A 288358-nucleotide genomic window follows, 5' to 3' on the forward strand; every position below is an offset into this window, starting at 1 on the left:
CTGAGTCTTTTAGACTGTTTAGTTCTTTGTGGTTAAAAAAAATGTGTGTCATGTTTACGCTTTGTCTTGAGCCATTTGTAACTGACCTGACTTGGTAGAAGAGAGATTGTGATTGGATATCTTTTTGCTTGCAACACTCATACAAAAGGCAAAGACAATAGAGAACAAAACAAACTGACATTGTTTGGCACAAATCGATTATCGACTTCACAATCGATTTTATACCTTTTTACCAACATACTTTTGTTCTTAACTGTACTTTTGAACCAATACTTGTCTTACTCCCAGTATTATTTCAATATGCATGGTATCCTTTATATCTCTATACAACATGTTTAGGTAAAAAAGTTATTTTTGTTGGACTCTTAAGTTGTGAATGTATCTACTGTTAGAATTATAGACTGAACATTTCATTTTAAGAGGGCAAACAAACCAATCAGAATGGATTTGAATATTCGTTTTCGTTTAAAGTAAAATATATTCCAGACCCTTTAAGTTTAAGTCTAAGCTTAATCACATGCGTCCTTCAGCTCCAAACCCAAAATTGCTTAAATTTACAGTTAATGACAACATTCTTTTCATGTATTTGATTTATTCTTAAAATATGTCATGATAAAAAAAAATGTATGTATATGATTTCTTCCACAGAGCTCCCTCTTCTTTCCTCTGGTGTCCTCTCTCCACACTTTGTCTCCATCGCCATCGACGATTTGTGCAAACGACTCACGAGCACAGAAAAAATAAATTAAGAGATCAAAACCCATAGAGAGGAAATGGTTCAGTATTCCACACCTTGTACAATACAATATCATAGCAAATTAGCAGATTTCAATGGCTTCCACTGACTACCATAGATTTACAATGATCTGCAGATCAGTCCTTGATAAAATTGTGTCACTTTCCCCCCCCCTTTTTTCTTTTTTTCCCCCATGAATGGTTTTGATCGAGTCGAAGATGACCATGAAAAGAAAGCAGCTACCGAGGTGTGAACAGAAAACCGGAGACTACGAGCCAGTAGTAATGAGGACGACAGCATTTGTTCACATCCTATTAAACTGCCATTGTGACCACATTATAAGTCCAGTAAGCTTCTCTACAAAGGTACAACATATAAAACTGTTAAATATATAACTTTTTAGGGCCTCTCAAAATACATTTACTGACATTTCTCTTTCCCATCCCCTTTTCCACCCATCTATACTCTCTATAGGTAACTTTCACGTCTGTGATGCAATTTCTTTCTTCTTTTGCGATCTACCTGACAGTTCCTCCAGCTAACTGTTCAGACCTACTTAAAAATGCAAATCAGATTTCTTTTTTCAATACACAGTAATATGTATGTTGTATGTATATTTCCAGTTCCAAAATACAGAGGTGGATTTAGTCTGAAAGGGAAAAAAAAAAAGATCCATAAAGTTTTGAAGGTACTCCAGTGTCTGTGTACACTTAGTCTGCCACGGGTTGGAAAAAGTTGAGTTTGCATCGGTCCACTTGTGCACCAAACGTCGGTGGGGAAAGTGGTTGGTTGGTGGCAACAAGTGAAGAGCATTTTCACCGGATGCGTCTCTCTCTGTCAGACTGAACTGTTTTGTTCTTTGGTCTATAAAAATATGGGGGGTTTACTCCAGCAGAAGGCCTATTCACAGCAGAGAGCACTCACTTCCTAATGGCCTTATCAGGTCCAAGAAGCGACAGAGATCCCATCGACGTTCCCCAACTCCTGCACCAAAGAGATGTAGGGACTTCTTTAGGTTTAATGTTGCTAGCAGCTCGCAGAACTGGGCTTTCAATGGCAAAAACCATTCAAAGGACTTAAGAAGTCCAACCCTCCGTGGCGTGAGCAGGTTGCTGCTAATTTCACAGAGCAGGCAAATGCAGTGGCGAGGAGGTGGATAGGTTGACCCAAGGACAGACAGCGGAGGGGGACAGGGAGGTCAGAAATGCGGACAGGCCGACCCCACGAGAGGAGAAGTGTTTCATTGCCAGTTTGTCAACAATCCATAGATGGGTTTGCAGCCATCACACAGTCAACTTCCCAGAGTTCCCATTTCTGACTGTTACGAAACCTGTAAAGGTACAAAAAGAAAAGGAAAGCATTAGGTAATGCATAGAGACAGACATTACTGATAAGTTACTTGTTCTTTCAATTATGACAAATAAATTATCACAATTTATTTTACAATTCTTCTTTATTAAGTATATTTAACTCTGTAAATATATTGTATATTTACATTTTATCTTTTGTTTACATGCATAAAAATATAATGTAAATATAAATTAAATAAAAAGTATGTTTATTAAACACAATAGTTATATAAAAAATTGTATTATATTTTAGTTTCTATTAGACTTAACGCCTCAAAGCCACTGGACAATAATTATTATTGTTATTTATTTTTCAAGTTTAGTTTTTATCCTTTTTCTATCTGCTGTTTTTAGTAAAGCTACAAGGTTATTTCCCCTTAGTGGGATCAATAAAGTTTTATTCAATTTTATTCTAGTCTCATTTACTTTTAAAACATGACCTTGCTACTGAGAATATTATCCAAGCAAAAGAAGGCTGTTAAGTAATTTTTGTTTATTTATAAATTACATTTTAACAAAAAAAATGAAAATGCAAAAATAATGAACCAAGCTAGTAATAATGCAGTTTATAGCATATCATCAAATTTTCCTTACTGTGTCGGGGACAAACAGATTGCATCACGAAATTTCGCGTGTAATCTTCTGCTTTAGGCACACATTTGTGTCCACTTAATTTGACACTTGTGGTCACAGAGAAAAACAACTAAAAGGTCTAAAAGATGAACATTTAAGCATGATATTTACATTTTTTATACACAGGTTAGGCAAAAAGAAGGGAAAAAAGTACTTTTACGACAATATCATATAATAAAACATGTAGACTAAATCTTTTTTTTATCTACACTTAGTGAAAGCAACTTAACTAATAATTGCAAAACCACTGCAACAGGTTCTGTCAATCCCTTTCTGTTAGCTAACTTTGTATGAAGGTACTAATGTGTCTAAATGGACGAGCTTGTGGATTTGATGTGAGAACTTGTAAAACAGAATGTGAAAACTTGTGCACCAAAAAGCTGCATCTGTGTGCAAAAATCTTCTGCTGTGAACCGACAAATTGCCATTTGCATGTGTTCATTTAAAGTTACAATGTCAAATCTGTGATCCAACTGCTCAAATGTGCTTCTGCGTGAAGCTGCTGGCGCATATCACAAGTGCGCTACAACTGCGCTCGGACTTCCGACGCAGTCCTTGTGAGAAACTTGTGTCAAAACTGATCTGTGTCCAATAATGGAACTAGGGGGAGGGTTAGAGGAGGAAGGAGTCAACCAATCAGAGTGCAGCACTCAGAGGACTCGGTAAAGTTAGAAAAGGCTTCACAGATTCTGACTTCCTGCTTCAATAACTCTTCTGATAAACGTTCAAATGTGACAAAAGTATCTCAATCCTTTTGTATTGACACAGAGAGTGAACTACAAATGCATTTCTTAAAAAAAAGGGCGTTTTTTCCTGCCTTTTAATGAGAAGTCGACCTGTACATGCAGACAGTGCAGCAGCGAGACGGCTACCAAGGGACCGTCAACAAAGTGCAACCTCCGTGAAAACATCATTCTGTAAAAATCAATCTCTCAAAAATGAATAAATGTCTACAGTTATATAAGCTAGTAATGAAGAATTGTCAGAATATTCATGCTACAATCAATATTTTGTGAGTAATTCCATCTTTAGTATATTTTATAGTAAAGTAAAGCTAGTTTTGCCAACTAAGCTAAATTTAGGCTAGTTTTAGTTGTGCTGATCGTGTGACAAAATGAAGTTAAAATTGTTCGGCTACCAAAGACAAAAAACAAAGGTATTAAGATAATATTTAACCCCATAAAACTGATGCCAAAATAACAAACAATTTTTGACCTTTCATAACTCTTAAACCATGAATGCAATCTATGATAATGACAAAAGCGTTGCTTATCAGCTTTGTGCCGATGTGCAACACCGTAAAGTTTTACATGACGGCGCAAAAGTTGCTTTTTTTCCCCCACTTCAAAATAAAGTTAAGTGCGTAAATGATTGAAGAGTTCTGGTTGTCGAAGGAACATCAACACTGGAGCTGGAGTTCCAACTTTCAGAGTGAATTTATTTGAAAACTTTTAATTCTCTTCCTCAAAAATGTTTAAGCAATGAACCAAATCCAGACTTTTGAAGAAGCAAATTTATTCCTCTTAGGAAGGAAAACACCTCTGTATTTCAGGTAGGGTGCATCTTTGTGTGTTGTGATTGCCTATTGCTTCATAACAAATGAGGATGTTAATTACGGCGCACTGATTGCATTGTCATTGTGTTTAGCAAGTCAAATGTTATCCAGTGAGTGTTACTTCATAAGAAAACAAGTCTTGTAGTGTATCCAAAAAAAAAAAGTATTTTTCATTTAAAACTTTTTTAGAAAGTCCTCTGATCATATTTGGTTGTGGAAGACTTCTTGAAATAGTTAGGGGTCCTTAACCAACAGAAGCTTAAATCTCATTCGTATGCACTGGTACAGGCGTTAACCCTCGCGGGTAGTGAAGGTTTTTGCGTTGTCTGGGCCTGTGGAGGCTGGTAGGGCTGCATCTTGAAGGGACCACTTGTGTTTCTTGCAGTTTCCTTAACCCTTGTGCTATCCAAGGCACTTTAACATTAGCCCTTGTGCTTTCTTGTGGGGTCCAGATGACCGCACTCCCAATGTTAACGTGTCTCTAAGGTTGGGAGTGGGGTCATCTGGACCCCACAAGATAGTCCACTGAACCTTTTTTGTTCAATGATTTGTGATCTTCACTGGTGTCCATGGATTACATGAAATCCTTTATCCACCTTTGTCATGGTAGGGATAACACGTCAATGTAAGGTTGGGGTCATCTGGACCCCATAAGATAGCACAAGGGTTAAGGCTCATACCACCACCTTTACGGACGTCATAAAAATGGTACGTATGATTGTCATGCATGTGGTAAATTATTTGTATGGCTAATGTAGGTTGCCCGCCACTTATAATGTATGGGTGGTGCTGTCATACATTAGACATTAGTAAGGTGCGGGTACTGGCTCATCACTGACTGTGAGCAAATGCTGCAACATGGGGTGTGCCCATTAGATCCTAAAACCGGACGACGTCGCTGCGTCTCAGCTACTTCCCCCTTACGTACCATTGCGTGTTGCCTGTTGCTCGCAGAATGCCTATGCAACAAAATATGCATGAACATTTTCACTCTATGGGTTCACCGAGCAGTCTACGACCCTGCTATTTCATGCGTACAGGCTTCCTCGTTCTTCACCTGCGGACAGCCCATATCCATCCACAAGGGCAGCTTTGACTAAAGGTTGATTTACACCGATTTGTCCGCGGTGCGTCTCCGTTGACACCCAAAAAGAAAAAAAAGGAATGTTCATCAATCAACGAGAATGTTTACATCCCTTCTGTAATGTCTGATGTCTGTCCCTCCACAAAGCAAGCTTTACACAGGAGTTCTATTTCCAGTCCGTTGATGTAAATTTTGTGGCAAAAAAACAGAGAAACTGTAAATAGCCCCTGTTCCAAAATAAAACTTTTGTTGTTCTTTCAAAAAAAAAATGTAAAAAAACGTTTATGTATTTAAGGTGACATAAACACCATGGATAACACCGTCATCCATTTTCATCGTCGACGACGAACGATGTATTTTGGGAGTACAAAAAAATGACGTCATTTATTACACAAACATGCATTTCTACAAGGACTCAGTGAAGGAGAGGGCAAGGGGGCCAGATGAACTACTCGACATGGTAGTGGCAAGACAAAACCGGTCCTCTAGAAGCCGTGGGGGAGAGGCGAAGGACTGGGGACGCAATGGGGACAATGTAAACTAACTGATGGTTGTGAGACCGACCAGTGGAAATCTACCATAAGCCCCTTAACTTACAATAATGTACTAATGAAAACAGGTAAAACAGCAGGTGACTTGACTAAAATAGCATGGATCATAGATGAAAAATTCTCAGAGAAGATTTGAACATCCTCAATGAGGCTTGGTTTAAATGGAGATAAAGATTTTGTTTCGCGTTAGAGGTTTATTAATTTTTAGCTGCTGCCTAAACTGGTGTCAGATTTCCATTTATCCCTTCTGCTATCATATGGGGTCCAGATGACCCTACAATTATGTGTTATCCCTACCAGGACAAAGGTGGATAAAGGTAAAGAGGATGTCATGCAATCCATGGACACCAGTGAAGATCACAAATCATTGAAGAAAAAAGGTTCAACTTGTGGGGTCCAGATGACCCCACTCCCAATGTTATAGTGCCTTGAATAGGACAAGGGTTAAATCCAGTTTTTGCCTGTCAGTGCCTCTTAGTGGAAAGGGAAGAAAACAGGAAGAAGCTGTAACATCCTGGAAAGTAATAGAGGAACTGCTTTGTGAATTCATTTAGGTAGGAGTGGGGCACAGGCACGGCATTGTTATCTGCGAGCTGCTGCTATGTCCACATCAGCCGAGGTGATTTTCTTGCAATGACTTCATATTCTGTTCCCACTCCTGCTCTGTGGCAAATGCCTCCCCATTAATCTCACAAGCAAATCTCATCTCAGTAAATCCAAGCCTTCCATTAAAAACAGGAAGGAATGTCAGATGAATATGAAATGAATTTGCCCTATGAATCAAGCTAAGCCTCAAGTGATTATTATCTGGGGTTTATGACAAAGTTACCTGACTTTTCCATTTAATAGCATATATAAGAGTATATTTTCCATTAACCAAGGTGCATGAAGGCTACTTTTGTTCAAACAGGGTTTTGTGAAGTGGGAGTGGTTTGTCGCTCATTCCAAGGCATAAGAAGAAGAAAATTTCAAATCTATAGGCATCCCTATTTCCCGGTTAGTGCACTATATAGGGCGTTGACCATTTTTCGGGGTGCTTGAATCTACAATTTCACAATCCAGTGCTCAGGAATTTTATAAAAGTCTGCAAAAAAACTAGCTCACTAAAATGGTGAATATAGACCACAATGCATTGCGTTTGAACAATTTGTCATTTAAAAAAAAATGTAAGTACATTTTTTTTATAACTCATCCAAGTTTTCAACATCATAACACGGTGGGTTTACAAATAATCTTTGTAAAATGTTCAATTTTTACTATGCTTTTACTTCAGTAAATGGTTGACATCATATCTGACATTGGATAGTCCTGCACTACAGTCTTCTAGGTATTAGGAAGTAGTGAGGAAATTCAGGTATACCCATGATGTTTGCCTGTGTGCTTACGGCCCAACATAATGGAGCTCTTAAAATGACAAAAACTTTAAGAAATGTATATAAATGAATACCTACCAAAATCGATACAGTAATAGAAATGAAAAACTCTTTTATATGCAAATTAAATAATTTTGGATATTCTTGAACTGTATCCAGTCAATATGAAATTCCTATAAATTCCTGCTACATATGTAATACTATATTTGTTTTAATAAATGTGCAACTTTTAGCTCTTCATACAATTTGGGATGCTGCTTAGAAAAATGGAAAAGCAGACTAAGCTGCAGCACAAGCTGCTTAGAAGCAAAAAAAATAAAGGTTAAGGAATTTTTTATTTTGAGATGAGAAAATCAAGTTTGTTTGCTGTATATCAAGCACACAGATCATCATAGACTGTAGCGAGGACTGTTCCATTAAAATGACTGTTAATGCAGGTAACATAGATGGCTTTATTTTCTGGTCCAGCAGTAACAGCCTGGAATCACTGCAGTGGAACACAAGAGAATGGAACGCATCGGGAAGTGGCTTCTCTGGATTCCTGGAAAACTTCTTTGATGGTTTTTACACAGGATGAAATATGGAAGTGTATCCTTTGAACTCTGTAACCCCAAGAACAAGCAAGCAGCCTTGATCTGATGAAATCCTCAGTTTTAAATGTGAAAACTCCAGTGTTTCATCTGCATAATAGCACTGTTTTTGGGGGGTTGGGTGGCCTCCCCCCCCCCACACACACACACACTTTTTGCCTCTTCTCATCAAACAATTCTGCGGTGCCCTTAGTAGCCTTTTTTCTTATCCCAATCCCCCCCAATTTTCCTTAGATCTTAACAAAAGCCTTGCTACAGTTGCTGTACCTTAGCCGAGTAACCTGCCGCATCTTTTGGATGAATGGTATTCGCCTGATCAATGGGACTTTTGTGAAGGAGTCCCAGCGCAACAAAAGGTCTTTCTCTCTCTCTCTCTCCCTTCCACACAGCGCCTTATCCAACACTTGACATTTCCTGGTGATCGGTTTTGATCTCTCAACTGGCTTGAAATGAAGTGGAAAAACACTTTCATCCGAGGTTGTTTTGGTTAAACGGCATGTAGAAAGATTTCTTGTCCAACGGGTTTCTTTGATGTCAATGGAAATGACATCGTCAATGGTCTAGGAAGTCGTACTATAACGTACTAGACAATGCTACGAAGACTGTGGACAAATCACTGTTTACCTTAAGATTTTTGCTTTTTCCATTCTAACCAGTATTAGAATGGAAAGTATTACTGCTGCTATAGGTACATTATATATATATTTTAAGGCTTGCTTGTGAATTCCCACCACATACAATACCAAAAATGGAATAAATTAACATATTTTTAGACTATACTTTCTAGTAACTGAAAATGAGGGAAAAAGAAAACAAATAAGGAAAGATGGAAAGAAGACAGTGGGGTAGTGGTTAGCACTCTTGCCTCACACAAGTTCAAATCCCAAGCAGGGACCTTTCTGTGTTGTTAAGTTTGCATGTTATCCTTGTGCATGCGGGAGGTAATGCATTTACCCAGGAGGTCCGGTTGTCTTCCCACAATTCAAAAAACATGTCCTACAGGTTAATTGACTATTCTAAATTGTCCCTTAGGTGTGAATGTGACTGTCTTTCTTTGTGCTTCTCAATGATGGACTGGCAAACTGTACTTGATGAACAATACATTCATGCTACAGTCGTTGGGATAGGCTCCAGCAACCCTGTGACCCATAAAGAGTTAAGCAGGTTTAAAAAAAAAAAACATTTATGCAGATAAAATCTCTTTGGATTAAAACGATCCACTGAGTTTGCTTATATTGAATGGCAAACGCCAACAAGTGACACCCCTCTCTGTTTGGTTTAGTCTGCTTTCCCAATGCATTTTGGGTGGTGGGCCAAAGTGGTTGTTTATTTTAAGACTGTATGGCCCAGGGAGGCAACAATTCTCGGTTCAAAACCGAATCATTTGTTAAATTATTGAAGAAAAAAAGGGAATCGTTGGATCTCTACTGCATACCACTAAGTTTAAATTGACACTGTCAAACGTGTTGTTGTAAATAAAGTTTTTTTTGTTAGGTACCAGGAGGGGCCAGGGCGGCCGATATTGTTTTTGATTCACTTCCTGTTTTAGTTTGACACCGTTTTGATTTTGTTGTTTCTTACCGTCCTGGCTCCAAGAATGTAAAACCTGACGCCCTCTCTTGGCAGCAGGAACTTATAGTGAAGGATCAACAACCAAGAACAGTCATACCGGCATCCTGCATTCTAGGTGCCCTCACTTGGCGGTTGGAGAGGGACATCAAGGCTGCTCAGGCGCAGGACCCAGACCCAGGTGAGGGGCCGCCTAATAGACTTTTTGTTCCCAGGACCTGTCGCAGCCAGGTTCTCCAGTGGGCTCATGCTACGCGCCTGACCTGCCACCCCGGCATCCGCAGGACCATCTCATTCCTACGCCGACGGTTCTGGTGGCCAGTCTAGCAAGGGACACCCGGGAGTTTGTTTCTGCCTGCACAGTCTGTGCCCAGAATAAGACCACCAACCAACCTCCTGCTGGGCTCCTACACCCTTTACCAGTCCCGAGCTGTCCTTGGTCCCACATTGCCCTGGACTTCGTCACCGGTCTGCCGTCCTCAGCTGGCAGGACGGTCATCATGACAGTGGTGGACCGGTTTTCGAAGGCAGCCCACTTTGTGGCCTTGCAGAAGCTGCCTTCGGCCGCGGAGACTGCCAAACTCATCACTGATCATGTTTTCCGGCTGCATGGTATTCCGGTGGACCTGGTCTCGGACCGGGGTCCACAGTTCATTTCCCAGGTGTGGAGCTCCTTCTGTGCAGCTTTCGGTGCCACTGCCAGTCTCTCCTCAGGGTTCCATCCTCAGTCTAACGGGCAGGCTGAGAGGACCAATCAGGACCTCGAGGCGGCCCTCCGATGCATCTGCTCTCGTCACCAGACCTCCTGGAGCTCCATGCTTCCCTGGGTGGAGTATGCCCACAACACCATGACCTCGTCTGCTACTGGTATGTCTCCTTTTGAGTGCTCCCTGGGTTATCAACCTCCTTTGTTCCCGGAGCAGGAGACAGAGGTGGCGGTGCCATCCATCCAACACCTTTACCGCCGCTGCAGACGAGTCTGGAGGGAGGCGCGTGCCGCACTGCTTCGCTCTTCCGCAACCAACAAGAGGCTGGCTGACCGGCCTACGGCCTACGCGCCAGGTCAGTCAGTCCTCCTCTCCACTGCTAATATCAAGTTGCGGACAGAGTCGAGGAAGCTCTCCCCCAGGTACATCGGACCTTTCCAGGTGGTGAGGGTGATTAACCCCGTGGCGGTCCAGTTACGCCTACCACAAACCATGCGGATCCATCCAGTTTTTCACGTGTCTCAGCTTAAGCCACACATCACGAGTCCCCTGCATCCGTCCCCCAAACCACCACCGGCGCCTCGCATCATCGATTGTCAGCCCGCATGGACCTTCCGGCGCATAATGGACGTCAGACGGAGAGGACGGGGCTTCCAATACTTGGTGGACTGGAAGGGGTGTGGGCCTGAAGAACGGTCCTGGGAACCGTCGTCCCGTATTCTGGACAAGGACATGCTCCGGGAGTTCCACCGGCGGCACCCTCACAAACCTGGTGGTGCGCCCAGGGGCGCCCCTTGAGGAGGAGGTACTGTTAGGTACCAGGAGGGGCCAGGGCGGCAGATATTGTTTTTGATTCACTTCCAGTTTTAGTTTGACACTTCTGGTTCTGGTCACTAGTTACACTCGTTGTCTTTACCTCATTGATTGTTTTCACCTGTTTCCACTTTAGTCACTGTATATATTCTTTGTCAACCCAGTCATGGTCACAGGATCGTTTCGTTTGTTTGTACTCTCAGAAGAATAGTCGATTAAATTCGAGTTATACGTATCCGCTGGCGTCCTGCGTTTGTGTCCACCACCCGACCCTGACATTTTTTTAATTAACTGTGTTTTTATATTACACCAGGCTTACTTTAAGCCAACTAAAAGGTTTTTCTTCGTTGTTACTTACTTAGTAGCAAATAAAAAACAACTTTACTGTTGTTGGTTTTTGTGTGTTTTACCAAAACTACACAAATCATATAACAAACCAAAACAAAACTGTAACTCAAAATCAAGGTTTGACCCAAATTGTGGGAAAAAGTGAATTGTTACATTCCTAGCTTGGCTAACATGTGTAGCTAGGAGACAAGAAACAAAAGCAGAACAAAATAAGAGAACGCAGATTGGACAGTGTGTGCAAACTAAAATAACTGCTATCCTACAATCTGCGTCCATATTTATGTCTCCAAGCATATGAAGCGTAGTTTGCAGCAACAGAGCTGGAGAGTACTTTGTTAATGTTTTCTCTGCCTGCTTAAACACATCTCCAACAGGAAAACGTAGAGATTGTTGAGTGAGACTTAGACTCTACCATTTGTGTCAAAAGAAGGGACAGATGTTGCGTCTTTTGAAGTGTTATGTTAGTGCACGCCTTTCCTTGTTAAGAAACCGGGCAATATATATATATATATATATATATATATATATTTTTTTTTAAATAGACATCAATGTATGCCCTGGAGTAGAGGGCTGCATTGGGATTGGGTCCCGCGGGACCCAACGCAAATCTCGCGGGATTGGGCGGTTTGAATTGTACTGCGGGCGGGAGCGGGCGGCAAAAAAAAACTCTGCGGGATCAGTTTTGCCATGAATATCTCATGAATATATAATAGTGGACTACGTTAGGCTGTGCGGCTGTTGGAGTCTTATGTACTGAAGCTCCGTGAAGGCACCAGGTAGAGACGCCCAATGGCCACTGTCATCTAACCTGTTGTTGGGGGTGTGCAGCGCCCCGCCCCGCCTCTTAGATATTGTGTTCTTTAAAGCCTGATACCGCGGTCGCGTATGGGCGGAGCTATCAGCTAAAGTTCTGGTCTGATCGCTGCATGGAGCGATGTGTGCATCAATGCATGGTAGACACGAAGAATGTGGAGAGATCAGGTTTATTATTTTAAAGAGATCTGCTTGATAATCATGTTTCCATGTTTGAGTTCATAGAATCATCCCAGAGAAAGTCTCTGCTTCAACTCCCGCAGTGAAAGCTGCGTCTCAATCTGACGCCGTGTTTCCATCTCTCTGACAGAGTTTGAAGCCAAAGCCCCTCCCCCGCCTCTTTACCTGCTTTTACTCTCTACCTGTTCACCTGTTCACATCCTCTGCAGCTTAGAGTTATTTTCCCCGCGCTCCCAGTGTGTTCTACACAGAGAGCGCAAAATACGGTCATAGCAGGTTAACACGTTAGTCGGAACGCTCTAGCGCAACAGAAGGATGAAAGAGCTGTCAATCTATCTGGCAACACTGCGCGGGATAAGGAAGAAGCAGAGGTTTCCTGAAAGGGACATGATGTCAGTTGATGAAGCAGAAAAGAACCTCAAACGAGGTTCATCGTGTTCAGATCTGCGTGCCAATGCCCCACTGAGGCGCAAAACAGCAAAAACGGGAAAAGGCTGAAGCTAAAAAAAGAAAAAAAGTATTTTTCCGTCAGGAAAAAATTAATTCATAGATTTTCAGCTCTGTTGAACCATTACAATGTTTTTCTTCCTGCAAATGACTTTGACCTGCATCTATCCCAGCTGGTTCATCGCGCTTCAGGCCGTCTGTCGTGGACAAACAATGTCGCGGACACACGCACACTTTTTTTACCGAACAGGATTTGTGAAAATATATTTAATGATTATGTTGCACATTACACAAAAGAGGAATGCATGAAAAGATGATACTGGAGGAGGGACATGAATCTCTTTAATAATATCAATAAAAATACGTGTTTTTTTCTGCGGGACGGGAGACGATACAAAATCAATGCATCTCTATTACTGTGCGGGACTAAATTCTATGAGTTTTGCGGGTGCGGGCGGGAGTGGACATACATATTGCGGGTGCGGGCGGGAGTGTAACGCATACGTTGCGGGAGCGGGCGGGATTGGTCAGAAATTTGGCGGGTGCGGGCGGGAGCGGGATGAAGAAAATAGTCCCGCGCAGGGCTCTACCCTGGAGCATTCGACAGCATTTGATTTCAGCTGTGGCTGTGTAGCACTTCCTGTCTCTAAGGTGTGAATGACGACGTGCTTGCTGTGGAGATGAGAGAAACTCCATTAATGTTGCACACTGAGCCTCTCTGCAGCTGACTGTATATGGAAGCAAATGCAGAACAACTTGAGGTTCCTTTATGACATTTTGAACAAGTCACTGTCATCTATGTGGTATTAAGCAGGCATGTAAAATATTGTCTTTTTGTCAGATATGTATCAACTGCAACTAACAACAGTTTTGGTAGTTGACTTATCTATCTCTGATAAATCAGGATAATCTTGGCAGCATCTACTGTATTTTAGCTTTGATTATTTTTGGAGCTAAACAAAAACCAACTAAACAGACAAAAATGGTTCTGAGTTTTTTCAAGCACCATCAGCTCCAAAACTGCAGCAGACAGGGTTGCTTCTCTAGTTTTTGGGATCTAAGACATTTTTTTTTTTTAAATCAACACGTACAACTCTGTGTATTCTGTCATGACATTTGCTTTAACATCAAAGAGGAAAAAACTTACCAAATATACAGTGGAGCTTGTTCTAAAGGTCTTCCAGCAACAACAACAATTTTATTTCTTTTAAACACTTCTTTTCATTTATTCATTTTTAAACCCGTTTTGTCCTTTTCGGGGTCACGTTTTGTATAGATATATATTTTTCATTGTTTTGTATTTTTTTCATGGGAGACATATTTCTTCATGGTACTCTGTATAATTAAGCTTGTCCACATCCTACTGAAACTATTTCTTTGATTTAGCAAAAAAAAAAAAAGGCAAAATATTCTTTGCAAATTTTTGCAGTTTTGTGTAGGTAAAACCTAAAATTATTACCTTTTTTCTCTTAAAAACTTCTACCTTAAATCAACCTGAATATATTTAGTAAAATACCTGTTCTAAATATTATTAAATGTGAGTAAATGACATTAAATAACACTTTTACTACCTTCTTAGAAGGCCCAAAGCACTTTTCACATTCAGCCACTGATCCCAGCTCCTCTGCTGAACACTGGCCCAACTTACAGTATAAACACCAGGAGCAATGTGGGCTTCAGTGTCTTGCCCAAGAACACTGCAACACTAGGCGAGAACCAAACCTGCAATCATCTGGTCAGAGGTCGACCACCCTGCCGCTGTACCTCTGCTCCATGACTGCCCAAGATTTAAGTCAGCAATCTTTGATGAAGGAATCCCATAGCCCTTTTTTATGGTTCTAATCCTTTTCCACACATATTATGTTTTCCTGTAGATGAGTTCTTAAATGACTGTACTTTGATGCCTAGTGTGACAAACCCTTGTAGCTGTAAATAATGTAACATCCCACTAGTATGCAGTTGATTAGCTAACACAAGATAAGATCCTTTTCCATATTTATGAGTCTTTTGCTCAGGAATATCATAGAAGTCTTGTGCACTCTTAGATCCCAGCCTTCGCAATAACATTCCAGATGAATATTCATGACTGAACTCGCAGGTTAAGAATGATACACAGGTTAATAAGCTACAGGAAATTGCTCATTATGTGCTGTGAAGTCAGATAATGCCTGAAGCAGATGCCGAGATCAAAATGCACGAGCGTGTAAGCGAGAGCCTCCAGACACCAGTCCCCATTCCACTTCACGGGAGGAAGTTCAAAGCTATCTATGGTATTATGTCATTATCAGCCCTTTTCTTTGCGCATGTCCTCAGAACATCAAAGTAAACACATTTCAGTCTCCATGTAGTACAACACAATAAGAGATTTATGCTCATAAAGGAGCGCTGGAACATATTTCCCCATGGCGGCACCAGGTCGTATCAGCAAGATGGTAATGTCTTGTTTTTGACGCGACCTCCCTCAAAGGTTCTACTGTGATGAATGGATTTGATCCTCTCAGCCATTACATACAATAACATACCTGCGTCTGATGTAAACCACTTTTATTTGATGTTTTATTCATAAAAGCCAAATCCGATGTTTTCTTGCTTTTATTTGTGGACAGATATAGTATTTCCCTGTGATTGACCACCCAACGTACCTTCAGAGGTGTATCTATGTATAGCGTTCGACCATATAAAGACATTGTCTGAACAGGTTTATTTTTTTCTCTAAAACAAGTATGCTGTGATCTGTGGGCCATAAATGTTGACAGTGTTTTCCAAAGCGGGCTCCGCTTTGGAAAACCTCTATATGATCATCTTTATGTCTTTTGGTCCGTTTTTATGGCAGTGTGCTTCAAATTTACCATGCGGGTACTCTATTTCCCGGTCACATGTATTTATATGGGAGTCTGCTGGGTGCCTTGTCTTCTTTGTGTGCTCAGACGCCATACGAGGCAGTCTTTTCAAAGACCCAATAAAAAGGTCTGCCAATAACAGAGCAAACAGAAAAAGAAATTGGATTTATTGGTTTAGATTAGAATTTTTTTATGTAGTAGTTATATAGTTATAATACACAGGAAGAGAATTTATGGGTAATTCAACTGGTGCAATGTTTGAGTTACCGTTTTATGGTACTGAAGCTGAAGCATAATGTCCTGCTGCTGTGTATTAAGAGAAAATTGTCTTTAGAGCTATGTACACATAGGGCCACGTGATGAAAAACACCCTAAATGGGAATTTTTTAACACGCTTTTAGCATATAGTTTTCAAACAGGTCTGTCGCTACCCGATACTAGTGCATACACTGTTGGAAGAGGCTAGGTGCGAAATTCAGAGCGGTGTCAATCTTGCTCAAGGTTTTTTCTTTCACAGCTCTTTTCCGATATATGAAAGACTTTGTGAACATAGCCTTAGGGATGGACTAATGGAATGTGTTTTTATTTTCAACCACTCTGTTGTTAGCATAGTATTATTGTGATATTGGAAATTTGCGACTTTGGTCCTGAGAGGACAAGGTACATGAAGCGTGGTAGAGAGGAGCAGCAGCATCTAAAATTTGTGTTCCGCAGTTCCTTTGAGGTTATACATCAATGGACATCATGGAATTGGAAACATCCGATGGTCACACGTGCGGTAAGTGTATCGCGAAGTATCTGTAAGTGCCCTTACGACTCACCCTAGTGGATAGTAATGACTGTGCCAATATCCCGTACACACACGGGGTGTGCAGATAATACACAAGTGCCTGTAGGACACCCACTCAGGAACTACACACGAACTACACTTTCCAATTTCTAACAGTCAGGCAGCACACAAGGAGCGGATACTTATCACATGACCAGCACTAACAGGCTCCTTCTGCAGGGTTTTCATGGGGGTTCAAACGAAAAATCAGTTTGAAAAACCTACACTTCACCAACTTTACTCTTACTCACCAGTGGTTGTGTAAGTGTTCCCTACGACCTGTTGCTCACAGCATGCCCGTAGGAAAAAAATGCGCATGAACACTTTCCCTCTACGGGCTCACCAATCGATTTACGGCGTTGCTATTTTGTGCGGGCCACCTATATGCCCTGTACAGGTTTATCCATTTATCACCTTCAGACCGCCCATATCCACCCGTGGAGGCAGTTGTCACTAAGACTAAAATACATTTAAAACCATTTGTTTGCAGTCATGTGCTGTCTGAGGACAATTGAGGGAAGTACAGGCTGTATTTTTTTGGTATAGTGTTAAAAAAAGATCAAAGTGGAAGTGCATGTGGGTTTACTTCCATGTCCTGACAAGATGCTTCAAAATGTATTACTTTCTTAATTAGATTTCTTGCAATCTAAAGGATATTCGAAATGAGCTATTTGGTAGCTTCAGGGTTTAGGAATCTGACAGTTTTTACACATGTATCTGCTCATATCTTGGTGTGGTATGGGTTAATAACCACTTTATGCCCATGTTGAAGGTTACATTTTATAATTAGGTGTCCCGACAATTACCAAATGAGGTTTTGTCCCAAAAAAAAAAGAAAAATCACAACTCAATTGAACTTTTGGTTTGGTCTTAGCATGAGGACTAAATATAGTTGAAAGTTGAAATGTTTTGGCAGAGAGGAAACAAAGAAGTCATATCAAAAATGTGACCGTTAGTTAAAATATGATTCAGCTTCTGAAATGAGCTGCAATGGATAAACAGACCAAAATGTTTCACTACACTTAAAAACAATTTTTTTCCCCTCTTTTGGTCCACAACAGTAGATCATTCTTTTTTTAATTTGTGCTACAGACTATCAACTATCAGTACTATCAATGCGTTGATAGTTGAGGACTATGAATGCATTGAGTTTGGTGTTGACAAGGTAATTGACTTCAAGCACATTGGGGTGAACGATCCTTTGAACAAGGTTTCGAGGACCCACACTTCATCCAGTGTGGGTCCTAGGGTAAGACCCTTCGTGCTACTGCCTAACTATGTAGCTACAAGGGGACCCAAGTCAGAGTGCCCCTGTGCCAGTCCCCAGTCCGGATAAAATACAGGGTTCTGTCAGGAAGGGCATAAGGCGTTAAAGTCTTTCCCAAACCACCTATGTCAGGGGTGTCAAACTCATTTTCACTAAGGTCCACATCAGCATAGGTGCTGTCCTCAAAGGGCCAGATATAACTTATACATGTAACTAAATGTAATGAAAAATAATTGTAACTACTCCTTAATGTTAAATAACTAATTATTTATCTATTATAACTTTTTAAAAGTGACAATTACAGTTGCATAGAAAACATATGTTTTCTTGTCACTCCAGCATAAATCCTTTTAAATTTGATTCTGTCAGGTTATGTTATATTTACTGTGTTTAAGTCCTAATGTATAGTTGCCCAATCCGATGTTTCAAGTCTGATTCCTCCAAGATATGAATAAATACACACCAATTTTTATTTTTCTTCTTCTAAGGAATTAAAAACTTTTATGCTCTCATACTCTCATGCCACATAAAATGACATGGCGGGCCACATTTGGCCCGTGGGCCTTGAGTTTGACACATGACCTATGTGAATCAGTGGAAACTTTGACTTTCACCTTGACTTTTCCCATGCCGAAAAGTGAACAACAACTACAAAGTACCGTAACTCTTTGAGCATTCACACAATTAACATAATTCCAACTGACACTTTACTGACATAACTTTACTAACTAACATGAAGTGTTGCACAATAAGGACACTTTTCTCCGAGTCGGAATCCACTGATTTACTACAAATCAGTTTGAGACATTCACATCGGCCTATCATAACAAATTTAGACTGTAATGCAACAGTGCAAAAGTTGCTTTTCTGAGCTCCAGAATCCGCTGTAACTACGTTAATTCCGTAAACGGTTAAAGTGTTATGGTAATTCAAAGAGCGCTAAAACTGGAGTTAAAGCTCTGATGTTAAATTCATATTTTTTCTGTATTTCACACCTTGTCAAACCGATCCAGCTATCCTATGACTATGACATATGACTATCCTAGCCATAAGAAGCACACTACACATTTCAGGGCCGTTGTCGATACCTTGTTGCTTTCATGAAGCTTTGGGTGTCGGTAAGCTGCTCGTGTTTCTTCGTGTCTTTGTGGCACCAAGGGGTGTTGATGGAGCTGCTGTGATGGTGGTGGTGTTGGTAGGTGGATTTTGGCTGTCTGTCAAGGGGTCATCAATTCTTTCCACAGTGCAAGAATGTTGAGGGGGACTCTTGTCGCGTCATAGAGCCTGAAGGGGGGAAAGAGGAAAAGCGGAAGGCGCTGTGGTTATCAAACCTTTGATTCTTATTTTGCTCGTCAGGTTTAGACACAGTCACATCCAACACCACCAGTATCACTTTTATGAGTGACTGTCTGAACTTGCTGGATTTAATGCAAAACGTATTTCATGTCAGTAAAATAATGTTGTTAAACAGAGCATATTTCCTTGTGGTTTCTTTCAGTTGCTAACAAGCCAAATTTATGTCACATATCACTTACAATTGTGCTAATAATGTAAAATCATAAAGAAGTAAGAAATCTGCAATCTTTATAAGAATTTTTAACTGTTATAAAGTATAACCGGGCTAAGTTTTAGTTTCATTTTTTTTTTCAAAAAATCATGAAAAATGAATTTACTCTAAACCTTGTATTTTGAAAGGATACTTTAAATTGTCATTTCCCGTTTCAATGGATTCCAATGTGGAGCATAACCTCTTCCTGCATAGAAGTGCAACATTACAGAGTGTTTATAAGTTTTGAGCTCAGGTTTAAACGTGGATCAAGCCGGGGCGCATTCGAGCCAATCAAAGCTGCTACCATCTGTGTGGAGCATAGCAGCTAAATGCAGCTTCACTTTGTTCAGTTCTGACCTGCGGGTCTACCATCTGACTGCTTCCCATCTCAAGTTCCTGCAGGGTTTGTACGAAGACATCAGACATGCGGTTGGACCCCACACAACAGTTAGCGGTTTTTCTTTTTTTTTTAAACATCAGTTTCACTGTGCAGCGATTTGCAAATTCATGTGATAAACCAATAAAGTATCTATTGGAAATGAAAGAAAAGTAGGTTTCACCATGTCCACGTTTCCAAAGGAAGAGTTTGTTTGATTTGCCTCCCAGCAGAAAGAAAGCTGATGGACACAGCTAACGGTGTCCTTTCAGCCAACAACTCTCCTTTATTGCTGGTTCTGGTTAGCCGCCGAATGTGTCTGACAGACCCAGAGGGATCAATTACAAAGGCTGGTACCGACCTATATCCACCGGGGTTAAGAAGTCGAGAGGCGGATCGAGAGTCTCCGCCAGGCCCAGCCTTCAACGGACCAATGCAGTTGAAATAAAAGAGGCAGGGAGCTGTGGAGGGGTGAGTGCATCGTGGGTAAGATGCTCAGCACTTGCTTAGCTTGTCATTAGAGGGCTTTTCAAGACAACTTTTACCAAAATGCAGAAAAACATGCTTATGCAAGAAGAAAAGGATCCTTCATCACCGAGCACATTATGCACACTAGAGTACCCTACTGATACCTACAGAGAGCATAAAATATGCATATTCATCCAGATGAGCTTGTGCATTATCAGATATTATAGTAGTCTCTGCTCGGCAGCAGCTCGGAGTGCAAAGTCTCTTCACTTCTCTATTTTCCACGGGAAAAAAAAACCTTGATTACAGTAATCACCTTCCTCCTCTCGGTAGGTGCCACTTTGGCTCTGGTTCACGTTCTTAACACGCCACTTAAGACGAACACAATAGAGCGAATCATTAGGAAGTGGTTTTTGGATTATCAGTCCTTCCACATGTTTGGTTCTTCCTGCAGAAATACTGTGATCCAGTAAATGTCCTCAAGGAATAAAAATGGGTGATTTGCAAAGAATAAAAAAAAAGTTACAATAGTTAGCACTGACTGTAAGGGCCATATTGTTTGTGCAATTTTTCTTTCTTAAATGCACACAGTACCGATGAATTTTGGGCTTAGTTAACAACCTTCTCCCAAGAAAATGATGACATCACAGAAGGAAAAATGTCCAAAAAATTAATAGGGCTAAAATCTCTTATGGGGCTCCAAAACATATGTCAAAATTCATAAACGAAACAAAGCACAAATGCCTGGGATATCTAAAAGAAGCTTAGAAATTAAGGGCTAGCCACAGGACCAACGGCTTGCCGGTCATTTTGTGTATATGGGAAAAGAACATTTTTGTCCGAGCGATTATTATACGAAAATTATACGAAATCTCACAGACATAGCACCAGCTTAAGATTACTACTACAACCGAAGTTTTGTCGGTCTTTGACCTCGGGGAGGTCGCTAAAAATCCCTTTAGGTACACCTACAAATTTAAAGTCCTCCTATTGCCTCAATTTATCACCTCCGAACTCCTTAAGCATCATTAGTAAGATTCATTCATTTTCTATTCCGTTTTGTCCCTTTCGGGGTTACGAGGATGCCGGAGCCTATCCCGGCCACTTGTGGGCGAAGGCAGGGGACACCCTGCACAGGTCGCCAGTCTGTCACAGGGTAGAATGTCCACAATCATACACCCAATCACTCTCACACTCACACCTATGGACAATTTAGAGTTGCCAATTAACCTATGAAGCATGTTTTTGGACGGTGGAAGGAAGCCGGAGATCCCGTGTGTATATATATATGTATATATATATATATATATATATATATATATATATATATATATATATATATATATATATATATATATAATACACACATTTGAAAATGTGTGTAAAAATGTGTACACAAATTAATGCACTAAACAATATGACATGCGTCATATAGATATCAGGAATGTGGACATGGTTAACAAAAAACTCTGTTGCCACGGAAATCCACAACTCTACTTTTGCCATTTCTTGTAAAAAGCACGTAGACCTGTTCGTCACCTTGGTGACCAAACCATGAAATGGTTGCCATGGAAATACAGCAAAATCAACAGAGAAGCTGCCATTAAAAATATATATATATATTTTTAATTTAAAAAAAATATATATATTTTTAATGAATTTGTGGTGTGCAGCTCTTTCATCTTGTTAAATTTGGTTTCCTTAGGAAACAAAGAATGAGATTGAATCTTTGTAGTTGCTACATCTCCTTTTGTCTTTCCCTCCATTGCCTTTCTTTTTTTCAGCTTTTTTCTTTTTCTTCGCGCTTTGTCTCATCCAGCAGTTATGAAAGCAACAAGATAGCTGGAGGTGATACCCCTATTCTTCCCTCTAACGGTGCACCCCATGTGCCTGTTTCTCACCTGGTTCTGCCCCCCACGTTGGCTCACACAGGGAGAGACTCCTGCCAGTCTAAAACAGTGGAGGCCACAAAACCGAACATCCTCCTCTGTGGGAAGGCAGCAATGAGCCTTTCACTCAGACTGGAAGGTAAATGTTTGAAAAAATGATTTTTCCTGGGGAAAGTCAAAGGTTTCAATTTTGCAACATGGGATAGAAAACTGGAATAACATATGTTTTGCATACTTTTTTCTTTACAGGAAAATATTTTTAAGTTTTCACTGAAAAATGTGACAGCAAATCTATATTTACAAAAAAAAAAAATATATATATATATATATACATGCATATATATACATGCATATATATATATATATATATATATATATATATATATATATATATATATATATATATATATATATATATATCAGGTTACATTTATAAGAGAAGATATGAAAAAAAATATATAATGAAGATGACGATTGAGAAACCTAATTAAATGTAAGAACCCAAAAAGACCGAGACAAATTTGTGTTTCAATAAATCCTCAAAACATTACTGACTCATTAGTTAATATAGTCTGCAATATTTTAAAAACCATCACTAGCGTGCATGTTTTGTCTCTAATCATGAGAAGCAGTGTGTTTTTCTTCAGGATATTTTTGTGGGACCCATTTGTCATGATCTTGAAGCTCATTATTTTGTTTTTATTTTATGATTTTAGTGGCTAATCCCTCAGTATTTGCTTTTTAAAGCATGACCATGAATTCAGAATGCAGTACTCCCACATTAAAATGGAATCAGAGTAGTAAAATGAGAACTAAAATATCTGATCTTGAGTAAATTCATTGTCTTTGTTGTAAAATGTTAAAAACTCAATGTGGAGGTGGATGGAACAATGCGCCATACATACTGGACACGAACCAGGTGAAGTGAATACGATTAGTCTTAGTCAGTGAAGGACCCATTGGGATTTAACCCTCGTGCTATCTAATGGGGTCTAGATGACCCCACCCTTACATTGACATGTTATCTCTACCATGACAAAGGTGGATAAAGGTGAAGAGGATTTCATGTAATCCATGGACACCAGTGAAGAAAAAGATACAGTGCTCTTGTGGGGTCTAGATGACCCCACTCCCAATGTTAAAGTGCCTTGGATAGCACAAGTGGTCCAGAGACTGCGCTGTGGCAATGTGGCAATATACACATACATACATACATATATAAATAATAATAATAATAAATATCTTTATGGACGGACACTTCTAGAGATACAAAACATTTTAACAAACACACAAATCTCTTTTTACAAGCGCAAACCTTTTTACGAACAGATAATACTTTTGCAAACAAAATCTAACTTTATACATCATCTTATTTTAAATATCTACATCTACAGATTCCATGTACAACCATTTTAATGTGGAAAATTGAATTTCAAGAAGAAGAAAAAAACAGTCACCATTTTCAGCCTCGTCCAGTTTGGTCCTTGATTTTCCGATATTAAACCGGTCCGTAGCCTAAAAGAGGTTATGGAGTACTTTGTAACTAGAATCAGATATAGACTGTCATTGGTGTCCACTGTTTGTTGCCTTTTAAGAACACTTTTTGTCACTTGTTTTTTTTGGTTTGGGGACCCCTATTCAGAGGAGAATCATGTCACCGTATAATAAATGATGTCTAGCTTCTACCTCTACTTGATAACTGTTCTCCTAAAAGTAAAACTCAATCAAAACGTCACTGTCAATCTGAGGCAATGTACATATCAATCTTTCCGCGTTTCTCCTGGGGCTGGCCTCGACTAAATCTATAGTGTGCTTTTCAGTGACAGGAATAACTGGGCACTCTTTAAAGCAGGGTCAGACTAAGATGAATGCATCCACCGGGCAGAAGGGAGGAGGAGAGACAACTGAGTGACACAGAAGTGGGGGGAAAGAGTCAAAGCATGGGAAAACACGTGTGTGAGGGAGTTATTTTTACAGATAACAGGATTGAACAGCGGCAGCTGAATGACATTCGGTAGGTTTGGGGAGAAAGTCGCTGCATAAATCCAACTTTTTCTGCAATCCAGCTCTTGGCTGATGTTTGCCAATGCTGCAAGTATCTACAACAGAGGTTGGTGGTTTTGTTTTAAAAGAGTCTACAACAACATGTCAATGGTTAAACATTGGTTTGGGAAGCCTCTTTAGGCTTTAGTCATATGAACCTGTATGCGAATTGACCCATCTGGGTGCTGTGGAGTTTTGGGTTGTCCAGGCCCGTAAAAGGTCAAAGACAGAAGGGGCTGCATCTTAAGATGAGCACAGCTGTGTCTTTCAGTCCTTTGAGCCTCATGCAGCCACCTTAAGGGACATCTTTACCGGTAAATGTATCGTGAAGTATTTACAGGGTAATGTAAGTGATGCACACTTGTAACGTACAGGGGATTCTGTCATATGGGCTCTTTACGCAACACTATTCCTGGGGTGTCCAATTCCAGGCCTCGAGGACCGGTGTCCTACATGTTTTGTAACCAACCTGCCATTGAAGCTCTTTATTGGCTAAATACTCCTGATCCAGGTAATCAACAGCAGATAAGGTAGGATTTCTAGAAAAGCAGCAGGAGCCCGGCCATCGAAGCCTGGATTTGGACACTCCATGCTCTAGTTGATAGTAAAAATGAGTGCATTGGGTCCTTACTGACCATGTGCTAATGTTTCACGCCTGGGGTGTGCAGGTGATATGTAAATGCCAAATTAGATCCACTTAGGATGCCCGCACAAACTAAACTCTGATAGAAAAAAGAAAAAATCTGTATGATGTGCCTGCATCTCACCTACCTTACCCTTACGTGTTGCGTAACCCTTGTGCTATCCTAGGCACTTTAACATTGGGTCATCTAGACCCCACAAGGTTCAGTGCGCTGAACCTTTTTTCTTCAATGATTTGTGATCTTCACTGGTGTCCATGGATCACATGAAATCCTCTCCACCTTTATCCACCTTTGTCATGGTAGGGATAACACGTCAATGTAAGGTTTGGGTCATAGGATAGCACAAGGGTTAGATGTTTACTATAACCTGACACACCTAAAAACAAATGTGCATGAACATTTTCTCTTCAGTGGTCAACGATCTTAAAATCTCCTGTTTTCCCCCTTACAGATTTGCCCAATTTTCATCCACAGATCCACATATCCGCCCGTAAGGCCAGTTGTGACTAAGGCATTATGGGGTCATGGGGCCAAATCAGATTGACCTAGTTTAGTAAAAAAAAAAAAAAAAAAAAAGCCCTGTGGGACGTGTCTCTTTGACAGCACCGATGTTTGGGCGAGAACGCCAGAGTTGGACAAGTTCACTTGACTGTGCAAGCTGGCAGTCATTCTGGAGCTACATCCAGGTAGCTGCAGATTGGGTTTCAGCTCGGAAAACCTCAGAGACGGAAATATTCTCACTTGACCAGAGGGGACTCTAAGATTTGGTTGGTTTGATGTTGTTAGTTGATTCTGTCTTGGGTGTACAGATAACAAGTAAAGAATAGGCCTTTGTTTGGTGGATCCAAGCAATTTGATGTCCTAAATCTTACAGAGTTAACCAAACTCCAAACTAAGATTGGATATATATTATACTGGGACAGTTTAAGCTGCTTAACGGACACATGTGCACTCATGCAGAACACTACAGATGAGTGGGTATGGGTGTCCAGCCGTTTGACTGGCTGTCACCAAGTTTAAAGTGGCCAAGGAGGCAAGCAAGAAATACCTGTCACACTCTGCATACTGTCAGCCGCTGAGTGCTGTGCTGACTGACACCCTGGGCGGGAAATGAAACGCACCACGGAGGCCAAAAGCCTACGAGGCCGCACTTTGTGGAAAAGCAGGGACACATGTTCGCAGTTCTGACACCCGTAAATAAGACAAAAAAAAAACTCCATAACCATCAGGTGCCAGTGACATGACCCACGTCAAAACACGCGCTTCCGACGACTCAGCGGACGCTACATTTGCATACTCAACAGCAGCCCACACATAAACTCTGGTGATTCACGTGCCGCTGGTCATAAATGGAACCAGTCTCTGCACGTGTTGGCTCTGAGGATGTGCTTGGGGGTATATCCCGCAATAACAAATTATGCTGAAGGTATCATGAAAGGCCTGTCACTATGTTTATGTGTATGCTGCAGCAAAATCTGCGTTCGTCCTACTGTAAATCACATCGGGTTCTGCAACGTCTGTTATTTTTTTTGTTTTTGTATTCCTCATTTTGCCCTTTAAGTATTCATGCCTATGTATGTATGTACGCATCTCTCAGCAAGTAAGACATAAACAAGTTTGTCAGCTGATGACTAAATCATGACAGATGCATTAATGATGCCCCACTGGTCCTCATTGACATTCACAGATAGGGCAGCAGCGTTGCGTCTGTGTTTGTTGCGCAACATCTTTCGTAACTGAAGACTCTTAAATTGATGCGTTACAGACAGGCGGAGAAGCGGCGGCGCTTTGTGCCTCCGGTATAGCGAGCGTGGGGGGTAAAAACAGGGAAAGGTGCATGATGGGTGCGAAAGAGAGGGGAAGAGTAGGGGGAGGGGGGCGCGAATGAATGGGCGACATCCCAACAAACGCAAGCTGCGGCTCCCCATCTGCTGCTATCATTAACATTAAGAGTCTCTAATTCAGGCTAATTGCTGCCAATGAGGAAGTAAACTAAGCACATACAGTTTGTGGAAATGAGTTGAAGATTAGGAGGGCATGGATACGTTATCTAAGGATCATAGAAGTGAATTTGTGTTGTTTATTTATTTTTTTTGTTACTTTTAACTATTGCTAATGTCCTTGTGGTGATGGAGGGGAAGCTAACCCAGAGTAAAAGACAGGAACAGTTGGAGAGGCTGCTTGAAAAAGTGTTTAAAGCTACGCAACACTGGACAACATTGTTCTTCCCCAACAGTGGCGATAATAGTATCATTTGTTTACATTTGCAGACAAACCACATTAGCATCTAGCTAACGAGCGCAGAAGACAACAGAAGGGGAGAGACAGAAGACGAGTAAGAACTGAAAATGAAAGGTTTTACTCGAGATTTCGTCATTATTTCGTAAAAAGAACTCGTTATTTTGTTCCCTTTTTTGCTGAAAAAGGTGTGGAGCTCACGAAAAAATCTGAACGAAAATAAATAGATTTAAATAGAATTTTATTTTATTGAGTTAAAATTCACAAGGTTTAAGACTATTCCATCACATAAACTCTCAGAAGCATGTTGCTGGAAGATATAAATAGGTTTTTCGCAAATGGTTTATGAAGAAAGGTTAGTAATTTGATATTTACCTTTATTATGCTACCATGGTAATAATAAGCAGCACAGACAGTTTTGACAGCAAATCCAATGTAAAACAAAGGTAAAAGTAAAATAAAATCACTACACTTATACAAGACATTCTGGAAAAAATATGCATTTGGGTTTAAACAAAAATATTTACGAATTTTGCTATTTCGTAGTCCTGGAGCCCCGATTAAACTTTTAGTTTTAGGGCGAAGTTGATTCTTTTAGATGAAAAAAACGTCAAATCTGTATGACAGTATTACTTTTTTTTAATGATACTTTATAGGGGGAAAAAAGAAGGTACATTAGATCTTTTTTTGATACTTTTCGTAAAAAAACAAAAAAAATGGAACCTAGCCAGGCAATAAAAGCAGCTAAAATGAGCGCCTAGAGATAATTACTGTCATCATTTGGTCGAACAAAGAAAGGAATAAAATCACAGCTTTTCTTTTGATAGTACTTTTTTTTGTTTTTTTTTTCCGTGTGTGTGTGTGTAAATGTCTGGTTGGGTGGACATTGCAATACTCGGAGCCAGAGGGGACCCTCAGACCTACCGTGGTGGTTTTGACTCGACCTCCGGGCTGTGTACAAGTCCATCCAGATTTATTGACTAACAGGTCACAGCCCTCGTCCTCCAAACACGGCACCATCTCACACCACTGCTTCTTCCGAACAATGCCAGCTGCAGAAAAAGAAAGACGAAAAAAAAATACAGAGGGGCCGTTAAGAGAGGCAAACGGGAACATCAAAGCAGAAGAGAAATGAAAGAAAAGATGGATCGATTGAGATAAAGTGAGCTGAGGAGGGACAAATGGAGCAAGACACATCTAACAAGACTGACAAATGACAGAAAAAGGAAAAAATATATGAGTGAAGCAAGAAAAAAAAAGGAAGATAAAGAATAGATTGGTGTGAGAGTTGAGAATGACAGTAGAAATGGATGAACTCTGTAAATGAAAACATTTAAAAAGCCGAGTTCAGTCAGGCAAATAAAATTAAAATGTCAATGATTCTTTTGGTGGTTTTACAACCTCCTTGCTGTCTGCAACATTTAAAACAAGATAAAATTTTCCGAAGACCGTGGAAAAAAAACATGTTTTTAAAAAAGTACACATCAGTCAAATGTTTCGAAGGATCTGACACGCTTAATGTCTTCTACCTATATTTCCACCATTTCTCACCACACTTCCTCTCAACCTTTTCTGCTTTTGCTCCATCTTTTGCTTCAGTGAGGTTTTACATTAACTTTAACAGCTGAGTCGTTCATAGCTGTGTCTGCTGCTGGCTTTCAAGCGTCCGTATATAGGCTTGCCAGATCATTTCCAGTAGACCTAAACTCTAAGAAATGTTTAAAATCAATCTATTTACCTTTATTGGAGTTCATAAAGGTTTTGGTACTATTGGATGATGGTTTGACCTTTGGTCTCTCAGCTAGACATTGGCAAAAAAATGCAGAATTGACATTTACTTAGTTAATTTGACTTGAATTACATTGTAAAATATTGGTTAAGTGAACAATAAAGGACTTTCGTCACGCCATATGCATTAAGATACAATAAGATGCAATATTTTCTGTTGAAAAAAAAAAGACATGAGTGGAGCAACTAGAAATTAGAAAATATGAATACGAAATATTGGGATGGTACTGGAACTAGACCATTTCATCAATGATTTTTTTTTCATGCATAGTGTTCTTATATTCTTCCAATTGGTTTATTACATGAGTTTGTGTACTTTAAAAAAAAAGGATTTGCCATGGTAACGCAAATATCACTGTGCGCTGTTTCCATACCGTAAGGAAAACGTTTTCTTGCAGTCGTGTCAAAGGTCATTGATAGGTTGAATATTTTTAATGTTATTGCTTTTAATTTTTTGAAGCCAACCTTTTTTATTTGAATTTTTTGTATTTTTCAAGCACCGTAGGACTTCTAAGACTACTGTGTGCATAAATATAACTGAGTTTATGTGAGGTCCAGAGTTTCCTGAAATCATCTTAAGGGTTTGGCAGGTGTGAAAGCCCTTCTAAAACTCTGTCCTGCTTGAAAACTAGATGTTTGATTTTACAAACAAGTAAAAGGAAAGGTTCCCCAATAAACAGAAAAGAAGTTACTTCACTAGAGAAAAATAAAAAGACATGAAGACATTAGAAGCCCACGGCCAATTTGAAGGTTAGGTTTATAAATATCTCACAGGTACTTGTGATTTAGTCAAGCAATAGATGCATTTACTGATCCATCTTAGTGATAGGAATACTTGGTTTTTCTAAATATTGTTTTCTTCCTGGAAATGCTTAGAAGATTTGCTTTTAGGCACCCAACAGTTTTACACCAGGCTTGACGAAATTGTTCCAAAGTGACACAAAGGATGAAGAATTCAACAGATTTGAAGTGATATAAAGAGTTTAGCTGACTTGTTAGCATCTTCTTTCTGCTATGGTTATCTAAATAATTGTTCATATGTTGCACTACTATACTAGATTCCTTCTATGCTTCAAAAACCTAAATAAGCATCAGTGTGTAACAGTGGTGAAGCGTGAATATATTCAGTCTAATATTGTTATTTATTCTGGTATGATTTGCCTTCAAGAGTCTGTTTTTGGGCCCATATTTTTGTTAATAAAGCTTCTCCCAAAAGTGCGACTTACTGTCTGAAAACAGAAGCTCTGTAATGATTTCTCATTTGAGGACCTCAGGAAAATGCAACTTGAAATGTTGTTGAGTCTAATGGCGGATGGGAGAAATGACCTGGCGTATCACTCCTTCCTGCGCTAAGGGTAGAGGTGTCTGTTGCTTAAGGAGTTTCGACAGGGTCCCCCGGGGGTGCGAGGTTTTATTCCCGATGAAGGTTAGCTTAGCAGTAAAACACGAGCAGGATACTCAACACACTAAAATGAACAAAACTCAGGAAGGTAGTTAGAGCAGAGAATTCAGCTCACTCTGCAGGTACCTGTGTTTATGAGAGGCAATGAGGCGGAAGTACCTCATCAATCTAAGATGTGGACTAAACTTGCTCTCTTAGATGTTTTTTTTGTTTTTTTTTTTTTTGCTTGGTCAACAATGTTGCTGAGGCTTGAAAGACGAATAAAAATCTCAAGCTTAGTGACAATCAAAGAGCCCTAAGGTCATGTATGGAAAGCAAATTCAGTCATTTTGTCACACAAAAGCTCAGCAGGGTTCATGAAAATTACACCTGCAGGCCAAAAAAGCAGTTAGATTAGGGAAAAAGGAATGCATGTGGGATAATGATGGAATTTTTTTGTATTATGTTAGAAGATGAGGTATTTGATCACTTTTACTAAAAACATAAACTACAAATAGACAACATAAACACACAAAAAAATCTTAAAAGACAATCTAGATATCAAATTTGGCAACTGTTGGAATGCAGAAAGATTTAAAAAAAAAATAATAATAAATTAACACTAACATGAAAATGCATTTATGGATGGCTAACACCATTCATCATTTTATAGGAGTGAAGCCTGAAGTGACTATCAGTGCCCGTGTGCCAAATTTGCACTAAGGGCACCCTCTATAAGCTGTCTCAGTCTCTGCCTGTAAATACTCAGCCGGCACTTGAGTTGATGCTAATGTCTGTCCACCATAAACACTATGTGTATTTTATGAAATGCATTTTCCATTCTTGAAAGGCTTGGCCACATAATGTAAGCAGCACGCGTACCGTGTTAGCGCAGCAAAGGGGAGAGCTTTGAATTTGACACCATTGTGAGGAATTATTATTGCTGAGTGCTTTTGCTGACGTGTCACATGCGGCTGAATTACTTGGCGCCAATGTTGTTTGCCTCAAGGCTAGCTGGACGCTATAAAACATAATCAACTTTAAAAAAAAAAAGAATGCACAGAAGTCAGCATGTAAGCTTGTCGTTTTATGGAAGGCGCGTTTCATAAATGATTGCTGCACTTGAGTCATTAAACGGCTTCAATCCAAATTTTGGCTCTTGTCATTTGGAAATTTAAACACCAATAGGACAGAAGCAAAGCCTGAGTCACAATTGCCCTTAAGGGGTGGATACGGGCTGGGTGATCAAACCTGTACTGGGCACACATGTGGCCTTCACAAAGTATCAAGGTCGTAGGTAGCTTAGTTAGACCGTAGAGCAAAAATGTATGTGCACATGTTGCTTACTGGCATGCTGCAAGTGACAGGTCACAGCCAACACAAGGGTGAAGTAGGTGAGACGCAGGCAGTGTATACAGACTACAGTTTTTGTAACTTCCCCAAAGCTCCTGGCACATCTGTTGTGAGCACCGGGATTACTGTTAGAAATGGGGACATAGGACAATCAGAATGTAATTAGCGTGGGCTAAAGGCACTTGCATGTCATCAACACACCCCGTGTTGCGGTCACTAGAGTCAGTGAGCACCTTACCAACAACTAGCATGTTGCATAAGGGCACCGTGTGACAGCACGACCAGTACATCATTAAGGGGGCTGCAGAGGTTTCAAGGGAACTGCAAGACACCCTTGAACTTCCTTTAAGATGTGGCCACTCCTCTCTAGGACCCTTGACTGGCCCAGACAACCCAAAAATCGACAGAACCTGTATGGGTCAACCCCAATACGGATAGATGTGACTAAGGCACAAGATCTTCTCCAAACCAAGAGTGGCAGAACATGTTGCTGTACTTAATAATCTAAAAAGAAGTGGTTAGTTGCTTGCAAATCCAAATTTAGGGTTTGCAAAACCATAGCAACAAGTTTAAAGTGGCATCATTTACGTAGACATCATAACACTGCCTTGAGAAATACCCAGCTTTAACATTTTCTCTAACTAGCTTTTTCCAACTGCTCCATGGGGATGCCTTTTATCTCCCCCACTGTTGCACATTAGCACAAATTGAATCCATTGTAACAGTGGTGATCACCCCACACTATGGATATTGGCAATAAAAATCCAGCAGCCAGCTGAGCGCAAACTCAGTAGAGACAGTTGCAACCTTGATATTTACATCTATGTCAAAAGTAAGCATGATTTATGTCATTTATTTAATTCCAAGTGGAATATTTTTTGTCCATTGTTAAAACTTTGTGGAAATATGTACAGATATATTTTCCTTAAAATTAAATAAAATGACAAACTGAGCAGGAAGAGATTAAAAATGCATTATCACATGAAGACCTAATTTATCTCAAAATAAACAGCAAAAGTGTATAGTAAAGTTATTTCATGACTCTTGTCAAAACATTTACCTTATTTGCTGCAGTATATAGTGTGCCAGATAATAAGGCACACCATTAATAAATGGTCTATTATTGAACTTCGGCCATAAAGCTTATAAGGTGCACCAAACTGAAGTGAGACAAATGAGTCAGAGTTAAGTCCATCACTCAGTCAGACTTTACTAACTCCGTTCACAGTAAATTCTAGAACCTTTTTGTAAACACGCTACGTTAGCCATGTTTGAGGCATTATTCACAATCCCTCTACCTCCCAACCTTGTTTGCTACACATAAATAACAGACTAATACTGCTAAAACAAATGTTTTTTTGATTATGTTAACTCACAACCTTGTTAGTAACACAGTCCGACACTGCTACACGTTAGCGCTACAAATTGCTACATGTTAGCGCTACATACTGCTACACATTAGCGCCAGACACTGCTACATGGTAGTGCTACACACCGCTAAACATTAGCGCTACACACTGCTACACATTAGCGCTACACAATGCTACACAGTAGCGCTACACGTTGCTACACATCAGTGCTACACACTGCTACACGTTAGCGCTACACCCTGCTACATGTTAGCCCTACACACTGCTACTTGTTAGCGTAGTCACAATATTACCTAACCTGGTTTGACATTTTGACTAGCACTGGGTACCTCTCAAAATCGCTTCAACATAAGTAAAATAAACCAGATTCAATCCCTATATAAGGCAATCTGGATTATAAAGTGAACTGTTGTATTCTTTTTTTTAAAGTACGGAAAATATGGTATATTTAACTGCTGTGGGATCTTTCTGTCTTCAGTTTCTGGCATGCTCACAATTCTTTTTTTGTGCTTTATTGTTGCAATGCATTTTAATTATCAAAGAAAGAAAAAAAAATTAGGTCATTCTATGAGATTCTTATATTTTTGGAATTTAGGGTTAGCATTGAGCAGCTCCTTTTAGTTGTGATAGGGCATCTGCTCATTCAGGAAACACGCTGGTAAGAAGACCCTAGGGACTGAATCCAGGCTGATGAAAATTTTAATAAATGATTAAGCAAAATAAGCTTGAAAGAAAGCAGAGGACAGTAACAGACACTAAAACCAGAACTGCAAAGAGTCTAGCAGAGAGGTGAGGAGGTGAACTCATGCCAGATAGGAAAACATAAGACATGGCTGTGCCAAAAAATTACAATAGATATGAATGCAATGTATTCAAACACTTCAGTAAAAAATATTTTTTTTAAAAATCAAACTCTATGAAACTGCAAATCTTCCCATAATTTATTTACAGTGTTAAGTAAGCAACAACAGTTAATGCATAGTTTCTTAACTGGGAATGTTCTAATTTCCTGTTCCCTATAAGTGTTTGTTGTGTTAGTAAAATAAAACATGTTTCGTGATTTGGAGCCATATGTTGTAGCCAGACATCGTCAGTAGGCGGCAATTGGTCCATGTCATTGTTTCTATGGCAACCTCTTTTTCCAATCAGAAGTGAGCTTTTTGGAAAAACACATCCCTACCACTTGAAAGCAAGCTATATGAAATCAAACGTTTCGAACGGTCAATGGGGGCCAACAGCCATCACATGCTTTTCTTGAGGTATCTGATTGGTCAAATTATAACATGACTAACTAACAAAAAATAAATCATGAAAACAATCGGATTCGCAAAAACATGTTACACATGTAAGAGCAAGAAAGGAACGTCCTGTTTGGACTGCCAGGGGGGCACTCAGTCCAGTTCTAATATACAGTAAATGGTTGAATCCTAGAAAAAATAATGGAACAAAATATCAAAAACATGTTCTCACTTACTAACCACTCCAGTACCAATTCACACTAAACATGCTAGTCTGTCGATTAGCATGCTAGCTCCTCTGTTTCATTGAAAATGTAAATGCCCAGCTCCAATCTGCTCAGTTAATATTTCTTAATTAGTCGTGATTAAAAGTATTTGTGTTCAATGTGCCTGGTAGCTTTGTTGTTGTGGGGTGGCCCAGACGCAGTGTCACATATGCTGCTACGCTAAAGATAGATGCGGTGCTGTTTAGCGCTGCTGCTTAGGGTAAAACATCAATTTATGTGAATTAAAAAAGTAAATGAAAAAAATTAAGGACTGTATGCTGACTATGTGTACTCGTTTCAGTTAGCCTATTCAAGTATTTGTGTTTTGAGTATCAGGGCCTTTAGCTTAAACAGTTTATGATCATTTCCTCTCTTGAAATTAACACCCTTCGAGTACAGCAAGTTAATTTTTGGGGATTTTTTTTATAGGTTTATTTCTGTGATGATATGAAGTGTGCCGCTGCCGTGGGCAAATTTCCATTTTATGTTAATCTGCCTCTACAACCAGCAGCAGTAAGTATATCACCGGGCGGGGGATGTGAAACGGTAAATGGTAAAAGGAAGCAGGAGAGCACAAAAGAAAATTAGAGGAGATATTCAGAACACATTGTTCACTGAGGTGAATAGAAAAAAAACGTTGGTAGATGTAATAGGCAAAGGTCTGACACTGTTCTCAAGAGTTTTTTTCCCCCCTTTCTCCTTTTGTTATTCAACGCAATGCCGTGAATTTATCTAATGAATGCTGTCAGCAAGGTCACTTATTCAATTCACTAACGGGTTTTGTTTCGGCTCTGAATTGCCATGCAGAGGGGTGACCCTCAGCTGATGAAGATGTATGGCGGAGCCCGGTAAACATCAGTAATGAGGGAATGAGTGCTGCTCCGTGTGCTCCTCGCCGCATGAGTTTCACCGATATCATTTTTGACAGTGAGATCTATGCATGCCTCCGTCACTGATGACACTTGATAGTTATGCAGGTCACATTACCCAAGTTTTAATGATCAAATAATTATGAGGACGGAAAAAAAAAATTCAAGGCAAATTTTTATGAATACAATTTTAAGGAAAATTAGTAGAAATAAGCCATGCCAACATGGTAGCATGATAGCACCATAACTACCCCATCTTCTATTATTTCTTATTCCTAATTTATTTATTACATACCTAAACAGAAATAATTTGTTAGAATTGGGAATTTTGTTTCTTTTTTTTAACTTGTCCTGTCCAACAGCTGGGAAGACAGATGAGAGCTGAAGGCCTCTTGTGTTGGACCTATTTTACTTTAACAACATGGGTTATTAATCTTCAGACAAACTAGAGGTATGTCTGAATAAAACCATTTTGTAATTGAGGCCAAACTTTATCCATTTTAATCATATTTGAAAATCTTTTGTGTTGGACCGGACGGAAAAGAAGGGAAGAAGAGAGAGGGATGTTGGGGGGGGGGGGGGGGGGGGGGGGGGGTAGGAGGGTGATCATAGGAGGGGGGGATAAAACCATGAAGCAGCATAAAGCAACGAGCTGCTGGATGTTTATCATTATGGAAAGGTTCAGATGTAATACAAATCTCAAAGGGCGGGGCCTGTCCACACACACACTCAAATGTTATAAGCACACCTGCTAGCTGCAAAAATGGCCACATGTCAACATGTACACAAAACAGATAGTGTTCACACATGCATTCTTATGCCTTCAAACCAACTAGTGTAAAAATATTTCATTCAATCAATCACGCAAACTATTAGTGCAAAGGTGAGCTAACACAACTCAATTGAGTGTTTATGTTCTTCTAAAATGGATGGTGGAATGTGAAAAGAAAGAGGGGAGAGTGCCCAGCCATCCCCACACCAAGGCCATCCTCGGCCACAGTTGGAAATTTGACGAGGCCCAGCACCCGGGGGCAAGGACCAGAACCCACCCCACAGGGACACGGACACCCCCGGCTCAGGTGTGATGTGATCCTCGGCTTCTGGCCTTGCCAGAAAGCTCAGGGATCCCTCTCCCTGCGTGCAGAGAGGACCGCCGGGCCCAGGAAACCAGCACCCAGGCGACACGGCCGCCATTGCCAAGGGTCCAGTACCCCCTACCAGAGATGGGGTAGGGGACAGATGGTCCAAGGTCCCACCTTCCTTGCGAAATGCGTGTGAGTGTGTGTTTGTGAGGGTGTGTGTGTGCATGTGTGTGTGTTTATGTTGGAATGTATATTTTGAGGGGTGAAGGGTGTGTGTACTAAGTTGGTGCAGTTAAAATTGGCGGGTAGGGTACTGAGGGGACTTCTCCTGATTACTCACAGTGATGTCCCATCACCCTCCCCACCAAGGGGCCCCAAATGTCTGGGGTGCGGATAAAATTGGCGGGTAGGGTGCTTAGAGGACATCTGCTGCTTGCTGGCAGTGATGTCCAAGCACCCCCCCCCCCCCCCCCCAAGGGCACTACATGTCTAAGGTGCAAATAAAACAGAGAGAGGGGGGGCCCACTCCATACGGCAACCATGAAGGGGGGGCACTGCCAAGTAACTCCTCCCCCCAAGGTGCATCGCAGGCTAAACCCCCCACCCCCTCACCCTAATATAAGATTATATGACGAAGGGGGTAAGTTGGGGGTAAGTCAAACAGCTGTCCCCCAGCATAGGGCCCAGGTCCCAGGTCCCCCCAGCCCAAGAGTCCCACCCCCCGAGGCGCAGACACCCCAGGCCCAGCACTACCCACCCCACACAGAGTGAAAGGAGCCAGAAAGCGCCGCCCCCCCCGGAGCAAGTCCAGGCCCCCACCCCCAGGCGCCGGCCCTGGGAGAGCGATGTGTTATCCATACCATGACAAAGATGGATAAAGGTGAAGAGGATTTGAAGTGAAGATTGAAGAAAAAAAGTTCAGTGTACTGTCTTGTGGGGTCCAGATGACCCCACTCCCAACTTGGAAGTGCCTTGGATAGCACAAGGGATAGTCAAGAACCATTTGCAACATGTCTGAGACATTCATGACTTCTCTGAAACTCATTTTTTTTTGTTTTGCTTTTCCATAATAAAACATAAACGGGCCATGTCTAAGCATTTATAACCCAAGTAAAGAAATGAAGAACTTAAACAAATTGTATTTTCATTTTTATAAATGTGCCCTGGCAGCCTATGTCAAAACTCAATGACATCTGACTTCTTCGCGCAAACTTGATGCATCCAGTAACCGAATCAAACGAAAAAACCCAGCCATAACCTATTTGTCAGTTCATCTGCAACGTCTTCCCTCTCACTGACACTATCTCACTATCTGATCCCATTTGAGCCTTTTGCTGCTGCTAGAAGGGAAGCAGCATTGATGGAAACCTATCATATCAAAAGGGATATAAAATAAATACATACAAGTCTGGCTCTAGCAAGCCAGGACATAGACAAACATGCAGCTTTATATTTATGTGTGTGAGCAACTTAAAGTGGTTTCCTTAGCGGGGAATACAGAAAGGAGAAGAGGGAGCATCGCTTATCCTACTAAAAGCTTGGCAACACTTATGTTAAACGCTAATAAAACACCTTATTACAGCCCTATTGGGAGAAAAAGATTTAAGGAAATCAAAGAAAGGTATCTAAAGAATCAAGGTGACTTTTTCCAAAAAAGATTTCAACACTTTCAGATGATTAACCGTTTCAAAGTGTTTCCAATGGCCTTTTAATTAGGATCGTGGCATTTTTAGCCAAAACCCGTTTTCAGGACACAGTTTCTGCAGAGCAGCAGTAATTCATAAGAATTTCACCTTTGAGTCATGGGTGGGACCGTTGGTGCAGAGTAACCCTGCCCAAACCTCCTGTCTGCCATCTGTTTAAACTGTCTCCCATTAGCTACAGCCTACACCCCCCAACCTATCATTACTGGTTTAACACAAATATTAAGCAACATTGGAGATTCCAGCATGTGGCCCGTCAAATGAATTATCTACATAAGAAATGCAATCCTTTTCTAACTTTTTTTTCTTCCACTCCTGATTCGCAACGATTTAAATGAAGAAATACTCAAAAATGCAATTTTAAGCTTAATTTTTTCTGTAGATATGTTCTCCAATATCAGAAAAATGCCACAAGAACATGTTAAAAAAACCCAGAACACATTTTTTTATCTAAGTACGTCTTTTACACTGTAACCAGCGACACCTAACTGACATATGCTCTTCGAAATACCGCAACTCTTTACCATTCCTACGTATAAGAATTCCAACGTAATGTGACACAGACAAAAGTCTCTGTGCATAAAAGCAAAAAAGAATTAGATTTTACGTTTATTTCTTAAATACGTTAAGTAGCGTAAAGTGTTGCGTGTTAGCGCGCAACTGCTTTTCTTTGCTTCAGACATGACGTTAATTGCGTAAATGGTTTGTAGCATTGCCAAAATTGTCGAGAAAAAATGACAACTGAACTACAGATATGAATAAAGTCCACAAGGTTTTGAAAAAACAAAACAATTGCTCTAACACAAGTAGAAACCGTTTCTTTGTTTGGATAAATTTTGTTTTTATGTTGGATTTTGTGAATTATGGAGGAAGTGGGGTGGAGTCACCAGCAAAAGAAGAAAAATGAGAAAAGTTTGGGAGCTGTGAAAGGAGGAAATAAGGAGAAAGACGGGGGCAAGCAACGAGGGACCCCAGGAAGAAATAAAATAAGAAATTATCTACCCAAGAGAAGGGTGGAAGCTACAAGCAAACACATTTGGGTGAGAGGATTCCATTTTATTTTTGGACTTACATTTTCTTGTGGATTTATATTTTTTTGGACATCTGAATTTCTCTTTGAACACTAAAAGAGGGACTAAAGAGCCTAAAAAGACTGAAAAGAACAAGAGGAATTGTTTTATTTTGTTTTAGGGAATATGGAAATTGTGTGATTATATGTTTGACTTTAGTTTGTATTGGGTAAAAAGGTAAATAACGCTAATTCCTGTAAAGAGTGTAATTGAAACAGCTTGTTACAGGTTGAACAGTTAAGGTAGTCCAAAGAATGTCAACACTGGAGCCAAAGCTCGGGCGTGGAAGGGTTAAACACCGTAGCACAGGGGTCCCCAACCCCCAGGCTGCGGACCGCCACCGGTCCGTGCCCCACTTGGTACCGCGCGGTTTCATTTATTTTCTGATTCTGAAGGAAGTTTTATTTTGGAAAACTACTAGATTCTGTTCTAATAATATCACTTTGATTGAATTTTTACAATTCAGAGACAAATTCTACAAATCAACAATTTTCCTTCACCGAATCCTCGTCATCTGCCAAATAAAAAAACTACTAATGTTTACAGATTTAAAAAAAAAATACATTTCTTATAGTAGCATTTTAACAAGAAAAATAGTTTTGCAGAATCAGGAAGCGAAAAAAAATTAAACGCCAAGTTCAGACCGGTCCGTGAAAACACAGAGCTTTATCTCCAGTGTTGACAGGCTTTGAACTACCGTAACTCTTCATTTGGTTACGCAATTTATGTAATTCCAACAGATACTGAGACGGAGAAAAGCAGTCTTGCACTGATTAGCAACACTTGACATTATGTGTTACATAGCCAATATGCAGCGCGAAGCCCTTTTCTCTACCTCAGAATCAGCCGGTTCAGGTAGATCTCGTAAATGGTCGTGGAGTTAAGGTATGTCAAAAAGTGCGCTATTTATGTGTTGCCAGAGTTAAGGAGATAACCGCTGGTCAAATGGTTAGTCGGCGCTTTTTAAAAAGAAACATTTTTAAGGTTGTTTACATTCAAATTAAGGACAAAAGTGAAATTAGCTCCTCTGAAATGTTAAAAAACAACACTTAAAAATACGTCTAGATTTTTTAAAACCTGGGCTAAAGTTGAGTGGAAAATTCAATAGGCTTCATAACCAGCAGATCAATGATTTGTAACCAGAAAAGTAAGCAATTTTAATTTATTCATTTGATTTTTTTTTAAATGTATTTAACGCAGCAATTTTTTTTCTTTTTTAGCTTAATGGAAACATTTAACTTCAGTAACAAAAGTAGCTAAACTAGCATGAAATCTTAGCTGTAAAGCACTGCACTATAATAATAGTCACCATTTTAAATTTTATATTTTTTTCATTTTAATTTAATGTAACAATTTTTTCCAGTTAGTGGAGAAATCTTTTTAACATAAGAGGCAATTAATTGGTGGACAGGCTCCAGTAATTTCACTCAAATTATTGAAGAGGACCTCAGGCATTTGCTATTTTGATATTTAAATTATTTTTTTTGCTTCTCAGCGATATTGGGGTTTTACCTCCAACAAGCCACACTTTTTTTTTCTCTCACCTTCCTTTATTTTAAAGCATTTGTCATGCACGATCCTCGCAAGACTCTGCAAAGCCTCCTACCTGCCCTACCCAGACAGGGGCGGATCTGCGTCACGCTTCCTACCCCGCTGCAAAATGGAGCCGGCACTAGCTCGTGCACATTCCTCCCTCTGCCATTCGTCACTTTGTGGCTGCACGCCGTAGAACCCTGCTAATGCATCAGCACGCCGAGGCTCAGGCCTCGCAGTCAAAATAGCCTTTTTAGCAAATTCCGTGCGTCTTCATTTTCGCAAAGTACCGCCGACAATACGTCTGCATTTTCCCTCTGTCTGGCTCCGCCACATTCCCACACTCGAGGAGCATCCACGCCCAATTTCATTGCTACTGATCTGGCCAATAAAGATCACTCAGCGCAGCACTTAATTTACCCCAGTAGGAAGTACATTATATTTTAGGATGTGCACTCACAGAGGCACGCACGCAGAATCTCTTTGCTGACATGTTGGGCAACAAAGTCAAACAAAAGACGACTTTAAGGAACTCGACTGAGCGGCGTTAAGACTGCAAGATTCGCTTTAATCATGAAAATCCCACTTCCATGTCTCGTTTTACGTTGGATCCACTATCTGGATAATTACCCGCGCTATCTGACCTGCCACGGTGGGCCGACGTTCCCTAAAACGGAACCAAGCCTTGAAGGAATTAGGAGGACGCTCTGCGGCGTGTACGAGAAAAAGAAATAAATCCCCCACGCTTTGTAATTAGCTTCCATTTCACCATACACTTCCCTCTGCTCACAGCTGAACTCCTCTTGGCTAATTTCCTCTTGTCTGTTTTTTTTTCTCCCCTCTCATCATCCTTTCCTCACAACCATTATTTTCTCTATTTGCACTCCTTTGCCCGCCTCCTGCTTCTGCTCTCTTTTTTCCGTCATCTCCTCTCCTCTGCTTTCCCTCTCTTCACCTCCTCTTCTTCTCCTTCCTTTCCAGTCTACTGCTTCGCCTGATTTTCATAAGATTATTCCACCCGTTTGGCGGCCTTGATGAGTATCTGCACACTAAAAGCTGTCAAGCCCTCTTTTTTAAAAAAGCCTGAGGTTTTTCTTTCTTTCTTTCTTTCTTTTTTTTTTGACGGAGTAAATTTGTGTCCCAAATAGCTCTTCTGCACTCATAAAACTTCAGGAGGCAGAAATAATGAGATAGCATGCTGACTGACATTTCCAGACCTCAGCCCTGTGTCTGTGTGCATACATGTGCGTTTGTGTGGGTGTTTGGTGCATGCGAGGGGAGCCACCTAATACTTTTCGAATGCAAAATGCATCTTGATGATCCCGAGTACCGGGAGAAAAAAACCAGCAGATTTTCTGTCAATGTGGCATTTAAAATGATGACACTACAAATAAGGAGCAGACGTTTTATGTCCTAAAGTTCCAGAGAAAACGAGACATTAATGTAATATTCATGACTCACATTTCACTAAACAAAGAGACTAAATCCTCAAGCTATGTTCGCTGTGCCCTTAGCAACAAACGTTCAAGTGGTGACGTCCAAAAATAGGTCTATGTAGCCACGCATTTGTGCTTCCGCGTTCAAAACTCTCGTGCTCACGCGTAGCCATGCAAGTGTTTACGATAATTTTCCGTCTTAATAAGAGCTTAATAAGAGCTACAGAGGTCTAAAAGAAAACCCTTGGAGCAAGATTTACGAGATTTGGACCGCTTTGACATTTCGCACCAAACCTCTGCCAGTTGTAGGTGCATGGGCTAGTAAGTAGCAAAATAAAAGGGAAAGAAGAAGCCCCTCCCTGCTGGTCCAGTGTAAATACCATGGGTGTACAAGAATCCACGTTAAGAACGTACGTGAAATGGCTGGTGAGCCCGTAGATTTAGATGTTTCAATGTTATAAATGATTATAATAGAAACATCGCAACAGGATGTAACAGACTGAAATTACATTTGGGCTAGAAGTGATAGGCAAAATCCGTGAAGTAGAAACCTTTTTTTTAACAATTATTATACAATTAAACCCTTCATTATACATTGAAAAGAAAGAACAAACCATTTTACAGGCTCAAGCATTTGTTTCACAAATAAAAGTACTCTAGAAAAGTTTTTTTCAACAAATAACTGCTGTACTGTACTTTCAAATAATAACTTTAATCATCAATGTGAACAGAAGGCTTCAAATTGCGGAGATTAGCCCCGCCCACCACGACCCAAGTAATTGGGGTCGCGGTTATTATCAAAAAAAATACAAAGTACAGTTGGACAAATAGTGACTCGGGTGTATTTCACTGCTCTTCAGAATGAGCCGCTGCATCCTGACTCCCTTCTGCAGTGTTTTCTTCTGTTGAAGCCCACGCTGCAGCTGTGTGTTTGTTCGGGAGAAGAACATAGTGATAGGCAGTTGTCGCTCTTTTTTCTATAGGTTTTAGAGAAACTCAAAATTGCAAAAGAATTTGCGCGTACGTAATGTAAATTTGGCAAGCTGTTTTACGTACGTGTACATATTAAACTGCAACGTTATTGACGCACAGGTAGAGAAGAAGCGGAGTGACTTTTTAGCCAATCAGAATGCAGAACACAATGCACGATGCAAATCCGTGAAGTAGCGAAACCGTGAAAAGTAAACCGCGTTATAGCAAGGGATCACTGTATATAGATAAAAACAGAGTATCTATCTATCTATCTATCTATCTATCTATCTATCTATCTATCTATCTATCTATCTATCTATCTATCTATCTATCTATCTATCTATCTATCTATCTATCTATCTATCTATCTATCTATCTATCTATCTATATACATACATGGTATATAACAAAATAGATGTAGAGTATATATACAGATATATATAAATCGTTATTGCCGATTTTTCAAAAAACTGATTCTCGTGAGCCTGCTTCCAAGTGGGTGTGGACTTTCAACAAGTTCATTTCTTATTGGCTAGAATGGTTGTGATAAAAAGGATTAGACCAATTACTGCTTACTCCCTGATTCTGGTCACAACATGGCTGCGTCTGCATGGCGAAAGAATCCCAACTGAATTTCGATGGAGGTGGAAGCAAGTCATTTTCAATTTTCATTTTCAGTTTTCATCACACTACATCCCGTTCTCATATACAGTCAATGGTTCGGACTCTTCTCAAGGAATGACACCGCCATAGGCTCCTCCCACTCCCTAAGCAAATTCAAAGTAAACGCTGCAAAGATCAGGCATTGATTAAAAAAACATAAAAATAGTCCTCTTGTTGAGTCTTTTGACATTTAAAAGCAGCAAAAAAGAAAAACATATGTCTTTAACAAATGACTCACAACATCTAAAACATAAAAAAATGACCCTGATCTCCTAGTCTGCACTTCATAGTCACAAGTGATACACAAAACACATTTTCAACTTAAGTGCATGCAATAAAATCCTTCATCCAAAATAAAAAAGGCTGACCTCATATTTTATAAAAATGGGCTGGAAATAGATACGGCTCTGCTAAGAAAATCAGCAAAGAATTTACGCTAAAAGGTTTTTGGAAGCATTTTAGATCTAATTTAGCTTCCTGTTTTTGTTTTGCTATTCATTTTAGTCTGAAGATTTCCCGCTGGGCTGCAACTGCACCAATTATCCGCTGACAGCAAAAGCAGAGAACGTGTTCAAATTAGCAAGGATTTTTTCTTTTTTTTCTCACTGTTGTCTTAACTATATACAGTCGTTTGATTTAACAGTAAGTATGAGGAAAGAACATGACTAGATGGTGGCATTATATTTGCGGGAGAAATCTTCATCCACCATTCAGACGGGGCACGGAAAAGAAAAGTTTTATTTTTCACTCGAAAAGAAGCTTCATCTTTATATGGAATTTCCTCTGCTAGTTACGTGCTGTAATGTGCATAATGCTAGAGCTTCTGACACTGTGCTCTATTGTTTTTCTCAGTTTATTGAACAAAACAACTGAGTATAGGCGTGAAAATTGTGAATATTGGAGATTAGAATAAAATAAAGAATAGGGGATGAAAAAAAAATCTACTGGGTGCCTATATCTTCAATGGAATGCGAAAAATATAAACATATTAGAAAAAAAGAAAATGATGGCATTTGCTACAAATACATTTAATTGGTCTTTTCACCCACTCTCACCAGAGTGCAACAAAACCATTCAAGCATTAATACTTCTGAGTTAAGTGACTCATACTGTTGACTTAAAAAAAATAAAAATTCTGGCAGTCTTTTGGAACTACAAATGTCATGTTCGCAAACTGCTTCACTGAGTGAGCTAGAGAAGAGTAGGCAGGACATGTGGGGCCAATACATGCAATTGCGCTTCCTGGGTTGTCTATCCTGCTTTCACATGAGTGCTTAACCTATGCGGCTGTAAGAAAAGGGGGAAACACACATCATTTGAAGTGGGTGGCAGGAAATTTCAAGAGAATAGAAGATGACTAGCCAAAGCAGGAGGAAGCGCAGCTAAATCATCACCCACTTTACAGATGACCAATATGTAATAATAGCTAAAAATATTTGAGTCTGTATCCACAAATTGGAGAAATTTGCATCGGCACATAGAATGACGGCACTAATGTTGAAGATGGAGGAGTTGGTAAGCGAAATAGCAAATTATACAATATTGGTAGGAATGATCACCATATGTCTAAACAGTAACAAGGAAACTGGGGACAGACAATTACCTCCAATTAGTAAAGCAAGTCTTAAGAAGCCAGCTCAATGGCAAGATCAAAACCCGGGCGATAAACAGCTTTACCGATTTTAGCCAGTCATCAGAAAACCTGCAGGAGTAGTAAGGTGGCCAAAGTAAGAAATACAAAACCCTGGATGTTAAGACACATGCACTCATCACCGTACATGGAGGGTACCATCCTAAATCCAGCACCCTGAGACTGTACGGTAGCAGCAAGGAAGAAGGGCGAGGACAATGGGAGCCACTATCCAGGATGAAACATCCATGAATACATCAAGCACAAGGCCCAACTGACAGTGTGATCAGTAAATGCCTCAGGCAATGGAGAGCATAGGAAGCAGTGTTGGAAGACAGATTATCAAGTGAGGACAAGCCCTTGCATGCGATGTACTTTCGAGCCATAACCGAATTGGCTGATATTATAAGTCCTACCAATGGCCAGAAGGGGCTAGCCTACAGGAGAGCACAGAGACAGGCCCTGAGCACCAAAGCTATAGAGGCCCATATCTACCACACCAGACAAGACCCAAGGTGTAAGCTATCCAGAGAGATGCCTAAAACAATCCAGCACATTACTGCGGGGTGTAAGATGCTGGCAAGGTAAGCATGCATGGAGTGCCATAACCAAGTGACTGGAATAATTAATATACAGGAAAATGTGTGTGGAATATGTACTGGAAACCCCAAGGTCAAATGTGGCATGTGGCAATACCAAATGATGGCAACATCAAGAAGAGGGAACATGCAAAACTGGAGAAATGCTAGGGACTCGGGAAAGAAAGAATTTCCCTTCGTGGGATAAATACAGTGTACTAAAAAAAAAAAAAACTAGAGAAAACTTGGTGATTGGAGCTCTCCAAACTATAACCCCCAAACTGAATGAGTAGCCACAGCAGATCCCTAGAAAGGCCTCGGACATATCAGTCCAGAGAAGCGCAGTGCTAGGAGCAGCAAAGATATTTCACATCACCCTAGAGCTTCCACTGGTACAAGACCTACTCTTGGATGAGAAACCAACCGCAGTCAGTCAATATTTTCATTGACTGACTAACTGATGAATGATGAGGTAGAACTGTGTTTTTCAAAGGAATGGATCAAACTGAAAAATACATTTGTGTTGCATTACAGTATTATGTTGCCTTCCAGTAACAAAACCTAAAAAAATCACTGTACATTATATTTATTCAGTCTAGTTTAAGACTAATTCTCTAGGGGATTCAACTGTTTTCTCAAGGATGGATGAATTAGTCATATTTAAATATCTGAGACCCAGTTACCACATCGCTGATGCCAGCTGCATCCTTTTTCTGCTGCCTGCTATCTATGCTAGGTGCCAGTGTGGTGCATAACAGCCAGGTTGTTTGACACATCCGTGCTTGAGGCTTCTTTTTCTGTAGCTTGCATGCATACTGTGTGTGTGTGTGTGCGTATGTGTGAATGTGTCCTTTCACCAGGTACAGCTGATATCGGTCTTTCACAGATGTGTCCTGACATTTTCTCACAGCTGAACGCAGCCTGAGAATGGTGGACGCACGCTTTCACATAGAGCCACTGTACACACACATGTACAAGGATGGAGAGCCCAAAGGCACAGGCAGCCAGAGGATGAAATGTCAGTGTGAACAGGAGTCTTTTGGAAGGAGATCATTTACCAGCAGTGTCTATAGAGACGCCAGTACAGCAGCTCTGGGCCGTAAACCTGCAACAGATACACCTGGAAGCGGCTCAGGAGCATAGAATGCAATGCCCTGCAGGCTGCATTTGCATTGTGTTGGGAATCCAAGCCTTGTAAGTCTGCTCCGAAGATTAAAAGGCATGTGTTATACTGAAGCTCTGGGTCGGACAGCAGCGAAATTGTTTGACAACTGAAAGGTCAGTGCTTCAGATCCTGACCTCTTCGGGGCCACGTGTCCTTCAGCAAATCACTGACACGCTTTTGCTTTGCTTTAACTGGTGTCTATAAAAGAAAAAAGAAGTTTTTTGACCACCAAAAAAATGAATGGACAAGTAAAATGCTTTGAGTACCCACATATAATACTAATGAGTAAAGTATCTCAAAGGAAAGGGTTGAAGTGGTGTTGACACAAGAAAAAAGATTATACTAGTCCCTTAATTCTCACTGCTGAGTACCATAATTTTTGGAACCATCGTGAACATTGAAAATACTTTCCAACCATCAATCCCTCTCGGGGTCACAGTGTAGCGTAAGCCTATCCCTGCTACTATTGGGTGAAGGCAGGGTAAACACCATTGACAGTAAAATAAGAACTGGACTGAACAATCCCTTCCTCTCCCTCGTATTCCAAATAGGAAGTACCTGCCAGTTCCAAAAACCCAAAATCCTATAGACTTTATTGAGAAATAAACAGCTATTACTCAGTCATTATGTTGATCAGAATAACCATTTTTTTCTCTGTTGCCATATATATATACACATATATATACATATATAAAAACGCCCCCCCCCCACCCTCCGCGGGTGGTTTCTCCTCCAAGCTTGAGTCCTCTACCAGAGGCCTGGGAGCTTGAGGGTCCTGCGCAGTATCTTAGCTGTGAATGACATCCCAATGTCAGTACTGTAGATCCTGGTGGTGTGGATCAGGGAGTCAATGTCACGCTCGCTCTTAGCATATAGCTTGATATATCACTAGTTATTCAAGTTATAAACTGATCAATAAGATGTCTTAAAAAGTATGTGGCCTCGCAAAAAGGTTTTTTAAACCCTTCGATGAAATCCACAAAAATGTTGCAATATCATTTTTAATGAGACATAGATAATATCAAATTAGCTCCATTGGGTAATTTGTTTAAAATGTTAGTTTAAGCTGCTAAAATGATGTTGACATGAGTGTTCACGAAAATAAAACACCTTAATTATCCACTGTCTGAAATTTTATCCACACATTTTTAGCATTGTATAGTTTTTTTTTATAAAGAATCAATTGAATTGATTCTTTATAAATAATTATCCATAAACGCTATGCATATTTTAACAATATACATAGTGCTAGATAAGTTATTCTCACCACAAAGTTTAGAAAATTAGCTACATTTTTCCCACCAAAAGTCTTTCTGAGATCTCACGGAAGCAGCCATTTCGAGGAAAAGCATTCCACTGCCTCTAGTGGAATGGAGATGCACTACAGGGCAGAAAATATGGACCAAGTTATATACAATAGATTTTTAAGGAAAATTTGAGTCACGCAAATGAGATGGGGGTTTCAGAAATGGATATATTAAATATTATATGAATGATTATATACGGTTGACTACTGCAGAGATAAGCAGCTACAGAGGCCGTGAAGAAGATGGAAGACAGGGGAGGGACTCTAGAGTCTGGCTTCTTTGTTGTTATCTTGCCTGCCTGATGCCTGTCGAACAGACTTCCTGCCTTGTGTGATGAGCCAACTCTGACAGAGCCAACTTAGACTGAGTGACAAAAAAAAAGCCCCTGTGCTTATAGTGCCATTATCGGCAGCTGAGTGAACACGTCGTAAACAATGCACGGAGAGATAGGAAATGTGAAAAATGGACACAAGTGGCAGCTAGGGTTGTATAGGGCTGTGATGACGGCTGTGATCATGATGGTAATAAGGGTGACTATATTGAAGCTGATGATGAATGACATAGTGACATACTGAAGCAGAACAATAGCTTGAGGCTGCAAACACAAACAAACACTGTTATAATTAGCTTGCGTACATGTAATGTGGCATCTAAACTACTGGCGTGGACTGACATATAAGCAAAGGTGTGTGTGCGGATGAACATTGGAGGATAAGCTAATGCGCGCTGATGTTGGAGGCGCGGACCCAACAGAATCTCATTATAGCTTTTTCCAGATGTTGAGATTTCTTGTCTATTTACCCTGTTTGACCTCTAAATCTAGAGTAATCCGCCTGAAATTATACATAACCTTTTACTTGGCAGACCCCCCCCCACTTCCCATGAATCGGTTTATTCCCCATTTGCTCTCTTACAAAGCGGCATAAAGCAATTCCAATTAAGCAAGTACAGCATGAATGTTAATTCAAATGAGCAAGAACCCCAAAGATGATAAACACTCAATTATTGCTCCTTCTTTTTGTAGGCAAATCATGTAAAGAAATAAGAGTCCCTTTAATCTGGTTACTGTTTAAGGTCTACTATTTAAATTAGGAAATAATTAAATACAGTGGGTGTGCCTGTGTGAGTCATGTTACTCGATAATGCTACAGTCACAAATAAAACTGCGCAATTGGGATGCATCGGCAGAGAATTAAATGCTGCCGCCGGATGTTTTTTGAAAACCGTTGGCGTGGTCATGAATGTAGACGGCAGCCATTTCAAAATCCAGCAACATCTGGGCGGCCAACAGCAGCTCTGATTGGACGATGTGTAAATGTCTCCAGATGGCAGCTGTCCAAATCAACTGGCACCGGCCAACAGCCGCCCGGTAGTCCTAGCGGTATATAAAAAAGCAAGCCATTGTGAACTACTGGTCATTTGTAACTCAGATTCTTCTTCCTCTTCGCCGTTTTTGTGATTGTTGATCGTCTGTAACCCTTGTGCTATCTTAGATGACCCCACCCTTACATTGACGTGTTATCCCTACCATGACAAAGGTGGATAAAGGTGGAAAGATTTCATGTAATCCATGGACACCAGTGAAGATCACAAATCATTGAAAAAAAAAGGTTCAGTGCACTGTCTAGTGGGTCTAGATGACCCAACTCCCAACGTTAAAGTGCCTAGGATAGCACAAGTAGTGCAGTAAGCACAACATTCTGTCTTTGTTTTCCTTTCAGCAACAACCACAATTCGTCAATACGCAGGTCTCTGAGTCACTGTGGTGCTATCAACGCCACAATGGGTTTTGTGCAGCATCAATGCCGTCTCCCCGTTATGCAGAACCCACGGTGGCCATTCGCCAGGTTGACGTTTCTGTCATCGTCAGCCCCCTGTCAAGTGCCCTTGCTGCTACCGTACGAGATGCAACTACGATTTCTAACATAATCGTCCGATCATCAGTTGATTTAGGGCAGGGGTCGGCAACCTTTTTTACTCAAAGAACCATTTGGGACCGCCCTTAATGAAAAGAAAGCAACCGGAGCCACAGCCCGTTTTGACATCATTATATATATTATGCATGTACTGTATATATTTTTCATAGGTGCTCATCACGTCGATCGCGATCGACCGGTCGATCTTTAAGGACATGAGTTTTGATCGCTGGCCAGAAAAGATTTTAAAAAAAAGGACTTCTTAAAAATCCACCAGCCAATCAAAATCCTCACTGAGAAGTACGGGACTTGATTGACTTGGGACTTGTAAATTGGCCAATCGGAAATCCTCTGAAACTTACGTCACTGCAAATGCACATTGTGTTCTTTAAAGGATGATACTGCGGCCGCGTGTGCGGAGCTACCAGCTGAAGTTATGGTCTGATCGCTGCATGGAGCGATGTGTTTGTCAATGCATGGTAGGCACGGAGAATGTGGAGAGATCAGGTTTATTAATTTGAAGAGTTCTACTTGGTGATCATGTTTCCATGTTTGAGTTCATAAAATCATCCCAGGGAAAGTCTCTGCTTCAACTCCCGCAGGGAAAGCTGCTTCTAAATCAGACGCCGTGTTTCAATGTCTCTGACAGAGTTTGAAGCCAAAGCCCCTTCCCCCGCCTCTCTACCTGCTTTTCCTCTCTACCTGTTCACCTGTTCATATCCTCTGCAGCTGAGAGTTGTTTCCCCCGTGCTCCTCAGTGTGTCCTACACAGAGAGCGCAAAATACGGTCATTATAGGTTGACACGATAGTCGGGGCGGTCTGGCACAGCACACGGATGAAAGAGCCGGACGCAGGTTATAGCGGGGATAGAGCAGGTTAAGAAAATGAATGGAAGAAGGCGCTCCGCTGAATAAATATTCAATGGTGTACACATTTTATTATTCGTCTGAACTATCTTTTATTTTGCTAAATCAGTCCAGTACGAAAAAAACATCAACAAAAGCTGTGTTGGGGGTTTTTTGGCTGGGTCTGGCGGTTTTCAGATGACTTTTGGGCTGGAAAACTGTGACTATCTGGCAACACTGGCGCAAACTCTCTGTCATCAGAGAGTTGCTCTCTGCCCCGCAGCACGTCAAATCCCCAGCAGAAGATCACTCCGGACAACCGGAGTGTTTATTGAAGGCGTGTCTCCTCCTGCTATCAGCAGTTCTCGCCCAATAAATACGAGCTCAAAGGAAGCTGTTTTTTATGTGGCACACGCTTCGTACGGAGCCATCAGCGCCTTTGAAATGCCATGAAAAATGAACAAACTAAAATAAAATTTAATTTATTATAAAATACTCATCATTTTCCAAAATCACAGGGAGCCACAAGAGAAGGATGAAAGAGCCACATGTGGCTACGGAGCCATGGGTTGCCGACCCCTGATTTAGGGGAACTTGAAGACCTTCCCATCAGTCAATTACCACCACTGGTGCCACCGAATGATCTCCAAATGTTCCTGAGCGGTTACTGACCGGTGTCAAAAAATCATCTCGTTGACATAAAACTTGAACTTTTTCTTTGATAACGCAGTGTCTAATAACAGCAGCAGTGCAGTGGCATTTCGGGATATGTCAGCATAGTCAATTACATTGCCATTTTTTTTAGGGTGAAATGATCATTTAGGCTATTTTATTTATGCAATTGAATCTTTTTGCTAAGTTTTTTAAAATGGGAGCATTGCACAAAATCGTTAAGAGAACACAGCAGCAGATCAATGCCGGTCACACACCCTTCTAGCATCAATGCATTCAAAATCCAAACTTTGCAAATCCTCAAAGTATAACATTTAAATTCAGCACAGGAATATCTAACTCCCCCCATAATGTACACTGCTGCACAGAAAAGTAATTGGAAAATATAAATATACTAGAGTGCTATTTATGCGAAGGGAATGAATCATGTAGGATGCCGAAAAAATTGGACTTCAAGTGTTTAAAATAAATTAACTTAGGACGTTACTGGTGTGGGTAGACGATGGATGCTGACTATTAACACACATGAAAATGTATTTGTATTTCCACGATTAAAAACTTTTGGCTTCTTATGCTGTGAAAAATGAACACAGACACTCTTTTGTAATCAACTGTGTGCACATTATTTTGCTGCAACCTTATCCCACCTATTTCAAATTATTTTGACGCTCAGAAGATTATAATCCAATTTAGTGTGTATATATCTGAAACGCAAGTGCTCCTGTAGTATAAGACAGTTTTTTGTAGAATGACTTACATTTTAAATGACTCTTAATGTCAAAGAAATGACTTGCAAAACATGTTCTTGGAACACGGCTTTAAACATAGGTGTAAAATGTTAGCGCTTTCGCTGTTGCCTGGAGCTTGTGTCTTCATTTCCATTGGCGCTCCGCAACCGTAGCAAATCAAATGTCATTCTTTTGTCGCTGGGTCCAAACGTAGAGACTGCTCAGTCATTTGAGTGCGTCAACACGAAATAATTACAAAAAAAAGCAACACATAATGAAATAGTAATAGAATATGCGATGCTCTGAGCCAAAACACTTTGCCATGTAAGATAGAAGAGACTCATTAGGTGTTACCGTGAAAGTAAGAGGACAGGGACAGAACATGAATAATGCTTGAGAGAATCGAAAAATGCTCAACTAACTCATCTAAAAAAAAACTAAAAAAAAACAAGAATTTATTGCTGTCATATTAGCATTATTTTATTTTGTTTAATTACTTATTTTTCACACAGATAATTACTTAAAAGAAGCATGTTACTAGTCCCTGGTGATGTAGTGCTTCTGGGGTAAACCAGTATTTTCTGTTTTTTTCTTGTTTCAAAAAGGATTTTTCACACAAATAATTATTTACAAGATACATTTTACGGTTGTTAAGTGCCTAAAAAGTGAACCTGTAACCTGCAGTATTTTATTATTTTTGTCACTTGTTCCATCATGTATTATTTCACACAGATACTTATTTATAAGGAATGTGTTTGGAGAGCACTGTCAAATTCCATCTTTTTTACATGTATCTCTTGTTTATTAAAGTAATTCATCTTTGTCATGTGCTTTATCGATATTTTATGATTTTTAATTCTGTCTGATAAAAACTGGGAACCGGATATTGATAAATCATGTAATAAAATGGTTACAGTATAATCGGGGTGGGATTATATAAGTTCGCTTCCTCCCACTCCCTTTCAAGCAATATTTATTAATATGTCTAATTATCCTAAGTTTGATTAGTTACTGTATGCATGTATAACTGATGTTTATATTGCTGTTGTGTATTATTTCTACTTCATTGCTTGAAATAAACCATTTCAAATCAAATCAAATCAAAATTTTCTTCACTCAGATAAATATTTATAAAAAGCATTTCACCAGGGCCCAGTGTTGTAGCACGTCCTGAGTGAACCATAAACTCTGGTATTTTTGTGTGTATTGTCTTGTGTAGCAATTTATTTTTTCATACTGATAATTAGTTCTAAAATAGGGGTCACCGGTGCACGGTGGTGTGGTGTAGTGCTTCTGGGATGAAATGTGAATTCTGGTATTTTGGATTTTGTCTTTTATTTAATGAGGTTTTTTTTTTTCCTCACACAAATAGTTACAAGGTAGCACTTGTGCTATCTTGTAGGGTCCAGATGACTCTACTACCAACGTTGGGATGATAGATAGAGAGAGAGAGAGAGAGAGAGAGAGAGAGAGAGAGAGAGAGAGAGAGAGAGAGAGAGAGAGAGAGAGAGAGAGAGAGAGAGAGAGAGAGAGAGAGAGAGGGAGGGAGGGATGGATAGATGGATAGATAGATAGATACAGCCACAGTCAAGTGGCTGGAATATATATATATATATATATATATATATATATATATATATAAAGTTCGAAGAGTTACGGTAGTTTAACTAGCGTGTGTTATGTAACACTTGTGCTATCCTAGGCACTTTAACGTTGGGGGTTGGGTCATCTAGACGCACTAGACAGTGCGCTGAACCTTTTTTCTTCAATGATTTGTGATCTTCACTGGTGTCCATGGATCACATGAAATCTTTCCACCTTTATCCACCTTTGTCATGGTAGGGAGAACACGTCAAAGTAAGGGTTGGGTCATCTAAGATAGCACAAGGGTTAAGTGTTGCCGGTGACATTTCTTTATTTTTTTTACCTACTTATGACTAACGTGTTTATTTTTCAATTATATTAAATTAATGAGCATACTTCAGGATAAGTGTTTGCTCGGACAATTACACAATTCGAATACATGATAGATAATCAAAGTACTAAGGACTTAACTGATGTTTCTCTCTGTGCAACTACGGCCCCAGCTCATTAATTATATTTATTAAACTTGGTCCATGGCCTCCATCCCCAATCCCAGAAACACTGGCATGGGGGTTTAAAAACAAGATTGGGATGGAGGGGAGTACTTTATGACTACATGGTCAATGCTAACTGGTATTTACAGTAAATATTACAACACTGTTTCTCTATGTATCGATCCGGTGCTTTCTAAATTGCCCTAAATTTCCCCTCAATCCTGCTTTTGTAAAGCCTGCACTTTAAGTACAATTATTGCTGTCATTTTGTGCCTTTATTTAAAGCTACCTTGCGCTCGGTCCAGATGCTGCTGTGATGATTCATTTCTTTGAAGAGGCTTTCACTACTGAAATAATTAGGAGTAGGCTGACTGCCTTTCTTAAGGATTTTCTTTGCCCTCTTTCTATTCCTTTTAGGAGAGGCTTTCATTTAATGCTAAATAATGTGCTTTTCACTCAGTCTATGACAAATGGGAACACTTGAAAAACCAGAGACAGAAAAGGACAACAATAAATTGGAGTCGAATTTGTAGAGGAACAGGAACATAAGACTCATCGTGAACATTAACCATTGATATTTATCTGGCAAGGTTTTTAACACTGTACTCTAAACTGTGCATAATGGCATGCTGAATGTCAGGATACGACATAGCTTAAAAACTAGCATTAGCCATACTTTCTCCCAAGAAACTTTATTTTAGTAAGATCATGGTAAGGTTGTCTTAGCCTAATCCTTTGCACCAGCATGAAATTTATCATCATGTTCATGTTATTCCCCTTGTGCTATCCAAGGCACTTTAACATTGGGAGTTGGGTCATCTAGACCCACTAGACAGTGCGCTGAACCTTTTTTCTTCAATGATTTGTGATCTTCACTGGTGTCCATGGATTACATGAAATCCTCTCCACCTTTGTCATGGTAGGGAAAACACGTCAATGTAAGGGTGGGGTCATCTAGACCCCATAAGATAGGACAAGGGTTATTGTATTTTTAAGAGTGATGGTTTTTCGCATAGTTTGGCCAGAGTTATGACTCAGTGCTATCTGTCCCCTCCACCCCAGCCTTGATTTCAAACCCCACCCAGTGGTCCTGACCCAGATGAGAAGGGTTCTGTGACTGATAACCGAAGCGGAGGCCTTAGGACAAGTTTAATAGACACGATATGGTAAATGGCGCATACTTGTATAGCGCTTTTCTACCTACAAGGACAAAGCGCTTTTAGAGTCACAGACCCATTCACCCAGTCCCACACACATTCACACACTCATTCACACACTGGTGGCCGCTCCGCTGCCAAACACAGGCGCCCGCCTACCACCAGAGGCAAGGTGGGGTTCAGTGTCTTGCCCGAGGACACTTGGGCATTTGGGCAAGCAAGGCAGGAATCGAACCTGTAACCTAACGATCATGGGTTGATCGCCCTACCGCTGCACCACGGCCCTATATACAGCCCCAATATATGAATTGGGGCTGTAGTTGTACAGCAAAGAACATCAGTTAGGTCTTTAGTACTTTAGTACTGTGAATAGTGTTGCATAACGGCGCATAGCCGCATTTCTCCATGTGAGAATCAGGTGACTGATTTTTAAGAAGCTTGCGATTATTAAGAGTCACATATCAGTGCAAGCCTGTTTTATCTTTGCTTCAGAATCCACTGGAATGACAGTGTTACTGTAAATGGTTGAAGAGTTCCAGTAGATGAAAGAGTGTCAACACTGGTGCTGAAACTCCAGTGTTAAATAAGCCAATGAGCTCCTACTCTGCTGAGAGACCTACACACAAACGCTAAATGTAGTGATGACTACATCAGTACTTTTGGGGAAAACTGCCACTAAAGGAATTGGTTAAGGCTTATTGATGGTAATGAGCAGTGATATCCGGAAGAATAGACAGATGATTACAAGTCGTGGCTTTTTTGTCACCTTCCTACACGTGTTCAAACCTGTTACAATTATTTCTAACTGTTGTCACCATTGCAAAAATGTATATCATTATGTGTGATCTCCCTGATGTTTCTGCATTGTGGGTCAGTCGCATGCCTTGTGTGGGCGGCAAGTCTTTCGGAAGTGTGGAGTTCTTAACTTGACATTTGGAAGGATCTGTATGGATCAATAGGGAAAGGTCAGGGAAGCTCTAACCTCTGGTTTGTTTTGACTCGACGAACAGAAGTCTGCCTGCGGCTGGCCTGTCAACCGGCTGACGAGTTTACAGTGTGTTCTTCTCGCGTTTGGATCAAGCCTCATGGTCTGTTATGTTTAGATTCAAGCAACCTGCTTGTGGAATAAATACAAAAAAGGAAAAAAAAAATAAGATACTATGGTTTTTGTGAAATTTTGTTCATATAAATGCATTAAAGTCCTACTCTATTCATCTTCATATCCATTTTAAGAGTACTCCCAGTGGTCTATGAATTATGAATGTGCTGTATCTAGACAAAATCTAGGACATAGTTACTGCACAGTGGTAGTAGTTCAATATGTCTCTGAATTGGTGTGACCTTTGGTGTGAAGCAGCCCAAACCCCTCTTCCAGTTGCCCATACTGAGAGCTCTCTGTTTCCACTCTCTCTCGTTAGCTGTGCAACAAACTGGCGAGCCATATCAGAGCTGTCCCGCTGTGCAGTTTTACGCCAAATGCCAGCTCGGACGAGCAAAACAAAGACGTACATGGACCTAGTGGATGCATCAGAATGGAGCAGAACAGGGGGATTTTCAATGTCACAAATAGGATTTTTGTCAAACATCAAATTTTCGTCTGCTCCTGATTGACCCTGATTTGAGTAAAGAAATATTCTGAAATGCCATTTTAACCCTTGTGCTACCTTGTGGGGTCCAGATGACCCCACCCTTGCATTGACGTGTTATTCCTACCGTGACAAAGGTGGATAAAGCTGGAGAGGATTTCATGTAATCCATGGACACCAGTGATGTGAAGATCACAAATCACTGAAGAAAAACTGTTCAGTGCACTGTCTAGTGGGGTCCAGATGACCCCACTCCCAATGTTAAAATGCCTTGGATAACATTAACTAGGAGGCACGTTAACGTTGGGAGTGGGGTCTCGAGACCCCACAAGACAGGTATCGGCTTGTTCAGTGCAGTCTTGTGGGGCCTAGATGACCCCACTGCGACCTCACCGTGCCTTGGAGGCACGTTAACGTTGGGAGTGGCGACATCTGGACCCCAAAAGATAACGCAAGGCTTAAGCTTGATTTTCCTCATTTATGTCCAAAAAAATGCGACAAAAACATTTGAGAAACATCAAGAGTTTTTATGGCAGTGGCTCTTTAACATTTAAAGACTAAAAAAATCATACATCAGTTCTGGTGGGCTTTGGATAACGTGGTCGAGTCCAACGCCGTCACGAAACCTCAGGGAACCGGCCATTATGAGGTCCATCATGCACACAAACAGGGGTGTATTGTGTGGCCTAGATTGTAAACAACAAATCAATAGCTCATTTGTCATTTGGTTTGGAAGGAAACAAGTTTTTTCTTTTTTTTGGGAGGGAGAGATCCACTTCTCCAATCCAAATGAACCAATCAATCTCAGCTCTCTCCTGGGGCCTCCCTGCCAGCTTCCATGGTGCGGAAGGACCACGATAAAACCCCTCAGCTTCCTTTTTTTCTTTTTCTTTCTTCCCCCCACTCCTGTCTTATCTCCTCTCTTTGCTCATCGCTTTCTCCCATAATAGTGGCTCAGCCTCCAAAGCACCTCTCTGTCTGTCTCCTCCCCTCTTGAGTCCGTCTGCGTCTCCCGTCTTTCCACTCCCACCACCCACGTTCCTTTTTTTTCTTCTCTTTTTCCGGAGAACAGAAGAAGAGGTGAAAGAGAGTGGAGGGGAGAATAGGTTCCACTGTTCCGCACTGATGGCATTTTGTACTTAAGTGGGGGGCAGAATGTTCCTGCCAGACCACCGCTGATGCTGAACGGGACTGGCAGGTGGATTATACCCTGCGCTGCTTTGTCCCCGGACAAATTTAAAGGCAGCCCAACAACCGGGCACCATGGGAGAGAAAGGTGCGAGGCTGGATTGCTTGGTCCTTTTTCTTCCCTTGGTTTTTTTTTTTTTTCCTGGGACTTTTTGTTGTTGTCTCCCACATGCATTTTTGTTTTTTAAATCCACTCACATGAGCTTGGTTGATCCGTTAAGTTTCATCTCCGTAAATTACACAAATGCCATATCATAGCGTCTGACAAACGTTTAAACATAAGCGAGATGCAACCCCCATTCCCTGTTCACAGCACCCCCTTCTCTTTTTACATAAGAGATTGTGGGGGCTGAGATCAAGTGGCAGTGTATGAATATGATAATGACTGCAAAAGATAAGCTGGAACAATCTCTGGGGGAAAAAAACAACAAGAAGATATTCAGGAATTTGGATTTTTGCTGTGAGATTAAACATTTTCTCCATCACAAAAGTTTCCTGTGAGATGTAGCATGTTCAGGGATGAGTTTCAATGATACAGTTGAGTTTTTTTTCCCATTCTTCTTTTCGTGGGTTTAACCATTTTTTGTTTTGTTTTATGCAGCTTGCAGTGAGAGGAGGGGACTTTTCCGGATTTTGCCAAAATTGAAATGAGGAATCAGTATTTTTCCTTTCTTGGCCATTGACTGTATATGAGAACTGGACTGAGTGACTCCTCCCCCATTCATTTTCCAGAGCTGTCCATTTTTTTCTGTCATGGAATGATGAAAATTACAGCCCTTTCTTATTTTTTTTCACTTTCTTCATTTCAAACACAAATAAACACAGTAGTTGTGTGTGTTTTGTGTAGTTGTGATTGAAACGGAGCGGGTTGAAGAGAAATCTTTTCTGATCCCACCCCTTTTTTACACCTGATGCGCGTATTTCTATCTACAGATTTGTACATTCACATCACATTCTGCATGCCAACAGTGCAAAAGTGACATTTTTGGATTTATTAATCATTTCTGGCCTTAGAACGTTCTATTAGTGACTTCTTGTAGGTTTTTTTGAATACATGAAAACTTTTATTTTGTTTTAAACCTTCATCCGATCCATTCCAAAGATCCACACCATAATATAATGAACATATTTTCTTTTTTGGAATGCAGATGCACTGCAAAAAACTGGGAAAACTTGCACAATTTGTGGCTGACCAAATTATTTTTTCCCCCCACTGTATCTGTTTACATGCACTCGCGCAAGCATACAGCCCCTCACATCCCTAAACTAACATTGCCGGTGCAACAAAAATGGCGAGCAATATCGGAGCAATCCGGTACAGTTCAGACACGGATCTTTGTCATCCGCAAGTGGATTCATTGGAATGAAGCGGAGCAGGAAGCTTGAGGCCCGCAGTGACCCAACGTCATCAGAGTGATGTACGTCACAAGAAAATTAGCTAAACAATAAATAACAAAAATGACAATAAATGAATCAATAAAACCGAAAAAAAATAATCGAAAAATGTCAAGTATACAGGCTGACGCTCAATGTTTCAGGCTGTGGGGGGGTGTCAGGGGTGGGGTTAAGGTCTGTTTATTTTTGCACATAACTTAGTGCTTCATTGTATCAACAGTGTTATATAAATAAAGCTTGATTGGATTCATGTAGAAGCATTTAAAGTGCTGGTGTTGTGTAGATAAAATCAAACATTTGCGTTATTGAACTGAACATTACATAGCTGTAACTAATGAAACACAGTGTAATAATAATGTAACTACTAAAGCTAATTACGTATGCTATGTAACTACACCTTCAATAGAGTTCAGTGGATTCCATGACTCGAACCTCTATAAAACCAACGAACTTAGAAAAGTAACATTCAAAACAACAGTTAAAAAAATTTAATTAATGAATTAATAGCCTTGTTTTGGGGGAAATCGTGTAAAAACTCTGACATAAACAATGTTTTTTTACAGTTTACAATCATTTTATTTTTAGAAAAATGTCACTAAACTGTCAACTATGAACAAAAAAAACAAATCCAAACACATATTAATTAAAGAAATGTTAAAATGGATGATGGGAATAAAAGAAATCTGATTTTAATGCGGGTTTTCACAGTTTTTGAGCTGTACAAGTAGGATAAACGAGCAAGGAAAACGAAACCACAGAGATTTTGACACTCGCTTAAGTGGCTAAAATTGGTCAAGTGAATAGAAATCCCGTCAGTTTTTGTTTATTTCAGTTTTAAATATTTGCAAATCACTTTTCCTGAATGATGTTCAATTCCAAGTTTTCATATTTTCCTTTTAGTTGTGTTATTCTTAAATTTCAAAACTAACTTGGAACACCACAAAAAAAATGAACAAACATCACTTAAACAAATTACAGTTTGCTTAAAGCGCACGCAAATCAGGAGATGAATAAATAAATGGAACGCTAACTGCTTTTAATGATGTTTCTGCTCGGAACGGGTGAGATTCTGAATCTCACGCAGAGCATGCTAATGTAGCTTTGTGAGCACTAATGGACGGATTTGTCAAATAACTTGACAGATTTAGTTGTTTTAGATGCTGGTAGAGTCATTTAAGAAATTATTAAGAACATAAACACAATTAGAGAAAACATTGATTCGAATATGTACCCATGCGTCGGTCTATTAGAGATCGGAGCTTGTCTTTTCATGCAGTCACACACACACACACACACACACACAAACTAACACACAGAAGAAAAGAAAATCTCTAAAATGTCACTCCCTGATGGGTAATGGAGGGGTTTGAAAAAGGATGACAGTGAAGTCACAGCGACTACACAAACATTAATTTAGCATATAACTACCTGTCTGTTTATGTAGAATAAAAACAGCAGCATGTATCCACGGATACAGTAAACAAGCTAATGTCTGGTCCAGCTCACTTCCTCTTGCTATTTTATCCTTTTTTGGCTGTTGTTGTACACTCTTTTTTGTCTCCCACCTACCTACCCACACACACCCACACACACACATCTCGAATTCTCCACACACTCTCCCTCATCAGTCAGTCTGGCCTCCAGTGGCCTGCTCCCTGTGGGCTCTCTGTAACTCTCCATTTTGACTTTGTCCTGTCTCGAGAGATGATTTCGTCTCCCACAGGAATCCTCCTTTGCAAGTGCATCTTCCTGAGCGCATTTTACAAAGGAGGAAAAAAAAGGGCACATGCATACGTTTGCAAAGCTGTGTTTTTTGGAACATTGTATGCCTAAATCCACGCTAATATATACTATTTATATGATCTATACCCATCTTGCCTTGAATCTCAAACTTTAATGATAAATAAATAAATTGGTAGGTCACTTTTTGCAAGCTCAAACGTAAAAAAAAAAGGGAAAGGATCTTCACTTGTATATCACTTTTCTACTCATTTTACTCAAAACCATTTTATGCTATTAGTTGTTTATCAATTCGTGCAAATATATGCTCAAGCTCACACAAATAGGGGAGCATAAACCAGAAGTAGTTAAGGGTTAAATGTCTTTCTCAGTGACACTTTAGCACAACTGAACCCTAGCTACAACCTTCCTACACATCGGGGATGTGTGGCACATTCAAAAACGCTCTAAACACGGGATTTGGTATGCACTATTAGCATACAGTGCTCACACAGGTCTGTCGCTACCCAATACTAGCGCCATGTACTCACAGTTGTCGAAGCCGTGCAAATCTCAGAAATCTCGCTCCAAACATTTGCGTTGAATTTTGACAAAAAAAAAGACCTGAAAGCGTGCAAAGCCAAGCATGGACACAATAGTTTTGTCCTTGAAAGCTTGAAACGTGCGGTTGTGTTTAGACCTTCCACATAACCCTTGTGCTATTATATAACCCATCCTTACATTGACGTGTTCTCCCTACCATGACAAAGGTGCATAAAGGTGGAAAGATTTCATGTAATCCATGGACACCAGTGAAGATCACAAATCATTGAAGAAAAAAGGTTCAGAGCACTGTCTACTGCGTCTTGATGACCCCACCCTTACTTTGACGTGCCTAGGATATCACAAGGGTTAAAGAGGTCGCTTGAACGTGTTCAAGCCCGGTGTGAACAAAGCATTGAAAAGCCAACCTTTCTGTTCTACCTTTGAGATACTGCTGCATTCAACGTCTCATATTCCACGTCAGGTGTTAAGTCTGTTGTCTGTGAGACTAGACAACAGCTTAAGTCAATCTGAATAGACACAAAGCATACTGTCCAACAAGAATCCCACAGTTTGCATTTTGACTGCATTCCCCTGATGGGTAATGGTTGTGCCAACTCCCAGGAACCATTTGGTCCTTTACTCTTCCAAAAAAAGCTTTGCTTCTGAGTCTCACAAGGAAATCAAACAATCGGTCTCTTAGGCATTAGTCACAACTGCCCTTATGAGTGGATTGGGTCTGTCTCCTGGCAAAAAAATAAGGGCAAACCTGTATGCTGCACGTAGGTGACCCACATGAAATAGCACAGCTGTAGACCACTCTGTGAACCCGTAGAGTGTAAATGCTTGTGTACATTTTCATCTACAGGCATGATGCAGGCGACACGTTGGAGCAAACACCTATATAACCTGCAAGGGTAAAATAAGGGCCAAGTAGGTAAGACAGAGGCGTGTTGTGTTGACTTTTGCTTATCAACACTCCCCCTAAATCCTGTGCAAGGGGCCTGTGGAAGGTCAGGCACCGTACAAACAATTAGGTGTGGCGTAAAAGGGCAAGACGACAGGGTCATCGTACAATTTACGAATACTTCAGTAGACACTTACAACACGCGCAACAGACATGTGCTCCATTTCTGATGAGCCTCAAAGGAACTGCAGGATACATGTGCACGAAGATGCGCCATAAAGGCCCAGGCAACCCAAAAACCTGCACCTGTACTGGGAGTGGAGACAATAACTTTAGCAAGAATTATGCTTTCACGTCAATAGGTAGGAAAACATTGAAATTTTAAACAAACAAAACAAAAAATATCAAAAAATCTGAAATACATTTGACCAATATGTCGATTTCAGGAAACTTCCAAATACAAAAGATCCATGATATAGAAATAGATGTACCGTAGTTATTTATTAATAAAGCAGCTCCATTGATACATTGCACCGTTTTCCTTTTTTGATAAGTTTAACTCCAGTATTTGACCAATAGGGCAATCCATTTGCATTTACACTGTTGTGAACCACACCAAGTTTCCTTTGCAAGTGAGGTCAAATTCAGCTTTTGGATCCTAGCAGAGATGCGATGACTTTTCATGCATGCCCAGTCATAATCACATGTTCAGGGATTTAAAAAGTAATAGATTACTTATTTTAAAAAACAAATAACTTTCCCACTGTGTTATCTTTTTTTTTTAAGTATTGAACAGTTTATAAAGTCACCCCCTGATAATTTTCAACAGGATGCTTAACTCTTTGGGGGTAATTTGTTCATTGAGATAGTTGACAGACATCTGGTACTTGTGGTTCCTCCTAATGACGTTAATGATGCAGTGATTCAATGCACCTGATTTACACCAAAAAAGGTGCGGCCGGGAACAGACTGGCAGCTTGAGCCTCGCTCAAATGCCTCAGCGTCAGAGGAAAGTCTGTGAAGCGAGCAGTCAGCAGGAATAAAAGAAGTTTGTCTCCCTCCAGGATAATGAACATTCTGTTTGTCTGGTGAAAAAGCAACCACTCACTGGGATCGCTAGTGCCCACGTAGCAAGCAAACGCATCTCCTAATAGCTGCACTGGCACATAAGTTACTCCCACTTCTCCCTAATGCTCTGTTTACTTCCTTTAGACATCTTTTTTTTTTTAAGTGAATGCTTTAAAGCTTTTAAAGTTAAGGCTGGGGTTCTGAATCCTTTTTATGAACAAACACAAAAGAGACGCAACTATGAAAAGAGGCCCAAAGACACAAACAAACAATGACTCACAATAGGCGAGTGTGGAGGTATAGGCACATTCGCTGTTTCACCTGAGTGACCTCACTTTCCTGTCATCTCAAGCACCGCTGTGAACGTGGAGCTGATAAATAACACACATTCTGTCACCATAATGATCTCATTCATATTAATGTGTATAATTAGAGTCAATGATGAGGGGGCAGGTTCATTTGTTCTGTCCTCCACAGCTGGACTTGACATTCTAATAAAAAATCTACTTTACTGTAAAACTTTCTTTTTGGGAAGTTTTCCTCCAAATGAGGCTTTAGAGCTTTCTAAAACGTTATTTTGAAGCAGGATGTAAGAACTTCAGGGAACTTAAGAAAGTAAAATCTCTTGTGTTTCAATCCTATAAATAAGTTTATGTCGCTACCATGAAATAATACAAACATTTGATTTATTTATCTATTTTTATTTTGCTTTCCCAATACAAGCAAATTCTCCTTAAATATACTGCATACATAAATTATTCATTTAACTTTGAGTTAATCCCCATCTTTTCAAACGTCATCAGCATAAAAACTACAAGGACTGATGAAAACTTTGTTTTTAACATGTTCTCGTAGCATTTTTCTGATGATGGAGGACATGTATAAAAAAGATTAAGCTTAGATTACATCGCCAATTATTTCTTTATTCAAATCATTGTGAATCAGGAGCAGATGAAAAAATAGCGTTTGAAAACAAAAATGCATTTGTGAGGTAGAGAATTCGCTAGGCAGGCCACGAGCTCCCTGCTCCGCTTCATTCTCATACGTCCACTTACAGACCAAAAAGATCCACGTACGTCTTTGTTTTTCCTCGTCTGAGCTGACATTTGGCTCTAAACTGTACAGCTGAATAGCTCCAATATTGCTTGCCATTTTTTTTGCACAGGTAATGTTAGGTTGGGGGTGTAAGGGGCTGCAACCTAGTGGAAGAGGGTGTAAAAAGAAAGCACCTAGCAATAGAGAGGGGAAAAGGGGCGGGGTCTGCCCAGGAGGGGGTTATGAATCTTCTGACACACGAGGTGTATATTTGAATAAACCCGGTTTGTAATTTAGGCTAAAATATATTTATTTTTATTTTATTTATATTGATTAAATTTGTAACCTTTTTTTGTTGGACTAAATGGAAAAGAGGAGAGGGGGATGTTGGAGAAAAGGAGGGAGGGTAGAAGGAGGATTATAGAAGGGGGGGCGGGTTAAAAATCATTATAAATCATAAAGCAACAAGTTGCTGGAAGTTCAGAATCGTTGCTGTCAAGTGTAGATGTATGATAAATCAAACAGGGGCGGGGCCTTCCACAGACACAATCAAATGCTACAAACATACCTGTTGGCTCCTAAAATCTTCACGCATTCAGACCAACAAAAATTTCATTTAGTCACGCAAACTGTGACTAAAAAAAAAAAGAAAAAGAGGGAGAGTACCCAGTCATCTCAAAACCAATACCCCTGCCGAAGCAACAGTGGTAGCCAGGACCCCTAAACCTGCATAGTGTTGTAGATCGAGGAAAACTGCACGGCGGGCAATTGGGTCATCTGCCACCTAGGCTAGGCCCAATCAGGACCGCCACAGGGCAGAGAGCGGCAAGGGCACAGAGAGTGCAAGCCCCAACCCAACCAGAAGACCCACCCCCTCCCCGCCACACCCAGGGGCCCCACCCTGGGAAGGCACCCCCAGCCCCAGACGAACAGCCCACCACCACCCAGGAGTTCTGAGCATCCCCACACCTCAACCCCACGGGAGACCCACCCCATGCTCCAGGCAGTCACCCACCCAGCCCATGAGAGGTCCAGGAGACAGCAGGCAGGGGCTGCCCACTTCCACCCAGGGGGAGGACGCCCAAAAAAAGTAGTGGGGGTCCCTAAAGAGTGTTGTAAACATGGCACATCTGGGCTTACCCACAGTTGTAACTTTGGAGAGGCCCAGTACTCAAGGGCAAGGACCTGAACCCGCACCACAGGGACATAGACACCCTCAGGCTGAGAAGTGATGTGATCTTGGGCTCATGGTCTTGCCAGAGAATTCTGGGATCCCTCTCCCTGGACCGCCGGGCCCAGGAAGCCAGCACCAAAGGGCCGAGGGCCTGGCTCCCCCCACCAGGGATGGGGTAGGGGACAGAAGATCAGAGGTCCCACCTTCCCTGTATATCTGTTTGTATGTATGAGTGTGATGGAGTGTATATTGTTGTGGGGTAAAGGGTGTGTGTACTAAAAGGTGCAGTTAAAATTGGCGGGTAGGGCTCTGACATCTCCTGATCACAACTCAGAATTTCGAATGAACTCCTACTGCTTTGCAGAAACTAGGTCTGAGAAAACGGCACAATCATAATTAAAATACCACTGGGAACGCTTTTACAACAGATCAACAAAATGATTGAAGCCGGTCTTTAAGCAAAAAAAAAAGAAGTAACCTGGGGAAACTACACACGTTCCTGGCGCTGGCATTTCCAAAAGCTCACACAAAGAGTTGTCTTTGGGGCCCAACCTTTGGCCTCTGTTAAAACTTCAAGAGATTTGCAGGGAGCAAAGTTTGCTTGCCTGCGGCTGTGCATGTAACACAAAAATCACCTGACGGGAAGCCTCACCGCTTCCTGCTCCATCTATCAATCAGGACATGCCCTCTGCTCCTTCAAATCAGTCTAGCCCGGTCCCATTACAATTCAATGTGTCCATTTTTCAAAGGAACTACAAGCAGCAGCTTCAATTTCTTTTTTGTGGAAGGGATATGCTTCTAAACTGCTGTGTGTGTGTATATATATATATATATATATATATTATACTGCAATCCTTATGTTCTCTTTTAATCCTTATGTTCCCTTAAGCAATTTCTTGGTACATTTTCTAGCACGTTTGCTTTCTTTTTTGTCATATGCATTGTTTTTTTTTTTTTTTTTTACCTCAACCAGTTGTTTAAACTGTATTGAAATAATTTAGAGACTGTTTTTCAAATACACATTTCCTCTTGATATCTTTGTGTCAAAAAATACCAAATTTTTACTTTCATTACAACCACAGACTTTTTAACCTCAGAGGTTGGAAATATGAGCTCTATTGAAGGATAATAGCATATAGTGTTTGTTTTTGCCTTACCCTACCAAATAAAATAAAACAACACAGAGTGAAATGAACGTAAAGGCATCCATAGACGTACAACAGAGAGTAAACAACTAACTAATCAAAAAAACTAAAGTAACACTTTTTTTCGTCTGTACCTTAATCACCATAGTAACAGGAAAATAAAAAAAATATAGAAATTCTTGGTTTATATGTTGTATTGTTGTAAGTGTGACAACATTTTTACTTTAGTTCATACCTAATCTTAGTAGGAGTGTAATGATTCATATCATTTGTGGTTGTTGATATGATCCAGAGTTGATATTGGTTCCTTTTGAACGATCCCATTGGATCAGATTCACTGACTTAAGATCAATCAGGGACATCTTTAGCCAAAAATTCAACCAGTGTGACTAAGAGATAAACACAAACGCAGCATTATGAGAACAATATGGTGATATGTCTTTCATCGTCAATTAATTTTTTATAGCGCTTTAAAACATTTAAATTTGAATATTAAAAGCTATACATAATAAAAATAGGTTAAATGAATAAGTTAATAAAAACACAAAACCAAAATAAAACAAAAAATTGAAGGTAAGATCATAAAAGAGAATATAAAACACAATAAAACTTTTAAATCTCATATGAGACTAAAGGCTTGGCTGAAAAAATTAGTCCTAAGACATTTAAAAATGGATTGTGAAGACGCTTATCTAATATTTAGTGGCAAAGCATTCCAAAGCTCAAGAGCTTGGTCAAAGGCTTGGTCCCCCCTGCATTTTCTTTTAGGCCTCAGTACCTCAAGGAGAAGCTGAGCAGCCGGACCTGGGCACACCGGGCTGGAGTGTAAAGAGAGAGAAGCTCAGCAAGGTAAGGCGGGGAGAGACCACTCAAAGATTTAAAAACCAATAACAGAACCTCAGAGTTAACTATAAAATGAACAGGCGGAGGGAAGCCAGAACTGGCGTAATGTGGTCGTTCTTCCTCGCTCCAACCAAAAGACAAGCAACAGCGTTTTGAACAAGCTGCAGACGTGAGAGGGATGATTGGCTGACCCTGAAATAAAGTGAATTACAGTAGTCCAACCGGGATGTGATGAAGGCATGGATTACTGTCTCAAAATGCTGTTGGGATAAAAATAGCTTCACCTTTTTAAAATGCTTCAGCTGGAAGAAGCTGGTCTTAACCCCTGAGCTGATGAGAGAGTCCAGCTTAAAATCACTATCCATTTTAAAACCCAAGTTTACAACAGACTGTTTAACATGTGGAGCCAAGGGACCCAAATCCACCTTGGAGGGGTCACAGGAACCGCTTGGACCAAACACCAACACTTCTGTTTTATGGTGGTTAAAACTTTAAAAAGTTGAGGTCAATCCAATCTTTGATGTCATATAGACAGGACAGGGGTCTTGTTTTAGAGGAACCTTTCTTGTTAATGGGAACAAATAACTGACTATTATCAGCATAACAATGGAAAGGCAACTCCATGTGTTTTTTTTTGATGGAGCCCAGTGGAAGGAGGTGTAAGGAAAAGAAAAGAGGCCCTAAAATTGAGCCCTGAGGAACCCCACAAGACAGAGCTGCTGAAGCAAATATAAATTCAGAAACACTCTCGGTTCTGTCTTTCAGATGTGATCTGAACGAGTCAAGAGCAGTACCACAGATCCCAACCACGGCACTAAGTATGGACGATAAAATATTTAGATCTACTGTATCAAATGCAGCAGATAAATCCTGTAGGGTAAGGACCACATGGTCTCCTGCATCAGTTGCCCGCAGAATTCAAAGTATTTCCTCAGATTGCACTGACGACCTGATCATTTTTAGCCGCCATCACATGTGTGTTGTCCGCTGTAAATGTACTTGGTCATTTTATAGAAAAAAACTCAAACAAAAAACAACTTTCCATATATCATATCCAAATGGTTCGATTGGTTGATTTGTTTAAAAAACTTGCCTCAGACAGATCGATCTGAGTAGGGTTAGGAATATAAATCGAATAATCGATTAAGTTGATTAATCGTTAGACCCCTGAAAATTAGACATCAAAATAATCTAGGTTTACATGTTGGATTTCCCTAAATTCCTTTTTTCATATAAATATTTTTCTTTAACTTATGATACAATGACTAAAACATTTTAATTTTTAAGAAGAACCTAAATTCCTACAAATGCTATGATCCACTAGTCATCAGAATAAGACATGGATAAATATTAACTAGATAAACAATTTAGACTTATTTATCCCATTTTGTAAGCACAGATAGTCTTTGAAAAGTCTTTACAAGCCATAACCATAATCGCAGTGTCCGCAGTGCCCGGGCTTGCATAATTCCACAAACCATTTAGTTTGGCTTCCAAGTTTAAGCATCTGTCAGCTGGTAGCATGATTAATCCATCTTTGGACAGGCTCATAATGTTGCAGTTTGTTCTTGAGTTTCATGCACTGGCTTAATGCCATGCATGTCCACATGCCCAAAGCTACATCTGGAAAATGTGAATCTAAACCAGTGTCAAATAAACATCTCTAAAAAAGAAAAAGTCATCAAGTGAATGCTTCTGAATGAATACAACTAAATGATTGAGGGAATAGTGCAAGCATCAAATTATGAAAATTAGTGCTGAAATTGCATATTGTTGTAAAAGGAAAAGAACAAATAAAAAATATCCTTTCAAGCTAATTATTTTATACTTTTGATTAAAGATGCATCTGTTTGGAAAATCTTCATGAAGCTAAAGGTGAACTACATTTTAAATAAATGAAATCTGAAGATTTCTTGTCTAAAAAATAATAGCCATTAAAAATGTTTGTAGAATTTAATATTTGGTAGCATTTGCTACTCTGCTATGGCTCCCTTAGCATTAGCTTAGCCATCTTGTTTATTTTTCCTCTAATTATCTTACATTGTACTTATCTAAGATAAAATACTGTATTATAATGTTTTGTAAAAGTAATTTAATATATTGACATTACAGTGAATAAATAAAGCTTTAGCAGAAACAGCCCACTTTTAGTAGCTTTGGAACTAAAGGCTAATGCTATTGTTATCCAGCAAACAATGTTTTAAGATTTGTTATTAATTAATCTTGACTGAGTGTCTAGTTTTAAACCTAAGTTAAGTTCTAAAGTATAAAAATAGAATAATATACAACTAAACCAAACAAAATTTATCAGCACAAAGGCTAGTTTGAACTAGCATAAATGGTATGGAATCTTTTTCTGACTAAAATTTAGGGTCAATATGTTTTGTTTTTTCTTAACAAATATTCAGAAATAATTTCATAACTGACACTGTTTACATGTGATACAGTCAAAAAAAAAAATAAAAATAAAGAATGAATACATGAGTTGCTATTAGCTAACAGGACTTGGAGCTGGTGTAGTAGCTAGTCCAAATAATTCCACGCATTTGCCAGTGAGCAATGAAGTTATTCCCAGAACTGACCTTACCTTTTAAACTACGTTCACACCGACCTGTGCAACGTGTGCTCAAGCGGCCACTTCTCATGAAAAGTCTCTGTAAAGATGCACAGACACGCGTTTTGGGCTTACACGTTCAAAACACTTATGGTCACGCATAGCAACATAAGGATTTACAACTGTTTTTGAGCTCTACATTTCAATCAGGGACTCGAATTTGGTAGTCATGAATTTATAACATCCCCTTTTAATTCATGGAAGTGCCAACCGTTTGAAAAATGGTCAAGAAGGAGAAAAGGGTTAGAGTTGCGATTTGTGCCCAGTAAGAATTAAATGACACCAGGACTTCTATGTATCGGAATAGAGTTGTGAAAGACCAAGCATGGTGCAAGAAGCCTCTGCCTGCTTGTTCAGTGTGAACACCATTGGCTTTATGCACATTCAAGAACCTGCGTTTTATGCTTTCTTCAACACGCGTCACATCCCAGTTTTAATGTATCATTAGACCAGTGTTTTTCAACCTTTTTTGAGCCACGGCACACTTTAACCTTGACAAAAATCCACACCAGCATCCAAAAAAAAAAAAAAAAAAAAGGGAGAAATTCATAGTCTGCATTGATCTACAGCCCCTCCACAATCTCACATGCATTTTTGTGATAATTATTGTGACAGAAAAAGCTGGAAGTTGCAGCTGTTTTTTTCTAAAAGATGTAATAAAAGTTAAGTTAGAAGATTTAAAAACTGTTTGATGTGTGTTCGTTGTGGTTTCAAGACGTTTAACAAGAAAGACTCATTGTGCGCTTAGACACTGTCACTTTAACCAAACGCATCATGGGAGATGCAGTGTGAAAACTGCTGCAAAAGGGCAGAAAGACTCGCGTCTCTTGCTTCATTGTTTTGTTCACTTGTTCCACGGTCTGACAGCGGATTCTGTGGAAAGCTACACCGCTAAATATGAGCTTTAGCTGGTATTTAGAACTGAGAGACTTTATGAGCTAAATCGGAACAAGGAAGTGAAGACTTTAACCACTTCTGATTGGTCAGGCTGATGACGTGTGATTAAGCCTCCAAGAATGATTGGTGTCTCCACAGTTAAGGGGGCGGGACTTTTCCGCAAGTAGTTTTTTTGGAAAAACCACAATCATGAATCAAAACAGTCCTTATGGTAACAAATCTGGCTTAGTTCTTTTGAGTGGTACACAAACAAAATTAACAATAAAGGAAGCACAAGAGATCAGTGAGTGTTAGGTTGTCACAGCAGCCTTGCAGCCAAATGGAAAAATATTTTTCTCTTGGTTAAATGCATCACTCGAGTAAAAGGGCACAATATAAATAAATACATTGACAGCCTATTTATTAGTCTTTAAATTCTGGACATAAGTACATAAACACAACTGAAAGGAAAAAAAACCCAACATAAACTCCATTTAACACCACAAATTCTGTAGGAAACAAGGTGCTGCCTTTCTGCAAGGTTACACCGTGACACCTATGTACAGAAACAAGAGTGTGAAGGTCTCTCTGAGTGGTTTATTAATACAAAAGGACGCTGTAGCTTACTTAATCAGAGGAAGTGAGTTAGGGAGTGAAAGGCAACAAAAGAAAAAAGGAAGCGAATGGGCCAGCATCTGTGTGAGACGACAAAAAAGTGGCCAAGAGAGGTGAGACAACGCGCCACATTACTCCACCTATGATTTATTCCCCCCTCTAGGTGAAGGAGACACCATTTGTATTAATTTGCCTTTTATTTTTATCCTAGATTCATCTTGCCTTCACATGCCTGTCACCGCCACGCTAATATTATTTCGGCCATCCAATGTCCCATAACTGGCTCTTATAAAAATTGCCCCCACGCGACAGCAAAGGATGACACATGGGGAACAGGGAAAGGCTCTATTTTACCTTGTTTAACCATTTTTTCTTTTTTTTTTTTACTGAGATTAACAAGTTCTCCTGGACAGAAGAGTGTGAAGGGTGGAGATAATGATGCCTCTCACGGAGGGACAGCGATACTACTGTACTGCGCAGACATCCATTTTAATGTGGACACACCGAACAGGAAGGTCTAGCTTTCTGTTTTTTAAAGTGACAAGGTGAACCGGTGATGTTTCAACGCAAGGGCAAATACAATTGTGAGCATGATCTTCCTCAAAGGGCTTTGCGGAGCTGCTCGGTGAGATTCGAGGGGGGGGGGACTGTTTACCAGGATCGCACACACAAAGAATATGAGGCTGAAGGGGATTCATATAAGCTGTACAAGAACAGTTCACTAGTAGACAAAAATTTGAGTTCATTTATGTTCTTAAATAGTCAGGTCTTTCAATGATCAGGGTAGAAAATTAGCACTTTTGCATCAGAGCTTTAGCTCCATTGATGACGTTCTTTCAACTACTGATACTGTTTAATCGTTAAGTATTAGGGAATTGTTGAAAAGAACTTTTATTAAAGCTAGCAATGAAAAAAAAAACGTAACTGTTACGCTGCATTCACATCTTGCACAAAAGAGGCGTCCAGCTTTAATGTTAATCTAATGTACAGACACGATTTGAGGTTCTGCGGCACGATTTTTTTAGTTTTCTTCGTTTCTGCAGAGCAGCAGTAAATCATTAGAATTTTGCCTCTGATGGAGCAACCCCGGCCCCCATCCCATCCCCCATAAAAGCGCCTAACATTACTGGTGCAACAAAAATGGCGAGCAATTCTGGAGCTATCCAGCCGTACAGATGCTAGCCCGGACGAGGAAAATACAGACGTACGTGGATCGACCAGTCGTCTACAAGTGGATACATCCGAATGGTGCAGGCAGCTGTCCCCTGCCCAGCGTACTTTTTCTACATCACAAATACAATCTTTTTCAAATGTTTTTTTTTTGTTTTTTTTGTCTGTTTCGGATTCACAATGATTTGAATAAAGAAATCTTCAGAAACACAATTCTAATCCTAAAGTTTGAGGTACAATATGTCCTCCATCATGACTACAGGTAGGCCCCTGATACAACCTAAAACAGTGAGGTGTCTTATTAAGCTAGTAACACTTCCTTTTACGGTATGGTACTTCCTGGGCATTTATATGGTACCTACAGAGTACCTACTGGGTATTGGTATGTCACTTAAAGTGTGTATTTACATGCAATTAATGTTGTTCCTACGTGCCACATACATAGTACCTACTGATTTTTATGAGGTACTTATGTGGTAATACATCTCTCTTGGTGGTTGGCATTTATGTACTACTATTGTGGTTCATTATTACATGTGTCTTAGTACTTACCATATGTAAGAAGAGAGTAGGTACACAGAAAGTACCATTTGAATACCTTAAATTCATGTGGTAATCTGTGTTTCATGGTACTTTCCTGGTTCAGATGAAATTGCAAAGCCAGTCAATAAAAGGCAAATTACCAAAGACAAAACTGGAAGACAACTGCGCATCATTAATGAACATAATCCTTTCTAAAAATAAAAAATGGAGGGACACAGAGTCGGAACTATCGGCATAAGACATGAGAGCGAGATGCAACACAACACTGACTACCTAATTATGCATTTTATCATTTCAGTCACAATAGAGTGGTTCTCTTCTTCAGTTGCCCGGTGCGCTCATGGAGCTGTTCCTGCACTGCTTTAATGAGGAAGATAGAGAACAATCAGAAGCATGTTATAGTTACACCCACTGACCGACAAATTGCTTCCTAATACTGCGCACAAACAGGTTTTGTGCTTGCAGCCCCTTTATATCTGGAGCCACTGCAGGGCAAAAACATGAATATAAGCAATTAGTTTGATCTTGTTTTTGTTGGTCAATTATTTGTGCTGAAAATTAGCCAACGGGAGCTAAAGCAGATAGTACGAGGCAGGCGGATAATTGCTTTTACAGTGTTCCTGCTGGTGTTGTGACACAGGAGGAACGGAGGGCCGGCTCCAGTGACCTCCCTTCTTCCCTCCGCGATCAACTTTCCCCTCACGTCTACGGCAGTCAAAGCAAGCACAGATCTTTGACTCCCCACAGAGCTGTAATATCGTGTGTCCAACTGGCACCGCAGCCGTCCGATTCCCCCCTTCAGCTTTCAAAGAAAGGAATAAAAAGCAACGTCATAAGAAGAGATGGAGGAGAACAGAGGAGATGGACGCGTAGAGATTCCGAACAGCAGTCATATGGAATTAGCAACTCCCTGTAATGGAGGTTAAAAAGGGAAAAGCTTTCCTCTTTTTGGTGCCAGATGGGCCTCATATGCGTTGGATCAGAGGGAGTGGATGAGCGGGTGAACACTTGCTGGCTTTTTCTTTTTTGTTTTTTGGCATTGCCCTCCATCGACAGCCGAAATCGAATGGTGCACGGGACTCGAGCGCCGGGTTGGCCCACCTCTTGCGAGCTTCCATCAAAAGCTGGCAGGGTGGGAGGCTTTACAACCCAGAATGTGGATGTTTGACAGAGGCTGTCACTAACTGACATTCAAGCTGTCATTTTATGAAACTAAGAGCATGCCAGAAATATTTACAACTATTGACTGCTAGGAGACCGCCACACTTCCTGATGATGTTGGATTCCCTTGTGAGGAAGTGAGGGATATATATGATCCAAAAACGGTTTCACAATAGTAGTCAGTGTTACTGTTATTGTTTTGTTTTTCATCACGCACCAGCTGTATTATGTTGACTCATAATCTAAAAATATAGCTAAGCTAAACATGTGAAAAAAATGTGCCATGACTACCAACAGATTAATTGTAAATATTTTCTTGGGGAGAAACTATTTTCAAACCAGATTAATTCCTTTTGGGGAGTCTATCCAAGGCTCTGGGTGGGGTGCACCCTAAACCCCCCCCCAGGGTCCAATTGGCTGGACACACCTGATCCAGGTAATTAGTCATGAGGTGGGCTTGGATATATGAAAATCATGCCAACACACCAACCCTCAAGGCCTGGACTTGCCAATCCCTGCCCTAACAAGTTTACCAGATCTACTGACCATGAGAACTGGATCGAGTGAGTGTGACGTCATCCATAGGAAATGACTTACCTCTGGCTCTAATGTATGGAAGCATTTGTGTAGCATAATTAAAAATAAAAGTCAAAGTCTGCATAACAGCATTTCCTCCTTCTGCGCTTCGAAGCTATCCCAGACTAGCTTTGTCTCCGGGCTAGCGGGCCGGGTTTAGCTCCATTAGCTCCGTCCGAAAACAAAGCTAGTCCAGGAGAAGCTTCGAACCAGTGTCTGTGGTCCTAAATTCCAGACCGCAGAAGGCGGAAATGCTGCTACGCAGTCCTGAGAAGCTGGAAAACATCATTTCCGCCTTCCGCGTTCTCCCCGGACTAGCTTCTTCTAACATAAGGCTACAAGCCTGTATGCACTGCTCCTAGCATGTGTCTCTCGGCAGTCGGACACACGGAGATAGCACTGACGTCATCGCCCTGCCTCCCCTCTGGAAATGCTAAGTCGAATTGAATAATGTGACAGTCTTCGCAGGGTGGATGTTAAAATGAAAATGCAATCCCCTCTTTGCATTTTCGTTTTAATTATGACACAGAATAAGTGGTTTTTAAGTAGAAAATAAAAATATATATATTTGGAGGAATTGATTTTTCATTTTAATTTTGAGTCATTTGATGCAGTTACATTTTGAAAATGAAAAAGCATTTCTGTTAATCCAGTTTAATTGTCAAATTAGACATTTCTAAATGAATTTTGCTACACATTTAACAGAGAACTTTTTGAAAAATGAAATGTCAAATACCATTTTCTTTATTATTTTAATTTAGTGACAGAATAGGCAATGTTGAAGTAGAAAAGGAAAAAGAATTTTTCGGATTGCTTTTTCATTTTAATTTTGAGTCAAAAAATGCTTTTTCATTTTGAAAATGAAAAACCATTTCTGGTTTTGACTTTTATTTTTAATTATGCTACACAAATACTTCCATACTAACAAAACAAAGTCAATTCAGTTCCATTGTTTCACGATACGGATGCCGCCATGTTTGAGTCAGATGTTGTCAGTAAATAAGCAATGATTGGTCCTAAATCTGTCAAATATTTCAAATGGTCGACGTGATTGCTTTGATACAACTGATTAGCCAATTTATAACTTAAATAACTTCCAATAAAGAAACCATGTAAAAAAAAAACATGAGAAAATTTTGATCAGCAGAGACATGCTAAAAAAGTAGCAGAGCAAGAATAGTCACTCCGACAGACATAATAACTGAGTAATAACTGTTTATTTAGATAGAAGTCTATGGGATTTATGGAACTATCGGGTACTTCCTGTTTGGAACACTGGGGGGAGGGGTCACTCAGTCCAGGTTCTCTTTTACGGTCAATTATCAGTCCATTGCACTATTCACACCCCTGGCTAGTCTAGTCTCCAGGTAACCTTTGATCCATATTTTTGGAGCCCAAAAGAAGAAGAAAAATAAACATTCCGCCTACAGGTTGAGCATAAGACATATACAGCAATCGGAAGCAGTTGAACAATACCAATACGGTCAGTAATTTCAAACTTCAACAGCTGTAACGACCCATTTTATGCTAAATATGCCAATATTTGTCTTAACCCTCCGGTCGTGTTCGCATTCAGCCCCCTACTTTAGTGTTCCCGGTCAAAATTGACCGGTCTGTTTTAACTGGTCTTAAATTAGCACACAAAAAAAATTTCACCACCAATTTTTTTATTAAACATTCTTTAGTTGAGAACAACATTTAAAAGTAGTGTCTAACGCCAATTTGTAGATGTTAACATTAAATAACATCAGTGAAAATACAATTGGGCACTGAAAATGAACTACAAAATGAACATATAATACAAAAAATAAATGGAAAACCAAACACCAAACTCAACAGGGTGTGTGTGGGTATGTGTGCGTGTGTGTGTGTGTGTTTGTGTGTGTATTCATGCACATGAATGGCATGTGACACTCAGGTCAGAGTGGGCCTTGCAAACATAAGCATTACATTTGCAGCATGTCAGGCTCGTTTTGATGTCTCTAGGGGCACAGAGGCCACAACGCTTCCTTTTCTGGCAACACTCCAGCTAAAATCAACAGACCTATGTAGGCTTGGAGGTCGACCAGGTCGATTTCTCTCCAGGTGTCCCCAAACACACGCTTCCCCTCCAGATTTGTCATCTCAAGTATAATTCCCTCAATGGACTCTGGTAAAAAGAGTTGGAAGCTGGACTTGATGTCATCCACACGAGATGCTGCATAACGCGTTGGTCCTGGTGTCATCTTTATGATGTTTTCCACTCTCGCTCTACCTCCTCGGTCCTGGGGGGATGATGACCAGAGCAAGTGTCCACTTTTGGACTGAAATGTTTCCTCAGGTGCCTGTTCTTCAGGTGCCTTTCCCTCTCCATCTGTTGACTGGTCAGTCTCCTCAGAGTCTGGTTCAAAATCTGTGATGTCTTCCAATTCCGAGACATCCTCCTCTATCTCTGGTTCAATTTCAGTGCCCTCTTCATCATGCCCAAGAACCTGGACCAGAACCTCTTCCACAGAAAAACGCTTCAGTCGTCTACTCATTGTGCTCAGAGTAAAAGGAATGCAAGGCAAACATCGAGCTATATATATTATGGGGTTGTGTAAAAATGATACATTGATTAGTCTGGAAGGTGTGGTTCACGTGTGATAGGTACAGAAGCGTGGGAAAGAAATGGGTTCAAAAGACACCTGTCTAGTCTGTGTAAACATATGATACATTGTATCATTAGGAAGTTGGTTCACGTGAGAGGATCGGCACATAAGCAGAAAGACATGTGTACCCACAAAAGAAATTGTGTGTGTGTGTGTGTGTGTGTGTGTGTGGGTGTGTGTGTGTGTGTGTGTGTGTGTGTGTGTGTGTGTGTGTGTGTGTGTGAGAGAGTGTGTGTGTGTGTGTGTGTGAGAGAGTGTGTGAGTGAGCTGGGGCAGTGTGTATGGGGATGTTTTCTGTATGTTGAATGAATTTACTCTGGATACCCATTCATTTCCTATGACGGTCACTTTTGACCGGGAACACCACAGGTGTAACAAGGTTGATTAAAACACTCAAAATTGAATGAAATAGGTGATCATCACTTTTATATGTTCAAGTACACAGTGTGAAGGATATCATAAGGTCTTGAGGTAATCAGATGTAAAACATAATATTTATGAGTATTATAAGTTGTAAAACGGTCAGATTTGACCCGAACACGACAGGAGGGTTAAAGATGTGAGTTGAGAATTTATTTACACGGTTTAAAGTTTTTTGTTCCATCCACCCATTGAGGATGTAGCATTAAGGGTCAGGGTCCTCATTTTTAGCTTGTTGTGTCCTTTGGTTCCAGATTTGTCTTTTAAAAAACATTTTCAAGATATGTTCACCTCTGGGGTTTGCGTCAACATCAGGTAACTTTTCTTCAAACATTTGTTTTTTTTAACAATAAAAAATGCTTTAACTATTGAACGATAAAGACCTTTAAAGTCACACAACGGCTGCATTGTTCAGATTGTTCAAGATGTAAAAAAAATGATTTTTCTTTATTTCAAAATTATCTAATGCTTTTCTGCATAAGCCTATTAGTAAAGCTTATTTCTACAACCTGAGCAAAACTTGAAGACATTAAAAAAATGTGTTTCATGGAAACATTGGTACAAGTAAACCGGACAGCGATACATTCTTGTTTTTCTCCCTGTTTTTCAACATTTCTGAGCTTTTTCAATAAATCCAGTGCTGTGTTTCAGTCACAAGAGGAACATATCATCATAAATAACAGAGGAATTTAAGCCTGAGGTAAAAATCCCCTTCTAACAGCCACATGATTTATGGTCACTTAGCCTGTCATTTAACACATTCAAGGTATCACTGCTGCATTATGGGTGGGCGTTATGAGATTATGCCATACAAACCATCAATGTTACGGCTTTCATGTCTTGCATTACTGTGTAATAACCTGCTGGCTTCTCCTATAAATTGATACAGACCTGTGCAGTGGTGATACATTTGATAAACAGTGAGGGTGAAAATGGGGACGTGGAGCTTTAAGGGTCCTAAAAAAATGCACATTAAGGTTTTCAGGCAAGAAAAGAAAATGCAATCATTTTATTGCAGAGGTGGATACAAGAAGTGATTTCAACAAAGGCAAATGTGTTTCAGATACTCCCTTTAGGGTTTTTCCCACAACAAACTAATTTTCATGTTTGATTTGCATTCAGTTTTCATGTTGGATGCACTTCACGACCCTACCCTGTATCTACCCGCACTTGGGACCTGCACATGGAAGCACTGGAAGGTACCAATTATGTGGTTGGATTAACCTAAGCATCTGGTACACTCAGGTGGTTTCCCATCCAAGGACTAACCAGTAAAGATGCTCACAAGTCCTGTTTTGCAAGTCAGGGTCAATTCCTAATCCTTTACCATTAGGTCAAGTCTTAAAACTTGTAATTAAAAAAATTACTGTCACAAATTGTCATGAAACGACTAATGAAAAACTTGTTGGGGCAGATAAAAGGGCAGTTGGTGTTTTCTGCACTCCTGATGCAAAGGATTTTATTCTTAGACAGGGATTAGGATTAGGCAAGGGGGCAGCAAAAAACTTTGCCCATCATTTGCCCCCCCACCCCACACACACAGTTTTTGAGTCAATATTTAAAATATTAGTAATAGCACCTCAGCAAGAAGAACTGCTGTTTTATTAATATTAACAATATGAAATACATATTTTTGATCCTTTCATTTCTAATGGCTGTCCACTCTACTAAAGTTTTCTGCCCCCCTTTTACCCAGCCATATAAAATGGTCTAGCTTCACCACTGTTTTTAGACCTGACAGCAATGACCTGCAATGAAAAAACAAGATCAAACGAATGAACACGGTGCTCAAGTCCCATGACCTCAAACTCAGGTCAGTATTCAAGTCCCTGAGGTCAAGTCTCAAGTTTCTACAAGTGAGACTTCGGCGCGACTCAAGTCCGAGTCTCAATCTCTGTAAACCGAACATAAGCCTGTTAACCCTTGTGCTATCTTACATGACCCCACCCTTACATTGACGTGTTCTCCCTACCATGACAAAGGTGGATAAAGGTGGAAAGATTTCATGTAATCCATGGACACCAGTGAAGATCACAAATCATTGAAGAAAAAAGGTTCAACACACTGTCTAGTGGGTCTAGATGACCCAACTCCCAAAGTTAAAGTGCCTAAGATAACACAAGGGTTACACATCCAACATCAGACATATGTCAAATGTAGCCCCAGCATTGTGTTAACCCTTGTGCTATCGTGTGGGGTCCAGATGACCCCACTCCCAACATTAACGTGCCTCCAAGGCACATTAACGTGCCTTGGAGGCGTGGATTTGTGAACCTCACTGATGTCCATGGATTACATTAAATCTTTCCACCTTCAGCCACGTTTGTCATGGTAGGGAGAACACGTCAACGTAAGGGTGGGGTCATTTTGACCCCACAAGATAGCACAAGGGTTAACAGTAGGTGGAATAGGTTTAAGGAACCCTGTGACGCAAAAGGAATCAGGCATGTTTGGAAAATGGATGGATGGATTCAAGTTTGTAGTGTTGTACATTATGGTGAGTTTCACTGAGAGCTAATGAAAAACCTACTATTCTGTCTTTACAATGTAATATCTAACGCCCACACATATATCATCATCTTTTTGTACGTATTGTCTTTGTCTTTTAACTATCTCTTGATGTTTTAAGGTCAGTTTGACCTCTCATCAGCTGAGAGATGAGGTCCAAAGTGGACTTCCCACCCAAAACTAAGTGATTTCCAGAATGACCCACCAACCTATCATACGTATTTTTGGATGGCAGAGGAAAGCCAAAATACCAGGGGAAAAGCTGTGAACACACTAAAAAGCCTTAGTCAGAATTCAGAGCAGGCACCCTCTTGCTGTGAGCCAAAGGTGCTAACCACCATGTTACCATGCAGGCAAAAAAACTCTGTGAATATCTCCCTTTTGTAATGTACCGATGGATCTCAATCTATCCGCCACGCTGGACTGCATTTATTTCCAAGATAAATGTTCAGAACTTGTACAAAGCCGCAGCCAGCATTATTTATGGAACATTTAGCAAATATGGTAAAAAAAAAATGTAAATGATTTACTAGCAACAGTATGAGTTGTGTAATTTCGTAGTCTTCATGATAATTAACCTCTCAAGTCCTTAGAGACCTGCTGTCAAGAGAATGTTTACTTGCGTGTGATATGAAATATTATTTAAATGTGAATACTTAGAATTCAAGCTTGGGCTAATAAAATCTATGAAAAGTCAAGGTGGCTCGTGTTTGGTTTCAAAGGGAAAGGTAACGGAGTCAAAGCCTTCCACTGACAACAATGACGACAAAATATGAGAATCCTGCCGCCAGTTCACCGTCTTTGTCCTTTTCTTTTAGTCTTCTGATTAGGTATATTCTCCATTTCTTTTTATTTTTTATCGTGTATTTTAAATAAATGTAGGTGATACTAGCAGCAGAGTTGGATTGCTCTTATCTTTTCGTTATAGACTTACCATTGAAGACTTTGCCTTTAAGATGGGTCATTTAGGCACCGTTTGGTCTCAATGTCTCAGCAGTAGTTATGTCTACAGACTCACTTGACACCCTCCTACTGCTGTAAATTGTGGCCGGGGCCCCACGAGGTTCCGCAGGAGCAGTAATTATTCATTAATTGTTCACTGCCCGTAGCCTTGTGAACAGACACAGGCCCTTGGACAGGCGTTCACGACGGGGGAACTTTTCTCTTCCAATTAGGCCAGCGAAGTGAAAAGGGGGAGAACACGGACCATCAACTGCGACGGTGCCCGTGAGGAGACCTGCGGGACATGCCGAGGACAGGCGGCGGGCATTTAGGTAAAGGAGAGCGCGTGCAGACGGATGGTGTCCTTCTAGAAGGGAAACTTGTAGGAAATGGAGATGTGAAGAGAGGAGGCTTCTTTTTTCTTTTATTTAGTTTGTCGATATTTTCGGACGTTATGACAATTTTTCTTTTGTGTGCTTGCAACGGTCCGCCTGCTTGCCTGTTCCTGGCTGTATGGTCTATTTCTGTAGTGCGGTAGGTGGCAGGAGCAGGCCATCAGGATAATTGGAGGCACAGAAGCCCAGAGCTTCCACGCTATAAATCCCTAGCCTCGCTTTGTCCGAGTGCATTTCAGCATGTCTAAAACCACATTGGACATATTCATCCCCTAACGACGAGCACACACTACAAAAAAAACAACAAAAAACCCCCACATCCTTTCACAAAATGGAAGGTTTTCTAGGTAATTGTTATTAGCTTTCGTGCTACATCTAAATCTTCTGGCACACTACATTGATAAGTCGTAGATGTCACACATGCTACAGTTTCTGCACATTTAAAAGGCCCAGATGTTATAGAGTGATTAGTGCACTGGCCCTGCTCACAGTGTAGCCCATTTGAGGCACTCCGTAATATTTCAAGGCAACAGCCCAGTGGCCCATTTGACACCCGACAGAGCCCATCAAGGCAATCTACCGAGCCAACATCCCTCTTCATGAACACTTAGTGCGGAGTTGATCATCGGCTAAGTGATTTGGTTTTAAATCAGCACCAAACTGAGCGAGGATGATAAGTCGATGAGTTAGTTTTTTTTTTTTTTCTTCCTGTACATCCAGGGCAAAATTACTCATGACTCTGTTGCTGGGGTAACACCAGACTCCTGAATAAAAGCAGTCAACGCTTAGAGGAGAAGAAAACCAAAAAATGTAGCGACTTGAAGAGCAAATCACAGAAACATATCAATCTAGGGAAAAAACTTCATAAAGATCACAATGACAATCAAAAAAAAAAAAAACAACAAAAACAAAAAAACGGTATATTTTAAAAATCAAAACAAAATCCCCCAAAATTAAACAAAGTAAAATTTTAACATTTCAGAAAAAAAAGTAATTTTCAGAAATCAAAATGAAATGTTAAAAAATGAAGCAATTGATTTGAACAGGTAGATACTATTGGACATCACTAATTAGATGAGGATCTTCATTATCTCTTCATGCCAAAAAACCTTCGGTTCAAATGAACATCATCATCAATCAGTCATGTCCCATAGTACCTATCGTTTCTACTTTTTTATCATAGTCTTTTTTTGAACATTTTGTTGAGATTTCGGGAAATTACTTTTGTTTTTTAAAAATGTTTTTTCTTGTCTACGGAAACGGGCAAAGGTAGGTACTATGGGACATCCCTGACTGGATGATGATGTTTGTCCATCATTTCAACCAAAAGTTTTATTTTTATTTTTAAAGTTTCCTGTTCCTGTGGAGGCTCGCCAGGGCCGCTCCTCTTCATGTGTCTATTTCTGCGGAGGGGTGCCCGGCCACGGTTCATGTTCCCTGTTCCTAAGGATGGTTGCCGTTTGTTACGACCCCAGGGCTTTTGGTGTGTAAATATATACACATATATATATATATATATATATATATATATATATATATATATATATATATATATATATATATATATATATAAGTGGGGGCTCGTCCAGGATAGTGATAGGGTAATTGTTGCCGTCTACTCTGCAGTTTGTGTAGTTGGCAGCTGCACAGGTTTGCTGACGTGTCTTTGTGGCGGTTCTGTATGTGCCACGCATGCATTGCTGCAAAGGGGTGAAAACCATGGCGACTGGGCCATGGTTTTCATAACACTTGGGCAATTCCCCCTTGGCCATGTTTCCTGTTCCAGAGGAGGGGTTCTCTGATACCCTCTCACATCTGTTTGGCTGCAGGAACCTGAACTGTTTTCTGGTTGAGATTCGGTTGGACACTGCAGGTCTCTTCCTCTGGAATGTTGTGTTGGGTCTGGGCTTCTGGGATCTGCCCTTTTGGGGAGGGTTACTGTGAGTATTCTGTGGTTTAGTTTTGTTTTCATGTTGCTTTTGGTCATGGCTTGAGTTGGCCTGAGTAACCAGTATAAGGTTAATCACGATTCACAGCTGTCTTCATTTCAGTTAAATGTCTTCAGTGTCTGGTCGTCCATTTCTCCTCGTCGGGTCATCTGCTGAGTCATCTTTTTGGTTCATCGTGGTTTTTGTCTTGTTCAAGTTTAAACATCTATTAAATGTTTACATTTCTCCCAGTCAAGTCTTTTTGTTCACTCACGGTACCTAACTTTTCCAGTTTTATATTGTTTCATTTTGTAACATTTCATTTTAATTTCTGGAAATTACTTTTGTTTACTAAAACCTCCTTTTTTTTCCTGTTTCATTTCTTTGTAAATGTATTTTGACTTCTGGATTTTTTTGTTTATATTTCAAAAATGTAGTGTTGCTAAATTACAAAAGGGGTTTATTTAAATGGACACCCAGTGTGTCAAATGTTTCAGAAACTCCTATTGTAACGGTAAAATGTGTCCAACACAAGAGGCTTTCAGCTCTCATCTGTCTGCCTAGCCATTGGACAGGACAAGTTAAAATAAATAAATAAATAAATTAAAAAATGTAACGTTTTTGTATTGTTTGTATTGGTTTTTTAATTGTTGAATTAAAGTTACTGAAAGCTTTAGGGCAAGGAGTGTGCTTAAAGTGACTGTGTTTTAATAGACCGATCCGCGCTTCTGTCGCACTTCAAGGCGACTTCAGCTGCCTCATTCTCCTTCGCGCTGCATTCATTATCATAAAACATAGAGAACAACGCACGCAACAATGGGGCATCAGTAACGGCTGACGTTATCAACATCACACAACCTTGGAACACCTGGGTCCACTTCATCACGCAGCGTCTGCAAATTTATGAATGTACTGGACGGGTTCTGGGCAGAACGGATAAAGCAGCTTCATTAAGAGGGAGCATAACTGCACGCCTGAAAGCATCATCACACATCTGTATGAGCTATATCATCCGGAATATTAAACATTTATTGTTAGTGTACACACGCTGAATTATTCCAACGCACACAGCCAGACGGGTATTTATTCATCTTTGGCGACACTAAATCACGGTTCCGCGAGCTCAGGTTTTAGTGTCTCATCTAAATTAAAGGCACTTTCTACATGCACCCTGGATGATGAAACGCACAGATGTATTGCTGGCACACAGAGAAAAAAAAAAGATTTTGGCTCAAGAAGTCATATTTTTGCAGAGCTCCATTTTCCCAGAGAATCAGGTCGAATCCTTTGGGGATATGGAGATTGGACCTCAGAGTATGTTTTATCGTCTAAACGTGTGGATTGTTGCATTGAGGAGGGTTGTAAATCAAGTTTTAGTGTTCTGGTGTATCTTGCAAGAGCTTCATTAGTTTAAAATTTGTCGGCCAATTGATTCTCAGGGCCCGTCTAGAGCTCTTTGCTGCTTAGATGCTACTGCTGAAAGGTACTCCAGAAGCTACCTTTCAATAGCAACAACAGGAAGACTTGCAAAAGCAAAGTTGCATGTAAACTGATAAGTAGGAATGGGTACTGAGTCCCGGTATTGAACGAGCCCAGGGGCAACATTCTTCAAGACCGCAGTTTCGTTAACATCTGACCTCAACGGTTCTGCCATCGGTACTGGAAAAGTCGCCTTTTTTTGTGTCCCACAAGATATAAACTTTATCTGACATATTTAACTCACCAAGTCAGTCAATTTTCCTGTAATTAATGATGATATTAATTTCGCTATTCTCGCTGAAGAGGAGAGGTCTGTCTGGCTATTTGGTTGCACAGGGGGGCGGGGCTGTTGTTCAGACAGTACATGGCGCGCGCGTAAAATTAATAAAATCTGCACTGGAGCGCCCCGACTATCGTGTCAACCTGCCGCAATGATGACCGTATTTTGCGCTCTCTGTGTACAACACACTGGAGGGGCGTGGGAAATAAACGACTGGCTGCTGCAGAGGATGTGAACAGGTAGAGAGGAAAAGCAGATAGAGAGGCGGGGGAGGGGCTTTGGCTTTCAGAGAGATGGAAAAACGGGTGTCAGATGAAGACGCAGCTTTCACTGCCGGAGTTGAAGCAGAGACTTTCTCTGGGATGATCTTATGAACTCAAACATTTATTTAATTTGTTTTATATTTACATCATTGACAGCAATATGTCAAAACATTGCTGTTTATTTTTCTTTAAATAACTTCTTTTTTCATGTATTTTACTTTTCAAGTTGGAAAAATGTATAAAGTAAAATGTTTTGCTAAAAAAACATTGTTGCATAATGACGAAATAAAACACTATGTTTTTAATTTGTTATTTATTTTTCGTCTTCAAAAAGTATCGATAAGAGTATCATTAAAATACCGGATTGATAAGCAGTAAGAGTAGTAGTACCGTTAAAACCTTAACGATACCCATTCATATTGATAGGGGTAAAAATATTCCATCCATCCATCCTGATTCCCCTTCAGGGTCACGGTGTCACTAGAGCCAGCCCAGCTACTGCTGGGCGAAGGCGGGGACACCCTGAACAGGTTGCCAGTCTGTCATATGGCCAAACACTCAAACACACACTCACATGCACTAGAGGTAATTTAGATTCACCAATTGACCTATGATCCAAATTTTTGGAGTGTGAGAGGAATCCCAGAGAAACTCACACGTGTAAGGAGAGCAGTGGACCTGGACTGGATTCGAATCTACGGCTTCTCGCTAACCACTCCATCACCGTGCAGCCAGTAAAAATATCAAATTGGATCATTAATATTTAGCCTCATTGATGTATTTCTAATTTGATGCATTGAGAGCAAAAGCAGAGTTTTATAGTCAATTGGTGTCTTATGTGATTTACAGGCAAACTCTCAAGTTATCTGTTAAAAAAAGGTATCAGAATAGGTGAATATGACATGAATGTGAACAAACATAAAAAAAAAAAATCCCCAGTTTTACCATTCCAACATGAATTCACTTCTCAAATCCACTTTCCATCATCATCAATTAATTTTATTCCTCCTCATGCTACGTTCATACCGGGCTCGGAAACGTACCACTATCAATGAAGTCAATGCAATTGCGCATGAACAGGCCTTTTGGGCTTTCATATTCAAATCTCATGCTCACCCTTTTTTTTACCAGCACTTTGTTTAACCCTTGTGCTATCTTAGATGACCCCACCCTTACATTGACGTGTTCTCCCTACCATGACAAAGGTGGATAAAGGTGGAAAGATTTCATGTAATCCATGGACACCAGTGAAGTTCACAAATCATTGAAGAAAAAAGGTTCAGAGCACTTTCCAGTGGGTCTAGATGACCCAACTCCCAACGTTAAAGTGCCTAGGATAGCACAAGCGTTACGAATGCACCACACGTACCCCGTGTGTATTTAGCTTTAACTACACCTTCTTCTCATCTATTAAGTTCTTTATCCAAGCTCAACATTTTTCCCCCAATCCATCCATCCACCCTTTAATTTTGGTCCATTCGTCCATCCCGCAAAAAATCCAGTGTAGATACCTAAACAACCTCAAATTTACATTTTCCACTTATCATTCATGTGAGGTATTTATGCACTGTGTTTTCTTATAGGTTGCTAAATGTCATAGATAACATAAAATATGTTACACAACATATGAAAATTTGCCCCAAAAATTATCATCAGTTTACTTGATATTTTAAAATTATCTTTATTTTTCCAAATATATCAATTTTCACCATCTGTATTTCATCATTTAGGACTTTCATTGTGCACTTTTTGGGTACATTCTTTGTAACATTATGCTGCATCTCTGAATAAACCACCATCATTTTTGTACTCAACCTTCACAGGTTTTAATGCTACAACTGATAGGACATAAGGAAAAGAAAAAAACAATCTACATTTTTTTAGGAACTGTGAATTTGACTAGAAGTCCCAAAGCATCAAGAAAAAAAGGCAAGGTTAACACACTACAAAATCTCCATGACTCTCTACGTTACATATGGAAAGACAGAGAGTGGCACTTTGCATTATTTTTATGCTAATGTGCTCCACTTGTCAGCCGTTTCACCCTGCTGGGAAAATACAAGAGTTCCTTATATTATATTTGTGCTTGTCATGCGACAGAACACAAACCCGTATGGTATTTGCCGGTGAAGTTGTGTGAACTAACATAGAAGCTGTTATGATACCAGCCCCTCTGGAGGGTGCAATGATAACTTCCACTGAGGTACAGGGAGCAAAAAAAAAGAAGTAAGAGCCTAAAATAAGAAAGAAAACACAAAGATACCAGGCTGATTTGGGACCCATTCCTTTGTATATAATGAAACAAAAAAACAATAGTTGATTCTTAAGCTATGTTGACATCACCCTCGGCAACAGACATTTACCCGTCCACTTCCAACTCACATTCTGTGTTCAAAACTCTCGCGCTTATGTATAGCTAAGCAGGGTTTAACAACCGACTCCCAGGTATGGCGCCCCTTTTAATTCACAGAAGTGCCAACCATTTGAAAATTGATCATGGAGGTGAAATTAATATTTGCGGTTCGTTTCAGCCTGGAATTCTAAGACACCAAGTCTGGGATATATCGATGTAGACCTGTGAAGGATATTCCGTGGAGCAAAAGTCACGAGATATACGCCACTTCAACATTTCATAACAAGCCAGCTCCCCCTGTAGATGGCAGACATACACAAGAAACAGTAGAAAAAGAAGAAGAACCCCCTCCCTGCTTGTCCAGTTTGAACACCATGGGCTAAACGCGGGTTCTTGACCGCAGGTCACATATCCTGTCTGTCCGTAGCTTCAGAGGTTTATGACAGATTATACCATGGTCAAGGTGAATACTCGATTCTGATTGGCTGCTGGGTGTGCATTAAGTAAGGGTTAATGACCTTTGAAGTATGCATTATCACTTTTTCATGCACTCCGTGGAAGCCTGAACCGTCCTCTGCATTGCTTCCGCGAAGTGCATTAAAAAGTCATAATGCACACTTCAAAGGCCATTAGCCCGCTTATACCATGATCACTTACAAAAAAAAAAAATTAACCAGTTTTTAGTCCTTAATTCTTGTTTTTTTGTCCGATTTGGATCACTTTTTTCACGAAAAGCGGACTATTTGTCACGTCGTCATGGTAACTTGACAAGGCGCCGCACCACTGCTGCACCGTGCATTATCACTTTTTAAAGCACACCCAGCAGCCAATCAGAATCGAGTATACCCAGACCATGGTTTAAAAAGTGATAACGCACGGTGATAACCGCACGCCCCAAAAAGAATTTCCGATCTTAAATGTTCTGTATCACTGCTCTGGCTTCTTTAAAACGCCCTTTGGCTTCATCATCTGGTCAAAAACAAGCGGTAAGAGGTGAACTTTCTCTATGAACTGATGCTTTATTTGACCCATCGGGACGATCAGCATAGATATATCGCTTTATATCGCCAACTGCAGCGGGGGTGCCTTGTCACATTACCATGACAAGACGCCGCACCACGTAACAAATAGTCCGCTTTTTGTGAAAAAGGCAATCCAAATCGGAATAAAAACAAGAATTAAGGACTAAAAGCTGGTTAATTTTTTTTTGTAAGTGATCATGGTATAAGCGGGTTAATGGTCTTGGAAGTATGCATTATGACTTTTTAACGCACTTCGCGGAAGCAATGCAGAGGACGGTTCAGGCTTTAAAAGCGAACGTTTAAAAGTGATAATGCATACTTCAAAGGCCATTAACCCTTACGAAATGTATAGGAAGAAGAAAACAAATCTATTCAAGATGTCACATTCATCTTTACAACAAACATTTAGAGCATTATTATTGGTTGTGGGAAAATAAGATAAAGTATTTTATTTTTAGGAACGATCCGTGCCAGGCTCTTCTTAAGAAAAGAAAAAAAAATACAGAGAATATTTGACAGACAGTAAAATGTATTTCTTTCTTGAAGCATCATACTTTTATCTGCGTTTCGGAGAGGTCGCTATTTTGGGATTTCCTTGCCTTCAACTTTATTGCATAATACCACTTCAGTTTCAGACTTTATTTTCAAAAGGAAGGTAAAATCATTTATTTAAAGCCTAAATATGAATAAGTAATGTTTAATTTTGAATCATATCCTATCCTTTTTTGTATAATAAAGTGTCAGATGTCTCATTATAACCCAAAAGAAAGTTATTCACAAAATGATTAAACATATCTGACTTTTAAGCAAAAAAAACTCTGTGCATTGTATTCAAGTTTGAGGGATTCAATGTATTTTTTATTGTGCTGTCATAGCCCTCATTAAAATATTTTTCAATACTGAATGATAAATAGATTTTGTCAGTTGAGAAATGTAATCTCTAAAATGTCAATAGCACTAAACTGAATAGGAAAAAGCCAGCAAGTTAAAAGGAGATGTAGGCGTTTGAAAGCGGCATGTCCGCTGAGAAATCAATACAAAGAACAATACAAAATCCCGAGCTGCATGGCCATTTAAGGCAGCACATCCTTGGAGAACCTGCCCTCCCAAGCTCCCAAGATTCCTCTGGCTTCCTGTGACAAGGCCCCCGCCCTCAGTTGTCAAACTTCAGTTCCAGTCGTTCTAGCGAGTCTCCTTGTGAAAAAGAACGGAGAGGAGTTCACATCCAGATTCACCTTCGGATCATCCGAATCCCCTCGGAAAATGTGCTGCTAGCTATTAGCTCGTAACCGACTACTGAATATTACATGACATGTTTCCCCCAACAGACTAGTCCTCCTTCCTTTTCTCTCTGGATCACATCAGACCAGTGAGCTGATGCTGTATGATTGGAGCAGCAGGATTGTCTAATAGCCCGGAGACCCAGTCTGACGCATACTATTGTCTCTATCACTGTCTGATTCACTGGAACAATTCTCGTATGCAAGTCCACCCAAAGAAAACGCATCTGTAGAGAAGAAAACATCCACAATGGAGATGTTTTTATTGATCTAATAGTTAAAGAAAAATACTTTTTCACATAAATACATTACAATTTGAAAGTTACTTGATTCTATAAAGGAAATCCACACCCTAAAGCTAACAGACGAAAAAAGGTCAAATGAGAAATGACTGAAGACTATCACAGTCTCGTCATAACTGCTTTGAAACTTTCAAGAGATTATCTTCTAATAATTCCTAGTTTCTCAGCTAGATTAGAATACCTGTCACTTAAATCAAAACAGTCTTTTTTAAAACATCCTTTTTTAATGAGTCTGTGATGAGATACTGGAAAAATGTAAAAGTATTCTCTAATATCAGTGAATCGATGCAGAGGAAGATACAAATCTGAATAGGGGAAAAAGCTTCAGAACAGAACTACCAAGTTACAGTGTGTATATATATATAAATATATATATATAAATAAAACGCAAATACATCTCATGTGGATAATTATGTATTATATTTCGTATGTATATATGTATATATATATATATATATACAAACACATACATCCATACATCTGAATCTAATACTCATATATATATATATATATATATATATATATATATATATATATACAAACACATACATCTGAATCTAATACTCATACATATATATATATATATATATATATATATATATATATATATATATATATATATATAGACATTTTAACAGGATAAATTGAATATGTTTGTTTACAGCCTGTGTTGTACGCAGCCAGTGATTTTACTAGCAGCAGTGTTTCACTGGCCTTTTAAATGACTTACATTCCTAAATTGTAGTGTTAAAAAATCTCCAAAACACAGCAAAGAGTAATACTTTCAAGTTCATTCATTCATCTTTCCCTTTCGGGGTCACGGGGCTGCCGGAGCCTATCATGGCCACTTGTGGGCGAAGGCAGGGGACCCCCCTGGACAGGTCGCCATTGTGTTGCAGGGTAGAGTGTCCGCAATCACACACCCATGCACTCTCACATTCACACCTAGGGACAATTTGGAGTGACCAATTAACCTTTGACGAATGTTTTTGGACGGTGGGAGGAAGCCGGAGTCCCCGGAGAAAACCCATGGATGCACGTGGAGAACATGCAAACTCTAATCAGATGTTCTGTTTTAGGTCCCCCAGCCAGGACTTGAACCAGGGGCCTTCTTGCTGTAAGGCAAGAGCGCTAACCACTGCGCCACCGTGCAGCCCTACTTTCAAGTTATGTTGTCATTTATAATCCGAATCCTGAAGATATAAATGATTCTATTTAATGCCATACAAGCAGAAATGTAAGAATAAGGTGACGTTGAAAAAACGAGAGGTTTGCCTTTTTTTTTTAAATAGAACCTGGCAACACTTTCTTTGTTTCAAAGTCTACCAGAACCCCAAAGGTCTGTAATCCAATGTCATTTTCATCATAGAAGGATATGGACAAATCCTCTGCATGTGTCTGCATGTCAAAAGCTGCAGGTGAGGAAACATCCTAAAAAACATGAGCTATCATCTCCACTTTGCCTTTCATCAGCTCAAACATCTTAGTAGAAGGACATCAAACACATTCAGCTGAGACAAAGACTCCCCGTTGATCCTTAACAACCACGCGAAAGGGCTATGAGCCCCTCTGGAGTCTTCTCTTTCCTCCTGCACCATCCCTGCAGCCTGCGCCGGTGCGCAAAAGCCGATCATCTCATGCAGTCTCATCCTCCCTAATACAAATCAAGATCTGCGCTCTTAAAAGTTGCCAAGTGCAGATGCGATAAGGCTTAAGAGCATGAAATTGCAGATACTAAAGGGAATGCTTATGCAATACCAGTCTCCACTACAGGCCTCCAATGGGTGCCAAACACATAAAGCCGAGAGAGGGAAAGAGGAAAAATTGTAGTGTAACCGAGAGTGTAGAGAAAAGAAGAACACAGTACAAGCTGCCCCCCCAAAAGGAAAACGAAAAAAAAACAGCTTGAAAGCCTTAAGTTTCTGTTTTCTGAACTGGATGTCTTACCGTGTCGATGGCTTATCTTCTATATTCGCCTTCTTAAAGCCATAAACACGCAAAGCAGGTGGAAGATGAGAGGTGCACAACAATACAAGACGACTTTTGGCGCTCCCTCTGTTTTCATTACCTGCTGCTGTGTGAGGCTGCTGACAGAGCTGAAGATTATCCTGCGCGCACTGGATGACCGATGTCTGAAGCATGAAGGACACGATCATGTAGGCCAAGGCAAAAGCATATTACAACTGCAAGCAGGCCTCAAGGACTCCAGTAGATTAAACCTGATTGAAATCCCATTCGTGGCATTTGACGTTTTATCTGTCAGCTCCGTTGGCCGCCTCCTTTTTTATTTATTTTTTGAAAGACCCAGCGCTGAGAGGAGGCTGCTTCCCCATTTCAATAAACAAATAAGATTTGTGCATTACAGCTTTGGAAGGCAATAATAGCAGGCGGCGAGGTTTTGCACTGTGAAAGGCGTGTGTCACCAGGAAGTGGTATGACAAAAAGAACAGCGGAGAGAAATTATTGTAACGTTTAGGCCTACCTAAAAATCTTAATAAAAAAAAAAAAGGAATTCAACACTGTTCCTTAAAATCTGGAGGGCCTCATATAAGATTAATGCCAGTTGTGCTTCCTGATGTTGAAGCAATTTTGAGAGGCAGTATGTCAAAACGCCCATCTGATTTCTTTTTTATGAGTTGCAAATAAGGTTGGGTGTTACGGTGCATATGCTATCGCGACTAACGTGTAGCTGTGTCAGACTTTATTGTTTTTTACGTGTTGCTAAAAAGGTTGGGAGTTAGCATAGTGACAGTTACGTCTGTTTTAGCGGCACGAATCTGTTTTTTTTATGTTGCAAACAAGATTGGGAGTAAAAGATATAGTCAATATGCTAAAGTTTCTAATGTGGCTAACATGTAGCATGTGTCACAACCCATTCCCAAAAAACAAGAACGCAGTTAATAAAATCTGACTGACAAACTTTTCTCTGACTTTTTTGTCCCGTTTAACATGCGTTATGGTTTGGTGCGCCTTATATATAACAGAGTTCAAAAATAGACGATTCGTTGATGATGCAACGTCAAATGTGAAAAAATGTGGTAAAGCGTGGGTCTGTCCAAGTTTTCTGCATATGAGAACTGAACTGAGTGACTGAGATGTCACCTATTAAAAAGGGCTTTCTTCCATCCCCACTGAAATACAGTCAATTAAGTCAAAATCTTTTTGCGATCTGGACGTTGCCATGACAACGTCAGTAAGCACTGATTGGTCCGAGTTGGTTACGCGTCCATGGCAATAACTGTTGCCAATCCGAGCAGCTGCTTAAAGTCACGTAACACATGATGAGGTGAACAGAATCCGGTAGTTTTCTAAAATAAAACTTCCGTCAATATCACCCAGTAAATTAAACGGAAATAATCGAAGTTTGCGTGTGCATTTTTTTCTGTCTGCGGCTCGGTACCAAATGATACACGGACTGGTTCGCGGGCTGGGAGTTGAGGACTACTGGGTTAATCGTTAGCAATATTGCATACTTTTATTGAGGCATCTGATTGGACAGTTTGTAACTTGAATAACTTGCGCTATAGAAAACATAAATAATAAGAATTATCAAAAACGTGTTAAAAAAGATGTAAAAGAGCAAGAATGATTATTCTGACTGAGTAATAGCAGTTTATTTATACATACAAAGTCTATGGGATTTTGGCTTGTTGGAACCAGCAAGTACTTCCAATTTGAAACATGGGGGGGGGGGCAATCAGTCCAGTTCTCATATACAGTCAATGATCCAGACAATGGAGTCTCTCTCCCATACCTTAAGCTTAAAAATGGCATCGCGAGGTAAATTTAAGAAAAACACTTAATATGCTCAAATAGTTCCTTTGATGCCAGGAAATAAAAAACAACAAAAAAAAGATTATATATTCAATATTGCAGAAAATGAAGCCTCATCATGTAAGCTCCACCATAATGATGTGTAAGGCAATATTTTGCAGCACACTGCCAGGAAGCAGGTCTAAGAAGAAATTCTTCAGAGTGCCACAATTTGCAACTGATTATATGTAAGTTGGTTCCTTGCAAAAAAAATAAAATAAGGATCCCTGCACTTACGTTCCAACATGCACTTTCACATCGTTAACTTTATTTTTATTCAGAAACTAATCAAGTTGTTTTGGCTGCATGCGACACAGACAACAGGGCCAATGTGGCTCTGTGTATAAAGGATAGATTAGGTGCTTTGAGGTTCATTCACACTAGGATAGTTTACCAGACTTGGTTTGATTGGGTTGGGGGAAGCAGGAAAATTTCCTGCCTTTGTTTGGTTTAGCTTACTTCCAGAGTGCTGTGGAGCAGAGCGAAACACCTGGACACTTTCACTAGCAGGTTGTTTCGGGGAGGTACTGCATAGAACAAGAAAAAAAGGACTTTAACTCTTTAATGTGTTTTTTTTAATGCATAAAATATACAGAGAGGGTTTTTCTTAATTCAGTCGGGCTTTTGCACTAGGACGGTCTGACATAGTCACCTTAAATGGGCAGTATGAAGAATTCCACAAACCATTCTGATTTAGTTTCCTCTGATCCACTGTAATAAAGTATGCTTATAATCAAAAACGAAAAAACATATGTACATATGTCAAAAATCTATTTTTATAATGACTGTTTCTTTGCTTTTTGAGCACATGAATATTCGGACAAAATTCGATTTAGTGGGCAGCAAATACCAAAAAAATCCCACTCATGACTTATTAGGTTGCCTCCTGCAAATTGTAGTCTCTAGAACAGGCCACATAAAGCAACGATTTGAAGATTTGAAGCTCACCAGGAAGTATGCTGCAGTTCCTGAAGTGACCACTAAAGGCTGGTTTCAGTGGGGAGCAATTTCCTTTTGTCTCTCATGTTAAAAATGTATTCTTATACACCCAAAAACAACATATATATATCAAAAATTGTTTTATAATAATGTTCTCCCCGTGTTTCATTTGAAACGCATTAGTGCTGGGAGGGGGAATATTTTTTCTTTTTTAATCAGCAACTATAAGATTAATAGATTTCGGATTGGGACAGTATGTGTGTGTCTTTAATGGATCCATTTTTATTTTCAATTGTTCCCCCCATTCTCTCATTTTTCAAACAGTCAATGAAGTTTGCCAAATGGTGGTGTGCCTGAACCAATGTAGCCTTTTTTTTTTTATGGGATGAATTTTGAGCAGTGGTCACCAACCCTGTGCCCGCGGGCGCCCATGCACCCCAGAGCATCCTTTGCGGGGCCCGCAGGGAATGCTCCAAAAATAGCACTGATCATAGAGCAAATCAATATATCGTGGCAATCTTGGGGTTAGCTCCACCTTTAGCTTTTAAAACTCATGGGAAGTGGGGAATCTCGGGTGTGTTAAATCGCTCACCATAAGTGAGGGAGCTGTGAGCAGAAGTGAGGTTAATGCTGTTTGGCTGGTGGTGGGTGTGTTCAAAATAAACGGACAGATATGATCTTCCGCTAACTAATGTGAGTGTCGGTCTCAACAAACCAGGATTGTGCTTTGCATGGGGCACGGAAGTGGCGCCCTTCATACTACTTAGTGCCCATGATATAGCCCTCAGTCTCAAAAAGGTTGGTGACCCCCAATTTAGAGGCTATACATATTGTGTATATTTATATGTCTGGAACAAGCACCATTTCATTGTAATGAAATGATTTGAAGTAGAGTTGCCCTACTTTTAGTAAACTGCATTTAAGTTTTCTTTGAAAATTTACTCTGTTTGGACTGCATTTATAATCTAGATAAACTAAACTAGGTTTCATATAAAGGATGACCCAGAGCTCATCTATCAGTGCAAATCTGAGATTCTTATGTTTATTCACTTCCAGAATTCAGATTAGCCTTTTTGGGATTCTCCTTGGAAACAAAATCTAGTCTAGATCAAACATCCCAGTGTCAAAGAGCGCCCTTAAACGGATTCGAAGGACACGGTTGTGGCAGCTATTCCTCCACAACTCATTGGTCGATTACAATTCCTCTGCAGCAACGCAGAGCTGCCTCCTCACGCGCTCACATGTGAAAACAGAGGAACTGAAGATACGAGCGACAACTGTGAGGACACAGCCGGACGCAGCAGAACAAAGACATCCAAAGACATCCTGAGTTATGGCTCGCCACAGGTCCATCTCAGTAATGTGTATCTTTTCTTCACCTGAGCACACACACCCTCCAGTCCCTCCACGGGTGAAGGCTGCATCATGAGAGCAGCCACAAAAAAAATAAAATAAACCTAGTGAGATGTTGGCAAAGATGTCATATGAAGGTATAAACTGCTGTAGAGTAAGAATAGCGCCTGGAGAAAAGACACCATGGCAACCACTACCGAGCATTTTCTGCTCTAGTTCACCATTACAAAAAGTCTAACAACAGGAAGCTGTCATAGATCGTATGAAACAATTTCATTTACAAACACAAAAGAAAAACAGGTGATGCGCCGTGACCCAAGTATCCACTGTGAACTTTGAAAAACGAAACCAGGCCAACACATAAAAGTAGAATTGAACTATATAATTAAGTAAAAAAAATTAAAGCTATGAGTAAAAAGTCCATTTTCTTTTAAAATTAGGCTAAAGTTGTACATGTTTAATAAATAAGATTCAAATAAACATATTGTTTTTTTATATGGATTATGGTATTGTGGGCCTTTCCTTTGGGCGGTTTGCTCATATATTACGATTGAAAATTCATGTTATAGCTTCAATCTTCAACAGATGGCCTCAAGCTGTCTTTAAACATTCCAATTTAGGGCAGGAATCAAAGCGGAAAATATTACTCTAATATTACTGTAAATTATTTAAAACTTTAAAAAGTGTTTAGATGCGTATAGGTGCAAAGGATTTGCTCCATTCATTAGCTTTCTACAAAACTATAACTTTGTGACTTTTCTTTGCATCAAAAAACTATTGTAGTTTAGTTTACTGCGCAAACATTCGAAGGGTTAACATTGTTTGTTATATACTGGCTACATCTTTAGTGTAAAAGGGTTCAAAAGGGGCGGGGCCACAACATACTAGTTGTCCAATGGCTATTTAGACATTCCTCACAATATCATTTCTTTCCTAAAACAATTGTAAAACTTTATCCGTTTTTTTTTTTTTTTTTTTTTTATTCCTTATTACATGTATGCATTTTATAGTATTTTTCAAATTCAAATGTATGTAAAAGATGTTTTCTCCACAGCAAAAAAACAGATGTGGTTTAATGCCCACACAGCTTAAAATTTTCATAAATAATAAGGTTTTTGTCTTCATTTTAATTTGATGTTTTCCTTCTGTAAAGCACTTTCTGTTGCTTTGGTATCAAAAGTGCTTTATTGTTAAAGTTTAATTTGATTATAGTTCTTTGTCTTTTCTTTTTTTTTTAGACTTCAGTAAATATATATTTTTTTTACGCATCAAAAAGAAAACTGTTTTTGCTTTTAACAACTAAAGATTATTTAGATATCAACATAGAAAAAGCACAAAAATACCGTCTTCTCCGAAATGATTCTTACCCTAAAGCTGTGAATGACTTCAGAGGGCACACGATCATGCAAAAGTGTTGCTAGCCAATAAAAACAAATCATATTTTAATGATGTGGAAAGATTTGGTGCAGTGTTTAAGTACTCCTTCTTGGTTGATCCCCTTAACCCTTGTGCTATCCTATGAGGTCCAGATGACCCCACCCTTATGTTGACGTGTTATCCCAACCATAACAAAGGTGGAGAGGATTTCATGTCTGCCGTGGACAACCAGTGAAGATGCCAAATCATTGAAGAAAAAAAGTTCAGCGGACTGTCTTGTGGGGCCATCTGAACCCCACAAGATAGCACAAGGGTTAAAGCTACCAGTAAAAACTGAACCAACCCCTTCTTTAGGACAAGATTGTGCTTTGCATGTTTCCCCATCAAAAATGTACTCCATTTGAGTGCTAAAGTCAAGCACACATCAGGAAGTGCGTGTTCATGTATAAGTAGTTCCCACTGAAGCAAAGCTACTTACTGGAATGGAAACTACTTAAACACCAAGTGGCCCTTAAAAAAAAAAACAATGCAAGCAAAGCCAGGATCTCCCCTCCTCTTACCATCCACGCAGGCGGGCCTGGCTCTCGTTGTCCCAGCGATCTGGCCCTTCTTACAAGCGCAGCGGGCCGTCTGCCTGGCGATGGTTCTCCGCGGTTGGCTGCTGTCCCTGTCCAACGTCACAATCTCGCACGTCCCCGCTGCCAGCTGGCCTGGAAATGACATTGCACCACATGATGCGAGGTCAGAGAGATTCAGTCATAAACAGGGCAGAAGGCACTGTGCCGTCTGCGCCTTCGAATTTGTATGTTCATGTTTAGAGGAGGAAACCCTCAGTAGGCTCGGTCAGAATGATGCCTTGTTTTGTGTTTCTTTTTTTTTATGCAACACATCATTAACATAAAGAAGCTTCATCACACAGGATGATACACACTGCATTGTTGTACCGAAAGGGAATGAGTTTGACTGTTCATACAAAAAAACAGGAAGCCCCAATTTCCTTAACCTTGTGCTATCCTAGGCACTTAAACGTTGGGTGTGTGGTCATCTAGACCCCATAAGACAGTGCACTGAAACTTTTTTCTTCAATGATTTGTGATCTTCACTTCACTGGTGTCCATGGATTACATGAAATCCTCTTCACCTTTATCCACCTTTGTCAAGGTAGGGATAACACGTCAATGTAAGGGTGGGGTCATCTGGACCCCATAAGATAGCACAAGGGTTAACCAATGTCATAAAGTTGCTTTTAGAGTTAGAATTTATACAGTTTCTTCAAACCCGAGAGGTCTGGATCTATGAAGTTTCTCCAGGAACTAGAAACACTGCAATTGTCCCCCAAGCAATTGGGAAGACTTTTAAAGCAAAGAGGTAGTCAATAAATTCAGCCATCTTTAAGTTCCCCAACTAGCTATTTCCCATGAAGGCCACATCCAATCAGCAATCCTCTTTCAAAGTAATGCACCTATTACCAACGAACGAAGCGCATGAATACTGATGAAGTTTGTAATTGCTGCCAAGTCCTACCATCTTGCACACACACCACCCTCAATATATTCAATCAGGTGACCTTTGGCCTTGTAGCTGGGCCCTTGCTGCTTGCAAATTAACCTTTGTCTGTGCGCGGAGGCCCCCCTCCCCGGTGCCATTCTGGAGGGGCTTCTCTGGGTCTAATTGTGATTGGCAAGAGGATGGAAGTCGTGATTAAATCTGGACTTGAGTCCCGAACACTTGGGTGGCTAGCTTAATGAACTGAGCTGCGAGGGGTCACATCCAGGGTAATGGGGATCTATCAGGATTCATCCACACAGAGGTGCCTGTGGTGACCGCAGTCAGCGGCTGAGTTAAATATCGCAAATGCAATATTTAGCTTGTTAAACAATCATTAATGTGGCTTTTAGCTAAAATGTAAAAGGCACGGGAGCATGTTTGTTCTATCTTCAAGAAGCCTTTATCTTCTTTTTGTCAACAGAAAAGGCATGAAAATGGAACATTTGACAGAATTCAGCTCGTCTTTGGACGCATTTAGAAAAAAAGGAAGCTATTACTTGTTTTCATTTTAAAAATCGTTTTTATTTATGTACGAATAAATTTATAATCTTGTTAAAAGACAAAAAAAAGGCTATTCTGTAAAAAAAACTTTGAAATATAAGAAGCTTATGTTAAAAGTAGGTATGTCCCAATCAGGGTTTTTTGGTGCCCCGATCCGATTGTCATTTGATTTTGCTTATGATTTTTTGTTTCCAATTTTTTTTGTTTAATAAACCTTCTTTTATCATTTGAAACTTAAACAGAGCAGTCCTGTTTAGCCCTTTTTTTTAAATAATTTAACCTATTTTTAAGCAAAAATGTCAAAAACCTTGTATTTTACGCGTATTAATGAAAGTTGATCTAAAAATAAAGTAATAAATTGATTTTTTCTGATTGATTAAATGTGGTGGCAAGACAGCCTGACAGGTATGATTAATTTTAAGATTTGAAATGCTGCTGTTGTAAAAGATATGAAACTTATATACTAATAAAAAAGGCAAAAAAAACCTAACTCCTCAAAATATGACACTATTCTTTTTTAATACTGGCCCAAAAAGGCTAACAAATTTACAACATTAACTGTTCCAATAAGCAAAATTTCAGAACAGCACGGGGATCAAAACACATTTTTAGTTTTCCCATAAATGTCTGCTTTTAATTAAAAATAATGTGGCAGTGTTCATGATTTTTATTTATTTATTTAATTTACCAGCAATGTTGCAGATTGTCATCCAGTTTCCTCGCAGTCATAAGGAAACGGGATGATGAAGAGAGGAAATAGTAATCCTATTTCCTGGAATAGCCTCATGAATCGTGGGAAAAAATCTACAACTGGCAGGAGTCCTCAAACTAACCCAAAAGCTTGTAGCAGCAGCGCAGTGATTTGTCATCGCACTTATCTGCCTCTGTTGTTGAGCAGTTGTCAGCTTGGCCAGCCAAATGGCTGATTAAAATGTATGTGTGGCCACCCTAGAGTGAAATGAAAGCACTGACTGAGGCTGAAGATAGATTCATGTGGCAGAGCGTATGGCCTAATACCATGTAATGTTATTGACATGCTCCTATGCTTTATTATTTCTCCTCCCGCTACTCAGCACATCTCAATTCCTCTCCCATACGACACATTTTGACAAATGTCTACAACAGAGAAATGATTTGTCTTTTCAAATAAACCTTTATTTTATTTCATTTATCACGTATCAAAAAAAGAAAAAGTAAATAGAAACAGAACATACAACAATGCTGGATGTGATGGATGGTTGCCAAAACCCCACAAGGGACTTAACATGTGGCAACCCCCATAAGTCTATAAGCTAAACTTTATATACACACACACACACACACACACACACACACACACACACACACATATATATATATATATATATATATATATATATATATTTAAATGTCCACAGGGGGGTGCCACAGGGTTCAATATTAGGACCTCTACTTTTCATTTTATATATTAATGAACTAGGACAAGATCTTCAAGATGCTAATATTCATCTTTATGCTGATGACACAATTATCTATTGCTTTGGACGAACTCCTGCGAAAGCAGTTGAATCTTTACAGAAAGCTTTTGATAATGTGCAGCTTACACTTCTGCAATTGAAACTTGTCCTAAATGCTGAAAAGTCCAAATTCATGTTCTTTTCTAATGCCAAAAAGGTGCCAGAAGATCTCCCTAAGATTCTCACTCTTCACGGAGATGCTATAGAGCAAGTACATGAGTACAAATACCTTGGGGTCTTACTTGATGACTCCTTGACATTCAAGCCCCACATTGAAAATGTTGTGAAGAAACTAAAACTGAAATTGGGTTTTCTTTTTAGAAATAAGCTTTGCTTCTCTTTCAAAGTAAAAAAAAGACTTGTGACAGCAACATTTCTATCTGTTTTAGACTACGGGGACCTTTTGTACATGAATGCTTCAAATCATTGTCTTTATAGATTAGACTCTGTGTATCATGCTGCTCTGAGGTTTATCACCAATTGTAAAGCATTAACACATCACTGTGAACTGTACTCTCGTGTGGGGTGGTCATCTCTGTCCACAAGAAGGCAAGGACACTGGTACATTTTTATTTACAAGGCCATGCTTGGACTGCTTCCCTCCTACATTGGAGATTTACTACAGAGGAGAAATGTTGATTCATATTCATTGCGTTCAAATGATCAACTGTTGCTCAATGTTCCATTTGTCCGCACAGAACTGGGAAAAAGATCTTTTTCTCACGCTGCTCCCACGTCATGGAACACACTGCAAAAAAACTGGAAGCTCCCTGATCTTATCTTTTTAAATGATTTTAAAACCAGACTGAGAGCACTTGAGGTCAACTCCTTTAAATGTAACTGTTTTTATAATTGAATGTAATTTTATTTGTTGTCTGTGTTTGTAACTTGTTGCTGCTCCCTTGCAAAACTCCCTTGCAAAAGAGGTTTTTAATCTCAACGGGACTTTCCTGGTTAAATAAAGGTTACATTACATTACACACATATATATATATATATATATATATATATATATATATATATATATATATATATATATAAAGTACAGATACAGATATATATCTAAAGTATATATATATATATATATATATATATATATATATATATATATATATATATATATATATATACACACACAAAAATGTATTTTCATGTCTCCAGAGATCTAAATCTAAGAGGAATTAATAAATGCTTAGAGGCACACACTTGTAAAAATGCTTAGTTTAGGCTTCTGGAGTATGGTCTTAAAGCTGCAGTGCATTAGAGTCATGCTGAGATTGCACGCTGAGCGAGACAAGAAGGAGCCCTTTCCAACGTATCTTAGAGTGTCCTCCGAAATCTGCTAGAAAAAAAAAACTTCTGTCAAAAAAATGTTCTTGACAACAGTGGAAATGGAGTTTTGGTTTAATTAGCCCTTGTTTTACTGTGATGATCTTGGCAACATCTAAAAGGAAAAATGTTTTCTGACTGAAAACTAAAGATAAGTAAGCGCTAAATTAAGTAGATTTTCTTAGGTCAGAGTTGTTCATAGGCTGTGACAGCTGACACTGCAATATACTTTCTGGTCATCCCTCATGAGGATAAGAGGCAACAATCTCTGGGTAACCTATGTTTGACTGAAATCTTACCAAATATTTTAAAACAAAAAATGTTAAATTAAGAATTATGGCAGATTTTCACTGGTCCATCTGCAGTGCATCTCCATTGCATTACATTGACACACAAAAATAAAACATTCTGTAACCAATCAGGGTGTTTACATAGCCTCCGCCATGTCTGCGTTTGATCTCCGTCCCTCCGCAACGGAAACTTTAGGCAGGAATTCCATTTCCGGTCCATAGACACGTTGATTTCACGGCAAAAAGATGGGAGAAACAAAAGAAAAAAAAAAAGTCAATTTTTACTTTAAAAATAAAAATTTGATTTTAGATTTAAGGTGCCGTTCTCACGTGGTAACCAACGTTAACACCACGGGTAACACTGTCGTCGACTGCAAAATTAGACAACAAAAGTACTAAAACATATTTTTTCCACAAACATGCATCTTACAAGGACTCAGTGAGGGTGACACAGGGGTGGGAAGGGCAAATCACACCTCCGGAAGCCAGGAGGTACGGCCAGCAGACACAACAGAGACAGTGACGGTCTAAGATAAGATAAGACTTAATTCATCCCACGATGGGGAAATTCTTTTGTCTGCAGCGGCAAAAATTACATTCAAATAGCAAAAAGTGACATTCAAGCAAAGTGACCCTCAGGTTCAACAGTGCAACACCACAAAAGACCATCTGCAACCTACACAACACAGTTCATTAAATTAAACAAAAAAAAAATAAAGAAAAAACGCCAAACTGCCGGTTGTGAGACGGATTCTCCGCAAAATGCATCACGGTGAAAAGCCGCCTTTTTTCCGCAACTGAATCAATTACCTGATTTACTTTGATTGCATAATCATTCTAAGAGTACTGGCATGTCCACATTGAAAAATGTAAGTTTTTCTGACTGTCAGCATTGTATAGCAAGGTAACAAACAAAATAAGAAGGATATTTTTTAGTTGTTATATTTAAACGGAAGATCAAATGGCTAGCTAAAAAGACATTTTATCCATTTTCCTAGAGTTGTTTTTATATTTAGAACGGACAGCCTAAGCAATTAACAAATGCTGGAGCATCCAGGCATGTAGATGGAGCCCCAGTGGGCTGCCTAAATAGCATTACAACATGGCGAGACGTCAACACACATTTCGGTCATGGAGTTATGTTTGAAAGCATTGTGATGGAGGGAGCGTTTTCCTCGAAATGCTTTATCACATCTTTCTTCCTCACAGGCAGTTAGCTGACAATGCTTTGTGTGGGAGAAAGCAATGATATCGGCATTCCTGGAGCCCTGCAATCTAACTAGCAGAGCCAAAAATATGTAGCGTAAGGTGAGGAGCCTTAACCGCATCAAATATACCGTATTGATCCCAGACTTGGAGAAACAAGGATGTTGTGGCTTTTTTCGTTTCTTTTTCTGCATGCCAATGACAAGCACATGCTTATTTCTACACATAAAAAAACAGGAGCATAGAATGGCTGAAGCATTCCATGCTCTCTCCCAACGCAGACATACAGCAGCTTGACATAGCTAGAAACTGGCATCACATCTGCTCTCCTGGAGACGACTCAATGCGTGTGTATCTAGGTATGTCTGCTTGTACATGTCAGACCGAAAAGCTGTATCACTGCGGCACGCCGCAGCTGATCAGGATGAGGAAACAGAGTCTGGCTCCAAGACTGCCAGTCAGAAATCGTAATTTAGATCCAAATGCTACATTACCAGAACTTTGATGTCGTCCCTCCAGCCTGAGGCCTGGCAGGGTCGTTTTTAAATGAATCCTTTTTAGCGGGGCTTAATCAGGGACTGGTGAAGCCAACTGAGCAGCATGGAGTAACAGGGAAGGGAGTGAAGCACAGAAAATTACAGCTTTAGGTCAGAGAAAGAAAAAGGAATGGATCAGATGATATAGGGCTTGAGTGAAACCCCTCAAATGATGTCCACATGACAGAAACAATCAAGGCACCCTCTGCTTTTATTGCAGTCTTGACCCTGTTGATCAATAAAAATAGTGGGTCCTTGATGTTTCAAAATGTTACCAAAGGAGAGGTGTATAGACTGGAGAGTCATGTCAGGCCAGTTTAATAAAAATACAGAAGAAACTCCAATTAGAGTCGCATGCGTCAGAACTGTCAACCAATGCTAGACTGTGTTAGGCTAGCACAACATAATCTATTGATCTATGGTCCTGCACATGGCCTTTTCTTTTTAGTCTTTCCATGTACATGAACACGAAAATCGAACCGTATATAAAGTCCACTGTCAGTGAATTTGATTTAACTGTCAAAAAAGGAAGCATTGACGCTGTTAAAGAGTAACGCGGCATAATATACATGAATGTTGCTGTTAGCTCTATTACCCGACAGACTAACCAACTTTTAATTACCAAACAAATAAGATGGTTGGTAATAAAGATACTACGAGGATATATTTGTGCCACCACATTGAGAACAAGGTCACAGTTCTGTGGTCAAAAGGTTCTAAATCGTGAACAAAATGTTCAGTTTGAAAAACTTTAATTGAAAATAATTAAATCTTTGCTTTCATAATATTTTATATGTTTCAAAACACATTTTGGAGTACGACACAAATGTCTCATCTTGCTTTCACTCTACCTTTGTTTTTGCATTCACAACTTTCAGTTAAACGTAATATTTGTTCCACATATTTACATATGTATGCTGGATGGGCACAGAGTAAAACACGGTTAGATACCCAAGGGCAGATTGAGCTAGTATTGGGCATCTACTTTTTACCACTTTTATTACATATATTTCTCTTATACTTTTATTCTTTTTACTCTTTTTTTATGATGATTAATGACTTTTAAATATTTTTAAAATTCTTTTTATGATCCTAATATTGAATGTATTGTGTATTTTGTGGAGCAAAGGATGGATATGAAAGGACTCTCTATCTCCATTTTTGGGACAATTACCATAACAATGTCCATGATAGAGTGAAGTGGAAAACGATGATTCGCTGTGGCGACCCCTGATGGGAAAAGCCGAAAGAGAAAGACCATAACAATGGTGAGCTACTAACATATTCCAGTGAGGGTCCTTGGGCGGGTTCCTTAACGCTACTGCCTACCTCATAACCCATGAGTGACAACAAAACACATGTCATGCCAGCTCAGACGTTGCCCCGTCAAACAAGGTCTGCTTCAGGTGCTGGGGGACCAGAGCAACCTGATGGAAAGTGGGCTACTGGAACAAAATGGAAATGGACTAGATCTGAGAACAAGGTTCTGTTGGAATGCTACAATTCAAATATTCCCACGCAAACAGGCCTCTGGTAGAGGACCCGGGCTTGGGTGAGAAACCACCCGCGGAGGGGTGAGAGAGGCGTTCTTTTTAAAAGCGTATAGTGTAAGTGTAAATGTATACATGTAGATATAGTTTAGGCTAAATTTGTTTTAATATACATTTCAAATTAAGCTATACAATGCTGCCAGGTAACATTATAAAATAAACTCATTACTAGAATACATTTATTTAATTATAAACTGAAAACAACAGATATATCTTTTTTTGTTAAGTGACAAAGCCCCTTAAAACACATTCTTCATCATCAAAGTTCTGTCGACATTTCCCACAAAGAGCACTCTTTCATGGTGACGAAGGAAGACAGAACGGACCGGACAGTCTATTTTGGGTGAAGCAAGCTTGTTTCAACGCTTCGTTTCCTATGAGGAGAAAAGATTTGACTTGCCTGCTGTCTTTTTTACAAAAAATGCAAAACAGAGCAGCGATCCCACTGAAGTACGAACACTTACACACACTCGAAAGAATACACACGCATAAAAGAATACAAGCGTGAACGCAGTGTATAAATGCCAATTATAACCTCAAGGCAGGCTTTCCTCTACTCTTGTGTCAGTTGGTGAATATATGCTCATATGAACTGTAAACGGTAAAGTATTTACAACTGAATTCATAACCTTTTGCTGTTTATTCTTTTTGAATAAGGAGCAAATAGGAAATAAATAGGATTTGTTTCACTGTTTGAGTTAACTGTTAGCATGTACACACCTAAAAGAGTAACGTAAAACGGTAAAATTGAAATGTAAATCCTCAAGAGTTGACTTGTCAATTTAGAAAAACATTATAAAAAATTTCAAAGCTTTGAAAAAATGAACTTTTCTACTTTTTCAACATCTTTTCAATTTGGGCTAATTAGCTTACTGCTAACGATAGCTAGCAGTAATAGGTCCAGAACTACGGAAGCCCCCTCTGACCAAAATGTGTTTTCTGCTTTGCAGCTCAAGACACAAGAACAAGGAGTCATCAGAATTCACATATGCTTAGCAGATGTTTTGCCCCAGGTTTTAGAGCACTCTTTCCATACAGGGGATCCATTATTCAATTCTTTGCCAGTTCATATACAGGCAAAAGTATTTGGAAACAGAAACTTTTTAGCACCTTCATTTTTTAAATGAAAAATGAAAGTATGAAAAATATTTCACAAATACATAATTTATTTGCCTTGTAAAAATAAGATGTGACAGATATGTTCTTTTTACGATATTTTTCACACCAGATTACTGTCAATAAAGGGTCTATTTTATAAATTATGCCATATAAAAAGGCGCACCGGACCATAAGGCACATTAAGTAAGACAAAAGACTCAGAAATAAATCTATTAGTCAGTCAGGCTTTATTAATTACGTTCAGAGTAACTCTAAAACTTGTTTGTAACACACTACACATTAGTCACATTTTTAGGAGTTAGCAGATTTACACGCGTATTTACATATTTAAAGGCATTAGGATAATTACAATACCTGTAACATCTGACCTTGTTTGAAGCACACAAAAACAGATTGAAACCACAAAAACAATTATTATTGTGACTACGCGAACTCCCCAAACTTGATAGTAACATGTTAAAAAAAATACAGTCCGACAGCGCTACACATTAGCCCCATTAGCTCATTTATAATACCGACATGTCAAAAAAGCAGATTAATACTGTTAAACATATGTTATTGTCTACGCTAAGACCCAACTCTGTTGGTAACACATTAAAATAAAGTCCAACACTGCTACAGGTTAGTTGTGTTAGCATACGCACAATATCATTCAACAAAACATTTTGACAGTGCTGTGTGATTCTGAAAATCACTCAGAAAGCACAACCAGACTGAATTTATAAAAAGGCACTCCAGATTATAAGGCACGCTTAAAATGAATGGTCTATTTTTTTTAACTGTCAAATGCAAGGGGCACCGAACTAAAAGGCCAATTAGCAAGACAAGAGTCAGAGATAACTTAATCAGTCAGTCAGACTTCATTTACTGTAACTGCAGAAGTTATTTGTAACATGATGTATGTTAGCCATGTTAGAGGAATTTCCTGCTTTTGGGTATTCACAATATCTGTAATTCCTAGCCTTGTTTGCAACACGTAAAAATCCAGACTGGTACCGCTAAAACAAACGTCACTGTGACAACGCTAACTCCCAACCTGGTTAGTAACATGTAAAAGGAAACCTGGGCTATGTCTGAATTTTTTCACTACTCTCTCACTTCTAAAAAACTATATAGTGCTAAACTATTTAGTGCCCTGGATTTTAAAAGAAATTTGGAGAGCATGCTCACTACTTGACATATAATACATCCCTGTTTTCACGAAGTGAAAATCTAATTAATATGAGCAGGTTCCAACCTGTATTTATTAATTTACTGTGTTCTGGTGGGGGTGGGATTATATAAGCTTGCTTCTTCCCACTCCTTTTCAAGCAATAAATCAAACACTACTTATACTTTAGTTAATGATTGCTGTATTTAATTAAGCAAATGTGATTTAAGTGACGTATTTGTTTTGTTTTCTGTCTTTTTAATCTATGCATTTCATCATTTCTGTAATGAGTTTGATAAATATGTGTAAATTCTTTATTGCTTTGACTACAATGCTTGAAATGAATCAATAAATAAAAAATCAAATCAAAAACATTGATGTTTTATTAAAACATCAACAAAAAAACATTTAGTCTATACTTTGCAGTGCTGTCCGAATCTCTAACTTTAAAATCCATGGCTCTAGAAATTTTCCAGAAGTCTCTGCAAAAAACAGTGTGCATCAAAGCTCACTGATTGGCAAGTATAGACCACAATGCATTGCGTTTGGACAGTTTTTGTGTGTGTGGGGGGGTGTTTAAATGTATTTTTTTAATAAAAAATCAACATTTTCATTTTCAGAACAAAGTGGATTCATAAATATTTGTCATAAAAATTACATTTTCACTTTGTGAAATTGGTGACATAATTTTCGCAGTTTAGAAAAAAAAGCACAATATAGTTTTATAGTAATTATTGTGTAGTGAGTAGTGAAGTAATTGAGTAGTAGAGTGATTGTGTAGTGAGTAGTGAAGGAATTCGGACATGGCCCTGTTCCAAGAACGATTACACATTAGCTGTGTTGGTGTTTTCACAATAACACTCAACCAAACATTGTCAAGCACTGTTTCCCTTTAAAAATCACTAAAATGTCAGTAAACACAAACAGAATAACATATTTAACCCTTGTGCTATCTTGTGGGGTCAAAATGACCCCACCCTTACATTGACGTGTTATACCTACCATGACAAAGGGGGATAAAGGTGAAGAGGATTTCATGTAATCCATGGACATCAGTGTAGTTCACAAATCATTGAAAAAAAAAGGTTCAGCGCACGGTCTTGGGTGACCCCAACTTTGGGTGACCCCACACCCAAAATTGCCTTGGATAGCATAAGGGCTAATAAACTCCGGATTATAAGGCGCACTGCTGTATTTTGAAAAATGAAGGCTTTTGAGTGTGATGGCAAGGAAAATACTGTTTTAAAAAAAGGGAATTTTTGGCCCCACAGGTAATAGTGAAAGATGGAATCCCTCCAATAACTGATCCATTCCAGTCAGACGACTGCAGGCAGAACACGAGGCTTTGAGGTTAAAATAAATCCATTCAGTCCACATGTAGTTTTTACAAGCTTTTTCATAATGAAAGCGGTGAACATTTTCCTGCTGTGACCTTGCGTAAAGCACATCAAGAATGGAGTTTTCCCATGAGACGCCCTCTTTTTAACTGGTGTTAGTGTTTCAGAATAATGAACCCTGCTTAATAACAGGGCGTCGGCATGAAACAATGAATGATCATCCATTAAAAAAGGAAGAGATAAGAGAAAACAAATGGCCTTGGCGACCTTTAGCAACACAGAAACTCTTGTGTGCCTATTCCCTCGTACCTGTGCTACTTTATTGCTGCAATTAAGCACGTACCTCCTGTCCCCCCTGAGGATACCACCACAACAGAGCAGTGATGATAAGGTGAAGTCCCCTAAATTTTGCTATGATTTCACACACTAAAGACCTCTGGGTAAATGTGTTGGTGTGCAATAATTTCCACCTTTTTTTTGCACCCTTGGGACATGGAAGCAAGGTCTGCCAGATAGAGTTAGGCCCCATTGATGGCTAACTGGACCTAAATCTGTGAAAATCTATTATAAAGTGTTTCTGCTGCTTGTAGGCTCGGTGAGAACTAATGTTTAGGTTTTTCATTATGTTCATTGCTCAACTGTTGTTGCCGATTTTAGAAATGAGCTTGCATTTGCATTTTTCATTTTCCCTTGTAATTATTTTCGCCATCTACCGTTCAACCCCCCCTCCCCCATCTTCCCACAAACAAATTCAGTCATACGCCGATACTTTGATCATTTGCAGTCAACAACTGTCACGCTTTCAACCGACAAAACATCAGCTGACAAATTGAATTCCTGGGAGAGAGTCATTCTTTAAAGAGACCCTGGGACAATTCACCCGTGAATTCCATAAAATCTTCTAATATACATATATATATTTTAGCAGAATGCAAAAAGAACTGAAAAAGCCAGGAGAAAAACAAGCCTGACTCCTTCAGATTACGGTCACCTGCCCTAAAAGACTAGCGGAGGCATATGAGTGTTACAGAGGATCAGTACCTGTACTGACGGCACCTTCAGAGGTGAACCGCAACTTTTCAGAGAAAGTATGTGAATCCAAAGACTACAAAGACTTAACACGGAACCAACAAAATAAAGTCTGTTAGCCTGAGCCATATTCTGTTTTCGTTGCTACATGTTTTCGTGCCTGCGGGCAGACAAATGTTTAGCTAAAAAACAAAAACCCAAATGATATATTTCTAAGTCATTCTTCATGATACGATGAGGTCATGTTGGAATTCAAGTAACTAGGGGTGTAGAGAAAAATCTTAGCACAAGGTATATTTGTATCTATACATACACACATACATAGTTGGTCATAAGAAGTCTTTGTTTCCAATCTGTTACAAAGAAATCACGTAGCACTAAAATCAATGAGATGATCTATGCCGGTATAACGAGAGCTGCTGCGGTGATAAAAATGAAATTGCAGTGTTATCATCAATCTTATACAGTAAGAGGCGAAGTAGCGCCACGGCACAAGCGCGTGGCCTGTGCACTTGTGTACGGGAGTGGCGGAGTGCATGGCCCCTTTCACTGCAGCTCCATCAGCATGCAGGCTGAGGTGTTGGGGAATGCGGTGATTGGATACAGAGGCTGCAGGCCCCGGCATTGCCTTTAATCTCCCCTCCTCATTTCAGTTGGCCTCTGTGTTGCTGCTCTGCCGAGGCTCAGCTGGAGCATAAAGACATCCTCACACACACTGCCACGTCGGCCAGGTCTTCACGAGTCCTGTTCGAATCTATTTGTCCTCCTGTTGGTGTGTGTGTGTGTGTGTCTGCCTTCGTTTGGCATTGATTGGTTTTCTATTCATTTTGAAGCCTCTTTTTGTCCTCCGTCTTTCTCATAAATAAATCAGATATTTTTAAGAAAAAGAGTAAAGCTAAGGCGTAAACCCAATAAATAAAGTACTCAAAAACTGCTCCAAACTAAAGTTTCAGTCACCCCCCGGGTAGATAACTGACATCATCATATATTTAATTTAAATATTATCTAAATAATCAAACATTCAGTTTGGAGGTGGTATAAAAAGCTGCCACAGTTATTAACAGTTTTAAGCTTTTCTGACATTTTTTTCTACTTAAATTTAAAAAAAAAAAAGCTTTTATTCATTTTCCATTCAAGTAATGTTTTTGATCAGAATCAATATCTCAAAGAAATGATCTCCACTGACAATTTCAAACTCATCTGTAAATTGCTGTTTTTTATTCTGTTTTCCAGTAAACCTACCAGCTATAATAAATGTTATGGAGTAAATAGGCCGATACATTTTTGTGGAATGAGTTGATGTGATGGGAAGTACCGATGGAGGAAGACTGCAACACCACTCACTGATGTTTATTGGGCAAATTTGACGTTTTTCTTTCGTTTTGCTGCAATATTGATGGGTCTTAACAACAAAGAAATCTTTACTTGAATTGCCAAACACATGGGAAACACACATTTAAAGACCAAAAAAACCCAGAAACGCACACAGACACACACAAAAAAAAAAAACAAGGGAAAATGGAGCGTTTTATTATTATTTGTTTACTTTTGGTTTCTTTAAAATGTAGAACCCATAAATGTCTTAAATGTAAACATTTTCACAAAACAGTCCGAATTCCCACCCTAACCTATATAACTATGTAGTGCACTAACTACCTTACTATATAGTGCACTATATAGTGCGTTCGCCATTTTCTAGTGCTGTCCGAATCGTCAATTACAAAATCCAGTGCCCTAGAAATTTCCCAGAAGTCTCTGCGTAAAACTAGTGTGCATCGATGCTCACTAAATCAGCGAATATAGACCACAATGCATTGCGCCGAAACCATTTTTGCCCAAAAAATGTATTTAGATGTATTTTTTTAAATAAATGATCAACGTTTTTATCTTCAGAAGACAGTGGATTCATAAATAATTGTCGCAAAACGCTCATATTGTTTAGATTTTGACTTCATGAAATCGATGACATCATATCCGCCGTTAAAAAAATAAAATAAAATTTAGTGAGCATGGTGTCCGAATTGCTATTAAAATTCAGGGCACTAAATAGTGCTGGACTATATGGTTTTTTTGGTTTTGGGTGGGAATTCGGACACAACCAATGAGCATGAAGAGTTCTTGTGTTCTGTAAATATGAAAAAAAAAACTTAAAACTGAAATACTTTTTATTAGGTTACCTTCATTCATATTGCTCTTCACTGCACTGAATACGTTTTTACAGAATTTTCTTTATCTTTTGGCCAAAATAAAAAGACCTCTTTACATTTTCCTACAACAAATTTGACTTCATCACTAGCATCAAACAGCGTTGCCCTACACGTTCCTACATTCATAGACAGAGTTTTTTGTATATATTCATTCATCTTTGTCCTTTTGACGATGCAAATAATAAAAGCAGTAAGAATTGTAACAAATTAATTTTCTTTTTTTATGTCCATCATCAGAGAAATGCCACAAGAACATGTTAAGAACACAATTGAATTGGTTAGTTCAAAAGGGGCCCAAGTCCACAATTTTTCAAAATAGAGATATTATATGTTCTATGGTCTTCAAGGGAAAAGCTATCTGATTATGTGCAAAAAAGTCCCAAGTCCGTTGTAATGTATTGACAATGCTTGACATTTAAAAATCATTAAGTGCAAAATTCCTGGACTTGGGCCTTTATTTCATCTGTTTTGCTTTATCCCATAGATGGCAGCACTAGTTATCCCAAATGGCTGCGCCCCTGTTTAATTCAAGAAGGGCCCAAGTCCAGAGACTTTAGTTTGCTAGTCCTCTGAAATTATGAAAATGTGGTGCTCCATAATATAGCATTTGTAAGCTATGAACTGGTGCTAAATCGGGGTGATGTATCAATCATTTGGTGTAGCCTACCCTTAAAGCTATGCATTTAAAATCATTTCCTGGAAAATCAAACCTTTTGGACTTGGGCCCCTTTCGAACTAACCGATTCAATTTTCATCAGAGTAGGTCACTCATCCAATTTTGATCCTAATGTTTTATAAAATCTTCAGATTTTAATTTTGTTTGAACTTTTTTGATTGCATTCTTAAAACAAAACCACAGAGAGACATTTGCCAAAAGAGGGATGCTGTTGCCCAAAACAAAAGAAAGAAACTAAGAAAACTATAGAAAATTGCTTCTTCCATTGCTTCTATGCGATGCTTTGGCCCACGAGAAAAGTTTTAGATGAGTCTGCACCAAAGCTTTGGTGAACTTCCTTCCGCTCCCATCCATACAAAGTGATCTATCCAAAGTCTTAGCCACAAGCACACTGAATATTGAACAGTATGGGTGAGTTTTTGGGCTGTCCGAGTCTTTGGAGGGTTGCAGACACATCTAAAGGAGAGTACAGGTGTGTCATGAAGTTCCCTCATAGGCCTCCTCAAGGGACGTCATTATAAAGGGAACATTCATGTTCTGTGCGTGTGGTGAGTGTATCATGAAATGCCTTTGTAAGACTAAAGTAAGTTGCTGGCACTTATAACATACGGTTCTTAAGATGCCCTTAAGCAACACTCTAGTCAAGGGAAGAGCAACTCGAGGCCTTGAGGCCTGCATTCCGGCATGTTCTAATTGGCTGGACACACCTGAACTAGGCAATAAGCCATGAGTAAGACTTGGATAACTGGAAATCAAACAGACAGTATGGCCCTCGAGGACCACGCACTAATGCCACATACAAGAAGGTAGACATGATACGTTAACGCCCGTGGAACGCCTGCAAATCCTACACCTTGATTAGGTGTTGTTTCAAAACAATTTAAAAGAAACGTACAACATGTCTGTGTCTCACCTACTCTACCCTTACTTACCCTTAAGTGTCATTTAAATGTTCACTATGCCCTATGACTTGTTGCATGCCCATCAAAAAGAATGTGCATAAACAGAATAGTCCTGCAGAATTGGCACACTTTGAATGACTTTGGCTTGTACCAAATAACCATTTGGTACCGTCTGCTTTTCCACTCAAGCGACAACGAACCATTTTGCAATGTCACACCGTTACATTGGAAGTCATGATTAAAAAGATTATAACTAGAAGTTGCAGAAACATAAGGGGGCAAATATTTTCCAACAAACCCATTGAGTTATTGTTAACCAATCTTCAACAGATAATAATTCAGAGGTTGCACCGAAAGCAATTTTCCCCAGCCAAGTCTTTTCAAAGCAACATGGAAAATTCAGTTTGCTGACAATGGCGTAATGCTTCCTGACAAAAAAAACAAACAAAAAGAACGCAAAGGCAGAGGATAACAGTTCTGGAGTTATTAATAATTTAAAGGTGGAAGGGTATTGTATGAGAAAGCAGCTACTACAAATGTCTACTTACAAAGAACAGTACCTAGATTAAAGATTTTTTTTTATTTACCACCTAAGATGTGCAATCTTGAAAAAGGCGGGAAAATTTGACTACAGGAGGACACAATTACAATGCCAAAAATAAATGCTCCCCTGTTCTATGGGCTTTGTGGAAGAATGATGAAACAACTACTACACCTGCAACAACACGAAGCAGAGAAGGAGGAAAAGAAAGAACACTCCATCCAAAGCAATCCCAGCGAGTTTGAAGCTTCGCAAGATGAATGCTAATATTTTTGGTATCTTGCAGCAAGAAATAGGCTGTAAGCAAAACTTTGGATACAGAACACAAGAATAGAAGAAGGAAAAGAAAAAACTACAACCTATCACAACCCCGCACTTCTGTTGATGGGTTTCTGCTTTCGGCTGCTTCTCAGGTGAAGTGCTCCAGTAGTGAGCCTGAATTTACAAGAGGATATAGGAGGCAGAGACAATGGCTGATCGCATGAAGTGTGGAGCAGCCAACTATTCAGATGATACTTTGTGTGCAGTTGCATGTGTACAAAATTTTAAAAGCCCTCCCAAAAACAAATAAAAAAGAAATATTTATCCAGAATATCCATCCATCCGTCCTTTAAACCCGTTTAATCCCTTTCGTGATGGCTGAAGTTTATATTTCACTTGGCTAAGACATCTAGTCACAACATTCATTTCAATTCAATTTTATTTCTATAGCCCAATTCAAACAGCAGTCGTCTCAATGGGCTTCGTAGCAGTAATTGTAAGGTAAACACACAATCAAAAAAGATCATATATGCATAAAATTCAATTGGATAATACTAAAACTATGACTAAACAGACTAACTAAACTGGGCATCCCTGCCCTTAGACCCTCCTTCGCGTTAAAAATGCGAAGGTATCATGTTTTTCAGATGAAAAGTCGCACGGGATTGTAGAGAACAGCAAGGAAACAAAAAATGTCAGATAAGGTGGTCTGACTACACTACCCAGAATGCTTAAAAGGGCCAGGATTGGTCAGGGAGGTTGATAGGAAGTTTTTCTAGTTAATTTTGTTAATGTTCGCCTTTGTTTTCTGCAAAATTAGCAGAGAGTTCAACACAACAGATATGTCAAACTTTATTGACAATAACTCTTAACAATGTTCAGTTGAGACACATCGGCATTGTTCCCAGACACTTCCCAGAAGTCTGCGAAAAACCGCTGTGCATCGATGCTCACTAGATTGTGAATATACACCACAATGCATTGCATTTCAACCAATTTTTGGGGGAAAAAAGTGTTTAAATATAATTTTTTTTTCACAAACCATCAACGTTTTCATCATCAGAACACAGTGGATTCATAAATAGTTGTTTTAATATGCTTCTATTGATTAGATTTTCACTTCGTGAAATTGGTGCCATCATATTTGTCGTTTAAGAGGGGAAAAAAAGTAGTGATCATGGTGTGTGAATTGCTTTTAAAATCCAGAGCACTAGATAAACCTGCACTATATAGTTTTTTAGTAGTTAAAGATTAGGGAAGGAATTTAGACGGGCCTGAAATACAAAACAATAGCCTACGTGCACGATAGAACTTCCGGTTAACTTCCGTGTTTCGAGTGTAAGGCCGACAACTTCCTGTTGGTCATGTTATTGTTGTGGGGAGTTTTGTTGAGTTGCTAGTTTTGAGTAAATATGAGCGGATTTCGGGTAAAAGAGAGGCGTTTGGTGTTTCAACGCGTGACAAAGACATCACAACATTGTTGTGTACCCCTGTGTGCGAATTCGTCAAAGTACAACAGTACTATAAGATTTCATAGCTTTCCAGTAGATGTGTCGGTGAGAGCCGAATGGATGGTGAACACGGCGGGAGGACTTCACCCCAAGCAAGACGAGTCGTGTTTCGTATTTGCAGCAATCGGAAAGAACGCCTGATCGGAAAGAAAATGCGTCATGTAAACACGCCGTTCGGAATACTCTGCCCCGGTCAGACTCGTTCGGATCAAAATTTCTTTCCGATCGAGATAGGTGGGTTATACCGATTCGTTGTTCGTGTAAATGGTCATTCCGATCGTGTGTCACTACTGCTCTGGTTTTACGTCATGCATAGATGGTGCTTCGCTGAGAGAAAGCTTTGGAGCGCATACGGGACCGACCAGCTGCTCTGCGGAGGCCCCGCGCAAAGCGCCGCTCCGCTCTCGCCCCACTGGCTCTCTGTCTCTTTCACCCCTCACGAGGGAGATGCGGGGGGATGCGTGCCCACTGACGTCTGGACCCGGCATCCGAGCTCTGCGTTCGGGCTCCGGTGCCAGTGGACCGAGTGAACCTCTCTGAGCAGAGCAGCCGGATTTATTAATGTGTTTGAGGGGAGGGTGCTTTGTTACGTGTGCGTTTTGTTGTTTTGTTATGTGTGAGAATTCGGACTGCGAACCGACCCGTCGATCTGGGTTAGCGGCTGCCGGACTCGCGAGGACAGAGCAGAGCACACAGTGTGTGTGAGCTTTTCAGAGCAGAAATGTCACTCAGTCCTTAGAAACTGTTAAAAAAAATCACATGGAATTGTGTTTCTAGTTTAACCCCGACAAAATAAAGGCTGATGTTATTCCCAGAGATTTACGTGCAGCCAGGATGCAGATTGCAGCATTTCCCGCATGGTTTGTCCTGGATTTTGTGTTCATCAAATGGCTAATGTTGTTAGCCCGTTTTGTTAGCCTATCCTAACACTGGGTTCTTCTTCCAGCTCCGTACTTCTTCCACAAAAAAAGCACTGACCACAAGGTTTAAATATAAAATGATGAGTGAACAGGCACTTCATAATATTCATAACATTCATAAAAGCACGTTTGGAAGATCGCCTCGTATATTACCGAGCTGCTGCATAAATATGTGACAGCAAAGGTTTGTTTACAACGGGACACATTTCCCTTCATGTTTTTCGACACTATATTTTTTCCACACGATATTTTGCCCATGTAACCACGCACTGGTCGACAATCCTGTATATGCCGTTCACGTCGATTTTCTGGAGACCTTGTAGACAACGGGTGAAATATACCATCTTTCGCAATCAAAATCTGCCGTGTCGCTGCTTTTGAAGTCGCAAGCCGGAAATGGTCGGCCTCACACTCAAGGCGGCGGAAGTAGAACTCCTTAGTTACGTCCACGGAGCCTATACTCTAACTTTTTCACTTTGTTGTGTTGAAGCACTGTATGTCTCACTCTGCCAGACTATGGAACCCATAAACACAACCAGAATTCATACCAAAGATGCACTGCATTATAGGGGAAACTGTCTACTTCTGAAAAACAAATTTTTATTTTTGTCTGAAAATCTGATTTTCTAAAAGATTTGTTATTCGATAGATTTCTTAGTTCATTATTTTGTTTGAAACAGGGTCTTTGTGCATTATCGAATACCAAACATCTAATTAAAGAGAACATTGTAGCTAGTTTTTATTTCCTTTGCTATTATTTTTTTAGCTAGTTCCATTGTCTAGTGAGGTATTGGCCGAAGGTCCCAAAATGATCCCTCTTCCGCTGGCTTTTTGCACTGATTGTTTAGATGAATTTATAGGCAGGATACACACAAGCACGGAGCAATGCTGAAGAAGTCAGAAAACAAAAAGTAACATGGGTGATATCTTTGCGGCGCAGAGGTAGAGTGGTTGACCTCTGACCGCATGTTTGTTTTGAAACTTGCATGTGTCTAAATTGTGTTCTTGCTTTCGGTGGTCTGGTTAGAGTTAACAGCTGTGCTATCATCAGTGTGTGAACATTTGGTGAATGGGACTTATGTAGAAGCGCTTTGAAGAGCCTATATCATGCAAAATCAACTTTTTGCAGTATTTTGATCTATTCATGCATTTCTTAGAATTTATCTTAAACCCCCACCACCCCTTCCTAGTCAATGAAAACAAGTGGGTTCTCACATTGTGATGTCGCAAAGTGAGGAACCGCCCCTTCCAGGAAGCGTCTGCACTTCCATCACCGACCCCAGACTAACACACACACACACCCACTTTCTCCACGGAGCTAGCGGTTACCGCCAAAAACACTTTAATTTTATAGTCACAACAAACACATCTATCTTTGCAAAATGTCCGACGTTTGTTTCCGTGGGGAAACACCGACACCAAGCTGAGGCCGGCTCTGGGTCTACGTCATGAAAAGGGGCTCCACCCACGAGAAGCTAAGGCAGATGGCTCAGAGGAAAATGAGCTGCAAAAATAACTCATATTTCATTTAAAAATCCCATCTTTAGTGTGCCAAAGGTAATAAATTACCATATATACATATGGATCTGAAAGGCTAAAAAAAGCATGATATAGGCCCTTTAACCCTTGTGCTATCCAAGGTACTTGGACAGATGCTCCTGAGCACTCTTACAATTGGTAGGGTTGTGAACTTCCAACAAGCTCACTCCTGATTGGAGGGCGATAAAAACAATGGCTGGGTACTGACTTAGTCTGACTAACATGTCGCTGTCTGTATCCCCAAAAAAATGGCGATCTAATTGACCTCATTTTTTTGGAGCCGGAAATAAATACCCTACTGTACAATCAACTGTAGCTGGGATAGGCTCCAGCAACCCTCTGAACCTGAAAGGGTTTAAGCAGGTTTGGAAAATGGATGACTGTATTTTTTAAAATGAAAACAAAAAACACTGCTAGTGTTACACTATACAGTTTGTGATGAAAATATATCTTACACCTTGTGCTATCCAAGGCACTTTAACATTGGGAGTAGGGTCATCTAGACCCCATAAGACCTAGATAGAACCTTTTTTCTCCAATGATTTGTGATCTTCACTGGTGTCCATGGATTACTTGAAATCTTCTTCACCTTTATCATGGTATGGATATCACGTCAGTGTAAGGATGGGGTCATTTTGACCCCAGAAGATAGCACAAGGGTTAACTAAGCTAAGTGTTTTACAACTATATGTCGTCATTGTTACCAAGGAGAAGGGCTCAATTGGAACAATATGGATCTGTCTGGGAGATCAACAGAACCCCAGACATTTCAACCAGACAGATGTAAGTTGTTGATTTAACCATGATGCAATTCTCCCAAGTCCATCATCTTTTACTCTTGGGGGCCAGCAAATAGTCTTGCACGTCCAATGTGTCCAGATCCCTGGAGCAAATCCTTAGCTGTTGCCCTAAAGTCCTGCGAGAGAAGAAGCATATGTGCCACCATTCAACAGAAAGAAAAAAAAACACCAGCTCCTATAAGGCCCTAATAGGTCAAATCTGACTGTAAGAATGCTGTTTATGATTAAAGTTTGCCAGGTAGATCTAAAACATTTTTTTCATTAGTCATTTAACACCAGAGATGTCGGCAGGGACACCTAAACAACAGACGCTCTTTAACGTATTGTAACTCTTCAACCATTTATGCGCTCAGCATGAACCAGCTGATTCTGACGAAAAGTAAGGCAGCTTTTCATAGCAGCTGTGCATCACTAGTGTCACAGATACCCTTTGCACATTTCTGCCTGTACAATTTGTAATTAGCTTTTATATTATATCACCTTATTTTTATATTTTTTTTACTATTACTATTTATTCCTACGTGTGGGATCAATAAATTCATTTACATTGATTGTGTAAGCACCTCCCTATGGTAGAGTGTTGCATAGCAGCGCAAAACTGCATACTCATCTTCAGAATCTGCTGGAATTATGTTCATTGCGTAAACGGCTGAAGACTTATGTTACTCAGAAGAATGTCAAAACTGAAGCTAAAGCTCAGATGTTAAAAGGTTATAAGCTTTTGCATAAATCTGTTAAACAGTACAAAGGAGCAATACACAGACCTTAAGCCTTTAACTTAAAAGGTTGAGCTTTTTGACAGCATTTTTTAACGTATCCAAGCTATAACCCCATACGGAACAATGGGTATTTGCATGGACATGAATTATTTTGATACAGACATGAAATTGCTTTGCCAGAAATCCCTAAAAAAGATTGGCTTTTGTCACAGGATAGAAAGTCATCAGACTATGAGTAATTGGTTCCCAGACTGGATTAGGTTGTGATTTAATTTTCTAACTCTAGCGGTTCATAATGTGTAAAAACTAATCAAAACTGCTTTTCAAAAATGTTGTTTTATAAAGTACATTATTAATAATTATGTGGAAAAGACTTAAAACAAATCAGCTATTGAGAAACTGCCAAAAATTGGTTGTGTAATAATTACAGACAAATGTATTATAATGTCTCGGTTTCCATAAATGGACGGGATGGTTGTGTTAACTAAACTTCATCACAAAAAAAAAGAAGCTTTCATTTAATAAAATGTATGAAAACGTATAGCTAAAAGGTCAGAATATGCATGTATGGATAAATAATCCTTTACAGTTATATGGTCACAGGAGCCAAACCTTTTATCTACTGCTTATCTAGATTTGGGTTAAGGGGACACCAATCAAAGCAGAATGCCAGAAGCCAGAGCTCCTTCTCTCTGAATACCTTTTCTACCTCATCCAGGAGGATTTCATTCCAAAGATTCCCATTAGGGTTTAACCTGGTTCCAGTTTAATCCTCAGCATGAAAGAAAATCCTCCATTATCAACGAACATTAGATATCAAATTGTACTCCTGTCTTTTTGTCAGCAGACTGTTTTAGTAGAGAAAAGCATTACGAGTTTCTGACAAATGCTTGTAAAACAGACTTGCTTTCTCAGACGTTATGTAATTCAGGCAGGACTCGTTTTGACAAGATCTTAGATTTAAAAATAAGAATATCATATTATTTGGATCATAGAGTGGACGGTCAGAGAGTATAGAATGACTAAACTACCCAGAATGCAAATTCGGGCTAAGTGGCAGGTGATCGATCAGATGACTTAATGATGTTTTTTTTTGTAAAGTGTTGTATTTGAAGTATTTGCAAAAATGTGCCTTTGCAGTTAGAACAACACGACAGAGAAGTCAAACTTTATTGACAAGAAATTCAGCATTGTCCATTTGGAACACACAAAAAACAAATCAATTCCAATTTCTTTAGTTCCTTATGTTGAAGAACAGTATGTGTCACACTGCCAGTATTCTGACGACTCTACCCATAATGCTCCAACAACCCATCAAGCGATGGGACTTTGTAGTTTACCAGAGTTGTGCCTAAAAATGTGGACAGATTTTTGAGTGTTGTGTATCACAGAAAGCCAGTTCCATGTCAGTAAGAACAACTGGAATTCAAACATAGGACACACTGGATTTTAAGATGATTTTTTTAAGAAAATGAAAAGGTTTTGGGTGTGCCTTATTGCCTAAACAATGCAGTAGTGTTCCTTTTTGGCCACCATGATGCAGACGTAAAACGGTTGACCTCTGATCAAAGATTCTGTTCTGAAAACCTTTTGCCTTGTCGCCAATGTGTCGATGTGTCTCTGGGCAAAACACTGGAACTCACATCGCTCCAGGTATTTTCAGGTTTGGCCCCAATATAAAGCTACGTTCACATTGCCCTCGAGGACACACGTTCAAGTGGCCACTTGAAATCCAATAATGCGTAGTTCTGTAGGTGACAATGTTCAACGATGTACTTGCGCGTACTTGGGCATTTTTGGGCTGCCACGTTCAAAACTCTCGCGTTCATGTGTCGGTTCGCAAGTTTTCACAAACACACGGCCATTGAACATGCTTTGAAAGTTAAGCCTGGTTGAACTTTGACCAATCAGGGACTTGGATTTGGTAGCCTCAATAAATTCACAGAAGTGCCAGCCGTTTTGAAATTGATCATGGATGAAAATGTAAAAATTGTGATTTGTGCTTGGCCGGAATTATATGATATCAAGTCTTGCCATCTTGTGGGGTCAAAATGACCCCACCCTTAGATTGACGTGTTATCGCTACCATGACAAAGGTGGATAAAGTTGAAGAGGATTTCATGGACACCAGTGAAGATCACAAATCATTGAAGAAAAAAAGTTTAGCGTACTGTCTTGTGGGTCTAGATGACCCCACTCCCAACGTTAAAGTACCTTGCATAGCACAAGGGTTAAACTGTCTCGGAAAGGAGCTGTGAAAGAAAAAGCCAGAGATAAGATCGGCAAAGTTTGTACCACTTTGACATTTTGCACTTTGCCTCTTCCAACCGTGGTTGGTAGAAATGACCTAGAAAACAGTAGACAAAGAAAAAGCCAACCCTGCTTATACAGTGTGACTGGCATGTGCTTACGCATTGTGAATGTAGCTTTTGGCGTGAATGTATGGGTGAATGGGACTGTTACTGTAAAGTGATTTTGACCTCAAGAAAAGGTAGAAAAGTGCTGTATTATGAGAATGCACCATTTAAACATCTCAGTTGTCCAGTTGTCTTGGATTCATCTTTCTTTAAAATATTTATACAGATCCATGCTTTGTAAAGTGAATCCTTGGCATGGCATATTTCCTGATAGTCATAGCAAAATTTCAAAAAATTTCGTTCAAGTTCTTATATTTGAAAACTCTTACAATGTCGATGTTTTTTTTAAATAGATCCCTTAATTATTTTTTTTATTTTATTTTTTCTTGCAAGACAATCTTAAACATTTATAAGGAAATTGCATAGAAAATGTGTTCCAAGTAAATTTTTTGTGCAGATTTTAAGCAAATCTTATTTTGAATAAAGGGAAGCCAATGGATGAACAAAATCGTATCTTAATAGTACGAATAGATTGGAAATAAACTATATTGTGCAAATACCTTTTATTTCAAACCCTTGCAAAATCACTGATTGTCTAAATAAATGCTTATAGAAAGACAATTAAGGTAAATGTAATCAACTCACAATCTCTCATAACTATATCTGGCTCTATTTGTAGTCTAGATGTGTCTGTGTTGCACACAAACAAAACTAGAGGAAGGAATTGTGACTAAAAGGTCAGTTACCAGATGTCCCAAACTGTTTCAGGATGGAAAATAGTCGGTGCTTCTGCTGATTAGCAGCTCGTCCAATTACCATCATGCAAGCTTTCGGCGCCAATAAAGCCGAGAAGACAGCGAGGAACCATGCAGCTGTCACTTTGTTCAGCCTTCAGAGTTCGCAATTTATGTTTTCGCGTGCAGAAAACCACAGTGTCTGACAGTAAGAGCAGGAGAAAAAAAAAAAAGAACTGGCGGATGGAAGGAAAAAGACAAATAAAGGAGATAAAAGTGAGGGAAATCAAGTAGGAATACAAAGAGAAGAGGAGAAAGAAAAAAAACAACAGAAAAGCACTGATTGATTTGCGCTGTGACCTAGCTTAGCAAGTCATATTCATCAGCCCTCTCTCTGCCACTACCTGTCTGATGAGCTGAATGGAGATGATTCCCAGGTCAGAACAAAAGGACTAATCATTGCAATAATGCTTCTGACAGCTGACTGATTGACAACGAGGCAAAAACACTTTACATCAAGCACATAGCTCATTTCAGGTAGGGCTATTGTTACAAGTGGCTTTTATTTCTGTAGCCTCTCTCTCTCGCACACACACACACAGCTTTACCGCTTGCCATTCAGTGACTGCATTAGTCCACAGCCAACTGGAAACGGAAAACTAAAACATTAGGATGTTTGAAAAAACTAGGGAAAAAACAGAAACGCCCTTGTGTTATCTTGTGGGGTCAAAATGACCCCACCCTTACATTGACGTTTTATCCCTACCAGGATAAAGGTGGAGAGGATTTCATGTAATCCGTGGACACCAGTGAAGATCACAACCATTGAAGAAAAAAGGTTCAGCGCACTGTCAAGTGGGTCTAGATGACCCAACAACTCCCAAGTTAAAGTGCTTTGGATAGCACAAGGTTTAAGGTATATTTTCATCACAAACTGTATAGTGTAACACTAGCAGTGTTGTTTTTCATTTTAGAAAATACACTTATCCATTTTCCAAACCTGCTAAAACCCTTTCAGGGTCAGAGGGTTGCTGGAGCCTATTCCAGCAGTAGGGTACAGTATTTATTTCCAGCTCCAAACAAATGAGGTCAATTCGGTCGCCATTTTTTGGGGATACAGACGGCGACATGTTAGAGCCAGACTAAATCAGTAACCAGTGATTGGTGTGAGCCATTGTTTCTATCGCTCTCCAATCAGGAGTGAGCTTGTTGGAAGTTCACAGCCCTACCACTTGTAAGAGTGCTCGGGAGCATCTGTCAATCAAATCAAACGTTTGACGCTGGGACTGGCGGGTACCACATGCTTTTATTGAGGAATCTGATTGGCCAATTTATAACTTGTAATACAGAAAAAATAGTTTCTGATAAATCTGATATCACATTATATGTCATAATATGCCCACTCAGAATCATAGCAAACTCCTACTGTAACAATTTTTTCTCAGACTTCAAACCCACTTATTCTGATGTAAAAAAAAATATTTGTATTTACAAATGACCAAACTTTTTTCTGTGCTAATAGCAGTAACTCCAATAGCATTACTTTAGTTTTTATGTTTTTGTCTTTTTTCGTTAAACGTGGTGGCACCTACAGGACTAAGCATTATTGGATTTCAGTAGTGGTTTAATTCTTTCCTGTTCCCATAAATTTCTCCTTTATCTGAAATTTTTTTATTCAGAACATTTTTACTTGATTATATATTTCCTGTAATTTATTTCTGTTTTGTCAAAATATGGATAAAAACTGAAAAGCAGACAAGATTTTAGGTTGTTCTGTGAACTTGAATGACCAGTCCTGGCGTTTTAACATGCCTTTTTTTATGTAACAGCATTGTAAACCTTCACTGCAACAGACATCAGTTAATCCATCAAAGCCACAGAAAATAACCACTGACTTTGTCTTTAAAGCGACTTGATAGCCTAACATTGCTTTGTCCAAAGTGTAACACATTAAGAAAGACATTTTTCCTGAATCATCAAGGTGTTAAATGATTGTGTAGAACACAACGCCCTCAACACCAGCAAACCAAGCAAAAATGAAAGAGCAGAACACAGAAAGCTCACCGCATATGAACCATCACTTACCTACTGATTTTTAATTGAGGCCATTAATGAAAGTGTTTTCTCAAAGCCCTTTTTTTTTTTAATCAGAGACTTTGAAAGTGGGTTATCAAAATTTTATAAGCCCTTATACAGCAAAGCCTGAATTGTGTTAAATGTTTGTAAAAAAGAATAAGTGATGTGAAGGAGAAAAGAGCTAGAAAAACAGATAAATTAGCTGAAATAAATAAATTCTTACCAGTGCATTTATTTTTTTTTTTAATTAAGTTGGGTTTACAAAAAAGTTTGAGCTTAATTTTTATTCGTTTTTGTTCAAGGGAAAAAAAGTGGAAATCATTTGATTGCTGCTACTGGTCTTCAGCATTCCCTTGGTTTAGGGCAAGGTCAACAGCCAAACAGGACGCAGAACAAAGAGTTTTTAAAAAAAAAAAAAATAAATAAAAGGAAAAAAAAGCATCCATGATTGCAATAAAAAAAATCTGCAAAACAGTGATACCAAGAAAGATGAAGCATGTACTATGATTTCCAGATAATAGGGTTCATTGGATTATAAGGAGCACAGTCAAAAAGAGGTCTAATTTCAAATGTATTTCATCTATAAGGCACATTAAGAATCAGAATCAGAGATACTTCATTGATCCCACACGTGGGAAATTTGTTTGTCACCATAGCAACTGACAGCAGAGGGGAAAAAAGACTTAGAATTAAGTAAAAAAAAAAAAAAAACACAAGAAAATGTAGCATAAATACAGACATCAAGGTATAATTTAAAAAAGCTATTTACAGAACAGTGCAAGTAGAAAGATGTGCAAAAGAAATGTGCAAAATAGAAAACAACTAAATAAATAGGTAATAAAAGATGTGCAAAGGTTATTAAGCGAGACAAACGAGTCAAAGATGAGTCTGTCAGTCAGACTTTATGAACTGTGTTCACAGTAACTCTAGAAGTTCTTTGTAACACGCTACACGTTAGCGAATTCACAATACCTGTAACTCCCAAACTTATTGACAACATGTGAAACAAAGAAAGATACGCTAAAACCATCGTTACTGTGACTACGCTAAGTTCTAACTTTTTTAGTAGCATGTAAAAAAGTGTGACACCGCTATACATTAGCCGCTTTAGCATAGTCACACAACATGTAACTCCCAATTTCATTTGTAACACCTAAATAAAAAACAGACTGTTACCATTAAAACTAATGTTACTGTGACTACGTAAAGTCCCAGCAATGTTTGTAGCGCATGAACAAACACAGTGCTACACGTTAGCCATGTTAGTGTATTTAAAATACTTGTAGCTCACAACTTTGTTTGCAACAGACAAAATCAGAGTGATACCGCTAAAAACAAATGTTGCTATGTCTACGCTAACTCCCAACCTTATTTTAGTAACACAAAAAAACAACAACCACAGTCCGACGCCGCTACACATAAGCAACATTAGCCGCCTTAGAATACCAACAATAACACCCAACCAAACATTCTGACAGAGCAATGTAAGCATCTCAAAATAGCTTCAGCATCAGTAAACACAACCACAATTAATCCATAGATAAAACTGCAAATTATAAGGGGTACTGTTAAGTACGCCTTATAGTGCGGAAAATTCTGTAATGAAAAAAAACAAGCCTGCCAGCACTCTGTTATCCGGTAATTCATCCAGGGAATCTCAACCGAGGGGAATACAGTAAATAAAAAATATTTTACTTTTTATTCCTTTCAGTTTGGTTCTATCAAAAAAAAAACAGCTCACATTCAAGAGCTTTTAGGGAGATCGTTGCAAGGTCAATATTTGTATTTTTTGTGAAGGCTTCAATGCAAAAATACAGCATCAAAAATGTGGGGAAAAAATAAGCGGTTGTGTTTGACTTTCTGGAATCACATATTTCAACAAAAGTTAGCTCAAAAGCGGCCGTTGCTTTCACCACAAGAAACACATTAAGCTTTTTATGTTTTGGTTGAAAGAAAGCTCGTTGGCGTTGCATCCCTAATTTGTATGGTAATATGTAATTTATTGTTCTGTAACCCTGATGTATGGCGGCCATCTCTGGAAAATAAACCTATCAAAAGCAGTTACTCTGATCATTTTTCTTTTTGAACAATACGGCCCTAGATGTTTTTTTTTGTTCTCTTTTAGAAAGTAAAACCAAAGAAAACACCTCCGTGAAGTTATGGGAATGGCTACATTCGGACCCAGAGACATGTAGATGAATCATCCCTTCTGAAAATGCACCTCTCCACCAAATCCATTCCCACAAAATGCAGCGAAAACAAGCACATAAAGAGCCAAAGTAGGTCTTGTATTTCGCTGTTCTAAGGGATGGGGGGGGGGGGGCTCTTTGGCCAGACATTTGCTCATGAATATTTAGACGGTGCTGTTATGAATATGCATTAGGATGCCAACGCGGTGTTATAACACACAGATTTATGAGGTAATGATAAAAACGGGGAGATAAGCGCTACAACTTGTGTCGCTAACGCAGCAAACTGTAGAGTTCAAGGACAAAAATACATTTTAATGTCCTTTTTTTTTGTCAATTAAAAATAAACATTTTATAAAACGAGGAATATGGTTTGCTAATCATTTGTAATGGCCTTTTGGTAATAGAACCATATGGGACGCAAAGATTTCTTTTTTTCAGTGACCCCAAGGTACGCTTACAAGGGGAATGTCACCATTTTTATTTTATCGGTGCAATGCAGTACCTGCATGTGCGTATCATTTGGAGCATGTGTGGTGCCTCTTTAAGTGTGTCAACAGTGATAACGGACCGCGCCGTCGAACCCAACAGTCGCAGCGATATCACAATCTGGTGGCTCAGGTGCTGCAGTGCCGGGAGCAGGAAGAAAGATTCCGAAAAAATACTGAAAAAGTTGGGAATATCCCCCAAACACAAACAGGAAAAGGGGAAAGGATTGGACACTGCTATAAACCCACAGGATACAATTTTAGTTTAAAGAGGAGGATTGTGTTGTGTGGACACATTTCCTCTGGGCAGATATTGGCATTCAGCAGACGGAAGCTTAGCTAGGCAGCCGTCACTAAATAGATTAAAAACTTCTTCTTTTTTTTAAAACAAGCATTTATGAGTCTTTAACAACATCACAAAACCTTCCACCTTGTTATTAATTCCTTCCGTTTAAGTGGTGGAGTTCTTCACTTTGATAGCCTCCTTAGGGTCTGAGTGAAAATGTGTGCAAAATATGCTACAGCTAATTAAATTTGACCATGTCTGGGTGGGAACGTGTCACTTCTCATGCATATGAGTCACCGTGGAATTACTTTCATTAGCTTATTGAACCTTTTTGGAGGTAGCTGATGTGCCATCTCATAGAAAAATGCCTGACCCCAACTTTAGAAAAAATACAGCTGATGAAAAAAGATAGCATAGCTAAAATAAAGTCGATTTGAGATTAGCAGTTAGCGCTAGCATGTAGTGGGTTTTTTATAGCATAAAGTTGTTCATTCCTGTTTATCTTGGCTAATGATATTGTGCAAAAATGTAAAAGCTAAAAAAATACATTTTTATTTAAAAAAAAAAGGGAAACCTTTTACAATACATGAGCTATATTCTTAATATATGCCATGAGACTGAATTTTTTTGGATGTTTCTAGTTATAAGGAAACTAAAAAAGAATTAGTTTCTCCATGAAGCATTTTCCCCATTTTTTTAATCATTTTAGTTAATACCCTTACGCAGGGGTTCCCAAATCCAGGCCTCGGGGGCCGCTGTCACATGTTTTCCAACCATCCTGTAATCGAAGCTCCTAATTGGCTAAACACACCTGATCCAGGTAATCAAAGGCAGATAAGGCAGGGTTTCTGGAAAGCTAACAGGAGGCTGGCCCTCGAGGCCTGAATTTGGCCAATACTGCCCTAGAGCCACCTAGCAAGCCCTCTTGTGTTTGTTTGTTTTTTACATTTTTTTATTGAAGCCCAATAATATTTAGTTTTTTCTGTCACTTTAACACTCTCTGGGCATCAAGATTTTGAACGTATCTTGTAATTCCCTCACCGGAAACACAAACTGCACATCTCAGCCACAAAATAGGTAAAATGATCACAGCTGAAAATCCATTCATTAATGTGTGCTCAAGGCCATCTTTTGGGAGTGTATTCTTCCTTAACACTTTCTTTCCTTTTACTGCTGTGTGACTCACAAAATCCTCCCATGGCCCTTTGGTAAACTTATCTTTCTCCTCATTCACTCAAACATTAAAAACCAACAAATAACTACAAGTAGTTTAGACTTAAATTATATACAAACATGTGTGTTATTACGCTAACCATTAAGTCAGGGTTGTCAATCAACAAAGCCACCATTTGCTGCAGGATGTAATGAACAGCTGATGAATGAGAGCTTAACTTATCTGCTTGCACTGATAAACAATAATTGGAGGTTTACAATAAAATAACCTGGCTCCCCAGTATCTTCTTCACTCTCACATTTTGCATTGGATCAAATCAAAATTAAAACCTTGGTCACATGCACCTGGATAGGATTAACATACAGGTACCGTTAGTTTTTGGGTTGTGTTGACCCGTAGAGGGTCGTAGAAAGTCACAGCCACATCCTAACCCTTGTGCTATCGTATGGGGTCCAGATTACCCCACCATTGACGTGTTATCCCTACCATGACAAAGGTGGATAAAGGTGAAAAGGATTTCATGTAATCCATGGACACCAGTAAAGATCACAAATCATTCAAGAAACAAAGTCCAGTGCACTGTCTTGTGGGGTCCAGATGACCCCACTTCTAATGTTAAAGTGCCTTGGATAGCACAAGGGGTAAAGGGAGAGCAGGTATGTCTTGCAGCTCCCTTGAGGCTCATGCGGCCACCTTGAGGGATGTCGTTAAAATGGAATTTACCGTTGTTGTGCGTCTGGTAGGTGTATCGCGAAGCATTTGTAAGGATGTAAGTTGCACACACATGATGTATGGGTGTTGCTGTCATGCAGTGCCCTTTACCCAGCCCTCTACTCATAGACGCACTGGCTCCTTACTGACCCTGCGCAAATGCTGCATGCTCGGGGTATGCAGGTGATATGTACGTGTCCGTAGGATCTCTGTAGGATGCACACACAAACTACACTGATTGTCCAATTTTCTCATTTCTGACAGTCAGACACAGAGCACATACTTTTCACTTGAGCAGCCCTAACGGGATCCCTGTAGTGTGCACACAGTTCAGGGGGGGTGAGAAAATGTGTGCGATGAGCCCTCCATCCCCTACTTAACCTGAGGTTTTGCTTAAGTGTTAACTACAACCTGACACCAGCACCATGCCGGTAGAAAAAATGTGCATGACCATTTACCTCACAGAGATCTACGATTTTAAAATTTTCCTACAGGCAGCCTACCTGACTCATTAGGGTGTAGGTACCTAAAGTATTCGGCCTGCAATAACTGTTCGTGGTCATTCGACTAGTGATGACGTCACACTACGGTAACACCGCTTGGACAAACTACATAGCTACGTAGCGTCGAGCTAGGGCTCTATATTTTCATTTCATGTTTCATTTTGTAACTTAAAGTTCTTTTCCTTCATAACTAATAATGGCATTTTGAATTTTAAGGTGTCTGACATAATTTTTTGTTACACCAAGTGTATAATAGGGAGACACATAGGCAATATAAACTTAATTTTCCAACGTGTAGTAAATGAATGACTGTATGAGAAACAATATTTATTTATGGTGAGCAGTCTGGTTTAATTCGTCCAAATGTCAGTTTCTAACAGTTATGATTGCAAAGTTTATATTTCCTTTTTATGTTTCCTTGAAACATTAATATACAAATTACAAAAAAAAATAAAAATAAACGGCACACACACCTATTTTTTTTTTTGTTAAATTTTTAAAGAAACCAGAGCAGTGATAAGATTTAAGACAGGTGACTGGAACTTCTTTTTGGGGCGTGCGGCTATCACTTTTTAATGCACACCCAGCAGCCAATCAGAATCGAGTATTCACCCGGACAATGGTATAAAAAGGGTTAAATGTCTTTATCACCTCAGTGAAATTGCTTTGCTTCCCTCTAAAATTCTAAACAGAAAAAATAATATACAAAACTAAACTATCATAGTGATAACAAACTCACCCATGTGTCTTAACCCACTCTCAAACTATCCTTAACTGAGTTTCTAAGATTTATAGAGAGCAATATGAGACAACTTTACAAAAGAATGTCACGCCAAGAAGGGACATACTGCATGAAAGAAGAAAAAAAAACAATGTTTGTAAGCAAATGTTGCTTAAAAGTTATACAACACCATATATATTGTATATATTTAAAAGTTCTTAGGACCTCAGCAACCTTTAGAACTTAATCTTCACATTACTTTTAACCATTGACTTTAAATGACGACTAAACTGAGTAACCCCCCCCCTCACGTTTCTTAATAAAAATAAGAATATAATCAAGGAAAAAAATAATATTTTATCACTGTCATTGTGAAAGAATATAAAAAAACACAATTGTAATTTCTCCAAATGTTTGGAAAAGTAATCATCGAAACACGACTAGCACATTTTGAAAATTGTCCTAGCTGCAATGAGGAAACTCACAATGCAATGCAAACATTCTGGACCCCTTAACGCTTAACACTACCTCTAAATATTTCAATGCTGGAGGGATGAATAGATGCTGTAAAATGGCAACAACCCCGCTGCACACTCCGGGTCACTGGTGCTTCTCCTTTAGTACTAAAGAGTTCACGTCCATAAAGAATTGAAGGAACAGGAGCTCCTCCTTCAATGGAGTAAGTCGAGCGGTTGGCCTGATGACAGAGTCTGTAAAAAGCCTAAGATGAAAAGACGACATACTTCTGGCAATGCATGAAGATCCAAAAACACAACCCCCAACGTAGTATTACAGATGAAAAAAAATCAGAACTGGAACCTTTTCCAGCTGACAACCTTTTGTTGACGATTTATTAATATTTTTATGTGTTGTTTTATTAGTTTATTTTTAACTTTATTGTACAAAATGGAAGTACATTACAAAACACAATTTTATTAAAATAATTGTTAAGTATGACATGTATTTTACATAAAAACATTCAAGCTTCTACAACTGATTGAGGCTTTTAGGGGATGATACTGAGATACAATTCAATTTGTTTGATTAGTATGGGGGGGGAAATAATAGATGAAGAGAATTTGCATTTATGAATATAAAATTTGCCAAATATAATAAAAAGATTAATTATGATTTTTTTTTTATTTGAGTCCACATTTTTATTATGAAGTTCAAAATTTATATGATCTAATTTCAGAGTTAAGTTGGGGTGAATCTGTGTTTATGATAAATTGTAAACACTTTTTTGCCCACAATCTTTTTTTTTTTTTTTGCACAAAAAATTCTAATTTTAATACTAAAAAAGATGGTTAGTTATTTCTGGGTGTTCTTTGGAAAAGGTACAGTTTGGTTCAATTATTTTTAATGTATCTTAGCAAGAATTGATTGGTGGGGTACATTTTGTGAATTATTTTAAAAGAAATGCTTTTCATTTTATTATTTATCATAAACTTTTGGGTCACATTCCAGCCTTTCCTCCAAACACTGTCTGGAACAAAACGTCTTCAGTAGGTTTTGGTACTTGGTGAAGAACTGACAACCCTTTGAAACAAGGCACATATTTTTTTGGTGTTGTTCTTGTGGGTAGAGGTAAAACAGATTTTTCCTGTGGTGATGTCAGTCGTATCACCTTCTGTTGAAGACACGAATGATCCTTTTTTTTTTGCTAGCTATATAACGGTTGAACATTCATGGTCTTGCAGACTCTTATTTTTAAGACGTCCCATTGTTTTTCGTATACTGATTGAACTAAACTTGTTCACCATGGGCCTGGAATTGACTTGTCAATCAATCTCTGTGCTGTATCTTATGTCCAAAATGCATTCAGTTTGCCAAATCTACATAAATCTTTGTTTTCATTCTGTCGTACTGGACTTATTTTTTCTATACGGATATTTGAACTTTGACAGGTTAACCAAAAGATAAAACTCTTAAAATGTCTGTCTGAAGCTACGTTCATACCGCCCTCTGCAACGCAGGTTTAAGCAGCCACTTCCAATAAAAAGATCTGTGTAAAAGCGCGTAAAGAGTCAAAACTCTTGTGTTCATGCGTAGCTGCGCACATTTTTAAGACCTTTTTTTGGGCTCAATGTAATAAATATTGCTCCAATTGAACGCATGTTAAACATCAAACTAGGTCAAATTTGGACAAATCAGGGACTTGGATCTGCTAACGACATGTGGACTTTACTAATTTAATAATAATTTAATATTTTGAATATTTTCTATTTTAACTCACAGAAGTGCCAACCATTTGAAAATTGATCTAGACATTTATAGTTGTGGTTTGTGTCTGACCAGAATGACACCAATTCTTTTGTATTTTGGAAGGGAGCTGTGAAAGAAGATGCCTGGAGCGAGATTTGTAAGCTTATTCCATGTGTAGGTGCCGGGCATGCACTTGTAAACAGTAGCTAAAGAAGAAGAAGAAGCCCCACCCTGCTTGTCCAGTGTGAACACCATCATCCTACATCACAAATTCCACCTATTGCAGGTTATCTTTAGAATGTCCCACAATAAATGAGGGCAAACTGTCAAAATTACTTATTCAAACCCCAGTGCAGGCCAGTTTAATGTTTTGGAAATCCAGTTAATTGGTCGGGGGTTCAATTCCCAGACTTGTCAGTGTGTCATTGGGTTGGACACTTAGCTACCCAATTGTTTGAATCCCACAGTCCCTTGATAAACTCAGCCTCCTAAGTCTTGTACAACAATACTTTCTGCAAACCATTGCTTATTTTTAGCAGCCTATTAGAAAAAATAAATAAATATAAACCTCACAGTAGAAAGTCATGGTATCATTCAGTTGCTCGACTAATCCCATGTGTCAACATGCATTCGCTCTGTAAATATGCTTACTGCCCAAAAAAGGAGCATAATTTAATCAAGAAAACCCTCAACGGCCAAATGTTACAGAAAGAACCTGGAGTTTTATCTTTAACGGTCAGGAATTCTTTATGCCAATCACAAGGGGGGAGGTAATGGCAATTCCTACCCCCCCAAAAAAAGAGAAAAAAAACTGCTGAAAAATACTGTTGCTTCGATTGAGAGAACAGATAGATACAAGAACAGAAGATGAGTGCACGGTGTATCACAGTGAAAGCTGACACATCGTTGCTGCTATGGGACTTAAACAACGCCGCTTCCTTTTGTGCTCCCCTCTGAGGAATTCAGCACACCAACATCTGTGTTTTTTTTTTCTTTTTCTTTAAGTTCATCACAACCTGATTCTTCATTCTCCACCCTGTTTTCTGTTTCCAGCAGGAGAAACACTTACCATAGCGCTGGCGTTTTGCATAACAAAAGAGACGAGATGGAGTAAAAAAATAATAATATAATAATAAAAAAAAGAGGCTGGGAGAAGTCAAGTGTGGAAGAAGGGGGACGTTCTCTTTTCATGAGGAGATGTGTGCACATTTGGGTTGATGTGCATGCATGTCCACATTGTGTGGATGTTGGTAATAAAGCCTGGAGGCTAGAGCTGGAGCCCAGACATTCAATGTGCTATAATGGAGCCTATGTGCTCACTGCGGCACGGCATAAATGGTAAATTATTCATTGGCTACCATACCAGAGGTATCATCAGGCTGCTGCTATTAATACAAGATGATGGTCAGCTGGTAAAAATAGAAAAATGGAAAAATGGAGTGTTGATCAGAAGATAAGAACGTGACTCACTCTGATCTATTGTAAAGGTGTTCCTAGTGGTCTTTTAATTATGATTTTGCCCCCCCCCCCCTAAACCTGTCTCGTTTTTCTAGGACATAGGTTCTATAGATCTGCACCAGTTCATTAAAAAATTCCTCTTTGAATTGTGGGTAGGAATGTTCACATAAAGCAACCCCGCCCCCTCTTCCCATTACTTTTAACCATTGACTGTAAACGATGACTGAGTAACCCCTCCACCCTCATTGACTTCATCTAGTTAGAGCTGGATGAGCATCATTTTCGTTGGGTGGTGTTACTTGGTCCAGTTTTCTTGTACAGTCAAAGCCCATAACTGAGAGTTCTCTGTTTACACTCTCTCCTGCTAGTTTACACCCCCAACTTGACATTACTGGTGCAACAAAAAAGGCGAGCAATGTCGAAGCTATCCAGCTGTTTGGAGCTAGATGCCATCTTATACATGGAGAACAAAGACCTACATGGATTTAGTCATCTACAAGTGTAGACCCCATTTTAATCAGAATGGAGTGGAGCAGGGAGCTTGTGGCCCCCCCCAGCGTATTTTCTATATCACAAATACGATCTTTTTCAAACAGCCTTTCTAAAACTCTACAACTGCCCCTGATTTAGAACGATTTGAAAAAAAAATACTCAGAAATACAGTTTTCTGCTTAATTTTCTTTACATATGTCCTGCATCAGCAGGAGAAATACAACAAATACAACTGACATGCTCCTGCCTCACTGTCCCACACATTTGGGGACTGCAACAAAATCATTCCCTATTGGAAAAAAAATGTTTGAAATATTGTCTCTAATATTTAAGCTTAAACTCCCATTGGACCCTATAGCGGGATTATTCGGAATGCCAAATGCACGAATGTGTATAAACAGTAAACAAAACAATGTCTTAAGTTATGTTATCCTATTGGCTAGACGTCTAATCCTACTTAATTGGAAAAGCACATTTCCCCCCAACACATCTTCATTTGGTAAGAAACATAATGCAACATTTAAATTTAGAAAAGATCTAATTTTCATTGAGACAGCAAGAAAACCTTTTGTATGAAGCATGGCAACCATTTATTGATTTTTTTTCAACAGTATTTAAAGACGAGGCAACCTCTACTTAAACATTTAATTGTAAAGCCTGTAAATAAAAAACAAAACAACAACACAATTTTCATTGGATTATGTCACCATACTTGACTTGTTGGTGTTCCAGCAGTTTCTATGTTCTTCTCTATTCACTCCCATTGGAAAAGGTCATCTGGGTTGACCCACTGTCTTTGTATTTGTCTTTGTCCCATCTGCACACTCTATGTCTATCATTTCTCTTACTGGCTCCGGCGACCCTTGTTTCAGTCCCCCCGTCTCCACCGAAGGAGGTACCAAGGTAGTGTAATTGGTATTCAAGCACTGTCACAGCCAATGCAGAGCAACGTTAGCACACAGAGAGTGGAAACATCCTTATCTGGATTTCCACCACTGTGTGGGCCGGGGAGGGTGGTTTCGGCTCCGCTCGCTGGTCTTATTTGTGCTTTTATTCTCCATACGTCTTATTGTCCCCGTTGTTTATTCTCCCTCTGCTATCTGTGCTAATTATTGACAGGCTCTGTGCAGACTTCTGAGCAAGCTCACTGCAGGTACGCTTAACTAGTACTCCTGCACACGGAGAAGAACTCTTGCCTGCATACATTTGTGCTCAAAAACTCACGCGTGGACATAAGACAACGGCATACAGCCCCCTGGCACAGCTGTACCACATCTGCCTTGGTTGCTTTTACACACACACACACACACTGTGCTCACAGCATGTCCTCTCTTCTGTCTTCTCTGGATTCCACAGGGCCGCACTACAAGGCACATGTACTTGCGCAGCAACATTGTTGTGCTATTTTGAGGATGTTGACTAAGTGCTCCCTGCTCCTGAGTCAAAATACCGATCCAAGAGCTTTATTTCTGACAATACACTGAATGGGAATTCATTAAGGAAACATAGGAAATACGGTATTGTAGGACACACTCTGCATTGTATGCAATGGGAGGAGGTATTATTTCTATATACTGAATATAACTATTTATACTTTAGAGCAGTGTTTTTCAACCAGTGTGCCACGGCACACTAGTGTGCCGTGGGAGATGGTCAAGTGTGCCGTGGAAAATTGCCCTCATTAACTGATCTAAAAACATTAACCATCTCCAGGAAATCAGCTCTTTGTTCATCCAAACAGGTCCTGATAAAACACTGAGTAGTTAGGAATATGAAAGATCATAAAATACTTATTTCTTTGTGTTTAACTGATTCTATTAGAGACATTTTGATAAGAATGACGGCACCGCGATTTACCTGCAGCTATAACTGTTTTCTGAAAAGTCCCGCAGCTTTTACTGTCTCCACGACTCCACCAATCATTCTTGAAGGCTTAATCACATGTCATCAGTCTGACCAATCAGAAGTGTTTAAAGTATTCACTTCCTTGTTCCAATTTAGCTCATAACTCACTCATTTCCAACAAAAACACCAGCTAAAGCTCGTCTTTAGCGGTGTAGCTTTCCACAGAATCCGGTATCAGACCGTGGAACAAGTGAACAAAACCATGAAGCTCAGAGACGCAAGTGTTTCTGCCGTTTTCTCGCCGTATTCACACTACATCTCCCATGATGCATTGGCTTAAAGGGACAGCGCCTTAGCGTACAATGAGTCGTCCTTGTTACACGGATTGAAACCACAACGAACATACAGTTTGTATGTAACTTAACTTTTATTACATCTTTTAGAAAAAACATCTGCAACTTCCTGCTTTTTCTGCCACAATTATCACAAAAATGCACGTCAGATTGCCGGGGGGGGGGCGAGGGGGGGGGGGGGGGCTGTAGATCAAAACAGACTATGAGTTTCTGCTTTTTTTTGGGGGGGGGGGTTGCTGGTGTGCCGCGGGATTTTTGTCAAGGTTAAAGTGTGCCGTGGCTCAAAAAAGGTTGAAAAACACTGCTTTAGAGGTCTCCAACCTTCAGGCCACAGACCATTCTCTCACAGACTACCAGTGCGAGGTGAAGTTGGCATCAGATGTGTTTTTTTTTTTTGCTTCTGGCTTTTATTAATTTTTTTTTTCTACTCTAGATTTCATGAAAATCTAGAGACAAAGATTTTTCTTTACCCTTATACATCAAAGTGGACACTACAAACCAGACGCCAACTTCTGCCTCTTTTGACTTTTTAGGTGTGGCACATAAATACCACAAAATGCAATCATACAGCCTTCATAAAACTGACGACTCTTTGTTTTTATGAAGCTTTATTAGTAACGTTCTCTTAATATTATCTTATCTTATTATATTATATTAATCTTATATTATCTTTTTTTGCTGTTATTAGTTTTTTTTTTTCCTACAGATAAGTGAATTTCCCCATCGCAGGATAAGTAAAGTCATCTAATCTAAATTAGAGAGTCAGTTGCCAGATATTTTGAAGAGTAGTCTTTATGTGTGGAAAACACTGTATTTTCAGTAGAACTCTTGTCTCTTAAATGAAGCTCTCACTGTTTTTTTAAGTTAAAGATTTGTCTTCACCTTCCTATCCTACAATTGCTTGGAGGTATCAAATTAGCGGTTAGAGCAGCCACTTTAAGAAGGTACCAAATATATTTAAGACAAGAAGACATGCGTCAAGACTGAATCATGGACAGATAAGAAAAAATGCAGAACGCGCCTAGATAGATAGATAGATAGATAGATAGATAGATAGATAGATAGATAGATAGATAGATAGATAGATAGATAGATAGATAGATAGATAGATAGATAGATAGATAGATAGATAGATAGATAGATAGATAGATAGATAGATAGATAGATAGATAGATAGATAGATAGATAGATAGATAGATAGATAGAACCCTGCCACTTAATGTTTGTCACACTGAAATTCATTTGCCCTATTTGTGTTTTGGTAATTAAAGAAATAAACATTACAAAAAAGCTGAAGTGTTTGTTACATTAATGTTAGCACAGCTATCATTTAAACAATGGAAGAAAAAAAGACACATAGCCTGGGAACAGTTGCAAGGATCTTAATGGTTTTAGAGTGCTAAAAGGCTAAAAACATTGTTCTTTTTATGGATGTCATAAGTAGCGACTCTTTAATACCTTTGTCCACCTGTCCATTAGCTACACCTCTTGGTATGCCTAATGGATCACTTGAAGGTGGAGAAGTAACTGAGAACAATGACATGAAAATAATTTATTGTTGGGAAACAGCCATTATTCTTCACAAGCAGCCATGTCTTCATTCTAGCATGTTACGATAATCAAAGGCAGTGAAAAAAAGAATTCCCTTTAAGATGATTTATGTGGTGCAGAATAGAAATAGCTGAATTCTAATATTTTATGTTAAAAAAGTTTTAAAGAAAAAAGTCAAAATTTTACTTGGTTTCAATTATGTCAAAAGTTGTGACTCATGCTAACCAAATGAGCATTTTTTGTTATCAGGAATAACAAAAAAACATGTATGGCTAAACTGATCCAGATAGACTTTTTTAAACAAAAACAAAAAGGGGGTATTTACTGTAAATATTTCACACATAGTTCATTTACAATTTTCAGTGCAAACTAAGCTGGTAGCGCTAGTTTTAAGCCCACTCTGTGGAATCTCAAATGTTGTGCAGGTCAAGCTCAGTCAATCAAAGAGCTTCATTAAAGCGCCGTGTAGCCGCAGAGAAGAGCTTGACAGGTTCTGCATTGTTCTTGCAAGACAGGATCTGGACAGACATGCTGACATGACGCAGCGCCAGCGCTTGCACAGAATGTTAAAAAGAGATGCTAGCATCAATCTTGTGTGGGCTATAACATGACAGAAATGCTAACTTCGAAGAGACATATCCAGAGAAATGAACTAATCCTTGTCTTTTAACTATTTTTTTTAGAGGTTTTATCCATTACTGGCCATACGACCCATTTTGTGGGCACTCTGTAAACCAGGAGTCACCAACCCTGTTCCTTGTGGGCTAACGCGCTTCTTGTTTTGCAGCTAATCCTGCTTCAGTAGATGCTGATTAGCTGGATTGAATCAGCGCACTTTCTTATTTATTTTTTTTCTTAACTTGTCCTGTCCAACAGCTGGGCAAACAGATGAGAGCTGAAGGCCTCTTGTGTTGGACATATTTTACTTTAACAGGGGTTATGAATCTTCTGACAAACCAGAGGTATGTCTGAATAAACCCCTTTTGTAATCTAGGCCAAACTTTATTCATTTTAATCGTATTTGAAAATCTTTTGTGTTGGACCGGACGGAATCAGCACACTTTCTGGTTGACTCCACACACTAGGTGAGCAGCAAACATCAGCTGTGTGTATGACAGCATTTACTTGAACAAAACTTCATTTTTTTTCCTTCAAACTTTGCTAAGTTTACTTTAAGACATAGCATATGATGGTCTGCTAAATCTCCTTCTGCATTACACATGACCATCACTAATACAGTCAGACTAATTGTTTCTTTGTTTTGATTTTACACTTTACAAAAGTTTAGGATTACCTGCCCACAAACATACTGTATTTTTTTGGAACATGAGGGAAATTTTAAGTCCACGGTATGAATAATGACAGAATTCGATAGAAAAACTTCCCATCAAACTGTTTGCGACCCTCTACCACCCAACACCAAACTCTTGTCCCTTATAGCCATTCTGGGTAGTGTAGTCATATCATTATCTGACTATTTTGTGCTTAATTAAGTAAAAAGACTCTTGTTTCAAGAAAAAAAAAGTCTTAATGTATGGAAAATTATCTTATCAAGAAAGTCTTTGAATAGCAAAATAATCTTAGTTTGAGGAAAAAGTACTTAGTGACTAGAATTATTTTTTTTAAACTAAGCATTTGGTGAGATCGTTTTTTGCTTACACCATTGGCAGTTTTTTAATGTTTTTTTCGCTTCCTTAATTTTGATTCAATTTAAAACTTATTTCTAGGGGGCCATTTTGTTCTACAGCATGTCTCATATTTACCAAAATACATTACATTTTTGATCATTGTTGAACATTTGCTCTTTTTTTAACCTTCTTTTATCTTCTATGATCAAAAAAAGCATAATTCTTCTGGATTATATCCTTCTAAACATCTTAAATGTGATCATTTGGTAATGGCCTTTCTTGTCTTTAGATATATTTAGGTAGTAACAATGTAAAATGGCAAACAAGTTGGAAAAGCTAAAAAAATGCTCTGACATAATTATAGTATTGGAATTAAATCTTGCAAAGATTTAAACTAAAACAGGAATTGGAAAGAAACCTTGCATTTTCCCTGCATTTCTCTCATTAGAGCAGGTGGTAGTTACTGAAACGACCAACCCATGTCTGCCGTTACCTGGGTTGCCATGGTAACCATCTCCCAAAAATAATTTATTTCGGTGAGCAGTCTGCAACTTCCTCTGTCAATTTCTTTTTTTCCAAACGACCTCCGTCTTGCTTCTTTTTCTGCGTTTGTCTCTTAGGTTGGTTCTTACTTTCCGTCAACTCTGCATCGAATCCGTCCCTGTCTTCCTCATTAGCTGTCACCGTGTGCCCATATTCAGCCATGGGGTGAGTTCATTTGCTGCCACAACAGTAGGAAGTAGTGCACCAGTTTCTACCGTTGGGTTTTCCTCTATGTTCACCGTTGGGACTACACGTGGGTCTGCTCATTTGCGTAAAAAACAACAAAAAAAACAAAAAAGCAGATGTACAGGTGTGCATGCATGTCTGCATGCATGCATGAAGCCCAATTTCCCGAGTGTGCAAGTGTTCATGCCAATTATTTCATTACTGGCTGGCAGATTTCTCTTTGCACTATAAATGCTCCCCTATCCACAGACAGCAGGAGCAACTCCAGCAGTCACACACACACACACACACACACAAGCTAGTACACAGCAACCAGTTCAGGTCCATCAATTAGGGAGGCAATTTGCTCAAGTGGTTCCACCTGGGCCAAAAAGCAGGTGGGTAGAAGTGCTCTGGTTACCTATCGGACGTTATTATGGCTGAAAGATCGCTGGTTATACTCCTGCCATGCCTCTGTGACTTCAGTTAGACATTCCGTCAAGTTGATAACACCGTACCCGTCACTGTGCTGGAACCACATGACACATGACGCTAGCTTTCTGCAGATATGATGTGTGAACACATGTTTCGTGTCAGCCTATTAAGCTGGCGGTATTTAGGAGACGAAAATGTAATGCATCTCCACCCGCGAGGGTAGTGATCTCCCTAGAAAGTACATACCATCTCAACTTTTATCGGCGTGCCTCGCCACGTTTCATCCTCTCTGGAGTCCTTCAAAAGAAGTACAGCTCTGCATTGACTTGTGTGGGTAAGTGACCCCTCTGAGTTTTGCATGCGTATGCACACACGGCTGCCACTGTGGACAAATGTTCAGAGCGTGCGACGATATTTTACCCAGCATGCCACAGCCCAAACACAGTCTGTTTTAGACTTGGAGCTACAGGAGTTTCCTTTTGCAACATTCCACAGCCAACATACGATGGCGCATATGCTCTGCCCAGCAAAGATGAATGCTTGTAGACATAACGTCTCCATGCGTAGATCCACACTTTTACACATTATCAAGCTCACACTTGAATAAGAACACAGCACCACGAACCCTTATGTCACCCTTTAGTCTTCCCACTGTTGCATTTAAGCAAGGACATTCCTCTCCTCCTTGGAAGTGCTTTTATCCTAAGGCTTATGTGACAAAGCGCAAGATATAATTTATTGTCTGTTCAGCAAGGCAAATTTGCCAACCTGGCACATTCCATTTGTGAACATACCACTATTAAAATACAATTATCAGGTGTAGATCTGACTCCCGCCTTGTTGTGAATTTCTTGCCAATGATAACTTATGGAAGCTAAAACACCCGACTTCACGTCTTAGTCACAACTCCCCTTATGGGGGAGTAGAGGGCATCAGGAGGCAAAAAATGGGCAAACCTGGAAACCCACAGGGAATATCCGAGTTATAGAATGCTCAGTTAGACCAATGAGCACAATTGTTTGTACAGATTTTCTTTTTTCAGGAATGCAGGCTGTAAGTAAGGGTGAAGTAGGTGAGACACAGGCACGTTGCATGAGGATGTTAGTGCTTTTTATGCAAAAGGTGCACGGTCCTTGCCTGGCTGTTATAAATTTAGGAAATTAGACAATCAGGGCATAGTTTGTATGGACGTTGTACAGGTACTTTCGTATCACGTGCACATCCAGTCCAGACGGCATTCGTAGGCGGTCAGCAAGAGGCCAATACTTGCACCTTACTAAAAACTAAAGTGTGGCCTAAAGGCATCGTACGACAGCATCACCTGTTCATCATCAGTGCGTGTAACTTACATAATTCTTACAAATACTTCACAATACACTTACCACATGCACAACAATGGTGCATTCCACTTTCACGACAATCCCTTAGGGTGGCCGCATGAGGCTGAAGGAAACTGCGAGACACACCTGCGCTCCTCTTGAGCTGCACTCCTCCTGTCTATGACCCTCTACAATCCAGAAACCTACAACCATTCTGGTCAACCCTCATATGTGTTCATGTGACTAAGGCATTAGGGAGTAAAGACTGACTACATCAGTGTCATGAGGGAAAGTTATGGCGCTCACACATAAATTCATACCCACAGAGGAAGATGAGCAGCACAGAAATAGATATGTTGAGATTCTCCTACAGACTTCTTCCCAGTTCTGTCAGAGCTTCAGAAAAAAACGGGATTGTTTTACGACTATATGCATCATTCCTTGTAAACTATTTCGAATAAAATGCACATATCTTTTAAGTGAACGATGTTGCTTTAAAACAAGAAGTGTATCAGCAACGCAGAGGGGAAAAAAAGCTTTCTGTATTCATGAGTTTGGTTTTAAGAGTCCCTGCAGGTAGGATAATGAAGTTCCTCTTCCCCATGTGGAATGGACCATAATGATTATGATGAGACAGAATTGTTGGGCTTCTTTTTCTCCCCCCGCCCCTGCTGTTATATCCCAAAGTTGTAAAGACATGCATAAAATTATATGAAGCAGGAATGTAACTGTTAAAAAAAGAAAAAAGAAAAAAAAGTAGGGCCTATGAATAGAGGAAACAGGTAAACAGATGCCCCAAAATTTGTCCCACAAAGACAATCTGAGAACATCTCAGATTTCAAAAGCAGTAAACATTTTCCAACACTTCTCCATCCTGGCTTCACCGTGTAATTTATACTCCATCTAATCAATCTGGCGCTGAAAGCAGGTCGGTTCTCTGCATTCCAATCGCTCACCCAATTTCAAAAGACAAAGAAGTTGCCATTGGGTAAACAAAATGAAAACATGCCGTCATTTGAATAATGATATCCCAGCAACATGCTGGAATATAATTGAAGGCCGTGATGCTTGCCAGCGACATCAATGATGTCGGAGGGAATCGCCGAGCAGCCTGCAAATCTGATGAGTTATCTTAGCGTGTTCCATGACTAACACCCATGTCAGCACGTTTGCTGCCACATGCTTTAATAGCATTAGAAGATAGATGAGTGGCAGCGCTTGTTATGACCATTGACGACATGGTTCGTCCCTTTAAAGTGAGCTGAACCCATCTGACTTTCGCTGGGGCCGGCCTGGTCGTGGTGTTGGTGGTGGGGGTGCAGAAATTGGAGACCCACAAGCAATCTATTCAAGGCAGCGACGAACTAAGAGGATGTGACGCGCCAATGTTTTTTAGTGATTTTCATTATGCGTCATTCCCGTCTAATTCATTTTCAATTGGACCATAAGAGTTGTCACCGTGAGCCATGCAAAAGACGGGAGCGAAAGGGGGAGGATCTTGTTTGGCTGCGGGACACGTCGCCGAAGAAAATAATGATCTTTATGAAATTGCTTTGGACACAATCTGACAGGCGAGACAAAGCAAGAGGCCGGTCTTGTTCGAATCGATAAAGCTTCCATTAGTTTTCTAAAGAGTAACATGTAATTTATTGCAAAGGAGGGAGGTGGGGATGGGGGGGTAGCATAACATTGGTAATATTCCAGCCATTTGTCACCAAAAAAAAACACGCTATAGCCAACCTAATGTCAAATTAAACCTACACCTCTGTCAGATGGAAATTAAAAACGAAACGCTCCGAACACACTGGATCCATAAAGCGTGACGGAGCTTGTTATCACAGACACCACATTCACGTTGCTATGTCCTAAGGGGGTGAGCCTTTGTGTAAGGCAGGAAAACCTAGTTTCCATGCTCATTTGAACGACTGTGATCGTATACGTGCAGAAGATCAGCCTTTTTAAGTAGCTATTGATCAGCCCGTTGAACACAGGCGATTGATTGAGCGCAGGGACAACCTCATCTCTACCTTTGACACAGAGTACAAATTGATACCACGAAAGGGTAAACACACTTCTCAACCATCATTTCCTTGAGAAGGGGTGGGACTATGACACTCCAGAGCTCTGGTGGTCACGGAATCGATATCCTAGGAGGAAATAGACATGGGATCTGCCTGAACTGGAATATGTCCATTAGATCATCCACGCCGGATCCTCAAACAGTAGGGCTTCCCTTCTGAGAGGAGCGCATGAACGACGGGTTGTCGGTGCTGCAAGAACGGGCCCAGCAGAATCCTCCCTTCCCTTGAAAGAAAATGCTGATCTGAGAGGATCTTTCTCCCACCAGCTGACAGGCCGATAGACAAATGGCTGTGCTCGTCTCTAACCTCTCAAACTAACAACCTCCTCCTTTTTTATTACTTGTCAGACTTCCCTGCATGCTCCAAACATTCTTCCTCTTTTATTCAGTATGTATGTGTGTGTGAGTGTGTGCGCTCAACACCCACATGACTAATTCATACAGCTGAGCTCTATCAGAGCGCAGTGACCAGAACACATTCCCTGGCTTCTGGCTGAGGTTTTAATTAAAGATACAGCTGCAGTAGCTGAAACCATCCAGTTCTTCCTGCAGGTTTTGACACCTCCCTTCCAGGAAAAAGCACGATCTAACGACCTGGGCCTACGTGCTGATCCGGCCCGCAATTAACTCCATGTGGTAGACATTTCATCGCCAGCCAGCGTCCCTATCGCAGTAGGTAACGCGCCCGAGGAAGTGAGATGTAGCGTTGCGTGTCCTTGCTGATTCAAGGTTTTACAGACTCGTTGAAATCTTCAGGCTTGGATTGGCGGGGCTCTGGGGAGTTGAACACAGTAAAGCGGGGGGGGGGAATGAAGTGTGTAAGGGGCCATGTCTTCCTGACATCACTATTTTCAAAGGCCAGCGAGAGTCTCCAGCAAAAGCCCAGGCCCCGGAGAGCCAGCTCTTTTTCAATCGGGCTTGAACTCCAGCGATTGCCATCGCTCCCCTTTTTACCGTCTCACAACCCTGCCAAAATGCAATCAATATGTCTTTAGGAAAACAGGGTGCAAAAAGTGTACACTTTTTTTTAACTAACTGCAATCAATATGAGTGATGATAAAACACTGCTGGGAGCAAAATAAAAAATAAATGATTGGAGACTTCACAGGCCGACGTCTGGCCCCTAGCCTTCAATTGGCATGAAAAAACTGCCACAGGTTTGGTCTGTGATTGATTCATCAAAATGATTTAATTAACAAACCCTTTAACTAATGAATCAATTAGGCGATTGATTAATGTGCATCGCCCTTATGGATTACGGCTGATACAGACCATTAAAGATAAACCGTGCTCAATTTAAAACAGTTTACAGCAGATTACAAGCCTGGGAAGGCGTACCTATGTGTACCATTGCTGCGAGGGATTTCAATTCACCCCGGATTTGCCAAGTAAAACACGCCAATTGTGACAATGCCTCTGTATGCTGAAGGAGCATTACTGCAGTGCTAAATACACGCACATTATCCGGTTCCAGCCTAAAGCTGTGCTCCAGGGCTAAATTCCCTAAAATCCCAGCTTTCTGCAGATTAATAATAGATACTTACAGGGGGAAGACATAATTAATGACTACACCTAGGCTCACGGAGAGCTCGCGCTGCAGTTTACCGGCTGTAATTTACCGATGTTTTCAATGTAGGTGAGGACTGGAAAACAACCGTCTGCTCCGAGACGCCCGAAGTCGTTCAACATTCTGCAGCTGTGGCACCGACTGAATTAATATTCTGACGGAAGGGTGAGGCGCTGCGTTCACAGATGGCAAAATGAAGCCAAATAGGAGCATAGAAATCGGTACAAGTGAACAAAGACCACGGCAAACTGTTGTGTTTCAGGAAGTGAATGAATATATTCAGCTGCAACGGGTAATCAGAACCTCTGCAGGACATTTTATGGATCCCACGCTATTTGACATCTCTGCTGCAAGATAACCAGACAAGCTATGTAGTCTTTTTTTTCTTTCTTTCTTTCTTTTTCAGTCTTACACATCCAATCACATTCATACCATGATGGATCTGCAGGTCATTAGCAGGTCACATCCTGAAGGCTACAGTCAAGCTAGTTTTCCTTTCCTGCTTGCTTTCAGCCGAGAGTTGTGCAACACTGACCTAATTAGGCTGAGATTCTTTTAGACCGCAACCCGATTGGCGTCTATGATTAATTGGAAATTGGAAATGGTTTATTTCAAGCAATCAAAGCAAGATAATGCAAATGAGATTAATGCAAAGAAAGAAAGTCAGTATAGACTAGGGCTGCGGATCGTTACTTTAGGTGGCGATTCATGAATCAAGATCAACGATTAACAGGTCAAACCAATATTTATGGGCCGCAGTAGTCCTGGACTGCAAGGAGCATCTTTGCTTTCGCAATTCTTCTTTTTTACTACACGTAACCGAAATCTGCACTCACCTAGTATTCTGGTTAAAATGAATTTTGAACATGGTCAATGACACCCCATTACTAAAAAATTGTCAAAAAAAATGAATGGGGCAAAATACTCTAATGGAGCTCAATTTCTTTTTTTAAAATCCACTAACAAACCAAAACACGTAAGATAGCCAAAGGACCTTTGGTTGGCAGACATTTTTCGTGGCAAAGACTGAAATTTGGCCATTTTTGCACATTCTGGGAAAAGGAAACTTTTGTTCAAGAGCTCCTCCTCCTTTAGCACACACGCCACAAGATTAAGTCTACAACTGAAGTTTTGTTGACCTTCAGGAAGAGGCCACGATCTAGAATCCCCCCGAAAAAAAACCCCCCTGTAGTGGAAATTCAAACTCATCCCAGGGATTTCAACCAATAAAGTTTGTAGATTTTGAATGATGTTAACGTGGCGATCTCGCAAAAGTGGCATTTTGCCATCGCTGGCAAATTTTTTTAATCGGAATATTGGGAAAATTTAAACACGAATTGTTGCCACAAACAAACGCAACAATATGACATAGGATATGAACATATTCGGAATTTGGGCGTGGTTAACAAGAAACCTCAGTTGCGAATGAAATCCACAATTTTTACTTTCGTCGGTTCTTCAAAAAAATGACATGGACTGTTTTATCACAGCCAGGCGACCCAAAAAAAAAAAACAATCTGGTTGCCATGGAGATAAAACCAACAGGAAAGCCACCATTTTGAAAGTGGAGGCTTTTTGTTTTCATGAATTTGTCCCATGCAGCTCTGACCAGGGTGGCAAGGGCAGAGCGGGGAGTGTGAAGCAGCTGCTCAGGCGGCAGGGGTGGGTGTGGGTAGCGCATGTGGGCCATACAAACGTGGCGTTATATGTTTGAATGGTTGCCAGTACGTATGTCTTTTGACAGGATTTATGAAAATCACAGTATGTATTTAGTCACCATCATTTATACCTCTACCTAGAATAGAAGGCAAGAATCTCTAAAACCTAACAAAAAGAAGCATCAAAATTTAGAAAAAAGAAATACTATGTGCTATTTTAAACAATGTCTCACTCACAAGTTTTTCTATTAACTTCCTGGTTTTTACATTTTTTTTAATGTTCAAAATTTTCGATAGATGACATGAAAATACTAAATGAAGACACAGCAACACCTAAATAAATATGCAATAACTAGAAAATATTCAGTCCTTCCTAAACTGACAATAGTGTTTCCAACAGACATGCTTCATAAACTGACTTTTTTCATTTTTAGTGCAAATACTAACAATTTCCCACACTTTAATGAACATTCAACAGAGGCATTCAGGTACAGTTTCTACGCCATGCTCGCAGTCGTCCCATAATTGATTACAAGACTTTTGTTATATTTGCTTATCACATATTTTATAATGTAATTTTTTTTCTATATAGTGGAAAAACAAAAGAAATCCTCCCAAACTATTGATGTACATCTGCAAATGCAGTATTGTACGGCTTCTCCGCCGTGCTTGCAGACAGTCAAAATGACCTCACATAATTCATCACGAGATTTTCGTAATATTCCTTATTTCATTTCCATTATATTTTTTACTCGAATAGTCGACTATATTTAAAATAAAATCGTTTTTTCAGAACTTATTTCTGTAAACTGAACTTCAGTTTCATTTTTTTATTTTATCTACAAAAAAAACTTGATAGCTTTATTTTAAAACTGAAAACCATCACCAAGGGTTTTATACTTCCAGTGACAGCACATGTGGTTTCTAATGGTTGGTTTAAATGCTTATAATCCATCATTATTCAGCATTTTAAAATGTTAATTACATAATTTGAAGTGCATTTATTAAAATACTTTGCTTTCTTTATAAAGATCAAAAACATCCCTCATTTTTCTTACATTTTTAATTCACTTATTCATTAAATTTGTATTTAACCGTTTTTAATATGTTTAGCTTTAATGTAAAGTGATGTGTTTCAATTTTTAATTGTGATTAAGCACTTTATAAATAAAGATGATGATGATTTTATCGTTGACAAATTGCAAAAATCCAAATTTACTCCTTACAGCCCTAATAGTACTTTGGATTTGAGAGTCCTGACATGAAGCACTCTTTAACCCTGCCTTCTCCGTGGGCCGTGTACTCACATGACAGCGAGCATTTACCACTCCTTGACCCAAATCTGCCTGAAGCTGCAGCTCTGAGCACCCCCCCCCCACACACACACACACACACACACACACACCACACACACACCTCGATGTCAGAGCACGTCACTCCAACCCGCAGCCTCTAAAAGGTGATCCCGCGGACGGAAAATCTGTCTGCGGTTAATGAAATAAGACTTTGGTCGGCGGATGTCAGATGCACCGGGTGCACACACATCTCCGTCACTTATAGACCCGCTTTTGGCTCAGGCTGCAGTCGCACCAGAAGATCAATGACTGCAGTCTTTAAGGCAGAGCAGTGGTGTGTTTGGGTGGAGCTGGAGAATGCAGAAAAAAAAGGTTTTAACGCTCCCAGCCTTAATGAAAAGTGCCCTAAAACGCATTATTTCTTTAAAAAAAAGAAAGAAAGAAAAAAGGCCAGCAACAACTGCAGTCCCAGATGGTTTTCCTGTTGGCACAGCCGATGAAGAAGCCCAGAATGTTTCTTTCTTCTTTTAAAAAAAACAAGACAAAAGTGCTCAAAACCATTTTGTTGGTTCCTCAGTGTGGTTTTGTTGCAACCTGGCTACCATCCAAAGTGAAAACAACCATAGGAATCCCAATTTGAACTAAAAACGTCAACCCCACCGCTGTGAAAAAGACTTGATTTTGCTGTAGGGGGTTTGTTACCAACAGATCCTGCAGAAATGATCCGACTGAATGTTTCTTTTTCTGTTAACTGAGAGACTTCATCCTTTTTTTCTTTGCATCGTTTGAAATCGAGACTGTTTTTTTCCCCCCGTTTTCAGGCGGTTTCTATGGTTTCCTTATGGATTGTATCACATGCACACTCAGCTGCTTTGACAAAGCTACTGACAGGACAAAAACAATAACTGCAAATCATCCACCATCAAGTTACTATTACAGTCAGATGCCATTACAAAAATGTGTTCTAAATATTTAGTAATTTTTTTTTTTCTTGATTATTAAAAAAAGTGAGTTCTTTTTGGTTTCTTTTAAAAAAAATAATGATAGAATAAAACAAAATCAATCACCCTGAGCCTTTATCCTCTGAGTGTTCTTTAAAGATTTCCACCAGGCTTTTATTTTGACAAAAATAACATTTTTTCTGTGACATTTTGGGGAAAAACAATGTAAAGAAATTATTTAAAAAAAAAAGGTTTCCAATTTTGGTTTCTTCTGGAAAAAATTCAGATGCAATGAATCATCCTAAGCCTTAATCCTGAGTGTGCCAGACATGCGGGATGGCAGCAGGGCAGCAACCACTGCTACTGTTTTGAGAAAAGTAAGAGAATGTCCCACCTCTAGTAAGTCATGAAAGTTATGAAAACCCGAAAAAAAGTTGTCACTTTCTGAACAGTAGTTTTAGGCTCTGAAAATTTGCAAACGTTTTTGCGACATTGTCCACACACTGTCTTGTTTTTTTGTTTTGTTATATCGTTTTGTTGCTTCTGTGTGTTGCGTTGCCCAATGAGGAACTTTATTCAACCCTTTAACACAGGTGATGTTTCCGGGGACACAAATCGGTTTTGCACCAATGCGCAACTCTTTGCATTGAGTCACTTTTCCACATTTGAATTATGTTAATTGCGTGAACGGCTAAAGAGTTATGCTTGTCGTGCTAAAAAATACTGTGTTAACCCTTGTGCTATCTTGTGGGGTCATCTGGACCCACAAGATAGCACAAGGGATAAAGGATTAAACTGCCCATACTTTGAAGCAACCTTCTTGTATTTTTTGGAGTATAAGTCGCATTTTTTGCATATTTTGGCCGGGAGTGCGACTTATACTCAAGTGCCACATGTGGGGTTTAGAAAAAGAATTATTAACAACCACTAGGGGGCAATGTAGGTGTATCAGTGTTAGCTACTTCATTTTTTTTAGATGCCCCGCTCAGTTTTACACCAGGTTTAGTAATTTAAAGTGAAAGAATGATTTTGTTAGTATGATCTTTATGCTAGTCACATGTTGCGCTAATATACTAGATTCCTCTGATGTTTTATTAAGCTAAATACAGTTATGGTATAAAGCGTGCAAATATTCTGTCTGTTTATGATTTGGCTTTCAAAATAAAGTGTATGTTTCTCAGGATTTTGTCCCTAAATATGTTTCTCCCCAAAATCACATGTATGTATGATTTTTTTGTCATCTATTATGTATCTTTTGGTTCTGCAACTAATAGTCCAGAGCGACTTATGTACCAAAACATATTGTACACATCACATAAACTATTCACCACAGTCTGGTTTTCACTGCATCTTTAACTATTCAAGGAACGTTAACGTTGGGTCATCTAGACCCACTAGACAGTGCGCTGAACCTTTTTTCTTCAATGATTTGTGATTTTCACTGGTGTCCATGGATTACATGAAATCTTTCCACTTTTATCCACCTTTGTCATGGTAGGGAGAACACGTCAATGTAAGGGTGGGGTCATCTTGACCCCACACGGTAGCACAAGGGTTACGAGAATTTTGAAAGTTTGAAAGACGGTTATGCCATATTACTTCATATATACTTTATAAGTCCGTTTTACTTGAATCTTTCCGGTTTAAGCTGCGGTTTTTCGGTGGCGGGGACACTTCCATGAACTTGTCAGGCCTTCTATTGCCACGTGACAAATTCCTCAACCATTCAAGAGCATAATGGGTTTTTGCTCCACGCCTTGAATTATTGAAGTGGACATTGTAAGAAATGTATGGCACAAAATCCATCCACCATCCCATGGCTTACTGTTCCAATGTATTTCCAGTCAGCCCGGTACAAATTCAGCCCACTCAATCCCGTGTTACAGTCGAAGAAGTTGATGCCCCCCTTTTTGCAATCATAGCTTTGTTTTTTTTTCTTCTGAGGGGTTTGGGGTAACCGGTGACATTCTCCACCCCCCAAGATTGTCTGTTTTCTTAAAAATAGCTGTGGTTTCGACAGGCTACCTTCAGGTGACACAGCGCCTGCCTGCAGCCGTGCAACGCACAAAAACAAAGCAGAGGTGATCAATCTGTGACGTGGCACACGGTAGGCTAAAAATACTTTTGCTCGTTTCCTCCTTGTTTTTTTTGTTCCAGGAGACAGTAGGCATCGGACGAACCGAGATGTTATTCATGAAAGAATAAGTGAGGCATAACCGGACCGGGGTCCGTTCTTTTCAGGCCTCTTGAGCAAACCTTTTCATTATCCTCATCCCCAAAAGACAGCCGCTAAACCCAGTCCTTTCAATTCACGCTATCAGTTCGGATATTAGGCCCTCCGGCCGACGATGACCTTGCTCATTCTTTGAGGTCCCAACATTTTCCCTCTTTCCCCTCCACCTCCACTCCTCTTAAGAACACAAATATGATGGTGGATTTTTCATAGCTTTTTTTTTTTTTGGGAAAAAGAGTATTTGGCTCCAAAGTGAAAATGCTATTCGATGTCAACATAGACAGCAAAGAAGCTGAAGGCGGGACACAGAACTGTGTAAAAAGCACAACATGATACAGACAAATAAACTCAGAGGCCAAGGTCAAAAATATTCCGTTGCCAGTCAACAAGCTCAACAATGCTGATGGCCTGAATCTAATGAGAACCCCTCCCCCCGCCCCATACATTAATACAGCCACCAGCAGCACTTTTTTTTGTAGTTACGTGGCTTAAAAGTCCTCTTATTGACCTCTGAGACATGAGGGAATGAGGAACTTCCATAATTTTTTGTATTCATTTGTATCAGTTACAGTGTTCACGTTTTTTTTTTTTTTCCTATGCTTGAGCTGAATAATAATATATAAATATAATAATAATAATAATATACTCGGGACTGGAAGCAAACGAGTGTGGAGCCCTGAATATGACACTAAAAAAAGAATAAACAAAATATTTATAAAATTTCCCTTCCAAGTAATAATTTGTGGCTACAATTTAGAACTATGTGCAAACAAATCAGCATTTTCTGACCACAATTTACTATGTTGTGCATACAAATTAATATTTTAGTATCATCAGTTTCTACTACTAATTTTTAACAATAAAATACTGATTTGTGTGCATAAACCCCTACTTTGTGCCCAAAAATACCACTTTATCTGCACAAAGTACCAATAAATTGCCAATTTGTGGCCTTGAAATACTAAATTGTGGCCACAAAATACTACTCTGTGCCCAAAAAATACTACTTTCTGCTAAAAATATATTAACAGAATGCCAATTTGTGGCCATGAAATACTTAATTCTGGCCAAAACATACTACTTTGTGCGCACAAAATGCTAATTTGTGCTAAGCAAATATTAATAAAATGCCAATTTGTGGCCATTTAATAGTGAATTGTGGCCACTAACCCCTACTCTGTGCCCAGAAAATACCAGTTTGTGTGCACAAAATGCTAATTTGTGGCTACAAAATACGGATTTGTTCACACAAAATGCTAAGAAAATGTCATTTGTGGCCATAAAATACTAATTCATGGTCAAAAAATGATGAAATTGGTGGAACTTGTTTTTGTCTTTTCTACATGCCATGTCCAGGGTTTCATATCAAAGTCATTCTATTGACCTCTGTGTATTGATGGAAGGGGAAATATGAAGTTGACTGAAAAGACTCTGTCCACTTTTTGTTGTTGTATAGGTAGAGGTTAGCTGTACACGGTCGTTTATTTGGCTAATGCTTGACCTGAATTTCTGCCTGAGACTGAATGCAAAGGAGAGCTTTTTCAAAAAGTCCACACAAAAGAAACAGACTGCTCGCCCCGAGGTCGCGCATGCACCAAAAGGGACCTTTTTTTTGCGTCTATTGGATTCCCGAATCCCACTCGGACTTTGAGTTGCAAGCCTTTCGGTGAAAGAATCTGCCTGCAGACGAATGGGATTTATATTTCTTGTGCTGTAATGTGGATAAAATTATGGTTGATGAAAGGCGGCGGGAAGGGGGGGGGGGATCCGTCAAGTTATGATGCGTTAAAGAACGTTCACTGCTGAATGTCATTCCATTCATTTATCCCCATCCCTGGTTGATGAAAAAAAAAGAAAAAAAAATCCCCACAATGCAACCATGTCTGCAGGCAGATAGATGACAGACATAGACGGAGCTCGGATCCTCTCTGGGAGGTGTGTGACAGATGATGGGTGGCAGAACTAAACCTCCTGGTGAACAGAACCGGGTCAGGGAGCACATAGGAAGGTGACAGGAGCAACATTAAAGCCACTTGACCTCAATGTTACCCCAAAGCTAGACTCTAGTGCCATCTATTGAAAACCTTTTCCTGCCTTTTTGCCCCTCCATTTCTGTTTCCTTACTTTTTTTTTTCTTGTACTGTCATCTCATTTCAAACATCTTTTGTGGAAATGGAGCTTTGATTAAGCAGGAGACAGACTTGTTGATTAGGCTGCAGCTTCTCCTGCGCCCCTGATCCAAAGGAAGGAGTGCGCATCCGATTGCGTCGGATCGCCTGTAGCGGGAAACTTCCCTCCCTCCCTTAAGAGGTGAATGGATGGAAGTTGGGAGTGATTTACCTTCTTGAAGGAGACGAGAGTGGATGAGCAGAATGAGGAAGCAGCAGATCGCCGCTCCGGTTAGAGCCCACGCAACTCTGAGCAGCTGCATCCTCGGCTACAGGGAGGGAGGGAAGGGTTTTTTTGGAGTTTTTTTTTTTTCCAGGCGGACCGACACGGCCGTGGAAGGGGGACTCTCCACGCAACCTCAGGCTCACACACGCGCACGGACTCCTTCCCTGTAAGCCTTTTCATTCATTGCTCAGTTGATAGTCCAGTTTCAAGCACGAAGAGGAGAACTCCGATCCCGAAAAATGGACCCCCAAAAAATAAAATAAAAAATAAAAAAGACCAGGTATGCGCGCGCGCTTTTGGTGCGCCAGAGTCGCTCCAAGTGGCAGATTAACTCCCAGTCACTAGCGGAACGGCTGGCATTTCCCCCCCTCTTACAGGAGTGTGTGAGCTTCGCTCCGCTGCGCCCCCGCGGCGAGTCTCGCTCTTGGAGTGCGCACGGCGCGCGGATGCTGATCAGCGCTCTCCGCGGCGCATTACGCGCATTTCTCCCGCTGCTGGAAAAGAGAAGGCACACTCTGCCAACCCACTCTCCACGCAGGCTCCCCTCCTCCTCCTCCTCTCTCTCTCTTTGCACTCTCTCTCCTCTTCCTCTCGCGTATTTTCCTCCCCACCTCACGCGCTCTCCCCGAACGACTGCTGCTCCATCGTTCAGTCACTTTCCTGTCTTTGTGGGTCTTTCCCCCTCGTTTTTCCTCCATCATTTAGTTCCATCCAGCTCTTGCCATTTGCAGCATAGCCATACTCTATTGCTTCCCCCTAAAAATGCGCACGAGGTTATATTTTTTTTTCTTTCACACATTTTTGTATTTTTCCCATGATGAACATGGATCGAGAAAATTCATCTAAAAGTAGCTTTTCTGGCAATTTATTTTGTTCAAATTATTATGAATCAGAAGCACGGGAATAAATGCAGTTGGATTTTTTTTATTTTTTTTTTATTTTGCAGATGTGACGTAGAAGTTACAATCGGCAATCCACCTGCTCCTTGATGAATCCGCTTCATGTACATCTAAATGTTTCTGGACCAAGCTGGCATGATCATGAATTTTCCATTATGTAATAATATTCCTGCAGAACTGTGCATGACATCAGATCTAAACAGTTTTTAAACGTCAACTAAAAACGTACCTGGCTTTAAATACTTAGCAGTTGGTGTCATCTGATTTTATTTTACTCCTTTTATTGAATTATTATGTATATGTAATTGATTTTTTTTTTGTTAATTTAATGCTGTTTATTACATTTTGTTTTCTAATCTGCTCAATTTAAAATAGTCTTTAGTACTCTGATGGTGTTGTATAGTGCTATAGAAATAAAACTTTATCCTTTCATTCTTTTGGCTCAAAACTGTACACCTGGATAGCTCAGGTATTGCTCGCCACTTTTGTTGCACTTGTCAGGTTGGGGTTAACTAGCGGGAGAGAGTGTATATAGACAGCTCTCAGTTATTGGTTTATGTTATGTTATTTAGTTATTGTCTGTTCCGTGCCAACAGTTCTGCCCACAACTCGTAGGTGAATTTTAAAATGAACTACTGCCACTCTGCCACTAGAAACTGTCCTAGAGAATGACTCCGGTTTTTAGATTTAGGCTAAAGACAGCATGTTCAAAATTACAAGACCACTGGGAACGCTTTGAAAATAAATAAATAGATGATCGAGGTGATATTTCATTTGTATTTTATGCCACTTCACTGTCTCTGCTTAGCTTTGGGTTCTGTCAGAACTCCCCCCCGTCCACCTAAAAATAAAATGAAGATGGTGCTTATGTCTGCACCCCCCGAACAAGAGCGGGGCCAAGCGTGGGCTGTAGGTGATCGTCATGTGGCGCATCTCCTGCACTTCCTTCACGGGCGCCAGAGGAGCGCCGGATCCTGCTCCTCCATGTTAGTCACGCCTCTGGGCCATTGAAACAAGCAATGCTGCTTTGATTAGCCCAGCCCCAGGCTCCCCCACCCCCACTACCAACACCACCTACCACTCAGCACCGCCTTCAAACCTCATTATATGATGACAGCACAGAAAAAAAAGATGCAAATTATCCACCAAAAAAAAAAAAAAAAGCCGCTCTCCGTTGGACGCGGAATCCATGGGAGTTAAAGCGGTCCAACTGGAGGAGAACCAACAGAACAGAACAAGGGCCTGCAGAAACAATAGCCGTGGCCCCCGCTGAGCTCCGAGCAGCTTCCAGTGATGATGATTCACTTCATTTCTGATTCATTCACTGAGCCAGTGCAAGTCCTTCTGGGAAAAAAAAAAAAGCACTGATCACCTGAAGGGTTCTGCGTCCTGGGCTCCCTGCTCGTTTTCCACCCCTGCGTCTCTATTATTCAGTCCGAATGAATGAGCAGAACACTGCAACTCACTCTGTGTTAGTGAAGTGTCAATAAGGCGGGCTCCTTCAGCTACAAGAGCCAATTAGCTCGTCACAGTCGTCTGTTTTCACAGTGCGCTCGAGTGCCGAGACTCTTCACATCTTTTTTGCATTGAAGTTCCTGGTTAGTCATGTCGCTTTTTAGCCTGGCTTATTGCTCTCTTTGAAGGAAACCAGTCCAAAATTTGAAAGGAGATCAAATCTCTATTACGTGTACATTAGGAACAGCATTACTGATTGATGCTCCCGGTGTTTGATGAATGCGGTCTGACCTCCTGTTTTATACTGGCAGTCTCTTTGAGTTGACTTTTCTAGAGAGTAAAAATACAGCATTTGTCTTGACCACAAAGGGCACCGAAAACCTTATCATTTTCTCAAAAATGAACAACATACTGCATATAATCCGATGTCCCTTAAGTATGAACTCTTTGTGTTTACTGAGCTGGAATTAACTTTCTGTGGTACACAATGCTCAAAAATCTGTTCAAATGCTTTAGTCCGACCTTGGTAAAAATAAGATGAAAAAGACAGATTGTTGGAGCATTATGGGTAATGTAGTCAGGAGTCTGGCTGAGGGATATGTTCTGTGCTTCAACATAGCGAAGTGAAAAAGTATTATTTTGTATTTGATGTGTTACAACTGAACATTGTTGAGAGTTATTGATAATTTTGACTTATCTGTCATGTTGAACTTTCTGTAAAAGCTAATGAAAGAAAAAAACGCGAAAAACAACACAGTTCACTAGAAAACTTCCCATCGACCCTTCTGACCAATCACCTGCCTCATGGCCCCTTTAGGCATTCTGAGTGTTTACATTTGTCACAAGAATGTAAACACTGGAGACACAGCTCCGGTGTTAGAGGGTTAATGCACCTTATAATCCGGTGTGACTTTCCTAGATATTCAGGTGACACATCCCCACCACTCCGATGGGGAATATATTTTTGGTGTATAGGTGGAGGAATCCTATACGTCTTATTCGACAAACTTCTTCGTTGACTATTTTATTTTTGAAAGTCCATTGTCGCAGTCGCTGGGACTCTTAAGCCGAATCCGAGTTCCAAATTACATTTAGTCCTCCAAACGGAGAGATAAAGAAAAATATTGTCTTCTAATTCGGACGTCACTTCCACTCGATGACATCATCAATAGTCGCCGGTCATTAGAACTTTTTTTTTTAACCCTTGTGCTATCTTAGATGACCCCACCCTTATATTGATGTGTTCTCCCTACCATGACAAAGGTGGATAAAAGTGGAAAGATTTCATGGACACCAGTGAAGATCACAAATCATTGAAGAAAAAAGGTTCAGAGCACTGTCTAGTGGGTCTAGATGACCCACCTCCCAACGTTAAAGTGCCTAGGATAGCACAAGGGTTACATAATAAACTTTATTGCACATTATGCCATTTTACAAAATTTCACATTCAGGTATGCAACAAAAACACTATTGCAAGCTGGTCATCCATAAGCAAGAAGCTGCCAGCGCATATCCCCATCAGTTTTTCTAACTTTAAAAAGTCATGCAAAAGAAAAAAAGAAAAAACGTTAAAAAAAACAGCCCTACCCATCCAAATGCCCCAACAGTTGGAGGGCTAAGCAGAAGCCGGAGGGGTAAGGGAAGAAATCCGATTCGTCCTTAGATTTTCACCGACTTCACCGGAGGTAGATCAGACAAGAAATACTTCCTTCTGGAGTGTGATTACTGTGTTCACACCAGACAAAAAGAAACTGGAGTCTGATTTTCAAGAACAAAAGCCCTTTTGAAAGGCCCGCCCCACCATGAAAGAACACTGCACTTTACTCTGCCATGACACGACAGCGGGAGGCTTCTGCTAAGAAAATGCCCGATTGGAACCAAATGGGAATCCTATTAGTGGGGCAGATTTAAATAGAACGTTCCCTGCATCACAAACAGAAAATTAACTGGCACAAAGCGAGGGGGGGGGGGGGGGGGGGTAACAAAAGTAATCAGCTCAGTATGTTGAGGGGCGAAGAACCCTGCAGAGGTACCAAATGAAGTGGCGGATTAAAAATGTCAGAGAGCGTCAGATCAGACTCAGAGCATGTCAGGTGCACAGCAGATACATTTCTGTTTTTATTATTACCTTCATTAATGAAATAATGATCGGTTTTAAATATGTTAGTGAAAGGAAATGTGCTGTAAAAATGTTACAAAAATCTTTTACTGAGTCAAAATAAAGTGCGATAGTTCAGACTTTAAATTCTTTCTGTTTTTTATAAATATAAGTGTAAAGTCCAAAGGAGATTAAACTAAGAAGCATTTTTATGTCAATGGCCAATTAGATTTTGATCATTTGAAAATGTTCAGATATAAAAGATAGTTAAATAAATGTATATTATATATATTATGTATAAAATATGTTAAAATATGAAAAATATTTTTTTCTGCTCTGTGAAACTACTAAATACAAACTAAAGTTTAACAGCAATAAATATGGAAATTAAATAAGATTAACATAAAATATTTTTCAAAATTTAAGAATAATCTCTAATAGGAGTCATTCAAAAAAAGATTCCAGAAGTAATTATTGTGCAGATTAGCATATCAAGTAATTAAAAGGAGTGGCTGTGGAGCTGTGGAGCTGCAGGGCGACGTGCTGGGTCGCTCGCTAACCTCGCACTGAGCGGGTGCCGTTCAAATCCCAGTTGGGGCTTTTCCGTGTGAAGTTCCGCGCTAATGTGAGTTCCAATCTGTTTTTCTCACATCGCCCAAAATCACAATTGTACATTTTGTGTTGGAGTGAATTATTGCTTGAATAAAAAAAATAAAAACACAGGATGGTCACAGACATCCTTCTGGAAATGAGTTTTTGGGTAGATTGTGCTACACAATGTTTAGAGGTAATAAAAAAACTCATATTGCATAAGATGTTCGTTCTTTTTCTTTCACAGCTCTATTGTGATACATGAAAGACTCGATGTCGTGTAATTCTGGCCGGACACAAAGTACAGTTTTTATACAGTTTCAAATCAAAAGGGATGTAGCTTTAGATGCACCAATCGAGAATATCATAGAAACAAGATTTTACTCTTTTGTTTCTGAACCTCTTTCAGGAAGAACCAAAGCAAATAGATCAACTTATGAACCAAAATCCTTTGATACTTTGCATCCATGGAGGAAAAGGCAGATTCTGAAATTTCGTTAAGTTTCCCTTGTTTCAGTTTCTCTTAGAGGAACTTCACGAAGTGCTGATATTTCTGATTTCATCAACACATTGTCCATCCATTTATCTTCTGATCCTAGTTCATTTTCGATTGGGGCTAAGGGGTTGCTGGAGCCTATCTCTGCCACTGGGCAACTTTACACTACGTTGCAGGACCACACAACCTCCCACAATAATATTCACCCCTAAGGGATAAAAAAAAAAAAAAATCACCAATGAACCTATAAAGTTCACATGTACGTAAGCTCCACTCAGATAGATCCTAGATAGGAGTTGAACCTGGGCCTGCATGGTGGTGTAGTGCAAGCCCCCATGCAGGCCCAAGACATTTGCATGAAAATTATGTTTACTGCTTTTTCTGTTTATAAAAAAGCTGTTAAAAAAATCAAATATACAAATTTAATAGCAAAACAAATTATTAGACATCATTTGTTGCTTAGACGATTGCGCTTGCTCATCGCCCTTGTGCTATCCTTGGCACTTTAACGTTGGGAGTTGGGTCATCTAGACCCACTAGACAGTGCGTTAAAACTTTTTTCTTCAATGATTTGTGATCTTCACTGGTGTCCATGGATTACATGAAATCTTTCCACCTTTATCCACCTTTGTCATGGTAGGAATAACACGTCAATGTAAGGGTGGGGTCACCTAAGATAGCACAAGGGTTAAATGACTTACTGTCGACTCCAACTAAATAAAGTCAATTCAGGTGCCATTTCTTTGCGATACAGACATCACCATGTTGGAGTCAGACGACGTCAGCAAGCAGTGAGTGATCCAAATGAGTCTGAGCCAACATTTCCATGGCAACCACTTTTGCCAACTAGGGGTGAACTCGTTAGACCTACTCACCCCTACCACTTGAATGCAGGCTACACAAAATCTGTCAATCAAGTGTTTCAGATGCCTCAACTGGGAGACCAGTTTATAACTTTAATCATTTCCACTACAGAAAAAAATGTAATTTAAAATTAGGATTACTAAGAACATGTTAAAAAAAAGTTAGCAGAGCAAGAATAGATATTCTGACTATCAGAATGACTGACAAATAGCTGTTTATTTCTCAAAAGAAGTCTATGGGATTTTGGCTTCTTGGAGCTGGTGGGTACTTCCTGTTTCGAATGCAAAGGGGGAGGGATTGTCATTCCAATTCTCACATACAGTCGATGGTAATAGGTCAAGGCGACATTGTTGTCAAGTCATTGACACCAAACAAAAATGGTGGTTTATTAGAAGGGGACCAATCAGACGAAGACAACAGCCAGGATCATGGATGTATTGTTCAGAGCCGAGGAAATGACTGTAAAGCCTGTAATCATGGTCACATTATCTTTATTTGTGATCCAGAAGTAGATAATTGAATTAGATCTGCTGGTTTAGTCTGTCTTTTACAACAGTCATTCACTTTGAAGTCAGAAATAAAAAAGACTTGAAATTCTTGCAGCCTTTTTTTTAAAAGAATAAAACGATGTCCACACCTCACCTCTACTAGTGTCCCTTCTTCCTCTTCTCCTGGCCTTTGTTGCCATTCACTCAGTGCTTTGCATTTCGGTGCCAGAAGCCCGGAGAGGCGTTACTTGCTTTGTCCTCTGTGCAGGTCACTGGCTGGGGGCCAGACAGAGTCTACGCCAATAAAAGCCATGAGTAATGGCCTAAAACCTCCACGTTCACTATGTTTCCCATTATTTCCCACGGCCAATAAATCTGAAGGAGGACTTAATCAAACGAAAAAGCCAGAACATACGGCCCATGTCCAGTAGGGTGTCCTGCAGTTAGAGCCCAACAGTTTAATCAAAGATAAAAGTTAAGGCTGCGTCTCCCCCCACCCCCCAGGACGGCTTATCTCATGACCCACTTTGTCTTCTGACAGGTGAAGCCACTATTGTGTCGGCAGATGAACACACTGCCGCTGTCATGAAACAAAACTGCCTCTGGGCCTCTGAGTTCAGACTGACACTAAATGAAGTCCCTTAAGAGCCCAATAAACAGATAACTGAATAAATGTTTCAAAATCCACAAATTACAGAGGAAGGAAGTCACGGCAGGATAGAGCCTCCTTTTTAATGTTTTCAAGTGTCTTATAGAGCAGTCCAGCCAGCTCTGGGAGGATCATAAAAAGGCTCTCTTCATCCTTATGCATTTTTTAAACACAATTTTACAATCTAATAATAAATAGCTGGAAGGCAATTGGGCAAAGTTCCACAGCAGTAAGATTCATGGTAATCTGCAGTTAAAACTTTTACACCATTTTTGGAAAAGCTTCCATGCATCAAAGCGCCTACAAACCTGCGCAATTTAATTTCTACTTGATTCCTTTTTTTTTTCCCTTTTGCTGGAGGACATTTTTTATTGATCCCAAATAGAGTCTGTTAGTAGGAGTTACCACTGATAGGTCAAGGCATCGTGAAGGTGAGCGCCCCCTGGACGACAGAAAGCTACAGTTGACTTCTGCAAGCTTGCTTCACCCTTTGACAACAGGGGATATAGCTCCAGTGCTGACTAGGAGTGTAATGGTACATGTAGTTGGACCGAACCGTTTCGGTACGGCAATTTCGGTTCGTTTTTTTTTTGGGTTTGTTTATTTTTTCCCCCCAAATGTATGAACTGTGCGCCGAGACGGAACTTATGCTAACCGCTACATTCCGGCGAGACGCTCAAAGGTGTTTAAACTCGCGCGTGTGTTTAGGAAGGAGGGGGAGCACAGTGTGGCAGCATGCAGCGCAAGAGTGTGTGTGTGTGTATGTGTGTGTAAGCACACGTTCAAGGTGTGCTGCTCAGTTCACCGGAATAGTACTAAAAACGGTTTCCTCCAAAAGAACGGAGACTGGTTCTTTTATTGACCCGCTCTGGAGGCTCTGAGGGTCCGAACGGGGAAGTGAACCCCGAAGGAAGAGGGCCTCTCCTACATTTTCATTGCAAGAGGTTCAACAGCTAGTAGGTGACGGAGGTGACAGTGAGCATGTCAACAGTATCATGCGGACACAAGGCCACAGCTGGAGGAACACCCCCCCATCTTACGCACTCCTGGTTGGGAACACTTTGGATTTGTTTGGATGCAAGGAAAAGACAATTGGATAAGTTGAATGCTGTGTTTTGACATTGTTAGATGAAGAAAAGAGTATGCCACAGTAACACATCTAATCTGTTAACGAACTTAAAACGGCGTCACCCAACTCTAAAAATTGGTTCTACAAGAAAAAAAATGTGCAAGTTAGAATGTTTTTGTTTTTCTTCAGGCCAGTGTTAAGTATCCAAAGTTTTTGGTTCCTGACAGCTAACAGTTGTATTATTTTATATAGCAGATAACCTCCATTGGTTAATTTTATTACTGTTTTGTAAAACCAATAAAGGCATTTTGCAATAAAAAAATTTCTGCCTTTTTTGTACCGAAAAAATTCCGCAAATGTATCAAACCGAACCCTATAAATTCTGAACCGAACCGAATTGAGATTTTAGTTTACCGTTACACCCCTAGTGCTGACATTCTGTCCATTTTCGTAACTCTTCAACTTTTTAAAATTAGTGTAACTCTAAAGCGGAGAAAAGATGCCTTTTGCTGATATGCCTGTTAAAATAGTGAAATGTTTAGGTCATCAACATTAATCAGCTGATTCTGATGTAGACAAAGGCAGCTTTGCGCCATTTTTTATGTTCATAAAGTGTTGCATAATAGTGCAAAGCTAATTCAAAAAGCCGCTTTGCTCCACGGCAGAATCAGCTGATTCACGATGCGTAAACAGTCGAAGATTTACGGTATAACAAAAAGCGTGCATTACTTAGATGTCGTCCACGACACCTGACAATAAATCACACGCTCTTTGCGATACCATAACTCTAGGACTGTTCACGATCAACGTAAATGTTTGATGTAATGTATGATCAATGGATTTTGTTGACTCTGAAAGGTTTAAGAAAAAACTTGATAGGCCCATTTAATTCGATTAAAAAAGATAACTTATGAGGAACGAACGCCATTTAATTTTACGTTTTCTAGTGTGTTGTCTTCAATTCTTGAGTTCTTCAGTTTACATGGTCAAAATAGTTTTTATTTCAAATATATCTCAGATGGAATACATTTGCTCTTCAGGCTAATCCCTACATACTTGGCTTCTTGTAGAAATTGCCTGCAAGGTTATGTGCAGTCATCAAATACAGGTAATGACACTTTCATAGATTGCAATCTAAACAGCTCTGCTTCTTTTTTAATTGGAAGCGGTGTCAGTCTTACCGACTGAGCAATAAAGTTATCACATTATTCATTATGCCACAATTTACACATGGAATCAATAGCTATTACAAGGCATTCGATGGACAGAGCTGACCAATGATAGCCACACATTCTGCGGAGGTTCATCATACATGTTTTTGTTTGTTTGTATTTAAATAAGCATGAAAAAACAACAAGAAAAAAGCCTAAACTGTTTTTTTTATTTGAACAAAAGTTAAAAATCCAAATGTTTATTCGTTCAACCAGACTTTTTTTCAAGAACTGTTTAAAAAAAGAGGAAAATGTGGACAATCACATAAAAAAAACTGATTAACCAAAGTTCCTTAAAATAGAAAGTATAATTAAAGCAATTATCTACTTTCATCATTCCACTAAGAAAAGAAAATGACAAATAGCACTGTCTTTACTGATGACACAAATCAAAAAATATATTTTAAAGAGACGCCACATATTCTGAACAGTAGGCCTGCTCATTAAATCGCAAATTTATCGTTATCGTTATATCAAGCTGTGCAATACGAATATAGCAGAAGACAGAGAAAATAGCAATAAATGGTCAACTTAAATGTGCTAAATACAATCTTATGGCAACTTTAAGAGTTTAACAAATCAAATAAATCCCTTAATGCATTTAAGCAATCGGGTGGACTCCTTTACATCATTGACCAATTGGATCGAGCCATTTTTTAGATGCTCTATCTCAGGGGCGTCAAACTCATTTTCCCCGAGGGCCACATTAGCATAGTGGCTGTCCTCAAAGGGCCAGATATAACTTATAGATGTAACTAAATCTAATGATAAATAAATGTAACTACGCCTTAATGTTAAATAACTCATTTATTTATTCTAACTTTTTTTTCCGCAATATTGATTACTAACATCGCAAATCACAAGTTTTTCTCATGTTGTGCAGCCCTACTAAAGATTTAGATTTTTGGGAACTGGAATGTTTAAGAGTAAAAATAATAAACGTTTTTTGTATAGCACCTTTCAAGATAAAAATCATTAAGTGCTTCACAATAAAACACAGAATATAAAAAAGAATTATGAAAAAGCGATTTTAAAAACACAGGTTTTTAGTTGCTTTTTAAAAGAAAACATTAGCAGTTATAAAATAAAGCAGCTAGAACAAACGTTTTTTTAAACAATTTTGTTTAAAAAAAATTAATTATCTTATGAGACATAGATAAGGTCAATTAGAATCCGTTGTGGGGGGGGGGGGGGGGGGTTTAGTTTAAGATCCAGAAAACTGTTTTCACAAAATAAAATACTTTATTCCTCCCTATGTCTCAAATTTAATCCAAACATTTTTAACATGGTGTAACGGCATATTAAAGAATTATTTATTAACAAATTTTGCATTCTTTATAAAAAAAAAACTAAAAATAGACAACTTTTCAGTTTTTAAAGTACTAACTAAAACCTTTCCCGCCAAGTGTTTTTGAGATTTCATGGAAACGGCCATTTTGAAATGATGATGAAAAACTCTTCTACTGCCTCTAGTGGATTGATGATGAACTACAGTGCAGAAAACAGGGACCACTATAGCTTTATAAGGAAACTTTGGATCATGATAATCAGATAGGGGTCACAGAAATGCCTGTGGCAAAGTATGCTAATGGTAAGGGTTAAAAAATGTCCCCAAAAAATGGCTTTAATGAATCAATGTAAAATTGATATGGTTAGATTAACCCTTATTTAATAGTTTGCACTTTTTCCAGTATTTGTGTAAAAATATACTAATAAAAAGCATTTGAGGACAGTACCAATCTCTTGTAGCCCACTTTTAATCCACATAACTCAGGAGGAAAGCTGACTCCATCATTTCACTATTGATCAACCTGTGTAATAAGGATGTCATATTCAATCTGTTTCCATGTAATTAAAAATCAATATTCTATCAACTATAAATGAACCACTTTTTCTGTGTTACTCTAAATTGGTAGGGAGAAAATTAATAGACTCGACTTTCAATTTTCATATCAATCTTTAACGTGCGAGACGTCCTAGCTGGTTTTCATTGAAGCATCCTTTTGGCACATTGGGGAGGAGAGCGCTAGTGACACTCCCTGTCAGGGGGTTCAAAGAAGGGATGGGAAGGGGAAAAAAAGAAAAGAGAGTTCTATGTGAGACGCACACTAGGACACAGCAGGAGAGTGAAAAAGAGTGTTAAACGTGTCTCTCATGAAACATTCAGGTAAATGTGTCTTCCTTGTTTGACACACTGTTGCAATGTACAGACTTTTCTGTAGGATTTAGAGGTGAAGACAGTGTTATAGGTGGCAGGAGCAACCCTTAAGCATGTCCTGATCTGTAAAGATCTGTGGCTTGACAGAAATGAGAGTTTGGTTAAAAGCGCGTGGGGTATTGAGGAGCGCCATCCTGATTGGGATGGTAATGGTTGACACCCATCCAATAATTCCAGTGTTAGTGTACTTTCGTAGAAGCTATTGAAGCTCCATATTGGCTAAACACCTAACCCTGATAATCAGCGGCAGATACGGCGGGATTTCTTGAAAACCAACAGGAGGCCAGTCCTCGAGACCTGGAATTGGGCACCCCTTCTCTAAAGCTCCATTCACATCAGGCATGTGGGTTCAAAAACCCGCTGAAAGAGCATTCTTGAACGTGCCTCTAGGGTGTTTAGACTGGACTTTCACTACCTGATACTAGCACATGCACTCACAGTTGGAAAAAAGTTTGGTGTGAAATGTTGAAGTGGTGCAAATCTAGTTCATCTTATTCCAGGTTTTTTCTTTCACAGCTCTATTCTGAAATGTGAAAGACTTGGTGTTGTACAATTCCGGCCGGGCACAAACCCCAATTATTAAATTCTCCTTTATGATCGCTTTTCAAATAGTTGGCACTTCTGTTAGTAGTGACCCATATGTCACTACCAAAGTTCAACTGTTCAACTAACTTTCACTGTCGGTGAGTTTTGTACATATAGTAGAGCCCACAAACTGAAAACTTGTGTAGCGTCCCAGGAACACGAGAGCTTTGAAACGTGTATATGTGCGTGTTTACATAGACTTTTCATTGGACGTGTACGTTCGAGCGAGCCTGATGTGAACGTAGCGTTAGAGGGACAGGTTGTTCTTTTTGTCAGCTAATATCATTACGTTATCATTAGAGTCAAAAGCGAGATCATATGAAACTTCCTTGCCTAGCTTACCAAATCTCCTAAAGCAAAGGCTTTCCAATCCTGCAGTACCAAAAGATCGCAGTCCGTGGCAGCAGAGCCACCATCGGTGTGTGAATGTATAAGTGAATGGGACTTTTAGTGTAAACCAGCTCAGTGGCCTTGTGGTAGAGTGTCTGCCCTAAGACTGGAAAGTCATGAGTTCAAATCCAGGCCGAGTTGTACCAAAGACTCTAAAAATTAGACCCAAAACCTGCCTGATTGACACTCAGCATGAAGGGGTTGGGTTGGAGGGTCAAACCACCACATGATTCCCGAGTTTTACTGTGTCTGCAGCTCACTGCTCCCCTAGTGGATGGGTCAACTGCAGAAAACTAAATTTCACACACCTAGGTTCGTGACAGCTTGTAGGACTTCAAGGAAGTTAGTAAAGCACCACTTACCATTTACTTTTCAATGATTCCAAGTGTGAAGGGGTGTGGTTTTGGGAATTGTAGTTTTTAGTGAATTCAAATGTTTGACTGAACATTTTCTTTCTTAGGGAGTAATGTGGATAGACTATGGGCAAGGTGAGACAAATTCTCCTGTGATTTTATAGCAAAACCTAACAATTTCTCATAAAAAAGAGGCACATTTTTAATGTCAAAGGTGTTCTGATCTTTAATTCCAGTAAATTAGCAAGTGGAACTGAAAAGAGCCCCACTTTTGTAAAGAAGCCTGCACATGATAGTGCACTGGCTGATGCATGACTCATGCACCTGCATGAGCCTCCACTTTAATGGCAAATATATCAGTCTGCTTTCTGCAGACTCAACAATGTGCTCTTTGAGAATTCCTTTTATGTTCCACTTTTCTGAAAAACAAACAAGCGTGTGTCCAAATAAAGGAAAAACACAAAAAACCCTTCATGCTACTTTCACACAGGGCTCAGACACACGTTCAAGCAACCACTTTCAGCCAAAAGTCGAGACGCATGTATCTGAGTGTTTCGTTCTACAAAAACTCTTCACGCATCGCAACACAAACTTTTAAGTCAATTTTTGGGGGTTCTACATACAAAACACATCAGGGACTCAAATTTAGTAGTGACATGTGGGTACTGTCCTTTTTCAAAACACGAAAGTGCCAACTGTTCAAAAGCGATGATTAACCCCTTGTGCTATCTTATGGGGTCAAAATGACCCCACCCTTACATTGACGTGTTCTCCCTACCATGACAAAAGTTGATAAAGGTGGAAAGATTTCATGTAATCCATGGACACCAGTGAAGATCACAAATCATTGAAGAAAAAAGGTTCAGAGCACTGTCTAGTGGGGTCATCTGTACCCAACATTAAAGTGCCTTGGATAGCACAAGGGTTAAGGAGAAATTAATATTTCTGTTTGTTCCCGGACACCAAGTCTTTCATGTATTGGAGAGGGTTGTGAAAGAAAAAGTCTGGTGCAAAATTCGTGAGAGTTGCACCACTATGACATTCGGCACCAAGCGTCTTTCAACTATGAGCACACACACTAGTTTTGGGTAGCGACAGACCTGTGTCTTCACCAATCGATGGCTGAAATACAAAACCTATTAGAAAAATTAAAAAATATTCAGGAAACAGGAAAAACATGTTTCAAATATGTTTTTCTTGTTCTCCCCATTTAATGTTAAACTCAAAATCTAAAGAAATTGGCAGATGGGAGGTTTTGTAATTTGGCCATTGATATGCTAAATCCGCATTCAAAAACCCATGTTCAACACCGTTTTGAACACGCCACAGGTGTGAACGTAGCATCAGTTTATGTGCTTTCTAACATCAAAACACAATTGGACTGTTGAGACAGTTTTATTGTTCAATCATTCTAGCGTTCACTATGGAAAAATATTCATCTCCAGTGCTTTACTATTGAAGACAAGTTTGTAGATTCATATTATTTTGTAGATTTGACTCAGGAAAATTTCTTAAAAACGGTTCATTAGGAACATTTCTAGACATCTCCGTCAATGGAAACACTACAACTGGGTTAAGCTTGAGTAATCACACTTTGCCTCCTTCTGACAAGTTAAACTCGAACCTTCAGGCAACCGTGTCAATCACAAATATATCTCGAGGTAATATTTCTTCTTGCACATTTTAGTACACTCTGTATGTACTTGAGCGTAAGGGGAAGCCCATTCTGAATAAATGATGTAGAGCAGGGGCAGCAGTGGAATGAAAAAGCACCACACAGGAAATTGGAAAAACAGCAATAGCCTTCAAACAGGAGAGGCTGCCGGTTCTTTGACCAAAACCAAATTCCTCCGTGAAAATAGATTAGATTTTAATATTCGGTGGCAGCAATGTGGGGTGTGAGGGACAGATAAACAAGAAACAAAAAGGAAACAAAGTCTCCTCGGTATATGGGGATAACCTGAAATCACCTCGTCATGGCAGCAGTTGCCTGTGAAAAAAATAATTGACAGGCATTTATAGAACTATGATTATTAGATGACGGCATTTGTAGACGAAAAAACAGAAAAAGAAGATAAAGCAGACCAGGGCTGCAGAAGAAGAAAGAGTGAGACATGGGAAAAGTAATTTTTGTCTCCTGGGATTTGAGGAAGACAGCCAGTGAAGCTCATGGAGTGACATGAAGGGCGAGATGACTCTCAATTGTGCAGCAAGGGCTTCGGCAAAAAGCCTGACACTAAACACAGCCTTCCTGTCACAACAGCATGTTGACGGATGATGGACAACTCTTCCCCTAACCTTAAACTCACCGCTTTTCCATAACCAGTCCAGGAAAAATGAACCATTTCACATTCAAGATCAGTAATAAAAGTCAAAATTGGTATGTTCGGTATGACTTGAAAAGGATTTAAAAGAATTTAGAGGGTGACAAAAAACACTGAAATGAATGCAACCAAAGAGTTATAAAAGTAGTCCTGTCTTGTTTTCAGCTTCCTTTTTTTAACATTCCTTTAAATTTTATCTTTAAATTTGATGAAACCCATAATATTCTTCAGTTTTAAATGAAGATACAGTGTTTTCTGCACTATTGGGCCCACCGTCAATGAATGGTCTCTTTTCAAAATTATATCATACAGTAAATGCCTGGTTTGAAGAGAAGACAATGGTCTCCTTGAAGAGCTGGCTGTAGAAAACCCAGATCTCCAAGGATTTTTATCTGTCCATATACTAATACCATAACACTTTACTGCTGGGATGGTCATTTCAATAAATCTGAAATGTTCGTCTGATGTTGTCATTTTATTGTAATAAATACAGAACCATTGAGTATTTTACTGTAAAATGAACCCCATTTGTCCATCGCCTTTCCAAATAAAAGCTGGTCTCCAACAACTGCAGATTCTTGATTAACACAAGAATGTCTGAAAAATTCTTTTAACGTTGGAAGATATATGGTACTTCAATGTTTGCTTTGGCTTCCCAGACTGAAGAATGTTTGAATTAAACGGTTATCCTTGTGTTCATCAGCAGTGGATGCAGTTTATTTTTTTTAAAGACGAAAACGGGGCTGTGAATCTGAACATAAATCTGGACGTTAAGCGGAACCTATTGTCAAATATTTTTCATTTAAAGCTGCAGAACAAATGATTTTCTCAGCACTTCACTAACAAATATCCACTTGTGTGTTATGCATGGGAACAATATTACATACCTGTCGGATAAAGTGATGTAAACACCAGGCAATTGACGTAAACGTGAGAGTTTTGAATGCGGAAGCCCAAAACACACATAGTCACATATTTACATAGACTTTTTATTGGGAGCTGTTGCTCAAAAATGCGTTTCCAAGCCTGGTATGAAACTAGCATTAGACTATTCAAAAACAGCCAGAATTAAGTAGGAGTAACTAAAAAGAAGACTCATAATTTAATAGAACTTTTTTTTTTTAACCAAAATAAATATTTCTTGTTTATGTCGACTTAAACAGCTCAGCAGGGCTTCTTAAATATTAGGCATAATGCTCATGTTGACAAACGATTACTTCATGAGTCACACGGAATTATTGGAACAGATTATATTTAGAAAAGAAAAATAGAGCAAGGAAAAATGAGGAACTGGTGAACGGGGACAGAGAAAAGAGAACAACATCAATTCCAGGTAAAATGTAACAGTATGACATCTGAAGAACCTTGCAGCGCCATCTTCTGGGCGTCGCAGGACTCAGACTTCCACTAAATAGACAGGGATCAACGCTGAATCCAAACAGGCTTTGGGTCTTTACACTGTGAAAATATGGCCTGGAATCCCATTATCCGCAGCTATAAAGATGTAACAGTTCCATCTTCATATCTTACTTCACTGCGCAGAAGGTTTTTGCAGCACCTGCATTGTGGATGAGAGATTTAATAAAATAAAAATAAAATAAAAAAGGCTGAGCCATTTTTTTCTGGCCTCCAGAGGCTTTTTAGTTGAAGGACAAACAGTTGAGAGTGGATGACACTCATTTTAAGCAACAGAGGTATACATCTCCTGCATACCGATTAACACCTAAAACCAAACAAAAGCAGGATTTGTGTCCCAGTGTAGCAGGTCTACACATTCGCACATTTCAGGTCACTTTCCCTTCACACACACAAACAACAGAATTGGTGACAAGAACTAGATTTGATTTCATACCCTCCCTGCCTACTTTGCTCCCCTCGGGGTCTTCACACTGCCTCCCAGCAGCAAAAGTAGATATGAGATTAGTTTTCCAAGGTGTTACCCGGCGACACGTGTTTGCTTGCGGCTCTGCCTCCCCCTTTTTTTTTTTTTTTTTTTTTTATCTGCCTCGGCCTCTGTGTTTGTGTGCACGATGGAGCTTTCATAAACACAATTTATAGATCAGAGCCGCCGCTCAGGATGCAAGAATGCAGAAGCATGCAAGGTTGCATCCTGTATGAGTCAAAGGGAGCCTCTAATAAATTCATCATCACATCCTCCCACACAGTCACACACAGCGTGCGCACGGACACACACACCCACACAAATGAATCACCTTACTCCCCAATAATCATCTCCTTCTGTACCTGCCAAGGGCATCGATGTCTGCTCTTGTTTTCGTTGCTGGCGGGTGATCCATGAAAGTGTCAAGGTGGAGTCAAATGGGAGTCAAACACATGAGTTTGCGTGTATAAGATTATTTTTCTATGGAACGCTGGTGGGTTGACATAAATCCAAGGAAAATGAATTTTGGGTACTGAATTGCAGCAGTTGTAAATAAAGCTGTAATTCACCTAATAGCCACTAGGGCCTAGTTCAGCTAGGGGTGTAACAATTCGTCATAGCAATGATTTGATTTATATCATAATTCGCGGTTGCCGATTTAATTCATTGTTGATTATGGTTCATTTTGAACCATCCCATTCGCTGACCTAAAATTGATCTTTAACCAAAAATTTCAACTAGTCTGACTCAGAGATGTGGCTCAAATGCGTGCTAGCAACAGAAGACGAAAATGACAAACGTCTTCAAATATTTTTTTAAGCAAGTCTTCTCAAGAAAACAAATCCATACCTCATTATCGCAGATGATAACAGAATAAACATTTTCCTTATTCAAATCCGTGGGAAAATAGTGAAGCTTTTTTTTTAGGAGATGTGACCCAAAATCATTTGATCAACTTGTGTTAAGACTGTGGCAGCAGGTTTCTCAGCTGATGTGGACATGTCACCTACACTACCGTATTAAGAGAATTATAAATTGCTTTAAAGTCACGTCCCAAAAGTGCGATTCATATTTATATTTTCTTCTTTTTTTTATGTTTTTTTTGGCTACTGTTACTTAAACTCTGGACCAATTTATAGTCTGAAAAATAAGGTTGATAAAATTAAACGAGTGGAATAGGCATAGGTACCTTCAGGATTTTATGCAGTGCCGGTGCCAAACCAGTACTTTTAAAACGGGACTCAGACCAATGCATCAAAAATGAAAAAAACTGGCTGTGACAAAGCACTGTCACAGGGTGAACGCTGTTTTTTTATTGTGCATAAGATCCTTTATTTCCTCCTCCATTAAGGAGTCAACACATTAATTTCAACAAGTGATACCACATTTTGTAGCTGACATCACAAACAACACAGTTAATGGCATTTGCTTAGTGAAACCTTTCTAAAACCAAAAGCTTAGAGGTCAATTGAAAAACAGCATCTGAGTGGGATTTTGATGTCAAATCAGAATAAATGGCACAAATTCACCACCACTAGGGTTGTCATGGTTACTGAATGCATCTACAGAAATAAAAACACATTTTTTTAAAGGCTGACTGCAAGCATGTCTGTTTTTATTTGACCACCAGTAGGGAAGTTTCCACATATTTATTTATGTTGGAAGGGAAAAGGACATGCCTTGATTTTGTTACAAACCTCTAAAAGTAGTTGACCAGAATTTGGATCCTTTGTATTTTAAAAGATTAAAATGGGAAATGCAGGCATCGACCCCATCACCTCAATGCAAAAGCAAGGTAGTCTATACTAGCTTTAGTGAAATGTAATGCAAAAACAAACATGGTTACAGTGAAGGTTGCATTTGGCACAAAAATGTTGCTACTTTACTGTTATTTCATGAAATACTTTAAGGGCCGACTCAGATAAAAACTGTGTTTTTGGTGTTTTTAACATGTTCGTGTGGCACTTTTCTGATGAGGGAGGAACATCTTAAGATTTTTTTAGCTTAAATTTGCATTTCTGAGTATTTATTCGAATCACTGTGAATTAGGAGCCGATAATAAACTTCCATTTGAAAAAGATCGTCTTGGGTGACGTAACAAATACGCTGGGCGGGTCACAAGCTCCCCGCTCCCCTCCATTTACTTGAGACGACTAGATCCATTGATGTTTTCCTCGTCTGAGCTTTGCATCTGGCTCAAAACTGTATGGCTGGATGGCTCCAATCTTGTTCACCATTTTTGTTGCACTGGTAGTGTTTGGCTCACGGTCTGTAAGGTAATTTTTAGCGAAATTATTGTGAAAAGAGAAAAGACAAATGACTCCGAAGAAATTAAAAAGTCACTTGAAGACTTGACTGAGGGCGTTACAGTCATGAAGAATGAGCTCATGCCAGTAATGTTAGGTTGGGGGTTTAAAGGGCTACAAGCTTGCGGGAGAGTGTGTAAACAAAGAGCTCTCAGCAACAGAGAGGGGGACGGGGTTGCACGTTGCCAAGGGTTCCTCCCACAAATCGGAGGCAAATATCTGATGAACTAGAAAACTACACTGTTTTTTTTTATGTGGCTAAAACAGCATAAGCCTAATTAAAAGACCACTAGGAACGTTTTAAAAATAGATCAGAAGATGATCAGAGTGGGTCTTTAATGTCTTTGGAGGAAAAGTCTTTTGATTGACAGATGACTCCTAACTAATCAAAGCTACAAGCGTCTGGTGAGTGTGTTCTAACAATTTTGTTTTATAATCCCTTTTGCAAAGCAAAGCTTTAGTGATGTCATTTCCTGCCAAGATGGCATCAACGGGTAACTCAAAACTGCAATCGAATCATCCGAATACAAACCAAGGGGCCACAGGACCGCATGTACCTTCCAACTGTTGGACGCTTGTTGCAGAAAAAGAGGATTAACTACAGGGTGATGTGGGAAAAACCAACAGAGAAAAAAGGGCAAATGATACGGCTGTCATGATGAAGAAACAAAGAACGAGTAGAGGAATTAGAGTGCATGTCATTAAAACTTTCCGGGGGAGAATGCTCCCATGCAAAGCTCTGTCTCTGATCGTTCATGTGTTTGCATCCAAAGTAGGCCCCAAAATGTTTCCCAGCACCACCGGGCATTTACATATTTATCCACCCGGATTGTGCCAACAAACGCACATTTTCTCTTTTCCCACACGTTTGCATTATCTATTGATTGATTTAAGGGCTGTAAGCATGAAAAAAAGAAAAGAAAATGAATAAAAATGAGCTGAGGAGTGTGTTTTTCACCCCCCCTCCTTCTCTTTGGAAGCTGATTTGCATTCCATCCGCCTCACATCAAGCAGTTTTGCACAAATAAACCCTCCTCATATATAGGCAAAATCCTTCACACGCACCCACTGCCACTTACACAGACGACGGGAGGTTCTCCAAAGTCGTAATCCATTGTTCACATGCGCACTCACAAGCCCTCACATTCTGAAAATTGCGTCTTTCGCACACATTCAGCCTGCGGACGGCTCGGCTGGTGCAGAGCGATGCTAGGGGGAAGGAGGAGGAGGAGGAGGCTCCATCTGTGCAGGGAAGTTGGGTGCCTGGCAGCCACCTCGGACGCTCCTCCATCCATCCGCCTCATCTATCCGTCCGTGCAGCACCTCCCCTCCCCCCCTCTTCCACCTCTGCTCCCTCCCGTTTTCTCTGCTAACACTTCCACGGCGCCTCCTTTCATGGGAGGAACAGAAGTGCGCACGGCTGTTGTTTGATACAGTGGCCGCATGGAGCCTAGCTGCCTGCTTGGCTGCACACACAGGCTCTGGCAGCTTGACCGGACTTCACAAGCTGCAGCCCGTTGACAGTCCAGCTTCTCTTTCAGAAGGCTAACTGGTTCATCATTTTGAGGACCATCCAAACAAGGGAATAAAGTAAACACACAACGGACAACAAAATCACTTTGATCCAACCGTCTTATCATTCCACACTGTAGGGCACACCGTCAATGAATGGACTAATCTTTTGTCACATGTAAGGCGCATCAACTATAAGTCAGAGAGAAATCCATCTCCAAAATCCATGCGGTCACACTAATTCTAGAAATTGTTTATGACATGTTTGCCATGTTAAAAGCATTAGCCATGATGTTGTATTTCCAATACCTGCAATTCCCTACTTTGTAAAAAGCATACCACCAAAACAAAAAGCTAAGTTTACAGTGACTACGCCAACTCCCAACCTCGTTATTGACACGGAAAAAAAACAAAAAAACAATTCACAATAAAAGCCAATCGAACATTTCGACATAGGGGCCGTAATTCTCTTAAAATTGCTTTGAAATTAGTACTATTTTAACCACTTGTACTATCTTGTGGGGTCAAAATGACCCCAGTCTTACATTGACGTGTTCTCCCTACCATGACAAAGGTGGATAAAGGTGAAGAGGATTTCATGTAATCCATGGACACCAGTGAAGATCACAAGACATTGAAGAAAAAAGGTTCAGCGCACTGTCTAGTGGGTCTAGATGACCCAACGTTAACGTGCCTTGGATAGCACAAGGGTTAAAGATCTCCTGGCTAAATTTAAAGCCAAGCAACACATAAAAAAACATTTGATATTGAAAGAAATGCACATACAGCAGGTCAAAATTCTTGAAATACGTATAAAATAATGTAGTTTCCATCATTCTTGGGGAAAATAGATAATAAAAAATAAGGAAAAAGGTTTCAAATTTTGAAATGTTTATGGACTAACTATACCAGGAAAGTAAAAGAATCTGTGGTCGTTTGATTACAGCACAATAGCAGGATGTTTTTAGTAGGGATGGGTACCAAATCTCAGTGCCAAGTTGGTACCGGTACCGACGTATACTGTACTACCAGAATCAACATGTACAATACTACAGGTACCTATAGATACACTACTACTGGTATCGTATAAAACACGGATTTCTGTGCTTACTCCTGGACATATCAATCACTTGTATTTTAATCAGTTTTGCAGTGCAGTTCTAGCCAATCATTTTACCTTTTCAGCGTTCGTGGGCGGGCTCCAAAAAGAATGGTTAAGGCCATGAGGGGGCAAGTTGTTTGATTTGTTTGACTGAGCGAACGTTTGGCTGTACTTCACATCAAATAGATTCTAATTCAGTGACCTGATGGATAATTGTGATGTGTACAACGCTCCAAAAAAGACAGTGGGGATGAGCGGTGAAATACGTATCTACTTTAGTATGTGTGAAAAAACAGATGAAGCGCTGCAGTGCAGAAAGAATGAAAAAAAGCATTTTAGGGGCAAATGGAAGCGCTCTCCTTCACTCTGTGACGGTGCTTCTTCACATTTGTTTTTGGAAAAAAATCGACATGTTTTTTTATTTTATTTTGAAGCATTGATACCTGATAAAATCTAAATGGCACCCATCTCTAGTCTTAAGTTGGCATGTTCCCCTGTATAAACCTGAACGTCCTGCTCAGGCTAACAAACAGGCTGGGCAGGCTAAGTTGGACTATTTTTCAAAATGTATGAGTTCTTACATGCTATCATCAATCTGGAAGAAGTATAAGTGAGATTGAACAATCTTCAAAAAAAAAAAAGAAAACGTTTCTGTTGTTTCTCTGGAATGCTTAAAAGCCATGTTTTGTCACTATATGGTCTACAAATGGTAAATGGTGTACACTTATATAGGTCTATTCTATCTTGCTTTAAGGCCCGAAGTGCCATACAGTCACAGTGCCATTCACCCATGCACACACATTCACACTCTGGCTCTGCTGTCTAACATGGTGCCAACCTAACTACCAGTAGCAATGTTGGGTTCAGTGTCTAGCCCTAAAACACATAACGGGAAGCAAACCTGCCATCTTCAGATCCAAAGCCATGTATTCTCTTCCAGAATGGTAATGAAACCATTAACTAGGACAATACATGATTGCATTTAACAAGTCAAAGGCCCTTGTTGAAAGTTTCACCACTACATGTTATATCACCAAACACCGTTTATGAGTAGAGCCTAAGAATGGGCGAGAAAAAGTGAATGGTGCCACTTAAAATTCCTCTAAATCCTCCTTATGGGTGAAAACATTCTGTATTTAAAAGAAAGAACACCTTTTTAAGAGTGACAATACCTTCACTCGACTGCCCAATACTTAATGCACATCCTTGACACACACAAGTGGTAGGCTTTTGCATTTGCTGAACATTTTCCATCGTAATAGACCAAAATCTACAGGCTAAATAAGTTTAAAATATGCAGTAACCGCCTCTCCTTAACAGCCCCTCTGCTTGGTGTGGACTTTAGGCTGTTGTGGTGGAGACAAAAAGAATGTGTCCATCATTGGCTGTGAGAGCTTCCCACTCCATCCCACCATAATGAAGCAGCAGACTGTTGGTCAGAGGCAGTTTCCTGTCACAGAGCCACTCTATAGACAGATTTAGGAGGGCATTTGTCCATGAAAGCCATTAGGCTCTTCAACCCTGATGGTGTGGCAAAGCTAGGGACATGGACATTATGGTCATGTTTCTAATTCATAGGCTTTACTTAAGTATTGCACTACATTGCATATACGATATTTATGTATTTCATCAAGGCTGTTCTTGTATTACTAAAAGCCATAAATGATGCAGGTGTGTTTTAAACCGTTTATTATCAATTACTTTCTATCTGTTCACAGTGCCATCTAGTGGTCAGGTACCACAGTTCTAAAACTATTGGACAAAAGTTAAGCTCAGATATGGGTTTCGATGAAAGGTAAGTGCCAGTGCACATGTATCTCGTGGTGTTACAGTACGTTTGAGAGCGCAACTGCAAACAGGTTTCATTGCTGGTAAATAAAATTTCAGTTAACAACTTGTTTTAATGCAAGATGAAGCTATTAGAACATTATTTGAGTTTTTGTTTAACTAGCCATTATGTGTCAAGTTGTTTAAGATGTTTCAAGATGACATGTTTTAGTAACTTCTTCATTGACAATCCAGTCTAGAATGTATATTTTGTTTTACATGTACTAATTTTGATTGTATTATTTGTTTTGATTCAATTAACACCCTTTTGAATATCAGTAATTTCTGCTGACAACATTCAATGGTTTCCGGAGTCGTGATATTAGAACGGTGCACTCGTAACAGCACAAAGGCTATTCTTTTCAAAACAAAAACTATAAAAAACTAGCTCTGCAATGTGCATAAATGTAAAAATTATATAAGAATCAAAATATAATATATTAATGTATGGCTTATGAAACAATGGGATGGTAAATGGCATATACCCATTGAGTAGGCAAGGGAGGAATCAAACTTGCGATCCGCTGATTGGAGGTCAACCGCTCTGCCTCTGCACTACAGTCATCTTGTATCATCTTATCATGTCAATTTATGTTTTTTTAAGTAATTTACAAGAAAATAATATATTTAAACATTCAAAAAAGTTTTTGAAATTGGGCTGTTAATCCATTTGTAGTGTAAAGTCAACCATCTGAAACCAGCCCCAAGTGGCTATTTGATGAACTGCAACATGTTTTACTTATTGACATAAAAGTCAGGAATTCAATGGACGGGCCCTTGTAGAAAAGCATAGACTGTCTATAGCAGGGGTTTCCAATGTGTTTTCCAACCAATCTGCCATTGAAGCTCCTTTTTGGCTAAACACACCTGATCCAGGTAATCAGCAGCAGATATGGCAGGATTTCTGGAAACCCAGCAGGAGGCCCTCCAGGCCTGGAGTTGAACACCCCTGGTATGTAGTCACAGTGTGTGCGACCTTTTAATGTCATCCACACTGCTTTCTGACAGCTTTAACTATCCAAGGCACGTCAACGTTGGGAGTGGGGTCATCTGGACCCCACTTGACAGTGCGCTAAACCTTTTTTCTTCAATGATTTGTGATCTTCACGGGTGTCCATGGATTACATGAAATCCTCTTCACCTTTATCCACCTTTGTCATGGTAAGGAGAACACGTCAATGTAAGGATCGGGTCATCTGGACCCCATAGGATAGCAGAAGGGTTTTAAGTTTTACAAGGCTACAAATAAGTCTGGAAAAAGACAATATTGGTACATTAAAGCAATAAAACCCCTCGGTTTTAATATGTATCAACTCCTTTTCACATTATATTTGTTTCTTTGCCCTGCAACAAATTAAAAGTGTGGACAATTTAAAAGCCTAGCAATTCTGTCCTTGATCATAGTTACTCTGGGCTGCTGTGTTTAGACTTAATTATTTACACTAATTAGCTACTCACTTTGCTGGTGAGCGTTTATAGACCAAAGATTCGTCATCCTGTGGGATCAGTTTCAAAAAATGACACCAAACAATCACGAAACCATCATGAATATTCACATTTTCGCACAGACTTCAAAGCGGATTCCCTCTTATCCGTACCTAAGAGTATCTTCCTGACGCGCGGGAAATGTTATTGTTGACACTCAAAGTTTGGATCACTTTGCTGCATAACTAATGTCACAGCGAATGGTCCCTTTGACACAAGCTCTGCAATCACGCTACTGAATTATTTTTGTCTTCTGAAAGGCTCGGAAAAAGGCTGAAGCCAGAATTCTGACTTTAGATGAAAAGAAAATGATTTAGCTCTGTTTCAAAGTTAACTTTTTTTTCTACCCGCACTCCCCGCCTTGTTTCTTCTCTTCACAACCTGCAGATCCCAGCGGCCCTCCGCACACCCACTCCCCCGTGCCCCCTCACTCTGAAAGCTAATAGTTAAAGATAGAATGAAGGAGGCCTGCTATGAGACAATCGATAATAGGCAACTCCTGCTCCATTACTATCGCGCCTGCCAGGCCCTTGGCTAATAGAGCACAGGCCAGTCAACAGGAGGAGGATTGACAGCTTGGGAGTGGAGCGGGTTCGAGGGGAGCGATTTTGATGAGGTCCCTCTTCAAAGCTCGGACAGGACTTGAAAGCCTCTCTCACGTCATTGATCCCCTTTTGATTCTTGACATCAGAATTTCCTCCTATTCTCCCCGTTTAAAATCTCTGCCACTTTTATGTTTGAGGCTACCACCAGGCTTCCTGATTGACTATTTGCTTGCTCTGGCCTCTCCTAATCTTTCAAACAATCATTTGGTTTCTTTTTTTACCATCTAAACCATTGGTGGGACCTATCAGTGTGTAAAGATGAGGGCGGTGCAGGGGAATGTGGTGGGCAGATGATGGGGGCAGGGGGCACCGGGTCAATGGACAAAGTGACTTCCACTGTTTCATTGATTCACACTAATCAATACAAACAAGCAGTCTGCAAATCACAAACTCGATTATTTACCCCAAAATTAGATCAGGCAATTTGCTTTTGAAGCATCTGATAAAAATCCAGTTGATGTGAATATTAATATGCAAATATGTTCAGTCAGTCACACTAGGAGACATCAAAAGGGACTCTATGGAACCAGTATTTTGTCAGCAAATACTGATATAGTCTTTTGAATAACACACCTTCTATCCATCCATCCATTTTCTGAACTTGTTCAATCCCCTTTGGGAATATGGGGGTTGCTGGAGCCTAGCCTGGCTACAATTGGGTGAAGGTGGCGTGCACCCTTGACAGACCGCCTGCCTGTTGCAGGGCACACCACCAACACACGCAAGAGGCCATTTAGAATCATCAATTAACCTGCGAAGCATGTTTTTGGACTGTGAGAGGAAGCCAGAGTGCCTGGAAAAAACCCACAAATGCTCGAGGGGGCCATGCAAATTCTACACAGAAAGTACTCCGTTGGGATTTGATCGTGGTGAGGCGAGAGCGCTAACCACTACACCGCCGAGCAGCCCCATGCATTTTTTGATTTTAGTCCTATTTTAGCTGTAGTCTTTTAGTGTCATGCTGCATTCACAGGTGCTTTCTTTGTTTGATCCTACTTTTGAAAGAAAGAGGGTCTAAAGCTCAGTTCACGTGGGGCATGTGACCCACATTCTTGAACTTGCCCATGGTGTTCACACTGGTCAAGCAGGGAGGGGCCTCTTCTTATTGTTTCTTTTTTTACTGTTTACTAGCGCATGGAAAAGGCTTGCTGCAAATTTCGCGACTCTTGCTCCAGGTTTTTCTTTCATTGTTCTATTCCGATACAGAGAAGACTTGGTGTCATATAATTCTGGTGGGGCACAATCCGAAAATATTAATTGATCAATACATAAAATCTATACATCACTACCAATATCTAGGTCCCTGATTGGTCAAATCCAACCTGAATTAACTTTCAGCACGCATACAATGGATGTGTGTTTTGTCGATAGAGCCAGCAAACGATCATAGAATTGTGTAGCAGAATATAAACGTGAGAGTTTTGAACATGTTAGCCCAAAACCTGCTTTTACATAGACTTTATTGAAAGTGGTCACGGAAACGCGTGTTGCAGAGGGCGATGTGAACGTAGCTTAATTCACTGTTGTATCAAAAATAGCTGATTTGGGACAAAGAGTTCTTTATTTGTCAATCTGTGATTGATGGAAAAAAAACAACCCTAACACGACACATTTTGAAACTTTAATGAAATAAAAAGATGGGATATAATAAAGTTACCTCAACACAGGTGTCATCAATCAAAAAATATATGAAAACCGTTTTTAATGTGATTAATGTAAATCTGATTATTTAACTTGACAGTCACTGGGAAATCGCTCTTTCCTGACAACAACCCCTAGTGGTTAATTGAGGAACTGCAACTTGGTGATTGGCTTCGGACAAGGAAACGTAAGTTCAGACAACTTTGTGTCTCATTGGACCACAGAAACGGTATAAATGTTCACCAAATGGACCTGGATTAGCTAGAGTTGTCTGTTTTTTGTCGCCAACACACATTACCCATAATAACTGATAACTAAAAAGTCAAAATAGCGTTTATTGAGCGCGTTCCTTCTTCTTTTTCTCCTCCATCAGATAGATTTCTGGTTCTCTTCATGACCCATTCCTGTATGCATGCTGGGAGCCACGACCTGCTCCTTTATCAACACAAGGCCAGGTGCACTCTGGGAGCTTCCTCCTCGCCCTTTATCAGCGCAGGCCACTGATTGTGTGAGTGTATCTGTCGGACACAGGGGCAGATCATATTTATTTCTTTTTTTAGGGGGGTTGGGGGTCCATGACTGAACAGGAGCAGATTGTGAATGCACCAATGTGAATATTTCTGTTTTGGCACATCCATGCAGGCAGGAGCAGTGGGATCTGATCCCAGGCCTGTTCCTCTGGACTCGTGTATGGGGGTGGGGGGTGGGGGGGGGGTGTCACTTCAAAGGGGCCACAGCGGCCCCCCCATGCCAGCGCAACCGCCAAGGTGGGAAATCCTGTTTATGTGAAGGGGCTGCCTCGGCAGGAGAAAAAAAAAACAGTCTGGCATTTGCAAACGCTGCTACCCCCCCCCCCCCCCCTTGCAGGTTTAAATCCTGGACCTCACTGTGAGCCACAATACGGTCCGTTTTTGCACTTTGTGAGGACACAAATCAAAAATAAAGAGCATAATATTCCCAGAACCATTCGATTTGAGACCTGAAACTTGCTTAGAGGGAGGTTAAAGCCAGATAATAAAATAAGAAGATATCTTTTTTCTTTGTCTGATTCAATGATACAGTGGTATCTGTAATGGTTTACATGGTGGCCTATTCTGCCTCACGCTGTGCTAAAAAAAATAAAGGAAGCCCACTTCTGAACCCTTGGTACAAACAACAAAAGAGAAGAAAGGAGGGGAGGAAAAAAAAAGCCTTAAGCCTTCAAAGTGGCTGACTGGGGAGATAGAGAGGAAAACAGCTTTGCCGTTAAAACGTTTTGAACACTTTTATCTCATCAAGCTTGGCTGATCACAAAGAAAATTGATCTGCAGCAGGGAAGAAGTTCTTCAATGCACTTTGTAGTCCTCTGTGATTTGCTTGACAGGTTCCTGCTGAGGGACTTCGTTTTAAAGAGGATTTTGATGAAGTTGAGGAATGAGGTTGATGCGATGTTAATGTTTTTACAATTTTCATAATGAGCTGAAAACAAAATAATAATACTATGGGTGTCAAATTATCGCATTAATCCTGTTTTTTAATTTGTAAATATTGTCGTGTTCTCACATTTAAAACAAGGGTCCAACTGTTCACTTGGATGAACATTGTTTTTTGCTGAAAAGGTGTCTTACATCACTCTCTGTGTCAAGCACCCATCACGCACATCTGTCTAAGGCAGGGGTTCTCAAAGTGCGGCCCAGGGGCCAATGGTGGGCCCCGGGGAGATTTTTTGTGGCCCTACATAAAAGAGAGCCGGAGCAGGTTCCTACCCCCCCCCCCTTTTTTTTTGGGCCCTAACCCCCCCTTCTCTAACATCGCTGTTTTCTCCCAGTCCAACAATAAACTCACACAAATATAATCAATACAAATAATAATACATAGAAAATTACATAAGGGGTTTAAACAACTATACACCTTGCGTGAGATGTAAAAGTAAATACTGGAAGTCTTTTATAATGAAAAAACTTCAAAAAGCCTTTCTTTTAAGTTGTTTTTTGATCTTTTACTGCACCACTATGTCACAAACTTCAATGAAAATACCTCAAAATGTTGCTTTTCACAGCAATTTTTTTAAGTAAAAAAAAAAATGATGAATTAGATTCTTTTTCTTCTTCTTCTTACTGAGACGCTTAGGACAGCAACGAAATCTTTCCACTTCTGAGGGTCGGGGGCCAGACGAATTAGATCAATAAACTCATAATTATTTAATTGCACACAAAAATAATTATAGTAAACACAAATTATTGGATTTTGCCATATTTTTTTTTAGGAAAGAAAACATCAATTGTACAGTGAAATGAGCCTCGACTTCCTTTTTGACTAGCCCTAGTTTGCCAAACTGACTTTCATATATCTTAGTAAAGAAAGCATTCTTGGAAAAACTGTAATATTTAAAAAGAAGAAAGCAATAAGGCAATGAAGCCCCCTGCAGTGTATATTAATAGTATGACCCAGTAATGTCATGCAAAAGCTCGAAGCTGGAGTTGCAGTGGGGGGAAGAGAAGTCCTGTGTGGGTTTTTTTTCCCTTTTTTTTGTTATGGAAAAGAAAACATCTGCAATTTTAAAGGGACAAATCAAATGGCACCAGTTAATGTAGTCAAACGTAATGAAGAAAAACACATTCAGCCAGCCCACATGAAGTTAATATATCTTTGAATATCAGATTGCGTCTAGATTATTACAATTTATCGCCGAAGGGGTCAGCTGGGATTTTCTCCAAATCCTGTCTTCATTTCCCACCCGTTTCCCTATAAATATGCAAAGCGCACCAGGACGGTCTCAAGGCAAAAGCCGTTGAATTGAAACCGTCTTCCTCGACTTCATCAACCTTCTGCCGTCCCCCTGACATCTCCAGGGCGCAGTGACGCCGCCTCCGGCAATAGGTAAAGCAACTCAGGTAGCGCTAAAAAGTCTCACTAAATTGCTCTTGTAGCGTCATGAAAATACCGCTTTCACTTTAAAAAACCCTTGAAGATTTGAAGAAAACACAAAAGGACGAGAGCCGGGATCATAAAGATGCAGATAAACCCACTTTAAAACAAGGAAGTTGCTCGTAAATCAAAGTGCCTAAAACAATGAAGAATCCGGCAGGACTAACAGAACACCAAGAAGCTTTTTAATACACCAACTCGTCGATTCAAAAGTAGAAAACAGAACAAAAATAAAACCATCTTATTTCTTTGGAGCCTACTTTAGTTGCAATATTCCCAGATTCTGTAGCTGCTTATGAACCTCATCAATATTCAGTGGTATCTTTATTGAACTTCTACTGCATATCAATGTGCTTAAGTTTAGAATATGCCAAGAAAGACTCATATGATCTCGGGGAAAAACTCCACTATCTTGGTAATTTCATGGCCACTACTAAGTTTGGGAAGAAACCCAGACCATGATACTTCATCCAACATGGTTGAAATGAAGTTTCAAATCAACCTATGACGCTTACTTGATTTTTTTACTATGGTATTGATAAATGGGAGTCTTGTTTTATTAAAACAAAGGAGCAGATGTGTGCAGAGGTGGCTCAGGCATTCTGTCCCAGCATGCCTCTTGGTCCCCCACGGGGACCCCCGAAGACATTGGAATAACTACGTCTCTTGATTGGCCTGGGAAAGCGTCATATGGTCAATAAGGAGCCAATGCTCATAACCTTACTAACGAGTTAGATATAAGGGTACCAAACGCCAACAGCATCCATACCTCACAAGTGCATGTACATTATTTTTACAAATACTTCATGGGACGCTTACCACACGCATGACAATTGTACGTTCCAATTTCTTGACGTCCCTTAAAGGTAGCCACACAAGCTTCAAGGGAGTTGCAAGACACAACTGCGATCCCTTTAACCCGTGTGCTATCATGTGGGGTCAAAATGACCCCACCCCTACAATGATGTGTTATCTCTGCCATGACAAAGGTGGATAAAGGTGGAAAGATTTCATGTAATCCATGGACACCAGGGAAGATTACAAATCAATCAAGAAAAAAGATTCAGCACACTGTCTAGTGGGTCTAGATGACCCAACTCCCAATGTTGTAGTGGCTTGGATAGCACAAGGGTTAAGATGCGCTCGCTCTTGACAACTTTCACCTTTTTTGATATAATCAGAAAAGAAAGCTTGTGTTTGAGCAATCCCTGGCAACCTCTGCAATCCCTGGCAACAGAGGTTGCCAGGGAAATCCAAAAGTTTACTCTTGCCAAAGCTTCTAAAAATGCCCTAGATCTGTTTGTCAACCTAAGGCAACCAAAACGTAAAAGGGTTGCTGTTGAGATGAAACCATCGGAAAAGCTGCCATCCCCCCCCCCATAAATTTGTCACATGCAGCTCTGACCAGGCTGGTAGAGAGGCAGAGGGGGGGGTAATGGCAGGTAGAACAGAGATTATGGGGGGGGTATAAAATATTTTGCAAATTTCCTTAAAGTTTTACTTCAATCAAATCAATTTGAGAGTTTTTTTAATCAATACATTTAGAATGTTTGATGACTATGAGAGAACTTAAAGAAAAGTAAATTCCAAGGACATTTTTATTTGTAGATAATTACACATTTATCATCACGTTCATGTTATTTTGTGACTTTTGTCCAACTAACTGAATATTTTACCCTTATTTCACTTCAAATAAAAAATTCCAATATTTTAAAGTAGTTAAAGGTTAAGGGTTAAAAAAAAGGATGATGGTGATTTAAAGGACACGTCCTGTCCTTTGAAAATTTGTATCCTTGTTTGGATGAGAGGGGAGATAAAGACAGGAGAGCATCAAAGCTAAACCAAAAGTGACCATTTTTATCTTTTTTATATTAAAGTTCAGGTTCAACAACTGGTGTTTTTTGATTTGTGTAGTTTTTACTACATGATCTGTCAAACATTGCTCGGCATTTTTGTTCCACCTGTATTGTTAGGGTTCTGAGGAGCTGTAAGCCAGGTGGAGACCGGAAGAACGCATTAAAAGAGAGCTCTCAATGATAGGTGATTGGGGGGGGGGGGCAGGGGCTGCTCCGTGCCAGCAGTCCCATCAACAACTGGGAGGTGAATTTCTGATGACCGACTGCCGCTCTGCCGTAACTATGTCCTAGATTTTGGTTGGAGACGCCATAGTCATAATTAAAAGACCATTGGGAAAACAGATCAAAAGATGATCAGACTTTCAGAGTTTACTGTAAACCAAAGCTATTGTGCTGCTAGCAAGAGAACAAAGGATGCTTTGGTGGAGGTAAAAGAAATAAAAAAATTCCCCTTAGAGAGGAGTAGAAGGAAGTCACATGATAACGCAAAGACTGTGCATCAATTATACTCCCCAGATAATCATATTTCCAAAATCTGCAAGGTGAAACCAATGATTTAAGGCTTTGGTTTTGCTTCTAGCTACCACCTTTACACGATACCGTCATTAGGAGAATGTGTACAATAGTGTGCCTTACTTTGCCTTGGAAATGCTTATGTTCCTTCCTTCAGAATGCAAGGTGCTCCACGCCAGTATACGCGCCATTCTGCAGCACGCTTCATAAAAAAAGTGCGGCATGCGGAGTTCAGAGTTCATGCAGATTGAAAGCAGAGCGCCTTTGTGCATCTGCTTGCTCTGCAGCACCAACCCAGCTGCTTGGCCTGCCCGCGACTCCAAATGCATGTATTCCCAGGTGCTGTCAGTCAAGGTAACCTAACACACATCTATGAGGGGAGTGTTTAAAGAACAGCTAAGCACTCACAGGGGAGCAGCTGGCTCAGGCACAGGAAGCAAACACAAAGTCTCCTGCTACCAACCAATGTGCTCCTGTCCCTTCTTTTGTCTTTACAATGAATCAAATAGAAGAAATTTGCATTTTTATTTAAACACTTGGATTAAAGTACTTTTGTGTGAAGGTATTGTCTTTTCAGAGAGAAAGTCTTTATTTTAAATTCTTATTTTTGATTATATTGTTGTCAAAACGTGTTATGTTGCATTTACACCAGCCTTACCAACTTCTCTCAAGTTCAAAAATCAAGTTCAAAAATCGTGTTGACACATTTTTATGTAAGCTTTTAATTCTGTTTCCAGGGTTCTACGCACAAAACACATGGCCATTTAATGCGCATTGTAACTTTGGCCAATCAGGGACTTTGAATCGGTAGTGAAATATGGATGCCGTCATTTTTTATTCACGGAAGTTCCAACCATCGAAAAATTGATAGATGAAGGAGAAATTCATAATTCTGGTTAGTGCCCAGCTGGAATTATCTGACACCAAGTTTGTCACATTTCGGAATAGAGGGCGGCAGTGGCTCAGGCGGTTGAGTAGGTCGTCCAATGATCGAAGGGTCGGCGGTTCGATCCCCGCTTCCCCCAGCTAGCTGTCGACACCTCACCCTCCTTGCCTCCAACGTGGCTCCACTGGTGTGTGAATGTCCCGGTGATGGTCAGAGGGGCCGTTGGGCAGACGCTGCTGTCAGTCTGCCCCAGGGTAGCTGTGGCTACATCAGTAGCTTACCATCACCAAGTATGAATGAGGAGTGAATGAATAATGGACACATTGTGAGTGCTTTGAGCGTCTGGAAAAGCGCAGATAAATCCAATCCATTATTATTTATTATTAGAGCTTAAAAGACAAAAAAAAAAAAGGCTGGAACGAGATTAACATGATTTGCACCGTACATAAGTACTCAAAATGTATTTGGTAGTGACAGACCTGTGTGAACACCGCATGCCAAAAGCATGTTCAAGAACCCACTCTTTAAATCTCCTAAAAACATCAGTGAACAAAACTAGAACCATCAATATATAAGGCACTCCGGATCATAAGGCTCACCATTGTTTTTTTCAGAAAAAAATTAAAGAAGGCTTTTAAGTCTGTCTTATAGTGCGGGAAATATGGAAAACGTTTGCAACCTTTGTTGAATCTCATAACAATTACAAATCTTTTAACTAAATGGTTTAAATAATTTGTTTTTACAGGTGTCACAAAACCTCAAATGCAACAAGATTTTTACATTTATATTACAATTGTAGGTCTACTAACCCTCTAGCCCTTTTCATGGAATTTAAGGTAGGTGACCACAAAACCCTTCTGGTTTGGTCTTTAAAGGTTGTCGGTGTAGATTCTCAGTTAACCTGCTCATGATAAAATGAAAAGTTGTAGAAAAAAATTGAGAAATTGTTCAAAGTTCTTATACTTGCTAGAAACAGCTAGAGAAAATAAAATCTATTAGATATGCAGAATCTATATTTCTAAACATCCAGATTCTTTTTACATACCAATGAGAAGTATGAACCAAGCACACACTTGTTACCGCCTCACTGCAGCCAAGTGCGTCCCTGGCGCCAGCGTCGGTCCCTTCCCACTTTACCATTTTACTGCGAGCACGCCTGTTCAATAAAGATGCTTCGGGGAGCTCTGAGAAGCTGGACGGAGAAAGAGAATGAGCATTCGATTCTGCCTGAATTCTTCCCCGGTCTGTGAGGCCGGCAGCACAACTCAGAGGAAGGAAAACCTTTAGGCGTCCCTTAAAAGCAGCGCTCCGACCCTTTTTTTCCCCCCTCAGTCAGGGACCTGAATTTTGCATGTTCTTGAGGGAACAGCCTCTGAGCTTTAACAAGCTCCGCAGAAGGAGTGTGACAATGCATGTTGGGGGTTTCTTGTTGATTCGTCAAGATGGGAAGAGTAAGGCAGCGGAGATCGGTGGCAGCTGGAGTGTGTGTGTGTGCGTGTGTGTGTCCTCGTGTAGCACTGGAAGCTGTTTTGATATAAACTGCAAAAGAGAGGTCAGGTTGGTTGGTAAAGCCCAACAAAAAGGGGGATTAAAGAAGCTAACAGAGGAAAGCTATAATGCTCTGATAGTCCAGCAAGTATCAGAACACCAAAATGTATTCAAACAAATGTCACAAATAAACAAAAATAGTTATGTAAGGGATAATGCCAGATGAGGTGTCCGTTGTCAGATTTTTGTGGATGACACAGAGGCGTGAATCGTCCGATGCAGAACGGAGAGCGGTCGTTTCTGCAACTCCATACATTTCTGATAATGCAGAACTAGAAATAAATATTAAATCAATTATCACTGCTTTAACCTTGCTTATTTTTTTAAGTTTGAATAATTTTTCACAGGAACCTGATTATTTGATACAGGATGCAGCGTATGAAGACATGACCAGCAGAGGAAAATGGAATACAAGTTAGGTGATACAAAGCATCACTTCAGATAGAAATGCTTGTTGTCGTTTGTTTTTGTTGAGATAATGAAGCAAAAATTTGTTTAAAAAAGTCCACAAATTCCCCTAAATCGCTTATACTGCAGGAAATATCCACTAATTATTTCTGATGATTAAATGTGGATTAAAAAAAACTATTCATTTCATTAAGTCTTAGTCACATGTGCCCATATAATATGTCCATTATCTGTTTTGAATAGACACACTGCAGCCAATCAGAATTGAATATTCTGTACTATGGTAGGAAAAAAGCTAAGTAAGCCTTGTTTTCTTCCAGGTTTACACGAAATAGCTTCTTTTAAGGAAAATAGTGATATATACTGGTGAACTTTTTCTCAATTTAGCACACAATCACCCCCCCACCCCCACAACAATCTGGAAGAAGCCAGCATAATCATTTTGTCTACGCTGTGATATTATCTGCTAATGCGCTATTTTACCATACAGTTAAACCCGGGTGATAAATCTAGCGGCGCTCCCTGCTAATAGATGCGGGCCTTTGCTGAATAATGCGTGCATTAGATTAGCAGCACTACAGAAGTGAGCCACCGTGGAGAGAGAAATACACTTAATCTCTCTTGGTGGTTCCCAGAGGACAAGAACTTCCCCCCGTGCGAAGGCGCGGAGAGGCAGTGGAGGGAGGTGGCGGTGTGTGTTTGTGTCTGCGAGCGAGGCGCAGAGAGAAGTGGCGGAGGAATATCAACGCACGCCTGTTCAAAGGTGCGCTTTCTTTTTAGGATCCCGATCATTCATTTCAGTCCCACAGGGAGTCCGTTTCCTGCAGACGAACCGAAACAGAACCGCTTTAACCGCACAGTTAAGGGATCTTCTTCCCGACATACTTTCACATTCCTTTTTTGTTTTTTCTCTCTCCTACAACCTCCCTTCCTTGATTTCCGGTGACCAATTTGAGGTGACCTTGTTATGACAATATAAGAAAAAAAAAGAACGGGGTTATGTTATTAAGAAATTCTATTTCCACACCTCTGCACATCTATCTCTTCACAATATTAAAAGCGTGATTCATTATTTGCAGACGATTTAATGAGTTTGAATACCCTGCATGGATTATGGAGTGAGTGTTGTGTCTTTGCGGTCAAATAAGCGAGTCATAAAGAGTGTGTGGTTATCTAAGGCTGTGCAATATGAGGAAACCTTGGGGTGTGTGATAACAGTGATCAATATTGCGATGACGATATTACGTGTGCTGCATGAACATTTTGCAAATTAAAATAGAAAATCATTGAAATTATACCCCAAATGACCCTACAGGAGCCATCTAGCATAAAAGGGCTCCATTCAACTGGCCAACGACATGAAGGGATCCATCCGATTGGTCAAGTTCATAAATTCCGTACAATTTGATCAAATTAAGATTTGATCCGTCAAATACTTCAAGCTCCAATGAGATTAGTTTAGCATGTGTATAAACATTTGAGGTAACCATTTATTGCAGTTTACGCTATCGTTTGGGATATGGTGGTGACAGCCTGATCACCAGCCACCAGCAGCTCTGATTGGACGATGAATGAATGTTCCAGACGCAGACGTCCAGATCAAATGTCACTGGCCGCCATCTGTCCGGGGATACGTAAACTGTCAATTTGCTGTCCCTGCAACACTCCGCACTTCAACCACGCCCTCGTCCAGCAACTTCTTCTTTGGTCTTCTTGTGCATGTTGCTCTTCTTCTTGATTATGATTATTACAGCAAGGACAATGTTCTACCTTCTTTGTATTCTTCTCAACAGCAACCGCAATTTTTAAAATGCAGGTTTCAGAATCACTGTGATAAGTTTGGTTCAGCCTTGATGCCATCTTCCCATGTATATGCAGGACCCACCATGGCCGGGATCGCCAGATTGACATCTGGTCATCGCCTTCGCCAAATGCCATCGCCATCGCCATATGCAACAGCTCTCGTCGAGCAGCCCGCATTGCTACAGATTTCTAGACACGGCCCCCCAAATCGTCACGTCAGACGATTTGGGGGGCCTTGGAGACCCTCCTATCAGTCAATTATCACGGGGCTGCCTTCCTGCCACATGCCTGTCACTGAATTGCCACTGCGCCAACTGGAATCTGCCTGGGCAGCCACTAACCAATGTCAAAAAATCGTTTGGTCGCTGTTAAATTTTAACGTTTTCTGAAAACCTTCATGGCCGCCGCACGGCAGGAAAATATGCGACTACCGCCACCCACCGAATTTGCAATTTTTTGTTTCCGCGCTGTGGCATTTTGGGAAATGTGACCTTAGTGGGAGAACAGGAGCTTTGTGGGGGAGTGCGTTAGGGGCCGTGTTTGTTCATTGCGAGGTCAATTGGCCCTTTAACTCTCTGCCCAAACCTTTAAAACAATACTAGGCATATATTTAAATAGCGCTTTTCTACTTAACCTGAAAGTCCAATGCGCTTAACAGTCACAGGCCAGTTCACCCATGTACTCAAATGCAAGTCAAGTCCAGTTCATTCCACATACCTGATGGGCTGACCAAGTCCTAATCACTGCCCACCCAGTAAAAAAGTGAGAATACAGATCCATTTCTTTTTGTAGGAGAAACATCAGAGTAGAAGTTTGGGATGTGCTGCACAGTGGAAAAAGACTGGAGGTGAAATCAGGGACAGAAGGATCAGGAATAAACTGGTTTAATCCTGTTAGAAGAAGCAGCAGTCAATGGGGAAATCAAAGATCGAAGGGTCACATGATTGACTACACAAGCTGCATGCTTATAACGAGGTTTAGCGTCTTCCAATAAACTCTGTCAATAGTGTTTTCTCAGTCTTAGAAAATTGATCTACATATATTTTGAAATATTTTCAGTTTACAAAAGTACAGTCAAATAAAATAAAGTAGTGACAAAGCAATGCTTTGATCTTCACTAATCGCTACTTAGTGCACTATATCAGCGGTTGCCGCCCCCAGGCCGCAGACCAATACCGGTCAGTGGGTCATTTGGTACCGAGACGCACAGAAAGAATAAATAACTTGCATTACTTCCGTTTTAATAATAATAACAATAATAATAATTATATACTTTATGTATCCCACAATGGGGAAATTCTTCTCCGCATTTTGACGGGGGAGCGGTGAGCTGCAGACTAGCCCACTCGGGGGGCTGGGGAGAGCGTGATCGATCCGCCAACTCTTCGGTTGTTGGACGACCTGCTCTACCGCCTGAGCTAAACTGCCGCCCAATTTTATTTGCCGCCTAATTTTATTTATTTTGGAATCTGAAAGATGTCTTATTTTGAAAAATTGCCAGATTCTCTGTTACATCCGTCTATGTTACTCTTGACGCAGACCAAGGCGCTCTTCTCAGTCTCGTGATAGGTTACCCCTAAAATAAAACCCAGGAGCTAGCAAAATGAGTAAAAAAACAAACAACTTTGGAAAGTGGGGAAAACACCCAGCCAGGAAACAGAAGAGGAGCCTTCTACTTCCAAAAAAATGAAAGCTACATTTAATAGACAGTACTTCTTTTTTGAACCATGAGTGTGGGAAGGGGAGAGGATGATGACACCTGTGCGATGTACAATGTCATGCGTGTCAAAGTAAAAGCTCAGGGTTTGTTTTGTCACTTCTCTGTTCCTCCTTCATTGTAGCGTTGCTACAATAATCATCCGCCTAGATCTTAAGGACCGGTCTGTGTAAACTTTGTATACCGGTCCGTGGCGGTTAAAAAAGGTTGGGGACCACTGCACTATATAGTGTGTTCACCGTTTTCTCTGGGTCGTGGAATCTACAATTCCAAAATCCAGTGCCCTGGAAATTTCCCACACGTCTCTGGAAAAAACTAGTGTGCATTAATGCTCACTATATCGGCACGGTGGGGCAGTGGTTGGCGCTCTTGCCTCATAGCAAGAAGGCCCCTGGTTTAAGTCCCAGCTGGGGCACCTGAAACAAAACACCAACGGGGGACCTTTCTGTGTGGAGTTTGCGTCTTCTCCCCATGCATGTGTGGTTTTTCTCCGGGGACTCCGGCTCCTCCCACCATCCAAAAACATGCCTCATAGGTTAGTTGGTTACTGTCAATTGTCCATAGGTGTGTCCATATGTGAGGGCGAGAGATCTGTCCAAGATGTCCCCTGCCTTCACTTAAAAGTGGCTGGGATAGGCTCCAGCAGCCCCGTGACCTCGAAAGGGAACAAACGGTTTAGAAGTTGAATGAATGAATAGACCACAACGCATTGTGTTTAAATAATTTCTCAACTAAAAAACGATGTAAATTAACCTAAGTTTTCAGAACACTGGGGATTCATAAATAGTTTTTGTAAAAGGTTCATTTTTTTCTAAACTTTAACTTCAACAAGTGGATGACGTGATTTAATTTTATTTTTAAAAAGTTATAATTTGTCGGAATTGTGTTAAAATCCATGGCATAGTCCCACACTATGGGATTTTAGAGATAAGGGAGGGAATTTGGACATAGCTTTAGACTTCTACTTTTCAATGTTATTCACAAAACAATAAATAATGCTTTACACTTTATGCACAAGAATGTAGCGTTTGGCTGATATTGGATTTTAAAAATCCTATTTGTAATGGAAAAATGATGAATTATGTTTACAAGCGGATGCATCAGAACGGAGCCAAGCAGGGAGCTTGTGGCCCCTATCCAGTGTATTTTCTACATCTCAAATGCAGTCATTCTCAAACGCCATTTTTTCGTCTGCTCCTGATTCACAGCAATTTGAATAAAGACACACTCAGAAATGCAATTTTATGCTTAAATTTCTTCAAATATGACCTTTGTCATTAGAAATATGACACAGAACACATTAAAAACACCAAAAACATGATTTATATTGAAGTGGGTCTTTAAGTCAATAAAATGGTCTCTGCAGGGAGCAGTATCCAGGATTCCAAGTGTGTGACATTTCTGTAGGGATAAGATTTAATTAAGTGAAGAGTCTGTTGTTATAGCTGAATTTAAATAAAGGGCAAAATGTTGCAATCCCATTTTTATCACTTTAAGACTCCAAAAGTTTTCAATTTGCCAACAAAGGATTGATGTTTCTTAAGAAAACTGCAGGAAGAACTGCTTTAAATCTTTTTTTCTCTTTGCTTCCCTACATGTATATCATCTCTTTGAACTTAGCAAGAAACCTGAGCTCATTTTACAGTTTTTTTTTTTTCTCTTGGGAAAAAACTGCTCCCAAGACATTTCTTCCTGCAGTTGCTTGAGCACAAATGGGTAAAAAAATAAAAATAAAAAGGAGAGAAAACTTGTCAGACACGACAGATCTTGTAATTGACTCAAAAACCAAGAAATTCAAATCTCAAAATGAGCAGTTTGTTTGCTGTTTTCTGTCATCTGTGTTAACAGATGTAAATGACTAATTTTGTCTCACATTCCACACTTTTACTATTGCTTTTTACACATTATGCTCATGATTAATTCTCCCGGGTTGAAGCGCTTGTAAATGGTAATTTATAATTAATTAATTTTCTTCTGCTTTTTATTTATTATTTTTAATTTGGGAAAAAAAGGAGAAGAATCGGTTAGTGGGAAGCACGGATTAATCAAAGTTTCTTTTTTTAACAATGCTTTTTTCCACTTGCTAGCTAAAATAAAAAGCAGCAAATGTTAGCATTAGCATGCTAAGTCAGCTTCAGCTAGAAAAAAAGAAATTCTAATTTCCCCTTAGGAATTCATTAAGTTGAATAGCAAATTTTACAAAAACTAGCTTAACTGCTTTGCAGTTATATTTTTAAGTGAATGCTTTTTAGCTGTTGTCTTTTTTGACAAATACCAAAATAAGCTCTAGAAGAATAATGGCTAACTTCAAAACATTTTTTTTTCATTTTTTTTTTTTAGAAAGTTCTAATTATTTCTTTTATGAAAATGTATGACAATAATAAAAAACTTGAAAATTACGTTAACAAGCAAGGGAATTTTCATAAAAATGTGTTTTCTTTAAAGTGATATTTAAAAAAAATGGCAACACATCCAATTTAAAACGCTTTACCGACTGCCTAGAAGCTTCTTTATAAAAATATAAATATAGGTTTAGACTATCTTAAAAATAATCCTATCAGATGAAAATATTCCTGTCATTAATAAAATGTCTAGACTTAAAATATTCATGAACAACAACACTACACTTGTTTTATATCAAAAACATACAAACTTCATTAATACTTCACTTTCCTTTGATGCACAGAAAAACTATGGTTTTTTATTCACCAAAAGGAATGAAACTATAGTTACATGTTGATGTTTGGCGATGGCGTGAAAAGTGTGTGACTCACTTCAGAATCCCCTCTGTGCTGATTTGGATCAACACAGAGGTGGTTTGCAAATAAATAAGACTGTTGCTGCTTGTTTACAACCACAAAACCAGCAGAAACCAGCGCATCTTTGTGCGTTGTTACCTCGATTGTGTGGAATAAAAAAAAAACAAACACGCACACAAAGTCCCCATCCATTCTGCTGCCTCTGAATGCAAAGAAGCACTTCAACGTTGCCCTAGGTTTCGTTAATTAGCTCGGCAACATCTGTCCTCTTAATGCAGAATGGGATTTGAATACAAAAGAAAGTATGCCCATCATGCAATCACCACCTTTTTTCCACAACAACAGATGCTAAACGCCCCCCTCCACCTCCATATCCAAATTGCACAGACAAATTTTTTATGTGATCTCTCTTTAATTGATGCTAGCGACGATCCTGAATAATACATGCTCTTCTTTGAGTAAAGCTGCACAGCAATAAATTGTGTATGTCTATTTGCATGTGGGTGGATGTAAGAGTGGGACCCATATTCTTTGATGTGAAGCTGGTATTCCACATGTATTGTCCTCCACACCAGTGGTCCAGAACCCCCAGGCAACAGACCAGTACTGGTCAATGGGTCAATTGGTACCAGGCCACACACTCACACACACAAAATAAAAACGAAATCAGTAAAAGGATCTGATTCTGTATTCTGTCCACCTCATTCATCTATGATGGGAAGTGATGGCTGACTGACATCACGATGGAAAGACACCATCCTGATGCCACGCTCCCGCCACGCTGTGAGTCGACACCAATAGCTGCGTTTACATGTGGAAAATATCTTGATCGGATCAATGGTCGGATTAAAATTCAACCGTGTACATGGGCCCAGAAAAACGTTTTCCAATTATATCAAACGTTCACATGGGTCACACTTTCGGTCGGAATAAATCATTCGCACATGCGCAGTAGTGTTTGAAATACCGGAATAGGAAATGAGTTCCCCTGAGAGGCTACATACATAGATATCTGGCAGCTCAATAATATACGAGATGATCTTCTATACGTTCTATACGTGCTTTTATTAATGTTACGGCTATTATGAAGCGCCTGATCCCTCATCATTTTAATTTTAATCCATGTGGTCAGTGCTTTTTCTGTTGAAGAACGGAGCCGGAAGAAGCCAGGGCTAGGAGAGGCTAACACGGGCTAACAACATTTAGTCTTTGATGAACATAAAACCCATGCAGGAAATGCTGCATTCTGCAGCTTGGCTGAACTTAAATATGTGGGAATAACATCAGCCTTTATTTTGTCGGGATATGACTGGAAACAAAAATCCACGTGATTGTTTGAACGGTTTCTAAGGACTGAGCGACATTTCTGGTTTAAAAAGCTCACATTCCACCTCAAAGCCGCTGTGTGAGCTGGAGGTCCGAGCTCTGCCCGGACACACACTTTTACGGGAAGACCGGTTCTCCTGAGTTCGGTAGCTCGTTCACCTAGAGCGGCGGGACGGATCGCAGTCCGAAGCCTCTACCACATAGCGCACACGTCACAAAGCATCCTCCCTTCCCCTGAAACACAAAGCTGTAAGTCCGTCTGGTCAGTCAGAGACACAATCGCTCGATCCACTTGACTAATCAAATGCAGGAGCGGACTACTTCTTTTCTATTTTTTTTTTTTGTTTTTGTTGTTAAGGTCACTTCCCTCAGTTTATACTGGACATTATTTTCTCATCGCGGATGAGTCATTAGTTGGGAAATAAAATTAATAAAGTAAAAAACAACATCATCGTCCATCGCTATGTTTTACTGTAAACATCGTCAACTGCCAATTTAAGGGACATCGCCCAACCCTTGTGACTTGTTGCATAATGGTGCCAGAATCAGCAGACTTATGTTGAACAGGTGAAAACAATCAACCTTATTTTGTTGGATTCACAAGTAAATTAGTATCTATGGGTAACGTCACACTTGCTCTGTCCCATTCTCTTATGGAGTCAATATGTTGATCGTGTAAATTGTCAGAGAGTTACGGCATAATTATAATTAAAAGACCACTGGAAACGCTTGGAAAATCGATTGAGTGGGACTTTAAGGTGTTTTTTAGAACATTTTTGGATTAATAACATGAAGACTGTATGATGCTGTGGAGCTGAATGAGAACATTATAAAAAATAAATGCAAGCTGTCATGTTTATTTATTTATCGTAGTACTGCAGTCTAGTCCAATTGATCAGAGACCTCAATTATGCAGATTGTTAACTAGCTTTTAGGAAATGATGGAGGCTGATATTCTTGTTTGAATAGAAACACAAATGGTTCCTCTGGAGGTGAAAGATCAGAATCACTCATGTCATTCTTCACAAATAGCACCTCTGTACTTTTGTTTTGTTGTTATCCCATCTTAAAGTCCCACTCCCATTCATTTTTAAGCCACCCAGTGCCGTTTTTAGCCAAAACAAAAAAATTGTTTTCTAGGACATATTTTCTGTGAAGCATAAGTAGTATATTGGATATTCACCTCTAAATTGTGGGCGCGAAGTAACCCCCTTCTCATCACCCATAACTGAGTGCTCTCTGTTTACATCCTCTCCTGCTAGCTTACAGCCCCCTCACACCCCCAAACATTACCAGTGCAACTAAAATACCGAGCAATATCAGAGCTATCCAGATTTATAGTTTTAGGCCAGATGCCAACTCGGACGAGGAAAACAAAGACCATGACCCCAGTGGACCAGGGGGGCATGTGGCCCCATCCAGTGTATTTTCTACATCACAATGTATCTGGATGTTATTTAAACTGCATTTTTTTTCATCTGCTCCAGATTTACAAAGATTTTTAAATATATATATATATATATATATATATATATATATATTTTAAAGCTTCATTTTCCTAATATTTTGAGAACAAGGCCACAAGAATATTTTAATCACACAATTTTCATCAGAGTGGGTCTTTAAAGCAAATAAGAGTAAAATGTTTGGGTGGGGAAAAAAAAAGAGCATGAAACCAAAAGCAAACCGTGTCCTACGTTTAACGCATCACACACACGCAAACATTGGTACCCTTTAAGAGTTTGTAAATGAGTTTTATTTTTCACGAAAGATCCAACAAGAATCTCATGAAAGAGGGAATTTGCATAAGTCATACCAGTTGTGCAACATCACAAACACTACGTTTATGCCTATAGGGTCCCCCGCTGAGAAGTCATAATGAGCTCTTCAACCTTAAAGAGGCAGACTCGCATGTTCTACTGTCAGTGTGACAATTGAAGGGTTTAACACTGCCAAAAGGCTTGGGAGGAAGTGTGAGGGGAGGTGAGGAAGACAGTAGGCACCGTTGAACAGAAAGACGGAGATGGTAGGAGTACATGAGAGAAATAACAAAACGCCTCCGGCCTGGCATGCATGCATAACTGAGACATGTTTCAGCATGTCTGGGAGTATCAGCTGGAGCTTGGTGAGCACTTTCAGGCGACATCTCTGACTGCATCCCTCGCAGCGGGGTTACCATTCTCTCTCACCCCTCTCTGCCTTCCTCCCCGGCATTTCCTTTTGCGTCTGTATTGTTGCATCTTGCCCATCACTCCCTCAGAGTGTCAGGAGGGTAAAAAGAAGAAGAAGAAAAAAAACAGACAGCAGGCAGACTTCAACCCCCTTTACACAACAGAGCCCAGAGGTGATGATTGACAGAGGACTATAAAATGGCACAAACCACAGAAGGAGGATTTATCCATATATTTTCATCAGCGGTTGGAGAGGAAGGAAATAGCGCTACAGAATTGTTTCAGTGCCTCTCTGCAAACTAGACCTTCAAGCATTAAAATTTGATGCTTTTGGAGTGTTAGCTGCATCGTCCTGAGTCACAGAAGTACACAGCTTGTTAAAAGCATCAACCTTGTACCCAAAAGAACTACAGAAATTTCTGCCTCAGAAAACCTCCAAAAGAGGAGAGAATAAAGTGGCTTCAGCTAAGATTTTCTCATCACTGACTTCATACTGAATATTGGTGCTACAGCCCAAAGCTGAGATGATGTTATTATGTGTTGAACACATTCTAAAAACAACCTTAGCTGCTTTTTTAAGAATTCTTCAAAATACATATAAAATAAGTAACTGAATAGCTTAAATGATAAAAGACACATTGCAAAACCTCATTGCACATAGCTAAAATATTTGGACGGTAAAATTTGAGCTATTGTTTTAATTAGACAGAAAGCCGACAGTGCAATTAAACTGCTAGTTAGTGCTAACTAATGTTAGCATTTAGCTACCAGTTAAATGCTACTAACATTAGCATTTACAGATTGGAAAATGTTTCAGAAAATAATTAATAAAAGTTATGAAAGCAAGGAAGTTTGGTGTGTGACCCTTGCATTAGCCATAACAAGTTGAATTAACAGAACAAATAAAATAGATAATCAAAAAAAAGAATCTATAAAGGTTAGCATGCCAATTTACATTGTTTTTGTTTATCCTGCTAGCATGCAAACGAAACAACTACAAACTCCTTGGCATGAGTACTTTTCATGCTTCAGTTGCTAGAAAAAAAACACAAAGAGCACAGAGAAGGCGCAAAAGGAAATTTGGAGACCAACTGAGTAACCCCTCCCCCCAGGCGTTTCAAACAGGATGTGCCCACTGACTCCAAGAAGCCATAATCCCATAGACTTTTATTAAGAAATAAACAGGTTTTACTCAGTCATAATATCTTTTTACATGTCCTAGGACATGTCAAAGTAGGACAGGTATCATTCAGACATCTAAAAAAAATTTTCTCCCAACCCCACTTTCAAGTGGTTGGGATGTGGACTTTCAACAAGGTCACTCCTGATTGGTGAGATTTGTTACCATAGAAACGTTAACTCAGTCCAACTCGGACCAATCACTGCTTACTGACCCCAACATGGCAGTGTCCGTATCACGAAAAAGTGGGAACTAAATTAACTATATAGTGTATGAGCCGGGGGTACACCATTTTTTATGGGTAACGTCACACTCACTTGGTCCACTTCCCATAAACAGTCTATGTGTATATCGTGTAACATTCCTATGTGCATTCTCTGTTCAATGCCAAACTGACTTTGTCACCCTTGGCTGCAGGATTTGTTGACACCGCTATTTCCCTCTAAAATGGCAACTGTGAAATTGTATTTCTCCACAAGCTGCCAGAAACAGGCCGGCAAACATTTGAAGTGATGCTTGCCAAGTTCCAGATCTACTCCCTGGTAGTCTTTATTGTTGTTTGACATATGAGCGTATGGAAAGTGTCAAGGGGAACTAGAAGTAACTGGAATGTCATACACTGGCAACACTGTAGTGCAGCTAATTAAAGCATATAAAAAAAGATGAACTCTATGCACTTGACTCAGACTGTTAGACCGCTCAGGCGTATATTGTTTATCACTGGTCACACTTTAAGGAATATAGAATGGCTTTCTTTGTGGTTCTATGGCTCAACTTACTCTTATATTTCCAATCAGAGACCTTCACATAAGAACTATTGGAAATCAGATTGTTATAGATACAAAAGCATGTCAGGTGAAGTTTATTTCCAACACATTTTTTTCTTATCCATAAAAACAAAAGTAAAGTAGTGCTACTTTTTCTATAGGAATTTTGAAACAAGTCTTTAAACTATGGGCTGTTGACCAAATTTACTTGATGAATTGATATAAGCTAATATAAAAACCTCTTGAAAAGTTTTCAATTTGGCAGTTTGTTAATTTGGACTGCTCAGTGTGGTGCACTGCCAAGAACAAATGACATCCCCATTCATCTAACTTATAGTTATTCTTGTTATGAAAGCTACAGAGAGAACATTTACAATTTAATGATCAAAACTGAAGTCCATCAGTTTCCAATAAAAATTACCATTTAAAATAAATAATAAAATGAAAAAGAATCAGGCAGTTTATAATCTTCATAGGAATAAACATCCCAGTAGTAATGGTCAGACTTAATCAGAACTGATAAACAGTTCAAGTAGATTGTAGCTCCACATCTCAACCTGTCGCTTCCATTTTAACTTTTTTTTTCCTTCACCATGACTCAAAAGCACATTTTATTTTGAAAAGCTCTAGAGAGTCTGTATTAGTATAATTTAATTCTTTACCAGCTGAACTTCAGCTCCAGTTTTTACACTCTTTTCACTACTGTAATTTTTCCAACTGTTTACCCAATTCTGAAGTGGATAAAAGCAGCTTTGCGCTGATATGCAACATATATATATATAACATGTACTAATGTGTTTACATATCGGTGCAAGGCCAATGAGCAAAGTTGCTGAATCCACTGATTCAAGCTGATCGATTGAACGGTCGGGGGGGGGGGGGGGGGGGGGGGTACGTGAAGAGAATATAACGTTCAGTGATTGAGTCAGAGTTTGAGTCATGGGATATATTTGGTAAGATGGAATCATCAGTGTCTGAGGTGGTGGACTTTGATCCCCAACCTATGTGGTCAACCCAAGTTCTAAGGGAACTGGGATTCTCCAGGAACCCATGAACATGAAAAAATTCCTTTCAGACCAAATCTGACACCCAAAAACAATTTTCCTATCATATCAGGCCCACCACAGAATAGCAGGGGTACTGGTACTGGAGGGTTGGGCATAATTTAAATAAGGAAACTGGCAGAAGCAAATAGTCAGATCTTTAGACCTAAGTTATTTCAGTAAACCAAAGACTGTTGAGAAAAGCTGGGCTTAGATACATGTAGGTTTTGCGTGACAGGATTTCTTTTTCTAATATTGGTTGTTTATGTTAAGCTGGATGTGTGTACATGTCCATTTGAGATGTTTTTTTGTCTGCGTCACTGTGCCTGACACAATTTAGTTCAAACTGATGTAAGAGAAATCACAAAGGGCTCATTGCCAAGTACTGATTTACATTTATGTGTGTACAAATGAGGACATTAAACAGTTTGAGATCATAAACATGGAGCCCTGCCTAACCTGTGAATTGTCAAGGACATTAGGACATGTCCAATGGAAATTTCCAATGTAGTTTTTCGTCATGTACTTTCTTCATTCGCGTCATGAATGCATCTCAAGAAACTGAGGACTAACAAACTAGAAGCGTAATTACTTTTTGAAAGACTAATTGTCTCTGCTTCAAGAAAAAGTGAAATTTTGTTGTCCCTGTACTTGTACCATCCATCCATCCATTGTTGCCTTTTTAAGATAGTACCAAAACTCTAAGAGAAAAATGGAGTTAGATAGTGTTATCTCAATTTGTAGACTGTTTCAGTCAGAAGATGCATCAGAATACAAGGATCAGGCAAATGATATTATGATATGTAAACTATCATGCGCATTTGGAGTTTGAAATCAAGTAACTTTATAAAGTCTGCAAAAATGATTGAGTAAAACAAGTTAAATGGTATGTAGTGTATACCTATATAGTGTGATACTATCTATCTTTACGGCCCAAAGCACAATCTCAGCCCATTTACACACACATTTACACGCTGATGGACCATCCAGTAGTGCACTGGAATTACAGCTCTGGTATCTAATGCTATGTACACACTGGACAAGTGATGCACATTCAAGAAAATCTGATTGCGGGCTTTTGAATGTGCTTTCAGCACACTGGACTATTACTACTTGATGCTAACGTATGTACTTGGTACAAAATGTTGAAGCGGTGCAAATCTCGTGAATCTTTCTCTAAGCTTTTTCTTTTACAGCTCTATTCAGATATATGAAAGACTTGATGTCATAATTACGGCAGGGCACAAACCGTAATTACTCATTTCTCATCCACAACATATTTACAAACGGTTGGCAGTTCTGTGAATGAAAAAGGATGCTACCCATACGTCACCACCAAAGCCAAGTCTAAGCTTGGCTTAACTTTCAAAACTTGCTTTCGAATGATTGCACATTTTGTATGTGGCGGTCAAGAAATGGACTTAAAACCTGCTGAGGGGAACACGAGCGTGAAAGTCTTAACCCTTGTGCTATCCTATGTCCCCACCCTTACATTGACGTGTTATCCCTACCATGACAAAGGTGGATAAAAGTGAAGAGGATTTCATGTAATCCATGGACACCAGTGAAGATCACAAATCATTGATAAAAAAGGTTCAGCGCACTGTCTTGTAGGGTCTAGATGACCAAACTCCCAATGTTAAAGTGCGTAGGATAGCACAAGGGTTACATGGAGAAGCGCATAATGTGCATATAGGTGCTTTTACATAGACTTTTCATTAGAAGTGTTGTAGAGGGTGCCTAGAACGTTGCATAACACTGTGGGGTTCAGTGTCTTAGCCGAGGACTCTTCAAGACATCGACAGGAAAGGCAGAAACCAAACTTGAGATCTTGCGATCAAAGGTCAATTGCTGTTACAAATTAACCATAGCCAACACTCAAGACAAAGGGGAGAGAAAGCTATGGTGTATTTCCACAGGACGACTTGATGTGGCTGTCCTCTAATTGAATGTATGCCCACTAGATGGATGCTGTAACTTCAGTTTTTGCTGGCTGTTAAAACCAAACCTAGAGAGTGGTCAATATGTATGAACCCGAACTGACCTCATTGTCAGAAAAGGAGGCGTTTGTCTGACCTTACCATGAAGCCACTTACATTGAGGTGGTAGGTGAGGTAAAAATGCAGCTCTATTACCTAAAAAACTAGAAAACATCTTAGATTCACTTACACTTGGATACATTTACCACCCTTGGTGGTGTATTGATGCATTCCGTGTGGCTCAATATTTGTTTCCTTTGTGGTTCTAGACAGTGTGTTGTGTGTGACTCTTTCATAGATCCACTAGATGTGTTTTTTTTCCATTAAATTGGGGTGTCTTCATATTCACAGGGTTATACAGGGTCTCAAATCAAATTTTTACTGTAAATCCCTTTTGCTCTTGGAAACAGCAGTTGCAAAATTAGTTTATGGTGCATGCATCCCAAAGTGGTTATTGTGAGTAACAGAAAGCAGCGCTGCGAGATGAATGAAGGCAAGCGCATTGTAATTTCCATATCAATCATGAGAAGCGTCAGCGGCTTAAGGTAAGGAGGGAAACAAAAAGGAAAGCTGGATAAAAATGGATGCTTCAGATCGAGTCCAGCCATTTTTTCCCTCTTTTTTTTTTAATGAAGCCCGTTCAAACCGGGGGCAGGGTAATGCACCTAAGGGCTCAGAGCCAAAACGTGGGCTGACAGGGCCAGGTGGCTGACTGATAATGCATGAAACTGCTTTTGAACCTCAATTGTCTCTGACATGTGGGCGCGGACAGGTTGCAGCTGTCATTTAGGCCTTAAATGTCGAGCAGATTTATCGTCCGGCGACATTAACATTGAATCGCAGCTGTCAGCAACGATGTCAACGGTGGAGATGGTACAGCTGATGAGCTGGCAAGAGGTGATCGAAGGAGGGAAAAAAAAAAAAAAAGAAGGTTGACAGGAAAAACAAAAGGCTCCTTAAGGCAGCGTGAGAGGTTTTTAAGAGTTAGTCTGGGAAAACCATAAGGAAGTGTAGTGTTGTTAAGACGGTGGAGTCACCGAAGGACACGGCACAATTGATTGAACAGAGTTGACTTTGGCACAACTTTCTCTTTGTGCAGACATGCATCGCCGGCCGTAGGTGTCTATATTCCGCAGCTTAACTACCTTTCAGGTCTTCCGCAGTGACAAATGGCTTCTGTCTCTTTTAATGTAATATTTGTTTTCCACTCCTAAAAGCCTCTCGGCTACTCTGTGGCATCTGTCTGCCGACTGCCTCATTGCGTTAGCCGACTTGTATCACAGACTGCTGGACTGTCTGTCCATCTTTTCTCAGCACAGACTTTTTTTTTTAACAGGAATACCTTTTTTTTTTTTACTGTTTCCTGTCTCCGTCCTTTTCTCCCACTTTCCACTTTATCTCTGCATCTTTGCTCCAGATGCTCACTGTCTTGGCTCCATGGGCCCGCGTCTCAGTGACGGGTCCCCTCCAGGAATTCAAAGCACCATTCTGGCATTTGCTTCCAAGCAATTGCTTTTTTTTGTAGTAGTAGTAATAAAGGAGGAGTAGCTTTAGCATTTCCCTCGGAATGGGCTCACTGGCCTCAGGCAAAGACAAGCACAAGCGTGCATTCGCCAACCCCCTCGAGCCCGGGGGACATCGTCAGTCTCTATCCAGATTCCTACGCAATTAAAGCGTCTCATCCGATTTGCAGGATTGGTTTCCAAAAGAACCCTAGCATTAATCAAAAGCCTACAGTAAGGCTTCTTCTTTGTGGTTCACTACATGCATCTGTTTACGTTGTAATCTTAAGAAGTAAATAACATTTGCATTAAAACCCTTTTTAATGGAGTTTGACCTGTTGAGCCCTGCAGCCATAAGCTACTAATAAGACCAAACATACATTTCAAACTTGTGGTTTTAATAAAAATCAAAGTCCCATTGACACCAAATTAATTCGCAACGCTGTGTTTTCACCATGGAGCATTTAAAGCACAATTAGCCATGGAAGCTGCTACAGGGAGACTCTGCCTAACTGCAAACACCAAACACTCTGCAATTTGTTTTTCACATTAAGCAAATATCGCACATATTACCATGTGATGATAGCACATTTTCCTTAAACTGCAGTGGGTGGTTACAAGAGTGCAGGTGGTGGAGCCAAGGAGTAAATGAGTGAGAAAAACAAGAGCTTTGATGCCACTCAGGCAATCAACAGAATCGTTTGGTTTTGTTATGCATGACGAAGAAAGAAACTTGCACGTACGTAAAATATTATCATTTTTAATTGATCCCAATTATTGGTACATTTGATGTCCTTAAAGAGAAGCCTTGAGATGAATGGTGGTAATATTTAAAGGAGAAATAGAAGAAATCAAATCAAAATGTATTGATTGACGAGGAAACAGGAAAATATATTACATCTATTATTGCTAAATATTTTTCTCCCACAACCGCATAATTCTTTGGAGGAAGCAAGTTTGTGACCTTTAAGCGCAAACTATTAAAGTCAAAGTCCACATTAGTTATCACCATTGACTATAAACGGTAACTGGACAGAGCTAGTGTGACGTCACACATAGAAAGTGACCAGATTCCGGGTTCAACAAAATGAAGTCCATGTACAGTCATCATTTCTTTACGGAATAGATGCCACCATGTCGGAACCAGAATTCATCAGTTACCAATGACTGGTCAACAATTTTTCATTTGATTTTGATTTGAAACGGTTTATTTCAAGCTATCAAATAAGAATAATGTACAAAACAATACAATCAGCAGTTATACATTCCTACAAAGACGTATCAAACTTAGGACAATTAGACATTTGAGTCAACATTTCTCTGGAAACCACTCTTGCCAGCCGGGAGTGTTCTCGTTCTCATTTTTAGACACTTTGGTATGCCTCGACCGGGATTTGAACCCACCACCTTCCGATTGCAGGGCAGGCACTTCACCCCAAGGCCACTAAATTGGTCCACAGGCCCATTGATTTAGCCATTGCTGGTCTACATACCATGATTATATCTAGCCTCAATGGTTCTCTTTGTTCTCTTGTTCAATAGGTTTTATTTATATGGCGCCTTTTTAAATACTCAAGGTCACCTCACAGAAGTGCAGTAATAAATCAAAGCATAGGAAACAACAATAAGATTAAAAAACAGTTAAAATATCATATACCGGCACTGAATGCAAGGCGAAAACATTTTTTCATATGTTTTGAGAACTGAGAAAGTGAGTCCATATTTTGTGGATCAGAGGGGAGTGAGTTCTAGAGTTGTGTTAGTACTCTACTGATATGTAGAACTGAAAGGATTGTGATCATCCAGCTTTTAGTTATGGAAGTGATTCTGTAGCATAATTGAAAATAAAAGTCTAAACCAGAAATGCTTTTTTCATTTTCAAAATGTAACTGCATTTTTTTGACTCAAAATTAAAATGAAAAAGCAATCCGCCAAAACGCTTTTTCATTTTCTTCTTCAACACCGCTTATTCTGTCACTTAATTAAAATGATAAAGAAAATGGTATTAGATAATAAGTTTTAAATGTTATTTACTCACTTTAACAGCCCATTTTAAAATTATTTTATAATAGGAATCTTGTTAACATAATGTAGAGATGCTGATTTATTTATTTTTATATTGTAATGCCTCTGGTTACCTGAGTGAGCAGCGCACGAACCTCTGATCATTAAAGCCTTAGTCCCAAAACGGGAGCTGCAGATTTTTGGCACCGACTTCCTGACCGTGCACAAATGCTTTACGTACGGGACGTGCATGTGATACACAAATGTCTGCTGGATCCCCATAGGATGCCCACACAAACTACCCTTTGAATGTAATTTCCTCATTTCGAATGGCACTGACTGGCTTTCTGCACAATACGCAGGATGGGAAGGGTGGGGAATGTTTCTGTTTTGTTCTGATTCTGTTCTTTTTCCTATCGTGTCTTTCTTCCAGCACTTTTTGGAAGTATGGCAACAACTTTCATTCTGTTTGCTTTTTCCCCTTTTGTACAACCGCTACGATACGCTTTATTGAGTCACTTTTTTTTAAAAAGTCTCTTCAAATCATTCAATCTCTGCTAGGGTTGCTAGATAGTCATGTTTTTCCAGCCCAAAAGTCATCTAAAAAACAACAGACCCCCCAAAAAAATGCTACAAATATGAATCGCTTATTAATTAGTCATAATAATCAGTAATTAATCATCCATAACTCATTGCTTCCGGATTTGATTGGAAGTCTAACTTCAACACATTTTTAATCATTTTCCATCGATCTGCCATTTTTGCAGTCAGAGAAAAACATGAAATAATGGACTGTTATTTAACATTATCATACCAACCACAAATGTTTTTTCTTAAATATTAAGAACAATCAGAAGAGGAAAAAAGAAGGAAAGGGAAGGAGGAGTTTTGGTAAAGCTTATTAGCCTGTGATGAACATATGTGGAAACTGTTCTTGCATTTGTTCTTGTCATCCTTATCGGTGAGGTAAAATATAAGTAAATCTCTTTTTGAAACATGTAAAGAAGGGTTAAGGAAGTATCAAATAAAACATTAAGAACTAAATCAAAAATCACCTGAGATGACTCCAAAAAGTATCTTGTGTTTTTCTAGTTGTGTACTAAATGGAAATTTGATGCAACACTAACAGTAAAACTCCTTCCAAAATGTATATTTGCCTTCATAAAACAAATGATCTGTTGGTTTTATAATAATATCACAAAAAGCACACTTATTTTCCTGTCTCATTCTGTATTATAGTCACAGCTACACATCTGATCTGTACACTGAATAAACGACAAATGTATTATAAACGGTAAATACTTCTATTGTGCTTTACTTCCCTCTTAGAAGGCCCACAGCGCCTTACAGTCTGAGTCCCATTCACACACACATTCACACACTGATGGCAGCTCCGGCGCCGAACACTGTCACCAACCTGTAGCCACCAGGAGCAAAGTGGGGTTCAGTGTCTTGCCCTAGGACTCTTCAAGACACGGACACATGAGCGGCCAGAGCGAAATTGAACCTGTGATCTTCCAATTAGAATTTGACCGCTCAACCACTTAACCATGGCCGCCCTACACTGCCTTTGGAATGGAAAATAAGGGCATTTAATAAAAATGTCAAGAATGTATAAAAAATGAATAAAGCGTTACTTTATTGGCATCAGTCAATCCACTTCAAATAGGATTGCGCAATCCATGAGGCAGACCTTTCATTCATTGTACATACCAAGGCAAAACAGAACACTCCTACAATCATAAACATTACAAGAAGAAACGGCATGAGGGGCAGTTGGAAGCATCGTCAGTGGTTTCTACTGCATCAGCTTTTTAAATAAAGTATACATAAAGTATAAATAGTCTTAGTGATAGATAGATAGATAGATAGATAGATAGATAGATAGATAGATAGATAGATAGATAGATAGATAGATAGATAGATAGATAGATAGATAGATAGATAGATAGATAGATAGATAGATAGATAGATAGATAGATAGATAGATAGATAGATAGATAGATAGATAGATAGATAGATAGATAGATAGATAGATAGATAGATAGATAGATAGATAGATAGATAGATAGATAGATAGATAGATGACTTTATTAATCCCACAATGGGGAAATTTCATTCATCTGTGGCAGCAACACGACATTCAGAAATAATCTATATAATATAACATCAATAAAGGACATCACAAATTACATTTTTATTAGATAATGTTAGAGTCCTGATGGTTTGCGGGAGTTCATTCCAGGTTTTAGTGAATGTAACAGAATAAATGAGAATCCACTTGCCACAGAAACTATCATTATGTTTTAATGGGCTGTTGGGCGCCCCCTGTCGGTTCATGTCTGTGTTCTATGTGTAGCAGCAAAAACTTTATTAGTTGTGACACCGACATGTCAGAGGTAGGTCGCATTTTTCTTAAACCAGCCTTCATCAAGGTTGAGCTGGTTACATGAAGACAAAAAAGCAGTAACTCTGTTTGTAGGCGTTGGTGGTAAAGGCAAGAGTCCATTTGCGGTGAATCTGGTGGAAACTTGGATCTGAGCTTTGGAGCCATTGCAGTGAATGCTGCTGAAGTGTGACCATTTAAACATTTGTAATACGGTTTGAGTCTGTGGCCATTTATAAAATTCTGAAACATTAAAGATTTTGACAATGATAATACAGAGCGATGGTGAATTTAGCCAGGGAGCCTATGATGGATCTTAGGCACAATTATTTCTTGTAAGTGACCAAACAGGCATACAGTAAGATACAGTAGACATGATGACTGCATTCGGATATTTTTCAGAGACTAACAGAGAAAATGTGGTTTGATTATGCAAAATATTTAATGTAATGTTTTAAACAAGATTAAATTATCCTGTCAATGCTATTGTTAATATGTGCTTATCTTGATTATGTTACTTTGTTAGCATGTTGTCAATACTTTTTCCTTGTACCTCAATGGTATATCAAGTAAACATAATTTTTTTGCTCAAAGAAGTCTGTGTTTTAGGCTAATGGAGACTGCTTATGGTGCTTAAGGTGATTATATTAAGCTGTTAGCATGCTACTATTAGCTATTCATGGCTAATGGAGTTGTACAACATAAGCTAATAACAGTAACAGGTTTATCATGAATATATTAGCCTGTTTACATCATTATCAATGTGTGATATCATTCTCATGATGACGTGAGCGCCTTTCACTGGTAATTTGGTAATGCACATCTGGAGTTTATAGATATGCCACAGAAGTGTCTGTTACCTTTGGTTACCAGTGTCAACACAAGAAATAATCCTGACTTAGGTGGTCTTTTTACCTAAACAGCAGACATTTTACATGTTGAGCTAAAATACTACTAATAAATAAATCAGGTGGTGCAGAGATATACAGAAAAACATAATAACTTGATTTAACCCTTGTGCTATCCAAGGCATGTTAACGTTGGGAGTGGGGTCATCTGGACCCCACAAATTAGTGTGCTAAACTTGTTTACTTCAAGGATTTGTGATCTTCACTGGTGTCCATGGATTACATGAAATCTTTCCACCTTTATCCACCTTTGTCATGGTAGGAATAACACATAAATGTAAGGGTGGGGTCATTTTGACCCCATACGATAGCAGAGGGGTTATGTCTTTTTCAATACTAAGGCCGAATCTGAATTCTTCCCCTACCCTCTACGGTTTCTCCCTACCCTGCCAATTGTAGAGGCATTTGGAAGGGTAGGGTTATCGGAAATGTTTTTTTTTTTTTTTTGTAAGGGCTAACCCACGCGGCGGAGGGATGGCGAGCTCTCCACTGCGAGGGTGTTTACCGTTCCATTGCGCTGTGCTGCGGAGAAGAAGCGCTTAACATCACGTGGGTGTTTTAATGACTTTGTTTTAGCATGACCTTTTTAAAGTAATAAAAGCGATGTTTATATGTATTTCTGAGTGCTAGCAGCTACGCACTGATGTAGCTGACTGGTGACTATTAATGATGTCTTTGAGTGGGAGGAACGTCCCAATTTGAAGACCCAATTTTCCCATAACTCTCCGTTTGGAGGGCTAATTGTAAAGCATAAAACTGGCTACACTAAAGAAGAGTTCCTGATGTAAGATCGTGCAATAAAGGGCAGCGGTATACCCAGAAGTATCCATCACAATTTCCATATTGGGGTCTACACTCTTCCTATTCAACCACATAACAGAAGCAACAATAACCAAACAGTAAAATGTTGCAGAAAAACCCCCAGAAGAAATAAAACTACTCAAAGCCATGGCAGTGCCAGCTCCACACAAACTTGAAAATATCAGTCTGCAGCATTGGGATGTTGTAACAGATGTGTCTACCTTTGATTTAGATAGTCACTTCGACTCAAGTGTTTAGTAATGCACATGTTAATAGACAAAAGCTCAGGCAAATTTCTTTAGGGTCCATACAAAATATATTTGTTTTTTTTCAAAGGGTAAACAGTACTACATCAATGACGTATCATTTTAAGGCATCCTTTAGGCAACTGCTTAACCCTTGTGCTTTCCTAGGCACTTGAACGTTGGGAGTTGGGTCATCTGGACCCCACTAGACAGTGCGCTGAACCTTTTTTAGTCAATGATTTGTGATCTTCACTGGGGTCAATGGATTTCAGAAAAACTCTGTTGTCCTTTATCCACCTTTGTCATGGTAGTGATAACATGTCAATGTAAGGGTGGGGTCGTTTTGACCCCACAAGATAGCACAAGGGTTCAGATGATCCTATAAAAATAGGTCTCCTTTTGTGCTAAAAATTGCGAGAAGATATTCTAGCAGATACATTTTGAAGTTTTTGGTGGAATTCCAATACAGACCCAGCCAGTAAGCCAAGTGAGTCCCACATGGTTCAAAGGTTGGCAAAAAATGTGGGCCCTGAATGGGTTTGTCCACAGTTTCCATGGTGGCATCACCTGTGTTTGCCCACATTGGCTAAAGTGGGCACTCAGTGGGTGGACTCGCATAGTGTAGCGGGCTCCGCTGTCCAGCAGAGCAAGAGAGCAGTGGTGCCCAGGCACCGGCAGCGCACGCTACGCTGTTCGCCGGGTGGCTGGCTAGCGTAATGAGCCAGCCCACTGAGAGCACACTTCAGCCAATGTGTGCAAACACAGGTGGGGCCATCACGGAAACTGCAACTTTAAACCAGTGGCCAAAAAGCCGGTCTTTCTTCCCAGCCAATCACAATCATATTCTTGTCTTTAAATTCATGAATGGTTGTCTCTCTCTGCATGCCACACAGTTTTCCATCCCTCTTCCCCCCTGTTCTCCACCTGGAGAGATGCTTTGTGATTGCCAAATCTAACCCATGGGGTTTCTACATCTATCGTCCAATTTCATCCCAACACGTCATTGGCCCAGAGGGTAACCACCAAAAGACTGTGGTCTTATTCATGCACATTTTTTTGTAACAAAAATAAATCTTCAGTAGCATTCATAATACCCCTCCTTATTGAAGTAGCATCCAGTGCACGCACTGTAGCATTCACCTGCTACTCAAGGCTAGTTGAGTTCCATTTCCGCAGCTGATAAATCAGTGTGGCAACTTTCTCTGCAGAAACTGTGCTTCCAGACCTTGGTGTGATTATGCATTTCAAGCAGTTGAGGCGACAGGGTGAGACACCCCATCTTTCCTCAGTGGAAGCCCCCAAGCTGCAGTTCTCAGTAACAGTAAACCATGTATCGATTCAGCTGCAGAACTACAGCAACTCATAAATAAATGGGGAGGAAACACAGGAGACCATGCTGGGAATGGCTTTAAGTGGCAGCAGAGAGCTTTTTTAGTCCCTGACAGCAAGAGAATGCTCGCGAGCGTGTCTAGCCTTTCAGCATTGTTAGAACCTAGAAAGGGGCCCTATGTTTCTCCATGTGCAAGCAGGTCACGTCTGTGCTTTGAAGATCATTAAAGTCTCCCAAAAAAATGTGTTTGCTTTGCTGGCGAGTTCACCAGAGGTGCATTTCAACATCACTTTAGCTGCAACAGGAAGGATTCAATAATTGCCAGACATGCAGCTAAAAAATGATGGTGTGTGAACTCTTTACCTTTCATCCCCTGCTCCCCAACTTCCATTTATTCTCCCTACATGCTTCCTCGTCCGTCTTTGTACTCTTTCTCAGCAGTTTAGAGCAGAACTGCAGCCGCGCTACAGTCCTTGGCTGTCCCGAGCCAAGATTAGAATACTGATTAGCTACCCTTTCAGGCTCCCTTATCCGCCTTCCTCTGAGATCACGAGCATGGCTACAACTTCATGAATACATAATTGTACCGTCGGCAAACAAATCCATGGCTGAGAGCTTCCAGACGAGGGAGCCAATGCACAAAAGACAGGGTTGTTGATGTTGGGGTTTGTTCTTGTAATCAGAGGGTGCTGGAGCATATTTGCTGTGATCACTGTTTTGTAACGCCGAACCTGTGTTATGAACAGCTCAGCTGTTCAGGGGCTTTATCGTTTCTTATTTGTTGTTGCTGTTTTAAGCTCTCCTCTCTTTACTTCCAAACCCAGCTTTCCCTCTTTTGAATCTTCCTCTTCAAACCTGGATGGACGATGTAAGACCATCTCCTACCTTTTTTCTCACATTTCATCCGTTGCCTTTTTTGCACTCTCGTCCTGTCAGAAGCTCCAAAAAGAGAGTTGATGTAACTAAGAATCAAGTTGGACGTTGATTTTCGTGGACCGTTACTGTTCCTCATGGACATAATTACTGTCCTAACACACCTCCTACAATAAAAGCGAATGACAAAGAAGGTCAAAGGTGTACAGCAGCAAACACCAAACATTTACAATTAGGAAATGAATCAATGTGATACAAGTAAAAAAAAGTATACGTTTTGAATGTCGCTGCTTCTCCAATGGGTTTAGCATCTTTTAGCCACAGGGGGACGTAGAGGTTGGTGCTAGGATTAGTGACCCAGAAGCAATGGTGGAATGCCGACAGGCACGAACCAACATTGCCATCTTTGTGGACAAATTCTGGCATTTAGCCATGATACCGTTGCATTGGAGAGATTTTAAAATGTGCTTTGAGCCCAAGGTTTAACTGTAGTGTTTACATTCTCTTGAGTAAAATCACTCTTCAACTTTTGAAGCAATTACCATAATTCTAGCAGATTCTGACGTGGAGAAAAGCAGCTTTGCACTTAAATGCAACACTTTACAGTTGTATAAAGCTTATGGAATCAACGTAAATTAGCCCTAAGCCGATATGCAAAGCCACTTTTCTGCACGTCAGAATCCATTGGAAATATGCCAATTGCATAAACGGTGAAAGAGTGTGTGGTGTTTAGGTGTTGGCAGTGACATGTCCGGTCTTAAAGGTTTACACAAACTAGCTGGAAAGGTTTTAAATTTCAGCTGGCTTAACCCTTGTGCTATCTTAGATGACCCCACCCTTACATTGAGGTGTTCTCCCTACCATGACAAAGGTGGATAAAGGTGGAAAGATTTCATGTAATCCATGGACACCAGTGAAGATCACAAATCATTGAAGAAAAAAGGTTCAGAGCACTGTCTAGTGGGTCTAGATGACCCAATTCCCAACATTAAAGTGCCTAAGATAGTACAAGGGTTAATGGCACTACCGAGAAGATAGCCTTTTGACTTTTTGCACTGAAACACATTTGAAAAACAAAACAAAAGAGGCAAAAAAGAATTCTGATGATAACCACTAGCTGAGGATTCCTACACAAACAAGTCAAACTCCAGTTACTCTGATGTGGAGGCAGTCATTTTTCATATTCAATATGTATTACATGAGGATACTACACAAATATATATTATTACAGTTAGTAATTGATTCAGCAGGTATTTAATGTTTTTTACCATATAAAGTACAACGAGACAAATGTTTAACACGTGATAAAACATAACTCCCTTTGGACTAAATTTTATTTTGAAAATTCTCTACAGGTCCAATTTGAAAATTAAAATCTTTCCTTTATATATTCCATTAACTAATCTTCTAGATTGGGCTAATTTAGAAGACGATCTGTCGGCAACAGAAATGATCATCATTAGCTGCAGAAATAGAGACATTAAGATTTTAGTGTCTGGGCCAACTTTTGTATGTCTGTGGGGGATAAATGGATTTTTTTTTTAAATAAAGACTTTTTTGAAGAAAATAACGTGTTTGGTGATCAGCTGAAGTGAAGGAAATGGAAGGGGAAAAAGGCAATTACCTTATTTCCTTCATCATTGGGCGCACCATCAATGGTTGATTTTGAATGTATGTCATATATAAGGTGCACCAAACTCTGTGTAAGGCAATAGAGTCAGAGATCATGGCTAAAACGAATGCTCCTGTGACTACACTCACTTGTTAAAGTTAAAGATGAACATCAGATATATGAGGAGGAAAAATACATTTGTGATTGTCTTTATGGAAGTGCAGGGGGGAAAAAAAGAAAGTTGGAAAGTTAGGGAGAAAGAGGTTCAGGAATATAGGAATAAAAAAGGGAATGCAGCATAGAATCCGTAAAGGAGATCAAGATGCAACCACACGGGGGGCTTTAGTGTAAAAGTTTCAGAGGCGAAAACATGGAGGAGCTTTGTGAGCGCTTCGGGGAAAACAAAACAAGAGTTCTCAGGTTAAAGGTGGAAGAGAGAAAACCGAAAGATGGATGAGTGCTCAGATTATTAACTTCCAGAATGGAGGAGGTGTTGGTTAGGCGGGGAGAGGGGTGTGTGGGGGTTGGTGGAGGTCCACACGCGACAGCGGATGGGGGCTCGAAGACTGCTGACTGAAACAAACATCCAAACATCATTGATTGGACACAAGCAAAAGATCAATCGACACGACCAAAGGCGGTGTAAAAAAGGAAGGGAGGAAAAAGATAGAAAAAAAAAAAAAGAGACCCCCGCTTTTCATTCTCCTTATCCATTCCTGGCTCTATACTCCCCCCCCCCCCCCCCTCCACTCAATTCACCCTTCTCATCGATTAACCCGGCGCTGGTGTGATTACAAAGCAAACTCAATCATCTGGCTGCTGTAAACAGAAGCAGAGCCGCAGTCGGTCTGTCAGCGTGAGGAAATCGGAGGATCCTGTAATGAAGCTGTTAATGACCATAAAACACCAGCAGAGCTAATGTGCTCAAAGGCTGGATGATCATATTAATCAATTGCCGAGCAGCTAATGAAATACCTGCCCCCCCTCCACTCCCCTCTCATTTTATTTATTTATTTGTTATGGTTGTCTCACATTGTTCTCAAAGTAGACTGAGGAAGTGAGTTTTTAAGGGAATGCCAAAGAAGGTTTTGGATTAAAGTAACCCCCCTCATCATCATCATCATCTTCAAACACGAACATGTACACGCTCAAAACAAAAACAAAAAATCATTTTTCTTTTGGAGGGGGGGGGGTCACGAGAGACCCTATTAGACCACTGACACACTTAAGGTAATCCCTCCATCCTTCCTGTCCGGTCTTCCCCGAAAGACATTTCATTTTTCCCTCCCTCCCCAATCCTGATGTTGAGTCTCTTAAGCCCCCCCCCCCCCCTTGCCGGGGGTGGTGGTGGTGACAGAGATCAATACAGCTGAGAGCGGTGTGTCACGGTCACGCCGCCGCGCGCCCTGACGCGCGGACTTACCGCAGTAGAGGAGCAGCAGCGCGCTCAGGAGCAGCGCAGCCCACAAAGTTGACGACATCCTCGGCCAGCGCGCGGCATCTTTGCGTCTGGATACCGGAGCCATGGATCGAGGGGGGTGAGGGGGGGCAAAAACAATTACAAAAAAAAAAAAAAAAAAAAAAAAAGAACAGTGATTTCACAATCCAGCGCGTACCTTCCTGTTTAATTCCATAGAACAGAGGGGGGAAATCCTTTTTTTATGTGATTAAAGAGAAAAATATATATTCTGGAAAAGTAAGACGTTGTAAAAGTTGTAGATCCCTCCTTATAGAAATGTTTTAGTCATTTGATGCTCTCAGTTCAGGTGTTTGTTCCGCAGAGCCGTGACGCGTCTTCACCTGTGGTAGGTCCCCGAGATTCTCTGCCTCAGCAGTCCGACCTGCTGAAAAACCAGAGCAAAAAAACAAACCCACAAAATAAAGAAAAGAAAAAGGGAGCTTCAGAAAAGATTCTTCAAACAGTGCAAAATCCCAATCCAGTGGGTGATGGAGGAGGGCTGAAGCTCGAGAAAGAAGGGGGGCAAAGCCGGAGCATCGCAGCAGGGGCGCAGGATGGAGCGGAGGATGCGGAGCGGAACCAACCCCGCGACTGGGAGAGGAGAGGAGAGCGCGCGGATCAACTCCAACTGATTTTTGTCCAAAGTGAAACATGCAGGTGATCGATAGTGCGTCACAGTTTAAGGAATCTAACAGGAGTGATCCGAGCTTATTTTTTTATACTCCCATAAGACACTTCTCCTCTTTGGCAAAGATCGTTTCCATTCACAACCAACAAAATACCCCCCAAAAGGGTAGAATGAACTGTCTTAGTCCGTCTTTCCTCCTTATTTGACTTAAGCAATATCTGGGGGTGTAATATATATATATATATATATATATATATATATATATATATATATATATATATATATATATGATGGGGGGTGGGGGTAATACTGCCATCTTGAGCAGAGTTACCATCACTGATCGATCTGCGCTCACAGTAAAAGCAATTATTGTTCCAAACAGATCGATTTCCGCTTGTGGAGTTTCTGCAGTGAAGATAGGATCGCTGACCGACACTTTGAGGTGCAGCCAAAGGAGGACTGGGACAGCCTGGATCTTTTATTTCTTAACTTTTTGAGGAGTTTCCATTTTTTACATGTATTTTTTGTCTGTGTCATTTAGTGGCACTTTTAACCGTTTTCCAACCTTTTAGGGTTTTTCTTTCAGTAAAAGTTGATCTTTTTTCAATTGTTTTAAAAAAAAAAAGCAAAATATCAAAATGTAGGTATTTATTGTGTTTTAATGAAGCTTCCACTTTAAATTCTATATTTAAGTACTGGATGTCAAAAGGGATTTCAGTACCATGGATAGCACACCTGCCTTCTGTCAAATAGATCCTCTCTGTGGATCTGTCCATGGTGCTGGAATTCATCGCTCCAGATGATGACAACATATCTTTGAAAACAGGATTCAGACGTTTTTCCAAATACCTGGGCCAACCCCTTTAACTTAAGAAATTGCGGGGGGGAAATGGAGCCAAATGCAGTTCAAAAAGTAGCCACCAGGGGTCTGGTTACACAATGAAAACTTACAAACTGGACCATTTTTAAAGTTAGGTAATGCAAATGTACTTTAAAAAAATATCATTTATTGTAACCAGATTTGCTGTATGCTACTAAATGTTGCTGCTATTCCATGTAACCCTTTAAAACACTGTGTAATTTTCTTCTAAATAGTTCTTGCAGAGTGGCAGTAGTTCCTCAGAACATCACCTCTGAATTGTGGGCGGGACAGTAAACCCGCATCCCTTCATGCATCCGTTTACACCCTAGCTTACAGCCCCTTACACCCCCAACCTTCCACTACCGGTGCAACAAAAATAGCGAGCAATATTGGCGTTATCCAGCCGTCCACTTCAGAGCCAGATGCCAGCTCAGACGAGGAAACGAAGATGTGCATCTTTTGACCAGCATACACAATTACCGTAATTCCAGCTGATTAGAGAGAAGCAGCTTAGTGCCGCTATGCAACACTTTACATTAGTAAGGTGTTGCATAGCAGATACTCAAAGCCACATTTCTCTGCATAAAAATCAGCTGATTCACCTTGATTGTGTAAACGGTTGAATATTTATGTTATGTCACAAAGCCTGGGTTATTTCCGTGTCGCTGACAACATCTCCAGTTAAAAGGATGAAGCTTCTAGAATACAGCAACTAATTACCACATTCTTGAATTTGCATGAGTTATGGTGTGGAAACAGCTCTGCATCTTCGCTAAATGCCTTTGCCACCAGTCTTCCTTTACTGTCTTGTGCTTTTCTGTGTCTCAGCCCTGATTTTAAAGGCAGCTGTGAGCCCTATCTTGACCGAATGCTGCCTCCCACATAGTGTTGCATTAGCAGCTGTCAAGTCCCAAACAGGGTTTTCCTGAACACAACAATCCACACAAATCGCCATTAATTTCCAGAACCAACTTTGGATGTGAGTCCCACAAGTCGCTGCACAATCACTGCACTTACTCCTCTAAGTCACACAGTCGCTCTTGCTGGCGTTCTGACATAATGCATGCGCTGTGGCCTACATCTGTTCTCCTCCCCTTCTATATTTCACTCTTACTAAACAGCATGAGCGACACGAGGCATGAAAACAGGCTCGGATGTCGCTTCAAAGGCTGCAGAGTTGTACAAAAAGACACCGACTGCCCCCCCCCCCCCCACCACCACCACCCCTCTTTCCTTGTTACATTTCCCCTCTCTCAGCATCAATGAGCATTGTGGCACTGCTCTGCAGCCTGTCTGTGTTCACTGGTGCTTAGCACCGGGGTCTGGCCTCTGTTGGAGTTCAAATGGATTTGAGAAATATCTGTTGGAGTTAAAATGCCGCTTCAATACGGGGAGGAGGATTTAAAGAGCAACATCCGCAAGCTGGCGCCGACTGAGGCAGCTTTGCAAAATCGAATAAACATGCTCCTTTTTTGGTAGAAATGTGTCTCTCCGTTTCAGCCGGAGTCAGGGCTTTGGGGCTGTAGAGGGCTCAGCCTCACAGGGAGTCAGGAATACCTGTAATCAAAGCATACACATACTGAAAAGAGACCAGTGGGAATGTTTTCGTCATTCCAATGAATGTTTTTAAGGTCAGAGTAAGCATTCAGTTGATGTCCAAGATGGAAAAATCACATAGAATAAGAATAATGTCGCCCCATCCTGGTCCACCAGACCCACCTTCCAGTCTGTTTTCCTTTGTCCCTCCTCTACCAGATGTGCATCAGCCAATAAGTGAGTGGGGCAAAAAAAAAGAAATGTGACCCAAATAGACAGAAAAAAAAGACAATCAGTCATAATAAAATGACTTTAATGGGACTTTCTCATTGGAGCAGTCGTGCAGGCTTGAATGGAGTATTTGGTTGAGGCTAAAACACTTGAAACCTTCACTTCTTTCTCTGTTTATAAGCCCACATCCCCCAATATGGTGTAAAAAAAAAACCAGCATCAATTGATCAAACAAACTGATGAGAAAACAGGATTTCCCTGTGCATGTCTTGAGACTTGCCATTGCTGTGAAAATGATGTTTATTGTTATTATTGTATTTTTATATATATTTTTCTGGACAAAATAACTAGAAAAGCTCATTTGAATGGTAGAGTTCTTTAAACAAATGGATTGAATCCAAAGAAAATAGGGGCACAGTTCCGTTGATGCAGCGGTAGCTGCTTCAGTCACTCTAAGACAGGGGTGGGCATTTATTTGGACGGGCGGGCCACAAAGGGTTCTAAAACTGGATAGAAGGGCCGGACCAGGAGCAGATACGTGGAGGGAGAAAGAAATAACATGGACTCTGGATGAAAACATCAGGACTGAAAATTATATTTTCAAACAGCCTTTTAGGGTTTTTCGGTTCAAACTTTTGGTCTCATTTTAGAGCCCATTGTACCTCGTGTAAAACGTAGAGAAATGCTGCGTTCATGCGGTGTTTGAATGATAGGAAGAATGAAAAACAACAAATCCTCAAACACCACATGGATGCTAGAGCGGGGGCCCCAACATGTTTCTTGTGAGGACCACAATAAGTCTTTTTCATTAAAACTTTAAACTTCTTTGTCTTTTTTTGTAAATCCCTATAATGTTTTATTCATTCATGATCCTTTTAACCCTTGTGCTCTCTTAGATGACCCCACCATAACTTTGACGTGTTCTCCCTACCATGACAAAGGTGGATAAAGGTGGAAAGATTTCATGTAATCCATGGACACCAGTGAAGATCACAAATCATTGAAGAAAAAAGGTTCAGAGCACTGTCTAGTGGGTCTAAATGACCCAACTCCCAATTTTAACGTTCCTAGGATAGCACAAGGGTTACTAAAATAAATAACACTGTTGATGAAATAAAAATGACCAAATAACTCTGACTGTGATTTTTAAAGACAAAAAGTCAGGAAAAAACATGTTAATACATACTGGCTCCTCTCCCGTCATTTTCCCGCTGCAGCTCCTCACACGTTTCAAAGTTTGCACTAAAACTGAACAGCTACGCTGTGTCCTGCACGTCTGTTTCTCATCCAGTAATAAGCAAATGTCTATGTCTTCTGCTGCAGCTACGCATATATCTGTGTTACCTTTTCACCAGTACAGAGTTCCCTCGTTTATTGCAGGAGTTACGTTCTTAAAAACAACTGTGATCGGTGAAATCCACGGAGGATGCTTACAGACGTTTATGGGAGTAAACTTTCGACACTTTTCTCAGACACACATGAACACTTTCACCCTTTTCTCTCGTTTTAATTCTCAAACCTTCATAGAAATTAGGTCCAGGATCTTAGAATGAAAACAAAGATCTGATCGTCACAGATTTCTGATCTGAACAGGAGACACGGCACAGGGGAGATTGATTGACATGGTCTCCAGCCAATCAGCACACAGAACAGGGTGCGCCATTTAAAAAAAAGCAGCATAATCGCTCTACAAGAGTGAGCTAAACCGTAGAAAGGGAAGACTGTCTTCTGTTCTGTTTGACAGAGATTTTAGAGTTTCAGGTTGGAGCACAGACTGCAGAAGGGGGGAATAAAATGCCATGTTCTATGCGGGTCTTGATCGTGTGGCCAGATTAAAAAACAAAAGAAAACATGGGTCTCTGATATTGTTCTGTGGGCCGGACCAAACATGGAGGCGGGCCAGATCCAGCCCGCGGGCCGTAGTTTGCCCATCCTTGTTCTAAGAGGTTATTGCTTCAGTTGGTCACCAGATATCAGCATTCTTAGACTAAAGCAGTAAAATGTATTATATATTTTTTTAAATTAGATTTTACAGAAGCTTGCTGGGCTGTCACTCGTCTTATTTTCTGGTAAAATCTTTCTTTTTTTAGCATTTGAATGCACCACAGTTACAGGGACACGGTGATTGGTTGAGATGCATTATGGGATATGTGCGATGCATGGTGGGATACGTAGCATGTAGCCTACTAGCCTTGGGATGTTAAGTGACTGCTAAAGAGTATGTTAATAAAAGACAAGTCCTGAATATTATTATTCCCATTCGACCCTAAACTACAATATCCGTTGGCAAAAGAGCTCCGCGGGGGGCGGGAGCTCGTAGGAGCTATGTCCGGTATGGCGAAGCAGCAAGCTTGGGCATCCTAAATCTTATGATATGTTACTTATTTTCATCGAGTCAATAATAAGTAGGTCATTGTTGTTTTTATTTTTCCCCTGTTGAACAATTGTGGGTCACAGAGACACGGAAGTAGCAGCTGAAAGCGGCTTTTGCAGCAGCATGGAATGCGTATGTGAAGGAATCCAGACACGGAGACCTGATTACCGATGCTTTTGTGCTTTTTAAAATAAATAAATTTGATCTCTAAACATCCTCTGTGTCTTCCATGCAATGTAATGAGACACACACAGACAGAAATGTGAAGGTATATGCTGTACATCCAACCATTGCTCACATCAGTGTTTATGAAAGACTTGTGACGTGAATAATTATTTCGTTTGCACAAATTACTTAATGTGTTGAAAGGGAATATTTTTTTTGTGGGAACAAGATATTTTGTTCGCAGAACTTAATTATTGCGTGGGAACGAGATAATTTGTGGGAATAAGTACAAATGTGCTAGTTAGGGGGGGGGGGGGGGGGGGGGGGTCTAAGGGCAGGGATGTCCAGTTTAGCTTTGTCAGTTTGTTAGTTCAATTTGGTATTTTCCTGTTGAATTCTATGTATTTATGATCCTTTTGATTTTATGTTTAACTTTTTTAATTACCAATACGTTGCCCATCGAGATGAGTGTTGTGAATTTGGGCTATACAAATAAAATTGAATTGTAGTAGTGCTGAAATTATTAGTGCTACTAATATTAATAATACTAATAATATTAACGCAACTACTAATATTAGTGCCAATGGTAGCACACTCCTTAGTTATGTCCTAATTCTGATCAACTGATAACCTATATAGTGAAGGACTATCTAGTGTCCTGAATTTTAAAAGTAATTTGGACTCCATTTTTTCTACTTTCTTTTTTTATACAGCGAAAATGACGTCACCGATTTAATTAAGTGAAAAAATCTAATCAATATGGTTGTCTTACAACGACTATTCATGAATCCACTGAGTTCTGATGATTCAAATGTTGATGGTTGGTTAAAAAGTGCATTTAAATAAACTTTTTTGCATATATCGTTCAAACGCAACACATTGTATTCTCTGTAGGTTGGAACAGCAAAATGGCAAACGCACCAGATGGTGCACTATGTAGGGATTACTGAAGGAATTTGGACAAAAGCATTGTGGGGAATATGCTAATAGTTGTGCTGAAATTACTAGTGCTACTACTATTAGTACTACTAATAATATTAGCACGAATGCTAGCATAGTAATTACAGAATACTTTGGCGGACGTAGAACATTTTATATGGGGGGGGCAAAAGATTTTTGATGGGTGACAATTGAAAACAGCAGAGTGGAAAGCCATTTAAAATGAAAGGATCCAAAATGGCAAACGTATTTCAAACATTTGTTGTAATTGTTAACATTTAAACTGCAGTTGCTTTATTTGAGGTGCAATTTAAAAAAAAATTGTGTAGAAATTCTTCAAAGATAAATATTCTAGCACAATAAGAGATCAATTAAATTCAAATACGCGCTCCTGTCTTGTGGCCTGGGGGCCGGACACTGGGTTCGCTTGTGCCTCTGGGCATTGGGGGGGCCCCTGTAGGGGGGCCCTCTCTGTGCCTGGCTGGTGGGGTGGGCGGTCCCCTCCTCCTCCCCTCCCGGGCTGTCTGGGTCCGGATGCTGGGGATGCTTCTGGCCTGGGGGGCTCTCCTCCCCTCTCCTGGTCTGGCTGGTCTGGCTGGGTAGGATCTGGCTCCCTTTATGAACACACGGTTCACGTCGGCAGCATGCATGTATCTCCACCCCCACGTGCACGTGCACACTGCCACACTGCTCCCTGTCTGCTTCATCCCTCCTCCTTACCTACAGTGTATTGATGGACAGATTTTTTTCGCTCATCTTAGTGTCAGATTTTCACCTTTTATGTAACATTCGTCTTTCCAGCAGATCTGGTATAATTGTTACAGCTTAAAATAATAACTTATTCAAATCAGTGCTTGTATCCCCCACCTTTTCACCTTTCTTCCTTTTACTCTCTTCCACCCTCCCCTCACATTCTTCCCCTCTCCCTCCCCACACACAATAAATGTAACAAATAAATAAAAAATAATACGACAAAAAGGGGTTTATACAAATCTACACTCTAGTTTCTTGAAGCTATATAACCTCTTTTTGTGATAGTAAAACCTGTCCAACACAAAAAGCCTTCAGCTCTAATCTGTTTGCTCAGCTGTTGGACAGAACAAGTTAAAAGAAAAAAAAAAAATTCAAATACGGAATCGGTACAACAGCAGGAACAGAATTATGTGTCTGTCTTTGAGCCACTGCGGGCGGAAGTGGCTCAGGCGGTTGAGCGGCTCGTCCAATGATCGAAGGGTCGGGGGTTCGATCCCCACTTCCCCCAGCCAACTGTCGCCGTGTCTTTGGGCATGACACTTCACCCTCCTTGCCTCCAGTGTGGCTCCACTGGTGTGTGAATGTGTATGAATGATCCTGGTGATGGTCAGGGGCCGCAGGCGCGAACTGGCAGCCACGCCTCTGTCAGTCTGCCCCAGGGCAGCTGAGGCTACATCAGTAGCTTACCATCACCAAGCATGAATGAGGAGTGAATGAATAATGGACATACTGTAAGCGCTTTGAGTGACTTGAAAAGCACAAATAAATCCAATCCATTATTATTATCATTCTCTAAACAGTTTTTTTGAGTATGAATTTCAATTAAGCCTGGACAATTCGCAAATTTATCGTAATCGCACATTTATCGTAATCGCGATTTCAAGCTGTGCAATACCCATATCGCAAAAGTTGGCAAAAATTGGCAAATATCGCAGAAAATGGTAAACCTTAAATGTTACAAACAATCTTAAAGCAACTTGAACTATTTAATGAATTGAATAAATCCCTTTCATTCTTTTGACCAATCAGATGGAGCCCTTCATATTGTTGACCAATCCTATGGAGCTTTTATGTTAGATGTTGCCCTCCTAATTTTATTAGGAGAATAATTTAAGGTATTTGACTCTTATTTAAATTAAGCCTTTGCAGTGAAATGGAAATGTTTGTCGTTTTTGCCGTTTGTTCATTTATCGCAAGTTATATCATCACCGCAATATTGATCTCTATTATCGCATATCGCAAGTTTTCCTCGTATCGTGCAGCCCTAATTTCAATATTCATTTAATGTAGGAAGTTCAAGAACAACGTTTTTGTGTCTATTTTGGAGTGCTGCATGGTGGTCCACGCTGGGACCTTTCTGCGTGGAGACGGCACGTTTTCCGGTTCCAGGCTCCTCCCACGGTGCAAAAACATGCTTCACAGTTTGATTGGTTCCTCTAAAGTGGGCGGGTGGGAGTGATCGTGTGACCTCTGCCCAACAGCAGTCAGGACAGGAATGGAGTGGGTTAAGAAAATTGATGTTTATTTCATGCTTTTATTGTTCGTTAAAATGGGACATCGAAATAGATTGTGCGAGGGGAGGGGGGGTATTTTAGTCAACAAGAAAAGAACAAAAAAATGTCACTCTTCTAATTCATTTAGGCCAACAAATATTTACATTTAATTTATTAAACAACAACAACAAAGAGTTGAGACTGACACATAGTTAACATGTCTCATCATTAGCATAAGTAACCAAAGGCATGCTATTAACCCACTTTACATAGGATTGCATAATCCTGCTTTGAGGCTTCTTCAATCACAGCCTGCGCTGTGATTGAAGAAGAAATATGCAAAATATGGAGATTTTTGATTATGGAAATGACTCAAATGGTTAGAATTATACATAGAAATTGTATTTAAAGCACAGATTATTTCATTATTAGTTGCCCATGCTGGCAAAGACGCTGACAGGTGCAGCACTGCCTCACCAGACCACACGTCCCTGGTTGAAGGTAATTCAATAAGGACCTAAAAACCGCCAAACTGAGCCCAAATGGTGTCACTCCGCCCAAAGCTGTTTTTAGTCAGAAGCAAAACCACCTGACTGGAAGGGAAACTGCCTGAACTGGCAGCATTGGAAACATGTTTTTGACAACACGAAAAGCACAAAATAAACATAACATACAAACAACCAATTTCATCTTTCTAAATAATGGGCAAAAAATAAACTATTCATCCATTAAACAACAACAAAAAAAGACTTGGGACTGAAAAAGTTTACCGCATCTCACAGCGGTAACACGGTTATACTGTTCACTGCTGAACTGGTTACCATGGTGAGTTCAGGGACAGTGGGACATATCTACAGATATGTTAGATATGATTTGTCAGAATTACATAAAACAAAACAACTTATCTTTTTCCTAAACATCACACTGATTCTCGCATGCAGAGTCTTTCTGTTGCTCCAGCAACAGCATAAATAAAACAACCTGGGTAAAACTCAGAATTTCTTCCGATTCAGTAAATGAATTAGGCCATCAACTATGATCCATGGCATTTAGCAAGATATGTCAGGACTATTTTCTTAAAACAGGAGTTTTCCATAAAAAAAATGTCTTCTTGCCATTGCAAGGACTTAGGCTAAGGTCAGGATGTTGATGGTCCAAATGTATCCACAATTCAGTAGCGTAACAAATAATTTGAGGGGCTCAAGATTTCATCTAAAATATTGCTTTTGCTTTCTTTGTCAGTAATGAGACTTAAAAAGTTCGGGGGAGGCGCTTTTTGCTGAAGGGGCAGCTGGACCCCTTGTCTCCATGTAGCTCTCAGTCTATTTGTCCTTGTTTTAAAGCCTGGTACCTCTTGCCCAATGGCATCGGCACAAACAGGGAATGTCCAGGAAGGCAGCTGTCCATGCTGATGGCCCGTGCTCTTTTTTATAGACCAGGGGTGCTTGTTACGTCGATCCCAATCGACCAGTCGATTTTCAAAGACATGAGGGTAGATCGCAGGCCAGCAAAGATAAATAACCACAAAAAAAAAATCTAAAAAAAAATCCATCAGCAAATCAAAATCATTACCAAGAAATACGGGACTTGATTGACGTGCAGAACGGCCAATCGATCATCCTCTGCTACATACGTCACTGTTTAAATACACTGAGCGCAAATTCTTTCATCAGAAAGTCGCTACTTGCCCCGTGGCACGTCAATTTCCCGGCAGGAGACAAACTGGACGACTGAAGCGTTAGTCCCCCCTTTCCGTGAAATACAAAAGTTTCTCTGTGTACTCTTACTGTGTAGTTTATTTATTATCAGTACATAAACAATGTAATGTATTGATTGTTCATAATATTATGTTTATTAAACAGTATTTTAGTCTTAATTACCATATATACATATATATACATATATAAATACATATATACATGCAGTATATACACACACACACACACACACACACTCATACATGTAACAAGTTTATTTCAAATCAAATCAACATTTACCTGGAAAACAATAAGTCTACACACGACTTGGAAAATGGGATTTGAAGGGGGAATGGAAGAAGCTTATGCTTATAAAAATCCAAACCCCCACTCAACAACACTCATAACAACAAAACAACAAAATTAAACATTTGACATAATAACAGTAACATATGAGAAACACCTGACGACGACAGACAGACGAGACCAAAAAGTCCGACCAAACACCAAACCCCCTATAAAAAAAAAAGGAGGAGGAAACAAGATGCCTCAGCTGAAAAAAGAAAGCAAAACAAAACAACAACTTTGGTAATGATCATTCCATAGTCCAAGAGAATACACATACTCCTCAGTCATTCATTGCATCTTGGTATGCATTCATTGTGTATCTTTTAAACATACCTTTAAAATGAACAACATTTTTAGAAGTTTTCATGTCGTCTAATAAATTGTTCCACAGTGTGACACCCTTTACTGAGATACACATCGACTTTCAGGTTATCCTTATTTTAGGATGATAGAATTTGTTGATTCCTCTTAATTTATAGTTATTAACAGCATCTCTGTTTTGAAACAAAGATTGATATATATATATATATATATATATATATATATATATATATATATATATATATATATATATATATATATATATATATATATAGTTCTTCAAAACATTGTCGCCTCAAAGGTAGTTCACATACCAAAAAAGTGTGAGCACCCCTGCTTTAGACCCTCTTTGCACACAAGGGTTAAGAACAACAAAGAAGCTACATGGCACAAAAAACAAATCTGTTTTCATATCCATAACATTTACAATAAATATATTTACTTCTGTCTCTTTTGTTTTTAATGTTAAGGAAGAACTTCCTTTTTCCCCTCTTTGGTAGAGCTTTCTTAAGTGATAGAGCTTTTGCCGATTGTGCAGAAAAAAATACCCACTCTGTCCACATCCAAGCGTGATTCTTAAAGTCTCCCCCTTATTTGGCACTTTGCAGTTTTGCAGCGTACGTCTGTCTCTATCTGGGGTTTTGGATTGGCCACAGCAGAACTCAATTTTCAGTTCAATATGAAGTCAGCCTTTCCATTTAAAGGTTTGCCTGCAGAGAAGACGACTTTACACTGTGGACGTCTTTGGTCCTCTCACATTACATTCCTTTTAACCCTGGAAAAGCAAAAGAACTGCTGAACAGTTGGGCAATTTGTCTCCTGCGACACGATCAAGCCTCTTAGTGGTTTAAAAGTTACAGATGTTCACCACAATCCATTCATAACCGGAAAAAAAAACAAAAACGTTTTGTGTTTTCAATTCAACTTGAGAAGAGGAATTTAAAATAAGAAAATATTTTTCCCCAAAGAAAATCAGAACAAATGCTTCAAACAAAACCTAAAAAAGAGAAGGTATGGAGGACTTCATTGCTTTTCCAGGAATTCATTCGCTTCCATCTCATCTTGCTTTCTGAATGCTATTCACTAATACTAACTACCCTCATCTTCCCTCACTACACCCATGAACCTCCTCCTTGCTTGTCCTTACTTCCACTTCCACTGCTCTGTCGCCTGGTATTTTCTGTTCTATTACCTGTTTCCCTCTCTACTCACAAAAATATATTATGGATGAGAAAGGTAGGTGTTATAAAAAGATTCTACAAATGAAGAACAGAGAAGATAACGTATAAACAATAAGAGTAAATAGAAATTCCAGACATTTCCATGGATTTGTGTTAACTGTCTAACAGGATGGCCATGCTATCAGTTCACATGAAAAAACTACTTTGTGTTCACTGACAGGCCCAAGAGGCCTTGGATGTAAACTCCATTGTCCACATTACCATACCTCTACTACTTCGCTTTAAGCCTTGTGCTATTCAAGGCACTTTAACATTGGGAATTGGGTCATCTAGACCCCGCTGAACCTTTTTTTCTTCAATGATTTGTGACGGTTTCCTGTGACGTCATTTCCGGGTGAGCTATTCCCAGTGCTAGTCGTGTGTGACTGCTGTCCTCTTGTTTGGCATTAGCCTTACTACTATTGCTTACTCTAAGGGTTATCTGGGTTAATATTCACATCTAGTACCTTTTATTAGCGAATTCACCACTGTTAAACCGCTTGCTGTTCACTTTCTCATTTTGCTAAATAGACCACTTCTCTTTACCTAAACACCGCTAGCCTTAGCTTAAAACCTAGCATGGCCACCACTCCTTCCGCCTCTCCTCCTCTCTCCTGCCCCATGTGCCATATGTTTAGTGATGATCCTGCCTCCTTTAGTGAAAATAGCGGTAGGTGTGTTAAGTGTAGTCTTGTGTTAGACTTGGAGGCCAGGCTGGAGCAGTTAGAAGCGCGGCTCCGCACAGTGGAAGCTAAGCTGGCTAGCCAGCCCTGGTAGCGCGGGCCGCGCTACCAGGGCTAACTGAGCTAGCACCCCAGCGCCCTCCCAACAGCCGGGAGACAGTCAGGGGTTTGTACCGGTTGGGAGGAAACATAGTGCTAAACGCAAAATCTTAGAGCACCCGAGACTCCACGTTAGTAATAGGTTCTCCCCCCTCGGCGACTCACCCGCTGAACACTCAACTCTGGTTATAGGCTCTTCTGAAGTTAGAAACGTGGAGCTCCCAGCGGCTGCAGTCAGGTGTTATCCGGGGGCCAGAGTTGGTGACATCGAGGGGAACCTTAGGATGTTAGCTCAGAGTAAGTCCAGGTTCCGTCGAGTCGTGATTCACGCAGGCGGTAATGATGCCCGACGGAGACAATCAGAGGTGGTTAAGTTAAACGTAGCTTCGGTGTGTAAACTGGCTAAGACGATGTCCGACACTGTAATTTTCTCTGGTCCCCTGCCGAACTTAGTCAGTGATGAAATGTACAGCCGCTTTTCATCATTTAACCGCTGGCTTTCTAGATGGTGCCCAGAAAACGGCGTTGGTTTTGTGGATAACTGGAGCGCGTTTTGGGGGAAGCCTGGTCTCATGCGGAGAGACGGCGTCCATCCTACTCGGGACGGTGCCGTTCTTCTTTCTAGAAACATTTCTGCTAGCCTTAGTCTGTTAACCTGACAATCCAGAGACGAGACCCGGGCGCAGAGCAGCAGTGTAAAACGCTCCTCTGAGCCTCCCTTAGGGTTAGTGCTGGTGCAAAACCCATGCAGGGAAAGTCAAGCAGGTCCTAGCTTTAGCTTATGTGCTGAAAGACAAATGAAAGGAGCGCGTCATAGAAACCTTAAAGTGACAGACAGCAGTTCTCACAAGCAGAATTATGATGTCATTAAATGCGTATATTAAACATTAGATCCATTTCCTCCAAGTCCCTCTTAGTCAATGAGTTAATCATTGATAACAACCTTAGTCTTTTAGCCTTAACAGAAACTTGGCTCCAACAGGATGACTATGTTAGATTGAATGAAGCAACCCCCCCCCACTTATGCTAACTATCAGAATTCCAGGATTTCAGGTAAAGGAGGTGGTTTGGCAGTAATATCACAGTCTAGCTTACTTCTCAGCCCTAAAGTTAAAAATGCTTATAATTCATTTGAAAACATATTTTCTTTAAGTCACCCAAACAGGAAAACTCCAAAACCTGTTTTACTCATAATTATTTATCGCCCCCCCGGCCCATATTCAGAATTTTTAACTGAGTTTTCCGACTTCCTATCGACTATTGTCTTAGATTCTGATCAAACTATAATATTAGGGGATTTTAATATTCATGTTGATGACCCCAGTGACTGCCTAGGAAAGGCTTTTGCAGCTTTATTAGATGATGTTGGTTTCACCCAAAGTGTGAATGAACCCACTCACTGTCATAAGCACACCCTGGACCTTGTTCTAACCCATGGGATAGAGATCAGCCAGCTGAGTGTCCTTCCTCTTAACCCCATCATTTCTGATCACTTTATGATTACCTTCCAGCTTACACTGGAACATCCTTCTGCACCAGTGAATAAGAAACAGCTTAGAAGAACCTTAACTGACCGTTCTGTGTCTGAGTTTAAACACACAGTTCAGCCAGTACTTAGTGATATTCTGAGAAAATACTCTGAGACCAGCTCCCATAGTATCAGTCCTAATATAAATGACCACTTTGTTAATGATGCCTTACAAGCCCTCAGGAGTACACTCGATGTTGTTGCCCCCTTGAAACCTAAGTTCGTCAGACAAAACCGAGTAGCACCGTGGTTTAACGCTGAAACTCGTTCTCTTAAACAAGAAACCCGTAAGTTGGAAAGAGAATGGCGCCGCTCCGGTTCAGAGCAGTCTCTGGATATCTGGAAACATAGCCTATTAAATTATAAAAAAGCTCTGCGTAGAGCTAGAAGCCAGTACTATTCAACCTTAATATCAGAGAATGGAAATAATCCAAGATTTCTTTTTAGCACTATTGCTAAATTATCTCGCAGTCAGAGCTCAGTAGAACCACATGTTCCTGTTTCTCTCAGCTCTGATGATTTTCTTACATTTTTCGACAGTAAAATCAAAAATATTAGACATAAGTTAAATCAAGTTATTCCTACTATCAGCCCAGAACAGGCTGAAACGGTAGAAATGGAGGCATCCATAGAAACCTCTGTAACATTGGACTGCTTCACTGCTGTGGATCAAGCGGAAATAACATCAATTATTACGTCCTCCAAATCCTCAACGTGTCTGTTAGACCCAATTCCCACTAGACTTTTTAAAGAAACTTTTCCCCTAATTAATGATCCCATATTAACAATGATAAATGCCTCTCTGGAAACGGGTTACGTGCCACAGTCTTTTAAATATGCAGTTGTTAAACCTCTTCTGAAAAAGCCCAGTTTGGATCCTAGCATCTTGGCCAACTATAGACCGATATCAAACCTGCCCTTTATTTCTAAAATCCTAGAAAGAGTTGTAGTTAAGCAGCTTTACTGCCACCTACAGGACAACAGCCACTTTGAAGACTTTCAGTCGCGTTTTAGACCCCACCACAGTACGGAAACTGCACTAGTTAGAGTCTCTAATGACTTGTTATTGGCCTCAGAAAAGGGACTACTATCTATTCTGGTCCTGTTGGACCTCAGTGCAGCCTTTGACACTATCGACCACGGTATTTTACTCCATAGATTAGAGTAGGACATAGGGATCAGAGGATCTGCTCTCCAGTGGTTTAAATCCTATCTGTCCGATAGGTATCAGTTCGTTAATGTAAATGGCCATTCCTCTCAGTGCACTCGAGTCAACTATAGAGTCCCACAGGGCTCAGTCTTGGGACCGATCCTGTTTACGCTTTATATGCTACCCCTAGGAAACATAATCAGGAAACACAGCATTAATTTTCATTGTTATGCCGACGATACGCAGTTGTATTTATCCATGAAGCCTGACCAGAATGACCGGATAGAGAAACTGAACGCCTGCATCAGTGACATCAAGACCTGGATGACAATTAATTACCTCCTCTTGAACCCAGAAAAAACTGAGGTCATTATACTTGGTCCTAAAAACCTCAGAGATACTCTGTCTGCTCAGATAGTCTCACTGGATGGCATAAGTATAGCCCCCAATTCCACAGTTAGAAACCTTGGGGTTTTACTTGACCAGGATTTATCATTTAAGGCTCACATATCTCAGGCGTGCAGAACTGCCTTTTTTCACCTGCGGAATATTGCTAAGATCAGAAATATACTTTCTAAGAGTGATGCTGAAAAACTCATCCATGCATTTGTTACGTCGAGGCTGGATTACTGTAACTCCTTGTTAGCAGCGTGTCCTAAGAGTTCCTTAAGAAGTCTCCAGCTTGTTCAGAACGCAGCAGCTAGATTGTTAGCTGGAACTAGCAGAAGAGATCACATCACTCCTGTGTTAGTTTTGCTCCATTGGCTCCCAGTTGATTCTAGAATCAAGTTCAAGATCCTCCTGTTAACCTATAAGGCCTTACATGGAATGGCCCCGTCCTATATTAAGGACCTCATAGTCCCTTACCATCCAATGAGAACACTTCGCTCGCAAAATGCAGGACTGCTTGTGGTTCCTAGAATTAGTAAAAGTACGGTTGGATGTAGAGCGTTTAGCCACCAAGCCCCTGTCTTATGGAATAAACTCCCAGCTCATGTAAGAGAGGCCGACTCAGTTTCTACATTCAAAGCTAGACTGAAAACATTCCTCTTTGGACAGGCTTATTGTCAGACTAGTTAGTATTCAGAGATTATTTAACTTAATGTTAATTTGTTTAAATTAAACTTAAGTAAAGCATGAGTCGTCAGAAGTAGTTGGTGGTTGGGCTCAGTGCTGGATAAATCTTGCTTGATTGGGATGACCTTGGACCAGGTGAAGAGACCCCAAAGCCCAGATGCTGATGGTGGTGATGGCCAAACCACGCCAAATCAAAGAGCCAGGAGAAAGAGGCGGAGGGAATGTCTGGAATGTGGATATACAAACTTTAATGACTTGTAAGGCAGGAATTTGATTGCGATTGGCTGTGAGGAAAGTGAGTCAAGACCAATTAGGTGACGTGTGAGTGATGAACCAGCAAACCCAGCATACTTGGAGATGAGGTAGATTCTCCTCATTGAAATTCTGCCAAAGCTTCAGTAATTTGATTAAATACTTCAAGCTGCTATGAGATTGTTTTAGCAGTTGTGCTTTTTTCCGATTTAAGCTTTAATATTTTTTTCCTCCAACTCCTGACACTTTTGGGTTAGGGTTAGTTGTATAATTTCCACTAAGGGTCAGTGATGTCAGGTCCTTCTCATTTTGGACATCATACTACCTTACTCTTTCAGGCAATTTAAGGCTTTTTTTAAACTTTAGAGTTTTAATGATGTAGCTCCTCTGCGTTTGTGCGTATACAAATAAAAAGGTGTATCAGTGATTTAAAAAAATAAAATAAAATAAAAAAAACGGTTGTTTTGGTGTTTATAATGTGTCCAAAGATAATGGAAAAAAGGCAGCTTTGTTTCAAGCTACTACTGCTTAACACTTGGTTTTCTTTCATCTGGTGTAATAATGAATTAGGTTTAATGAGTAAAATAACATTTCCCTTAACATGAGCTCAGTGCTTTTTGTAACTGTAATAGAAAACCTGGTGGGGAGCGTCTTCTTTTCTCAGAGGTGCTTTGTTTTTCTCACCGTGGGAGCGTCTGAGACCTGACCTTTCGGTTGCTTCCTCCCTTTGATCTGTCCAGACAAAAGCTACTTCCTCTTTATTGGGCCACTGAGGAGGTCTTTGAACTTGGCTTGCCACTCAGTGATTTAAGCGAACAAAGTCTGCCGATTGGCTTGGCAGCATGCCCCTCTCCTTGCCGTCATGGATTAAGTGAAAGGCAAGAAAAGTGAGAAGCCCTTTCAGCCCTCTGTATATCTGTAAGACAGTCATTCAAGAAGCACTGAAGAAAGAGATGTCAGAAGAAAAGCTGCGGCTGAACTGCTGCATGGAGTCAGCCAGTTAATTGTTCGGCTGATAAAATGTCAGCATAAAAGTAACATTTCTCCTTTTTGCCTTTGGCAGTAGCAATAGACTCCCATTACAGCTTTCAGTAGAGCAACAACATAGAAGCTTTGCAGAAGAGATAAAAAAACAATATGCCACTGTCATTTTTCTTTTGCCATCAGTTGGCATGTTTCTGTTAATGAAAGGAGTTCTCTTCTTGTAAATCAAAAGCCAGTCAAGCACGTAATAATCTAGTTGTCTTCAAACGAAGAATCATATTAATAACTCTCTTAGGGGGTTTTTGGTGCAGAACTTAGTTTAACATTGGTGCATTTGAAAGACGCAAATTTCTAAAGTTGTCTGTTTTAGACAGAGGGACCAACATGGATCATATAAGATGAAATACTCTTGGTCAATCCATCTATTCATCCATCCATTTATCAATCTATCCATTCAAATGAATCTAACCATTAATTCATTCAATCATTTACCATCCATCTGTCTGAATCTATCTATCCATGCATCTACTTATTTATCTACTTGTCTATTCATCCGTCCATTGATTCATCCATCCATGCAAATTCATTCAACCGTCCATCATTTTATGCATCCATTAATTATTTGCTTGCCCAGCTATATATCCATACATCTTTGATTTTATTCTTTCATTTGTTTGTTGATCTATTTATCTATCCATCTACCTTAATTTACAGATTATAAGGTGCTACTTTTGTCACACGCTTTCAACCCTGCGGCTTATTCAATGATGCAGCTAATGTATGCATTTGTTAATGGCCACTTGGGGCGCTCAAGTAGAAAAGGTAAGCGTGGGAGAATACGGTATATGTGTGACGCAAGCTAAATGTGGGTTCCCGCTCAAGTGACTACACTGAAAGGCTGTCCGTGTCCCATACACCGCACAACTCCGAACAATCTCAGAGAGGAGGAGGCAAAATGAGGAACTGAATATCTCATTACCGGCATCAAGCCTATTTATTTTTACACACCCACAAGCAGCCAAACAGCATGGACTGTCACTTCTGCTCTTGGACCCCTCAGTCATGGTGCAACAAAAAGAAACACCCATGCTCAGCCCCAATTTGGCCACATCCCACAATCCCTTGCTGCCATTAGATCCAACGTGCACGTGACCGCCACTACAATTTGACGCAGCCTTAAGTTAAAAGCAATCGTTAAAACCGCACAAGCTCAGGAGTGAATTTGCCTCAGAGTGACACTGACAGCTACAACGAAGGAGAGACAGAGAGAGTGTGGCAAAGAATTTCTGACACTATTCCAATCCGACACCGAGGAGGAAGACTTCCATGGTTTCAGTGCACAGGAAGAAGATGAAGAAAGCTCTCAGGGACTTTTACGTTCATGTTTTTTTAAACCAGCCCTGTTAGCGCTGTGTTATGGTGTGTCACTGTAGTGGAAGAAAACTTCCAGCGCTGCTCAGAGGCACGTGCCGTGCTCATCCTGGACACCACTGTGAACTCTGATCTAGGCACTGTTTGGAAAGAAAAGCTCAGGTATATTATTATTTGAAAACTCTGTGTACCAACTTTCTTTGTAAATATATCATGTGTTGAACCTTTCCTGCGATTACTTTTTTTTTTCTTTCCTCTCCGCTGAAGGCGGATCTTCCTCAAGTTGTTCACTTCCCTGTTAGGACCCTCAGAGCCACCAGAGTGGGATAATAAAGAATCATTCATCTTCTTCTGGGGGAAACCTTCTTTTATGACAGTTCTTTCACTCTACATGACAAACATAAACACACACTCCCAACACACTTTTGTTGCTCTCGCTCCCGCTCCCTCTTAAAAAATTTAATGGGTGCGGCTTGTAATCAGGTGTGCTCTATAGTCCGGAAATTACGGTAAATCTATCCATCCAAGCATTCATAACCTCACGTGCCCATCTATCCATCCGTGAACATCAGTCAAACCATCCCTGCATCTATTCGTCTGTGTATCCATGCAAATCCATCCATCCAACTGTCCATCTATCAATCCAAATCTGTCCATCCATGCCATTGATCGATCCATGAATTCATCCAACCGTCCACTCCTTCCTGCAATAATCCAACAAACCATTCATCCATCCATTCACTTATTTGGTTGGTCTGCCATCCATCCAACCATTCATTCATCTGTCAATCCAATGCTATCCGTCCATCCAACTACTTCTCCATTTGTCCATCGGTTGATGAGTTAATTCATCCATTCTTCCCTCATTCCTACCAACATCCACACAAAATCATCCATCCAACCACCCCTGCATCTATCCAACCAGCCATCCATCTATTGGTCCATCAATGAAAATATTTCCATTCATCCATTTTTTCAATATTTGGTTATCGGCCATCATCCGTATATCGATTCATTATCATTATCATTAATCCTCTTCACCCCTGTCGGGGCATAGGGCGTCTACTAGGTCTCTCCAGCCTCTCCTGTCCTGGGCCGCGGTTTCTATCTGGCCCCATGATAATCCAAGAGATTTGGCTTCCGCCGCCGTTGTTCTCTGCCATGTTGTTTTGGGCTGTCCTGGATTTCTTTTGCCTTGTGGGTTCCACTTTAGCGCTTGGCGAGTGATACTGTTTTGTGGTTTTCGGAGCGTGTGTTCGAGCCATCCCCACTTTCTCCTTTTGATTTGATTCTCCACTGGCTCCTGTTTGGTTAACTTCCAAAGGCATTCGTTCGTGACTCTGTCTTGCCATCTGATTCTAGTCATGGTTCTGAGACATCTATTGACGAAGGTTTGGAGTCTATGGATTGCGGATTTGGCCTCCGCCTAAGCCGGTCCCAAGCCCGGTTGAAAAAGGAGGAGGGTTGGGCGAGGGGCCAGCAACCCCTCCCCGTAAAACAAACCTAGCTACAGAAACGTCTAAAAGGATATTATCACCATCCGTATATCAATGCTTCTGTCTATTTACATCTGTGTATCCATTTAAATCCATCCGTTCATTAATCTATACATTCATTGATTATTTGGTTGGTTGGCCATCCATCCATCCATGCTTCTTTTTGTATTCATTTGTCCTTTCCTCCAATTATTACCATATTCATCCATTCACCCAAATCCATCCAACTCTCTTTCATGCAAGAAACAATCTGCGCTTATATCTACTCATCTTTTCTCCTTTCTATCCATTCATTAATTTTTTCTTCCATCCATTTATTCATACATTTGTTAATTCATCCTCTCTTCAGCATATCCATTAATGTATCCTTTCCTCCTATCTATCCAACCATCTATCCATTTATATTTTCCATCCTGTAATGGATATATTTCTAATTAATGATTTATATTTCTAGTTCACCTGTCTAATCATTTTCTCATCCATTTGTAACAATCAGAATTAAATGAGAGCACTTACAAAAAAATTAATGACGGATTTTCTTCTTCATGTGCTCGTTTCTTTTCCTCTATTTACACCAAACAAGTCCAACACAACAAAATTATGTTTCCCAGTTAATTTCTTAGTTTTAAAATATTCACATCACCCAAATACACCCAGTCTTTATATTATTTACCCAGTACTTTAAAGTTTCTTTGGCATCTTTTGTCTCCTTGGACAAAGCAGTCTCAAAGATTTTTTAGGGCCTGTGACGCTCTGTTCGTGTTCAGATGGACAACGGCTTCTTACCAGATTAGTTGATTCCGATATCGTAACACTTTCCAAGAAAAGGGAAGACCTTTTAAAGAGTTCCCGGATATCCTTAGACTTGTATCCAGAGAAACATCAGTTGTTTTTTAATCCCTTCCTCAAGCGGCAGTGATAGCGTCACACAGAAAGTTTGTTTCTCTCCTTCCTCCTGTTAGCTTCCATCCCCCTCCTTGTGCTGTAATTAGTTTTAACCAGTCACACACCTGAGAAACAGGAAGTCACTGGCAGGAAGTCTCTTGGCCGCCATATTTGTAGTTCCCAAAAACACTGATTTACAACATAAACAGTCTAAACACAAATACACAAAAATCAAAACATAGTGTGCTCACATGATAAAGAAAATGACCATCAATAGTATTGGTGGCTTTGGAATGAAATGCATTTATTGTCTATGATCCCAACAGAAAATGACAATCCTAATTTTATGTGGCACTGCTACACATTTATTCTATATGTTTGTGTTTTGATCCAACAGGTTATTCATCCACCCATCTATATAGCCGTACAATTATTCATCAATGATTCCATCACTGGCCAATGGTTTGAAGAGAATAAGTAATTGAACTTTCTCAAGACTTTTCCCTCTTTGCCGTTTGGATGTGTCCACATGCTCTGGGCAAATAAAACACTCCCAACCATAACCATTCTTCATGACAAAGGATCAAATACTTTTTACTTTAAATGTATCCTTGGGAGATATTTACCAAATAAAGTTGGCAGTTGAAATAACAATTTTATGCTAAAAACTAATGCACAGTTTGCAAAGCCAAACATTTGATCTCTCAGAATTTGAAACAATCTGTTACACTTTTTCTCTACACTCTTAATGTTGAACGCCTGTAAATATCAGTGTCACACATCCGTCCAAGACACCTACATTGTACTCATTGTATTAAAATCCCTGCCTCATCCACAAAAAAAGAAAAGTTCAGAAAAAAATCACAGAATAGGTTCAGACTGGATTGAAGGCATCCAGCTTAAGCCTATTTGATGGCGAGATGTAATCATGCACTCAGTGTAATGGAGATGTGCAACTGCAGTCAGAGCGCGTTCCATTCCAGCACCTTCTACCGACATCTCTGATTGCCCGAAATCCCCCAGGTATGGGCCACCTCCACGATAAATGTGTGCACACGTGCAGAAGCCTGCATGCATCTTCTCTCCCAATCCGAACCTGACAGCACAAATGATGGCGCTCACCTGCGATGATCACACACACACCAGATAAATGCACCAGCCCCTCATTGCTCAGTCGAGTTTGATGAGAAACCTTTCACCTCGTTTTTTTTTTTTTTATTTCGTAGAGCAGCAAATTATGTCTCAGTAAAGATTTTTGACTAATGTGAGTAGAGGTAAGGAATGTCACGCTTAAATCAGCAGAGTCCTGAGGCTGACAGTGTCGTGGGAATGGAAGAACCATTGACTCTACAGGAACACTGGATTTAGTGGCCCCTCCCCTTTCGCGTTCCAAACAGGAAGTACCTACTGGCTCCAAGAAGCCAAAAACCCATAGACTTTTATTAACAAACAGCAACTATTTAGTCATTATAGTTCTTACCTCACTACATGTTTTTAAAATGTTCTTGATAATTGTATTTTTTTTATTCATATTTTTTCTTTAGTGTAAGCTTTTCAAGTTATAAACTGGCCAATCAGATACCTCTAAAGTGATGTGGTCTTATGTCGAATGTTTGAAACGTTTGATTGACAGATTCTTCCAAGTCCACTTTCAGGTGGTAGGGGTGTGGACTTCCAGCAAGCTTGATTGGCAAGAGTGGTTGTCATAGAAACGAAGACTCAGACCGACTCGGACCAATCAACGGCTAAACAACAACATTTAACTCCAACATGGCGGCATTTGTATTGCAAAAAACTGGTAACAGAATTTACTTTTTTCGTTGGAGCCAGAGGCAAGCCATTTTTTACGGTTGATCTCACACTGAACCTGCCTCTTCCTCTCTTTCTGTTGTCCACAAATGAATGATGGGTACATTAGTGCAAGACCATTATCCAAAAGCCAAAGAAATAATTAAATGGAAAAGACAAAAATTCTAAAATTTGTGATTAAACTAAAGAGGGAAGCCATATTTGTATTTGTAGGTGTTATGGATATAAAACGTTCAAAGAACCAAATAAACTTGTAAAAAATGTGAAATCCCACACAGAAATCTTTGAGTTATTTTTAGAGCGTTCCCAGTGGTTTTTAAATTCATATTTTCATGATTTTAGTTTTTCCACAGGAACTTTGTACAGTGATCTCCAATAACCCCTCGGCGTAGACCCTGTGCCAAAAATTTCAGTCCACCTTGACAAAATGTGGGAAATGTGTGCGTTACCGTAGCAGCATTGAAATCATAACAGAATATTGAATAATATAAAAACAAAATAAATGTAACAAATAAGGTGGCATAATCTAAAAGCTATTTTACGAACAGCACAGGCAAAAATGTGCAACAATGTGCAAAAGTTATCTGTTACCCTGTGAGTTATTGTAAACTATTATTGTATTGGGTAGGAAGGATCTGGCAGTTTTGGAGCGGAGCTGTCTGAGCCTCCTAGCCCTTGTACTATAAAATATCCTATGACCCCACCCTTACATTGACGTGTTATCCCTACCATAACAAAGGTGTATAAAGGATTTCATGTAATCCATGGACACATGATTACAAAATCACAAAACATTGAAGAAAAAAGGTTCAGAGCACTTTTTCGCGGGGTCTTTATGACCCCGATCCAACTCCATCCAGACAACTGAGGTCCGGATAAACTTCTTAGGATCTGAGTAATAATTAGTCACTTCACCTTTTTTTACCATATGAATCATTGAGAAAATTGTTTATGTATATAAATCCTCTGCGAATCAGCCAAGGAGGTACAGTCTGAGTCTGAGTCCCATTCCATATCCGAGGGAGGAGCAGAGACAGGCTGAGCCACTGCTTCAGTTCCCACCTTAGTGACATCAGCAGGCACTTAACTCTTCCCCCGTCACCTCCCTGCCCGACACTCCTGGACCGCGCCAGACTCGGCTAGATCATGTCCAGCAGCCTGCTGTGATGCTTCGTGTGGACTCTGGCGTAACAGCAAGAGCAGTGTCCCTCTCACGAACAATAGTTCTGGCGCTGCAAGCAGCTGAGGAGCAACAGCCCTCCCCAGGATCAGGTGACAGCAGCCAGGGGGCTGTCCCCCTCGCTTGCTCGCTCTCCCCCTCCCTCGCAGTCGGGGCCGGTGTCAGCTGATCTGTGCGGGCATGGCGCAGCACTTATCCCCAGTGTCTCCACACTGGAAACACTTCAAACTCCCAGTGCTAGCATTAAGCATGTGCTGTCTGTCCTCGTGTTTGACCCTAAAGGAAATTTCGAGGCTCTGTCCCGCCAAACGCCTGTCTGTAAATTGACTGGACGTAAGGGCTGCACGATTAATCGCAAAATTATCCTTATTGCGATATCAAACTGTGCATCACGCATATCGCAAAATACGGCAAAAATTGAGATAAATGGTCATTTGGAGTATAATTTAAGTTACGTTGACTCTTATTTAAATTAAACTGTTCAGCTGCAGTGAAAAGGAAATTATGTTTTTAGTTGTTTTGCTATTTGTTCACGTATCGCAAGTTATATTGTCATCGCAATATTGATCACTGAGATCGCACATAGCGAGTTTTCCTCATATCGTGCAGCACTGGTCGTGGTTCAGTTTGTCGTTCTTACAACTGAGCCAGACGGTGCAGAACCCATTGGCTAATTTCCCATAGTGCTGCTTGAATCCCCCCCCTCCCCACCATGAGGCAGCTCGCTATCAGCTCTACGGCAAAATGATCCTCCGTCAGAAACACGATTACCCCTTGATTATTGCGGGACGCATAGGCCAGGTTCTCATGACCCACCAAGTCCCCCACAGCCAGCAAGGACATCTCCACAGACACCTGCGGGTCGGGCTGGGGGGTGCAAACCTCGTGGCTCGGGGACAAGGACGGTGGGGAGGACGCCCCCCACACACACACACACACCGGGTTTGGCCGACCGCAGTCCACCGACTCTGACAGCAGAATAGTCAAAAACTCAGAGGAACCACCGCGACTAAAAAAGAAATTGAAAGAAAATCAGGATCTTTAAAAACGAATAGTAAAATGCCACTTTACCTGATAAACACCCAGTAAATTATTTAGCGATTCACCTAAACTGAACTAATTTGCACTCCAAAGCAAAGATTCGCTGCTGCAGCAAAGCCGCCAACTCATTTTTTATTTTTTTTTTGCTGTGGGCTGTTTGTCTGACACCTGCCTCTGACCCCCATCATGCTGGATCGCAAATTATCCCAACCCTGATGAGCCGGCTGGCCTAGATTTATAAATAATTCCACAAGTCCCCATTCAGAAACGTCATTCATTCTTATCCTAAAACAAACAAAATGTAAGCCCCCCCCTCCCGTTTTCTATCCACTCCATCCATTTGATTCGTCTCCACTCGCAGATTTCTCCTCCCCAATCCCCGCTAAGTGGAATCTCGCTCGGCGCCCGTCGCAGCTGCAGGTTGCTGATTTGCATAGATTGTTCAAGAATGGTAATTGAATGGGGTGCTCTCAGAAATCATGTCGGGGATCATTTTCTGTTGCTTTGTTGTGGCTAACGCTCTATTCACGGCGGATGAAAGAGGCTTTATTATCCCATTATGGTTTCCATGTCGCCGAGACGTGATGGCTACCACTCCTCCTGAATGGCATGTTTGACTGCAGGGGGAAAACTTTTTAATAGGATCCATACAATGACAATTATCTGCCGGCAATTCCCCCCTTTTTTGTGTGAACGGGGTCCCATTAATTGCGTTTACACACTAAAATGAAGTATGGCAAACGCTTTAAGTCAACTACTCCCAGCCTAATTTGCATGGTAATGAATTCATTTCTGTGGGAATCCGAAATGATCCCCGATGAGTTCTTTTGGAAGCGATGCTACAGAGTTACTTGGAAAAGAGGAGGTGATGCAAAGGCTCCAATCAATGACATTGTGTGTAAATTTCTCCGCTGGTGTAAATCTGCCAGGATCAGCCCAAAGCCTGAACAAAACCCATTAAGACAAGCAGCGCTGTGACTCTTCACAGACTGTCTGCAGATGGTTACTGCTTCATCATCGTAAGACTCAAATCTATTTTCAAAAAGAGCTTCGGCCGCCATGACTGAAGAACATTTAGAAGTCTGAAATTGGAAAAAAGAAAAAAAAAGAAAGCTGGTTAGTTCTATTTCATACACTGATGTGTTTAAGCTCCGGAGCTCATGAGCAATGGGACCTAAATGACACACGCTTTTGAACTACTGTAATTCTTTGACTGTGCAATTATTGTAATTCCAACAAATTGCAGACTAGCTGTAATAAAGAAAACTCTGTAGCTGGATTTTCTATAAACCTGCTTCAAAAATCAACAGTTGTAACTAGCCAGGAGTCTGCTGAAAAAACAGCTGAATCTAGTGGTTGAAATGTCAACAAGTCAAATAAAATAAAATCAGACCTTTTTTAATGAAAAAATAAAAAAAAAGTGCATCTCATACCTTGCACAACTCGAAACTCTTTAAAATTATATTAAAAAACAAAAACAAAACAAAAACAATATGACAATAAAATACCCAACCCACCCTTCCCACTTCCCTTTGTCAACACGTATGACACATGACCCCACACACAATACATACTATAAAAGTAACTTCTAAAAGAAATTTATGGCTTGGCTCTGCTGTGAGGAAACAGTATTGTGTAGTAGTAATTGTGCGTTCTGAAGTCGTTGTGCAGATCAGTTGAATACCAACTCATGTTTAGAACAAAGTTAAACACAATTAATTAACAGGGGTGTGTTAAGAGGGCTTATTTAACCTTTTAACACAAGATGTTGCCAGTGACACCCAAATAAAACACGCTCACTAAACTGTCTTACTTCTTTGTACAAAAATGTAAATCAAATTGATTGCAGACCAGTTGTAATAACTGAACTCTGTAGCCGGATTTGCCATAGACTTGCTTTGTAAATCAAGTTTTGTAGCTAAAAAAAAAATAGCTGAGTTTACAGTTTGGATTTGCAACAACTGGGTGTGTTTAAGTCCCTGTGTAGGTCAGTTCTATACCAACCCATGTTTAGGCTTTTTTAACCCTATATCACTAGAAATGTGGACGGTGACCACTAGCTAATTCTCTGTGAACTAGCATAACCCTTCAACCGTTTAGGACAATTGTTTGTGTTCCTCACCTCTGGCTTGTCTGTGCTCCTTGGGATCCTGGCTCCGGCTCGTCTCCCGCCCCCGGCCGTCCCCCAACTTCATCTGGATGAAGCTCGTCTGCTGGACTTTAAATATGTAGTTGTAGAGTTTGATAAGCTAATTCCTCTCTATGAGTTCTGGTACATCGCCTGTCAGTCCTGGGGGAGGATCCCTTGTTCATGTGGGCACCCCTAAGGTTTCTTCATTTTTTTCCGGATTCCATTTTTTTTAGAAGTTTTTCCTTACCGCGAAGGGGGGTCTAAGGGCAGGGATGCCAGTTTAGTTCAGTCTGTTTGGTTAAAGTTTAGTATGATCCTTTTGATTCTATGTACACTTTACAATTACCTGTACAAAGCCCATTGAGATGACTGTTGTTGTGAATTTGGGCTATAGAATTAAAATTGACATTGAAATTAAACATGATTCCAGTGGATTCTGACCGTTCTGTACAGTAGCTTCTCTCCACATCAGAATCCAGCTGTTGATTGCAGAAACACTTCACTACTGTCAGGTGTTGCATATGAATGCCAAGTTGCTTTTTTCTGCTTCACAATAGAGTGGAAATATGTTCATTGCATAAATGGTTAAAGACTTGCGGTAGTCGAATGAAGGTAAACACTGTAGCTAAAGCTCTGGTGCTGAAGGGCACAATAAATCAGTAGAACAAAAACTATACATATCAGACACATAACCCTTGTGCTATCTTAGATGACCCAACCCTTACTTTGACGTGTTATTCCTACTATGACAAAGGTGGATAAAGGTGGAAAGATTTCATGTAATCCATGGACACCAGAGAAGATCACAAATCATTGAAGAAAAAAGGTTCAGAGCACTGTCTAGTGGGTCTAGATGACCCAACTCCCAATGGTAAAGTGCCTAGGATAGCACAAGGGTTACATGTAGGTTAACACAAAGTCTTTAGTTGATGATCAGTTAGCAGGCAGGTTCTTTTTCGCCTGTTAAAGTTTCCTGTATGTGTTTGGAAAGTGTTTCCTTTTTTGTGAGTTTTATTTTTGCTTTAAAAAACTTTGTTCTTCACCACCAAAAGTTCTCTGTCATCTTTTCCATTTATTGCTCCCAGCTGAACCCTCCAGCTTTTCTTTGTCATCACTTCAGGGCATGTCTCTCCCCAAAGCCTGCCGCTATTCCTGCACCGACTCCACGCCAGCGTCTCACTCAAACTCTCTGGTCTCCTTAGTTTGGCTGCTTCTTTTGCAAATTCTGCCGGGGATATTTTTTTGGTTTTATCTTTTCTTTCTCCTACCTTATCCATGGTTCTAAAGAATAAAGAAAAGGTATGAAATCCTTGCAGTGGATTTATGGATTTTCGACCTAAAGTTGGGCAGGAGGCCCATTCAGCCAAGAAGGATCTGTCACTAAAAGGCTAAATATATATATTTAAAAAAAAAAAAGGATCAAAGGATCCTAGGGCATCTTACAATCTCTAACCGCTGGAAAAGCAACATAAAGTAATCTCAAGAGATAACAGCTCACAAGAGGGAGGTACTGGCAGTTTGGTGGGTTTCTCCCAGTGCTTGTAAAACATAACTCGACCCAGAATTGCTTTAAGAATGCAAATGCACGGGTAAACGCTCATGCTTGTTTTCAAGGAAACTAAATGGAAAATTGAGTTTAATCCGAAGGGCACGGAGCGACCCAGACCCTGTGTTTGTGTTTGATGTAATGTGAAGAGGCACAGAGAAGAAAAGAGTCGCTCTGTAATCGACTGCACCTCTCTGGTTCAGTCTATAATACCCCTAAAACGGGCTGCAGCGCTCAGACTCTGAGCGGAACTGCCCCATTTGGATGAGGGATGCCCTCAACGTAACAACCACACGGGTCAACACAAAGCGAGGTTGAACTCACGTCTTTGGTCTCAATAAAACAAGGGACAGCGTTTGAACGTCAGATCTGCCAATGGCTTCCAAGCACTTTGACAAAATTGGTCAACAAGCCACCAGACGTCCAGAGATTCCCTTTAGGACAAAGGCACGCTAAAGTCAAACACTTCACAGTCAAAGGAATGATTCCAGGAGAAAGTTGGAGCATCACTGCATTTTTCTAGGCTCCTAATTACTCCAATGATTAATGACCGCCATCAAGAGCTTTTATGGCATCAGAGATCATCTCGCAGAAGCTGTGGAGTCTGTTGGCAGTTTGTCATGGGTGAATGATTGACATTCACGCCGTGTTCAGCCAGAATTTACAATCAGTTGTTATTAATGTGGGAACCTTCTTGCTATCGTTCCTATCGCCGCATTGCCAGAACATTCTGTTTTGCTTCCTGAAAAAGTGGCGAGGTGAGTCACCGAGCGTTAGCTGCTCAGCAGGAGCTTTATTGAGGAGTCAGGGAAACACAAGCGTGGGCCCTGTGAGAGCACATGACGTCTTTTCCACTTTCCCCTTCATCTATTAAGTTTTAGGAGCAGCGAGTTCATTGAGAGAGCCTCATAATCAGAACTCATAATCAGAACCCGTTGAATCACGGGGTTGCTGGAGCAAAACCAGCTACTAGCCGCGGTTCCATGTGCAAAATGTTTTGACCGGATCAAAGCTCGGATTAGAAGTCAACCGTGTACATGGGCCCAGAAAACCTTTTTCTGATTACAACAAGCGTCTACATGGGCCACACTTTCGGTCGGAATAAGTCATTTAGACATGCGGAGTAGTGTTGAAAATACCGGAAGAGGAAATGAGTCTCGCTGTAAACAAGCCGAACTGCTACATACATAGATATCTGGCAGCTCGGTAATATGCGAGATGATCTTCTAAATGTGGGCTGCACGGTGGCGCAGTGGTTAGCGCTCTTGCCTCACAGCAAGAAGGCCCCTGGTTCACGTCCCGGCTGGGGGACATGAAAACTACATCAATGGGGGACCTTTCTGTGTGGAGTTTGCATGTTCTCCCCGTGGGTTTTCTCCGGGATCTCCGGCTTCCTCCCACTGTCCAAAAACATGCTTCATAGGTTAATTGGCAACTCTAAATTGTCCATAGGTGTGAGTGTGAGAGTGCATGGGTGTGTGATTGTGGATGTTCTACCCTGCGACAGACTGGCGACCTGTCCAGGGCATCCCCTGCCTACGCCCAAGTAGCCGGGATAGGCTCCGGCAACCCCGTGACCCCGAAAGGGACAAAGCGGTACAGAAAATGAATGAAATGAATGAATCTTCTAAATGTGCTTTTATTATTGGTATGGTTATTATGAAGAGCCTGTTCACTCATCGTTTTATTTTTAATCCGTGTGGTCAGTGCTTTTTTTTGTGCCGGAACGGAACCGGAAGAAGCAAAGGTTAGAGGTAAGCTAACACGTACTAACAACATTTAGCCTTGTTTAAACATAAAATCCATGCGGGAAATGCCGAATCTGCATCTTGGCTGCACGTAAAAATGTGGGAATAACATCAGTCTTTATTTTGTCGGGACAAGCCTTGAAAAACAAATCCACTTGATTGCTTGAACGGTTTCTAAGGACTGAGCGACATTTGAAAAGCTCACATACCACCTCTTAGCCGGTGTGTGAGCTGGGAGTCCGAGCTCTGCCCGGAGACACAGTTCTACCGAGAGACATGGTTCTCCTGAGTCCGGCAGCTCGTTAACCCAGAGCGGCGGGACAGATGGCAGTCCGAAGCCTCCCACACGTAACAAAGCACCCTCCTTTCCCCTCAAGCACAAAGCTATAAATCTGGCTGCTCTGCTCAGGGACATGGTTCGCTCGGTCCACCGGCAGCTGATCCTGGACCGCGCCGAGGCCACAAAGCGCTACTCCCCGGCACCCCCTTTTGCGAGGTGTGTAGGAAAAGGAGAGAATGGAGAGGAGATAATGTAATATATCATGTAAACCCAGATTTAATGTTGACCAATAGTTTTTTTGTTCGGACAGACTTTGTCTTCATTATATTTCTGGTCTTCAAATCAGAAGTTAACACTAATTTTGGTAAAAATGTATCCAATTTTTTTTCTGTTCTTTGTGAAAAGATAAAAAATACCCATGCAAAAAGAAAATCACAAGTTCATTTGTATTTAATGTCATTATAAAAGGTTTAAAGATTATCAGGCCAGTTGGTTGTCCCTCTTTGCAAAAAGTTTGGACACTCCTAGTTTAAGCAAAATGCAAAATGTTTGTACTCAAAGATTTTATCCCGTAGCCTTAAATTGTAGATCAAAAAGGGTTCAATCTTGTAAAGGGGCTAATCTTAGATAAATGTACCTTTTATCTTGCATTGGATCTGGGACCTTGTACATGTCACAAACAGATTTTGACTGCTTCTCTGTTAATTACTTGCAACACAAACAGACGATACCCCACCCACACTAAAACCTTGATTATACAACCACAACCAAAGTTCTCCCTTTATGCTATTTCCAATTTGGCTCACTGTTCACACATGATTCAAATGTTGAATAAGCTCTGCTGAGAGCTGCTCCGACTGTAAGTCAGGGGTTTCGTCAACTTGTGGAATGCGGAGTATGAAGGTGTAGAAATGTAATGGTGCATATCCACTCCTTAGTCTATGACTACAGGCCATTGCAATATGTTGTACCATACAAGTGACAGATTATTAAAAAAAATGAGTCTGAACTGTAGTTCCACATACTGAGCATGCAGTCGGATGACTGTGATGAGGAAAAGGCCCTTTAATAAAATGGAATAAAAGACAAAATCTGACCCAGTCAGGACGACGGTGGGGTCAGAGAGAACAAAAAACAATGGAACATCTGTAAAAGACAAAAACGTCACTCCATCAGCAACACATACGCATTTATGGGGGGTAGAAAATAGAACAAGCAGTGGCATGCAACTAGCGCTCAAAGGATGAGCAAGTAGTGCACACTTATCATATCACTTATCACAACACTAATAGGCCCCTTGTGTAGCGTTCATGGAGTTTGAAAAAAAATTCTAAGGTGGCACCTGCCACTCGCAGCATGTCCGAAAAACAAATGTGCAGCAACATTTTTGCTCCACGGGCTCCTAGAGTAGTCCATGATTTTAAAATTTTGTCCATTTTTCACCCACAGACACCCCTTATCCACTGTTACGCCCCCCCCCCTTCTAGTGGCCCAAAAAGGACGCAACACAAAAAAAATGAAGCCCCATCTCCCTCCAGTCTCAAAAGCCAGCACACTTAAAGCAAGTTAAGAGATTTATTTTGATTGAAACATGAGAGCTAGAGTATTTACTTCAGAGTGGACCTAGGCCAAAATAACAAACAAAAATTGACCTACCTAACAAGAACCCAAATCTTACCTAGTAAAACAACATAAACCAAAAGACAACAACTTACCTCCATAACATAACATAAACATGAGAAAACATGAGTCAAAGTAAATGGCAGTCCACTCCTACATCTCTAAACTCTATATAGCTGGTTTTGGGAGAGGTGGGAAATGTCAAATAAGCCTCCTTTGGTCTTCTTCCTGGTTCCTTTTATAGCAGGTGTGATTCCAGGAGTGACTTTTGGCAGCCAATCCACTTCCAGTGCTGGAGCACCACACCAATCACAGTCCGGCACCTGCACACTGACATTTGCAAGACACACAAAAAGAAAACCACACAAAGCAAAACGTCCTGGGACGTTTAAGGCCAGTCGTGGCTAGGCCTCTCCTTTCTATGACCCTTCTTGGACTCAGACGACCCAAAGAGAAAACCAGCACCCAAATCTTGAATCTGACTAGTGGATGCAAGATTCAAATCAGTGTTTACTGATTGTATTCTAGTTTTTCTTTTGGTTAGAAAGCAGTTTTTTGTATTGGCAATTTCAATTTGAAGTGAGAAGTACAGCAAACACCCCAGGTTTGCTCATTCCGAATTTTCATTGCTCACTGACTGATTGATTTCAATAACGGAGCAGATAATATTCTGATCTGGCTGAGCAACCTGCAGCAATTTTCTTCATTTCTAAACATTAGTTTCTTTGGCTGTCACTCTTCCCCACACCTCTTTGTTTCAGCTTTGACCTAGAAGACTGACATCCGCTCCTCTTCGTCGTCCACACGGAAGCCTCAGAAGTGTGTTGACGTGTCCGCGAGCACATCTCCAACTTTTTACCAGTCTGTGGACGGACAGTTGATGGGACTCTCCTTCCATTTCACGCGGCCCCCTCTTGACTGTGTCTGTTTTTGTATCTCAGCCTAACGACGCAGACATGCACACACACACACACACACCTGACAGAACTGCTCCAAACTGCATTTCAGAGCCTGAGTACATCTGTTTGCGCATCAGTTTGGCTTTGTGCCGGCCTGTCACTGCAGGGTAGCTCCTTGGTGTGAAGAGGGACAGTCTTGAGGCTGACAGCCCTCGGAGAGAGTCGTTTGGAGGGTTGGGTGTGTGTGGTGGGGGGGGCAAATATTGTTCAGTGAAAGGGTGGAGCTGTCAGGTTATTTTCCCTCTGCTAGCCTTTTTTCTGCCCTTCACAGCTCCCTCTACAATTTGGTCTCCGCATCTCTGTCTTATTGTGCATGACACCTCGCTCCTCCGGCATCAGGGGTGCCTGCTGTGCCCCCCAGCCTTGGATCTTCTACCTGAGGTGAGACGGTATCTGGAATATCAAACAAAGGAGGAAGGAAATCGGATCGCTTGCTGCTTTATAATCTGTCGGAGTTCGTTCATGTGTGCCTTTGTAAATGTCTTTTCCGCAAATATTATAAGACAAACTGCCAGGCAAGAAAAAAGCATGCTATAACATTGCCAGCCTTCTGGACCCTCCCACTTTAGACCAGCTGTGTTTCAATTGGCTTAATGATCACCACTGTCTTCTTAATGAACAGAAAACAGATCAGACAAATATTTTTTACAGTGGAAAAATAACAAAGTAATCTTCATAAAACATATAATTTAAGGCTTCTAAATGTCAAAAATAAATACACTAAAATGACTTTTTTTTAATAAAATAATACGTTTTGAAAACGCAAACTGAGAGAATAAATGATGAAAAGGCAGCGGTGCATGGCTCTGCGGGGCCATGTAAAAAAGTTCAATTTACTTTTTCAAGGTTTTGTTTTTGAATGTGTACAAAGAAAGACCATTAAGACTCCCAATAGATATTTACAATATTACACACCTAAACCAGAGGTCAGCAACCTTTACCAATCAAAAAAGCCGTTTGGATCAGTTTCCCCCAAAAATTAAAACAGAGGGAGCCAAAACACCCTTTGGAAAACCCAGTGCTTCCAGTGAAAGGCATCATTTCATTCGTTTTTAAAGTTGGTGAAGAGATGTTCTATTTAAAGCGTTCTGATGAGAACTATTTCTCCGATAGTTTTTTGTCAACAAACCACTTTTTTCCCGTCTCAATCAGGATGTTTTTGGGCAAAAGATGGGTGTTTATTTTCGAACACCTTTCCAGATTTGAGACTGTTGTTTTCTAATGCCTCATTACATATTAATCATACTGGCAAAGTTGTTACAAGTAAACAAATCTGTCCAGGTGCCATTAAATGGACTGTTTTCTTTTTATAAATCATTTTATAAAAAATATTAAAACCTTCAATATCACTTTTAATTCAATTCAATTCAATTCAATTTTGTTTGTATAGCCCAAAATCACAACAACAGTCGTCTCGATGGGCTTCGAAGTAAAACATGAACTCAAAAGGATCATGAAGACAAAGAGTTCGACAGGAAAATACTAAAATGAACTAACAAAATGACTAAGCTATACTGGCATCCCTGCCCTAAGACCCCCCTTCGCGGTAAGGAAAAACTCCTAAAAAACCGGATTCCGGAAAAAAACGAAGAAACCTCAGGGGTGCCCACATGAAGGAGGGATCCTCCCCCAGGACGGACGGGCGATTTACCAGAACTCTTAGAGAAGAATTAACTTATCTAACTCTACAACTGCCGCTCCCTGCTCACAAAAATACAACAGCTGGTCGACAGATGACCCAGAGAGGTTCTGCATGATGAGGCTTTTATACATTTGTCATTTAACCTCATTCAACATGTATTGTCTTTTTAGAGGAACTTTTAATCCCATAAAAAAAAAAATTACAAAAAACTCTGGTCCGCGTTCACAGCCGCAGACACGCCCCCTCCTCACATTCACGCTGCTTTCTTCCACCTGTCCACTGACACATCCCAACGGTGTTAAAGGCACCACAACAACCTTAGAACATAATAGTCATTTTAAAAAACCATAAAGAGCCGCAGCACAGGGATGAAAGAACCACAGGTTGCCAACCCCTGACCTAGAACAATGACAGAGTGCTACTGTTTTGGCCGTCTGTTTTCATTTTCCGGGGGAAAATTTTAATATGGTGCAATTTGGTGCATTCTGGTGAAATCTAGCACTTATTTATACACTTTTGAATGACTAAAAATAGAGCATATCAAACTTAAATCTGCTATAGTCTGTTTCAGATGTTTTGAAGAGAGCGCTGCAGTGTAGTAGTTAACACTAGTTAAGAAGTTTTCATGCTGCTTCTAATCACTGCTATTTCACATTTGTTCCTAATCAATAGTTAAGAAGTTTTATTGACTTTTTTGCCCTGACTGCCTTAAGGTTCTGCTTTTTGTTACTGTTGCAAAGTTACATTTACTTTTTAGTTACTTTAGTTACCTAATTAAATTAAATAATTGAAAAATTAAATACAATTAAATTACTGAGATCATTCAGCTAACTAGAAATACTTACTGCTTACAGTGTTGTAAAGAAAAACAAAATTAAGTAGTTTGACCTTATACTCCATTTGAGTCTGAGATTCAGGTATTTTGAGTTGCCTTTGATTCTTTGACATTCAGCTTAAAGCTTAGTGCATACAGTTTCATCTTCAATGCATTCATTAAATATCTTGCTGTCCATAGCACTAATTCCACCCGTCACTCCATCTAACATATTCATATCTATTCCTGCCATGTCTTCCACATCTCTGACATGCTTCAGTCTCTCTTCAGTGACGGTGTTGAATTTATGATCATCGCGGTGAAAAACCACCAGGGGGCGCGCTGATATGTGTGTCAGTTTAAATATATCTGCCTAAAATGTAATAATAACCCACTGGCTTGTTCCTTCGTTGTTGCTGTTTAACATTGTTTAGTATTGAATTGTTACATTCAATAAAGTTTGAAAAAAAAATTGAGTGAGCGCGTGCCGCGTGGTGCTCGGCAGTGACAGCCGCGCGCGCAGGCGGGAGAGGAGGAGAAGAGTGATAAAAGGTTTCCCATAGAAACCCTTGAAGTCTGAACACAGGACTAGCAGAAAAAGTGAATTATAAAGACGAGGTAAATCTACACGTTTTCGCAAAATATACTTTATTGTAAAAGGTGAAAAATGTATTAATTGTTAGATATTTTAGTGGCCCGAGCGGACAAGTAAAAAATAAAGTCTTGTGGTCCGCACTGCTCGAAAAACAGGACCGGGCCAGCGGACAAATGGCTATGTCGAGCCCTGAACCATCTCTAAGGTTTACAGGGAATGGTCAACAAAAGAGAAAATATCCAATGAGGGGCAGTTCTGTGGGTGGAAATGCCTTGTAGATAGATGCCAGAGGTCAGAGACGAATGGCCAGACTGGTTCTAGCTGAAGAAAGGCAACGGTAATTTAAAAAACCAATAGTTACAACCGAGGTCTGCAGAAGAGCATCTCTAAATGCACAGCATGTCCAAGAGGGGTTACAGCAGCAGAACCGTGACCATAAACCCCAACACACGCTACTCCTGGCCACTTACAGATCGCGCACAAATGCCACATGCACGGGGTGGGCATGTGATACGTCAGTACCCATAGGACACCCAGAGGACGCCAACACAAACTAAGCTCAAACACGACAGCGTCTCACCTACATCCCCTTTACTTACCTTTGCTCTTACTCTTGTTATATAAGTATTTGTTATGAGGTATGAGTGTTCGCTACGAACCATCACCCCCCAGCATGCGCTCAGAAAAGAATGTACATGAACATTTTTGCTCTACCGGCTCACTGAGCGCTCTACAATCTTTAAAGATTCTGCGGGACCAGGACCATTGAACCCCATATTCACATATTCATTGTCCTTGTATTCATATGAGGACAGTCAAGACTAAGGCTTTAGGTGTCGTTGGCGGCATCTCCGGTTTCAAAGTGTTACGGTATAATATGTTTCAAACTAAAAAGAAAAACTGGGCACTTATCCATTTCAACCAACGGCAGTGCTCTTGGTGGTTCATTAAGCTGATCTCCACAGAGTAAGGGCCATAGGTTGGATGATGGGGCATCGGAAAGAACCTGAACGCAGCTGGATATTGGAATCGGCAGTGGGAGCCTGAAGTATTGCTCTGCAGGTGCAGCTAATTGAACTGATTAGGAAAAGTGTGATAAGTGACTGGTCGCTGCACGGTTAAATGAAAGGAGCACAAGCTGCATGTTGCCCTGATTAGATTACATTCATGTGAACGGAGTTTCCTCTTAGCTTTCAGTTTATGGAATAATAAGGGGGCAGAGCATCATAAGGGAAACAGAAGATGTTGCGAATGGAAACAGGTAATATTGTGAAAAACAGTTTGGACTATCTACCAAAATGATTTGCTAGGGAGGGAGCTGATTATAATCATTTCCTTTAACATGGAGTGTTTGTTCAATTTTTGTTATAACCACGCTGTGATGCATTTCATATTTCGCAGTAGGTGCAATTTTGCATGCTTTTATTTTTTTTTATTTTACAGCGCACCATGTTCTGAAACCTGATTTGCTGTTGACCATCATAGTTCAAAGTCTTCTGTTCTGGGAATTCCGAAACTCTTAACTCTAAAAGCAATCGCCATAACTCAGACCGATTATACTGTAAAGCTGAGAAAAGCAGCCTAATGCTAATATGCAACACTTTACAGTAGTAAAGTGTTTCTGCAGTTGATGTAAATCAGCTTTCTGTGTTGCAAAGAAAAGCTGCTGTGCACAGTTACACAACACTTTACGTTAGTAAAGTGTCGCATACTGGTGCAAAAGATTGCTTTGTGCAAGTAATGTGTCGCATGGTAGTTCAAAGCCTTACGCAACGTTAATAATGTGTCACGTATCAGTGCAAATCACTATTTTACGTTAGTAATATGTCGCATTTCGGTGTCAAGCATTACCATACGTTAGTAAACGTTTTGTGTATCGGTCCAAAGGAATACTTTACGGTACTAATGCGTCACATATCGGTGCAAAGGATTACTTCACGTTAGCAAATGTTTTGCATATTTGTCATGGTACCCCCAGGAGTCCTCTCCCCCCTCCCTTTGCTTCCATTCCTCCCACTGATTGGACCCAGCTGCTGGCACCTCCATCATCAACCCTGCACTATATCAGATGGTCGGTTTCCAGTATTCATCGCCAGTTCGTTGCCAACTATGGTGAACTACCTGGTCTCATGTGTTTCTCATGTTCCTCGTTTTCTAATGAATCTCTCATGGTGAGTGAACTATTGAGTCAAGTTGTCATTCCTGTCTTTATGACAAACCTCATCAACCAAACGCCTGCCTGGGTCCAATTTCCACCACGATCACTCCAGTCATCACCACGCCAAGCCCTCCAGCCTCGCCAAGCCACGAGCCACACTCCACCAAGCTCCGCCAGATCTCCGTGACCACACCTCAAGAACTCCACTACAACGAGAGGGATACTTACCTCCCAGTCAGCTCCTCGTCACAGACACCTTCGGAACTCCACGGATTCCCCATTCATTTTCTGGAACAATAAAATCCTTCATTGCGAACAGGATTCGAGCGTGATCTTTCCGGGTTTCAGCGTCTGGGTCTGTTATAGTCATTGTCAGTCATGACAACATTGGTGCAAAGGATTACTTTATGTTAGTAATGTGCTGCATATCAATGCAAAGCAGGATGCACGGTGGAGCGGTGGTTAGCATTTTGCAAGTCCCAGCTGGAAGACCTGAAACAGAATCACCAATGGGGGACCTTTCTGTGTGGAGTTCTCCCCATGTAGCGTAGGTGTTCTCCGGGAACTCCGGCTCCTTCTCACCGTCCAATTTACTTACTTTAGGAATGTTATTTTTTGTTATTATTTATTATTTACAGGTATTGTTGTTATTATTAGTTATTAATAATTTGTTGCATATCAGTGTGAAGCAGTACTTCACGTTAGTAAATCTGTGGCATATTATTAGTAATGTGTGGCATATTGATGCAAAGCCAATACAAAAAGAAGCTTTTTAAGATGAGCTGATTTGCGTTGATTCCCTAAAATGGTTGAAGAGTTATAGTATGTTAAAGAGCGCATGTTTTTTAGGTGTTGATGGCTTTAAAAGGTTTAACAAGTGTAAAAATGTTTAAAGTTTGTCTGAAAAAAGTGTACAAAGTGTGTAGTGAGGGGTTTTAGAGCCTTATAATATCCATAAATTTGCTGTGCTTATTTAACCTCTTGCAGGTTTTTTTTGACGTAGCCCTAGGATAAACAAAGGACCACTGTATTCCCAGTATTTCCAATCTTGTGTGTTACTTGACCTAATCAAGTCTTTATATTCGAGCATTTTTGTCGTTTTTAAGATTTTATAGAAATCTGCTGAATATCACTTTTACCCAAAACCAAGTGTCATTGTAAAAAAAAAAACTGAAACTTTATAAAAATGTAATACGTTCAAACATTTTAAAAAACAGTTACTGATATTGAAGAAAAAAATCCAAATTGCAACTTCGTCTGAAGCATTTAACACCTTTTAGTTCATTGATTTTTATTTCTTTGCTGGACTATTGAACTCATATCAGGAACACTTATATTCACAGCTAACACGAGTTTTCAGAAAAGAAAATTGATAATTATATTTTTATGCATGCGAAGGGCCTCTAACCACAGGGATACAAAAACTGCTGCTTACACATACAAACCCTCCGCAATCCACTTTAATACTCCGCGGTCGACCAGAGGCAAACAGCAGGGAAGTTGCAGAGTAATGGGACAATCCATCACTAGGCGCTGCATGCCGCTGCGTGGTCTTAGTCAAAAAGACCCACCCATGGAGACAGCCAGGCAGAGGGTTGGGATGAAGACAGTAGAGGGTAGTGAATTAAAGACCAGAGTTGATAAGTGGCTAGTGTGAGGTGGATGCAGGACTGAATTGCTAAAACTCCATAGTATGATCACAGGGGTACATTTCTGTGAGGGCTAGTTGTCTTGGGGTGTTGAAATTTAAATTCTTTGGTAATTTTGTTGCTTTGTGCTAGAAAGATTAATAAGACATTTTAATTTGTTTTTTTTTTGTTATTTTTTGTTATTTTTCTTCAAAGCACCTCCCGAAAAACACTCGCCTGATTGACCTTCATTTTTTTAAAGGAAAAAGGCACTGAAAAATATATTCATAATAAAAACTAAAAGTCCTTGATGTCAAAAATACCCATACACTTTAAAAAAAAATATATATATTAGTATTAAAGTCAATTGGGAAAATCTCAAACAAAAACATTCGATTGTGACCTGAAAACACAATAAATAAAGTTGAAGTGAAGTTGAAGTTGCCAGATAAAAAATTGAATTGCTTTTCATTGGCCTTTTACATCGCTGCTTGGTGCAAAATAAAATAAAAAACAACAACCTGAAAACTTTCTGTTTTTCAAGCGGAGTATTTTGTACTAGAACAAATAAATATGTAAATTAATTTGTTGATTCAGTTTTAAACTTTAAGGTTAAAAACGTTGGGGGGAAAAAAAGTTAAAACCTAAAGGCCCGTACACACCGGGACGAATTTCGCGCGATTTTCGCCGACGTTTAACGCCTCGTGACTAAACTAAGGGCACCAATGAGTGTGTGCACACCGACGCGAAAAAACGCCACGCGTCAAAGCGTCAAAAAAAACAAAACGCCTCCGGTTCGTTTTTTTTTTTTTTACGCGTCGAAATCTATTCGACCAATGAGAATGGCGCTTTTGCACACATGTCTGGAGCTTCTGAAGTTACAGTAAAACACAACTTGGGGGCGCTCAAACACAAAACTGCCTTGCTGAGCACACATACCAGCGAAGAAGATAGACGCCAAGTAGCGTCTGCACTGCCGCAAAGAAATAATGACGGACATTCTAAAATATCCCCGAAATATTCATGTTTTCTTTGTATGATTCTGACAAGCGCGTAAATACTTGCTCTCTTCTTCTGAGTGAAAAGCGACTTTAAGAAGCGTAAAGTTGCGCAGCGCCACCTTGTGTACAGGAGTATTTCTGTTTTACATTAAGCGCCATCTAATGTCAGGGAATGAAATTGCATCTTCACTCGGCTCATCGTCAGCGAAAATCGCCTGGGTGTGAACACAAAAAACGTGGCGAAAAACGCTGGCGAATAACGCCTGGCGAATATTCGTCCCAGTGTGTACGGGCCTTAAGGAGGATGCCAGACTTTTGGAGTGGTTTTAATTTGACCAGATGATGCACCTTTTATTTATTTATTTTCTAAATGTTATCATTGCACATTATTTCAATGTATAAATGATTCACTAAGCGATGAGATTTTTTGCTTTTAATTTCATTGTACCAGTGACATTGATAAATGAAGTAATATCTACTTGAGCATTTAGCTAGAAAAAAAAGGGGGAGGAATCACCGTCTCCACAAAAATCCCCCCCCCCCCCAACTTGCCCACAATTTTTGAGTTAATACCAGTATCATTATTGTCAACAATAAAAATATGTATCAATAAAAGCTTCTTTAAGCATTACAAAAATAGCAATTCCTTTTAAAATGGTATAATAATTTAATGGTAATTTTAAATAACAAATATTTAACATTAAATTAAGATACATTCTTAATATTGTATTGGAGAAAAGAGAAATACTTTTATTCCAATGGTGCCCCTCCTACTTTTGTTAGTTTTTTATGCTGCTGTTAGGGTAATAGCTGAAAACTTGTAAAAAGTTTTCAGCTATAAGCCCCGCCTTTGTGTTTTTGTGAGAGCAATACATTTTGTTTGCCCCAGTACATATATAGACCAAAAATTAAAGAAAAGATCTAAAAAAGCAACTGACTTGACAAGTTCTGGTCCTAACATGCTTAAATGGTTTTTAAAAGAATAAAAAAAATTATAATATTACACCTCCAATATCCTAGCACTGAGCTAGCAAAGCGTGCTATAGAACTAAAGCACTGAGCTAGCAAAGCGTGCTAAAGAACGAAAGCAATAGCTCTTGGTACCAAAGTCTGCATTTTTAGCTTCCGAATACTTTTTCATTTAGCTAAAGCAGGGGTGTCAAACTCCTTTTCACCGTGGGCCACATCAGCACAGCGGCTGTCCTCAAAGGGCCAAATATAACTTATACGTGTTACTAAATGTAATTAAAAATAAATGTAACTACTCCTTAATGTTAAATAATTCATTATTCATTTACTAGAACTTTTGAAAGTGATAATTACAGTTGCGTAGAAAACATATGTTTGCTTGTTACTTTAGCAGAAATCCTTTTAAATTTGATTCTGTCAAGTTAGGTAATATGGACAGTGTTTAAGTCCTAATGTATAGTTGCCCAATCCGATATTTCAAGTCTGATTTCCCTTAAATATGAATAAATACACACCAATTTTTATTTTTTATTCTAAGAAATTAAACTCTTTTATGCTCTCGCGGGCCACATAAAATGACATGGAGGGCCACATTTGGCCCCCGGGCCTTGAGTTTGACACATGTGAGCTAAAGGATCAAGCTGTTTTTGTAGATTGTAAACTCATCGACTAAAGCACAGGCAATATAAATGTAGCCTAAACTTAGTATCAACACGTACATCAAAGCTAAGGTTGTTTGCAGAACAGCAACGACAGACACATGGTTTTATAACTATTAGCCAACTGTTAAGTTTGTGTAGGCTATCTTGTTTCTTTGTGTGGTAAAAACAATAATGGGGAAGGCTAACAGGGAAAAATAAATGTCCAACTGGATCAAAAACAAAACGATAAGAAAAGCTAACAGGTAACAAACATGGCAGCTCAAAAACCCAAAACAAAGCCTGTGGATGTTTAGCATGTAACATAAAAGTTTCGATAAACTGGCAGAAAAAATAAATAAAGATTTGATGTCTTGGTTCAGTAGATATGGTGTTGATTGTATATGGGCGCAACAGTGAGATGATAAATAAACATGGTAAAAACTCTGGAGCTCTAATTGGTTCTGTCAGAAAATGATTCGTTTTAAATCATCACAGGCAGGAAGAACATACAAAACTGCCTTTTTTAATGCAATCAAATCAAATACACATGTTACCATGGATATAAGATAAATGTTATCCAGTTAGAAGCCAACATGCCTTGATCCAATTCAATCTAGACCACCATGAAACTTCCGTGCTGGAGACATGTGGCCAAATCAGCGAAGAAAATGAAATTAGGGTAGATTTAATAGAGCTATACCAGGCAGTGAAAGGAGCCATCATGACATCAGGGCTATGTTCATGGTCCAAATGAAGACAGGTGATCGGCCATGATGCTACCAACAGATGCAGTTCACAGATGGGTGGCAGAAAAAAAACAAAATATGTACCTGGTGGGTTTTTATAAGAAAACCGAGTGTTGAAATAAACGCGAGTAACAGAGAGGAATCGCATGTGTGGGCAGTTCTTTGCAAACCCACACAGGCACATCCCAGACACACTCATCTCACCATCCTTACACATTCATGCCACGAACGTAAAGATCGATTTCTAACCCGAGGATTCAATAGTAACCACATTAATCCACCCCTGGGCACAGTCGGTGTGTCTACCAGACAGGCTCTCAGTCAGCCACTCTGCTGCTCGGGATCAGTATTGGTTTACAAAGGAACTGAGGGAAAGCAGGGGAGGAATGGGGATGAATGAATGACTGCAATGCCAAAATGTCACTATGTTCTTTCTGCCTAACCTTTTGCAAAAATGCCTGTTTGTGGGCACAAAGTCAAACTATTGTATCTGCCAAAGATCATGCAATCAGTTTACTGGGTCTTTCTAGATTTGCATTTCTGTTTATGGTCCACACTGCTGATTCATAAAAACACAGCTGCTCCCAATGACATGGTGTTCATAATATTTTGGACATTGAAATTGACCTGTTGGCTAACAAGCGCCCCCTTGGGGTTTGGCGGAGAATTTCTTTGTTGCAATCATTGAAAGTAATTTTGCTTAAGCGTTATTGCGGAATTAGAGTGGTTGAATGCCATTACAATATTTAACATATTTATTTGCATTCTGCAAACATATTGGTGACAAAACAGAAATGGTACGTGCTACGGTGCTACAAACTTTCCACAAACGTGGTGTACAGGTGATACGTGAGTGCCTGTAGGACACCTACACAGACTACATTCTGATTGCCTAATTTCCTACTTTCTACATGTGCAGTGCACAGGGTTTGGGGGATTTAAAAAAAAGAAAGTTCTCTATGATACGCCTGTGTCTCAGCTTTTTCCCCTCTACTTTTGCTACTGCTCTATGGGTACATTGAACAGTCTATGATCCTAATGTTGTGTGCCCCTTGTGCCCCGTATGGCGCACAGACTGCCTGTATCCACCCGTAAGGCCAGTTGGGACTAAGGCATTTCCTAAGAAGATGCAATATTCCCTTTGTTCTCTTGTAAACTTTGCTGCTTTTGATTGGAATTACAAACTCCAGTTTAGTGAGTTTTGATAGCATGAATTCAAGAGCAGCACATGCTTTAACTGGCTTTGGAGACACAAGCAAATCCGCTTTTCAAGATGGATTACATTTGAAGATCATCAGCTTTGCTGGTATGCATGAGTGGGCTTTAGCTAATGTATGTGTGTGTGACTTAGCCTATGTGGGCAGGACTTTGTGTGGTCCTCTGGGGTCTCTCCTCACAGCACAGAAGCTGCATCCTGACCTATAGATTTCTGCGAAAGTAGCTTACCTGCACAATCACACAGCACACACTTACACACACTCCAGTCTGTAGTCAAAGGGGTGTTTTTAAGCTTTTTTTTTCTCTCCTCTCATCCTCATTTCCTTCCTTTCTTTCTCCTTAGGGGTTGTCACATTCTTAATTCATTGCGAATGAAAAATTTAGCAGTCCAACTGCTCAGTGCCATTTCCACCCTTAATCAATGCAAAGATATAGAGCAAACAAAACATAATTCATGAATCATTTCTTTCACTGAGTCATCTTATCAAAGCCACAGACAAAGGCCTGGCCACAGCAAAGCTGCTAATATGCTGTAATAGAGAAGTCCCTCACAGCTAAGAAGCAGGTGTTTATAGAGATTAAAAATTGTCTTTCATACTTCTAATGCCTTCAAACCATGTTAAAATTGCACTGAGTAATAAGGCTGTTCCGTTCTATATTCATACTTTTTTTAAATTATCAGTGTGATATCTAATAAACAAAGGCTGTGGCACATAGAGGAGGTAATTACTTATTTGGGGGCTTGAAGGACTAATGAAAATTAGGTCCCATCATGCGACAATACAGAGCCACGAAAGATAAAAGGTCTTGTGGGTTTGTCTGTCCTGGATTTAACAGTGCTTATGTGGAGCCAGCCTCTGCAAATCACTATGTTCTTAAGGACAAATTTGAAGACTAAGAGAGGAAAAACTAAAAGCAAAAAGTGAGTTAAATGTTGATTTAAAAAAGAAAAAGTAATACAGGTCCGCACCTTTTGTTTATAAATTTGTTGCAAACCGGTGTAGTACCACTACAGACCACTGGAGTAAGGTTGCAAAATGAAGCGATTTCCCGTGGTTCTTCGTGCTAAAAAGCTAGATTTTACATCAAAAATTAATGTATTTAATGTCTGATTTCTATTATGTTTATGTTTCCTTCCTATTCATGGCAATAATACAGATGTGTGACCCATACAGAGCTCAAATATCTAATTTGTATATTTACGCAGGAAAAATGTTTTGAAGATTTGATGTGAAAGCACTCATTGGTCAGACATGTTTATATTCAGCAAAGTTATTTTTCCTCTGCAGACCTTTATCAGTCCTTTAGATTTCCACAAATGTTTTATATTTTTTATATCTAGGTCAAACAACAAAGATTCATAACCAGCTTTATCAATGTTTGAGTTTGCTCTCTGACCCTTTTGGCCTTGGATCTTTGATAATCTATATACAAGTGACTTTAAGGAATTCAACTGGATGAGTGATTGGACTATTTTTCAGGACAGATCAAAAACTATTTTTTTGGAGGAATGAGAAGTTTTTTCTGCTGTTCCTGTCATGTTGCCTGTCGGACTCCTCCCCCTCCCAGCTCTGCCTGCTTCTCTGCCTGATTGCCACCAGCTGACTCCACTCTCATCATCATCTGCTGCTGCTGCTTAAAAGGAGACTCCTCTCCACAGTTCATCGCCAGTTCGTTACCCCTTATGGTGACTAGCCCTGGTCCAAGTCATGCTCAGAAACTTTATGTTATGCTTCGTTCTCGCTCTAAACCTCTGCTCCTTGTCTCAGGATCTTCAACCACCCAAGAGTGAAGTCAGCGTGGATCATCCTCTCAGCTACACAGAAGCCTACAAGAAACCACAGCCTACGCCAACCGCATTAAGCCCTCCAGCCACGCCATCAGGCTCGTCCACGTCACCACCAGCCACGAACAACTACACATCTGGAGAAACAATAAAACTCTTCTTACCTCTAAACTCACCTGTCCTTGTTCTGGGTTACAGCATCTGGGTTCCACCCCCCACATTATCATGACAGTTCCTTTTCCGAAATAACTTTACAAATCTGGTAGAGATACAATAAAGACGTAAAGGTGAACCAGATTCATATGTTTTGAATACTGAGGAGAACCTATTTGGATTCAAATAGGTTATATCTTGTTATTGGTCTTTAAAAAAACATGTCATCACCCTGCTAGAGCTCGATTAGCTAGTTTGGAAGAATGCTAGCTTAGAAGACTGCTCTAGAAAATTAGAAGAAATTAATGGATGGAAGGATGAATAAATGGATGGATGGATAGGTGGTTGGATGGAAGGATGGCTGTTTGGGTGGATACATAAATTGGTAGATGGACAAATGGTGTATGTATGAATGCATTTATTTAAATGGGTAGGTGTTTGAATGGATGAATGGGTGGATGGATAATTGATGAATGGATGGATGGATGGATGAATGAAAGAATGGATGGATGGCTGGATGGATAGATTCATGGATTGGTGGATGGATGGATGATGTATATATGGATGGATTTACAGATAGGTGTTAGAATGGATGAATGGGTAGATGGATGTTACATTCTGAATTGCCAAACTTGGTGGATTCACGTTGACCTACAGTAAAAGGGAGCCTGCTTTAGAGATGGCAAAAATAGAGAAATGTAGAAGATCCAGTCCTCTGGGCTTCATGTTATGGTAGGTTGCTGTGATTGGTTCCAGTCCAGTGCTGCCTGGGTCTATTTAGATAATAAAAAGGCCCACAGTCTTGGGACTCGGTCATACAGATGCAAATGCTGTGTCTGCACACGTGCACTGAGGTAGATAGGAAGCATGACAGTACTTTCAGAGGCTGATATTCACAGACACTGATACATTGTGTATTCTGCTCAAGCCTCTTAGAATAGCAGTATGTCACGAACAGATGGAGAAGTAAAAACAAACAGTAGTAGTTCGAAACAGCAACATTTATTAGTTACTCTATAATCAGATCATACAAATTATCATATTAAAAACAAAGAATTGTCTGTTTCACTGGCTCAACCTGGATTTGAACTAATGATATTCCAGTCACAGGGTGGACACTCTACCACAAGGTCACTGGTCACGATTGTGAGTTATCATTTATCATTGTAATTAGTAAAATAGACATGTACTTGTTTATAGCGAGTATTGATTAGATATCGACAAAAAGAAAAAGGGGTTACTGTGTTTCTTTCTGTTCACTTTTTAGGGTATTGCTATTTCGTCAATTCTTTCAGTGCAATTCTGCATGCTTCTTTTTTTTTAAATGATGCATTGTGTTCTGCATCCTAATTGGCTGTTGACCTTGTCAATCAATCTCATCTGTGCCGTGTCTCCAGGACAGAATGCAAATTTTGGAACATTTACATAAATCTTTCTTTTCATTCTATAAAACTGGACTCATTTTTCTATGAGCTCTTCTTTTCTGTATTAGGTGTGTAGTGAGATGTTTTACACCCTTAAAACATCTGTAATCCCACTTTGTGGATTTCAACCTATCACAGGTTATTTATAGAACATAACTCATGCGATAAATAAGGGATCACTGGATTCATGCATTTCAGGGATTATCTTTATAAACTTTAACTGTTCAGTTAACTGTTCAATACAGTAAATTGTTTTCAACTATTACACAAAATAATCAAAGTATAAAAATTTTACGCAACAGAAAAAAGTAACCTGTGTATCATATTTATAGTAAAAGTAAAGATTTAAGTGACAAAGTGTGTTAAAACACTTTAAACAGTGGTATAGCAAACATCGGGCTTTGCAACTCCATAGTAATAAGGGGGTTTAGGAGATAGATGGTGAAAAAAAACAAGCCAAGTTCAAGGGTAAAATGTATTCAGTCTAAATACTCTATTTCAGGGGTGTCAAATACAACAAGAAGTCATTTTTGGAAAATGAATAGAGATATTATATATGATATAGATAGATATATGTTAAGTTATTATCACCATAAAGTTTTGAAATTAGCTGAAAATTTCTCACCAAAAGTGATTGAGATTTCATGAAAGCAGCTATTTTGGAAATAACAAGAAAAGTCCTTCTACTGCCCCTAGTGGAATAATAATGCACTACAGGGCAGAAAACATGGACTAAGTTAAATACAATGAGTTTAAGATTTGGTCTTGTTATTGACATAGGGATCTTAGAAATGTCCGTATCATATTTGGTACAATTGGTTACAATTGAGTTAATGAATAAATCTTGCAAACTTTGGTTTATTTTAAATACCAATGTGGTAACTTAATCTTAAAACTGTTTTGACTACTCAAAGAAATCTGACAAATTTGTTTTCATTTCAATTCATTTCATTTTTCATCTTGTTTGGAGCCACCCAGGATGACCTTTTGTAGTACGTCTGTGTTTACCTGCCAGCCACTGGACCATTGTGAAGTTTATAGGGCGTGCAGCTCCTACACACACTGTCAGGTAAGGCTAAGGTCAGGCTGAGTAATTTTCCCCACCACTGAGTGTGCGACTGGCCTCGTACGTTTCCATACAGTGGCGTGACATATCTGCACTAATCTCCACTGATTGGTAACACACAGAACCTCCATTCCCATCTGGTCATATGAAAGCCGAGATGAAAGATGGAGATGAAAGTCATTTTAGTTTCCAAATAAACTACAGTGAATCACAAAAAGTAGATTATTTGATTTATTGGTTGCTCAACTGGAATTTCTGCATGTCTTGGCATCCAATGCCTTAAATACCTTACAGTATTTAAGTAGTCTGAGGGGTTTACGTGCAATAAAAGCCTGTGGGGTATCGTCAAAGTGGTATACAAAAACCGCCAATGGAAAGATACAGGTCAGATGTAACTTTTATAATGGCGGCATTTATTTGACATTTTGCTGAAAGCCTTCGCTCGTGTCCTAATGAACTCTGAGTGTAACGCTTTAACCAAAACCACTTCATGACAACCGTGCCTCTTAAAGTGTAGGCAATCGCAGAAGCCAGGCACCCCTTCAATGAGTTGGAGTCAGGAAGGAGACCAAAAAAATAAAATAAAAAATAGCCTACAGGTTGCGAAAAAGCACTGGATGTTCCTGGAAAGTGAAGTTATACTCACACCACTCCCACTGATTATTTGCACCTTCGTATAGGGTTCTTTGGCATGAACAAAATACATTTCTGTAACATTTGAAATACCTTTTTTTTTTTCCAAAGGTAATGGATGTGAGGTCTTTCGCATTTAGAGAAGTGTAATTACCGAAAGTGTCTAACAAGCGAATGTATCATCCAGGATTCACAAGTGGGTGCCTGTTTAACCCCCTACACCACCACCACCAGCACACACACACACACACATACACACACACACACACACCTTCAGGTGGCTAAGCTCCTGCACACCTACCATCAGGGGAAGCCAGCTCCATGAGGCCTCTTCATGTCTCAATGACTGTTCTCCCGGATGCACAATAAAACAAGCTCAGGATCAAACCAAGACATGACCCAGTTAATCCGTAGTGCTGCTATTTCGTCTTGTCTTGGATCGTCATCCTGTAGCTTGAGATTTCTTTTGTGCAGCCCCCCCATCCCAGTAAACAAAAGTTTTAGTTCAGTTCGGGAGACAATCACATCTACAAAACTTTACTGGCCAGGGTGACATTGGATTTACAGTGTCTGTGTGTATTATTCCTTATACCTTAATCCTCAGTCACGCACCCAAACAGGTGCTGCAGGTTTTTGGATCATCCAAGCCTATAGAGCAAGGGTGGCGAAAACGTGCATGCGGCTCTTGGCTCTTAGCGTCTCATCATATTTTCTATATACTGTGACTCATTCTTAAACCATACTCAAATCCATCAGAGGGTTTAAAAAATAAATAATAAACAATAATCAAAGTTATTCGGCAGTGAGTGTGTTTTTTTTACGCTGCTCCCGACACATAAGTGACCGCCAATCATTTGTGCGGGTTACGCCCAATGCCGGAAAACATAGGTGAAGGTTTAATGTGCGTGGAAACCATTACCCTCATGGCAAAATGGCAAAATTCAGAAAATAAAGATAAACACAGGACGTTTCTGGAAGAATGAGTAGATTCTTACTTTTTTACTGAACGGTATAGCAAGTCACTATGTTTATTATTATGAGCTTTTGGAAGCAGTAAAATTGTTCATGGCAGAAAAAAAAACAAAATTAAAAACTCTTCCTGATCAACACAAATTGTCTCCTTTATGAACATGTTGAAGCTTTTCAAAGTTCACCTTCCAAACGGCCATCATTCCACTTTCATCTTAGTGGAGCTCACAGCACAAGACTGCAATCCAAATAAATAAAGCGTTTTGGAAAACGGAAAAATTCCTGTGTGTAAAAGAGCCGCTCTCAAGCTGCTGTCGACATTCTCCTCAATATATGTCTTCCAGTCCCTGTTTATTACCTTGAAACACGTGAAATCAAGGCATCGGTCCGTTCTGACCGACGCTCACGTAAAGGAACCGATCAGAGAGGCTACGACTGAATATAAACCTGATCTGCAGAGGATTACTAGAAACAAGAGATGCAAGAAAATCCCACTGAGATCATCATCCCATCACTCCAGCAAGGTGAGACATTCTGAGAGGAAGTTGGAGAACACACCTGACTGAGCATGCTTGTGTGAATATTTTAATATCAATTATCAGTTTTTCATGCAAAAAGTCAATCATTAGTTTTTAAATTAAAAAAAAAGTTCTAAAAGTATTTTTTTACTGAAGGTAAAAATTAATGTATGTCACACAAATCTGAAATGTAATGTATTTAATGTGTTTATTGTGAATATGAATTTCTTAGACACCAGAAGGATGCTCTGTCCAGATGTTTGTGTATTTGTTGGTGTAAGGGTCATTGAAAGAAGAATGTTGAGACACAAAGAATTACCAGTTAAATGCTGTTGGATGAAAAGTTAAATATTCCATTTTTATCATCGTAAATCTGACTTCAGAGGAGTCAGTGCCTCACCAGCATCAACCTCTCCGCCCGTCACTGAGTAGTTGTGTGTGTCCTAGAGAGGCAGAGAAAAGAGTGAGATAGAGAGAGTGTCTGTGTATGTGTGGGTGTGTGTGTGCCTGTGTGTGTGGAGGGGGCATCTGACCTCAAGGGTTAACTCAGTTAACTCTGGCTAAACTCCATCTGATGTGTGTATTGAGGGTGGACACTTTCCTTGAAATAAACACAAGTACAATACTTGCTGTTGTGTTGTAGAAAGAGGAATGTTTTATGGAAAATAGTACGGCTTTAATTGTGTGTTTGTATGTCTTGGCAGGTCAGTGCGTGGTGTGGCTCTTTGACTCTCGCAGTTAAAAACTTCAGCTCTTGGTGTCAAACTTGTTCGCCACCCCTGTCATAGAGGGTCAGGGGGGGTGCGACCACATCTTAACCCTTGTGCTATCCTAGGCACTTTAACATTGGGAGTTGGGTCATCTAGACCCACTAGACAGTGCGCTGAACCATTTTTCTTCAATGATTTGTGAACCTCACTGGTGTCCATGGATTACATAAAATCCTTCCACCTTTATCCACCTATTTCATGGTAGGGACAACACTTCAATGCAAGGGTTGGGTCATCTAAAATAGCACAAGAGTTAAAGGGACAAGAGTGTAATGTTGTTCCCTTAAGGCTCATCATGAAAATGGAGCTTACCATTGTTCCGTGTATGATAAGTGTGTTGTAAAGTATTTGTAAGGATAAAATAAGTTACACGTACTTCTGAAGTACATGTGATTTTTATCAAGTGGTGCGCTTAGACAGCCCTCCAGCAGTTAGTGAGGTGCGCACTGGCTTCTCACTGACCATGCACAAATGCTGCACACACGATATGTAAGAGCCTGTAAGATGCACGCACAAACTACGCTCTGATTGTAACTGCATTTCTAACACAGTCTGCACGCATGGGGGATCTATTCCCGTATATGTAATTTTGGTGTCATATAACTCCGGCCGGGCGAAAACCGCAATTATTCATTTCTTCTCCGTGATCAATTTTCAGTAACGCTTTCTTTAGTACTTACAGTGTACTTAAGTGGTATTTGCAGTGTACTTATGGTGTAACTACTGGGTACTTTCAGGGTATTTACATTGTACTTCTTTATGGAATTTACTGGGTACTTAAAGTGTGTTTACGTTGTACTTTTTATTGGACTTACTGTGTACTTACATGGTATTTTCTTGTGTCTACTCTATACTTACGTGGAACTTATTGTGTTTATGTGGTACTATTTGGTTCATGCTTATGTGGTACATACTGGGTATTTATAATGTACTTACTGGGTATTTACATGTTGTGCAAAGAAACTGACAAAGAGGCTTTGTCAATTCTGAAATAGCTGCTAAAAGAGCTGGTATATCTGCGCTCATGGGGGAGGAGTCAGTGTCATGATCTCACAAGGATGAGGAACCCAGATGCTGCAACCCAGAACGAAGACAGGTAAGTGGATGATGAAAAAGGATTTATTATTTTCTCCAGAGGTGAAGATGGTTGGTTGAAGAGAGTCCAGACTAGACGTGGCTGTGGCGAGGCTGGAGGGTTTAGAAGCGGTTAGCGGGTGCCGAGGGTTTCCGATCTCCTGAGCCGTAGAATGAAAGGTCCGCGCTGCCGTTACTCGTGAGAGGTTGGATCCTGAGACAGGGAACATAGAATTAGTAGAAGCCAGAGACTTTGAGCAAAGCAGTAACAAAGCTTAGAACCAGAACAGTCACCATAAGGGGTAACAAACTGGCGTCGAGTAGTGGCGTTGGGTCTCCTTTTGAATCCACAGAAGATGATGAGGAGAGTGATGGCAGCTGGTGCCATCAGGAACATCAGAGCAGAGCTGGAGGGGGGAGGAGACTGCCAGGCACCGTGACAGTCAGACCTGAAACTTGATGGTATTGTCGACTTAGCCTACATGGTTTCGGGTTGTTAACAGTCCTTTCTCCTCAGCTGGGGGTTGGGGAGCCAGTGACTCCCTCCTCAAACTGGTCATCTCTTTCAGCTGTTAACGATCCAGGCGGAACTGGGTTTTGGTTTGTTTGGGTTTGAGGACACTGCTGTAGATGGATAGAAGAATAAACCTGAGACCACAGTTCTTATTAAGAGACGGTTTATCCTTTTTGATAAAGATGGCTTCTTTCACTCCTTGCTTAAACCATCCTTTCTCTCTGGCCTTAAACTCGGACTTTACTATCCTCAATCGAGTGGTTTGTGGCCTTCAGGTGGAGGTCTACTGCAGACTCAGGTCCTCTTGAGTTGGCTCTGGGATGTTGGTTAAGCTGCTTGTGTAGAGGTTGTTTGGTTTCTCCTATGTATTGGTCATTGCAGTTCTCTTTGCAGTGGATAGAGTACACAACGTTGCTCTGTTTGTAGCTAGGAATTTTGTCCTTTGGATGAACCAGTTTTTGTCTGAGAGCATTAACAGGTTTGAGATGAAGTGGGATGTTATGTTGTCTGAAAATCCTTTTTAGTTTTTCAGACATGCCTGAGATATGAGGAATTGAAACACTGTTCCCTTAAGGCTCTTGGTCCTTCTTGTCTTGTTTTCTTGTATATTGGGATCTGGTGAATGCCCAGTTGGGATATCCACAGGTTTGGAGGGCTTGACGGATATGTTGCTCTTTTCTCTTTTTTCCGTCAGAGCTTGTAGGCACTTCCTGGGCTCTGTAGCTTCAGTGTTCACTACGACCTGTCGTCCACATTATGCCTGTAGAAAAAAATCTGCACCAACATTTTCGCCTTACAGGCTCACTGAGTTGTCTACTATGATCTTAATATTACGTGCTTCATACCGATTTTCCCATATTTTCCCTCGCAGTTAGTCCATATCAACCATAAGGGCAGTTGTGACTAGGGCATTAGGTTTATAATTCATAAGCCTGCAAATGTGGATCTTCAATTGCAAATAAATGTTGTCAACTTTCTACCGATATTAAGATTCAAGAAGATTCAAGATTCAAGAAGAACTTTATTAATCCCCGAGGGGAAATTTAGTTGCAGTAGCAGCACTAGGGAAAAGGGGGGGAGGGGGGGGGGTAAAGACAAACACAGACACAAAAAATACAGAGAGTAGAACAGGACAAAAATTGAGTAAAATACAATTTGAAAAGTGTAGTCTGTGACTAGAAACTAGAATTTTAGTCACAGAGGTTTAAGGTTGCTTCTTTGAAAGTTTCAGAGCTTTTCGCAGGTTTAATGTTTTTATATGGTGCTAGTCTTTCTGATATTGTTATGCAACATCTGTCTCTTTGTATTTGGCAAACAAGCACCTATCCAACATGTTTTTATTCTTCTTTTTGACAATCAAAGTTCTGTTTTTGTACCGAAACCTTTTCTATGCCACTTGTCATATCATTCCCTATAACAGTAATGAACTAACAGAAATTTGTTTAAACTTTGTTTAAAAAAAAGGATGTAAGAAATGCAATGTCTTGAAGTATCTGGCCTTCTATTAGTCTGCTTCAGATTTTAGCACATCAACCGCAGAGCAGCGTGGATCCTGCTGTGCCGTCAACGGTGAACCGTGTCGACATCAAATCAAAGTCAGGGAACCCGACAGGGAAAGTGATGCCGGTGGCTGATGTAACCGTCTTGATGTCAAATGAAAAACAAAGTTCCAAGCCTTGTTTAGAATAAATCAAATGTAACGCATCTATTTTACACAAGGAATGGATTGGTTTAACTTTAATTATTATAAATTCACGCCACTTTTGTGCACATCTATGAATCTGAAGTTCAGTTGAGACGTTTGACATGGGATATGACTCTCCCTACCCCTTCATTTGGGCAATATCCCTCCCAGTTACAATGCAGAAACAAAATAATTTCTCTCATTTTGTGTGAGCAGCATAAAAAGGAAATGTATCCCGAGTGCAGCCCCTGGCTGAGTAATAGTAATTACTTTTCTATTGATTTTTCTTAGTTTCCTTTGATTCTTGTCAACATACAACAAACGTCAACATGAGTTCTGGCCCAAAGTCTACATTAAAAAGTGTACAACAGTGAAAGGAGTCAGGAAGAAAGCCCTTAAAAAAGACAAGCAAAGCGATGTGGAGGCGTTGTTTGCTTGCAAAGCCTGGTGTGGTTTGCCTTTGTATTGGGACAGGACATTTAGCCAAAATAATGAATCCAGATGCCCTGCATTTAGAGCTGATGAATAAAAACAAAAAAAAAAACTTCAAAGATTAAACAGAAAAAACTACATGCGCTTGTTGTTAAATGACAGCCAGAGGACATTTTGCTCTATTTTCCTCTCATGTATACTAGTTGGTTGGCTTCATTAGATTTAATTTGCAAAAAAGAAGAAGAAAAAAGGTACTTTGAGTGTTTTTTTTAATATTTTTTTTATTTGTGGCTGTGATTTAATAATTTAGTCCAACAATCTCACAAAGTGGCTGCACGGTGGTGCAGTGGTTGGCGCTCTTGCCTCACAGCAAGAAGGCCCCTGGTTCAAGTCCCGGCTGGGGGACCTGAAAACAGAACGACAACGGGGGACCTTTCTGAGTGGAGTTTGCATATTCTCCCCATGCATGCGTGGGTTTTCTCCGGGGACTTCCTCCCACCGTCCAAGAAACATGCTTCTTAGGTTAATTGGTCACTCCAAATTGTCCATAGGTTTGAATGTGAGTGTGCATGGCTGTGTGATATGTGTGACCCTGCGACAGACTGGCGACCTGTCCAGGGTGTCCCCTGCCTTTGCCCACAAGTGGCTGGGATAGGCTCCTGCAACCCCATGATCCCAAAAGGGACAAACGGAAGAAAATGAATGAATATCACAAAGTAAAGTGAGAGGTGAAGTGTCCTTCCTATCCACATTTCAACACATGACTGGGGAAGATGGGAATTGAATCACCAACCCACACAACTGCTTGACCTATAAAGCTATGTTCAATGTAAAGTCTATGTAAACACGTGTTTGAAACTGTCACATTCATGCGTAGCTAAGTAAGATTTTCCATTTTATTTTCTACAGTACCTGTAGGCCATAGTAAAGTCGTTGAGGCCATATTAAAAACTCCACAGCTCACCTTTTTCTGTAGCAAAATAATGAGTGATAAGACGTTTATAGGATTAAGTTATGATTAAATGAAAAATGAAGCAAAGATAAATCACAGAAAAAGAGCAGAAAGAGCAGAACATGAATGAAAGAATTTTAGCTCTGCAGGAGGTTAAAGACTAATATGCTTTTCTAAACAAAAAGGAGGACATCTGAGATCTGCTGCAGCAAAGTTCGGTCATTTAAAGTATCACTTCATTAGGCTGTATTATGCTGCTGCTGATTCATTTGTTGCTCCAATTTGGCTTTAAAATAACAAATATCACAGTGAATGGAGAGGATGTTCGATGCGCAGGGCAGCTGCAGATAGAAAGGAAAAGTGGGAGATTTTACCGCCTCCAACAAAGCTTCAGCTCACGCAGACTTCATAAAGTTTTGGTAATGAGCAGTGATGAGAAGTGGAGGACCGTCCAGTGATTCAATAAAAAACAATTATAGGAGTGTGCAGCTGAATGCCATTAAATGGGTCGAAGATGCTGCACAAATAAATCATAATTAACTGCATCTTTCCTCCACAAATTGCTAACCTTTCAGGAGTTTAATGTGTTATAAAGCGGCAGGTTTGGGGCCTTTAGGCCATTCAGGAAAGAACTTATTAGAATTAACTGCAAACTGAATTATCAGTGTTATGCACTGATGCTTGATGTTTGTGAACCGTTCAAGCTTCAAGAAGAAGACAACAGATGGAAATGAGTAGGAGTTACAAGTCCATCATTTACATGTTGATGGTAAAATTAGACAAATAGCGTGCTGTTTAGCCAAACAGTCTAAGCTTTTCCCTTTGTGTTTGAGAGAAAACAAGCAATTTACACATCGATGCTTTTGATAAACCAGCATCAAATGTGTTCTAGAGCATTCAATTATTTTGTTTAGATTCCAGGAGTAATGCATTCCATTAATGATTTTGTTTTCATGCGTTCAACCATTTTACAATGATTATCTGATTAGCCGAAAAGCAATCTGAAGCTGCAGATGCAGCAGTCATGTGTTATTTCTCCCACTGCCGTTCAGCTTTCCTGTGTAACTTGAGCTCAAAGACCAACTCTGAGGGAAGTTGTATTTTGTTTTTTTTTAATATGTTCTTGTAGCATGTTTCTGATGATGGACAACACATTAAGCAAAAAAAAAAAAAGAACTACAAATTGCATTTCTTAGTCTTTCTTTATTCAAATCGCGGGCGGCCGTGGTGCAGTGCTAGGGCAGGCAACCTCCAATTGTAAGATTGCGGGTTCGATTGCTGCCTTTCCTGCTGCCCATGTGTCAACGCCAACCTTGCCACTGGTGGAAGGTTGGCCCCAGTGTTCGGCAGCGGAGCCGCCACCACTGTGTGAATGTGTTTGTGAATGGGTCTGTGACTGTAAAGCGTTGAGGGCCTTCAAGAAGGTAGAAAAGCGCCATATAAGTATACGCCGTTTACAATTTACCACGAATCAGGAGCAGATGAAAAAATGCAGTTTGAAAAACTTTGGTAAACGGACACGCTTCACTCCTCTGTTGTCTGCTTTACATTGGTTACCTGTCAAATTTCAAATTGATTTTAAAATTCTACTTTTAGTTTTTAGAGCCTTGCATGGTCAAGCTCCAATGCACTTATCTGACCTTTTAACCACATAATCTTCGGCCCGATCCTTGAGGTCTTCCAACCAGAATCTTTTAGGCATTCCAAAAACCCGCTTTAAGACTAGAGGAGATCTGTCATTTCAAGCCGTTGCTCCTCGTCATTGGAACTCCCTCCAACTGTCGTTGCATCAGTTCGACTCCGTTGATTGTTTTAAATCTCAGGTCAAGACGTTTTTATTTAGGGGAGCTTTTAGTTGATTTTAGTCCTTGTTTTACTACATTTTACTGTGTTTTGTTTTACTATTATTATTGTTGTGTTTTATTACTTTTTGTGTTTTGATATGATTTAATGCTCTTTGTAAAGCACTTGGTGATTCGTTCTGGGAAAAGTGCTATAGAAACAAAGATATTCTATTCTATTCTATTCTATTCTATGGCTGCCCCAGTAGGTGTGCTTTAGAGAAGATAGCAACATTTTGTATGCTACACAGATGATGTTACTATCATCTCGTGACATTCAAAACTCAAAGTATATATATATATATATATATATATATATATATATATATATATATATATATATATATATATATATATATATATATATATATATATATATTTTTTTTTTTTTTTTTAAAAACGCCCCTCTCACCCTCCGCGGGTGGTTTCTCCTCCAAGCTCGGGTCCTCTACCAGAGGCCTGGGAGCTTGAGGGTCCTGGACAGTATCTTAGCTGTTCCTAGCACTGCGCTTTTCTAGACTGAGAGATCTGAGGTCTTTCCAGGTATCTGTTGTAGCTACTCCTCTAGCTTGGGGGTTACTGCCCCGAGTGCTCCAATTACCACAGGCAGAAACTGGAGAAAGCATATATATATAGTAACATGTTACAGACCGCCACATGTTTATTTCCTGCTTATTGTTTATTTACAGTTTGGTTGATTGTAGGCATTATTGAGGAATTAAAGCTACTGCACCTAAGCACAAATCCTGTTAGTTAAAACAAAGACGAACATGGTTAAAAAATACATGTTTTTGAATATTGTTAAAATATTTGTATTTTATGACGATTTATCGTATTTCGGGCAGATACTCGCTGCAGTGTTTTTACAGGTAAATACCCTAGGGCGGTTCAGTCAATTAACTCACCTGCTCAGCGTCCTATTTAAGCCCAGGTGCGCAGTCGTTCATTCTCTTTCTTACCTTCAGCGCTCATTCTTCGCCCCACCCTCCTCCCCGGCTTCCACCTGTGGGCTCCGTAAAGGGGGGGTTTTGTTACCCGAAAGTGTTATGGAAATTTCTCATGGAATTGAACGGAGCCTTATGCCAAACGAAAATATGTGAATGCCAACTTAAAGAATGTGGAAAATGTCAAATAAATATTTCTTACTGCAAGAGTTGTCTGACTGAAATATATTTTAATATATTATATTTAAAAGAAAATCTAATTTCAAATATTTGCTCAAAAGAGTCCACTACAGTAATAAATAGCGTCCATTCCCTTAGACTCTGTGCTATCCAACAGGTTGTATAAAATTAAAACAGGAAACAGGAAATGATCATTATGAAGTTTACTTATTTTTGGTACTGTGGTAATCAAACGTCCACAGAAAACAAGCCAGAATACAGACAATGAAACAATTGGTAAAATCTTGGTATATAATTTAAAAAAAAAAGGCTTTTCAGTGCTGGATCCTAATTTTAGACTCCCCAGTCTGTCATGCTGAGGGACTGCATGACTACCCTGGCAAGTGTTTCACACTAATGTGACTATTTCTGAAAGAAGTTGGTGGCCAGCTGGGATATAAATATTGTCTATGTAGTATATCTTTTGCCTACCTGCATCTTGTCTGACTGGATCTCTGGCAATGTCAAATGCTTCTTCAAAATGTAGTGACAACAGCTACATCAGTTTTATTTATTTTTTTGATACGTCCGGCTTTTTAAAAATTATCTTCTGCTGGAACTTCCTTTTTGTGGATGCATTTTTCATACTGCCTTACAATAGAGCCACTCTGCTCTTATTGTGGACAATAAGCCACTTTAATTCATCCAACCCCCCCCCCCCCCCCCCCGTTAACAAATACAATAAGAAAAAGCATGTGTGCATGTGGAAGTGCCAGGTAAACACTCTAACTTCACTCAAATTGAACTCTGCAGCCCAGCTCACTAACCCGAACTCAAGTAAACCTGTTTTGCATAAAACCCCAAACCCACAGCCTCTAAAAGAAACTGCAAACATTTTTTTTTTTTTTACCACAAATGTATATTAAAAAAATGTATATTAAAAAATTATACGTAATATAAACTTGAAAATGCTAAACAAATTAAGTGTTTGGGTTAGTGTTCTTTTGCTAATAATAACAACAGAACTCCCTTTAAAAAAAGAAAAGAAAAAAAAACTTCTCATTATGTCTCGTCTCTTTATGTCAACATAAAGGCAAATTCAAATCTGTGTCCAAATTGTGAGGGCTTTGGTTCCATAAACAATGCAAGTGGTGGGGAGTTATATCTTAACCCAGTCAACAACAGCCAGCCCCAACCTGGACTAAATCCTTACCTTAGGGTCAGTGTCAGAGCTCTGTCTCCCCCTCTGGTCCCCGGCAGCAACCATCTCCAGAGTTCTACTCAGACTACATCTCCCAGCAACTCCAGCGCTCACTTCCTGGATGTCACACAGCTGACTCTCATTCACTCAATCAACCACAGCATGCTTACGCTTTGCACTGGATCTCCCTCTGTGTTAAGTATTGTTTGTTCCACTCTGCCTGCATTATACCTGGATCTGATCTTCTGTTTTGCTCCGTTTGTCTGCCAGCTGTGCTGGATCTCGCCTTGATCCTGACCACCCCTGTTATGTCTCCAAAGCTCTCGAGCTCGTGATTGACCCCTGCCTGCTGCTGACCCTGATTTAGCTTTGTGGGGCCTTTTAGCTGAGCTAATAAACCTGCTGCAATTGGAACCAGCAGTTCATGTGACAGTCAGTGAGGAGGGGCACATACCTTAACCCCTTGTGCTATCTAGAGGGGTCCAGATGACCCCACCCTTACATTAACGTGTTATTCCTACCAGGACAAAAGGTGGTTAAAGGTAAAGAGGATTTCATGTAATCCATGGACACCAGTGAAGATCACAAATCATTGAAGAAAAAAGGTTCAGAGCACTGTCTTGTTAACGTTAATGTTAAGCACGTTAACGTTCAGAAATAATGTCAATGCTAGGCACGTTAATGTTGGGAGAGGGGTCATCTGGACCCTACAAGATAGCACAAGGGTTAAGTTCACAGAGGACCCACGCCCACCCAACCCTATAGAATAAAACAACCCCCATTCACCCACACCCAACAAATTAAAAATAAATAAATAAAATGAAAAGATGCCAAAGGAAGGAGATCTGTCAATTTTCCTCCTTAAATTGATGATCTTCAATAATTGTTTTTGAATTATCAGTACATAAACAATGTTATGTATTGATAATTCAAAAAACTACACAGTATAACTGGAAATAACTGGAAGGTTAAAATCTGGAGTTTCTGTAGGGGAGCCCAAAGACACCTCTCCTGGATAGCTGCTAGGAGTCTGCTCTGACTTTGCCTCCGTGTGGATGGTGGACCCCAAAATGTTATTGTTTTTCTTTTCTAACCACATCTTCACAACTGCAAATGACATATATGAGGTGGAACAAGTTCAGGCTAAAATACTTGTTGGAAAGCTGCTAGAAAAAGCAGAGGTGAACATAAAAATAATCAAATTTAGAATATTTTGGCTACTTCGGTTGCCGGCTTTTGATTAACACAGTAAACTCTGTGAATTTTGTAGATTTTTTGGTTGAGTAATAATTATTTATCTAAGGGAATTTCTGTGGATTTGTGAGAAGCATGCCAATTGCTGCATCCTGACATTAAGAATTCTTGAAATCTGATAAGTCAAAGAAAGGCAACCAGTATAGCATAAAGCACAAAGCAAGGCGTGTTGTCTTGGTATTAACAAACGTCTGTACCTGGAATTTCCACAAAGCTGTTTTTTAAATCATCAAGAGCTATAACTAGCCAGGAGTCTGCTAAAAAAAATTGGTGAATTGGGAGTTTGGATTTGGAACAATTGAGTTTGTTTGATTTGATTATTAGTTCAGTTTAATAACAACTCATATTTAGGCCAAAGTTAAGCATGAATAATTCATAGGGCTGTGTTACAATGACTTGTTTATCCATTTAACATTGGTGATACCTAGATAACACACACTTTTTGAACTATCCTAACTCTTTAACCGTTTTTGCAGTCATTGTAATTCCAAACAGATTTTAAAGTGGAGAAAAGCGGCTTTGAGTCAACACTTTACGCCAAGTTTAATTTGGGGTTGCATATTGGCACAAAGATACTGTTCTCTGTGTCAGAATCAGGTGATTTACATCAATTGTGTAAAGACTTGACTAACGTACAGTGTTGCATTTCAGTGCAAGGCTCCCGTTCTTCCCTTCATAACCTGCTAGATACACGTTAATTGCATAAACGGTTGAGGAGTTACGTAAGTAAAAAGAATGCCAACATTGGAGCCAAACCTCTGTTTGTAAATGTTAAAATATGTACTTTTATTTAAAAAAAGGATGAGTTTTGTTATATATTCTTTTGCTACCTGCAGAACTTTATACATCATATACTGTAATACCTTGGTGGAGAGAAATTGTCTTGTGATTAGGAAGACACCCATGTTAATTTTCTTTTTTTAAATCATAGTACTTACCTCAGACATGCTAGTGGTAAAACCACAGAAAGGTGAAAGCATTATAAGCCATTTTACATAATAGGTGGGATGTAAAAAAACAGCTGAGGCCATCTTTAAGTGTGTGCTTTACTTTCATTTTAACCCATAAGAACCCATGGTGACATCAGTGTAACAGAAAAAGATCAGAAATGGATTCTGTGGTCCACTGGGTTTGTGGTAAAATACACATAACTTTATTTTTCAGAAGAAATGGGTCTGGGTTCTTATGGGTTAAGATTAATCTTACTGTGGAGCTTTCGAACTTATTAGCATGTCTTATTTGGATAAAAAGAAAAAAAAAAAGCTGACAGGCTTTCTGTCTTGTGCGCACCAGCACTGTATGCCCAATCCTTTCCTGGGAAACTGGCGCCGTGTCCACATGCATAATAATTAGTTCCAGCCATGCATGAAACTACATTGCGGGGATTGGCACAGTGGCCATGCTTGTCAGTGATAGACAAAGAATGGGGCCCATTAAAGAGATGAGCTTTGGCTCACAGGGGCACACACAGGATATTTATTCACCCACACAAATGCACTATCCAAGAAAAGTTCAGGTTTAATAAAGTAGAGCTTGCATTCATTAAACCTGCTTGTACAAACAAAATCCAACCCCCTTTTTTCCTTTACATCAGCCAAATACATTTGGTTTCTATTTATCATTCTTTGTGGCTGTTCCACTCTTCAATGCAAACATATATGACACATGACTTTCAGATGGACAGTCCCCCAAAGCCATAAGCTTGTTTTTGAAGTGTTCCTGCCAAATGTGAGTCTTCAGCGATGCGGCTGCCTCAGAGGTTAAAGTAGAAAATAAAAAAATAAAAAAAAGACTTATCCTTTTGAGAACTCCAGCCACAAAGTAATCTTGGATAGGATTTTTGAAAGAGGCTCTTATGTGGAGATTTGCTTTGAGGTTCTAAAACAGAGGAATAGCTGTAGCCTGTCCCCATCTGTTGATTTGAATGGAACTTTTTGAGCTCGAATGGTAGAAGAGTTAAGGCCTCGTGTTGGCTGAGCATATCGACCGGGTAAGGGTCTGAGTCTGAGTGTTTCTACCATGAAGGAAAGGCAGCTCAAGGTCATGTTTAAAAAAAAAAAGCACATTATTGTATCTCGTTAAAGTTTTGCATTTAATGTTTGGAACGCAAGCAACAGATTTGAATTGGAGTTTAACCCTTTAACACTGGAGCTTTATCTCTAGCGTTGATGTTGATGTGTTGAGTAACGTAACTCTTCAACTGTTGATGCGATTAAGGCAATTCAAGCAGACTCTGAAGCCGAAATGCAACACTTTTCAGTAGTAAAGCTTTACATAATAGCACAAAACCGATTTTCTCCTAATCAAAATCCATAGGATAGTTGTCCAGGCCTGCCTCTGGGGTTGGGGGCAGGTGGGGCCCAGGACTTTCGGGTGGTGGCGTGTCTCTCGTCTAAGCTCCAGCGCAGGGTCTCGAGCTGTCGGGACATTGGGTGTAGGCCATTGTGTCCATTATTCATTCACTCCTCATTCATATCCTTGGTGATGGTAGCTACTGATGGGGCAGACTGACAGAGGCGTGGCTGCCAGTTCGTGCCTACAGCCCCTCTGACCATCACCGGGACATTCATGCACATTCACACACCAGTGGAGCCACACTGGAGGCAAGGAGGGTGTCTTGCCCAAAGACACAACGTCATTTGGCTGGTGGGAGCGGGGATCGAACTGCTGACGCTTCGATCATTGGACAACCCGCTCAACCCCCTGAGCCACTGTCGCCCCCTCAATAACACATGATGTTTGATTCACCGTCCACCGTTTCTCTCTGACCATTTACCCTTGTGTGCAAAGAGCGTCTAAACCAGGGGTGCTCACTTGTTTGGCATGTGAGCTACTTTTGAGACGACTATGTCTTAAAGATCTACCTATATATACACACATATTTATATATATATATACACGTGTATATATATATATATAATATATATACACGTGTGTATATATATATATATATATATATATATATATATATATATATATATATATATGTTAATTATTAATACATAACTTTTTTTATGTACTAATAATTCAAAAACTATACAGTAAGAGTACACAAATATTTCTGAGGAGATACTTTTGTGTTAAAAAAACACATAGCAGTGACCATCGTATGTCAAGCTCTGCTGTAAACCGGGCAATGGGGGTAACATGGCATTTCTAAAGCGCTGCTGGCTCCGTGGGAAGCGAGTGCCAAAGGAAAACACTCCTGCTTTAGCGGGCTTGGATCGAGTTTGCGACTTTCTGATGACGGACAGAATCTGCGCTCAGTGTTTTTAAACACACATGTGCTGTGAGGTATGTATCAGAGGATGTTCGATTTTACCCATGGTTTCAGTGTATTTATACTTGTTCAGCACTTTGGATATCTGGCAGATGTTAAAGCGCTATATAAAGATTGATTGATTGATTGATTGGCTGGTCTGCATGTCAAT

The 288358-nt window shown here is 40.0% G+C and overlaps 1 protein-coding gene and 1 long non-coding RNA gene across 4 annotated transcripts; one reads left to right on the forward strand and one right to left on the reverse strand.

Annotated features, from left to right (window-relative positions):
* Window positions 1-575: 575 nt before the first annotated feature.
* fam19a5 (family with sequence similarity 19 member A5, C-C motif chemokine like) lies at window positions 576-221817 on the reverse strand. Of its 3 annotated transcripts, none has more exons than XM_023952178.1 (5): window positions 221700-221817; window positions 99695-99844; window positions 27816-27943; window positions 18773-18968; window positions 576-2066 (listed from the first exon to the last, which is right to left on the reverse strand). In XM_023952178.1, exons 1-4 carry the CDS (start codon window positions 221800-221802, stop codon window positions 18960-18962), a joined length of 390 nt encoding a protein of 129 aa, XP_023807946.1. In that variant the 5' UTR covers window positions 221803-221817; the 3' UTR covers window positions 576-2066; window positions 18773-18959. The 3 variants fall into 3 exon arrangements, with proteins under 3 accessions (XP_023807946.1, XP_011489254.1, XP_023807947.1); XM_011490952.3 differs by lacking the exon at window positions 221700-221817 and adding an exon at window positions 157649-161234; XM_023952179.1 differs by lacking the exon at window positions 18773-18968.
* Window positions 221818-269195: 47378 nt separating this feature from the next.
* Window positions 269196-269510, forward strand: LOC105357042. The gene is made up of 2 exons (XR_911071.2): window positions 269196-269240; window positions 269323-269510. It is a non-coding gene; the product is annotated as an uncharacterized LOC105357042 (long non-coding RNA).
* Window positions 269511-288358: the final 18848 nt, after the last annotated feature.

The sequence above is a fragment of the Oryzias latipes genome, chromosome 23 (genome assembly GCF_002234675.1).
Source record: "Oryzias latipes chromosome 23, ASM223467v1".
In the NCBI taxonomy this organism is placed as follows: domain Eukaryota; kingdom Metazoa; phylum Chordata; class Actinopteri; order Beloniformes; family Adrianichthyidae; genus Oryzias; species Oryzias latipes.

Coding starts and splice junctions, on each gene's coding strand:
- fam19a5 (XM_023952179.1), bottom strand. CDS start 221,802: ATGGCTCCGGTATCCAGACGCAAAGATGCCGCGCGCTGGCCGAGGATG. Junction 99,845..221,699: donor GCTGCTGCTCCTCTACTGCG/GTAAGTCCGCGC, acceptor TGTCATTTCCAG/GCCAGCTGGCAGCGGGGACG. Junction 27,944..99,694: donor CAGGCCCGCCTGCGTGGATG/GTAAGAGGAGGG, acceptor CTTTTTCTGCAG/CTGGCATTGTTCGGAAGAAG.